The sequence below is a fragment of the Pelodiscus sinensis genome, chromosome 21 (assembly GCF_052426305.1).
Source record: "Pelodiscus sinensis isolate ZL-2025 chromosome 21, ASM5242630v1, whole genome shotgun sequence".
Classification (NCBI taxonomy): Eukaryota; Metazoa; Chordata; order Testudines; family Trionychidae; genus Pelodiscus; species Pelodiscus sinensis.
This window is the reverse complement of record NC_143072.1, coordinates 26,654,395-26,898,187: the sequence shown is the minus strand read 5'-3', so window position 1 is coordinate 26,898,187 and position 243,793 is coordinate 26,654,395. Positions and strand designations below refer to the sequence as shown.

The 243,793-nt window shown below is 63.2% G+C and overlaps 12 protein-coding genes, 1 long non-coding RNA gene, 1 other non-coding gene and 1 pseudogene across 30 annotated transcripts; 9 read left to right on the top strand and 6 right to left on the bottom strand.

Annotated features, from left to right (window-relative positions):
• Positions 1 to 296: 296 nt before the first annotated feature.
• On the bottom strand, positions 297 to 2,831 carry SDF2 (stromal cell derived factor 2). Its single transcript, XM_075904509.2, has 3 exons — positions 2,468 to 2,831; positions 1,581 to 1,777; positions 297 to 1,022 (listed from the first exon to the last, which is right to left on the bottom strand). The coding sequence occupies exons 1-3, from the start codon at positions 2,829 to 2,831 to the stop codon at positions 735 to 737; spliced, it is 849 nt and encodes a 282-aa protein (XP_075760624.2). The 3' UTR covers positions 297 to 734.
• Positions 2,742 to 47,420, top strand: SUPT6H (SPT6 homolog, histone chaperone and transcription elongation factor). The gene is made up of 37 exons (XM_075904507.2): positions 2,742 to 2,880; positions 15,365 to 15,504; positions 16,261 to 16,419; positions 16,562 to 16,632; positions 16,864 to 17,059; positions 17,463 to 17,547; positions 18,093 to 18,366; positions 19,959 to 20,060; positions 20,384 to 20,500; positions 20,856 to 20,945; positions 21,251 to 21,393; positions 21,910 to 22,061; positions 22,485 to 22,583; positions 23,272 to 23,401; positions 23,495 to 23,645; positions 24,858 to 25,012; positions 25,438 to 25,633; positions 25,830 to 25,969; positions 26,043 to 26,160; positions 27,879 to 27,955; positions 28,469 to 28,604; positions 28,993 to 29,130; positions 29,316 to 29,483; positions 36,110 to 36,237; positions 37,309 to 37,516; positions 37,953 to 38,100; positions 38,286 to 38,428; positions 39,114 to 39,254; positions 39,743 to 39,938; positions 40,630 to 40,868; positions 42,195 to 42,308; positions 42,678 to 42,802; positions 43,027 to 43,139; positions 43,770 to 43,847; positions 43,936 to 44,102; positions 45,890 to 46,068; positions 46,621 to 47,420. The coding sequence occupies exons 2-37, from the start codon at positions 15,399 to 15,401 to the stop codon at positions 46,805 to 46,807; spliced, it is 5,169 nt and encodes a 1,722-aa protein (XP_075760622.1). The 5' UTR covers positions 2,742 to 2,880; positions 15,365 to 15,398; the 3' UTR covers positions 46,808 to 47,420.
• Positions 47,421 to 49,040: 1,620 nt separating this feature from the next.
• PROCA1 (protein interacting with cyclin A1) lies at positions 49,041 to 53,358 on the bottom strand. Its single transcript, XM_075905113.2, has 4 exons — positions 53,055 to 53,358; positions 51,563 to 51,695; positions 51,121 to 51,255; positions 49,041 to 49,677 (listed from the first exon to the last, which is right to left on the bottom strand). Exons 1-4 carry the CDS (start codon positions 53,290 to 53,292, stop codon positions 49,074 to 49,076), a joined length of 1,110 nt encoding a protein of 369 aa, XP_075761228.2. The 5' UTR covers positions 53,293 to 53,358; the 3' UTR covers positions 49,041 to 49,073.
• Positions 53,359 to 58,147: 4,789 nt separating this feature from the next.
• LOC149521927 (uncharacterized) lies at positions 58,148 to 60,634 on the top strand. The gene is made up of 2 exons (XR_016347674.1): positions 58,148 to 58,665; positions 60,442 to 60,634. It is a non-coding gene; the product is annotated as an uncharacterized LOC149521927 (long non-coding RNA).
• A 2,075-nt stretch (positions 60,635 to 62,709) lies between these two features.
• Positions 62,710 to 71,036, top strand: LOC142819221 (uncharacterized). Of its 5 annotated transcripts, none has more exons than XM_089772196.1 (6): positions 62,710 to 62,854; positions 65,303 to 65,428; positions 65,833 to 65,926; positions 66,064 to 66,210; positions 69,074 to 69,169; positions 70,451 to 71,036. In XM_089772196.1, exons 2-6 carry the CDS (start codon positions 65,306 to 65,308, stop codon positions 70,606 to 70,608), a joined length of 618 nt encoding a protein of 205 aa, XP_089628322.1. In that variant the 5' UTR covers positions 62,710 to 62,854; positions 65,303 to 65,305; the 3' UTR covers positions 70,609 to 71,036. The 5 variants fall into 5 exon arrangements, with proteins under 5 accessions (XP_089628322.1, XP_089628323.1, XP_089628320.1 ...); XM_089772197.1 differs by lacking the exon at positions 62,710 to 62,854 and adding an exon at positions 62,868 to 63,024 and having other exon boundaries at positions 65,842 to 65,926; XM_089772194.1 differs by lacking the exon at positions 62,710 to 62,854 and adding an exon at positions 62,870 to 63,024.
• RAB34 (RAB34, member RAS oncogene family) lies at positions 70,947 to 83,580 on the bottom strand. Of its 10 annotated transcripts, XM_075904508.2 has the most exons (11): positions 83,356 to 83,563; positions 80,749 to 80,892; positions 80,335 to 80,426; positions 77,571 to 77,636; positions 77,144 to 77,245; positions 75,646 to 75,710; positions 74,037 to 74,088; positions 72,461 to 72,542; positions 72,162 to 72,252; positions 71,753 to 71,860; positions 71,272 to 71,471 (listed from the first exon to the last, which is right to left on the bottom strand). In XM_075904508.2, the coding sequence occupies exons 1-11, from the start codon at positions 83,551 to 83,553 to the stop codon at positions 71,404 to 71,406; spliced, it is 1,068 nt and encodes a 355-aa protein (XP_075760623.2). In that variant the 5' UTR covers positions 83,554 to 83,563; the 3' UTR covers positions 71,272 to 71,403. The 10 variants fall into 10 exon arrangements, with proteins under 10 accessions (XP_089628311.1, XP_089628314.1, XP_089628318.1 ...); XM_089772185.1 differs by lacking the exon at positions 75,646 to 75,710 and having other exon boundaries at positions 70,947 to 71,471; positions 83,356 to 83,568; XM_089772188.1 differs by lacking the exons at positions 75,646 to 75,710; positions 83,356 to 83,563 and adding an exon at positions 82,933 to 83,086 and having other exon boundaries at positions 70,947 to 71,471.
• A 3,920-nt stretch (positions 83,581 to 87,500) lies between these two features.
• Positions 87,501 to 91,915, top strand: RPL23A (ribosomal protein L23a). The gene is made up of 5 exons (XM_075904513.2): positions 87,501 to 87,656; positions 88,837 to 89,017; positions 90,307 to 90,483; positions 90,878 to 90,947; positions 91,851 to 91,915. Exons 1-5 carry the CDS (start codon positions 87,632 to 87,634, stop codon positions 91,863 to 91,865), a joined length of 468 nt encoding a protein of 155 aa, XP_075760628.1. The 5' UTR covers positions 87,501 to 87,631; the 3' UTR covers positions 91,866 to 91,915.
• Positions 90,746 to 90,810, top strand: LOC112545110 (small nucleolar RNA SNORD42). The gene has a single exon (XR_003088531.1). It is a non-coding gene; the product is annotated as a small nucleolar RNA SNORD42 (small nucleolar RNA).
• Positions 91,916 to 96,440: 4,525 nt separating the features above from the next.
• On the bottom strand, positions 96,441 to 100,170 carry TLCD1 (TLC domain containing 1). The gene is made up of 4 exons (XM_075904512.2): positions 99,942 to 100,170; positions 98,192 to 98,274; positions 97,631 to 97,713; positions 96,441 to 97,088 (listed from the first exon to the last, which is right to left on the bottom strand). Exons 1-4 carry the CDS (start codon positions 100,130 to 100,132, stop codon positions 96,702 to 96,704), a joined length of 744 nt encoding a protein of 247 aa, XP_075760627.1. The 5' UTR covers positions 100,133 to 100,170; the 3' UTR covers positions 96,441 to 96,701.
• A 12,171-nt stretch (positions 100,171 to 112,341) lies between these two features.
• LOC149521926 (uncharacterized) lies at positions 112,342 to 113,809 on the top strand. The gene is given in 2 exon segments (XM_089772048.1): positions 112,342 to 112,890; positions 112,893 to 113,809. Coding segments are annotated over 2 exon segments (1,188 nt in total). The 5' UTR covers positions 112,342 to 112,619.
• Positions 113,810 to 115,814: 2,005 nt separating this feature from the next.
• NEK8 (NIMA related kinase 8) lies at positions 115,815 to 137,194 on the top strand. The gene is made up of 15 exons (XM_075904514.2): positions 115,815 to 115,973; positions 118,450 to 118,655; positions 120,041 to 120,273; positions 121,971 to 122,102; positions 122,280 to 122,488; positions 123,730 to 123,809; positions 124,239 to 124,420; positions 124,651 to 124,801; positions 128,327 to 128,403; positions 129,470 to 129,587; positions 129,998 to 130,148; positions 130,362 to 130,525; positions 130,695 to 130,853; positions 130,987 to 131,145; positions 133,861 to 137,194. The coding sequence occupies exons 1-15, from the start codon at positions 115,927 to 115,929 to the stop codon at positions 133,887 to 133,889; spliced, it is 2,097 nt and encodes a 698-aa protein (XP_075760629.1). The 5' UTR covers positions 115,815 to 115,926; the 3' UTR covers positions 133,890 to 137,194.
• A 1,999-nt stretch (positions 137,195 to 139,193) lies between these two features.
• On the top strand, positions 139,194 to 148,847 carry TRAF4 (TNF receptor associated factor 4). Its single transcript, XM_075904515.2, has 7 exons — positions 139,194 to 139,433; positions 145,681 to 145,732; positions 146,253 to 146,357; positions 146,436 to 146,597; positions 146,874 to 147,035; positions 147,159 to 147,314; positions 147,403 to 148,847. The coding sequence occupies exons 1-7, from the start codon at positions 139,291 to 139,293 to the stop codon at positions 148,033 to 148,035; spliced, it is 1,413 nt and encodes a 470-aa protein (XP_075760630.1). The 5' UTR covers positions 139,194 to 139,290; the 3' UTR covers positions 148,036 to 148,847.
• Positions 148,848 to 156,044: 7,197 nt separating this feature from the next.
• On the top strand, positions 156,045 to 156,958 carry LOC142819223 (carbonic anhydrase pseudogene; annotated as a pseudogene).
• An 11,897-nt stretch (positions 156,959 to 168,855) lies between these two features.
• On the bottom strand, positions 168,856 to 211,161 carry FAM222B (family with sequence similarity 222 member B). Of its 2 annotated transcripts, XM_075904517.2 has the most exons (4): positions 210,981 to 211,161; positions 208,312 to 208,371; positions 185,469 to 185,596; positions 168,856 to 173,050 (listed from the first exon to the last, which is right to left on the bottom strand). In XM_075904517.2, the coding sequence occupies exons 3-4, from the start codon at positions 185,548 to 185,550 to the stop codon at positions 171,465 to 171,467; spliced, it is 1,668 nt and encodes a 555-aa protein (XP_075760632.2). In that variant the 5' UTR covers positions 185,551 to 185,596; positions 208,312 to 208,371; positions 210,981 to 211,161; the 3' UTR covers positions 168,856 to 171,464. The 2 variants fall into 2 exon arrangements, with proteins under 2 accessions (XP_075760632.2, XP_075760631.2); XM_075904516.2 differs by lacking the exon at positions 208,312 to 208,371 and having other exon boundaries at positions 210,981 to 211,159.
• A 12,555-nt stretch (positions 211,162 to 223,716) lies between these two features.
• Positions 223,717 to 236,647, bottom strand: ERAL1 (Era like 12S mitochondrial rRNA chaperone 1). 3 transcript variants are annotated; one of them, XM_075904518.2, is made up of 12 exons: positions 236,491 to 236,644; positions 235,594 to 235,755; positions 234,848 to 234,975; positions 234,685 to 234,762; positions 234,482 to 234,528; positions 234,001 to 234,062; positions 233,461 to 233,573; positions 232,219 to 232,620; positions 231,807 to 231,956; positions 231,538 to 231,618; positions 229,080 to 230,894; positions 223,717 to 224,010 (listed from the first exon to the last, which is right to left on the bottom strand). In XM_075904518.2, exons 1-11 carry the CDS (start codon positions 236,573 to 236,575, stop codon positions 230,772 to 230,774), a joined length of 1,431 nt encoding a protein of 476 aa, XP_075760633.2. In that variant the 5' UTR covers positions 236,576 to 236,644; the 3' UTR covers positions 223,717 to 224,010; positions 229,080 to 230,771. The 3 variants fall into 3 exon arrangements, with proteins under 3 accessions (XP_075760633.2, XP_075760635.2, XP_075760634.2); XM_075904520.2 differs by lacking the exon at positions 229,080 to 230,894 and having other exon boundaries at positions 236,491 to 236,647; XM_075904519.2 differs by lacking the exon at positions 223,717 to 224,010 and having other exon boundaries at positions 230,326 to 230,891.
• Positions 236,648 to 243,793: the final 7,146 nt, after the last annotated feature.

Here is a 243,793-nt window from a genome sequence, read left to right as displayed (position 1 = left end):
TGCTTACATACAGGTTTACACCCAAATAACTGTCCTTCTCCTCACCCAGTGCCCCTTCTCTCACCAGCTGCTGCTGGCCGCGCCTCGGCTGGCGCTCAGATGACATGACACGAGCGGTCGGGGGCTTTTTTATTTCGTAAGTGCTATTAGTTCTTTTTTTAATCTGTGCCACTCGTCAATGGATGCATCGTGACCCTTGCCTGCCCCGTGGGAGCTGCTGTTGATTTCGATGCCTGCTGGAGTAATTCAGTCGGGAAGCAAATATGACGGGGAGCAAGATAAAGCATCACCTACTCTTTGACAATTGATTTTTTTTTTTATGAGCCCAGTTCTAGTCGGCAACTTTCCCCCCACCAGGCACGGCTGGGCATGAACATCAGCACCATGGCGCTTACAGAGACAAGATGTCACGGCAGCTGACTCCCAGAGGGTAGCTACAGGGAGAATGGGCTCGGTACAAGGTGACAAACAAGTCCCCTCTTTCTGCTTTTCCTGTGGAGGGAGAGATTCTCTTAGCCCCTCTGCAGGGAGAATGCCAACTGCAGTAGGACCCTGAGAGACACAGGCCTAAATAACACACAGAATGAGTCACACAAGAATAACCAGGGGACCAAGGGCTCTGCTCCTTGGCCTGTGCCAACCACTGAGGAACAGAGTCTCTCGAGAAGCATCTAGAGGCAGACCAGAGCTGAACACTGTGTGGTAAGGGTACTGAGGAGCCCCAGCGCAGTGCATCATAACTCAGCGTGGTAAGAGTCAGTCTTCAACAGCTCACTGGGCTTCATGAAGATCCCCTCCATCACCTTCCAGTTGTTGTTCTGGTTGGAGTAGGACATGCCATGCACTTCCTTTTGGCCATGGATAGGTCGCCCGTACTGCTCCCCGGTCACAGACAGGAGCACATCAGTAGATGAGTGTCTGAACCGTACTTCGCCATCCCGCACCCAGTAGGTCCCACTACACAGAACAGTCCAGTCATCCAGGTAGTCTCCTTCGCCATCCTCCCCAAACGCGCTAACTTCCTGAAACAGCAGCAGAAGGAAACACCATTAAAACGGGCTCCTGGAAGGCAGAGTGAGCCACACAGAGAAGAGTCAGACGGTGGAATGATCCTGTTCTTGAGAGAGGCGTTCACTGGAAGGAGAAACCTCTAATTCTGAGCACTGGGCAGGCATTTGGGCCCCTTCACCTGAAGCATCCCACCATGTCAGGTTTGGAGGACTCACACAGTGGACACTGGAAAAGGGGGAAGGGACCCTCAAGGACTTGCCTTTCATGACAGTGATTTACAGACAAGTCTCTCCCGCTGCAGTCGAGTGCCCTTCTCCTCCCTCAGGCACACAGGAAGAACAGGGTAGCCAGTGTCAATGTCCCAGGGAAGCTCCATGGCAGCTGTCAAACAGGTCAAGACTTGTCCTGTCCAACCACCCTCAAGCAAGTACAGATCACTCAGTGATCAGAGAAGGGGGCCAAAGCTGGTGCTCTACCACAGAGCTCCCGCAGAGACCCTGCTCAGGCAGCACCAAGGGAATGAGTCAGTGTGATGCCTGCAGCTGTCGACGCACAACTCCAGTGATTACCTGGTTCCCAGAGAGAGGTGATGTGAAATGATGGCTGTGCAGATTTCGCCCAGTGTTGATGTGGGTCAGCCGGATGGACTGCCCACATTTCACAGGCGTCCCCCTCTCACAGACCGTAGATGTCTTTCCCCGAATCCTCCAGTAACTGTTGCTGTCATCCACAGCAGAGACGCCAGTCACCGACTGCTGCCCACTCCCTGTGTGAACAGAAACATTAGTGTGCAGCCATGGGAAGTGGGGGTGGGAGAAACTACTGTGGGCAGGCCAGGGGGGATGGACCTGGGGGTGGGACAGAGGAGGGCTGGGGAGATCCCTGGGGCGGGTCTGGGGAAACCTGGGGGTGGAAGCTGGGGAGAGGGGATCACAGGGGTGGGTGCGTGGGCCCAAGGGAGGGGAAGAAGGGAGGTCCGGAGGGGGAGGGGGGTGAGCCCAGGGGAGCAGAATCCCAGGGGAGGGGGTCCCGTGGGGGAGGCCAGCCCCAGGGAAGAGGATGCCTGGGGGGGCGGGGTCCCAGGCGAAAGGGTGTCCCGGGGCGGCCGGCCCCAGGGAGGGGGGGGCCCAGGGAAGAGGATGCCCGGGGGGGGGCGGGATCCCGGGGGGGGGGGGGGAGGTCCCGGGGGCGGCCCAGGGAGGGGGCCCAGGGAAGAGGATGCCCGGGGGGGCGGGGTCCTGGGGGGGGGGGGCCCAGGGAGGGGGCCCAGGGAAGAGGATGCCCGGGGGGCGGGGGGGGGCCCGGGGGAGGGGGGGCCCAGGGAAGAGGATGCCCGGGGGGGCGGGGTCCCGGGGGCGGCCCAGGGAGGGGCCCAGGGAAGAGGATGCCCGCGGGGGCGGGTCCGGGGGAGGCGGGGTCCCGGGGGAGGGGGGGTCCCGGGGGGGCGGGGCGGTACCGGATCCGTAGCGCACGTCGTGCGAGTGCAGCCGGACGTTGTGCCGGACGTTGAGCAGCTTCACGACGGAGCCGCAGGTGACCGGGCCGGGCTCGGAGCCCGCCCCCGCCCCCGCCGCGCCCAGGCCCAGCACCAGGACTAGGAGCCGGGGCCCCGGCAGCCGCCAGCGCCGCATCCTCGCCACCGGAACCGGAACCCCGCCCGCGCGGCCCCATAGAGCCGCGGAACCCAGCGCCCGGCCGGGACCAGAGGGACCGGAAGTGCCCCCGTGCGCCGGAAGCGAGGCCTGTGGGTGACGCTCTGAGCGCCCGGAGGCCGCAGCTCTTCTGCTCCCACCTATCGCCGCCGCAGCGGAGGCCTCCATTTTCCCATCGGCCCTGAGCGGAGGCGGCCGGAGCCTCGGCGGCCGGCGGGTAAGTGCGGGCGCGGGGCCGGGCCCCATCGCCCTCGGGCGCCCCCTGCGCCCCCCCTTCCCGGCCCCCCGCCCTACTGCGCCCCCCGCCCCCCCACTGCGCCTCCCCCACCCTCCCCCCGGTCTCCCCCCCACTACCCCCCTCCTTCCCGGCCCCCCTCCCTACTGCGCCTCCCCCTCCCCCCGGCCTCCCCCCCCCTGCCCCCCTCGCCTCCCCCCGCCCTACTGCGCCTCCCGTCTCCCCCCGCCCCCCCACTGTGCCCCCCGCCCACCCCTCCTTCCCCCGCCCCCCCACTGCGCCTCCCCCCCGCCCCCCCACTACCCCCCTCCTTCCCGGCCCCCCTCCCTACTGCGCCTCCCCCACCCTCCCCCCGGCCTCCCCCCCGCCCCCCCACTGCGCCCCCTCTTGCCCCGTCTCCCCTCCCCCGCCGGCCCCATCACTCCCCGTCCTGCCCCCCCGACGCCCCCCCCCCCCCCCCCCGCGCCGAGTCAGTCCCGGGGGCCCGAGTCCCCTGGCCCGTCGCGCTGCGCCATCGCCCGCAAGAGCCCCGCCCTGCCGGGACCCCGGGGGGGGAGCCCCGACAGGCCCCCCCGAGCTGCGCGGGTGACTCCGGGTTCCCGGGGCGCGGGCGGGGCTGAAACGCGTTTTCCAAGCGCTGCGCGACCGAGCCTGAGTCAGCGCTGCGGGGCGGGGCGGGGTGACTCGGGGCTGCGCCCCCTCCTCGCGCGGGGGGCACCAGCTCCCGGAGACACCGGCCTCGCTCCGCAGCAGGCTGGGTGGGAGGCACGAGCACGGCCCGTGTAACCGGAGCCGCCGTGTCCGGCTCGTACTGCTCTTCCGACCAGCGCGGAGCCCGGCAGCTCCTGTTTGGCGGCCAGCCCGGTCTGCCGCGAGCCGGCTGGAGCTGGAGCAGGCGGGGGAGGGTAGGCAGCACGCAGCCCCGTGGAGATGGTGCTGGGGGGGAACCAACTTTTACGCCAGCTACCCCCAGCCCCGGCTCCTGCTCTCCCCCTCAGAGGCAGCAAGTGGTGGGGGGCGGGGGCGAGCAGTCCATACTCCAGTCATCTACCTTTGCACTGCGCCCTGCAGGTGTTACAGCTGACCCTTGGAGTTCTATGGACCAATTATATTTGGAAGGTCCCCAGATAATAGCAAGGTGCTGAACGTACGGAGTGTCTCCGTGTACTGGTGCTGGGGTGTTGTAGGTGCAGATAGCTAGCTTTCGAAAGACACAGATACTGCTGATTTTAAAAGTAACTAACATTTGGCGACCCTCAGAACCCACAGTGGTTTAATTAGGCAATAGTCCCAAGGTGGGCCGTGATTTGGAAGGACCCATTGATCATTCAGATGCTAGATGGGTGATAGCTTGTTCTTAAGAAAGGGACCAATCCCCCACATCAGTGTCCTAGAGAAATAAAGAATACGGTATTGCAGCGGGGAACGACCGTTGGCATGAGGATGAGGCAGGTTTTACCAGGTGTGGTCACTGTTCGTAGAGTCTGAACAACACAAATATCCAGGGAGCACTGAGCTTGGTCGCACAAAACTTTGAAGGCCATCAGGATAGTCAGAAATAGGTAGAAGGTGGAGCAGAGCCAGTGGTCCCGTCCAGGGGACACGCAGAGCAGCTGGCTCCACTGTGCATGCTCCATGAGAAAACAGCCCGAAAAGGGGGTGTTTCTGGACTACCTCATACTGCACGTCAGAGTCCCAGTTCGTATTTGGATGATGTATGGCCTACCCTTCTCCAGTGGTGTTCGTTCAGTTGCTGACTCGAGGGGTGAGGCCCCCGAATCTTTGCATGTAAATAAGGTGAAATTAGCCCGTGAGCTCGGTGTTTGGAACAAGATTGATCATACCTGTGCGCAATGAGGATTTACAGAGGCAGTGCTAATAAGGATCTGTAAAACTTAAATAACTAGAAAATAACCTGGCATTGCCCTGGTCTGGCCCAAGGCAGGGTGGGGCTAAGCAGCCAGGCTTCCAGCTTCATCCTGTAGCCAGCCGAGGAGAGAGGGAGCTGTCCCCTCACTCCGGGGTGGGGGGGGAAGCGGAAGCGGAAGGGGGAAGGGCATGCAAGCATCCCACCTGTGCTCCCCCGGCCAGGCGCTAGGGGGAGGGCAGTAGCTTCTGGCTGTGGCTCTTGCTGCCCCCTTGTGGTCATTCCACAGTATAACTCTTCTTTCTGCCAGACGGCTCCCTTTCTATTTAATGAGAAACAGTCGAATTCGAGATGCATCCTATTGTCCTAGCTCAACCAAACCCTGACCTGCCTTTCAGTTAAGTTAAGAGGATGCGGCATACCAAATTTGGTGGTCCTAGCTCTTCCTGTTCATCAGGAGCTCTTGAATAAACAGACTCAAGGACAGACAGAGAGGCGCGTGTTTCTAAAATACATAGTTAGATTACACCTTTCCAGTTCAGGTGTGCTGGTGCCTAAACATCTATTTAAACTACTGACTGAAAACTACAAAGCTGCCTTAGGAGAAGGGCCTTTTATTTTTTGAACTTGATGCGGTGCTTTGAAGCAGGAGGCGCTTAGATGGCGTTTGGCCTGGCATGTCGTGGTTTATGCTGGTTGATTGGCGGCACGACGTTTCTGTTACCACAAAGTCATTCCAACAAAATGTAGCTTTTGTCTCCACAGGCTAGAGCCAGTGCTAGTGGCAGAGTGGTGTTTGGGAGTTCTCTCTCGGGTGCCGTGGCATTGCAATCCGTGGCGTAAGGGGTGGGGTGATGGCAGCAGTGTCATTTTGATGTTGCAATAAAGACAAAGAATTGCAAAATCCAAACCAGAGATGTACACTGATGTCCGTGGAGTACCTGCAGGGCCCCTCGTGCTAGGCACAGGGCACGTACCTGCCGGGCTGTGCTCTCCGCACTGAGCGGCAAAGGTGGGCGTAGCAGGGCTGCGTTCCGGTTTGTAATGTCTTGTTGGCTGTCGGGCGTGGCCCTGCAGTTAGTTGTGCCTGAAGAGTGGTTGTGTCTAAGATGCAGGGCTGGGGGCATGGAGGTGCTTTAGGGTGATGTCTTTCCTGGGCTTTAAAAGCAGAAGGGACCATTGTGAGCATCTAGTCTAAGGTTTCCCAACCTTTTTGTACGTGGGGCCAGCTTTCTGCCTCCTAAATTGTCAGTGTCCCCTCCAGCGTTTCCCACCATGTGGGGAAAGACTTTGGTTCTGTGCACCAGCATGGGGCGATGTTTGCTTCCCCACGTGCATAGTGGTGCCCATGACAAAATTCATGTGGCAGGAGTGGGGCCAAAGGGCTCTGAGTGGAGAGGGAGTAGGCCCGGGGGGTGGGCCCAGGGCAGAGGGTTGCGGTCTGAGGGCTCCAGTTGGGGTTAGGGATGTTAATTACCATTTAAAAAGCTAACCGATTAAATGCTACTTGTTATTGATTAACGCTGGATCAGCCCCCTGCCTGCAGCATGGTGGGCTGGGCCCGCTGCATGGCGGGTGAGCGGGGACCCAGGCCCACCATGCTGTGGGCGGGGGCTTGTTCCAGCTGGGCAGGGCCCATGGTACTGCTCTGGTGAGGTTCATGCTTACCGGGTAACTGGTTAACCCTTCACATCCCTACTGGGGGGTGCAGGCTCTGGATGGGGCTGAGCAAAAGAGAGTTCTCCAAGGCTACCCTGAGGGGAGGGGGGTCTCCCCGCTCTCTCTCCCAGCAGCCGTGCCTGGGCTGATAGTGGGGGAGAGGGGCTTTTCCTACTGCAGCAGCTCCAGGACTGGGGCTGCAAGCTAGGTGCCCCTTCCCTGGCCCCCAGCAGGTTTGAGCTCGAGGTGGCAGGAGGACCACCCTGGCTGGATTCGGGTCCCTTCCCAGGCTAGAAGCTGGGCTGGGTTGGGGCTGGGAGAGGAGTGGCCCTTCCACAGCCGCAGCAAGTTTCCAGGGGGGCTCTGAGTGCCTGCCTGGCGCAAAGTGACACCAAGGAGGTTGCAGGGAGCTTAGAGAGATCGCAGGTGCTGGCTAGAAGTCTGCCCAGCGGGGTCCTGGGGAAACACTGATCTCTAGCCTGGGCTTGCTGGTTAATCTTCTCGACTGCTCGTATTTCCCCCACCTCTGTATCGGGGCAGCAGGCAGCCAGTCTCTGCTGGGAGCTGGTTTTTAAACTGGATCCCCTCGCTTACCAGCTCCGCCTGATACAAAGGCAGCAGTGTGGGGCGGCGGGGGCTCCCCGGGAGTGGGGCCAGAGTGCCCTGGCTGCCAGCCCCCGGGGGCTATAGAATAGTTAAGAATTCATGCGGTCACCCAACTATCCAGTTACCTGCTGTCTAACATCCCTCCCGTGCGCCATCTAGCTCCGTGGTGTCCCGCACGCTAGCCACATGTGGCTGTTTGGCCAGTTCAGTGTGGCTAGTTCGCTATAGAACTGGTTGGACACCAGGGAGCTAGACCATCCCTGGCAGGTGTCAGCCTAACCCGCTCTTCAATATCTCCCGGGATGGACATTCCACAACCCCCCTAGGCAGTTTATCCCAGTGTTTAACCACCTGACAGGCAGGAAGCTTTTCCTAATGTCCAAATTAAACCTCCCTCACTGCAATTTAAATCCAGTGCTTCAGTTGAAGCCTAATCAGAGCAGAGCGGAAGAATGACTCCTTGTGTCTTGCTTACTGTACTCCTATTAATGCATCCCAGAATGTTGTCGGCTGCTTTTTTTTTTTTTTTTTTTTTTTTTTTGCAACTGTCATGCTGCTGACTCGTGTTTAGTTTGTGGGCCATTATGTCCCCTAGATCCGTTTCTGCCGTACTCCTTCCTGGACAGTCACTTCCCATTCTGTGTGTGTGAAACTGATCGTTCCTGCCTACATGGAGCACTTCACATTTGTCCTTATTGAGTTTTATCCTGTTTATCTCAGACCTTTTCTCCAGTTTGTCCAGATCAGCTTGGATTATAACTTCAAAGTACTTGCAACCCCTCCCAGCTTGGTATCATCTGCAAGCTTGATAATCATCCTCTCTATGCCAGTATCTAAACTGTTGATGAAGATATTGAACAGAACTGGTCCCCGCAGAATCCCGCTTGTTCTGCCCTTCCAGCATGACTGTGAGCCATTGATAAATTACTCTCTTGGAATGGTTCTCCAAGCATTTATGCATCCACCTTATAATAGCCCCATCTAGGTTTTATTTCCCTAGTTTATTTATAAGGTGGCCATGCAAGGTTCGATAAAGTGCTTTACTAAAGTCTAAGTATAGCACATCTACCACTTCCCCCTTATCCACAGGCTCATTGTCCTGTCAAAGAGAGCTATCAGGTTGGTTTGACGAGACTTATTCTTTACAAATCCGTGCTGGCTGTGACCTATCACCTTATTATCTTCCAGATGTTTGCAAATGGATTCCTTAGTTACTTGCTCCATTCTCTTTCCTGACACAGAAGTTAAGCTGACTGGTCTGTAGTTTCCTGGGTTGTTCTTATTTCCCTTTTTATAGCTGGGCACTAGATCTGCACTTTTCCAGTCTTCTGGAATCTCTCCCATCTCCAATGACTTTTCACAAATGATAGATAATGGCTCAGATATCTCCTCAAAAGTAATTTTTAACTTATTATTTTCGTATTTTAACTTCTAAACCTTCCTCCTTTTCTCCGGCATTCGCTATGCTAGGAAACCAATCGCCACCAGTCTTCTCGGTGAAAACCAAAACAAAGAAGTCGTCAAGTGTCTCTGCCATTTCCAAGTTTCCTGTTACTGCTTCTCCCTCCTCACTGAGCAGAGGCCTACCCTGTCCTTGGTCTTCCTCTTGCTTCTAAATTATTCAGAGTGTTTTCTTTTCCCCTTTGTCTCAGCTAGAGGGAACTCGTTTTGAGCCGTCACCTTTCTGATTTTGCCCCTGCATATTTGTGTTTCTCTACTACAGGCGAACCCGCACTTACGACCTAATTGGTTCCTGGAGAACCATCGTAACTCGAACCCTTATTGCCCATAGGGGCAATGTTATGAATGGGGATTCCATTCCTGGCCCGCTTTGCCTCCTGGGAGTTGTAGTCTCTTGGAGTCGGGGGGATCTGTTGGGAAGTAGGCAGCCCCATGGCAAAGCGCAAACAGCGCCATGAGCCAGCTGGGGGCTGGACCGGGCAGTAAGTGGCCCCGTGGCTCCCGGGGGCAGGGGTGTCGCAGGTCAGGGTCACCTGCATGTATTTGAGAGAATCTGTCTGTTCAAGAACTTCTGAAGGGTAAGCGCTAGGGCCAAACCATTCGGTGTGCAGCTTCCTTTTGTAACGTAAAGCAACACACGGGTTGGGTTGTGCCTGGCCAGTGGATGTGCCGGAATGGGGCTGCCTTTCATACAACCCTACAGAAAAGGGACAGAATCGCCAGGCAGGAGGAAGGGGCTTGTCGGTGAGCACCCAAGCCTCCTCCTCATCCCCCCCCAGGCGCCCTTTAGGGACAGCGGGGGGGGCTGATGCTTCCCTTCCCCCGACACCTAGGGAACATCGCTGGCTGTTCCCCTTTGTCAAGGAGTATGGGGAAAGTGCCCCGTTTGCTGCAGTCCTCGCTCTGGCTGGGGAGCTTGGGGGCAGTCGGACCTGGACCTGGATCTGCCCCAGCCAAGGGACATGCATCTCTGCCTCGGCTGTGCCTGCTGGACCTGCAGCCGCCATGGAGAGGCGCTTGTCCCCTGGCCCCAAGCTGCTGCGGGGTGAGAGGGCGGGGGTAGGCATTCTTTCCCCCGAAACCTAGGCTGGCGGCCTCTCTGCGGAAGTGCTGTCGGTAATAGAGTGCCTTCTGGCCAAGGGGCGTGTCTTTTGGAGAACGCCGCCTCTGCCCTGTGCGCACCCCAAAGGTTATGCTGTGGCCCCCGTCTCCTGGCCTGCACCCCCCACGCCGCAGCCCCCTTCTGCAGGCTTAAGCGGGGCTGAGCTGCTCCCTTGCTGCTTTGCACGCCCAGAACGAGGCCCTGCAGTGACTCGCTAATCGCAGTGCAGGTTGACCCCCTCTGGCCCGGCAGAGGGATGTGGGCGATTGCTCGGGTACTCGACTGCCTGAGAAGCTTAGGCTTGTTGGGCATTCGAGTCGCTACTCGACTACTCGCCCCCTCCCCATGCTGCCTCTGTTAGAGGTAGCAAGAGGGAAAGGGGGAGCCGGCTTAAAAGTCTGTTCCCCCAGCACCGTCTCTGGGGGTGGCAGGGAGGCAGGTGCAGCAGTCCCGGAGCCGACGTGAGCCATCGACTGCTCAGCTAGCATCCCTAGTCCAGCAGGGCGGGAGTTAGCTGGGTGTCCACTCACGCGGGTGTGGCCAAGTTTCCCGCCATCCCATGAAGTTTGTTTACAGCCCCTAGTCCTGGCTCTGGGTTCTGGGCTATGATTTAGCTCGAATTTACCCCCAGCGTCTTCTGAGAGCCCAGCGAGCTGCGGGAGCGTCGTGATGCTGCTGGGCAGTACTGACCTCCCGTGGTCCGGCAAGTCTGAGGGTGCTGGGCTAGAGAGTCCAACCTGTCCCTGGGCTAACTTTGCGCAAGCATGCGTGCAGGGTCGCAGAGCCGGGCCTGCCCTCCGCGTCCGTGGGCGTTAAGCAGGTAGGACTGCTGGCTCCGTTGCGTTAGTGGCTGGTCTTGGCCAGGTGCTTCCGTGCTGAAAGCAGCAATGGCTAAAGCGAATCAACCAGGCCGAACGCAGATCCTGGCGTCTGTCGCCTCCCCAGAGATGTAACCCCGAGCGTGCGAGGATCGCCGTGAGCGGACCTGGAAGGCGAGGGGCAGCTGCTCTCTGCATGGCTCTGTCCAGCTAAGGACCCCTTGTGGGCTCACGCTGCCTGTGTGCCCTTGTAAGCAGGGTCTGATGCCCCAGGCCCTGCCTTGTGTCTCTTGGACAAGAAAGTGGCGGGGGGGGGTTCCCTGTGCCTGGCTCAAGGTGTGAGGGCTGGGCTTTCCATTGCCAGCTGTCTGACCTCGCCGGGCTGTAAAGTGCGGCTTCACGCCAACAGTAGGACACGACCCGCCCCAGCTGCCTGGGAAGGCTTTTAACAACACAGGGCACTTGCTGAGAGGACGGGCAGAACCCCCTGCACTCAGCGCTCCGGAAGAGCTCACTGATGTCTCGTGGCGGTGTCACAGGCATTAGGAGAACCTCCAGCGCCAGACTCCCACAAGCGGGGAAGCAGGAGTCAGTTCCCCCAGCTCCGGGGGGTGGGGTGCAGCGGGGATCTGGCGGCGCTTCTCTCTTCGAAATGTAGCTGGGGGGGATCTTGCTGCGTTACAGATCAGAAGTGCCGCGAGGAGCACGGGGTGAGCGGGGGATGCACGTTCCATCGCCTGTGCGATTTGGTGGTTAATCTGAGTTTCACGTCCCTAAGTCCTCTCCCTAGCCGTGGCCACGTGGCGGTGTGCTCAGTTACCTGTGGCCCTAGCCGGCTTTGGGCGCCCAGCGTCGTGTGCGCTGCTGTCCAGGGCAGCGAGAGCTCTTTGCAGCAAGGGGGTGTGCAGTAAGGGTCGCTCGCCTCGGGAGTGCCCGCTGATGGCGTGCTGGGCCGGCGGCCTGTCACGGTGTCGGGTCAGATGCAATTGTCTTTTCCTAGGGCCCTCTAGAGGGAGGTAAAGGGTTTACAGGCTCGGTGTAACCAGTGGGGACGGCTGCTCTCACTGTTTCAAGCAGCCCCTGTCAACAGCGGGCCCGGGGGGCACAGGCAGGGGCTGCTTCAGTCGGGCTAGAACAGCCCCTGCCTCTGGTGAGGGGCCACTCTAGCCCAACCATGGTGGGAGAGGGAGGGGTGACACCCCCCCTTAAGTGGTTAACGGGTTCAATGTGAAGTAGACTTTGTTAACTGCTTCACCAGTTACCCCAGTTCTGTAGTATTCAGCACTCCCCACGGCTGGCAGCACGGTGCCACCCAGCCCCACGGCTCCAGCACGGGCCTTGGTCGGCGCATGCCAGGGCAGGTCTGTGGGACGGGGCAGAGTCGGCGTACTTGGCGCCAGTAGCGCTGTGAATACCGCAGCTGGCGTGGATGTGCCTGGGGTCGAGCTACCGCAGCGTCGGCACTGCGGGGCGTTGCCGGGAGAAACTCGGAGGGAGCCGGGTGGGCCCTGCGGAGGAGCATTTGGGCTCCGAATGAAAAGTTCTGAGACGTGGGAACAGGTGGAAGGGCTGGGGGGCTGGGGCAGCGACTGCCGTCTTAGCAGCTCTCCTGCCTGGGTGAGTTGTGGGCTGACGGGCAAGTGTTACGCTCTGGAACCGTCTTTGTGAGCAGGTGCACAGGGAAACTGGTTGGCTGATCCGGCCGGCCGTGTGGGGCGTAAGGATACACTGCTCTGTGAGGCTGCGCTGTTACATCGTTCCTCTAAGGTACTTGGTGCAACAGCTGTCTTGAGAAGCGTCTGCGGCCCTCCTGTCTGGACAGCAGCTCAAGCAGATCTGGGGGCGGGGGGCTCGGTGTGCCTGGTCGCCAGACATGCCCTGCTGGACACGTCTCACGCGTGGGTGACAGACCGACGTGACTCCACCTCGTGGCCAACCTTGGGGCTGTTGCTCCAAGTCTCGTGTAGGTTGTAGAGGGTGGGCAGGCTGGGGCCCAGGGCAGGATGTTAAAAGCGTCATTTGTTAATTGTGTAGTCGACAGCAATGAATCGATGAGGGACAGTGCTCAGTCCCAGCTCGTGCCGGGTCTGGGAGCTATCCCCACTGCAGCTCTGCACTTACTGGGCCCGTGGGCAGCCTGGCTCAGTCCCAGCTCGTGCCGGGTCTGGGAGCTTTCCCCGCTGCAGCTCTGCACTTACCGGGCCCGTGGGCAGCCTGGCTCAGTCCCAGCTTGTGCCGGGTCTGGGAGCTATCCCCACTGCAGCTCTGCACTTACTGGGCCCGTGGGCAGCCTGGCTCAGTCCCAGCTCGTGCCGGGTCTGGGAGCTATCCCCGCTGCAGCTCTGCACTTACCGGGCCCGTGGGCAGCCTGGCTCAGTCCCAGCTCGTGCCGGGTCTGGGAGCTGGGTGGGCCACCTGGCTCAGTCCCATGTTATGCCTCAATGAAGCACACGAGATCTTTTCTGGGGAAAAGACAGAGCACCGCAGTGATTGAAAATACAACAGTTGCATATGCTTTGCAGTCATTCACGCTCCCTCTCCCACCAGCCCATGTTCTAGTCACCAGTCCAGAGTCTGTGTCCGTCTAGTGCCAGTTAGGTGGATCACAGAGGGGAGCAGGGCCTTTGGCGGTCGTTGGACCCGGCGCTCCTCTGAAGACGAACCCAGAGTCCATAGCGAGGCACCCTGCCTTTGTAACCCTTTTCTCTGTTGGAGTCTGTGGGTTCCGCTGTGTCAGTCTGTGACCGGCGTGTTATCTTGTTGATGTCAGTCGTTCCCAAAACATTTCCAGAGCTCGTCCTGTAATCAGTCGTCTTTAGGGGTGCTTGCTTCGGTCTGCCACCCCGATGGCTCCTTGGCCATGGGCACGCACTGGTGGTAACTGATGGCTCTTCTGACGCCGATCAGTCTGTTTTCACCCACGCTCCCCCCTCCTCCTTTGGCCATCTGGTCCTGAGCAATAACCTTCGCCCCTTTATCTCGACACACATACCGCTTCCACACACCGTCTTTTACAAGGCCTTTCGAAGAAAAGCAAAACATTAGTAGCTCCTGTTGGGCAAAGCAAGAGGCATCGTAAATCAAACAATCAAAACTTCAGCCTTCAGCCCCCCTCTAGCCTCATTACATAGACACAATACCAGACTGTTTCCTTGTTACTGAACTTTCAAAGCAAAGGGCTGACTGAGGGGCTTGGTTTAAGTGCGCTAACGTTACCGTGCACGGCTACGTTATGAAACCGAAAAATCCCAGTAGAAAAAGGATAAAACTTTCAGTCCTAGCACCAGCTCGTGCCAGCCAGGACTGCGCTTGCCTGCCCGCCCGCCAAAAACGTACTGGCGGGGGGGGGGTAGTCGATAGCATCAACCGATCAGCGCTTGCCAGTCGTTCGTCGACTCCACTCTCATGGCCCTACGCCCAGGGGTCGCCAGGCGGCTTGGGGCTGGGAGGTGCTCGTGGCGTTACTGTCGTGCACGTTCTTTGCTGTGTCTGCTGGGGGAGGTGTGCAAACGGCTGGTGCGTTTCCCTGTGCCGTGTGGCGCTTGGCAGGACTGCCGAGGTGTCCCGGGGAGGGGTGGAAACTCGCTTACTTGGGTAACCGGTTAAGGGGCTTGGGGGGCCACTCCTGCCCCACTGGGTGAACCGCGCCCGCCATGCCAGGCGGGAGGGGCCCACCTGCCACGGACAAGGGCTGTTCTGGCCGGCCGGTTTGAGCGGCTCCCTGCGCCAGCCCCTGCCAGTTACCCAGAACTGTTAAGGGTGGCGCTTAGCGGTTGACCTCTCGCACCCCAAACCCTGCATCCTGGGCCGTGGTTTTACAGCCCCGGGTTGCTGTACGTAGCCATGCATCTCTAGACATGTGGGCAGCTGCGGTCATGGCTGCGTGATCAGTCTTCTGGGGATCGATTTAGTGGGTCCAGTGAAGACCTCCAGCTACTCGCCTGTGGGCTCCAGCGCTCCCCTGGCGCAAGGGAAGTTGGGGGGGAGTTTCTCCCGTTGGAGACCCCGGTGGCCCGACCGAGGGCAAGTGGTCTCCAGCTACAGTCCTCACCCAGCTGGAGCTGCGTCAGTGAAGTCGCCGGCCCCCAGGGCGGACCTGCCCTTGGCTGCCATGACGGACGGCGAGCAGGGGTCTCAGAGCGTGCGGGAGACGTGTGACTGTGTTGCCTGCCGTTGGGGAGCGGAATGGGGGTGTGGCTTGCCCGTATGCCAAGCCATCGCTGTCCTGGAGGGGGGTTCCCGTCCCCGGCTGTCGTTGGGCCGGGGTCACGGGAGCATTCGGGGGTTGTGTCCCCGCTGTCGTTCCCGGTGGGCCGTGGAATTCTGCTGCTCTGTTTCTCTTGCACGTACTGGACGGGGAGAGGAGCTTTAGATCTGCCCCTCCCTCTCACCCCCTCCATCCCTCTGGAGAGGCAGCCCCGGTGCCCGTCTGCTCTGCCTCCGCCCCAGGGTGCTCGCTGGGAGAACTGCCACGTGGTGCTGGGGTCTCCGCGCCGCACGGAGGCTGAGAGTCCGTGCGCCGTGCAGGGGTGTGAAGCCGAGCTGTGACTCCAAACCGCCCTGGGGCAGCCTGCTGGCCTCGGCTCCCCTTCTTCCCAGAAGCCGCGCGCTAATGCAGTGCGGTCGGAGGGCTGGACCCTGGAAACAGCCCGTCACGGCCCTGGTCTAGTGCCTTCCTGTTGGCCCGTCATGAGTCTCTCCCGGTTCCCTGGCAGCCTGCAGCCATTCTACCCTGCCTGGCCGCCTCCAGGCTCGTGGGGGCCCTGCCTGGCCTTGGTTTGGCAAGCAGCCGGCAGCAGCGGGCCTCCCGTAGCCACGCACGCCCCGTCGTCACGCTGCAGCCTTCGCCCAGGCTCTTGCCCGCCTGCTCGCGCTCTGGGCAGGGATCGGGGGGCCTGCTTTCTCGGAGCAGGCTGCCGGCAGCTCTCAGCTGCTCTGCCTTGTGGTTGCCAGGTGGCTGTCGGTGAGCGGAGGGAGGAGCGGCGCCATGTCTGACTTTGTGGAGAGCGAGGCGGAGGAGTCGGAGGAGGAATACAACAACGAGGGGGAGCTTGTCCCGAGAGCGAACAAGAAGTTTGTAGAAGAGGAAGACGGTGAGTGCGCTTGTCGCCGCGGGGCTCGGTGGCCAGGCCAGGGCTCCTCACCGCAAGGGGCGCAGGGCTGGGGGCGTAACCTGCCCCAGGCCAGCTAAGGCCGCACTCTCCTGTGTGTCCCTGCTGACTGGGAAGCTGCCAGTGGAGCCGGGGGGGTCTGGCCGCCCCGCTGCGGGGAGACTGGCCTGTGCCCGGCGTGATGCGGCCGGAGTCTGTCGGCCAGGTCCACGAGAGAAGCCTTTGAGTCCGTCCGTTCCCGGTGTGGAGGTGTGATCCCTCGCCGAGCGCCCCGGGTCGGTGGGGGAGCCGCGACAAGCCCGTGGTGCACAGCGCCTAGGAGGGCGGGCTGGGAGTGTCCAGTGCTCCTACCCCTCGGCACCGGGACGAGTGTCTACTCCCAACAGCCAAGTCACCTGCTGCGCTGCTCGAGGGGAGGCTCCCCTGAGCCTCGCTCCCCTCGCCAGAGGGCCCAGGAGCCAGCGGGGAGAGTCGATGCACTTGGGCGTGGAGGGCGGAGCAGGGGGTTCCGGCGTGCCTGGCCGTTCCGAAGGGCCCCCTTGGGCAGCCAGCGAGGGTAACCCAGCTGCTCGCCGGAGACGCGGGTAACGTCAGGGCCCCAGAACTGGTTCTCCGCGCAGGCAGCGCCCGGGAAGGGGGGAGGTCGGGGACCCCCGCGCCCTGGCTGAGCTGAGAGGGGAGGTCCTTGCAAACACCCCAGAGTAGCCGGGCTCTGCAGCGTGTGTTCCTGCCCCGCAGACGAGGAGGAGGAGGAGGAGAATCTAGATGACCAAGATGAGCAGGGGAACCTCAAGGGCTTCATTAACGATGATGACGACGAGGACGAGGAGGAGGAGGAAGAGGCGAGCGACTCCGGCGATTCGGAGGACGACGTTGGCCACAAGAAGCGGAAGCGCAGTAAGTTGTTGGCTGCGCGGTGTGGCGCACACACGCCGGGTGGGGGTGGGGGTCCTCGCCCTCGCGGTGTCCGGGGCTGGCTCGCTCCCGGCTGTGCGCTGACTGTACGGGGGTGTGACCTGTTCCCGCTCTCGCCTGCCAGCTTTTGACGACCGCCTGGAGGACGACGATTTTGACCTGATCGAAGAGAACTTGGGAGTCAAAGTCAAACGCGTGAGTTCCTTCTCCGTGCGGGGAGACGGGGGGGCGGTCTGGGCAGCCGTGGAGGCCAGGCCTTCGGCCCTCCGTGCCCGAGGGGAGAGCTGCTGGCCCCGCGGATGGCGTGCGCCATGGGGCCGGGCCGCGTTGGCAGCGCTCAGAGGGCTCTGCCGGAGAACGGGCTGCGTTGCTGTGGGGTCTGCGAAGGCGGCGACTTGACCGTTACATAAGATTTTACCCTCGTAGCAAAAATTCAGGCGTGTGCGAAAAATGTCCGATGACGAGGATGATGAAGAGGAGGATTATGGGAAGGAGGAGCACGAGAAGGAAGCCATCGCTGAAGAAATTTTCCAGGACGGGGAAGGCGAAGAGGGGGGCGAGGCTGTGGATGCCCCCATAGGTGCCCCGGAGGAGGAGGAAGAGGAGGAGGAAGACGAATCGGGTGGGCACCTCCCTGCCTTTCGGGCGTGGCTGTCCCAGGCTGAGTGCCCGGGGTGGCAGTGACCGTGGTGCCGCGTGCACCCTGCCCAGCCAGGCTGCGGGGCGGGAAGGGGGCTGCTCGGACCTGCCTGCCCGCCAGAGTGAGGGCAGCCGCTGGCACTGCTGCGGCCAGTCCCCCTCGGGCAGCAGCCCCACTCCGGCCGGCGTTCCTTGCCTTCGCCTCGGGCGCTCTGCCTGGCGTGGCTTTGCGCTCGCCCTCGGGGGGCACGTGGGCTGAGCGCTGGCTGATGCTGGAGCTTCCCAGCAGGTCCTGGGTTAGCGCCCAGCGGCCACTGGCACCCGTGGAGCGGCAGGTCTGCCTGGCTCCGCGCTGGCGGCTCCCAACAGCCCCGTTCTCTCTCCAGACATCGACGACTTCATTGTGGATGACGACGGGCAGCCTCTGAAGAAGCCCAAGTGGCGGAAGAAGCTCCCTGGCTACACGGATGCGTAAGTAGAGCGGGAGGCGGCTCGGTTTCCTGGCCCTCGTGACGGCAGACCAGCCGCCTCCTCCCTGTCCCCATCACGTCGCCTCCAGCCCCCTCTGTGGGCCCAGAGCTTGTGGCTGTGGAAGCAGCGGATCTCGCTCCCTGGTAAAGCCTGCCCCTTTCCTGCTGGGACGCTGGCCAGCCCCTCAGAGCCAGGCCGTACCTCATCTGCATCCTCCCGTGGGCCCAGTCCCTTCGCCCTGTGCGGGGCAAGCGCTCCCCCCATCCCTTCCGCCGCTGCCACTCGGGGCCGCTCTGCGGAGCGTGGCCGACGTGTTCTTGTTCCCCCAAGAGAGCGCTCCCGCGAAATGCAAAGTCTCTGCTGTCAGTTCTGGGGTGCCAGGGTCTCCCTTCTGCCGATCCTGGGAGCAGGGTGCGATACCTCCTCGTGTGTCGCGGGCTGTGTCCAATCCTGCCCCGCGCCGCTTGGACCCCTGGTCCGCCCCCCGGAGAGAAGGGTTGGGTGAGCCGGATCCCGGGGTTAATGGAGCTGGGTCCCTCCGCCAGGGCTTTGCAAGAGGCGCAGGAGATCTTCGGGGTGGACTTTGACTACGACGAGTTTGAGAAGTACAACGAGTACGACGAGGAGCTGGAGGAGGAGTATGAGTACGAGGATGAGGAGGCCGAAGGGGAGATCCGCGTCCGACCCAAAAAGGCTGCCAAGAAGCGCGTCAGTCGCCGCAGCATCTTCGAGATGTACGAGCCCAGCGAGCTGGAGAGCAGCCACCTGACCGACCAGGACAACGAGATCCGGGTGACGGACATGCCGGAGAGGTTCCAGGTGAGGGGCAGCCGGCGCTCGGCTCCGTGGCCCGTTGTCCCCGGCGCTGCGCTGAGAAGGCGCATGGCAGCTGCAGCGGGTTCCCGAGGCTGCTGGCGCCTGTGTGCAGTACGGACCTGTGCCTGCTGGGCCGGGTGCCAGCCCTTGGGGCACGTCGGGGAGCTATTGACGAGGGCTGGAATTGTAACGTGTGTGCCCACGTGCCCGTCCCTCCCTGGCCCTCGGGTTCTGAGCCGACGCCCTCCCTGGCTCCTGGGCATGGGGGCGCTGTGGGTTGCAGGTCCCACCTGGGACCCCTGCTCCCCTGCCCCTCAGCCGACTGAGTGGGAAAGGTGTGGGGCGCTCCCCGGCACAGCTGAGCCCAGGGCCCCGGCATGGAGCGGGCAGGCGACGGGGGAAGGTCTGTGCGGGCAGAGCGCCGAAGCAGCCCAGGAAACACTGCTGTCTGGGCCTGGTGGTTACAGGCCACGCCAGGGCCGCGTGGAAACAAAGGGGCTTAGACAAGCGGGCCCCAGGGGCTGAGCCCCAGCCATGGGAGGCAGACAGCCCTGGCGCCATGGCAGCCATGTTGTCTTCCCATGAGCCCCGGGCTCTGGGGTGAGTGGGCCTGGTGCCGGCGGGGGTGGGAAGTGGAGTGAGCAGCCGCAGCGCTCCTGGGCTCCCTGCGCTCACAGCTGGGGCTGGGGCTGGGTCACTCCGCTTCCCACGGCTGCCAGGGAGCACAAGGGGCGGGACCCTCCTGCTTCCGGTTCCAGCCCCGGCTAATCCCCTGGGAGGAGGAGCAGGGGTGGGAAGAGGCAGGGCTGGCTGGGGGGGGGGGCGTGTTTGGGCCCCTACCCATCGGTGAGCTGCTGCAGCCCTGGCGGTGAGGGTGTGTCCCAGCGCCCACGGCCGCGCGCAGTCCCCTCACGGCGCAGCGTAGACCTGCCTCGGGATGGGGGAGGGGGCTCGCTGGGACTTCCCCGCCTCCGCTCTGCCCAGTGCAGCCTCTTGCCTGCTAGTCCTCAGCAGAGCCCCTCTTCGGCGCGCCTGTCAGTCCCACTGCCAGAGCCCTGCCCCCTGGGAACGGGGCACTCGCTGCCTCCCGCACCCCCTTGGGCCTTGCGCCCCTGAGCTCCCGGCCGCGCTCGGCCCCGGCGTCCTGGGGGGACGCAGCCTGTTTCCTTCTGACTCTAGAACAGTCGTTTTCCTTCAGACCAGCCGGCCCTGGGAGCGGGGCTGGGGCAGCGAGTGTCGTCCGGCCTCCGGGCGCTGCCAGGGCTGTGACGTGCTGGCGCAGGGGTGGAGGTGGGGGGGCCAGGCACCGTCGCTGGCGCTCGCCTCAGTGTGGCTGCGGCAGGACACTGACCAGGGCCAGTCCCAGGGAGAGCAGAGCCCAGGTGCTCTGACTCCTGGTGTCACTTGTGCGCCCTGCTGGAATTCCCACCGGCGATTCTCCAGGGAGCTGGGCCCAGACTCAGGGCTTTGGGAAGCTGCTGCCGGGGGAGCCCCGAGGTGCAGGCGGGTGCCATGGGGGGCCGGCCGTGGGCCCTCAGAATCCACGTGTGGCCCAAGCTACCGGTGCCATGGTAACCCGACCCCCCTCCCTGCAGCTGCGCTCCATCCCGGTGAAGAGTGCCGAAGACGAGGAGCTGGAGGAGGAAGCTGACTGGATCTACAGGAATGCCTTTGCCACCCCCACCATCTCCCTGCAGGTAACCTCGGCACGGCAGGGCGCTCTGCCTGGCGCCTAGTTCCCGGGACAGCAGATGCCTGGGCGCCTTGTCCGGCCCACACGGACAGGACGCCCGCATCTCGGCTTGGCCTGGTCACTGCACCTCGCCCGGGGGCCTGCGTCGTCATTCAGCCAGCTCCGGGCAGGGCTGGGGCAGCGAGTGTTGTCCAGCCTCCGCGCTCGCTGCCGGGGCTGGAGCCGTGCTCTGGGCTCGCCGGCCCTGGCTGCGACCGGCTCCCTTGGCCTGGGCCTGTCTCCCCAGTGGCGGGGCAGCCTGGATACAGCGTTCCCTCCCTCTCGCAGGAAAGTGCCGACTACCTGGACCGGGGCCAGGCCAGCAGCAGCTTCAGCCGCAAGGGGCCCAGCACCATCCAGAAGATCAAAGAAGCCCTGAACTTCATGCGGAACCAGCACTTTGAGGTAGCTGGCAGCTCTGCAGAGGGGCAGGGTTCGTGCAGCGGCTGCCAGCGGGACGTGCGCGCGGCAGGGGCCAGCTGGCGTGGGAGGCCTGGCGGGAGCCAGAGCAGCGGCCGGGAAGGGCCGGCCGAGGGGTGAACGACACGGGGCCGGGGGCGAGATCCCTTGGCTCTGTTGCCTGGGCTCTCCGCGGCCCAGCCCGTCCCTGCGGCGCTCGGTGGGAGCGGGATGGAGGAGGCAGGCGAGCCGAGCGCCGGGGCGGCCGACCAGAGCTGGGGGAGCTGCGCCGCGTGGCAGCGTTTGCTCCCCGCCGCCAGGCGAACGGCCCTCAGGCAGCCGCGGGCTCGTCTCTCCCCAGGTCCCCTTCATCGCCTTCTACCGCAAGGAGTACGTGGAGCCAGAGCTGCACATCAACGACCTGTGGCGGGTCTGGCAGTGGGATGAGAAGGTGAGGGCTTGGGACACTCCTGCGGCCCCCCCGCTGAGCCCCGGCCCCTCACGCCGCCGGCTGCCCCGGCCTGGGCTCTGCTGCCATTCGCTGCCCTGGTCTCTCGTGACCTAGTGACTCCCAGCAGCAGTGAGCCGGGCCCGCGGGCACAGGCTGCTCCGACCCGCCCGGCGGCGCTCGGCTCTCCAGGTGCTGCCTGGCTGGTGACCGCGGTTCCAGCGCCGGCAGCAAGGGCGGTTGGGCTGCCGGCGGGCGGGAGACGGCTCCCCGGCCAGTCAGCTCACCCTCCCTTCTCCCCGGGCCAGTGGACCCAGCTGAAGATCCGCAAGCAGAACCTGACCCGCCTCTTTGAGAAGATGCAGGCCTATCAGTACGAGCAGATCTCGGCTGACCCGGACAAGCCGCTGGCCGATGGCATCCGGGCGCTGGACACCACGGACATGGAGAGGTACGGCCCCGGGTCCCGCCGCCCAGGGAAGTGCCAGGGGTCTCAGGGCAGCTGTGGGGCCGGGCAGACAAGGACGCTGCTGCTGGACTCTCCCAAGCGGCAGTTCACACCAAAGGCCAGCGAGAGCTCTGTCTGGTGCCCCCCGTTACCTCAGGGGTGCGACCCTACGGCCCTGGCTTGCCTGGATCCGGCCCCTGAGGCTCCGGGCTCCTCCCAGTATTGGGTAGCCCCACGCTGGTGCTCCATCTCCCCTGCTGTCTCCCCAGGGGCCGGCGTGTGAGGGGACTGTGGGGAGGGTCTTTCTGCTCCTTGGCCGGGGCCACGGCAGTGAGGGGATTTCGTTCCGGGGGTGGGGTGTGGTTTGCCGCGTATCTGTGCGGTCCCACCCCTGCTTGGCGAGGCAGCCCCACGCCCGCCTGCTGCCGGCTCTGTGCGGTCCCGGGTGGGCCCTGTGCCAGACGAAGCAGTCGCGCTCTGCGGCTTGCACGCGGTGACCTGCCGCCTCTGCCCGCGCAGGCTGAAGGACGTGCAGTCCATGGACGAGCTGAAGGACGTGTACAACCACTTCCTGCTGTACTACGGGCGAGACATCCCCAAGATGCAGAACGCGGCCAAAGCCAGCCACAAGAAGCACAAGCGCAGCCGGGAGGACGGGGAAGAGGCGGAAGGTTTGTCCCCGATGAGACCCGCTGGTCGCTCCTGACCCCGGAGCTGCGGCTTAAAACCGCTGCGGGATTTGGGGGCAGCTCGCTTGCCCCTCCCCCCGCACGGGGAGCTCTGCACCACCCCCGCGCGCCCTCGGTCTGCGATCCGCTCTGAGCTCTCATGGGTCTTCCTAGGGCTCCCCCACGCAGAGCCTGTGGGTCCCGTGCCACACCCTGCGCCACACGGCCCACGTGCCCCTGGGCTAGCTTCCACGGGGGCGGGGAGCCCAGGAGCTGCGTGGGGCGGGTTTCGCTGCAGCGTGCTGCAAGCTGCCCTAGGGACGCAGAGTACGACCGGGCTCCCGGCCCCGCTGGTCCTGTGGCGTCTCGGCTGCTGCAGCCCAGCCCCCAGGGTCTGGCTCCCCTGACGGCTCCGCTCCCCGGCAGGTGAAGGGGAGGAGGCAGAGGACGAGGAGCAGAAGGGGCCCGAGCTGAAGCAGGCCTCCCGCCGGGATATGTACACCATCTGTCAGAGCGCGGGGCTGGGTAAGGGCTCCGGCCGGGCGAGTTGAGGGGCGCTGGCTGCGGGGGGGGGGGGCGCTCGGTGCCGTGTAGGCCGGGCGAGTTGAGGGGCGCTGGCTGTGGGGGAGTCGCTCGGTGCCGTGTAGGCCGGGCGAGTTGAGGGGCGCTGGCTTTGGGGGAGGCGCTCGGTGCCGTGTAGGCCGGGCGAGTTGAGGGGCGCTGGCTGTGGGGGAGGCGTGCTCGGTGCCGTGTAGGCCGGGCGAGTTGAGGGGCGCTGGCTGTGGGGGAGGCGTGCTCGGTGCCGTGTAGGCCGGGCGAGTTGAGGGGCGCTGGCTGTGGGGGAGGCGTGCTCGGTGCCGTGTAGGCCGGGCTGCGCGTGGGGTGGCCTGTGGCTGGGCGTGCCGGCGCCGGGCTGCACGTGGGGTGGGCTGGGCTGGGCTGTGCGTGCCGGCGCTGGGCTGGGCTGGGCTGCGGCTGGGCGTGCCGGCGCCGGGCTGCGTGTGGGGTGGCCTGTGGCTGGGCTGGGCTGGGCTGGGCGTGCCGGCGCCGGGCTGTGCGTGGGGTGGCCTGTGGCTGGGCTGTGCGTGCCGGCGCCGGGCTGCGCGTGGGGTGGCCTGTGGCTGGGCGTGCCGGCGCCGGGCTGCGCCTGGGCTGGGCTGGGCTGCGCCTGGGCTGGGCTGGGCTGGGCTGGGCTGATCTTGCTCTGTCCTAGACGGCCTGGCGAAGAAGTTCGGCCTGACGCCCGAGCAGTTTGGCGAGAACCTGCGGGACAGCTACCAGCGCCACGAGACGGAGCAGTTCCCGGCGGAGCCGCTGGAGCTGGCCAAGGACTACGTGTGCAGGTCGGTGGCTGGGCCGGCACGGCCGCGCCTGCCGGGTGGGGAGAGGGGCCGTGCGACGCGCTCACCCCCGGCTCTCGGTTCTGCTCCCTTCAGCCAGTTCCCCACCCCCGAGGCCGTGCTGGAGGGAGCCCGCTACATGGTGGCCCTGCAGATCGCCCGAGAGCCGCTGGTCAGGCAGGTGCTGAGGCAGACTTTCCAGGAGAGAGCCAAGCTCAACATTGCCCCCACCAAGAAGGGGAAAAAGGTGAGGCGGAGGGCAGGCCCCGGCGCGGCTGGGGGAGCCGAGAGGCCAGGAGACGCTGCCTGGCCGGGGAAGCGCCGCGTCCGGCCCGGCCCTGCGTGTCTGTCGGGGCCTAGGGCTCGGCTCGGGCTGCGTGACGCCCCCGCCCCCGCTCTGAAGGCCCCTCGGGGTGCATCAGTGGGCTGCCACTCGGCTCTGACACCCCCGCTCCAGGGCCCTGCCAGCGCTGGTTCTCTGGGGGCCTGTTCAGAGCCGGGGGAGGGCACTGGAAGCCCCTTGCAAGCGCAGAGTAGGCCTTCAGGACAGAACGTTGGGTCACGTAGCTGCCAGTGGGAGGTGGTTCTCGGACCCTGGCTGCTGGGGGGAGAGGGGTGCTCTGTGCCCATGGCTGCCAGCAGGGGGGCAGGGGAGGGAGGTTGTGCTCCGGGCCGGTGGGGGGTGGGGCAAGGGGAGGTTGCTCACTGCCAGCAGGGGGGTGGTGCTGTGTGCACACGGCTGCCAGCGGAGGGGCAGGGGCAGGGGAGGGAGGGAGGGGGTGCTCCGTGCCCACGGCTGCCAGCGGAGGGGCAGGGGAGGGAGGGGGTGCTCCGTGCCCACGGCTGCCAGCGGAGGGGCAGAGGAGGGAGGGGGTGCTGGGGGGGGTGCTCCGTGCCCACGGCTGCCAGCGGAGGGGCAGGGGAGGGAGGGGGTGCTCCGTGCCCACGGCTGCCAGCGGAGGGGCAGGGGAGGGAGGGGGTGCTCCGTGCCCACGGCTGCTGGGGGGGGGTGCTCCGTGCCCATGGGGGGGGGGGCTGCTGGGGGGGGGGGTGCTCCGTGCCCACGGCTGCCAGCGGAGGGGCAGGGGAGGGAGGGGGTGCTCCGTGCCCACGGCTGCCAGCGGAGGGGCAGGGGAGGGAGGGGGTGCTCCGTGCCCACGGCTGCCAGCGGAGGGGCAGGGGAGGGAGGGGGTGCTCCGTGCCCACGGCTGCCAGCGGAGGGGCAGGGGAGGGAGGGGGTGCTCCGTGCCCACGGCTGCCAGCGGAGGGGCAGAGGAGGGAGGGGGTGCTCCGTGCCCACGGCTGCCAGCGGAGGGGCAGAGGAGGGAGGGGGTGCTCCGTGCCCACGGCTGCCCGCGGAGGGGCAGGGGAGGGAGGGGGTGCTCCGTGCCCACGGCTGCCCGCGGGGCGGGGGCGCTCAGGCCCGCGGCTGCCGGCTCAGCTGTGGTCCCGTGGGCAGGACGTGGACGAGGCGCACTACGCCTACCCCTGGAAGTACCTGAAGAACAAGCCGGTGAAGGAGCTGCGGGACGACCAGTTTCTGAAGATCTGCCTGGCGGAGGAGGAGGGGCTGCTGAGCATCGACGTCAGCATCGACATGAAGGGGGTGGAGGGGTGAGTCCAGGCGCCGGGGCCCTGTGGCCGAGGCTCATCCCGGCCGCGCGCCCGCAGCCTGGAGAGCCGCCCCCCGGCCTGGCCCACGGCCTCCTGCTCCCCTCCTCGTGCGGGCTTGGGGGGCGTTGGGCTCCCAGGCAGGCTGCTAGCACGGCCCCCAGGGCCTGTGTCCGGCCCAGGGAATGCTGGGAGAGCTGGCTCCTCCCTCGGGCTGCCCACGGGGCTCCCTAGCGCCTCGGAGCCCCTCGGCACAGGCCTCTGCCCGCCGCGGCCGAACAGGAGCAGGCCACTGGTAAAGAGGCTGCCCCGTGAGCAGAGCGGCTCAGCCTGAAACCGGCTGCCCTGGGGCGCGGCCCTCGTGGGTGGGGCTGGGCCCCGGCGCCTGTTTCCTGAGCCCAGGCCTGACGTCCCCCCGCCTGCCCCAGGTACGGCAGCGACCAGACGTACTTCGAGGAGATCAAGCAGTTTTATTACCGCGACGAGTTCAGCCACCAGGTGCAGGAGTGGAACCGGCAGCGCACCATGGCCATCGAGCGCGCCCTCAGCCAGTTCCTCTACGTGCAGATGGGCAAAGAGCTGAAGAACAAGCTCCTGGGGGAGGCCAAGGAGTACGTGACTAAGGTGAGCGCCAGCGCGTCCGGCCCCAGGCGGGAGGGAAGGGATTCGAACCGGCCTCGGGGCCGGCGGGCTCCCTTCAGCGCCGTGGCCGGCAGGACGGAGGCCTCGTGGTGCTCGCAGCAGAGCAGGGCGGCTCCAGGGCCCACGGGCCAGTGCTCGGGTTTCAGCCCCTCACGCCCTCCCTCTTCCTGCCCCTCAGGCTTGCAGCCGGAAGCTGTACAACTGGCTGAAGGTGTCTCCCTACCGCCCCGACCAGCAGGTGGAGGAGGACGACGATTTCATGGATGAGAATCAGGGCAAGGGCATCCGGGCGCTGGGCATCGCCTTCTCCTCTGCCAGGTACGCGGGGCAGGCCTGGGCCGGGCCGGCGTCCCGGGCGGGGCTGCTGCTTCAGGGCCTGTCTGTGTTGCAGAGACCACCCCGTGTTCTGCGCCCTGGTGAACGGCGAAGGCGAGGTCACCGACTTCCTGCGGCTGCCGCACTTCACAAAGAGGCGCAACGCCTGGCGGGAGGAGGAGCGGGACAAGAAGGTTGGCGGGGCGGGGGGGGTGCGTGCCGGTGGGTCAGGGAGGGCGCATGCTGGCGGGGCGGGGGGCCGGTTGGCGGTGGGTCAGGGAGGGCGCATGCCGGCGGGGCGGGGGGCTGGTTGGTGGTGGGTCGGGGAGGGCGCATGCTGGCGGGGCGGGGGGCCGGTGGGTCGGGGAGGGCGCGTGCCGGTGGGTCGGGGGGGGGCGCGTGCTGGCGGGGCGGGAGGCCGGTTGGTGGGGGGGGCGCGTGCTGGCGGGGCGGGGGGCCGGTTGGCGGTGGGTCAGGGAGGGCGCATGCCGGCGGGGCGGGGGGCTGGTTGGTGGTGGGTCGGGGAGGGCGCATGCTGGCGGGGCGGGGGGGGCGCGTGCTGGCGGGGCGGGAGGCTGGTTGGCGGTGGGGGTGCGTGCCGGCGGGGCGGGGGGCTGGTTGGCGGGGGGCCCCTCCCGGCTGTTTGGGGTGCCGGCGGGTCGGGGGGTGCACGTGAACCCCAGCCTGCCCCGAGCGGGGGAGGGGAAGGGCCCTGGCGGGGCGCGAGGGTCCCTCCGGCGCACCAGGAAGCGCCTGGCGCAGGGACAGTCCCGGGCATGCAGGACCCTGCTCTCTGCGCTGGGAGCTGGGCAAGGCCCCTGCGGCTGACGGGGCAGACACGGCTGCAGCCTGGCCTGGGCCTTCTGCTCCTGCATGTCTGAGCCCCGCCCCGCCCCGCCCCGCCCCGAGTCTGTGCCCGTCACGGCTAACCCTCGCCAGCGCTCGGCGCCCCCGTGTCTGCGGAGGAGACACGGGGCCCAGAGCCGGGGTTTGAGGAGGCCGGCAGGGGGGGCCCAGAGGCGGGTTTGGGGCGGCCAGAGGCAGGGTGGGGGCACCAGAGGCGGGGTTGGGGGGGGCCAGAGGCAGGGTGGGGGCCCCAGAGGCGGGGTTGAGGGGCCAGCCCGGGGTGGGGCCCCAGAGGCGGGGTTGGGGGCCAGCCCGGGGGGGGGCCAGAGGCGGGGTTGGGGGCCAGCCCGGGGGGGCACCAGAGGCGAGGGTGGGGGGCCAGAGGCGAGGGTGGGGGCACCAGAGGTGGGGTGGGGGGGCCAGAGGCAGGGTGGGGGGGGCAGAGGCGGGGTTGGGGGCCAGCCCAGGGGGGGCACCAGAGGCGGGGTGGGGGGGCCAGAGGCGGGGTGGGGGGCCAGCCCAGGGGGGGCACCAGAGGCGGGGTTGGGGGGCCAGAGGCGGGGTGGGGGCACCAGAGGCGGGGTTGGGGGGCCAGCCCGGGGGGGGGCCAGCTTGGGGGGGCACCAGAGGCGGGGTTGGGGGCCAGCCCGGGGGGGGGGCCAGAGGCGGGGTTGGGGGCCAGCCCGGGGGGGGGGCCAGCTTGGGGGGGGCGCCAGAGGCAGGGTTGGGGGCCAGCCCGGGGGGGGGGCCAGAGGCGGGGTTGGGGGGCCAGCCCGGGGGGGCACCAGAGGCGGGGTCGGGGGGGGGCCAGCCCGGGGGGGCACCAGAGGCGGGGTCGGGGGGGGGCCAGAGGCGGGGTTGGGGGGCCAGCCCGGGGGGGCACCAGAGGCGGGGTGGGGGGGGCCAGAGGCGGGGTTGGGGGCCAGCCCGGGGGGGGGGGGCCAGAGGCAGGGTGGGGGCACCAGAGGCGGGGTTGGGGGGCCAGAGGCAGGGTGGGGGCTGGGGGGTCCGTGGCCAGGGACTGGGGCTGTTTCCACGGAGCCTCTTGCTTCCCTCTGTGCCCCAGGCCCAGGACATCGAAACGCTGAAAAAATTCCTTCTGAACAAGAAGCCGCACGTGGTGACGATTGCAGGAGAGAACAGGTAAGAGCGAGCGCAGCATCCCTGGCCCCGCCCCTCGGCCCGCCCGCCCTGGCCCCGCCCGCCCTGGCCCCGCCCCTCGGCCCGCCCGCCCGCCTGCCCGCCCTGGCCCCGCCCCTCGGCCGGCCAGCCTGCCCTGGCCCCGCCCCTCGGCCCGCCCGCCTGCCCGCCCTGGCCCCGCCCCTCGGCCCGCCCGCCTGCCCGCCCTGGCCCCGCCCCTCGGCCCGCCCGCCCGCCTGCCCGGGGGACATGGGGCAGTACCCATGGCGTGCCCAGCCCCACAGAGGCTGGATCTGCTGGTTCTCCTGCCCCCTCCCCACGCCCGGCCGTCTCCAGCGTTACACCCTGAGCCAGGCCCTGCCCCTCGCCTGTGGGCCCGTGGCTAGTGGTCAGCGGAGGAGCCCCGGGCGGCTGCTGCCGGTGTGTCCGTGCTCGGGGCGGCAGGGAGAGGCAGCAGCCTGGGCGAGGTGGCTGTGACCCACGTGCGATCCCAGCCCCCCGGCCGTGTCCCCCCAGGGATGCCCAGATGCTGATGGAGGACGTCAAGCGGATTGTGCATGAGCTGGACCAGGGGCAGCAGCTGGCCCCCGTCGGGGTGGAGCTGGTGGACAACGAGCTGGCCATTCTCTACATGAACAGCCGGAAGTCGGAGGTAAAGGGCCAGGGCCCTGGCTCCCCTGGGCTGGGGTGCTCAGGCGCTTGGCCCCGCCGTGGCCGGCATCCCACCCCCTCTGGCGTGGCTAGCCCCCTCCAGAGCCAGCGGGCCAGGCCGCCTCCCGCTTAGCATGCTCCCCGGGCACGGGCCCGTCTCTCGGCAGGCAGGCTGGGGGCCTCGCCTGCTGCATGGGGATCCCACGGGGGCTGGCTGTAGCCGTGCACCCGAGGGCCCCGCTGGTGAGGTTTGGATGGAGCCTCGCCCACCCGGGGGGGAACTGGGCAAACGCAGCCGGAACCAGCCGCATCTCCTGCGCCTCGTCTGCCTGCGGCCCCCCGCGTGGCGAGCGCCGTGCGAGCCCTGCTCTGCTTGCTGCCCCTTGCAGACGGAGTTCCGGGATTACCCGCCCGTGCTGCGCCAGGCTGTCTCCCTCGCTCGCCGCATTCAGGACCCGCTGATCGAGTTCGCGCAGGTCTGCAGCTCGGACGAGGACATCCTGTGTCTGAAGCTGCACCCTCTGCAGGTACCTGCCCCGTGGGGTCTCCGCGCAGCCCCTCCTGCGAATGCCCAGAGCCGAGGCGGCAGGGCAAGGCCCGCTTCTGGGGTGTGGCCGCTAGCGTGGATCCTGGCTGCTCCCTTCCTGGCTCGGGCTGCTCTGCCAGCTCGGCCTTGTGGGGCCCTGCCCCGACTGACCCCCTCCCTTGGCAGGAGCACGTGGTGAAGGAGGAGCTGCTGAGCGCCCTGTACTGCGAGTTCATAAACCGGGTGAACGAGGTCGGGGTGGACGTCAACCGGGCAATTGCTCACCCGTACAGCCAGGCCCTGCTTCAGTACGTGTGCGGCCTGGGCCCGCGCAAAGGCACCCACCTGCTCAAGGTGAGACTGCCCCGACCGCTGCCACGTGCTAGCCGGCCCCGCAGCTGCAGTGGGGGGCCCCTGGGGCTGTGGTACGGGGGGGGGCCCCTGTGGCTGTGGTACGGGGGGGGGGCCCTGTGGCTGTGGTACGGGGGGGCGGCCCCTGGGGCTGTGGTACGGGGGGGGGCCCCTGGGGCTGTGGTACGGGGGGGCGGCCCCTGGGGCTGTGGTACGGAGGGGGGGGCCCTGGGGCTGTGGTACAGGGGGGGGCCCCTGGGGCTGTGGTACGGGGGGGCGGCCCCTGTGGCTGTGGTACGGGGGGGCGGCCCCTGGGGCTGTGGTACAGGGGGGGGGGGCCCCTGGGGCTGTGGTACAGGGGGCGGCCCCTGTGGCTGTGGTACGGGGGGGCGGCCCCTGGGGCTGTGGTACAGGGGGGGGCCCCTGGGGCTGTGGTACGGGGGGGGGCCCCTGGGGCTGTGGTACGGGGGGGGGGCCCTGTGGCTGTGGTACGGGGGGGCGTCCGACAGCACTGTCCCCATGGGGCTGAGAGCGGTCCCTGCCCTGCCAGGGCTGCTCTCCATAGCAGGCCCATCGATCCCAGCCGATTCCTGGGCCGTGGGGGGGGGGTGTCTGCCAGGCTCTGCTGTGGCATCAGGCCCCCCGATGCTTTAAGAAGCCCCAAGTGGCAGGCCAGGTGCCTGTCCCACCTGTGGTGCTGGCTTTAGAGCCTCCCTTGGTCTGGCTTTGGGATGGGCCCTGGGCAGCAGGGCGGGGCTAATGGGGCAGTGGGCGGGGCTAATGGGGCCACTGTGCCAGGGGCTCTTTTCGGGGATGAAATCCCAGCTAACGGGCTAAAGGGCAGCGAGTGGGCGGGCTGCTCTGGCCAGGCCGGGCCCTGCAGGGCTGGAGCAGCCCGCCGGTCGTTAGCCGTACCCCGTTACGGTGATGCTCGCTAGTTAACCGAGGGCTATTCAACTCGGGTAGCCCTGGGGGCCACAGACACACTCAGCACATGCCAAGGGCCGCAACTTAAGTGTGGTTGCATGTACATGCAAATAGATATTCAAATCTATGCAAATAGCTTGTTTCACGCGGCCGGGCATGAATACAGAGATTAAGGCCAGACTACAGCACACGCAGGCCCCGTTCAGCCAGCTCTGCTGACATGGCTCCACCGCGTGTCCCCCACTTCCCCCGAGCGCTGCTAATGAGCAATGAGGGGCCAGGAAGTTAACTACTAAACGCGCAGGAACAGGAGGCCGTTCTATTGTCGACTTCTTGGTTTGGCTCCCACCCGCGGGCCCCAAACAGACGGGCCGGGCCGCGTGTTGAGCCCTGCGTAAACCCGAACCGCGGCGCGGGCCCCAAACAGACGGGCCGGGCCACGTGTTGAGCCCTGCGTAAACCCGAACCGCGGCGCGGGCCCCGAACAGACGGGCCGGGCCGCGTGTTGAGCCCTGCGTAAACCTGAACCGCGGCGCGGGCCCCGAACAGACGGGCCGGGCCGCGTGTTGAGCCCTGCGTAAACCCGAACCGCGGCGCGGGCCCCGAACAGACGGGCCGGGCCGCGTGTTGAGCCCTGCGTAAACCCGAACCGCGGCGCGGGCCCCGAACAGACGGGCCGGGCCGCGTGTTGAGCCCTGCGTAAACCTGAACCGCGGCGCGGGCCCCGAACAGACGGGCCGGGCCGCGTGTTGAGCCCTGAGTAAACCCGAACCGCGGCGCGGGCCCCGAACAGACGGGCCGGGCCGCGTGTTGAGCCCTGAGTAAACCCGAACCGCGGCGCGGGCCCTGAACAGACGGGCTGGGCCGCGTGTTGAGCCCTGCGTAAACCTGAACCGCGGCGCGGGCCCCAAACAGACGGGCCGGGCCGCGTGTTGAGCCCTGCGTAAACCCGAACCGCGGCGCGGGCCCCGAACAGACGGGCCGGGCCGCGTGTTGAGCCCTGCGTAAACCCGAACCGCGGCGCGGGCCCCGAACAGACGGGCCGGGCCGCGTGTTGAGCCCTGAGTAAACCCGAACCGCGGCGCGGGCCCCGAACAGACGGGCCGGGCCGCGTGTTGAGCCCTGCGTAAACCCGAACCGCGGCGCGGGCCCCGAACAGACGGGCTGGGCCGCGTGTTGAGCCCTGCGTAAACCCGAACCGCGGCGCGGGCCCCGAACAGACGGGCTGGGCCGCGTGTTGAGCCCTGAGTAAACCCGAACCGCGGCGCGGGCCCCGAACAGACGGGCCGGGCCGCGTGTTGAGCCCTGCGTAAACCCGAACCGCGGCGCGGGCCCCGAACAGACGGGCCGGGCCGCGTGTTGAGCCCTGCGTAAACCTGAACCGCGGCGCGGGCCATGAACAGACGGGCCGGGCCGCGTGTTGAGCCCTGCTTAAACCCGAACCGCGGAGCGGGCCCTGAACAGACGGGCTGGGCCGCGTGTTGAGCCCTGCGTAAACCTGAACCGCGGCGCGGGCCCCGAACAGACGGGCCGGGCCGCGTGTTGAGCCCTGCGTAAACCTGAACCGCGGCGCGGGCCCCGAACAGACGGGCCGGGCCGCGTGTTGAGCCCTGCGTAAACCTGAACCGCGGCGCGGGCCCCGAACAGACGGGCCGGGCCGCGTGTTGAGCCCTGCGTAAACCCGAACCGCGGCGCGGGCCCTGAACAGACGGGCCGGGCCGCGTGTTGAGCCCTGCGTAAACCCGAACCGCGGCGCGGGCCCCGAACAGACGGGCTGGGCCGCGTGTTGAGCCCTGCGTAAACCCGAACCGCGGCGCGGGCCCCGAACAGACGGGCTGGGCCGCGTGTTGAGCCCTGAGTAAACCTGAACCGCGGCGCGGGCCATGAACAGACGGGCCGGGCCGCGTGTTGAGCCCTGCGTAAACCCGAACCGCGGCGCGGGCCCCAAACAGACGGGCCGGGCCGCGTGTTGAGCCCTGCGTAAACCTGAACGGCGGCGCGGGCCCCGAACAGACGGGCCGGGCCGCGTGTTGAGCCCTGAGTAAACCCGAACCGCGGCGCGGGCCCCGAACAGACGGGCCGGGCCGCGTGTTGAGCCCTGAGTAAACCCGAACCGCGGCGCGGGCCCTGAACAGACGGGCTGGGCCGCGTGTTGAGCCCTGCGTAAACCTGAACCGCGGCGCGGGCCCCGAACAGACGGGCCGGGCCGCGTGTTGAGCCCTGCGTAAACCCGAACCGCGGCGCGGGCCCCGAACAGACGGGCCGGGCCGCGTGTTGAGCCCTGCGTAAACCCGAACCGCGGCGCGGGCCCCGAACAGACGGGCCGGGCCGCGTGTTGAGCCCTGAGTAAACCCGAACCGCGGCGCGGGCCCCGAACAGACGGGCCGGGCCGCGTGTTGAGCCCTGCGTAAACCCGAACCACGGCGCGGGCCCCGAACAGACGGGCTGGGCCGCGTGTTGAGCCCTGCGTAAACCCGAACCGCGGCGCGGGCCCCGAACAGACGGGCTGGGCCGCGTGTTGAGCCCTGAGTAAACCCGAACCGCGGCGCGGGCCCCGAACAGACGGGCCGGGCCGCGTGTTGAGCCCTGCGTAAACCCGAACCGCGGCGCGGGCCCCGAACAGACGGGCCGGGCCGCGTGTTGAGCCCTGCGTAAACCTGAACCGCGGCGCGGGCCCCGAACAGACGGGCCGGGCCGCGTGTTGAGCCCTGCGTAAACCTGAACCGCGGCGCGGGCCATGAACAGACGGGCCGGGCCGCGTGTTGAGCCCTGCGTAAACCCGAACCGCGGCGCGGGCCCCGAACAGACGGGCGGGGCCGCGTGTTGAGCCCTGCGTAAACCCGAACCGCGGCGCGGGCCCCGAACAGACGGGCTGGGCCGCGTGTTGAGCCCTGAGTAAACCTGAACCGCGGCGCGGGCCCCGAACAGACGGGCCGGGCCGCGTGTTGAGCCCTGCGTAAACCCGAACCGCGGCGCGGGCCCTGAACAGACGGGCCGGGCCGCGTGTTGAGCCCTGCGTAAACCCGAACCGCGGCGCGGGCCCCGAACAGACGGGCTGGGCCGCGTGTTGAGCCCTGCGTAAACCCGAACCGCGGCGCGGGCCCCGAACAGACGGGCCGGGCCGCGTGTTGAGCCCTGCGTAAACCCGAACCGCGGCGCGGGCCCTGAACAGACGGGCTGGGCCGCGTGTTGAGCCCTGCGTAAACCCGAACCGCGGAGCGGGCCTGGAACAGACGGGCTGGGCCGCGTGTTGAGCCCTGCGTAAACCCGAACCGCGGCGCGGGCCCCGAACAGACGGGCGGGGCCGCGTGTTGAGCCCTGCGTAAACCCGAACCGCGGCGCGGGCCCCGAACAGACGGGCCGGGCCGCGTGTTGAGCCCTGAGTAAACCCGAACCGCGGCGCGGGCCCCGAACAGACGGGCCGGGCCGCGTGTTGAGCCCTGCGTAAACCCGAACCGCGGCGCGGGCCCCGAACAGACGGGCCGGGCCGCGTGTTGAGCCCTGCGTAAACCCGAACCGCGGCGCGGGCCCCGAACAGACGGGCCGGGCCGCGTGTTGAGCCCTGCGTAAACCCGAACCGCGGCGCGGGCCCTGAACAGACGGGCCGGGCCGCGTGTTGAGCCCTGAGTAAACCCGAACCGCGGCGCGGGCCCCGAACAGACGGGCCGGGCCGCGTGTTGAGCCCTGCGTAAACCCGAACCGCGGCGCGGGCAGCGAACAGACGGGCCGGGCCGCGTGTTGAGCCCTGCGTAAACCCGAACCGCGGCGCGGGCCCCGAACAGACGGGCCGGGCCGCGTGTTGAGCCCTGCGTAAACCCGAACCGCGGCGCGGGCCCCGAACAGACGGGCCGGGCCGCGTGTTGAGCCCTGAGTAAACCTGAACCGCGGAGCGGGCCTGGAACAGACGGGCGGGGCCGCGTGTTGAGCCCTGAGTAAACCTGAACCGCGGCGCGGGCCCCGAACAGACGGGCTGGGCCGCGTGTTGAGCCCTGCGTAAACCCGAACCGCGGCGCGGGCCCCGAACAGACGGGCCGGGCCGCGTGTTGAGCCCTGAGTAAACCTGAACCGCGGAGCGGGCCTGGAACAGACGGGCTGGGCCGCGTGTTGAGCCCTGCGTAAACCCGAACCGCGGCGCGGGCCCCGAACAGACGGGCGGGGCCGCGTGTTGAGCCCTGAGTAAACCTGAACCGCGGAGCGGGCCTGGAACAGACGGGCGGGGCCGCGTGTTGAGCCCTGCGTAAACCTGAACCGCGGCGCGGGCCCCGAACAGACGGGCCGGGCCGCGTGTTGAGCCCTGCGTAAACCCGAACCGCGGCGCGGGCCCCGAACAGACGGGCCGGGCCGCGTGTTGAGCCCTGCGTAAACCCGAACCGCGGCGCGGGCCCCGAACAGACGGGCCGGGCCGCGTGTTGAGCCCTGAGTAAACCTGAACCGCGGAGCGGGCCTGGAACAGACGGGCTGGGCCGCGTGTTGAGCCCTGCGTAAACCCGAACCGCGGCGCGGGCCCCGAACAGACGGGCGGGGCCGCGTGTTGAGCCCTGAGTAAACCTGAACCGCGGAGCGGGCCTGGAACAGACGGGCGGGGCCGCGTGTTGAGCCCTGCGTAAACCTGAACCGCGGCGCGGGCCCCGAACAGACGGGCTGGGCCGCGTGTTGAGCCCTGCGTAAACCCGAACCGCGGCGCGGGCCCCGAACAGACGGGCCGGGCCGCGTGTTGAGCCCTGAGTAAACCCGAACCGCGGCGCGGGCCCCGAACAGACGGGCTGGGCCGCGTGTTGAGCCCTGCGTAAACCCGAACCGCGGCGCGGGCCCCGAACAGACGGGCCGGGCCGTGTGTTGAGCCCTGCGTAAACCTGAACCGCGGCGCGGGCCCCGAACAGACGGGCGGGGCCGCGTGTTGAGCCCTGCGTAAACCCGAACCGCGGCGCGGGCCCCGAACAGACGGGCCGGGCCGCGTGTTGAGCCCTGCGTAAACCCGAACCGCGGCGCGGGCCATGAACAGACGGGCGGGGCCGCGTGTTGAGCCCTGAGTAAACCCGAACCGCGGCGCGGGCCCTGAACAGACGGGCTGGGCCGCGTGTTGAGCCCTGCGTAAACCTGAACCGCGGCGCGGGCCCCGAACAGACGGGCTGGGCCGCGTGTTGAGCCCTGCGTAAACCCGAACCGCGGCGCGGGCCATGAACAGACGGGCGGGGCCGCGTGTTGAGCCCTGAGTAAACCCGAACCGCGGCGCGGGCCCCGAACAGACGGGCTGGGCCGCGTGTTGAGCCCTGCGTAAACCCGAACCGCGGCGCGGGCCCCGAACAGACGGGCTGGGCCGCGTGTTGAGCCCTGAGTAAACCCGAACCGCGGCGCGGGCCCTGAACAGACGGGCTGGGCCGCGTGTTGAGCCCTGCGTAAACCTGAACCGCGGCGCGGGCCCCGAACAGACGGGCTGGGCCGCGTGTTGAGCCCTGCGTAAACCCGAACCGCGGCGCGGGCCCTGAACAGACGGGCTGGGCCGCGTGTTGAGCCCTGCGTAAACCCGAACCGCGGAGCGGGCCCCGAACAGACGGGCTGGGCCGCGTGTTGAGCCCTGGGTTAAGTCGCAGCCCTCCTCCCTGTGCAGTCAGGGTTCTTGCCCTGCCCGTCTCCCACCTCGGCTGGGCGTCTGCTGCCCCCGTGCTGCCCGGCACAGCTGGCCCTAAACTCTCCTCCCTTAGATCCTGAAACAAAACAACACGAGGCTGGAGAACCGGACTCAGCTCGTCACCATGTGCCACATGGGCCCCAAAGTCTTCATCAATTGTGCCGGTTTCATCAAAATCGACACGGCGTCGCTGGGGGACAGGTGGGTGCCCGGGAGGGTTTTCCTTCTGCGGAGACGGGCCCCCAGGCGGCAGCCCAGCCCTGAGCGTCCGTGGGGGCTGGGGGGAGTGGAACGAGCCTGTTCCGTTGCGTAGAGGGGCCCGGGCTGGCGCCAGCGTCTAGCTGCGGGGCCCGTGCTGTGCTCAGCCGGTGCTCTCTGGGCTGCTGCTCTCCTGGTACCCGCTGGGCTTGGGGCCAACAGGGCAGGCCGGGGAATGCTGCAGCCTCGCTCCTCTCCCTGCGAGGCCTGGGCCGCCCAAGCACGGGGCCACGGTGGGGCGCACGGCCCAGGAGCGTGACTGGGGGGCTCTGGGACTGAGCGAGGTTCAGACCCCTCAGCCGCCGCCGGGGGCGGTTCACAATGCAGCGCTTGGGCCGCCTGCTGGGCCGGAGGCACGGTGGGCCCGGGGGCGTGCCTGGCTGATGGGACTCGGGTGAGACGGGACTGCTGCCGCCCTCCGCCCTGCCCTAGCCCGGCCTGGAAGGGGTTCGCAGGAATCGGCACCTTGGGATGTTCGCTTCCAGCCACGTACACACCTAACGGCGCCTGGGCTTACGGGTCAATCCAAGCGACGCCGCTTCCCACTGCCTCTGTATCAGAAGCAGCAGCGGGCAGAGGCGGGAGCCAGCTCCTCGCCCCTGCCCCCCGCGGCAGCGTTGCGGAGGCCAGGCGGGAGCCAGTGCTCTGGGGGGGCACCGGGTCCTGCCGAGCCGCCGTCCCCTCCGCCCCGGCGAGTGGGAGCCGGTACACCCGGGAAGCGGCGCTCCGCACGTGCCGGCTCCAGAGAGCTGCCCGCCTCCCCAGCTCTGCTGCCGCTGTCGGAGGCGGGAGCAGGGAGGGTGCCAGTGCAGCCTCTGAGCGCGGGGAGCCCGGCTCCCCCAGACGGGCTGCGGCCGCCCTGCCCGGTGCCAGAGGCAGCAGCGTGGAGCGGCAGGGGGCTCCCCGGGAGTGGGGCTGGGAGCGCCCTGGCAGCCTTTTAGTGGCTGTGGAGCTGCTAAACACTGACGAGCCGCCCGCAGCGCCCGGTTCCATGGCCTGTTCGAACCCCTCCAGCACTGACTCCTACATCGAGGTGCTGGACGGGTCCAGGGTCCACCCTGAGACCTACGAGTGGGCCAGGAAGATGGCGGTGGACGCCCTGGAGTACGACGAGTCGGCGGAGGATGCCAACCCCGCCGGCGCGCTGGAGGAGATCCTGGAGAACCCCGAGCGGCTGAAGGACCTGGACCTGGACGCCTTTGCAGAGGAGCTGGAGAGACAGGTCTGTGCGGGGCAGGGGCGGGTAGCCCAGCCGGTTGCACCCGGCTCTCAGGACCCCGGTCAAGGAAGTTGCTGTCCCCGACCCAACGGCACGTGCTGGGGCGGGGGCGCGGGGGCTGGGGCTGGGGCAGGGGGGCTGGCCTCAAGGGGCCCCAGTGAGAGGTGCAGCTGCCTGCCTCCATGCTGTCCCCAGACGCAGCCGGCAGCAGGGTCCCAGCCCATGGAGTGGGGGCTAGCTCGGGGCAGGGCAGCCGCGCAGAGCCCTGTGCTCCGGCCTGCTGTGCCGTCTGCGGGGCCTGGGCAGCCAGGGAGCAGCCTCAGCCCCCCAGTGGGCCCAGCGCTGCAGAGCCGTGCTGGCGCGCCCGTCACAGGGACCCCGTGGCGCTCGCGTGGCCTCTCCCGCCCGGGTCACGCAGAACCGTGCGTTGTGCGGCCAGGGCTACGGCGACAAGCACATCACCCTCTACGACATCCGCGCCGAGCTGAGCTGCCGCTACAAGGACCTGCGCACCCCCTACCGCTCTCCTAACACCGAGGAGGCCTTCAACATGCTGACCAAAGAAACCCCCGAGACCTTCTACATAGGTACGGCCCTCGGGGGGGGCTGGGGGCCTGGCCGGGGTGGGGAACTCTGGCTTTTCTGCTGGCCACGCGGCCGTGGGGAGCCCCTAGAGCCTGCTTGGCGTCCCATTCCGGGCACTGCCCCTCTCCTGCCTGTGCCTGTCGCGCTCCCCGGCTCTTGGTCCCAGCCCTGCTGTTCCTCTCCCCAGGGAAAATGATCACCTGCAACGTGACGGGGATCGCCCACCGCCGGCCCCAGGGCGAGAGCTACGACCAGGCCATCCGGAACGACGAGACCGGCCTCTGGCAGTGTCCCTTCTGCCAGCAGGACAACTTCCCGGAGCTCAGCGAGGTAGGGCCTGTCCGCCTGGCCCCCGGCCTGCCCCCCGGCGCCTTCTGGGGCGGGTGGCCCCCTTCGGAGAGGAGTCGGGTTCAGGGCTGGGCTTGTGTCTCCCGTGCAGGCGGCACAGAGCACATGGGCCCCACCCCCTCCTGTGGCCGGAGGTGCCTCTTCCGGCAGCCCAGTGAGGTGCTGGGCGAGGGGTGCCCAGCGTGTCTGACTAGGGCTGAACGGGAGGGGGCACTCTCCTGGGTGGGGTGGAGGAGGTAAGCTGGGCCCCCCTCGTGTCTCCGGTTAGAACCCGCCCGGTGCTGGTTTGGGTCTGTCTGAAGAGGGGAATTCCAGCGGGTCAGTTCTGCAGCCGTGGGCCTGGCCTCGCAGCGTGGAGGGTGCGGGCGTGGCAGGCCCCGCTGTCTCGGGTTTGACAGCACCCTGCGCGCCGGCCCCGAGGGCCTGGACCCTGCACCCCTGCAGTGCCCCCACGGGTGTCCGGCGGCCTCACGCCTCTGCCCCTCAAGGTCCCCGAGCTGCTGCGGGTTCTCCAGTGGGCGGCGAGGGCCGGAGTGGCGCAGAACATCCTCTCCTGCCCTGGCACGCCCAGGCCCTGCGGGAAGGGGGCTGGGGCCTTGAACTCTGGGCCTTGGTGCTGCCTTCAGGGCCGGTTTCCACACCTGCCTTGTTGCCTTGCTTCCCGAAGGTTTGGAATCACTTCGACAGCGGCTCCTGCCCTGGCCAGGCTATCGGGGTGAAGACGCGGCTGGACAACGGCGTCACCGGCTTTATCCCCACCAAGTTCCTCAGCGACAAGGTGGTGAAGCGGCCGGAGGAGCGGGTGAAGGTAGGAGAGCGGAGCCCCTCTCCCCCCGCAGGATGGAGCACGGCCGGGGCTGACCTGTGTCCCCAGCGTTCGGCCGGCTGGAGGAGTGGGGCCGGGGGCCGTGTCTCCTAGCACAGGCCGCTCCACGGGCGGGGGCCCTGCCGAGGGGGTGACCATCAGCTGAAGGACTCTCCCAGCCACTCCTTGTAGGGGGCACTGCTGGAGCCCGGTTGCATGGCCCCTCGAAGCGGCACGACCGGGACTTCGGACGTGCTCAGGCCTGCTCCCCGAGCCGCATGGAAGGGCCCTTTGGACAGGCCTGACCCCGCACCCCTCCCTCCCCGCGCCGCCCACAGGCTACGGGAGCCCCCGTGCGCGGAGCGTGAGATGGTCACCGGTCGCTAGTCTCTTCCGGCCGGCGGGGGGATCGCTGCTGTCGGGGCTGGGTCCCTGGAACGGCTGGGGTAGGGCAGCCCCTGCCCGCTGACCCGGCCTGCCCCTCCCCGCAGGTGGGCATGACGGTTCACTGCCGCATCATGAAGATCGACATCGAGAAGTTCAGCGCGGACCTGACCTGCCGCACCTCGGACCTGATGGACAAAAACAACGAGTGGAAGCTGCCCAAGGACACGTACTACGACTTCGACGCCGAGGCGGCCGACCACAAGCAGGAGGAGGACTACAAGCGGAAGCAGCAGCGCACGAGTGCGTGTCCCCTCCCGGGGTCCGGGGCCTCGCAGTCTGCCCCAGGGAAGAGGGGCTGGCCTCCCGGGAACGCCAACCGCCCCTCGCGCCCCGCGGCCTGCCGGGAACGCCAATCGCCCCTCGCGCCCCGCGGCCTGCCGGGAACGCCAATCGCCCCTCGCGCCCTGCGGCCTGCCGGGAACGCCAATCGCCCCTCGCGCCCCGCGGCCTCCCGGGAACGCCAACCGCCCCTCGCGCCCCGCGGCCTGCCGGGAACGCCAGCCGCCCCTCGCGCCCCGCGGCCTCCCGGGAACACCAGCCGCCCCTCGCGCCCCACGGCCTCCCGGGAACGCCAACCGCCCCACGGCCTCCCGGGAACGCCAACCGCCCCTCGTGCCCCGCGGCCTCCCGGGAACGCCAATCGCCCCTCGCGCCCCGCGGCCTGCCGGGAACGCCAGCCGCCCCTCGTGCCCCGCGGCCTCCCGGGAACGCCAATCGCGCCCCGCAGCCTCCCGGGAACGCCAACCGCCCCGCGGCCTCCCAGGAACGCCAACCGCCCCTCGCGCCCCGCGGCCTCCCGGGAACGCCAGCCGCCCCACGGCCTCCCGGGAACGCCAGCCGCCCCTCGTGCCCCGCAGCCTGCCGGGAACACCAGCCGCCCCGCGCGCCCCACGGCCTGCTGGGAATGCTAACCGCCTCTTGTGCCCCACAGCTTACATCAAGCGGGTGATCGCCCACCCCTCCTTCCATAACATCAGCTTCAAGCAAGCGGAGAAGATGATGGAGACCATGGACCAAGGGGACGTGATCATCCGGCCCAGCAGCAAGGGGGAGAACCACCTGACTGTCACCTGGAAGGTGAGCGATGGGATTTACCAGCACGTGGACGTCCGAGAGGAGGGCAAGGAGAACGCCTTCAGCCTGGGCTCCACCCTCTGGATCAACACGGAGGTGAGAGCCGCGGGGCGCGCGACGGGGCAGGGGCCTGGCACTGCCGGGGGGGCGGCCACAGGACCCAGCGGGCGGGGTTCGGAGCCAGAGGGGCGCTGGCCTGACGCCGGCCTGGCCTGACGTAGGGCCTGCCACGGCTGCCTGTGCGGCCGGCCGGGCCCTGGTGCGACGGCGCGTCGGGGGCCCCCCACCCTGCACCCCCGTCCGCAGCCAGACGGGACCCCGCCGGCCAGTGGAGGAGACAGCGCAGCGTGGCCTCGACACTGCCACCGGAGCCAGGGCAGAGCCTTAGACCTCCTGGACCCCTCTGGCCTGGGCTGTGTCTGCCTCCATCCTCCTCCACCCAGCCCAGGTATCAGGCGGCTGGGCCATGCCTAGGGCCCTCAGGGACCATCCCCCCTCCTTCCGCTGGGCAGCCGGTAGGGTCACCCCCAGCCCACACAGCAAGCAGACAGCCCAGCAGAGGGGAGCCAGGGCCGCAAGCGTGGACAGCCCCCCGCTACGTCACACCTGGGGCCCCTGTTCCCTCCGGGGCTGGCGGGCAGGTTGGGGGCAGCGTCCGGCTCTCCCGGCCTGAGCCAATGCCCAGAAGCCTCCCGCAGCCCTCAGGAACCTGCCTTGCGCAGCGAGACGCCCCCAGCCCTTGGCATGCCAGCGCCCGGGGACACGGGCTGGTCGACTGCGGGGGCGGGACGCCAGCGAGGGCTCCCCAGTGCGGGGGGGCCTGAGCCCCGGCCCGTGGCTCTGCCCCGTGGACAAGAATGCAGGAGATCCGCTAGCCGGGCCCTTCCCACGTCCAGTCCTGAGGGGCCCTTCCGGCCGAGCACGGTCCGCTGATCTCGGACGTGGGGCGGGGCTGGCAGGGGGGACTTGCCCTGGGGGCGGAGTCGGGAAGGAGATTTTCGTGGCCCGAGGTGAGATTTCCCGCGCCGCCCCTCGTGCCCGGCCCCGGGTGCGTTGCAGGCCCCACAGGGCGGTTCTTGGGGCCGCGCTTGCCCCCAGCTCCTTCGGCCTGCCGAGCGCTGGCCCCGTGTGAGCGCTCCCTGCCCCCGCGGTGCACGTCACCCCCGAGGGGCGGGGGGGCAGGGATGAGCAGCTCGGGGCCCGGCGCGATGCCCCTGCACACCCGCGGCTCCAGCAGGGCCGGGCAGGCCGGGAGAGGCACCTCTCCCTCGCTGCAGGGCTGGGCTCGGGGGGACGTCTCCCTGCCGCAGCCCTGAGCCCGTAGGCAAGCGGGGGGGAGGGGCTTGCTGAGCGTGACCGGCTCTGGGCGGCCCCTGGGAGACGCCTGCCCCTTGCTCACGCGGCTCGTCCTGCCCCACCAAGGAGTTCGAGGACCTGGACGAAATCGTGGCGCGCTACGTCCAGCCAATGGCGTCGTTCGCCAGGGACCTGCTGAGCCACAAGTACTACCAGGACTGCGGCGGCGGGGACCGGAAGGTGAGCGCCCGGGCTGGCGGCACGCGCCGGGGGAGGGGCCATGGCAGCGGCAGGAAGGCGTCGCTCCCTCTCCATCGCCCTGCGCTAGGGGAAGGCCTCAGCTGAGCTGTGCGTGCCCTGGGCCCAGCATGACGGGCTCCCCTCGCCCGCTGCTGGGGGCTCCTTGTCTGGAGCACGAGCGGGTCCACTGGGCCTCCCTGAGCGGCTGCAGCTCCGGGCTCCGCGCCAGGCGGGGGATTGGGACCCGGGGCTGGACGCTGCGGTGGAGCCGGCTGCCTGCGCCTGCTGCCTCCTGGGGCATCTGCCTGCGCCTGCGCCCCTCGCGCTGCCCCAGGCTGGAGCACTGGCCGGTCTCTCCCCTCTCCCCAGAAACTGGAAGAGCTTCTAGTCAAGACCAAGAAGGAGAAACCCACCTTCATCCCTTACTTCATCTGTGCCTGCAAGGAGCTGCCTGGCAAGTTCCTGCTGGGCTACCAGCCTCGCGGCAAGCCCAGGTCAGTGCGGGAGCTCGGGGCTGGCCGGGGCTCACGGGGCAGGCCGGCAGCTGTGAGCTGTGTCCGCCCCTCGCAGGGAGATCTGCAGGCCCTAGGCGCTGGCATTGCCGCAGGAGCGGCCGAGTGCCGTGGGGCTGGTCGCAGCCCCTTCCTGTCCCAGGCAGCCATTGAGTCGGGTCTGGGCCCCGGCTGCGATCACCCTTCTCCCCTTCCTGGCCTGGCAGGATCGAGTACGTGACCGTGACGCCCGAGGGATTCCGCTACCGGGGACAGATCTTCCCGACCGTCAACGGGCTCTTCCGGTGGTTTAAGGATCATTATCAGGACCCGGTGCCAGGTGACCCCCCGTCCTGCTCGGCGGGGGCAGGTGGGGGTGGGGTCGCGCCTCGGGCAGCAGTTAGCGGGACGTGGGCGCTCGCTACGCGCCTGCTCCCAGCGCCAGAGCCGCGGGGCTCCCTGGCCGCCTCTAATCCCAGAAAATGTCGCTTCCCGCTGGGCCCCTGCCGAGGGGTCGCTCCGCCCCTCCCGAATCCAGAGCCTGCCCCCCGGGTGTGTTGAGCTCTGGACTCGGCGCCGGAGTGGGACCGTCCCCCTGCCGCCTGCTGTCTGTTGGCGCGGCTCTCGCCCGTGGCATGGCCGGCGCCGCAGGGCTCGGCTGGCAGCGCCCATGCCTGGCCTGGCCGGTCCCAGTCGGGTTCCCATGTGGCTCGGGGCACCCGTCCGTTGGCGTTCAGAGCAGGGTGCCTGCGGGCAGCGTCCAGAGTCGATCCAAGCCCTGAGCTCTGATTGCATCCGCAGGCTGCCCGGGGGCTGGGCCTGGCCTTGCAGTCTCCCCTGTCCCCGGCAGCAGACGCTCCTTGCTCCAGTCGCTGCGTCAGCGGCTGCCCGCCCCTTAGCCGGGTGGGATCTGTTCAACCCCAGGCAGTAGCGGGCGCCCAGAGTGAATTAACCCCCCTTGTTCCACAAGGTATCACCCCGAGCAGCAGCAGCAGGACCCGGACCCCAGCCTCCATCAACGCGACGCCTGCTAACATTAACCTGGCGGGTGAGTGCCGGCCCCTCCCTGGCGCCCGCGCCGGCCCCGTCCCGCCGGAGGCTCGCTGGGCGTCACGGGCACAACTCGGCTCTTGCAGATCTGACGCGCGCCGTCAACGCGCTGCCGCAGAACATGACGTCGCAGATGTTCAGCGCCATCGCGGCGGTGACGGGGCAGGGGCAGAACCCCAACGCCACGCCCGCCCAGTGGGCATCCAGCCAGTACGGCTACGGGGGCAGCGGCGGGGGCAGCAGCGCCTACCACGTAAGTGGCGGGCTCGCGGGGCGGGCGGGAAACGCAGCGCTGGCTCCCACGGGACGTGCCCTGGGCTCACAGCTACCCAGGCAGCTTGCATCAGCTGGGGCGCGCGTGGGCAAGGGGCCAGCTCTGCCTGGCTGCGCGTGCAGCCCCCTGCGCACTGAGCACCTGGCCCGCTGTGTCCCTGCATGGTGGGGGCGGGGCTGGGCCCTGCTGTGTCCCTGCATGGTGGGGGCGGGGCTGGGCTGGGGGCGGGGCCCTGCTGTGTCCCTGCATGGTGGGGGCTGGGGGCGGGGCCCTGCTGTGTCCCTGCATGGTGGGGGCGGGACTGGGCTGGGGGCGGGGCCCTGCTGTGTCCCTGCATGGTGGGGGCGGGGCTGGGCCCTGCTGTGTCCCTGCATGGTGGGGGCGGGGCTGGGCCCTGCTGTGTCCCTGCATGGTGGGGGCGGGGCTGGGCCCTGCTGTGTCCCTGCATGGTGGGGGGCGGGGCCCTGCTGTGTCCCTGCATGGTGGGGGCTGGGGGCGGGGCCCTGCTGTGTCCCTGCATGGTCGGGGCGGGGCCTGGCTGTGTTCCTGCATGGTGGGGGCTGGGGGTGGGGCTCTGCTGTGTCCCTGCATGGTGGGGGCGGGGCTGGGCTGGGGGTTGGGGTTGCCTGGGGGCAGGCCTGGCTGTGTCCCTGCACGGTGGGGGTTGGGGCGGGGCCCTGCTGTGTCCCTGCATGGTGGGGGCTGGGGGCGGGGCCCTGCTGTGTCCCTGCATGGTGGGGGCGGGGCTGGGCTGGGGGTTGGGGTTGCCTGGGGGCGTGCCTGGCTGTGTCCCTGCACGGTGGGGGCGGGGCTGGGCTGGGGGCGGGGCCTGGCTGTGTTCCTGCATGGTGGGGGCTGGGGGTGGGGCCCTGCTGTGTCCCTGCATGGTGGGGGCTGTGGGCGGGGCTCTGCTGTGTCCCTGCATGGTGGGGGCTGTGGGCGGGGCTCTGCTGTGTCCCTGCATGGTGGGGGCGGGGCTGGGCTGGGGGTTGGGGTTGCCTGGGGGCGGGCCTGGCTGTGTCCCTGCACGGTGGGGGCGGGGCGGGGCTGGGCTGGGGGCGGGGCCTGGCTGTGTTCCTGCATGGTGGGGGCTGGGGGTGGGGCCCTGCTGTGTCCCTGCATGGTGGGGGCTGTGGGTGGGGCTCTGCTGTGTCCCTGCATGGTGGGGGCGGGGCTGGCCTGGGGGTTGGGGTTGCCTGGGGGCGTGCCTGGCTGTGTCCCTGCACGGTAGGGGTGGGGCTGGGCTGGGGGGTGGGGTTCCCTGGGGGTGGGGCCTGGCCTGGGGGTTGGGGTTCCCTGGGGGTGGGGCCTGGCCGTGTCCCTGCACGGTGGGGGCGGGGCTGGGCTGGGGGGTGGGGTTCCCTGGGGGTGGGGCCTGGCCTGGGGGTTGGGGTTCCCTGGGGGTGGGGCCTGGCCGTGTCCCTGCACGGTGGGGGCGGGGCTGGGCTGGGGGGTGGGGTTGCCTGGGGGCGGGCCTGGCTGTGTCCCTGCACGGTGGGGGCGGGGCTGGGCTGGGGGCGGGGCCTGGCTGTGTCCCTGCATGGTGGGGGCGCGGCTGGGCTGGGGGTTGGGGTTGCCTGGGGGCGGGCCTGGCTGTGTCCCTGCACGCTGGGGGCGGGGCTGGGCTTGGGGGGTGGGGTTGCCTGGGGGTGGGGCTGGGCTGGGGCCTGACCAGGGACCTGTGGCTGAGACCTGCCGCTCCCTATCGGCGCCCCAGGCTGCTGGCTGGGGTCTGTCCCCGGCGTCAGCATCTCTGTCCCCGGCAGGTCTTTACAACTCCCGCCCAGCAGCCCGTGGCCACCCCGCTGCTGACCCCCAGCTACTCCTACACCACCCCCAGCCAGCCCATCACGACCCCTCAGTACCACCAGCTCCAGGCCAGCAGCACTCCCCAGTCCACCCAGTCGCAGCCCTCGTCCAGCTCCAGGCCAAGGCAGCAGCCCAAGTGAGTAGCCGCAGGGGGTGGCCAGATGGGCTGGGGGAGGGGAGGATGAGCTGCATGGCTGCGGCACTGGGGCCCCTCTAACTGTTTCCAGCCCTGTGCGGAATACATTTTGTTCTGTGCACCGAGGCATGTGCGGCTGTGCACCACCAGTAGAAACACAGGTTGCCTGCTCGGCGGCACCTGAATCTCTCCTGGGCGACTGCCCAAGCGCCCGGCTCACGGGAGGCCTGGCCGGGCAGTGACTCCGGCCGTGGTGCGGGGGGGCTAAAGGCGCCAGCCCCAGGAGCTGGAACCTGTCGGCCTGCAGCGAGGGCGGAACAGCCTGCGAAGAGACAGGCCGCAACGGTCCCGTTGGCTGTCGGCCACTCGGCAGCTACAAGGAATCTGCCGCCTCGCGCTGCGCCCTGCTCTAGGGAGGGGCACCGCCCCAGCCGCGCTGCCCTGTGGCCCGAGGAGATGTCCTCCTGCCCGGGCAGCTGGGGGCAGGGAGGGCGGGAAGTTGACCCGTTGGGCTCCTGCTGCTCGGATGTTTCACTCCCTGCCTCTGGCCAGGTCCAACAGCCACGCTGCCATCGACTGGGGGAAGATGGCCGAGCAGTGGCTCCAGGAGAAGGAGGCTGAGCGGAGGAAACAGAAGCAGCGGCTGACCCCTCGCCCGTCCCCCAGCCCCATGATCGAGAGCACGCCCCTGTCCGTGGCCGGGGACGCCACGCCCCTCCTGGACGAAATGGATCGATAGGCCTTGCAGCACCGGACCCTGCACCTCTGCTCTCTGGGGGGCTCCCTTCCCTCCCCGTCACTTCTTTTCTACTGCGCCCCCGGGTGGCAAGGCCACAGGGCGCGTTTGCCCGGGAGCTGCCCGCCGTGGCGGGGCGGGGCCCCAGGTGCCCTGTGTGGGGAGCTCAGCCAAGCAGGTAATGGTGGAGCCAGACTCTAGCAATGCCCAGCGCCCTGCTTCCACAGCCAGAGACTAGAGCACAGCCTAGCTGGGAAGACGAGCGCTGCAGCCCCTCGGCCCGGCCCCACAGCTCAGCCCGGGGCCGCCGGAGTGCGTGCTGGGGGCTCCCCGGGGGCGGGCCCTGCAGCTGCTCCCCGGCGGGGTTCGCAGGGCGCCCGCGCAGCGCTGGGCCAGGGCTCTTGCCGGGAGAGGCAGCTGCGCGGCTTCCTCTGCTCCGGCGGGGTGGGGACAGTATTTATTGAGGGGTTTTCAGCCCGCTGCTTTGCCAAGGGGCGTGCGGCCCGTGGCCCAAGCTGAGGGGGAGGGGAACCAGCTGGAGGCGCTCATTCTCTGCCGTCCTGCTTCGCTCTGCGCCTGTACCCGCCAAGGGCTAATAAATAGTGTTTGTACCGCGCGGCTCAGGCGCTCTCTCTGCCCCGGAATCCTGTGGGGCGAGGGCTCCCGCCACCCCCCAGCAGGAGCCGTGTGAACGCAGCCACCGCCTGGGGGTCTGGCACAGCCGGGGCCTGTCCACTCCCGTCCCTCCGTGCTCTAGAGGCTTTGCCTGGCAGCCGCGGAGGCACTGCTGGCCCCACGATCCTCCGGGAGTCGGCCGCGGCCTCTGCCCTCAGCTGGGAACGGAGCCGGCGTCTCTCCAGGGACGAGGGGCCTGGCTTCCCCTGGGGGCCGGCCGGCCGCGTCCCTCCGTGCAGGAGGGCTCTAAGGCGCAGCCTGACCCCCTGCGCCTGGTTCATTTTGGTCAGTGCTGGCGGGGGCAGCAGGCAGCAGCCAGGGCTGCTCCTTGGGCTCTCCCTGGCTTGGGGCTTCCCTTTCCATCAAGAAAACTCTCCTTGTGGGATGTGGATTGGGCCGTGGCCCGCCACCTGCCCTGCTCTGAGGGGAGGGGAAGGTCTCTTGCAGTGAGTGAGCCTTTCGGGGGTGGAGCTGCTTGGCGGCAGGGTCTGCTGGGTCCCTCGGCGGGGGCGCGAGCCGTCCGTTACTGCCCCGCGGTGCCCAGACCTCGCCCGGCTCTGGTGGCCCCAGGCTGCGACTGGGCGAGGGGGAGGGATCACGTGAGGGTTCCCTGCTCTGTTCGCTCCCCGGGGCCCTGGCCTTGGCCGCCGGCGGCAGACAGGCGCTGGGCTGGCGGGGCCTTGGGGCTGACCTCGTCTGGTCGAGAGCAGCTGCCAGCAAACAGGGCCTGGGCTCCCCTGCTCCCTTCGCAAGCGGCCGTGTCCGGAGGCAGAGGCTGGCCGGGGGCCCTGGAGCTGCCCTCTCCCAGGCTGGCTCTGGAATGGTGACAGATCAATTTGCCAACCCCGCGTGGAGCCGACGGCGCTTTGAGTCTCGGCGGCCATGCTTGAAGGGCCGGGCCTAGCTCCAGGCCTGAGCTCGGGGAACAGCTGCTCTTATTGCACAGGGCAGGGGAGAGTCAGTTACGTGCCACCGGCTGGGGTCTGGCCTGGGCTCCTGGCCCTCCCTGCGCTTGAGCAGCGTTCAGAACCTGCCTTTCCTCGGGCGGGTCCGGGTGTAAAACCGCCCCTCCCGGCCGGCCCACGAGCAGGGCAGAGAATTCGCTCTAAACCCCTGAGCTCTGTAAGCAGCTTGAGAACTGGCTGAGTCAGCAGCTAGTGCCTGCCCCAACCAGTGCGGCCCAGCGGTGGGAGCTAAGCTGGGTCAGGGCAGGGGAGCACGTGGCCACAGGCCCTGGAAAGCAGCCCGGAGCCTGGCGTGAAATGAAACCGCAGGCAGGGGGAGCAGGGCCTCGGCCTTCTCTCACCTGCACTCGCGGTGGTAGGCCCAGGCTGAAGGGAAGCAGCTGGTCCGGTGGGGCGGGGGCTGGGCTGGCTTCGTGGCTCCGGGCAGGAGTGCGGGGTGGTGACTGGCTGGGGCTGGCTCGGGGGCCCACTTGCCGACAAAGTAACGTGCAGTCGCCTCTTGGCTGCGAACGTTCCAGCCCCGCCGGGACGTGACCCCCAAGTCCTCAGGCGGCGCAGGCCCCGGGGGAGGTACAGACCCCGCTGGGCCCAGCTGCTGCATTGATCTCCTTTATTACACGCCAGGGCCCTCATAGCAGCTGGGGCAGAGGCCCAGCTCTCTGGCTCCTGCCTTTCCTTCCACTTCTTTCCCTCTGCCTCCTCCTGCTGGCGCCTGGGGGCCTAGGCCGGGTCCTGGCCTTGCCCTGCGGCTGGGCCGTGCCGGGAGCCTGCTCTGGCCCCCGCGGTGCCAAGGCAGCCGCTGCAGGGGCATCGTTCAGGATGGCATTGAAGGCGTTCTCCCTGCCCCCAATGTCCAGCAGCTCCCGGCCCGCCTCTGCCCCCCCCAGGTGCTTAGGGGAGAGGGAGGCAGCCTCTGCAGCGGGGGTGGGGAGCCCCAGCACCCCTGCTGTGGATGGGCCTTTCTTCAGCCTTTTGCCTTTCTTGCTTTTCCCCCCCCTCTTCTTCCCTTGCCCCTGCTGCCGGCTGCCTGGCTTGGGCCCCGGGGCCAGCGATGTCCCGAAGCTGCCCAGCCCCTGGGTGCCGGTCCGGGCAGGGCCCCTCGACGGAGGCAGGGGGGTGCTGGGCAGGGCCGCTGGCCTGCCCACAGCAGCTGCGTCGATCCGCTCCCCGCCGAACTCGTAGAGCACCGGCTCCCGGGCCACGGCGATGGGCACCGTGTGGTACTTCCTGCACCTGGAGGGGGAGGCAGAGTCAGGGGGCAGCGGGCACGGGGGCGGGACGTACCAGAGGTACAGGTAGGGCTCGGCGCGCTGCTGGGGGGGGGGGGGGCGGGACGTACCAGAGGTACAGGTAGGGCTCGGCGCGCTGCTGGGGGGGGGGGGGGGCGGGACGTACCAGAGGTACAGGTAGGGCTCGGCGCGCTGCTGGGGGGGGGGGGGGCGGGACGTACCAGAGGTACAGGTAGGGCTCGGCGCGCTGCTGGGGGGGGGGGCGGGACGTACCAGAGGTACAGGTAGGGCTCGGCGCGCTGCTGGGGGGGGGGCGGGACGTACCAGAGGTACAGGTAGGGCTCGGCGCGCTGCTGGGGGGGGGGGCGGGACGTACCAGAGGTACAGGTAGGGCTCGGCGCGCTGCTGGGGGGGGGGCGGGACGTACCAGAGGTACAGGTAGGGCTCGGCGCGCTGCTGGGGGGGGGGCGGGACGTACCAGAGGTACAGGTAGGGCTCGGCGCGCTGCTGGGGGGGGGGGGGGGCGGGACGTACCAGAGGTACAGGTAGGGCTCGGCGCGCTGCTGGGGGGGGGGGGGGGCGGGACGTACCAGAGGTACAGGTAGGGCTCGGCGCGCTGCTGGGGGGGGGGGGGCGGGACGTACCAGAGGTACAGGTAGGGCTCGGCGCGCTGCTGGGGGGGGGGGGCGGGACGTACCAGAGGTACAGGTAGGGCTCGGCGCGCTGCTGGGGGGGGGGGGCGGGACGTACCAGAGGTACAGGTAGGGCTCGGCGCGCTGCTGGGGGGGGGGCGGGACGTACCAGAGGTACAGGTAGGGCTCGGCGCGCTGCTGGGGGGGGCGGGACGTACCAGAGGTACAGGTAGGGCTCGGCGCGCTGCTGGGGGGGGGCGGGACGTGCCAGAGGTACAGGTAGGGCTCGGCGCGCTGCTGGGGGGGGCGGGACGTGCCAGAGGTACAGGTAGGGCTCGGCGCGCTGCTGGGGGGGGGCGGGACGTGCCAGAGGTACAGGTAGGGCTCGGCGCGCTGCTGGGGGGGGCGGGACGTGCCAGAGGTACAGGTAGGGCTCGGCGCGCTGCTGGGGGGGGGCGGGACGTACCAGAGGTACAGGCAGGGCTCGGCGCGCTGCTGGGGGGGGCGGGACGTACCAGAGGTACAGGCAGGGCTCGGCGCGCTGCTGGGGGGGGGGCGGGACGTGCCAGAGGTACAGGCAGGGCTCGGCGCGCTGCTGGGGGGGGGGGACGTGCCAGAGGTACAGGCAGGGCTCGGCGCGCTGCTGGGGGGGGGCGGGACGTGCCAGAGGTACAGGTAGGGCTCGGCGCGCTGCTGGGGGGGGGCGGGACGTACCAGAGGTACAGGTAGGGCTCGGCGCACTGCTGGGGGGGGGGCGGGATGTACCAGAGGTACAGGTAGGGCTCGGCGCGCTGCTGGGGGGGGGCGGGACGTACCAGAGGTACAGGTAGGGCTCGGCGCACTGCTCCTGGTAGGCGAACTCGAAGCAGGGCACCTGGATGACGTTGAAGAAGGCCTGGCCCACCACGCGGGAGGCCGTGTCGTTCACCTGCCGCAGGCACCCCTGCAGCCTGCAGGCCAAGGCAGAGCGTCAGGCGGGGCAGGGGCTGGGGCAGTGGAGGGAGGCGCCTTCCCGTCCCATCCCCCGCGCCCCGCTTCCTTCCCCCCTGCAGCCCCAGCCGCCGTGGGCCGTGGCCTTGCAGCTGTTGGGGGCAGCCTGCCGGTGGCTCCAGCCCGAGGCCTTGGGGCCGGACGGGGGGGGGGGAGGGGTGTTCCCAGCCCGGAGCTGCTGCCAGCTGCTTGGTGAGGAGCACCGGGCACTGACCTCGGGCCCTCCCCGCCCCGGGGCCCTCCCGCCGCCCCCCGGGCAGGCCGTACCGGCGGTCGCAGGCGCAGTGGCTCACGGTGTGCCAGCGCAGGTTGCGGTAGCCGTAGCGGGAGGTGAAGGGGTGGATGACGTGCTGGCAGTGGTCGTGCTCCCGGCAGCACCTGTCCGTCTCCCGGTGCTCCCCTGCGCGGCCGAGACACCGGCTCAGCTCTGCCCCCTAGCCGCCCACTACCCTGACCCCCAGCCCCTGCGGCCCCCTGACCCCCAGCCCCTGCGCCCCCCTGACCCCCCGCGCCCTCCTGACCCCCAGCCCCTGCGCCCCCCTGACCCCCCACTACCCTGACCCCCCAGCCCCTGTGCCCCCTGACCCCCCACTACCCTGACCCCCCACTACCCTGACCCCCCAGCCCCCCCCCCCACCCCCCCCTGTGCCCCCCTGACCCTCCACTACCCTGACCCCCAGCCCCTAGGCCCCCTGACCCTCCACTACCCTGAGCCCCAGCCCCTAGGCCCCCTGACCCTCCACTACCCTGACCCCCTGACCCTCCACTACCCTGACCCCCAGCCCCTGTGCCCCCTGACCCTCCACTACCCTGACCCCCAGCCCCTGTGCCCCCCTGACCCCCCACTACCCTGACCCCCAGCCCCTGTGCCCCCCTGACCCCCCACTACCCTGACCCCCAGCCCCTGTGCCCCCCTGACCCCTCACTACCCTGACCCCCCAGCCCCTGTGCCCCCTGACCCCCCACTACCCTGACCCCCAGCCCCTGTGCCCCCTGACCCCCCACTACCCTGACCCCCAGCCCCTGTGCCCCCCTGACCCCCCACTACCCTGACCCCCAGCCCCTGTGCCCCCCTGACCCCCCACTACCCTGACCCCCAGCCCCTGTGCCCCCCTGACCCCCCACTACCCTGACCCCCAGCCCCTGTGCCCCCCTGACCCCCCACTACCCTGACCCCCAGCCCCTGTGCCCCCTGACCCCCCACTACCCTGACCCCCAGCCCCTGTGCCCCCCTGACCCCCCACTACCCTGACCCCCAGCCCCTGTGCCCCCCTGACCCCCCACTACCCTGACCCCCAGCCCCTGTGCCCCCCTGACCCCCCACTACCCTGACCCCCCAGCCCCTGCCCCCTGCCCCCTGACCCCCAGCCCCTGTGCCCCCCTCCGCCCCCCTGACCCCCCACTACCCTGACCCCTAGCCCCTGTGCCCCCCTGACCCCCCACTACCCTGACCCCCAGCCCCTGTGCCCCCCTGACCCCCCACTACCCTGACCCCCAGCCCCTGTGCCCCCCTGACCCCCCACTACCCTGACCCCCAGCCCCTGTGCCCCCCTGACCCCCCACTACCCTGACCCCCAGCCCCTGTGCCCCCCTGACCCTCCACTACCCTGACCCCCAGCCCCTGTGCCCCCCTGACCCCCCACTACCCTGACCCCCAGCCCCTGTGCCCCCCTGACCCCCAGCCCCTATGGCCCCCCGACTCCCACTATACCCCGCCCCCCACCCCGGAGCCCCCTCGGGGGCCGGGCCGGGCGCTCACCCAGCTGCTCGTAGCTCTCGGCGTTGGTGCCGGCCCCGCACCACAGGGTGCCCGGGTAGGTGAAGCCCCGCTTGGCCCGTCTGCGGGCGGCGCCTCCCGCCGGCTCCGGCGCCCACGTGGCCCCCGGCGGCTGCCGCCCGCCCGAGCCCGGGGAGCCGCAGGCGGAGCGGGGCGGCCCGGGGCTCTCGGCGCCCCGAGCCGCCGCCAGAAGGCAAAGGAGCCGCAGCGCCGCCCGCATGGCCCGGCCCGTTCAGCACCGCGGGGCAGACAGCGCCCGGCGCCGCCTTATAGAGCGCCCGGCCCCCCCCCCCCGGGCCCTCCTCCCCCCCCCCCCCCCTGGTCCCGCCCCCCCCCCGGGCCCTCCTCCCCCCCGGCCCCCGCCCCCCCCCCCGGGCCTTCCTCCCGCCCCCCCCCCCTGCCCCCGCCCCTTCCGCCCCTCCCCCCGGGGCGTCCTCCCCCCCCGGCCCCCGCCCCCCCCGGGCCTTCCTCCCGCCCCCCCCCCCGGCCCTGCCTCCGCTCCTCCCCCCGGGCCTTCCTCCCGCCCCCCCCCGCCCCTCCCCCCCCCCCCCCGCCCCCTCCCCCCGGGCCCCCTCCCGCCCCCCCCCCGCCCCCCCCCCGCCCCTCCCCCCCCCCCCCCCCGCCCTGCCTCCGCTCCTCCCCCCAGGACCCTCCTCCTGCCCCCCCCCCGACCCTCTGCCCCTCCCTTCCACCGCCCGCCCCCCCCCTCCCGGTCCACTGGCCCTCCTCCCGTTGGTGCCGGCCCCTGCCCTCCACCGCCCGCCCCCCCGGGGCCCTCCTCCCGTCCCCCCATCTGCCCCGGTGCCTTCCTCCTGCCCCCACAGCCCTGGAGTCTCCACCTCTCCCTTCCGCCTACCCTCTCCCCCCTGCCCTCAATCCCTCCCCCACCAACCACCCCGGCCCTTCACCCCTCCCCCCACCCCTCTGGATCAATCCCTGCCCCCTCTACCCCTTGCACCTCTCCCCACGCTGCGCCCAGGGCCCACTGCCCCTCCCCTCCACCACCCTCCGACCTGATCCCTCTGCCTCCCCTTCTCCCCCCCCCCCCCCCCCGAGGCCCGAGGCAGCCATGGCCGGAGAGGACACAGGCATTATATGCATGAGGTGCCCCAAAGGCTGGGCTGGATACCGGGCCGGGGGCTGGGCTGGGCCAGGGGCCAGGGGCTGGGCTGAGCTGAGCTGGGCCAGGCTGGGGACTGGGGCCTGGGGCCTGGGGCCTGAGCTGAGCTGGGCTGGGCCGGGATGGGGGCCGGGGGCCGGGGGCTGGGCCGGGCTGGAGGCCGGGGGCTGGGCCGGGATGGGGGCCGGGGGCTGGTCTGGGATGGGCTGGGGGGCAGGGGATGGGCTGGGCTGGGGGCCGGGGGCTGGGCTGGGCCGGGCTGGGGGGCAGGGGATGGGCCGGGCTGGGGGGCAGGGGATGGGCCGGGCTGGGGGCCGGGGGCTGGGCCGGGCTGGGGGCCGGGGGCTGGTCTTGGATGGGCTGGGGGCCGGGGACTGGTCTGGGCTGGGCTGGGGGCCGGGGGCTGGGCCGGGCTGGGGGGCAGGGGATGGGCCGGGCTGGGGGGCAGGGGATGGGCCGGGCTGGGGGCCGGGGGCTGGGCTGGGATGGGGGCCGGGGGCTGGTCTTGGATGGGCTGGGGGCCGGGGACTGGTCTGGGCTGGGCTGGGGGCTGGGGGCTGGGCTGGGCTGGGGGCCGGGGGCTGGGCCGGGCTGGGGGCTGGGGGCCGGGGGCTGGGCTGGGCCGGGCTGGGGGGCAGGGGATGGGCCGGGCTGGGCACTGCACACTGACACCATCTGCAGCAACAAGCCCAGCCCCAGCCTGACACGTGGTCGGGTTCCCCTTGGGCGCTGGCTGGCAGGGTGCCAGGGACCCAGGGCCAGTGGGGGATCGGGATCCCCACGTCTGGTGTTTGGTGCCACCCGGGGGGCAGGGCAGGGCTCTCAGGCGGGGCCTCCGCATGCACCTGCAGCCACCTGCCCTCGGCCACTGCCCTCCGCTGAGCTGACCTGGCTCGATGCAGCCAGCTCTGGGGCGGAGGTGGGAGCTGTCAGTGCCCTGAGTTCTGACAGTCCCCGAGGAGCCTGCAGGACGCTGGATGGGTCTGAAGGGCCGGGGCAGCCCTGCCAGGGTGATGGGGGCTGTCTAGGTTGCTCAGCCCTGGGGCTTGGCCCCCCAAGGCCCTGCTGCGTGATGGCCCAGCAGGGCACCCGCTCACCTCCCTGCAGCCAGCGCTGGGCAGCGAGGGCCACGTTGCTGCAGGGGTAGCCTCTGAGCTCCTGCGGGGGAGGAGAGAGGGGGCAGCCCCCCCCACCCTGGAGCTGGCCTTGGATGGGGGCCCTGGGGTGCAGAGGGGTTTCTGGGGCTCCCTGCAGCTGGGCATGTGCAGGGACGTGCAGGAGCTGGGAGCTGGGGCAGAACCAGCCTGTGCCAAGCGCTGGGCTGGGGCCAGGATTTCCGGGGGGGGAATCGCAGCCAGGAATAGCCCTTGGCCCCTGGGACCAGGCCTGGCTCTGCCTGGCCCCCCTGCCCGACACCCTCCCCCAGTCTCCGTGGGCTCAGCTCTGGGACTGAGGGCCCTTCCCAGGCCGGGCCGTGTAACGTCGCACCCGCCCTGCGCCTGGCAAGAGAAGGGTTAATCTGCCGCGTCCCTTCCCAGCGCCGACCCGCAGCTCCCCCAGCCCCCCCGAATGGAAGGGCCGGGCCGAGCCCCGTTGCCTGGCAGCCTGCAGTGGGGTGATGTGGCAGGGCCCATAGGACTCTCGCCTCCCCCTGAACACGCCATCGGCCCCTCCATGGCCCCGGCCCGGCCCTTTGTGCTGCAGCAGGCAGGGCGGGAGCCCCGGGGGCCCAGGGACGCCGGCCAGGAAAGCCTCTTTCCGGGGGCATGTTCATCAAAGTTGCATTAAGGAATCTGGGCTGGATTACGGAAAAGCTGCACGATCCGCCGGGGCCTTCGCCGTGGGGCAGGCAAGGCAGCTGCCACCAGCACCCTGTTCTCCCGCAGGCCAGACCTGCCCCTCTGGGCTGACGGAGCCTTCTGGCCCCCCTGCCACGGGGGAGTCCAGAGGTACCCGGGCTGGCCGGCGCGGCTCAGAGCTACCTCCCGGTACAGCAACAGCCCCCCGGCCCCGGGCTCCAGCAGGCCAGAGTCAGGCATGAGACGCACCGCGGGGCCCGCGAACTCAGCTGAAGCATCAGGCCTCGGGCTCTAGGGAGGGGCCCGGAGCTGCCCCCCAGCCCAGGTCGGTGCTACGGCTCCAGAACCTTGGGCTGAGTTGCTGCCAGACGCTGCCCCGTTTCCAGGCCCGCCTGCCAGGCCGCACTCGGGTTGCCAGGTGTCCGGTACTGGCCCGGCCAGGCTGGTATTGGCAGCTTCTGTCTGGCCAAAAGCCCCAAACAGAGCCATGTAGAATGGAAGCCAGGTGGGACCGTTCCCTGCCGCGCCCGGTGGGGTTTAAAGGTGCCCAGACTTTTTTCTTTTTGCTCAACCAATTGTTTTCGATATTTTTTGTGAAACTCTCTGGCCACCCCAGGCCACACACGTAGCCTCCCTGGGCTGCGCCTCCCACCGGCCTGGCAGTGCGGGGGGATTCCTGCCTCTGCTGCCCCCTCCCCCACTGGGACACTGAGGCAGGGCCTGACCCACATGGAAGGCTACCTAGGTGGCGCAGGGGATTTAAAGGGGAAACGGTGCCGGACCCAGGGCTGCTCTGTAACCCATGGCCAAGGCGTTGCCCCCCCCCCCCGGTTTATGGCAGGCTGGTCCGGCACGCTGTGGGCACCCCCGGCACGGGCTCAGGCTCCACCTGGCTGACTCGGGGGGACGTGGGTGAGCGGCGAGGAGAATGGGACTGGGAGCTGCCTGCTAGCCAGAGGCCTGCTGGGTCACCTCCATGGCCAGGGCCCGGGCAGCCCAGGCCCATGTGGCCTCCTTGGCCTGCGTTTGGAGGGGAACTGGCCCAGCCTTGGCCGCCAGCAACTCGCTTCCACCCTCCTTCGCTGGCTTCACGGAGCCCGTGGGGGACAGACTCAGCCCGGCTCCCCAGGCCAGAGCCGGGCCCTGGCAGCGCAAACTGCCTTGGAGAGACTGGGGGGCGCTGTCTGTCCACCCCTGCCAGAGCGTCCACCCCGGGACAGCCCCTCACCCTGTTCTCGGGCCCCGGCTGTGGGGAGCAGAGGGCAGCCAGGCTCCGGTGGGTAAGATCCCTTGGACGCCCCCCAGTGACAGATGCAGGCAGCCCCCTGGGGCCCTGGCACCCCCCGGAAGGAGAACAGCCCACAGCCCCCACTGCTCCTGCGCCAGTCAGGGTCTGGAGAGGCCCCCCCATGCAGAGGGGGAGGGGCTGCATGTGGGGGGCTACTCCCAGAGCCATGGGGTTGCAGAGAAGGCTGCGAGAGCCTGGCCAGGGCCTGGCATCGCTGGGCAAGGCTGCAGTGTCCCTGCGGCCGTTACACCCAGCCCCTGCCCCGAGCACTTGGGGCTTCTACGTTCTCATGGCGCTGCCTGGCCATTCACCTGGAGCCCCCGGGCCGGCTCCTTCTCCCGGCTAACCCTGAGCCCCCGCGGCGGCTCCTTCTCTCGGCTCTGTGACCCGGAGCCCCCGGGCCGGCTCCTTCTCCCGGCTCTGTGACCCGGAGCCCCCGGGCCGGCTCCTTCTCCCGGCTCTGTGACCCGGAGCCCCCGGGCCGGCTCCTTCTCCCGGCTCTGTGACCCGGAGCCCCCGGGCCGGCTCCTTCTCCCGGCTCTGTGACCCGGAGCCCCCGGGCCGGCTCCTTCTCCCGGCTCTGTGACCCGGAGCCCCCGGGCCGGCTCCTTCTCCCGGCTCTGTGACCTGGAGCCCCCGGGCCGGCTCCTTCTCCCGGCTCTGTGACCTGGAGCCCCTGGGCCGGCTCCTTCTCCCGGCTCTGTGATCTGGAGCCCCCGGGCCGGCTCCTTCTCCCGGCTCTGTGACCCGGAGCCCCTGGGCCGGCTCCTTCTCCCGGCTCTGTGATCTGGAGCCCCCGGGCCGGCTCCTTCTCTCGGCACTGTGACCTGGAGCCCCTGGGCCGGCTCCTTCTCCCGGCTCTGTGACCTGGAGCCCCTGGGCCGGCTCCTTCTCCCGGCTCTGTGATCTGGAGCCCCCGGGCCGGCTCCTTCTCCCGGCTCTGTGACCCGGAGCCCCTGGGCCGGCTCCTTCTCCCGGCTCTGTGATCTGGAGCCCCCGGGCCGGCTCCGTCTCTCGGCACTGTGACCCGGAGCCCCCGCGCCGGCTCCTTCTCCCAGCTCTGTGACCCGGGGGCCTAGAACCCCAGCACCAGCTCATTCCGGCACAGGCCAGGGCCAGGCCCTCCAGACGCACGCAGCTGCCACGCTTTGCCGCTCAGCCTGCCCCAGCCTGCGACGTGGCCGCTCTGTCACTGGCGGCTGCACACGGCTCTGGGCAGCTCGGGCCCCGGCACTGTCCATGCACAGCCTGCTGAAGCCCATGGGGCTGCGGAGCCCAGCCAGCCAGAAGGCCAGATGCTCCAGCAGCTTCCAGCTGCACAGCCGAGAGCAGCAGCTGCGGCACATCCGGGACTGTCCGTCCAGGCCCAGGAGGAGATCCTCGCTGGTACGTCCCCAGCAGGCGCCTGAGAGCCGGCCGGAGCCTCGCTGAGCTGGGGGATCCGCCGCCCCATCGGCGTTCGGGGCCACGCCTGCCCGCGGGGGCCATCCAAGGCGCCGGCGGGGGGACCAGGCCTCTTTGCCTTGGGGGGGGCTGGGGCCCAGGCTGCAGGTGCAGGCGGAGAGGGGCAGACACTGACGCCCCTGCTTAGCGCGAGCACAGTGCAGAAAAGGGGTATTTGTGCAGGACCCTGCACAGAGGGGTCTCCCAACCTAAAGCCCCCAGCCCATGGGGAGGGTCCTGCGGTGTGCGGGGTGGCGCCCGAGCCATGTGCTCCCCACCGTGGGGCAGCCCTGGGGTGCGGGGCGGCGCCCGAGCCGTGTGCTCCCCGCCGTGGGGCAGCCCTGGGGTGCGGGGCGGCGCCCGAGCCGTGTGCTCCCCGCCGTGGGGCAGCCCTGGGGTGCGGGGCGGCGCCCGAGCCGTGTGCTCCCCGCCGTGGGGCAGCCCTGCGGTGCGGGGCGGCACCCGAGCCATGTGCTCCTCACCGTGGGGCAGCCCTGGGGTGCGGGGCGGCGCCCGAGCCATGTGCTCCCCGCCGTGGGGCAGCCCTGGGGTGCGGGGCGGCGCCCGAGCCGTGTGCTCCCCGCCGTGGGGCAGCCCTGGGGTGCGGGGCGGCGCCCGAGCCGTGTGCTCCCCGCCATGGGGCAGCCCTGGGGTGCGGGGCGGCGCCCGAGCCGTGTGCTCCCCGCCGTGGGGCAGCCCTGCGGTGCGGGGCGGCACCCGAGCCGTGTGCTCCTCACCGTGGGGCAGCCCTGGGGTGCGGGGCGGCGCCTGAGCCGTGTGCTCCCCGCCGTGGGGCAGCCCTGGGGTGCGGGGCGGCGCCCGAGCCGTGTGCTCCCCGCCGTGGGGCAGCCCTGGGGTGCGGGGCGGTGCCCGAGCCGTGTGCTCCCCGCCGTGGGGCAGCCCTGAGGTGCGCGGCGGCGCCCGAGCCGTGTGCTCCCCGCCGTGGGGCAGCCCTGGGGTGCGGGGCGGCGCCCGAGCCATGTGCTCCCTGCCGTGGGGCAGCCCTGGGGTGTGGGGCGGCGCCCGAGCCGTGTGCTCCCCGCCGTGGGGCAGCCCTGAGGTGCGCGGCGGCGCCCGAGCCGTGTGCTCCCCGCCGTGGGGCAGCCCTGGGGTGCGTGGCGGCGCCCGAGCCGTGTGCTCCCCGCCGTGGGGCAGCCCTGGGGTGCGGGGCGGCGCCCGATCCGTGTGCTCCCCGCCGTGGGGCAGCCCTGAGGTGCGCGGCGGCGCCCGAGCCGTGTGCTCCCCGCCGTGGGGCAGCCCTGAGGTGCGCGGCGGCGCCCGAGCCGTGTGCTCCCCGCCGTGGGGCAGCCCTGGGGTGCGGGGCGGCGCCCGAGCCGTGTGCTCCCTGCCGTGGGGCAGCCCTGGGGTGTGGGGCGGCGCCCGAGCCGTGTGCTCCCCGCCGTGGGGCAGCCCTGAGGTGCGCGGCGGCGCCCGAGCCGTGTGCTCCCCGCCGTGGGGCAGCCCTGGGGTGTGGGGCGGTGCCCGAGCCGTGTGCTCCCCGCCGTGGGGCAGCCCTGGGGTGTGGGGCGGCGCCCGAGCCGTGTGCTCCCCGCCGTGGGGCAGCCCTGGGGTGCGGGGCGGCGCCCGAGCCGTGTGCTCCCCGCCGTGGGGCAGCCCTGGGGTGCGGGGCGGTGCCCGAGCCGTGTGCTCCGTGGCCCATGTCCTGGCCCTGTTTCCTGCTCCGCGAGTGCTAGATTCCTGTCACTCTCCTCTTGCCAGGTGCCGCCCCACGAGCCCATCGCCGAGCACCCCGATGAGGACTGTGAGCCCCCCGCAGGCCCTGGCCCAGCTCCGGGGGCCTGCTTTGCCAGGGGCCCGGCCGAGGCCCTGGCTGTGGGCCCAGTGTCCCAGCAGCGCGTGCCGGGCGGGGCCGGGGGGAGCTATTAAATGCCAACGTTCCAGGTTCCCTGTTCGCAGGGCTGGGCTCTGCTGCTACGGGGGGGGCGGGGGTGGGAGCGGGGCGGGGGGGTTACCCCAGAATTCAGAGCCGTCCCCGGGACTCCAGCCTGAGCGAGCGGCTCCGGGGCCTGGGCTGCAAACAGGTGGGGGGGCAGGAGAAGGGCCCCTGGCCCAGCCCCCGGGCTCACCACAGACTCCAGTGTGCGACCGGGCCTTGTGGGGCCCTGCAGCGAGCGCCACGCACGCCCCAGCTCAGCCCCCTCAGCCGATCGGCTCCTGGCACCGCCCGGCCCGGCAAAGCCCCCGTGGAATGCGCAGGGCCAGGCCGGGGAGCAGCCGCTCGGACGGGGAGCGGCCCGGCCCCTCGCTGGGGGAGGCTGGCCCAGGTGGGGGTGAGGCCCAGGGGGGCGGCGTGGCGGGGGCTGGGCGCTAGGGGGGGTATGAATGTGGGTGGCCCCACACACCTTTGTGCAGCTGTCCCCAGTGCCCGGGACCCGCCAGGTTCCCCCTGCTCAGCCACCCCAGCCTGGCTATGTGCCCCCTGGCACAGCAGCACCTGGGCACCCCCCCCGCTGCCATGGGGGGCCGGGCTGGGCCCAGAGCGCTGAGCAAGGGGCCTGCTCCGTCCAGTCGCTCGGGGCTGGCTCTGCGCCTGGCACAGCAGCAAACAGCAGGTCCCCACCGGGGGCACCCGCCTGCACCAGGGAAATGCCCGGGGGAGCAGGCCAGCTGGTCCCCAGGGTGCTGCCTGCCTGGAGCCCAGGGGCGGGCTGATGCCAAGCTGCTGTGCCAGGCATCAGCTGTTTCCTCCCGGACACCCGAGCTGCCATGGCAGGCCTGGGCCCTCTGACCAGTCTGCGAGGCAGGCGGGGGGGCAGATGCCAGGCGGGGGGCAGAGGGCAGGACCAGGCAGGCAGGTGGGTAATTTTTCCCCATCACCCTCTGCTTTTGACCCTCAGCTCTGGGGAGCCCCCTGCCCGTCTCCCCGCGCTCAGCACAGACCGCCCGGGCCGGCAGCCGGCAGGGTGCGGGGCTTTCCTGGCTCTGGGGCCTCCGTCCGCTGGCCCACTGCTCCCCACGGCCGTAGAGGGTGTGGGGCCAGCGAGCCAGCATGGGCGTCAGGGCCAGGCTCTATGGCCGCCCAGGTGGCTGCTGGGTAGGGCTGGGGGCTGAGCCGGCAGGGGCTGCGCTACCTTCGCACAAGCCCTGCCAATGCAGCGCGCCAGCCGGGCCCTGCCCCACCCTGAGCTCAGGCCCCCAGCCGTGCTGTGCAGGTGAAATTGCCGGGGAGCGCCCTGCCAGTGTCCGGCCGCCAGGCCCCCGGCCCAGCCCTTGCACAGGCGGCTCCTCTGTGCCAGCGCAAACCCTTCAAAGCCTGGGCCCTGCCCCACCCTCACGCCAGGCGCCGGGCTCGCCTCTGGGGAGAACCGGAGGGGTGGGGCTGGCTGGGCTCAAGCACCCTGACTCCCAAGGGTGCCGCTCTGGGCTCCACCTGGAAGCTGGGCACGAGGAGGCCCCAGGCGCTCCGTGGGGCTGCGTGGCTCCGTGGGGCAGCGTGGCTCCGTGGGGCTGGGCCTACAGGGTCAGGGCCCCGCCAGCCCGGAGTGTCACTGGGCGTCTCTGCAGGGGCCCACGGGAGGTGCCCTGCCCCTCATCAGCGCGTCTCTAGGCCTGCCCCAGCGTGCGGGAGGCTCCGGGGAGTCAGGCCCTGGCTCCGAGAGCCACGGGGCCGCCTGTCACTGCAGCTAAGCGAGGACGCCTCCCAGGAGGGCCACGGGGCTCCACGCCCAAGCCCAGCCCAGCCAGGCGCCGGAGCCGGGGAGATGTGCCTGCTCTCGCGGCTCACCACCTGCGCCACGGCAGCGAACTGGCCAGCACACGGCAGGGGAGGAGCCCCATGGAACCGGGCGACCCCACTGGCCTTGGGGGCTGACCTGGCCGGGGCCGCGGGAGAAGCAGCCGTGTGCGGCGTCGGGGGAGCGGCGGGGATGCCGGAGGGTGAGTAGCTCACTCAGGCTCGAGCAGGGGGCCGGCTCCACCTGCCAGGAGCCGGGCCTGCCCCTGCGGGAGCACAGCAGCTGGGAGCCGGCAGGGGCCCGGGAGCTCCCCACAGGGCTGGCGAGGCGTGCCCAGGAGCAGGGCTGCCCCTCCCACTGGGGGCTTGCCAGGCCCTTCCCTTTGGTGGCCTCCCCCTTCCCGCGGGCCCTGGGCCCCAGGCTTGCCGGAGGCGGAGGTGAGCTGCTCTGTGAGCTCAGGGGTCTTGGGCCCCGGCCAGCGAGGGGCTGAGCTTCTCCAGCTGTCGCTGTCTGTGATAGGAGCTTCACTCACGTCCAGCTGCACTTTGGCTGGCCTGGGACGTGGCTGAGGCCTGCGGGCGCTGGGACGGGCTGCAGCAGAGACCAGGCGAGTACCAGGCCAGCGTGGCCCCCGCGCGGGGGCATTGCCTGGGCTCCTGCGTGGGACTGCGAGCGGGAGGGGAGAGGCAGCGGCCACGGCAGGCGTGGAGGGTGGGTACGGCTGGCCCCAGGCACAGGGCTGCAGCACAGCTACCTCCAGGGACCCTGCCGCACTGCATGGATAGCGGGGACAGCAGGAGGGGGACAGTGGGGGGGACAGCAGGGAGGGGAAGGGGAGGGGAAGGGGAATGGGAAGGGGAGGGGAAGGGGAAGGGGAAGGGGAAGGGGGACCCTCCCTGCCTGACTCCACCTTCCTTGTGCTAACCAGCAGGAAACTTGAACATGAAAGCTGCCTCCTTGCGGAGCTTTGCATGTGCCCCAACATGCAGGATTGTTACCGTGGGGCCGCTCGCGAGCGCTGGGCACCGTTGGGTGTCGCCGTGGGGCCGTTCGCGAGCGCTGGGCACCGTTGGGTGTCGCCATGGGGCCGCTCGCGGGCGCCGTCGGGTGTCGCCGTGGGGCCGTTCGCGAGCGCTGGGCACCGTTGGGTGTCGCCGTGGGGCCGCTCGAGAGCGCTGGGCGCCGTCGGGTGTCGCCGTGGGGCCGTTCGCGAGCGCTGGGCACCGTTGGGTGTCGCTGTGGGGCCGCTCGCGAGCGCTGGGCGCCGTCGGGTGTCGCCGTGGGGCCGCTCGTGAGCGCTGGGCGCCGTCGGGTGTCGCCGTGGGGCCGCTCGCGAGCGCTGGGCGCCGTCGGGTGTCGCCGTGGGGCCGCTCGCGAGCGCTGGGCGCCGTCGGGTGTCGCCGTGGGGCCGCTCGCGAGCGCTGGGCGCCGTCGGGTGTCGCCGTGGGGCCGCTCGCGAGCGCTGGGCGCCGTCGGGTGTCGCCGTGGGGCCGCTCGCGGGCGCCGTCGGGTGTCGCCGTGAGGCCGCTCGCGAGCGCTGGGCACCGTTGGGTGTCGCCGTGGGGCCGCTCGCGGGCGCTGGGTGGCAGCGCTGGGCGCCGTCGGGTGTCGCCGTGGGGCCGCTCGCGGGCGCCGTCGGGTGTCGCCGTGGGGCCGCTCGCGAGCGCTGGGCGCCGTTGGGTGTCACCGTGGGGCCACTCGCGAGCGCTGGGCGCCGTCGGGTGTCGCCGTGGGGGCCGCTCGCGAGCGCTGGGCGCCGTTGGGTGTCGCCGTAGGGCTGCTCGCGGGCGCTGGGCGCCGTCCAGTGTCGCTGTGGGGCCGCTCGCGGGCGCTGTGCGCCGTCGGGTGTCGCCGTGGGGCTGTTCGCGAGTTCTGGGCAGCGTCAGGTGTCGCCGTGGGGCCGCTCGCGGGCGCTGGCCGGCGTCGGGTGTCGCCGTGGGGCCGCTCGCGGGCGCTGGGCGCCGTCCGGTGTCGCCGTGGGGCTCTTCGCGAGTGCTGGGCAGCATCGGGTGTCGCCGTGGGGCCGCTCGCGGGCGCTGGGCAGCGTCGGGTGTCGCCGTGGGGCCGCTCGCGGGCGCTGGGCAGCGTCGGGTGTCGCCGTGGGGCCGCTCGCGGGCGCTGGGCAGCGTCGGGTGTCGCCGTGGGGCCGCTCGCGGGCGCTGGGCGGCGGTGGGTGTCGCCGTGGGGCCGCTCGCGGGCGCTGGGCAGCGTCGGGTGTCGCCGTGGGGCCGCTCGCGGGCTCTGGGCGGCGGTGGGTTGTGAGACGTAGGTGGGGGGGGCTGAACACTCCTGTAGCCCTGAGTCCACTCTGTGGGGCAGTCACTGGTGGCTGCGTGGGCTGTGGGTGACCCCTACTGGCCGGTGTCTGTAAGCGCTGCCCAAGGGGAGTCTCACCTGGCCGGGGAGGGGGATTAGAGAGGAAGGGGGGTGCTCCCTGGGGGGATGGGTGTTCTGTGGCTTTGAGAAGGGGCAGTTGGAGTGTGGGGGAGCATGGAGGAAGCAGACGAAAACCAGTCTGGGGGGCTCAGGGGCCTGTGAACCCCTCCCCCAAGGGCGCTAGGGCTGTCGGCCTGTCCTAGGCCTGCATCGAGCCTACGCTGGGCTGGATCTCGGAGCAGCCCAGCCAGGACACAGAGCAGCTGGATTCTGCTCCAGGCTTCCTGCCAGGAGCCAGCTCAGCCCCAGCGTGGCTCCTCCCGGCTCCTGTCCTGCTGGGGGGCTGCTGAGGGTTGGGGGGGCTGGGGGCCCCCAGCTCCCCACACCCAGGGCACTGCACTGCAGCGAGCTGCCTTGCTGGGAGGCCGGCGCCGGGCCCGGTGAGCCTCTCCCCTGGGGCGCTGGGCCCGCCGTGCCAGGGCACTCAGGGCCGGCTCTTCTTCCCGCAGTTCATGGACCTGTGGCGTGTGCCCGCCAGACGAGAGCGGGGCTGGTACTTAGCGCTCATGGCCCCCAATGCCAAGGGCCCCAGTTATGCTTGGCTGGACCCCTCCAGGCTGTACTGCCACTGGCAGGTATGCCCCCCGGCCGGAAGGATTCTGGGCCCATGGGCGTCCCTTGGGGGGGATCCAGCGTGAGGAGAGCCTGGAGGGCACCCTGCCCTAGCTGAGCCCCACGGCGATTGCTGCACGTGTGGGCAGGCCTGCCGTGGCACCAGTGTCCCACGGGCCAGTGAGGGAGGAGGACACCGGCAGTCCTGGGAGCCGGCTGCCCCGAGCAGAAGCGAAGGGGCCGCCGGAGCCCAGCGCCACGGCCTGGCCCGGACGCTGCCACATGCTGGCAAGGGGAGCAGAGGCCTCAGGGCCGTGGCGAGGGCATGGCAGGGCCCTGTCCAGCTGCCCTGGCTTGGGGGAGTGACGCCTGAGCAGGGCTCTGCTCCGGCCGGGGGCAGCAGTCACCAGGCTGGGCCTCTCCCCAGGGCCTGCAGGACTGCATCGCCGACCTGCTCCAGCCCTTCCACCACGACGCCATCGACCTCGTCGCTGGAATCGACGCCATGGGCTTCATCCTAGGTACCCGCCGCCCTGGGGGTGAGCTGGGGCGCGGGGACACGGGGCTGGGCTCTGGCTGACTGGCTGACTGCCCCCCGGCCTGAGCCCAGCCGCCCAGGGTGTGGGGCCGCTCACGCCTCTGCCTGCCCTCGCGCCAGGCGCCGCCATCGCCAACACCCTGCAGAAGGGCTTCCTGGCCATCCGCAAAGCCGGGCACCTGTGCGTGGAGACCCGCTCGCAGCCCTACACCGACTACTCCGCCCGCCGCAAGCTCATGGAGATGAGGACAGACGCCATCCAGCCAGGTGAGGGGCCCGGCTCGCCGCCCCTGCCCCCCCTGGAGCTTCCCTCAGCACGGGCCTGGCTCAGTGCCCCCCATTGTCCCCCGCCCACCCCCCCTGGAGCTTCCCTCAGCACGGGCCTGGCTCAGTGCCCCCCCATTGTCCCCCGCCCACCCCCCTGGAGCTTCCCTCAGCACGGGCCTGGCTCAGTGCCCCCCCATTGTCCCCCGCCCACCCCCCCGGAGCTTCCCTCAGCACGGGCCTGGCTCAGTGCCCCCCCATTGTCCCCCGCCCACCCCCCCTGGAGCTTCCCTCAGCACGGGCCTGGCTCAGTGCCCCCCCATTGTCCCCCGCCCACCCCCCTGGAGCTTCCCTCAGCACGGGCCTGGCTCAGTGCCCCCCCATTGTCCCCCGCCCACCCCCCCTGGAGCTTCCCTCAGCACGGGCCTGGCTCAGTGCCCCCCATTGTCCCCCGCCCACCCCCCCTGGAGCTTCCCTCAGCACGGGCCTGGCTCAGTGCCCCCCCATTGTCCCCCGCCCACCCCCCTGGAGCTTCCCTCAGCACGGGCCTGGCTCAGTGCCCCCCCATTGTCCCCCGCCCACCCCCCCGGAGCTTCCCTGAGCACGGGCCTGGCTCAGTGCCCCCCCCCATTGTCCCCCGCCTACGCCCCCTGGAGCTTCCCTAAGCACGGGCCTGGCTCAGTGCCCCCCCCATTGTCCCCCGCCCACCCCCCCGGAGCTTCCCTCAGCACGGGCCTGGCTCAGTGCCCCCCCATTGTCCCCCGCCCACCCCCCCGGAGCTTCCCTCAGCACGGGCCTGGCTCAGTGCCCCCCCATTGTCCCCCGCCCACCCCCCCGGAGCTTCCCTAAGCACGGGCCTGGCTCAGTGCCCCCCATTGTCCCCCGCCCACCCCCCTGGAGCTTCCCTCAGCACGGGCCTGGCTCAGTGCCCCCCCATTGTCCCCCGCCCACCCCCCTGGAGCTTCCCTCAGCACGGGCCTGGCTCAGTGCCCCCCATTGTCCCCCGCCCACCCCCCCGGAGCTTCCCTAAGCACGGGCCTGGCTCAGTGCCCCCCCATTGTCCCCCGCCCACCCCCCCTGGAGCTTCCCTCAGCACGGGCCTGGCTCAGTGCCCCCCATTGTCCCCCGCCCACCCCCCCTGGAGCTTCCCTCAGCACGGGCCTGGCTCAGTGCCCCCCCATTGTCCCCCGCCCACCCCCCTGGAGCTTCCCTCAGCACGGGCCTGGCTCAGTGCCCCCCCATTATCCCCCGCCCACCCCCCCGGAGCTTCCCTGAGCACGGGCCTGGCTCAGTGCCCCCCCATTGTCCCCCGCCCACCCCCCCGGAGCTTCCCTAAGCACGGGCCTGGCTCAGTGCCCCCCCATTGTCCCCCGCCCACCCCCCCGGAGCTTCCCTGAGCACGGGCCTGGCTCAGTGCCCCCCCATCGTCCCCCGCCCACCCCCCCGGAGCTTCCCTGAGCACGGGCCTGGCTCAGTGCCCCCCCATTGTCCCCCGCCCACCCCCCCGGAGCTTCCCTGAGCACGGGCCTGGCTCAGTGCCCCCCCATTGTCCCCCGCCCACCCCCCCGGAGCTTCCCTCAGCACGGGCCTGGCTCAGTGCCCCCCCATTGTCCCCCGCCCACCCCCCCGGAGCTTCCCTCAGCACGGGCCTGGCTCAGTGCCCCCCATTGTCCCCCTCCCACCCCCCCGGAGCTTCCCTAAGCATGGGCCTGGCTCAGTGCCCCCCCATTGTCCCCCGCCCACCCCCCCTGGAGCTTCCCTCAGCACGGGCCTGGCTCAGTGCCCCCCCATTGTCCCCCGCCCACCCCCCCTGGAGCTTCCCTCAGCACGGGCCTGGCTCAGTGCCCCCCATTGTCCCCCGCCCACCCCCCCTGGAGCTTCCCTCAGCACGGGCCTGGCTCAGTGCCCCCCCCCATTGTCCCCCGCCTACCCCCCCCCCCCCCCCCCCCCCCCCCCCCCCCTGGAGCTTCCCTAAGCACGGGCCTGGCTCAGTGCCCCCCCATTGTCCCCCGCCCACCCCCCCGGAGCTTCCCTCAGCACGGGCCTGGCTCAGTGCCCCCCCCATTGTCCCCCGCCCACCCCCCCGGAGCTTCCCTCAGCACGGGCCTGGCTCAGTGCCCCCCCATTGTCCCCCGCCCACCCCCCCGGAGCTTCCCTAAGCAGGGGCCTGGCTCAGTGCCCCCCATTGTCCCCCGCCCACCCCCCTGGAGCTTCCCTCAGCACGGGCCTGGCTCAGTGCCCCCCCATTGTCCCCCGCCCACCCCCCCGGAGCTTCCCTCAGCACGGGCCTGGCTCAGTGCCCCCCATTGTCCCCCGCCCACCCCCCCGGAGCTTCCCTAAGCACGGGCCTGGCTCAGTGCCCCCCCATTGTCCCCCGCCCACCCCCCCTGGAGCTTCCCTCAGCACGGGCCTGGCTCAGTGCCCCCCATTGTCCCCCGCCCACCCCCCTGGAGCTTCCCTCAGCACGGGCCTGGCTCAGTGCCCCCCCATTGTCCCCCGCCCACCCCCCTGGAGCTTCCCTCAGCACGGGCCTGGCTCAGTGCCCCCCCATTGTCCCCCGCCCACCCCCCCCGGAGCTTCCCTAAGCACGGCCCCAGCAGCCTGGGTACCCCGTACCAGAGCTCCCAGCAGCGCCCCGCCCCCCACGGGCACCGTTACAGCAGCGCCCTGCCCCCCACGGGCACCGTTACAGCAGCGCCCCGCCCCCCACGGGCACCGTTACAGCAGCGCCCCGCCCTCCCATGGTCCCCCCGCCCCTCCCATGGACACCATTTCAGCAGCGTGCCCGAGCAGCACCAGGCAGGAACGGCACGAGGGCGCCAGCGGGGCTGGGGAGATGCCCCCTAATGGAGCCCTCGCCCCCCAGGTCTGCGTGTCCTGCTGGTGGATCAGTGGGTGGAGACGGGGGGCACCATGCGCGCTGCCGTCCAGCTGGTGGAGCAGCAGGGGGGCGTGGTTGCAGGTAGGTGCAGCGTGGGGGGCAGGGGCGCGGGGGTCTCTGTGGGGCTGCCTGGAGCCAGCCCCCGGGGCAAGGCCACCGCTGGCCGTGGGCAGCAGCGCGGGACGTCCCCTGCCCGGAATCCCCTTCTTTGGTTACCAGACTCTTGGGGGTAGCCCCCCCCCCAGGCCCGGGGCTGCTTCAGGGCGTCTGGCACCTCCCGGCTGGCGAGGGACCCCCCCAAGGCTCCCCGGGACACTCCCAGGCTGGCCCTGCTGCCCCCCATGAGCAGGTGGGACAGGAGGCCCCATTGTCAGCGGGGGCCAGGGGGCTCCAGGAGTGGTGCGGAGGCCATTCACCCGGCAGGCTCCAGCCCTGGGAGGAGAGCTCCGTTGGCGGAGGGTTTGCCAGGCAGGAGGGGCTCCGCTGAACCGGGCCCTGGGCGTCGGAAGGAGCAGCCAGCAGCAGCCCCCGAGCACAGGAATTGCCCCCTTTGCCACTTGGGGAAACTGAGGTAGTGATGCAAAGCCTAGCACCATGTAGCCCTGAATGGGTGGGTGCCGTGTTGTCCTGAACTTGGGGGGGGGTGGGCAGGTGCTGCCTCGTGCCGTGTTACCCTGAATGGGGGGGGGGAAGCGGCCTCGTGCCGTGTTGCCCTGAATGGGGGGGGGGAGCGGCCTCGTGCCTTGTTACCCTGAATGGGGGGGGGAGCGGCCTCGTGCCGTGTTACCCTGAATGGGGGGAGCGGCCTCGTGCCGTGTTGCCCTGAATGGGGGGGGGGGGAGCGGCCTCGTGCCTTGTTACCCTGAATGGGGGGAGCGGCCTCGTGCCGTGTTGCCCTGAATGGGGGGGGGAGCTGCCTCATGCCATGTTGCCCTGAACGGGGGGGGGGGGGAGGCGGGTGCTGCCTCGTGCCATGTTACCCTGAATGGGGGGAGCGGCCTCGTGCCGTGTTGCCCTGAATGAGGGGGGGGAGCGGCCTCGTGCCGTGTTGCCCTGAATGGGGGGGGGAGCGGCCTCGTGCCGTGTTGCCCTGAATGAGGGGGGGGAGCGGCCTCGTGCCGTGTTGCCCTGAATGAGGGGGGGAGCGGCCTCGTGCCGTGTTGCCCTGAATGGGGGGGGGAGCGGCCTCGTGCCGTGTTGCCCTGAATGGGGGGGGGAGCGGCCTCGTGCCGTGTTGCCCCTCGGCAGAATATCAGCTTTGCTGGGGCAGGATCCGGCCTGTGCCCCCATAATGCCCGGCGTGGGGGTCCCTGGGCGAGGGCGCAGGCTGTCCGTGAGCCCCGCTCTGCTCTGTGTCCCCAGGTGTGGCAGCCGTCTGCATCGAGGACAGCGAGGGCGGCCGGTGGCTGCAGGAGCATTACAAGTGTTCGCACTGCGTCCCCCACCACCTGATGCCCCAGTTCAACAGCCACTGGCTGGAGTCCTTCCAGGACGCGGGGACCTCGCCCGGCCAGGCATAGCGCCACCTCCGGCCTGCCACCGCACCTCGGACCACGGCCCCTGGGGCTGACCAGCCCCTGCCCCCCAGCAGTGTTCCCTCGCAGAGGGTCAGCCTCCCCCGGCCGCTCACTCAGCACAGCTGCCCCACAGTGCCCTCCGCACGGCTGCCTCCCGCGTGCAAATCCAGCGCCCTGCCTGCAAGCCTGCGCCAGCCTCCCCCGATCTGCCTCGGCCAAAGCGCTGGCTGCCGGCCCCCGCTGCCGACGCCCCCCAGCCGCTGCCGTGGGCCTGGGGATGCCCTCCAGTGCCACCCTGGGGCGCCCTGTGTCCAGCCCACGCCGCTGCACCTTGCCTTGCCTTGGAAAGCGTAGAAAATCGGGTTTATTACATAGCCTCAGAGCCGGGAGGCCTCTCCCCCTGCCAATTACACACTGATTTGCATAGTGAACGAGCTTGGGAGGTCTCTTCCCTCTGGCTGCAGGCAGCAGGGTCTCTGGGGCAGCGGGAGGGGGCACGTCGCAGCCTGCAGCTCCTGCTTCACAGCTGGCGTTCGGGGGCTCCGCAGCGGCCGAGTCGCCCCATTAGCCCAGGGGGCGGAGCACAGGGACCCGGCTCTGCCCCAGCCCGCAGGGAACAGCCGGGTGTCTCCGTCGCCCCGAGGCGGGTCCGGGCAGGGAGCGGGGCAGGCCTGGCACCCAGCCGGTCTGGCTGAGCCGTGGTGCGGAGCCGTCTGGGACCTGCCCGCGGAAATGGCAGCAGCTCTTTGGTAGCGCAGGGGTCGGTGCACGTGGCGGGGCGGGCGGGGCCGGCCTCCCCTAGCGGCAGCACTTGGCTTTGCTCCTCTGTGCCGGCAGGTACAGGTCGCTCTCCTTGCCCTGGAGCTCTGGGAAAGCAGCAACGTGCCGGGATGGCCAGCGAGCCCAGCCACTCAGCAGCCCAGAGCCCTTGGCCCGCGGGCACCGGGGGAGCTGGCTGTGACTCTCAGCTCAGCGCCCAGGGAGGAGCCACCGCAGAGAGCCCAGGGCTGCTCTCGGCCCCACGGGCCCCCTGGGGTTGGGCAGGGTGGGGCGGAAGCCTGCCCCTCCCCTGCTCCATGGTCCCCCAGCCCGGCGCTCCCCCCGCCCGTGGGGCCGATCCCAGCACCCTCGCGGCCCCAGTACTCACGCACGACGTCCCCGATCTTCCTGGCGCTGCTCTTCTCCAGCTCGGCCAGCACGCTGCTCTCGAACGTCAGCGAGGCCACGCGGAAGAAAAACTCCCGCACGTTCTCGCCTGCCCGGGGAGAGGACGCTGAGGCCGGGATGGGCCGGGCGCTGGGGCACACGCGGGGCGCACGGGCTGCGGCGTGGCCCTGCCTGCCCGAGGAGCGACATGCCTGGGGCGATGCCACGGTGGGGCAGAGGGCTGAGGGGGGTTGAGGTGTGGCCTGGGCAGCGGTGGGGCGGGGGGGGGGGTCAGACCCCAGTGATGCCAGCAGGGAATCTGGGGCGAAGCGTCAGCCCTGGGGGTTAGAGAGGCAGCAGCCAGGGGCCCGTCTCCCCGCTGGCCCCACCAGCCAGGCAGGGGCACTCACCGGTGAGCGAGGACACGGCCCAGTACTCCGCCTGCATCTCCCTGGCCACCTGGAGGGCGTCTCTCTCGATGAGGCTGTACCGCGCCGGCAGCTGCGGGGAGACGGGGGTCACCGCGGGAGCCCAGGGGCCGCCCTGGCGGGACAGACGGGGGGCCGGCAGCTCCAGGGCAGAGAAGGACCCCAGGGCTCTGTCCGGGGAGTCGGCTGCACCAAGCTCCCCCGGGCCGTGGGTTGGCCCCAGGCTGTCCCCAGCGAGCGCCACTGGGCTGGGAGGGGCCGGGGCGGGGGCCCCCACTCACACTCAGATCCTTCTTCGAGCCCACCAAGAAGAGGATCACGTTGGAGGGGTCGTTCTCCTTCAGGGCGTCGGCCAGCCACTGCCTGCCGGGCGAGAGCGGCCCTTAGCCGGGGAGGCAGGCAGGGCCCTGGGCCCGAGACGGCAGCAAACGGCCCCCTGGCGCAGCTTCGCCCCTGGGCCTGCACCCCACCCCCACGCCTTGACTTCCCGCCTGGGCTCCCTGGGCCTTGAATAACTCACCACGGGCCGAAGATGCTGGGCCTCCCCATCCCCTCCGGCCTCCCCCCATCCCCTCCGGGCCTCCCCCCATCCCCCCGGGCCTCCCCATCCCCCCCCCGGGCCTCCCCCCCATCCCCCCCGGGCCCTCCCCATCCCCCCGGGCCTCCCCATCCCCCCCGGGCCTCCCCCCATCCCCTCCGGCCTCCCCATCCCCCCCCGGGCCTCCCCCATCCCCTCCGGGCCTCCCCCCATCCCCTCCGGCCTCCCCATCCCCCCGGGCCTCCCCCCATCCCCTCCTGGGCCTCCCCATCCCCCCCGGGCCTCCCCATCCCCTCCGGGCCTCCCCCCATCCCCTCCGGCCTCCCCATCCCCCCGGGCCTCCCCCCATCCCCCCCGGGCCTCCCCATCCCCTCCGGCCTCCCCATCCCCCCCCGGGCCTCCCCATCCCCCCCGGGCCTCCCCCAATCCCCTCCGGGCCTCCCCCCATCCCCTCCGGCCTCCCCATCCCCCCCCCGGGCCTCCCCATCCCCCCGGGCCTCCCCCCATCCCCTCCGGGCCTCCCCTTCCCCCCGGGCCTCCCCATCCCCCCCCGGGCCTCCCCCCATCCCCTCCGGGCCTCCCCACCCCCCGGGCCTCCCCCCATCCCCTCCGGGCCTCCCCACCCCTCGGGGCCTCCCCCCATCCCCCCGGGCCTCCCCCCATCCCCTCCGGGCCTCCCCTTCCCCCCGGGCCTCCCCATCCCCCCCGGGCCTCCCCCCATCCCCTCCGGGCCTCCCCACCCCCCGGGCCTCCCCCCATCCCCTCCGGGCCTCCCCACCCCTCGGGCCTCCCCCCATCCCCCCGGGCCTCCCCCCATCCCCTCCGGGCCTCCCCACCCCTCGGGCCTCCCCATCCCCCCGGGCCTCCCCCCATCCCCTCCGGGCCTCCCCTTCCCCCCGGGCCTCCCCATCCCCCCCAGGCCTCCCCCCATCCCCTCCGGGCCTCCCCACCCCTCGGGGCCTCCCCCCATCCCCCGGGCCTCCCCCCATCCCCTCCGGGCCTCCCCACCCCTCGGGGCTTCCCCACACCCCCCGGGCCTCCCCATCCCCCACCGGGCCTCCCCCCATCCCTCCCGGGCCTCCCCATCCCCCCAACCTCCCCATCCCCTCCTGGGCCTCCCCATCTCCCTGGGCCTCCCCACCCCCCGGCAGAGCTCTAGGAACGCCCCCTTGTCAGAGTCAGTTCCACACACTGCTCCCCACCTGGCCCCTGGGCTCTGCCGGTGGCACCCTCCCTACCCCCGGCATCGGCCCAGCCCCGCCTGCCTGCTGTCGTGGTGCCCCCCAGCAGTCCCCTGGCCCGCGGCGGCGTGGCCGTACCTGGTGTGTGCGAGCGATGCCACGTCGTTCACATCGAACACAATCACAATGGCTGGGGAGAGAACAAGATGAGGTGAGAGACGGGAGGTGGCAGGACCACGGGGGTGCTATGGCGGGGACGCTGGTGGGGCTGGGGGGTGTTACCGGGGGACGCTGGCGGGATCTGGGGGGATGTTACCGGGGGACGCTGGAGGGGCTGGGGGGTGTTACCGGGGGACGCTGGCGGGATCTGGGGGGGTGTTACCGGGGGACGCTGGCGGGGTCTGGGGGGTGTTACCGGGGGACGTTGGCGGGGTCTGGGGGGTGTTACCAAGGGGACTCTGGCGGGGTCTGGGGGGGTGTTACCGGGGGGACTCTGGCGGGGTCTGGGGGGGTGTTACCGGGGGACGCCGGCGGGGTCTGGGGGGGGTGTTACCGGGGGACGCTGGCGGGGTCTGGGGGGGTGTTACCGGGGGACGTTGGCGGGGTCTGGGGGGTGTTACCGGGGGACGCTGGTGGGGTCTGGGGGGTGTTACCATGGGGACGCCGGCAGGACGGGTGGGGTGTTACCGGGGGACGCTGGCGGGGTCTGGGGGGTGTTACCGGGGGACGCTGGCGGGGTCTGGGGGGTGTTACCGTGGGGACGCTGGCGGGGTCTGGGGGGGTGTTACCGGGGGACGTTGGCGGGGTCTGGGGGGGTGTTACCGGGGGACGCTGGGGGGTGTTACCGGGGGACGCTGGCGGGGTCTGGGGGGTGTTACCGTGGGGACGCTGGCGGGATCTGGGGGGGTGTTACCGGGGGACGTTGGCGGAGTCTGGGGGGGTGTTACCGGGGGACGCTGGGGGGTGTTACCGGGGGACGCTGGCGGGGTCTGGGGGGTGTTACCGTGGGGACGCTGGTGGGGGTCTGGGGGGTGTTACCGGGGGACGCTGGCGGGGTCTGGGGGGGTGTTACTGGGGGACGTTGGCGGGGTCTGGGGGGTGTTACCGTGGGGACGCTGGCGGGGTCTGGGGGTGTGTTACCGGGGGACACTGGCGGGGTCTGGGGGGTGTTACCGTGGGGACGCTGGTGGGGGTCTGGGAGGTGTTACCGTGGGGACGCTGGCGGGGTCTGGGAGGTGTTACCGTGGGGACGCTGGCGGGGTCTGGGGGGGTGTTACCGGGGGACGCTGGCGGGGTCTGGGGGGGTGTTACCGGGGGACGCTGGCGGGGTCTGGGGGGGTGTTACCGTGGGGACGCTGGCGGGGTCTGGGGGGGGTGTTACCGGGGGACGCTGGCGGGGTCTGGGGGGGTGTTACCGGGGGACGTTGGCGGGGTCTGGGGGGTGTTACCGGGGGACGCTGGCGGGGTCTGGGGGGGTGTTACCGTGGGGACGTTGGCGGGGTCTGGGGGGGGTGTTACCGGGGGACGTTGGCGGGGTCTGGGGGGTGTTACCGGGGGACGCCGGCGGGGTCTGGGGGGGTGTTACCGGGGGACGCTGGTGGGGTCTGGGGGTGTTACCGGGGGACGCCGGCGGGGTCTGGGGGGTGTTACTGTGGGGACGCCAGCGGGGCGCTGGGCGTTGCAACAGGCCACAGCGTAGGGGCAGGGTACAAGCCCCTGGCTCTCAGCCTCCTGGGCCTGGCCTCACCTTGGGCTCCACGGTAGTAGGTGGACGCGATGCACTTGAATCGCTCCTGGCCAGCTGTGTCCCACCTGGGGGGAGCGGGCAGTGCGTTAGGGGGAGGGCAGCGCACTGGAAGGAGAGTGGGAGGGGGCAGCGTGTTAGCGGGGGGAGGGGGCAGTGCGTTAGGGGGGAGGGGGCAGCGTGTTAGCGGGGGGAGGGGGCAGTGCGTTAGGGGGCGGCAGCGCACTGGCAGGAGAGTGGGAGGGGGCAGCGTGTTAGCAGGCGGTAGAGGGCAGTGCGCTGGTGGGAGAGGGAGCGCAGCGCGGTAGAGGGTGGGGAGGGCACAGTGCTCTAGCGGGGGAGGGGCAGCGGGTAGAGGGGGAGGGGCAGCACTCTAGCGGGGGAGGGGCAGCGTGGTAGAGGGTGGGGAGGGCGCAGTGCAGTCTAGCGGGGGAGGACCAGTGGGGGAGGGGGAGGGGCAGCGGGTAGAGGGGGAGGGCAGCGCTCTAGCAGGGGAGGGGCAGCACGGTAGAGGGTAGGGAGGGCACAGCAGTCTAGCGGGGGAGGGGCAGCAGGTACAGGGGGAGAGGCAGTGGGGGAGGGCAGCACTCTAGCGGGGGAGGGGCAGCGCGGATGAGGGTGGGGAGGGTGCAGCGCTCTAGCGGGGGAGGGGCAGCGCGGATGAGGGTGGGGAGGGCGCGGCGCTCTAGCGGGGGAGGGGCAGCGCGGATGAGGGTGGGGAGGGCGCGGCGCTCCAGAGGGGGAGGGGCAGCGCGGATGAGGGTGGGGAGGGCGCGGCGCTCTAGCGGGGGAGGGGCAGCGCGGATGAGGGTGGGGAGGGCGCGGTGCTCCAGCGGGGGAGGGGCAGCGCGGATGAGGGTGGGGAGGGCGCGGCGCTCCAGCGGGGGTGGGGCAGCGCTCCAGAGGGTGGGGAGGGCGCGGCGCTCCAGCGGGGGTGGGGCAGCGCTCCAGAGGGAGGGGGAGGGCGCGGCGCTCCAGAGGGGGAGGGGCAGCGCGGATGAGGGTGGGGAGGGCACGGCGCTCCAGAGGGGGAGGGGCAGCGTGGATGAGGGTGGGGAGGGCGCGGCGCTCCAGCGGGGGAGGGGCAGCGCGGATGAGGGTGGGGAGGGCGCGGCGCTCCAGCGGGGGAGGGGCAGCGCGGATGAGGGTGGGGAGGGCGCGGCACTCCAGCGGGGGAGGGGCAGCGCGGATGAGGGTGGGGAGGGCGCGGCGCTCCAGCGGGGGAGGGGCAGCGCGGATGAGGGTGGGGAGGGCGTGGCGCTCCAGCGGGGGAGGGGCAGCGCGGATGGGGGTGGGGAGGGCGCGGCGCTCTAGCGGGGGAGGGGCAGCGCGGATGAGGGTGGGGAGGGCGCGGCGCTCCAGCGGGGGAGGGGCAGCGCGGATGGGGGTGGGGAGGGCGCGGCGCTCCAGCGGGGGAGGGGCAGCGCGGATGGGGGTGGGGAGGGGCAGGGGTCCAGCGGGGGGCGGGAGGCCGGGCACCTGGGAGGGGCCGGGGACTCACAGCTGCAGGCTGAAGGGGACGCCCAGCACCTCGAAACGCTCCATCTCGAAGTCCACCCCGATGGTCGCCTTGTAGTTCTTGTCGAACGTGTCCTTGCAGAACCTGCGAGGGGGGCGGGTCACCGAGCAGCCCCCCCGACAGGCCAGGCCCTGGGGCTCGAGCCAGGGAGCCCCCTCGGGGGGGGCAGTGGACACAAAGAAGCGGGGGGCCCACGGGGGTCTCCCGGGACGCTGACGCGCCCAGCGCCCGCCCCGCCCCCGCTCCGGCGCTCAGCCTGGCCAGGGGACACCCCACCGCCAGCCGGGAACGGCCTTGGGCACGAGGCGACTCCCCGTAGCCCCTTGGCCCACGTCTCCTGGCCCAGGCTGCTCCTGCCCCCCAGCCCCTCCTGGGCCCGGCAGCGCAGCCCCCAGCCGGCTCCACCCACCTGTTGATCAGGCAGGTCTTGCCCACTGACAGGTCTCCCACCACGATGATCTTGGAAATCTTAAACCTGGCGGAGAGAGCCGGGCACATGAGCTGTTCGCCCGTCCCACCCCGCCAGGGCCCGCAGCATCCCCTGCCTGGGGCTCACGGGCCCTGCTCCGGCTCCTTTCCGCACCCGTGTGCGGAATAAACGTCTCACCCAGCGGGCGTGCGCAAGGTGCACCACCCGCAGGAAGGCGTGCCGCGGCCCCGGGCAGCTGTGGGCGCCCCACTAATCAGCCAGTGATTAATTGCCGGCGCGGCCGTCTCCTGGTAACCTCGGACACCCAGGCAGGCTCCATCTGCTCAGGGACTCTGGGAGCGACCCGCCCTGCACTGCTGGCAACTACAGACCCCTGCGCAACCGGAATCTCCTCCCCTCTCCCCAGGCACCTCACCCGCCCCAGGCCCTGCCCCCAGGCACCTCACCCGCCCCAGGGCCCTGCCCCCAGGCACCGCACCCGCCCCAGGGCCCTGCCCCCAGGCACCTCACCCGCCCAGGGCTCTGCCCCCAGGCACCTCACCCGCCCAGGGCTCTGCCCCCAGGCACCTCACCCGCCCCAGGCCCTGCCCCCAGGCACCTCACCCGCCCAGGGCTCTGCCCCATGGCACCTGCACCCCTCACGGCCCTGCCCCCAGGCACCTCACCCGCCCCAGGGCCCTGCCCCCAGGCACCTCACCCGCCCAGGGCCCTGCCCCCAGGCACCTCACCCGCCCAGGGCTCTGCCCCCAGGCACCTCACCCGCCCAGGGCTCTGCCCCCAGGCACCTCACCCGCCCCAGGGCCCTGCCCCCAGGCACCTCACCCGCCCAGGGCTCTGCCCCCAGGCACCTCACCCGCCCAGGGCTCTGCCCCATGGCACCTGCACCCTTCACGGCCCTGCCCCCAGGCACCTCACCCGCCCAGGGCTCTGCCCCATGGCACCTGCACCCCTCACGGCCCTGCCCCCAGGCACCTCACCCGCCCCAGGGCTCTGCCCCCAGGCACCTCACCCGCCCCAGGGCTCTGCCCCCAGGCACCTCACCCGCCCAGGGCTCTGCCCCATGGCACCTGCACCCCTCACGGCCCTGCCCCCAGGCACCTCACCCGCCCCAGGGCCCTGCCCCCAGGCACCTCACCCGCCCCAGGCCCTGCCCCCAGGCACCTCACCCGCCCAGGGCTCTGCCCCCAGGCACCTCACCCGCCCAGGGCTCTGCCCCATGGCACCTGCACCCCTCACGGCCCTGCCCCCAGGCACCTCACCCGCCCCAGGGCTCTGCCCCCAGGCACCTCACCCGCCCCAGGGCTCTGCCCCCAGGCACCTCACCCGCCCAGGGCCCTGCCCCCAGGCACCTCACCCGCCCAGGGCTCTGCCCCCAGGCACCTCACCCGCCCCAGGGCCCTGCCCCCAGGCACCTCACCCGCCCAGGGCTCTGCCCCCAGGCACCTGCACCCCCCAGGCACCTGCACCCCCCACGGCTCTGCCCCCAGGCACCTCACCCCCCATGGCTCTGCCCCCAGGCACCTCACCCCCCACGGCCCTGCCCCCAGGCACCTGCACCCGCCCTACGGCTCTGCCCCCGGGCACCTGCACCCCCCACGGCCCTGCCCCCAGGCACCTCACCCCCTACGGCCCTGCCCCCAGGCACCTCACCCGCCCCAGGGCTCTGCCCCCAGGCACACTGCACCGGTCCCACGGCTCTGCCCCCAGGCACCTGCACCCGCTGCTCTGTCTCTCCAGCCCCTGCCAGTGCAGGCTGTGCCCTTTGTAAAGGCCTTTTGGGAGCCTCAGGGCCAAGCGCTGGGACGAGCAGTGGCAGAGTCACCCCAGTCGCGGGGGCCCAGCCCTGCAATGCTGGGGGGCTGGCGGGGCGATTCGCCCTCCAGATCAGGCCAGGGGCCAGGGCTTCTCACCGCTGTGCTGAGCCGCAGCCCGGAGCCCCCGAGTCCCTTGGGGCAGCACGTCCAGATTCCACCATCCCTGGGGGTGGCTCTGCTCTGGGCCCAGCTGCCCCCTGCCTCCTGCTGGGAACCCACCTCCCTGCACCCTCCCGGCAGCAGCCGTGAGCCGCCAGGCCCGAGCTGAGCCTCTGTGAGAGCCAGCGGGCGGCAGGGCTGCCTGCAGCCCCCAGGGCCCCTGCTCCGGCTCCAGGCAGATCTCGGGCCAGAGCTCGTCTGCCCTGGGAACCTGGCCCAGCTGAGAGGCGCCTTCCAGAGGCACTGGGGCCCCGGAACAAGGCAGGATCCCACCTCCTCCCCTGCCCACCTGCATTCCTGCAATGGGCGTCAGCTCCCGCCATGCTCCGGCATGCAGGGCTCTTCCAGAGACATGGCTGGGTGCACCCCAGGGTGCAGTTCTGTGTGCCCCACGCCCAGCCCGGCTCAGCCCCCTGCCCTGCCTGGCTTGGCTCAGCCCCCTGCCCCACGCCCAGCCTGGCTCAGCCCCCTGCCCCACGCCCAGCCTGGCTCAGCCCCCTGCCCAGCCCGGCTCAGCCCCCTGCCCTGCCTGGCTTGGCTCAGCCCCCTGCCCCACGCCCAGCCCGGCTCACCCCCTGCCCCACGCCCAGCCCGGCTCACCCCCTGCCCCACGCCCAGCCCGGCTCACCCCCTGCCCCACGCCAAGCCTGGCTCACCCCCTGCCCCACGCCCAGCCCGGCTCACCCCCCTGCCCCACGCCCAGCCCGGCTCACCCCCTGCCCCACGCCCAGCCTGGCTCACCCTCCTGCCCCATGCCCAGCCCGGCTCACCCCACTGTCCCTGTTCGCTGCTCCTGGCAGGCGCTGGTTACTTGGGGATGGAAGCTGGTGCGGGAATGGAGGGCGGCCTCTCTGTGAAAGCACTGGAAGGGAGCAGGCAGCCGGTGAGCGGGCAGTGGCGCCCCAGGAGCCCGGCTGGAGCAGCAGGGGCCCAACAGGGAGCCCAGGGCACACTGCCACTCGGCTTGCGGAGGGACCACACACGCAGCCTTGCTCCAGTCGCAGCCGAGTGCAGCCAAACGCCAGCAGCTCCTCAGTCTGGCTGCCAAGCCAAGCACGGCAGGACAAGCTGGGGAGAATCCGGCCCCCTCCAGCGAGCTTGGGCCCTTCCCGAGCTGACGCTCTTCCTCCCTGGCCCCCCGCAGGTATCGATCCCCCCAGGCCCCTGCAGCCCTGCGTGCCCACCTGCGGCAGGTCGGCGACGACCCGGTCCCTCCGGATGGGGGCCAGCATGCTCATCATGTGGAGCCCGAGCCGGCCGGGGCGCCCAGGCACCCGCACTCGGCCAAGGGTTGAGAGAGGTTTCCTCCCCGTTGCTGGCGGCGCGTCCTGCAGGGAGAGAGCAGGGGGGGGGGAGAGGGGGCTGCACCCTCTGCTCTGCCCAACCAGGCCACCCGCCAGGAGAGCGCCGCACAGTGGAGCAGGGGCAGCTGCCTCTGGCTCCCAGCCTGGAGGGTGGCTGCACCTGGCCCCCCGCGTCGACACAAATGGGCAGCCACTCAGCGCGCCATGAGCTGCTCTGCTCTGTCTGGGGGCCAATGGTCCCTCTCCTTATTACCCCCATGTGCGGAATAAACTGTGTTCTGTGCCCAAGGCATGTGTGACGTGCACCACCAATAGAAGCAGGCTGCTGGCGGTGGGCGCTCTGCCAGCCAGCTGGGCAGCCCCGAATCTCTCCTTGGTGGCTGCCCAGGGGACACTGCTGGGTGCCACACTGGCCTGCTCCAGCCTGCCTGTGCCAGGCTATGGAGACGTCCAGCCGTGGGGAAGGACGTGCCAGAGCCAGGCAGGCGACAGCTGCGCTCCCGTCGTCTCTCGAGCGGCCCCTGGGCTGGAAGGGGGACGAGGCTGCAGCCGCGCAGGGCGCTGGGCACGCGACAGCTCTTCGAAGGGCCCCCTGGCCCAGCCTTACAGCCGGCCGGCACCTGGGGGATCTCACATGGGCCCCCCGTGGGGCAGGGGCCGGGCTGGCCAGACCCATGCCTGCGTGGGGCCCTGTGGCTCCCGGCGGGGTCCCTGGGCCGGCAGGGCGGGTCACTGACCACGCGGCTCGCTGGACAGCCATGGCTATTCCCGGCCCTCGGCCTCCTTGTTTCTCTTGTGGCTGCCCCCTCCCCCCGCCTTACCCCCGATCTGCTGGGGGGCTCTGACCCCGGGCCCCAGCCTCCCCCCAGGCCCTGGCTAGCCCAGCTGGGGAAGGGCCCCAGGCCGGGCACTGCTCCACTGACACCGGGGACCAGGCTCCGGGCAGGGAGGATGCATCTGGCCAGGGGCGGGCTCCTCGCGGGGGGGGTCCAGAGACCCTTCCCCTCCCCCCCCGCACCAGCGGCGCCTTCGGGCTGCGGGCAGACGGGGGGAGGGGCAGGTAACCTGATCCCCGGAAATTCCAGGGGCTGCGCCGGCAGCAGCCGGGCCGGGGAGAGGGGCCGGCGCACGTGGGGCAGAGACACCCCGGCCGGGCAGCCCCCTCCCCCGGCAGCCCCCCTCCCATCCCCCCCGGCCCGGGCAGCCCCTCCCCCCGGCAGCCCCCCCATCCCCCCCGGCCCGGGCAGCCCCTCCCCCCGGCAGCCCCCCTCCCATCCCCCCCGGCCCGGGCAGCCCCCTCCCCCCGGCAGCCCCCCTCCCATCCCCCCCGGCCCGGGCAGCCCCCTCCCCCCGGCAGCTCCCCTCCCATCCCCCCCCCCCGGCCCGGGCAGCCCCCTCCCCTCCGGCAGCCCCCCTCCCATCCCCCCCGGCCCCGGGCAGCCCCCTCCCCCCGGCAGCTCCCCTCCCCTCCGGCAGCCCCCCTCCCATCCCCCCCATCCTTGGCAGCCCCCTCCCCTCCGGCAGCCCCCCTCCCATCCCCCCGGCCCGGGCAGCCCTCCTCCCATCCTGGGCAGCCCCTCTCCCATCCCCCCCCGGCCCGGGCAGCCCCTCCCCCCGGCAGCCCCCCTCCCATCCCCCGGCCCGGGCAGCCCCCCTCCCATCCTGGGCAGCCCCTCTCCCATCCCCCCGGCCCGGGCAGCCCCTCTCCCATCCCCCCCATCCTGGGCAGCCCCCTCCCCTCCGGCAGCCCCCCTCCCATCCCCCCCCGGCCCGGGCAGCCCTCCCTCCCGCCCCCATCCCGGGCAGCCCCCTCTTCCCTCCCCGGCTCTGGCAGCTCCGGGCAGCCCCTCTCCCATCCCCCGCTCCCCCATCCAGGGCAGCCCGGGCAGCCCCCCGCCCCGCCTCGCCCGGGATGCCGGGGAGCGGGGCTGGCTCTCCCCCCCGGGTCCCCACTTGCAGGCTTGTGGCTCCAGCTCGTGTCCCCTCCGCACCTTCCCCGCGGCTCTCCCGCCCCGTCCCGTCCCGGCTCCTTCCCGCGACAGCTGCTTCTGGCTAATGACTCACAGGCCGAGGCTCCGGAGGAGCGGGGGGGGGGTGGGGGCGGGCTGAGCCCCCCGCAGAGCATCCGCCCCCGTGACACCGGGCCCGCCCCGGGGCTCCGGCCGGGCATCCCGGCCCAGCGGCTCCCGCCCCGGAGCGGCCAGCGTGGCCGGGGGCGGCGCGGCACAAGAGGGTAGAGGCGGTGCTGGGGGGAGGCGCCAGGCAGGCCCGGCTGGGCAGCCCTGCACGGGGGGGGGGAGCTGCCCCGGCTGGGGTGGGAAGGCAGGGCCAGTGCTGCTCCCCAGGGGCCACAGCCCCCCGGCCCATGCCGGCCCCCAGCCTCACCCCGGAGCCCCCAGACGGGCATCTGGAAGCTGCCCGGCTTTGGGACCAGCCTGGCACATCTGGCAGCTCCAGAGAGGGTGCTGGGTGCTGGGCGCACCTCACCTTGGCTGGGCCCAGCCTCCACATGGGTGGCAAGGGGGGCAGCTTCACCCTGGCAGCGTTCCACTGGCCTGGCCAAAAAGGGGAGGAAGAGCTCCGATGGAATGGTTGGCTCTGTGCCCCCGGCGGCTCCTGGCCCATGGCCTGGCCTCTCTCCCATCCCTCTGCCGGCAAACCAAGCCCCTCTCCCCTCGCCTCCATCCTACTGCACAGGATGCTTCTGGCACCCGCACTGCTGGCTGTGGGCGTGCCGAGCCCAAGGCCGGAGGAAGGGGCCGGTCTGTTCCTGCGAAGGAGGCATGACAGCGTCCTGTTCAGGCAGGAGCCAGAGTTGAGGGAACGCCAGGGTGGGCCTGATTCTGCCCGGAAATGGGTGACATGATCATTATTGAGTCTTGGTGCAAAATGCTGCTCTCTCCTGGCAGAAGAGGGACAAACCCGAGTCTTGTACTGCACAGTGGCCTCTTGGCGCATAATGGGCCTATCCTGCCTCATAGATGTAAGGGGAAATCCTGCCTCACCAGTCTATTAGAATTCTTGAAGGGTGTGAAAAATATATGGACAAGGGTGAGCCAGTGGATACAGTTTACTTGGACTTTCCAAAAGCCTTAGACCAGGTGCCTCTCAAGCCAAGTGAGCTGTCATGGGATAAGAGGGAAGGGCCTCTCAGAGACTGATAACTGCTTAAAAATGAAACAAAAGCCAGGGCTATACAGCACTTTAAAGACTAACAAGATGGTTTATTAGGTGAGGAGCTTTCGTGGGCCAGACCCACTTCCTCAGATCAATATGTGGAAGAAAATTGGCACGACCATATATACCAAAGTGATACAATCAAAAAAAAGTGAACACACATAAAATTGACGAATCAGGTTTAAGAACAGAGGAGGGAAGGTGAGTGTCTGTGAGGTATTGACATTAGGGGTGATAACTGGGGAAGCGATCTTTGTAATGGGTGAGATAATTAGCATCTTTGTTAAGACCCATACGTAAAGTGTCAACATGGTTAGGCTGGACCTAACCATGCCAGTTACAAGATCAAGAGCACATATTCCTGTTCATCCAGAAATATAATATTTATGCCATCATGTGCCTAAAGTGTCTGTCTGCTATGTACATTGGACAAACTTCTCAGACACTTCACCAAAGAATCAATGAGCATAAAACAGACATCAGGCTCTCTCCCAGAGAGAAAACTGTTGCTTGCCATTTTAACCAGACTGGCCATTCCCTCAATGACCTTAAAACATGCATATTGCTTCAAAGAGATTTTAACTCCAGACTTTCAAAGAGAAGCCTCAGAACTGTCATTCATGCTTACGTTTGACACTGAAATCTGATTCGTCAATTTTATGTGTGTTCATTTTTTTGATTGTATCACTTTGGTATATATGGTTGTGCCAATTTTCTTCCACATATTGATCTGAGGAAGTGGGTCTGGCCCACGAAAGCTCCTCACCTAATAAACCATCTTGTTAGTCTTTCAAGTGCTGCATAGTCCTGTCTTTTGTTTCAGCTAGACCAGACTAACACGGCTACATCTCTGTCGCTGGTTAAAAATGAGAAGCAAAGGGTAGGAATAAACCATCAGTTTTCCCAGTGAAGATAAGTCAATAGGGGATTCCCAAAGGGTCTTACATGGAACCAGTGCCATTCAACATAGTCACAGTAGGTCCAGAAAAGGGGGTGAACAGAGAGGTGCAGAATGCAAAAGTGCTCAAGATCGTTAAGTCCAAAGCTGACTGCAAAGAGTTACTGATGCAGTGTCACAAAACTGTGTGACTGGGCAACAACAGGTGAAATTCATTGTTGATAAGTGTAAAATAAAGACATTGGAAAAGATAATAGCAACTGTTCATAGAAAACAATGGGGGCTACGTTAGCTGTTACTGATTACTTCTACAGCCCTTTCTTGGAGTGATTGTGCGTAGTTCTCCAAAGACCCATCTGCTCAATGTGCACCCGTAGTCCAACGAGTGAACAGCCTAGAGAGGGATCCATGAGAAGACAGAAGATAGCACAGTGCTGCGGTGCAAATCCACGGGCTCTCCACCCCACGAACATTGGCTTCATTTCTGAGCGCTCCTTCTGAAAAAAACAAAGATTCTGTAGAGCTGGAAAAATTACAGGGAAAGGCATAAAAATGATTAGGATATGGAACAGCTTCCATACCAGGAGCAATTTTAAAAAATGGGAATTAATATTCAGCTTGGAAAAAAGACGACCGAGGGGAGATATAGTAGAGATCTAGAAAATCATAAAGGACGTGGAGAACATGAGTAGGGAAATGTTATTTCCCCCTTAAACATGTAACCCAGAGGCACTGAGGCTACTGACAAGGGAGAGTGAAGTCTGCTCGGCAGCCTGAGCTGAGCGCCAGGTGGCTTTCAGCTCCTGTGGTAGAGGCTCTATAAAGATAACACAGAAACCAGGGGTCACACCATGAAATTAATAGGCCTTAGGGTTAGCACAAACAAAAGGTAGTCGTTCTTCACATGATGCACAGTCAGCCTGCTAAACCTGTTACCAGAGGATGTGAAGACCAAACGCATAACTAGGTTGGAAAAAGAATTAGATACCTTCATGGAGGATGGTCCAAGACAGTCAAGGATGCAATAAACCCATGCTCTGAGTGTCCCTAACCTTTTCAGGAATGTTACGTATCGGTTACTTGAATAGTTGATTACTCTCGTGAATTCTTCTCCGTTACTTGACTATTCTGTAGTACCCGGGGGTGGGGCCGGCAGCTCCAGCCCCACTCCCGTGGTGCCCCCTGCCAATCCACACTGCTGCCTCTGTATCTGAGGCAGCAGCACGGGGTGCCATGCAGGAGCTGGTCCACAAGGGGAGCCAGTTTAAAAAACAGATCTAAGTTCCCGTATCCGGTGTGAGCTGGAACTGAGCGGGGCTGCCTGCCTGCCCAGCTCCTAATACACTTTAAATGCAGAGCCACAGCAAGGGTAGGTCCCAGACCCAGTGCAAGCCAGGACTGAGTTGGGCTGCTGTCCAGCCTGCTAAAAAATTGATTGGAGAGGGGGGATATGTGTAGTGTATAGCATTAATCAATAAGCTTTTGCTTATCAGTTAATCGACTACACTATTACATTCCTAAATGTTTTGCCTGCTAGAACAATAGGGGGTGAATGATAGGGGAAGGATCACCGAATAAATAGCCGTGTTCTGTTCCTTTCCTCTGAAGCTATGTCCACTTCTGTCTTGTGCAGGGGTGGATAGAGGGCAGGGCGAACGGGGCGGCTGCCCCGGGCCCTGCGCTTCAGAAAGCCCCGCACATGCACCGTGGCGCCACTGCGCATACGCATGGTGTCACTGAGCATGCGCCGTGGCAAAGGCGGGGCCCCGCAGAATTATGCTGCCCAGGGCCCTGCAAAACGGTCATCTGCCTCTGGTCTTGTGACACTTTTAAAACATTTGTATTAACACTTCTTGCTATTCAATGTATAGAATTTCAGTATGTGATTAGAAATGTCATTGTCCCATGTACCATTCATTTGTGCCATGTTTGGGGACTCCTGGATGGAAGGTGTTTAATAGGATCAAAAATTTCAAACTATGAATTAATTTAAAAAAAAGCTTTTTAAAAAGACAATCTTTCTAAAAATCATTTGCACAAAAGGGCCAATGTAGACAGCAGAGATTTGTTTTCTGCAAAAAAGCCTCGATTGCGAAAATGGCGATCGGGCCCGTTTGGCGGAAAACCGCGTCTAGATTGGCACTGACGCTTTTCCGCAGAACGTGCTTTTGTAGAGAAGCGTCCTGCCAATCTAGGCGTGCTTTTCCGAAAATGCTTTTAACAGAAAACTTTTCACGGAAAATCATGCCAGTGTAGTAGCCCCGCAGGGCAGACAGAGCCTGGGATTGCTGGCTCCCCCCCCACACACACACTCTGGGGATGCTGCCCCCCTCCCCCCCGGTTTTGGGCTGCTGGCTGGGGCCGGGACGGGGGGTGGCCTGTCCCGTCGGGGGAGTCAGCACGCCTGCACATGCCTGCAGGAGCGGGCGGGGGCGGCCGGCGCGTGCGCAGGAGGGGCAAGTTGGAACTCGCGTGACAGACAGACAAGAACGGTGACGATTGGCTCATCTGTGGTAGTAACAAACTACAACTCCCAAGATGCACCTCTCGCAGGCACTTTCCTGCGCATTCGCCGTCCCGGCATGCCGTGCGTTATCTCGCGTTGTCTGCGCAGCCTGTCGCGAGATTTGGCCCTATAAGCCCGCGTGAGGCGGCCCGGCAGGCCTCTTTTGCTTCCCTTTTCCCAAGATGGCGCCGAAGGCCAAGAAGGAGGGTGAGTGTGAGGGGGGGGAGCCGGGCCGGGGGCGCACGCGGGAGCAGGGGGGGACCGTGGGGGGCACGAAGCAGGCGGGCGGGGGTGACACGAGGGGAGCGGGGGAGGCGGGGGGCGGGGGGAGCAGGGGGCGGGGGGGGGGGGGGGAGGGGGGTTCGTGGGGGTGGGGGAGCGGGGGGGCAGGGGGGGAGCGGGGGGGGGGGGGCTCGGGAGGGGCGGGGGGGCGAGGGGCGGGGGGGTTCGTGGGGGAATGGGAGGGAGCGGGGGGGAGGGGGGCGCAGGGGGGCGGGGGGGACGGGAGGGGGGGGGGGGGCGCAGGGGGGGGGGGGGCTCGAGGGGAGGGGGCGGGGGGGACGTGGGGGGAGGGAGCGGGGGGGCTCGAGGGGAGCAGGGGGGGGGGGGGGCGGGGGGCGCAGGAGGGGGCGGGGGGGCGCAGGGGGGGGGGGGGACGGGAGGGGCGGGGGGGCTCGAGGGGCGCAGGGGGGTTCGTGGGGGGGCGCAGGAAGGGACGGGAGGGCACGGGGGAGATGGAGGGGTGGGGGGGGCTCGAGGGGCGCAGGGGGGTTCGTGGGGGGGCGCAGGAAGGACGGGGGGCACAGGGGGAGATGGAGGGGTGGGGGGGGCTCGAGGGGCGCAGGGGGGTTCGTGGGGGGGCGCAGGAAGGGACGGGAGGGCACGGGGGGAGATGGAGGGGTGGGGGGCTCGAGGGGCGCGGGAGGGCAGCGGGGGGAGCAGGGAGGTTCTTGGGGGGACGGGGGGGCTCGAGGGGCGCAGGGGGGATGCGGGGACACAAGAGGTGGGTCCGGAGCGCTGGGGGGGCTGTGAGCAAGGCGGGGGGCGAGCGAGGCCCCTGGTGAAAGGGGGGGCTGGTCATTCCCCTAGTGGGGCTCCACCCGCCTTGAAGCCCTGGGAAGCCTCCAGCTGCCTCGCCAACCTGACCCTGAGTTTCCTCTGGTCTGTCGGGGGTGAGCCGAGTTTCCTTTTCGCTCCCCGATCTGTGAGCGGGTCCGCCGCAGGTATTGCCCAGAGACAAGGGCAAGACCCAAAGTTGACCGTAATTGGCCAGGTCTGGTGACACAGCCCAGAGGCTGCTAATAGGGATTAGTGCTTTGTGTCTAGAGCCTTGTCACGGTCCACGGCTACTGCTAGCAACCTCCAGTAACCAGTCATTTCTGTGTAGCTGTCCCTGCTAAGACTGAGGCAAAATCCAAGGCTCTGAAGGCTAAAAAGGCCGTATTGAAAGGAGTCCACAGTCACAAGAAGAAGAAAATCAGGACATCTCCCACCTTCAGGAGGCCCAAAACGTTACGATTACGGAGACAGCCCAAATATCCCAGGAAGAGTGCTCCTCGGAGGAACAAGTAAGTCTGGGGGGGGGGGGGGCATTTCATTTAAAATCTGCTTAGTACAGGAGGCCCCCGACTTGCAACACGATTGGTTCCTGGGGAAACGTCGCAAGTCGGGGGCATCGTCACTTGAACCCTCATTTACAATAGGCGCTGAATGCGGGCTGAGGATGTAAGTCGGGGGTTTTTGGCCCCTTCCACGCTTACAAAAATGGTTGTAAGTGTGGGGGGGGGTCAGAATGCAAACGGTCACAAGTCAGGGGCCACCTGTATCTATCCAGTCCAAGCAGCCACCTTCCCCCATCTCCGTCAGCGTGATGGTCCTTGAGCTAAAACCAGCTTGGTGTTAGTCATCTTGTCACATTCTTCTTTTTGAAGATACTTCACTTGTTAAATGTAAATTTATATTGGAGAATCATAGCTAAAATACAAGCTAGTAGTTTTAGGTCAAGTCTCTGTTAGAAGAGCTTGATGTGTTGCAGAACCAGCAAACCCTCCTATTGCAGATACCAAAAGAGTGCATGAAACAAGTTGTTTTTTAATGGTACAGGTTGAACTTCTCGAGGCTGGCACTCTCTGGTCCAGCAGGATTTTAGGGAGCCGGATGTCTGTTTATCAGGGGTGTGGCCAAGTTTCCTGCAGTCCCATAAAGTTTGTTTACAGCCCCCAGTTCCTGGCTCAGGGTTCTGTGCTGTTTAGCTCCAGTTTTCCCCTAAATGTCTTCAGAGCCCAGTGAGCAGTGGGAGTGTTAGTAATGCTGCTGGACAATACTGACCTCCTGGGTTGGCAAATTCCCTGGCTCAGCACCGGTCACATCCTGAGGGTTCCGGACCAGAGTTCAACCTTACAACTGCATCTACACTCGGGCTTTGCTGGTACAAAGACGCTGCAGAAAATCACACCTTGAAGTAACATTGCAAACAGGAGTCTAGTGTCGATCTGGCCTCAGTGACTGGAAAAGCTGTTTTGGAAACTAAACTAACAATGTCCTGGCAGCTTTCTTAACAACTTAAGCTTAATGTTATAAGGCACATGATGATTCCATGCGACTAAACAGCCTGAGAGCTTATGATTAAGGGTGTGAATGGTTAACCTGTAAGCTTCACCCTTAACAGGTGAAGCTTACTGGTTCTGGTTTATCCGGTTAACCAATTAAACAGGATTTTACATCCCTACTTGTGATTACAATCTTGCTAGCGACTGATGTAACCTGATGTTTCCTAGAGCAAAAGTGACTATTCGCGTGAAGAGGCTTTCTCTGTTGCTGCCAGTTATGCAACTCAAATGCTTTCCCCCCTCCACAGACTTGATCACTATGCTATTATCAAGTTCCCTCTGACCACGGAGTCAGCCATGAAGAAGATCGAGGATAACAACACCCTGGTCTTCATTGTTGATGTTAAGGCCAACAAACACCAGATCAAACAGGCTGTCAAGAAACTGTATGATATTGATGTGGCCAAGGTCAATACGTTGATCCGGTAAGTGACGTGGGTAAGTGGGAAGGAGATGGAGCACTTGTACGTGTAAGATGTTTCAAAGTGCTTTGCGCGATGGCTAAGCAGATAATTGATTAAAAAGCTTGAGAGAAAGTACCTGGCTTGAACGAAACTCTAGTCTAGCAGATAGATGTAACTGGAAGACCTGTCACTGGCTGAGAGGTTCAGTATCACTGGCTGAGAGGAATGTCCAGCAATGTTGAAGTACCAGCCAGTTGATTGGAGCAGGAAAGGGGATTTCTTTGTGCAAATGATGGAAAACAGCTTCACCTGAGTACAGTGATGTTATCAAAGGAACCACTGATGCACAGCACGGCCCGTGCAACTGGAAAAGAAAGAGGGCTCGTGGGTACTAATGCCTCATGCTTCATTGTAGGCCGGATGGTGAGAAGAAGGCTTATGTGCGACTTGCACCAGACTACGATGCACTGGATGTAGCCAACAAGGTGAGGCTCTTGACTCTTCTCACTCCCCATCTGCCCCCTCGACTCTGCCTCAGTCAGGGTCTGTTTTGACATCGAGCTGAGGTCAGGGCTCTTCTTTTGGGGCGGTACTTTGGCTTCCACTGGAAATGTGGACACTGGGATACTGATCAGCAGTGAGGAACAAATGGCCCTGAGCAAATTCATGAGCTCTGCCTGAGAGCAGGCAAAACTGTACCCAGCATTTTCAGCCGGCAGAGCCAGTTCTCCCTTACTCTCTCCATAATGCTGCATAGCGTTGCTGGCAGACTCAGTTCCCCTTTTCCCTCCAAGGAGAGGGCCTGTATTGCAGCTTAGGAGCAGTGATCATACGCAGATGGCGTGGGAAGTACTTTGGGATGAGACAAGCTCTATAAATCTTGCTTACAGTCTCTGAATGGGGGAATAAATCTCTTGGAGCTCTTCTAAAAGCTTCTCTGGCACAACCTACGCTATCCAAGCGACTTGCCAGCTGTTAGCATTTGCCACACGAGTTCCACAGATACTCCAGACACTTGCTGGGACAGGGTGGGAATTGTTTTGCTTTACTGGGTGGTGGTGGGGAGGGGGCAATTAGTTCTACAGCAGCCTCACCAGCCTACCACAAAAGTTCATCATAGGATGGTTGTAAGAGGCATTTTAGAAGGGCTCTTAGGCATCATCTTGTGCCAGGATATTCTCCGTAAATGTTCCTCTACTCTGTTGTGGGCAAGATTGCACTTGCTTTGAGCTGAGGCAGGCAGGAAGGCCTGTGGGGTGGAAGGGATGTTTGCATAGGGTTAGCGTTTTCTTGGGGGAGATGTATCCTTGCCGCAGTTCTACCTCCTAGAGTCTCCGTCTCCCTGTGGTTAGGGTACAGGCTGTAACGTTCCTTTTGTTTCCTTTCAGATTGGAATCATCTAAACGCATCCACCAAGAGCTGGGCAGATGAGAGAATAAATTTTGTAAAACCACTTGTGGGCTCGTGTGTCGTAACTCAGTGATGGCCTGGGAGGCTTTGGGGGCGCTCTGCGCAGTTTCAGTGGCTTGAAGCTTCCTTATGTACTATGGGGGGGCGGGTGATAGAGCCGTTTGATGCCATTCCACAGGTGAGAGTGAAGCCCTGTCCCAAACACCTGCCCTTAGGTGCAGCATGGCAGACTTCTCAGGAGCTAGTCTGCAGGACGTGGGTGTTACCAGAGCACAGGAAGAGACGTCTGCACTGAGCTAGCCATGTCAGCTCATTACTCTCATTGCAGGAAACCGGCTTGCTGTGTGCAATGCGCTGCTCCGGTCTTACCCTGGCTGCGTTTGTAACACCACGAATGCTGCGTTAATTACACAGCAGCTTCCGCAGCTCTCCCCGCTTTACCCCATGGCTCAGTCAGACCCTGTGCAGAGCTTTTTAGACAATGGAAGGTTCTCAGTGTATCATGACTTCATCCCTTTGCAAATTGCTTCAGGGTTTGCTTGCTGCTGCCATCGTGTGGTTGTTTCATTTCAGATGAGACCTTTACATAAGCTCTGTTCATCTGATTGATCTCGAGCGCCTTCTGGTTTAGCCAAACTGGCTTCTGGTCGGCCACATGCACATGTATCGGGAACAATAAAGTCAACTAAAGGACGTTCTTGGGGGATCCCAGCTGCTCGTGTACTTTAGGGATGGGAGCCATAGGGGAATCCAGTTCGTGCAATCAGTCCATAAGAAGGAATTGCTACCACTCGGTGTTGCTGCTTTGCCTGCAAACCGGAACCGAGGGTAACAGGCTGACACAGGCTGAAGGACAGAGACTCACAAAAATGGGGCAGAGAAGCCCTTTCAGGATCTCACAGGGAGAGATGGCTATCTTAAGGGATTTCTACACAACTGGAACTGCCCTCCATTTCCTGTCTTCTCAGCTGCTCATTGGCCATCACTTACAGTACAGGGTGGGCAATTATGTAGAATCGTGGAACACTGGAAATGGAAGGGACCTCAAGGAGCCATCGAGTCCAGTCCCCTGCCTCACGGGATCCCTCCACGCATTTGGTAAGTGGTTACTATGGAAGAGACCGGCCCTTGGAGGAGATGTGGGTCTGGGGTGGCAGGTGGAAGGAGTGGGGGGAAGGGTCCGGAAGGGGTATGGGCGCAGGAGAGGATTCTGACCTGATGGAGAGATGTAGGAGGGGGTTGTGACCTGGGGCAAGGAATTGGGTCTGGGAGAGGGTGCAGAGGGGTCAGGACTGGGGGAGGGAGGGTCTGGGGTGCCGGAGGCAGGTTCTTGCCAGGGCAGCAGGGCCCTCAGCCAGGCTTTTACTGTCTTGGGCATGGGCTGCTGGGGCCTTGTGCTGTGAATGCTGGGGGGCCCAAGGGAGGGGAACTTGACAGGCTGCCTGTCCTGCCAACAGGCAGCTCCCAGTGGTGGAAACCAGCCAATAGCAGCTGTGGGGGTGGGGTCAGCTCAGTCTCCCCCTGCCTCCCACAGACGTGCACACAGCCCCCCCAGCTGGGGGTGAGCAGGGAGGGAGCCATTTGCCCACCCCTGCAATAGCGCGTGAGCATTGCACCAGGTTGCTGAGCCCCACCTGGAGCTGGGTGCTTGGGGCCCAGAGCAGTGGGAAGCGCTGGCAGAGGGCTGAACCCAGGGAGACATGGATCTGAGGCCTTTGCCTTCCGCCTGGGCTGGTTCTTCCCAGCTGCTCAGGTACAGCAGCCTCCCTTCCACTGCCAGCCCTTAGGAGTAAAACAAATGCCTTGTGTGACCCTGCTGCTGCCCGGAGCTCGCCTCCCCCGGCGTGCTGCCTGCGCTAGCAGTGCGGCATGGCATGGCATGGCACTGAGCGAAGGCCACTCCAGCCCCACCTCCTCCCCCACTTGTCTTGGGGGCTGCTGCCCCAGCTCCTGTCCTGCAGAGCTTGTGGGGGGGCCCATCAGGCTGGATGACTCACTATGGCTACGTCTACACTGGCATGATCTTGTGCAAAACCTCTTCCAGAAGTGCATCCCCACTGGCGTGTGCCTTTGCGCAAGAGCCTCCGTGCCAGTGTGGACGCTCTCCTGCGCAAGAAAGCGCCAATGGCCACTTTAACCAGCGGCCTTTCTTGTGCAAGAGCAAGGGGGCTTATTCCTGAGCGGGAGCAGCAGAGTTCTTGTGCAAGGAGCCCTGATTTCACGCATTGGAATGTTCTTGCACAAGGACTCGTGGCCAGTGTAGACAGGCAGCACGTTTTGGTGCAAGATCACGTGCAGACACAGCCTATGGGTGATGCTTACGGGTAGCCACTTAACTGGTGCCAGTTAACATCCCTGCTGCTAGCTGGAAATGGGGGCTTGCCATCCACTCTAGTTGGAACCAGCCTTCCAAAGCATTTGAAGACTAGGTAAGAGAGCGGGGAGCTGGGTAGGCAGGAAGGGGCTGCAGAGCCAGCTGCCTCTGAAAGGTGCTTGTGGAACAAACACGGCAGTTGTGAACAGCTCAGGTACAAAGATAAGATCTGGGAGAAAAGGACAGACAGGCCTGACCCAGCTAATGTGCATCATAATCCCTGCCCCTCCGTGCTGCTCGCTCCCGGTGAGGGCTGGCTCTGCTCCGCGTTTCCCCGGAGCCTCCTGCACTGCAGCGAGGGGGTGCGGGCCGCACGGGAGGTGCTGCGTGGCGAGAAGTGCGCGAAGGGCTCTTGCGCAAGGTGCTGCTTGTGTTGTGAAACTGCCCGCTCAGCCAGGCCCAGGCCGACAGGCGGGTCCCAGGGAGGCGGCGTGTGGGATTTCCAGGGCAATGCACCCCAATGCGCCTCTGGCTGGGCTCGGACCATGGACCTGGCCTTTCGTGGTCCCCCAGGAGGGTGGCTGGGCAGTGTGAGTTACACAGAAACAGGTGCTGCGGGGAGCCCTGCATGTGGGGTTAGTCCTGCTTCCAACCAGGGGTGCAGCAGCAGCACCCCTACCCCCAGAAATGGTGCATCCCCGTGGGGGCGGCAGGGCTCTGGCGTGTCCAGGGCAGGATGCAGCTTCTACGCAAAGTGCCTTCTGCTGTAGCAAGAGGCCTGGCTGAGCCTGGAGAGCTTAAAAACCTGCTGTGCGGACACGGACACACTGCGCCCCACTCTGCAGAAGCAGGGGCGAGGCATGAACACAGCCCAGCTGGGGCTCCCCCAGGATGCTGGGGGGGGTGAGATGGAGGCCAGTGCCTGGAGGCCTGGCTGGAAGCTAAGGCAGACGCGTTACCTGGGCATGGGAGGGGGGCTGGACCCCAACTTCTCACCTAGTGCATTAGGCTAGGGGGCAGGAGCCACAGAACTAATGCTGGCTCAGCTTTGCGCGGGGGGAGGGGGAGCTGCCTGCGCCCTGGGAGATGCAAGAGCCCTGCCCCCAGGCAGCATGGGCCACAGGGTGAAGGCTGTATGGGGCACCAACTCCCAGCATGCACTGCTGTGACCCGTCCTTCATTATACCTGGTCAAACGGGCAGACACAAGGGCCTGGGACCAAAGCCAGTTTCTCCCCCGAGTGTGCGGCCCCCGCCCCTCCCCCAAGCCGTGCACAAGTGGGGCTGTCGGGGGGGGGGCTCCCCCCATTGTCCCCGTCTCTGCAGCACCCTCCTGCCTCCCATGGACACGGGAGAGGCCGGGAGGAGCAGGTAGGGGGGGTGCTGGCCTGTCCTGCCTGCAGGAGGGAGGGGGGCAGGCAGAGCCAGTCCCATCCTGCTTTGTACCCACCAGTTGAGGCCGTGGAGAGGGCCAGGGAGCTCCCCCGTCCCAGCCAGCGCCTCGGCCCTCCTGGCTGGCCGCTTCCCAGACTGCCCCATGCCGCCCCTTGGCTCCTGTCGGCCGCCATCTTCCCTTCCTCCAGCCCTCGTGGCCCCTCCCCAGCTGGGCTCGCCCCCCGGCCCTTCCCTCAGCCGCCCCAGAGCGCCCTCCTCCCCTCCCAGCCTTGTGACATTCCTGCCATTCTCTGGCTCCTTCCTCTCTGCCTACAAGGGCACTTGTCTCCTTCCCCCAGCCGGCTCTGGAGCCGGGGCCGGCTCTCTGGCAGGGCAGGGCAGGGCAGGGCAGGGCCAGCCCGTGGCAAGTGGCACTGAGGCTGACAGCACAGGCGGTGGGGTGGGGTGGGGTGGGCTGGGCTAGCAGCCCGGCCTGTGGCCCTGGCTTGCCCCTCAGGCTATGGGGTGGCCAGCAGCCACCCCTGCCCTGCTCCTGCCTTCAAGGTCAGCGCGGGGGCATCTGCCTGAGCTGGAAGGCAGCTCCAGCAGGGATGTGTGAGGGGGCCGGGGCGGGGCAGCACCAAAGGGGAGGGGTCGAGATAAAGAAAAGGAGGGAAACGCCCGAGCGCTCTCAGTCCTCGGGGGGTGGGCGCCTGCCTGCCTGGCGCAGCGGAGGGAGCCGTGAGCGTCGGGCGAGGGGCTGCCGTGAGCGTGGCCCCTGGGGACCCGGCTGCCTGCTCTGGGCACCGGTGCCCACCCCCACCATCCTGCGGGTTCCCAGGCACGCTCCGCCCGGGGAAGGACGCCCAGAGGGGCGGCAGCAGCTTGGAAACAGACACGTGTTTAATGCAGGTAACATCCCCCCACAACATGGAAAAGAACCCCCTTCCCCCGCCAGCTCCGCGGCTCTGACCCGGCCCCACTGGCCCCGCGGGCTCCTCGCCGGGCAGAGCAGAGGGGTCCAGCGACCGCGGTGCCCTCTGCCAGCGCAGCTCGGCTGCAAGGCACCCGCGGTGCAGGCCTCGGAGGGGCCAAGCCCCCTCTGCAGCAGGTCGGCAACCCCCCGAGCGTGGCCCCTCCGCTCAGTCCAAGAACTTCCTGTCGGCCGGGTCCTTGCTGCTGCGCCGGCGGCCTGGGCAGAAGTCGGAGCGCAGCAGGCGGGAGAAGTAGGTGAGGATCATGGCGTCCAGCAGGAAGAGGTTGACGATGAGGAAGGCTCCCTGGCCCCGCACCTCCACGTAGCGCACAAAGTACCAGGTGAGGTAGGCCTGGGGCGCCAGGCGGAAGAGCAGGTACATGCCCAGGTTGATGTACTTGTTGAGGGTGTAGAGCGCGGGGGCCGGCGTGTTGCTCAGCCGCAGCAGCATGCGGATGGTCAGGAAGATGTTGCTCACCTCCACGAAGAGCGACAGCATCCCCGCGGCCATGAAGCGACCCAGGAAGATCCCCGAGAAGAAGGCTGAGATGGCCTGGCAGGGAGGACCCAGACACAGGTGAGGCCAGCTGGCTTTGCCCCTGCTCCGGCCCCTCCTGGGCATGGAGCCGAGAGCCCACTCACGGGAGGGGGGGGAATCCTGCAGGTCAGCCTGCAAGGCCCTGAGTGGGGGGAGCCCCCGGGGGCTCTGGGCACGGCTGTATGGCTGCCCCCCCCCCCCCCAGAGATTCCGACGCAGCCAGCGGCCCAGCCTGCAGGTACTAGCTGGGCAGGCTCTTTCCCCACCTCCTGCTTTGCTCCCCAGGGAATCACCCGGCCCGGCTGACTCCGCCTGTTTGACGGGTCCCCGATTCTGCAGGCTGACCCCGCAGGCCGTGCCGGGAGAGCTACAGGCGAGACGGGGGCAGGGCGCCGCTCAGATCCTGGCCTGCAGCGCACGCGCAGGCTCCTCCCCCGAATCGCGACCCACTCAGCCACCAGGCCCAACCTCGGGACTCCCAGCCCCCGGGTCAGTCCTCGCAGCGTGGGGGGTCGGGGAGGAACGGAGTCGGCCCAGGGGCCGGGGCCAGCACTTGCCATGCCGTGGTGAACCAGGTACTCCCAGGACGCCCGGGACTGGTGACTCACAATGATGTCGAGGGCATCATGGATGAAGTAGCCTGTGGGCGAGAGAGCAGTCAGTCCGGGGCAGGGCAGCGAGCCGGGTGGGCAGGGACTCTGCTCCTACACAGCGGGGAGCAGGGGCGGCTCCCTGGAACGGATCGCCGGCAAGGTCGGGACGAGCGCCAGGCAGCCCTGTGGGGGCCAGCAGGGAGGACTGCGACGGGGGGATCCGCTGGGGAGGGCCAGGCCAGACAGCTGCGTGGGGCTCGCCGCAGGGGGCCCGGGACAGATGGAATTCCAGCCCGGGGGAGCTGCACGCGGAACAGGAGGGATCGGGCTGAAGAACACCCTCCCCGGGATACACTGGCAGACCCGGCACGCTCCGGGGGGCTGCACTACGCTCCGGGGGGCTGCACTGCGCCCCGGGGGGGCTGCACTGCGCCCCGGCTGGGGCGGCGAGACGGGGAAGGTTCCTCCAGCGTCAGCGTCTCTACGAGCCACCGGCCGCGAGGCCTGCGCCGGGCCGCCCCCTACCTGCGGAGAAGCAGAGCAGCAGGTATCCCGAAGCGGGCGTCGCATTCTCGATGTCTAGCAGCATCTCCGGAGCCTGCCATACCCTGGGGAGGGGCGAGGCAGAGGAGGGGTGTCAGTGGGGCCAGCCTTCCCCAGCAGCAGCATCCCCGTGCGCGTCACGGGCAGATGTCCGCTTCCTGGGGGAGCCGCACTGACTCCCCAGGGCCCTGGGTGAGGGGGACCAGCTGGCCCCTTGGTCTACGCCAGGCAGCTCCCATGGTTCAGTGCCCCACGCCCGGCCTTTGCGGAGATCGCTAACACCCCCAACGCCCGGGGCCTTTCTCCTCAGTGCCGGCGGCAGGGTGCTTCCAGCCTTGGGGGGAAGGGCCAGGCCCCTGGACCAGGCTGTGGCACTTGGTACGTGCTCCACTCGGCCCCTCTGCCGGGGGTCACTGCCGAGGTCTCCTTAGCAAGGGAGCTGCCCTTGTCCAGTGTGCGCATCCAGGAATGCCCCACAGCACGCACGCCCCGCCCCCTTGTCCTCCGACACTGCTAAGGGCCTAGACGGCAGCTGCATCCAGACGGGTGCTACCTGCTGGATACGGCTCATCACGCCGCAAGCCAAGAGCAAGGGTCTCCGGTGCCCCCGGGGCAGGGGCCCACAGGCACCGAACACAGCCCCCGGCGTCTGGGTGCAGCCCAGTGTGGTCGCCTCAGCATGACTCGGCACAGCAAGAGCCCCTGGGTGCGGGCTCCCGGCTCCGAGGTGCCCCCGCGCCAGTGTGCTGTGGCACCGGGCCCGGTGAGGGGCTGATGGCTGGGAGCGGGTCGGCGCCTCCTGCCAGGGGCCCCAGCTCTGCCGGGCGCTGACACACAGGAGGAATCCGGGCAGCAGCTACTCAGCGTCAGCTACCTGAGAGCAAGGCGGGAGCCCCGGGAGGGCAGGAGAGGCCAGCTAGAACTGCTGGGGGGCGCACTGCCCACACCGCCTCGGGCTCCCTGGGATGGGAGGGGCCGCTCCCCAAGGTGGTCCAGGCTGGGATCATGGGGGGGGGGGCTCCCCAAGTTGCCCCGGGCTGGGATGGGGGGGGCTCCCAGGTGCCCCGGGCTGGGATCGCGGGGGGGGGGGGGGGCTCCCAGGTGCCCCGGGCTGGGATCGCGGGGGGGGGGGGGGCTCCCAGGTGCCCCGGGCTGGGATCGCGGGGGGGGGGGGCTCCCAGGTGCCCCGGGCTGGGATCGCGGGGGGGGGGGGCTCCCAGGTGCCCCGGGCGGGGATCGGGGGGGGCTCCCAGGTGCCCCGGGCGGGGATCGGGGGGGGCTCCCAGGTGCCCCGGGCGGGGATCGGGGGGGGGGGTCCCAGGTGCCCCGGGCGGGGATCGCGGGGGGGGTCCCAGGTGCCCCGGGCGGGGATCGCGGGGGGGGGGTCCCAGGTGCTCCGGGCTGGGTTCGCGGGGGGGGGGGGGCTCCCAGGTGCCCCGGGCGGGGATCGCGGGGGGGGTCCCAGGTGCCCCGGGCGGGGATCGCGGGGGGGGGGTCCCAGGTGCTCCGGGCTGGGTTCGCGGGGGGGGGGGGCTCCCAGGTGCCCCGGGCGGGGATCGGGGGGGTCCCAGGTGCCCCGGGCGGGGATCGCGGGGGGGGTCCCAGGTGCCCCGGGCGGGGATCGCGGGGGGGGGGTCCCAGGTGCTCCGGGCTGGGTTCGCGGGGGGGGGGGCTCCCAGGTGCCCCGGGCGGGGATCGGGGGCTCCCCGGGCGGGGCCCAGGCCGGACTCACCCCAGCACGGCCCAGAGCCCCGTCACCACCGAGTGCACGAAGGAGACGAGCAGGTTGCGCCAGCGCCAGGCGCGGGTCGGGTCCCGGCGCACGTGGGCGGGCAGGGGCAGGCGGCGCAGGCCCCGCTGCAGCGCCTTGAAGAGCAGCGCGGAGCCCAGCACCAGCCCGGCCGCGCGCACCCAGGGCCCCATGGCGCCGCCTCCGCCGCCCGCCCGGCCCACGTGCGCCTGCGGCAGCGCCCCGCCCCCCGGCCCGCCCCGCGCGGCCTCCATGGCATGGGCGGGGCGGGGAGGGGTCATGGCAGGCGGGGGAGGGGTTGCACTAGCGCAGGGGGGTCAGGGCGGGCCCATGAGGGGGTGGCACGGGGGAGGGGTTGCACTAGCTCAGAGGGGTCAGGGCGGGCACATGAGGGGGTGGCACGGGGGGGGGGTTGCACTAGCACAGGGGGGTCAGGGCGGGCACAGGAGGGGGTGGCACAGGGGAGGGGTTGCACTAGCATAGGGGGGTCAGGGCGGGCACAGGAGGGGGTGGCACGGGGGAGGGGTTGCACTAGCGCAGAGGGGTCAGGACGGGCCCATGAGGGGGTGGCACGGGGGGGGGTTGCACTAGCATAGGGGGGTCAGGGTGGGCACAGGAGGGGGTGGCACGGGGGAGGGGTTGCACTAGCATAGGGGGGTCAGGGCGGGCACAGGAGGGGGTGGCACGGGGGAGGGGTTGCACTAGCATAGGGGGGTCAGGGTGGGCACAGGAGGGGGTGGCACGGGGGAGGGGTTGCACTAGCTCAGAGGGGTCAGGGCGGGCACAGGAGGGGGTGGCACGGGGGGGGTTGCACTAGCATAGGGGGGTCAGGGCGGGCACAGGAGGGGGTGGCACGGGGGAGGGGTTGCACTAGCGCAGGGGGGTCAGGGTGGGCACAGGAGGGGGTGGCACGGGGGAGGGGTTGCACTAGCTCAGAGGGGTCAGGGCGGGCACATGAGGGGGTGGCACGGGGGAGGGGTTGCACTAGCTCAGAGGGGTCAGGGCGGGCACATGAGGGGGTGGCACGGGGGGGGGGTTGCACTAGCACAGGGGGGTCAGGGCGGGCACAGGAGGGGGTGGCACAGGGGAGGGGTTGCACTAGCATAGGGGGGTCAGGGCGGGCACAGGAGGGGGTGGCACGGGGGAGGGGTTGCACTAGCGCAGAGGGGTCAGGACGGGCCCATGAGGGGGTGGCACGGGGGGGGGTTGCACTAGCATAGGGGGGTCAGGGTGGGCACAGGAGGGGGTGGCACGGGGGAGGGGTTGCACTAGCATAGGGGGGTCAGGGCGGGCACAGGAGGGGGTGGCACGGGGGAGGGGTTGCACTAGCATAGGGGGGTCAGGGTGGGCACAGGAGGGGGTGGCACGGGGGAGGGGTTGCACTAGCTCAGAGGGGTCAGGGCGGGCACAGGAGGGGGTGGCACGGGGGGGGTTGCACTAGCATAGGGGGGTCAGGGCGGGCACAGGAGGGGGTGGCACGGGGGAGGGGTTGCACTAGCGCAGGGGGTCAGGGTGGGCACAGGAGGGGGTGGCACGGGGGAGGGGTTGCACTAGCTCAGAGGGGTCAGGGCGGGCACAGGAGGGGGTGGCACGGGGGAGGGGTTGCACTAGCTCAGAGGGGTCAGGGCGGGCACAGGAGGGGGTGGCACGGGGGAGGGGTTGCACTAGCTCAGAGGGGTCAGGGCGGGCACAGGAGGGGGTGGCACGGGGGAGGGGTTGCACTAGCATAGGGGGTCAGGGTGGGCACAGGAGGGGGTGGCACGGGGGAGGGGTTGCACTAGCTCAGAGGGGTCAGGGCGGGCACAGGAGGGGGTGGCACGGGGGAGGGGTTGCACTAGCTCAGAGGGGTCAGGGCGGGCACAGGAGGGGGTGGCACGGGGGAGGGGTTGCACTAGCTCAGAGGGGTCAGGGTGGGCACAGGAGGGGGTGGCACGGGGGAGGGGTTGCACTAGCTCAGAGGGGTCAGGGTGGGCACAGGAGGGGGTGGCACGGGGGAGGGGTTGCACTAGCGCAGGGGGTCAGGGTGGGCACAGGAGGGGGTGGCACGGGGGAGGGGTTGCACTAGCTCAGAGGGGTCAGGGCGGGCACAGGAGGGGGTGGCACGGGGGAGGGGTTGCACTAGCATAGGGGGGTCAGGGTGGGCACAGGAGGGGGTGGCACGGGGGAGGGGTTGCACTAGCATAGGGGGGTCAGGGTGGGCACAGGAGGGGGTGGCACGGGGGAGGGGTTGCACTAGCATAGGGGGGTCAGGGCGGGCACACGAGGGGGTGGCTCATCATAGGGCATCCAGGCTGGCCGGGGAGGGGTGAGGGCTCAGGGCAGGCCTGCGGGGGATTCCAGCTGGCTGTGCTTGGCCAGCGTGGCTGGCACGCAGACGCATGGGAGCTCTCGGTGGCTTCCGTGCTCCGAGCCCCACTCCTAGCTGGTCCCTTCAGTCCAGCTCATGGCTCCTCTCACCCTTGTCACTTTCCAGGGCAAGGCCTCTCCCAGGCCAGGCCCTGAACGATACAAAGAACAGCCCTGCATCCGTGCCAGTGGCCACTCCAATCCCAAACCCACAGAGCCGGAGAGACGCCGCCTCCTGAGCCAGCACCTCTTGTGGGCCCTTCTAAGCCGGAATTGCTGCCCTCCCCCCCCCCCGCCCCGTCAGCCCTGCGGTGCCTCAGAAACCTATAGCCTTCCCTCTTCAAAAGCCTCCTCTCCTTCCCCTGCCTGTTCCCAAGGAGTCTCCCTGCTCGGTGGCATGTGGCCGGCAAGAGAACCAGAAGGCACAGAGCAAGGGGCTCTGGGAGCCGTCCGCCTTTGCAAATTGGGCGGGGGGTAGCCAGCAGGCCGCAGATAAGGAGGTGATGAGGAGGGGGGCCGACATGGGTTTTGGAGAGCAAATAACTAAAGGTGCAGGCAAGCAGCAAGAGATTGTCTTCCTCAAGCAGGAGTGATGGATCAAGGTTAAAGGGCGCAATCAAGGATGATGAGGACGTTGGGGGACGGCTCACATTTCGTAGCCTCTCCTCACTGCAGGGGGTGTTGGGAGATTCCGACTCGGGTCTGCTCCTTCTGGCACCACGGGCGAGGAGCTCTCCCGGAGGCAGGAGAGGAGGAGATGGAGCAAACTGAGCATTTCAAAGACAGCACGGCACCTGGCCCCGCACCCCCCGTGCGGCATGGGGAGCGCAGACCCCAAACGGCTGCTTACTCCCGCGCGGCGGCTCGGCTGAGCGGCGCAGAAGCCAACCGAGCGCCACAGTGGGAGGCAACAGCGCCGCCCAGAGGGAACAGCCGGCGTTCCAGAGTCACCGACACTGGGCTCCTATAGCTATAAGGGAACCCGGAGTTCTGATGGTTAACGCCAGCACCTGTTTGGGGAAGGATATTAAACCCTCTGCTGCAGGGTTTTGGCCAATCTCGCGCTACGGGAGCCCAGGGTGAAAGGAAACTGGTCCTGTCTGTTGCGGGGCTTTGCACCTTTCAGGACCAGATGCCTCGGAGAAGAGACAAGGTACTGGGCTGAGCCACCCTGGCATTACCTGTGCGCCTGGATGTTTCAGGGGAGGGGCCAGGCTGGGCCGAGGGGGTTCAGGCGCTCCTGGGGGTGCCGGGAAAGAGCAGCGTTCTCTCTGTGTCAGTGGGCTCCCCGGGCCTCTCGGCGCTGCGGCGGGACCGTGCCTCGCTGGCTGGGGCGAGGGGCGTCCTTAATGCCGGGGGATCCGATTGCTCCTCTGCCGCGCCGGAGGCGGGGAGCGGAGGCCACCCTGCCCGTTGCTGGTTGCAGGCAGGGCTGCTGGAATCGGGCCCATGGGGCTCCGAGGGGCACTTGCTGTAGGACGAGGTTCGTGCAGCACCCGGGGGCCTGGGCCCGGAACTGACCTGCTCCGGCCCTGGCTCCTCCTGTTGGCCACCAGGGGGTAGGGGCGGCCCATGGTGCCACGACCGGGCTGGGCTCTCCCAGGTGGACAGGGTGACCCGGGTCCTGGGCTCCGTATGGGTCTCACCAGCATCTGCCCCATGGGGCTCAGGCCTCCATGCGGGTGTGTGGTGGGACCCCTGCCCCGTCTCCCCACCAAGCAGGGCCTAGCCCCTCCTGGCACCGGGCACCCCCTGCTCCTGGCTCAGCTCATCCCCTGGACGTTGGGTGATGGGGGAGCTGACCTGAGCCCCCACCCCCACAGATAGCGGCAGGGCACCAGGGGGTGAAGCCCCCCCGAACAGATCCTTGCTGCAGGTCTAGCGGGCGCCTGGGCTGGAGCTGGCTGGACAAGCTGCCCTCTGGCGTGGGTGCGAGGAAGGGGCCATGGGACCAGCGTGCCGCGGTGGGGGGGGTGGTCAGTCCAGCTGTGCTGGGCCTTCTCGCGGCTCTGCCCCTTCCCCTGAGGACTTGTCACCTGTGTCTGGCACCTACCAGGCCCTTGGCCTGGGTCTCTGGCTGGGATTTCTGGGGGCGGGTCAGTGCATGGGGCTGGCAGCCCAGCCCCTGGCCTGGCATTTCCACTCCCTCCGCTGAGAGCAGGGTGTCTGCCCCTGCCCAGCACCGCAAATTCCTTTCCTTTGTGTGCGGCTGCCCCACACCCTGGCCCGGGCTCCGCCAGCTGCAGGCTCCTCTGCCTGCAGGGCCATGCTGGGTGCCGGCCATCGTGCAGCTATCCCAGGAATGCAAGGGAAAGAGAGGCCGGCTCCTGGGAAAGTAGCCAGAGCCCCGTCCTCAGGGCAGGGGCTGGCCAGCGCAGAGGGGTGTGCACCCAGGCAAGGCACCCCGCAGCACCCAGCGCCCCAGGGAATGGCACTGCTGCTGCCCCGCAGACTCTGAGCCCCCCTCCCCCTGCCTTGCTGCTGGGGCCAGCTGGCGCAGCCAGGGCAGGGGAGGCAAACAGCTTTAGTCCAGTGCAGACCCCTGCGGCTGAGTCTGGGGGGGGCCAATGTTTATCTCCAACTAGAACTAGAATCTTGTCAGAGCAGCCCAGCCCCGCAGTCAGCCCCTGGGGGAGGTAATTGCTGCCCTCTCTGCCCGGGGCCCAGCTGCATCTCTGCCCCCCCCCCAGCCTGGCACTCCTGGAGAGCCTCTGCCAGGCCCCTCCCCATTTGCCCCTGCTGCCGAGAGCTGGGGGGCAGGAGCAGGGCCGGTCTGGTGCTGCCGAGAGCTGCGGGGCGGGAGCAGGGCCCGTCTGGTGCTGCCGAGAGCTGGGGGCGGGAGCAGGGCCGGCCTGGTGCTGCCGAGAGCTGGGGGCGGGAGCAGGGCCGGCCTGGTGCTGCCGAGAGCTGGGGGGCGGGAACAGGGCCCGTCTGGTGCTGCCGAGAGCTGGGGGCGGGAGCAGGGCCCGTCTGGTGCTGCCGAGAGCTGGGGGGCGGGAGCAGGGCCGGCCTGGTGCTGCCGAGAGCTGGGGGGCGGGAGCAGGGCCGGCCTGGTGCTGCCGAGAGCTGGGGGGCGGGAGCAGGGCCGGCCTGGTGCTGCCGAGAGCTGGGGGGCGGGAGCAGGGCCGGCCTGATGCTGCCGAGAGCTGGGGGCGGGAGCAGGGCCCGTCTGGTGCTGCCGAGAGCTGGGGGCGGGAGCAGGGCCCGTCTGGTGCTGCCGAGAGCTGGGGGCGGGAGCAGGGCCCGTCTGGTGCTGCCGAGAGCTGGGGGGCGGGAGCAGGGCCGGCCTGGTGCTGCCGAGAGCTGGGGGCGGGAGCAGGGCCGGCCTGGTGCTGCCGAGAGCTGGGGGCGGGAGCAGGGCCCGTCTGGTGCTGCCGAGAGCTGGGGGCGGGAGCAGGGCCCGTCTGGTGCTGCCGAGAGCTGGGGGCGGGAGCAGGGCCGGCCTGGTGCTGCCGAGAGCTGGGGGCGGGAGCAGGGCCCGTCTGGTGCTGCCGAGAGCTGGGGGGGGGAGCAGGGCCCGTCTGGTGCTGCCGAGAGCTGGGGGCGGGAGCAGGGCCCGTCTGGTGCTGCCGAGAGCTGGGGGCGGGAGCAGGGCCCGTCTGGTGCTGCCGAGAGCTGGGGGGCGGGAGCAGGGCCGGCCTGGTGCTGCCGAGAGCTGGGGGCGGGAGCAGGGCCGGCCTGGTGCTGCCGAGAGCTGGGGGCGGGAGCAGGGCCCGTCTGGTGCTGCCGAGAGCTGGGGGCGGGAGCAGGGCCCGTCTGGTGCTGCCGAGAGCTGGGGGCGGGAGCAGGGCCGGCCTGGTGCTGCCGAGAGCTGGGGGCGGGAGCAGGGCCCGTCTGGTGCTGCTGAGAGCTGGGGGGCGGGAGCAGGGCCCGTCTGGTGCTGCCGAGAGCTGGGGGCGGGAGCAGGGCCCGTCTGGTGCTGCCGAGAGCTGGGGGCGGGAGCAGGGCCCGTCTGGTGCTGCCGAGAGCTGGGGGCGGGAGCAGGGCCCGTCTGGTGCTGCCGAGAGCTGGGGGCGGGAGCAGGGCCGGTCTGGTGCTGCCGAGAGCTGGGGGCGGGAGCAGGGCCCGTCTGGTGCTGCCGAGAGCTGGGGGCGGGAGCAGGGCCCGTCTGGTGCTGCCGAGAGCTGGGGGCGGGAGCAGGGCCCGCCTGGTGCTGCCGAGAGCTGGGGGCGGGAGCAGGGCCGGCCTGGTGCTGCCGAGAACTGGGGGCGGGAGCAGGGCCCGTCTGGTGCTGCCGAGAGCTGGGGGCGGGAGCAGGGCCCGTCTGGTGCTGCCGAGAGCTGGGGGCGGGAGCAGGGCCGGCCTGGTGCTGCCGAGAGCTGGGGGGCGGGAACAGGGCCCGTCTGGTGCTGCCGAGAGCTGGGGGCGGGAGCAGGGCCCGTCTGGTGCTGCCGAGAGCTGGGGGCGGGAGCAGGGCCCGTCTGGTGCTGCCGAGAGCTGGGGGCGGGAGCAGGGCCCGTCTGGTGCTGCCGAGAGCTGGGGGCGGGAGCAGGGCCGGCCTGGTGCTGCCGAGAGCTGGGGGCGGGAGCAGGGCCCGTCTGGTGCTGCCGAGAGCTGGGGGCGGGAGCAGGGCCGGCCTGGTGCTGCCGAGAGCTGGGGGCGGGAGCAGGGCCGGCCTGGTGCTGCCGAGAGCTGGGGGCGGGAGCAGGGCCGGCCTGGTGCTGCCGAGAGCTGGGGGCGGGAGCAGGGCCGGCCTGGTGCTGCCGAGAGCTGGGGGCGGGAGCAGGGCCGGCCTGGTGCTGCCGAGAGCTGGGGGCGGGAGCAGGGCCGGCCTGGTGCTGCCGAGAGCTGGGGGCGGGAGCAGGGCCGGCCTGGTGCTGCCGAGAGCTGGGGGCGGGAGCAGGGCCCGTCTGGTGCTGCCGAGAGCTGGGGGCGGGAGCAGGGCCCGCCTGGTGCTGCCGAGAGCTGGGGGCGGGAGCAGGGCCGGCCTGGTGCTGCCGAGAGCTGGGGGCGGGAGCAGGGCCGGCCTGGTGCTGCCGAGAGCTGGGGGCGGGAGCAGGGCCCGTCTGGTGCTGCCGAGAGCTGGGGGGCGGGAACAGGGCCCGTCTGGTGCTGCCGAGAGCTGGGGGCGGGAGCAGGGCCCGTCTGGTGCTGCCGAGAGCTGGGGGGCGGGAGCAGGGCCGGCCTGGTGCTGCCGAGAGCTGGGGGGCGGGAGCAGGGCCGGCCTGGTGCTGCCGAGAGCTGGGGGGCGGGAGCAGGGCCGGCCTGGTGCTGCCGAGAGCTGGGGGGCGGGAGCAGGGCCGGCCTGATGCTGCCGAGAGCTGGGGGCGGGAGCAGGGCCCGTCTGGTGCTGCCGAGAGCTGGGGGCGGGAGCAGGGCCCGTCTGGTGCTGCCGAGAGCTGGGGGCGGGAGCAGGGCCCGTCTGGTGCTGCCGAGAGCTGGGGGGCGGGAGCAGGGCCGGCCTGGTGCTGCCGAGAGCTGGGGGCGGGAGCAGGGCCGGCCTGGTGCTGCCGAGAGCTGGGGCGGGAGCAGGGCCCGTCTGGTGCTGCCGAGAGCTGGGGGCGGGAGCAGGGCCCGTCTGGTGCTGCCGAGAGCTGGGGGCGGGAGCAGGGCCGGCCTGGTGCTGCCGAGAGCTGGGGGCGGGAGCAGGGCCCGTCTGGTGCTGCCGAGAGCTGGGGGGCGGGAGCAGGGCCCGTCTGGTGCTGCCGAGAGCTGGGGGCGGGAGCAGGGCCCGTCTGGTGCTGCCGAGAGCTGGGGGCGGGAGCAGGGCCCGTCTGGTGCTGCCGAGAGCTGGGGGGCGGGAGCAGGGCCGGCCTGGTGCTGCCGAGAGCTGGGGGCGGGAGCAGGGCCGGCCTGGTGCTGCCGAGAGCTGGGGGCGGGAGCAGGGCCCGTCTGGTGCTGCCGAGAGCTGGGGGCGGGAGCAGGGCCCGTCTGGTGCTGCCGAGAGCTGGGGGCGGGAGCAGGGCCCGTCTGGTGCTGCCGAGAGCTGGGGGGCGGGAGCAGGGCCCGTCTGGTGCTGCCGAGAGCTGGGGGCGGGAGCAGGGCCCGTCTGGTGCTGCCGAGAGCTGGGGGCGGGAGCAGGGCCGGTCTGGTGCTGCCGAGAGCTGGGGGCGGGAGCAGGGCCCGTCTGGTGCTGCCGAGAGCTGGGGGCGGGAGCAGGGCCCGTCTGGTGCTGCCGAGAGCTGGGGGCGGGAGCAGGGCCGGCCTGGTGCTGCCGAGAGCTGGGGGCGGGAGCAGGGCCGGCCTGGTGCTGCCGAGAGCTGGGGGCGGGAGCAGGGCCCGTCTGGTGCTGCCGAGAGCTGGGGGCGGGAGCAGGGCCCGTCTGGTGCTGCCGAGAGCTGGGGGCGGGAGCAGGGCCGGCCTGGTGCTGCCGAGAGCTGGGGGGCGGGAACAGGGCCCGTCTGGTGCTGCCGAGAGCTGGGGGCGGGAGCAGGGCCCGTCTGGTGCTGCCGAGAGCTGGGGGCGGGAGCAGGGCCCGTCTGGTGCTGCCGAGAGCTGGGGGCGGGAGCAGGGCCCGTCTGGTGCTGCCGAGAGCTGGGGGCGGGAGCAGGGCCGGCCTGGTGCTGCCGAGAGCTGGGGGCGGGAGCAGGGCCCGTCTGGTGCTGCCGAGAGCTGGGGGCGGGAGCAGGGCCGGCCTGGTGCTGCCGAGAGCTGGGGGCGGGAGCAGGGCCGGCCTGGTGCTGCCGAGAGCTGGGGGCGGGAGCAGGGCCGGCCTGGTGCTGCCGAGAGCTGGGGGCGGGAGCAGGGCCGGCCTGGTGCTGCCGAGAGCTGGGGGCGGGAGCAGGGCCGGCCTGGTGCTGCCGAGAGCTGGGGGCGGGAGCAGGGCCGGCCTGGTGCTGCCGAGAGCTGGGGGCGGGAGCAGGGCCGGCCTGGTGCTGCCGAGAGCTGGGGGCGGGAGCAGGGCCCGTCTGGTGCTGCCGAGAGCTGGGGGCGGGAGCAGGGCCCGTCTGGTGCTGCCGAGAGCTGGGGGCGGGAGCAGGGCCGGCCTGGTGCTGCCGAGAGCTGGGGGCGGGAGCAGGGCCCGTCTGGTGCTGCCGAGAGCTGGGGGCGGGAGCAGGGCCGGCCTGGTGCTGCCGAGAGCTGGGGGCGGGAGCAGGGCCGGCCTGGTGCTGCCGAGAGCTGGGGGCGGGAGCAGGGCCCGTCTGGTGCTGCCGAGAGCTGGGGGCGGGAGCAGGGCCCGTCTGGTGCTGCCGAGAGCTGGGGGCGGGAGCAGGGCCCGTCTGGTGCTGCCGAGAGCTGGGGGGCGGGAGCAGGGCCGGCCTGGTGCTGCCGAGAGCTGGGGGCGGGAGCAGGGCCGGCCTGGTGCTGCCGAGAGCTGGGGGCGGGAGCAGGGCCCGTCTGGTGCTGCCGAGAGCTGGGGGCGGGAGCAGGGCCCGTCTGGTGCTGCCGAGAGCTGGGGGCGGGAGCAGGGCTGGCCTGGTGCTGCCGAGAGCTGGGGGCGGGAGCAGGGCCCGTCTGGTGCTGCCGAGAGCTGGGGGCGGGAGCAGGGCCCGTCTGGTGCTGCCGAGAGCTGGGGGCGGGAGCAGGGCCGGCCTGGTGCTGCCGAGAGCTGGGGGCGGGAGCAGGGCCGGCCTGGTGCTGCCGAGAGCTGGGGGCGGGAGCAGGGCCGGCCTGGTGCTGCCGAGAGCTGGGGGCGGGAGCAGGGCCCGTCTGGTGCTGCCGAGAGCTGGGGGCGGGAGCAGGGCCCGTCTGGTGCTGCCGAGAGCTGGGGGCGGGAGCAGGGCCGGCCTGGTGCTGCCGAGAGCTGGGGGCGGGAGCAGGGCCCGTCTGGTGCTGCTGAGAGCTGGGGGCGGGAGCAGGGCCCGTCTGGTGCTGCCGAGAGCTGGGGGCGGGAGCAGGGCCCGTCTGGTGCTGCCGAGAGCTGGGGGGCGGGAGCAGGGCCCGTCTGGTGCTGCCGAGAGCTGGGGGCGGGAGCAGGGCCCGTCTGGTGCTGCCGAGAGCTGGGGGCGGGAGCAGGGCCGGTCTGGTGCTGCCGAGAGCTGGGGGCGGGAGCAGGGCCCGTCTGGTGCTGCCGAGAGCTGGGGGCGGGAGCAGGGCCGGCCTGGTGCTGCCGAGAGCTGGGGGCGGGAGCAGGGCCGGCCTGGTGCTGCCGAGAGCTGGGGGCGGGAGCAGGGCCCGTCTGGTGCTGCCGAGAGCTGGGGGCGGGAGCAGGGCCCGTCTGGTGCTGCCGAGAGCTGGGGGCGGGAGCAGGGCCGGCCTGGTGCTGCCGAGAGCTGGGGGGCGGGAACAGGGCCCGTCTGGTGCTGCCGAGAGCTGGGGGCGGGAGCAGGGCCCGTCTGGTGCTGCCGAGAGCTGGGGGCGGGAGCAGGGCCCGTCTGGTGCTGCCGAGAGCTGGGGGCGGGAGCAGGGCCCGTCTGGTGCTGCCGAGAGCTGGGGGCGGGAGCAGGGCCCGTCTGGTGCTGCCGAGAGCTGGGGGCGGGAGCAGGGCCGGCCTGGTGCTGCCGAGAGCTGGGGGCGGGAGCAGGGCCCGTCTGGTGCTGCCGAGAGCTGGGGGCGGGAGCAGGGCCGGCCTGGTGCTGCCGAGAGCTGGGGGGCGGGAGCAGGGCCGGCCTGGTGCTGCCGAGAGCTGGGGGGCGGGAGCAGGGCCGGCCTGGTGCTGCCGAGAGCTGGGGGCGGGAGCAGGGCCGGCCTGGTGCTGCCGAGAGCTGGGGGCGGGAGCAGGGCCGGCCTGGTGCTGCCGAGAGCTGGGGGCGGGAGCAGGGCCGGCCTGGTGCTGCCGAGAGCTGGGGGCGGGAGCAGGGCCCGTCTGGTGCTGCCGAGAGCTGGGGGCGGGAGCAGGGCCCGTCTGGTGCTGCCGAGAGCTGGGGGCGGGAGCAGGGCCCGTCTGGTGCTGCCGAGAGCTGGGGGCGGGAGCAGGGCCGGCCTGGTGCTGCCGAGAGCTGGGGGCGGGAGCAGGGCCCGTCTGGTGCTGCCGAGAGCTGGGGGCGGGAGCAGGGCCGGCCTGGTGCTGCCGAGAGCTGGGGGCGGGAGCAGGGCCGGCCTGGTGCTGCCGAGAGCTGGGGGCGGGAGCAGGGCCCGTCTGGTGCTGCCGAGAGCTGGGGGCGGGAGCAGGGCCGGCCTGGTGCTGCCGAGAGCTGGGGGCGGGAGCAGGGCCGGCCTGGTGCTGCCGAGAGCTGGGGGCGGGAGCAGGGCCCGTCTGGTGCTGCCGAGAGCTGGGGGCGGGAGCAGGGCCGGCCTGGTGCTGCCGAGAGCTGGGGGCGGGAGCAGGGCTGGCCTGGTGCTGCTGAGAGCTGGGGGCGGGAGCAGGGCCCGTCTGGTGCTGCCGAGAGCTGGGGGCGGGAGCAGGGCCCGTCTGGTGCTGCCGAGAGCTGGGGGCGGGAGCAGGGCCGGCCTGGTGCTGCCGAGAGCTGGGGGCGGGAGCAGGGCCGGCCTGGTGCTGCCGAGAGCTGGGGGCGGGAGCAGGGCCCGTCTGGTGCTGCCGAGAGCTGGGGGCGGGAGCAGGGCCGGCCTGGTGCTGCCGAGAGCTGGGGGCGGGAGCAGGGCCCGTCTGGTGCTGCCGAGAGCTGGGGGCGGGAGCAGGGCCCGTCTGGTGCTGCCGAGAGCTGGGGGCGGGAGCAGGGCCCGTCTGGTGCTGCCGAGAGCTGGGGGCGGGAGCAGGGCCCGTCTGGTGCTGCCGAGAGCTGGGGGCGGGAGCAGGGCCCGTCTGGTGCTGCCGAGAGCTGGGGGCGGGAGCAGGGCCGGCCTGGTGCTGCCGAGAGCTGGGGGCGGGAGCAGGGCCCGTCTGGTGCTGCCGAGAGCTGGGGGCGGGAGCAGGGCCGGCCTGGTGCTGCCGAGAGCTGGGGGCGGGAGCAGGGCCGGCCTGGTGCTGCCGAGAGCTGGGGGCGGGAGCAGGGCCGGCCTGGTGCTGCCGAGAGCTGGGGGCGGGAGCAGGGCCCGTCTGGTGCTGCCGAGAGCTGGGGGCGGGAGCAGGGCCGGCCTGGTGCTGCCGAGAGCTGGGGGCGGGAGCAGGGCCCGTCTGGTGCTGCCGAGAGCTGGGGGCGGGAGCAGGGCCGGCCTGGTGCTGCCGAGAGCTGGGGGCGGGAGCAGGGCCCGTCTGGTGCTGCCGAGAGCTGGGGGCGGGAGCAGGGCCCGTCTGGTGCTGCCGAGAGCTGGGGGCGGGAGCAGGGCCCGTCTGGCCCTTTGCTTTGTTTGCAAAGGCTCGAGGGCTCTGCAGCCAGTTCCAGATTAGCTCCCTTGCTGGAGTGAGCTGGGCTGGGCAGGGGAGCGCCTGGGGGGTCGGTCATGGCGTCCTGCCTGGCTGGAGGAACCGTGCTGAGCAGTGGCTGGAGCAGGCTGGGCTAATCCATTCTCCCTGTGGCCTCCCAGAACCCTCCCAACCCCTCCCCCAGCTGGGCTCCAGACGCTGGGGGCTGGGCTGCCTCCCCCTCGGCGCTGATGCTCACGGGCCCCCGGCTTGAGCTCTGCAGCGCGGGGGCCACGGCCGAGGAGAGCGAGGCAGGAACCCTTCAGTTCCTGACAAATGAACCGTCCCCTGCCTTGCCCCCCCCCGCCGACAGGCTGGGCTCTTGCAAGCCCACTGCCCCCACCAGCCTGGCGGGGCGATGGGCTCAGGGCTCTGCCGGGGCCTGGCCGCCTGCCGCACAGGGGCTCACCCCAGAGCCAGAGGCCTGTGCGCCCCAGCAGCCTGCCAGAGCTGCCAGCTGGACTCACCAGTCACCCAGAGCGCGGGGCCCGAGTCGTGTCCTGTGGGTGCCGTGGGCAGGAGCAGGCCCGGCCCGCCGGCTCAGGACAGTCCGTGGGACAGCCGGGGGACAGTCTGCTCCCGTGCCTTCCCCTCGCTCCCGTGGCTGGGCTCAGTCGCCGTAGGGGGGGCCAAGGGCCAGGCCCGGGTCACTCAGCCACTTCGGCACGGTGCTGGGAGCCGGGGATCCCCAGATGGCTCACTGGCCACCAGACCGACCGGCAGCCCCCCAGCTCTGCCGGGACAGCCCCTCTCCGGCACACCCACCCCGCAGAACCCTGACCCTCCGAGCTACCCACTGGGCCAAGCCAGACGCTGCCCAGGCCGGGGAGGGGGAGGTTGCCTGTCCGGCCCCCGTTCTTTGCATGCCCTCTGGGCTGGCATTTTCTGCCCCCGCCTGGCTGTGTCTGACAGGAGCCAGGTAGCGCCCAGGGCAGGGCTGGCGTTTACACTGCTGCCTTTGTCTGCAGAACAAAGACCCCCTCCCCCGCCGTCAGCCTCCCCTCCCCTCCCACCAGCTAATCACCCCAGAGGCACATGGCAACTCACTGAGATTAAAGGGAGCTGGCAACTTACAGCCCTGGGGGTGGCTGGGCCCAATAAAGAGCCATTTAGTGAGTGGGGAAGGCAGGGAGGGGGCGATGGCCAAGGAATTGGAGCTGTCGCCCTGGGGGAGAGCAGGCGGGAATTCACACCAAATTACGGCCCACCAGCCACCCCGGGGCACTGGCTGGGCGGCTCCAGCCCGGGGCTGGCAGTCTGGGGACGGGAGCTCGCGAGGTCCTGGGGTACGGGCAGGGTGGCACTTACTGAACCCACAGGCACTGGCTGCAGCATGACCCCCCAGCAGAGAGCCCAGCGCCAGGACCCGAGACCCCCATAGCAGGATGGGGAAGCTCAGCACCAGCCTCCGTGACCCAGGGAGGGGGAGCCTGGCACCCGAGTGGGCTGGGGAAGGGGGACATGGCCCACTGTGGTACCCGGCTCTGCACCCCATGAGCCTGGGGACATGCCGGGCTGCAAGCAAGTGGGTGCTACCCAGGGGCAGATGAGAGCGCCGTGGGGCCCCGGGCAGCGAAATTTCGCAGGGCCCCCACTTTGACACGACACATGCGCGGGGCCTCGGGAAGCGCGGGGCCCAGGGCAGCCGCCCCACTCGGCCTGCCCTAAATCCGCCACTGGTGCTACCAAAGCCAGCTCCTCGAGAGACAAGGTGACTGGCTGCCAATCTTCACCAGCCTCAACCGGGCAGGGAGACCCAGCTACAGCAGGGTAGGCCTGTGCAAACCGGCTGCACCCTGGGGCCTCGGGCCCCTGCACAACAGCGCAGAGCACCCTCCCCACCCTGTGGAGGGGGACGAGCGCCGGGCCCGGGGGGCTGCAGGGCTGCACGGAGCACTGGGACCTCTTCCTGGGCCAGACAGAGCCCTGGGCTAGGTGGGCCAGGCTGGCGCAGGTCTCGGATGAGGCAGGTGCCGGCGCAAAGGCCTGAGGCCCACCTGAGGGATGCGTCTCACCCTCCCTTGGCAGGAAGGTTAGAGCGCGAGGTCCCTGCTGGGGTCGTTGCCCAGGGCCCTTGGCAATGCTGCCAGCCCCAGCCCCCAGCCACGAGCCAGGCCTCTGAGGGAGGCCTTCCCGCCAGGAGTGGGGAGCTCTCTGTGCTCCCCTTGTTTGCTGAGGCTTGGGGTCAGGTTCAGGGCACTGGCTGGCACCCGCCAGCGTTCCCTGCAAGCTGGGCGCCCGGGCAGCTGCTCAGGCGAGATCCTGGTGCCGCCCGGCTGACTCGCCAGCGTCGTGGTTCTGTTAGTGGGGCTCTGCCGTCACGCCCCGGCACATGGCAAAGGCAGGCGGCACGCGGGTGGAAAAAACCCGCCCATGGATGGAAAAAGGAGAGGGGTGATTGGCCGTGACTTCCTGGAAAAACCAGCAACCCCTACGGGCAAGATGCTCACTAAGCCCTGGACTCCAGAGTCTGGGTCTCTAACCCCCAACCCTTCAAGACTTGCCATCGCCAGCCAGTCCCCGCTGGCCAGGACCGGAGTGCCCAGAGCCAGCGGTGAAGGGCCCAGCAGGCTGCGGGTTAGCTGGCTGGTGCGTGGAAAGGCAATCTCTTGATCTGTGAGGCTTGGTGCATAACCTCTGAGCACTGCCACGTGCCTTGGTGGAAGAGATGTGCTTTTGCGCAACAGCATCCATGGCAGCGTGGACGCTTTCTTGCACAAGAAACCCCTGTTGCCTGTCTACACTGCCTTCTGGTGGGAGAGCTCGTGTGCGAGAGGGCTCATTCCTCACGGGGGGAGGAACAGCTCTTGTGCAAGAAGCCCTGGTTTCCGACGCTGGACTGTGAATTTACTTGCCCAAGAACGCGTGTGCAGTGTACACGCTGTGCAAGTTTTTGCACAAGAACAGCTGTTCGTGTGCAAAAAGCCTGCAGTGTAGAGGTAGCCTTGGAGTTGCAAGCGCCTCTGCCAGGGAGATCTGCTCCTGAGCCCATCTCCCCCCAGCATGTGAGCCATGGGGCACCCCTCTGGGTGCTGCAAACCGTGGGGTACTGCCTGCGAGCACTGGGAGCCGTGGGGCACTGCCTGTGGGCATTAGGAGCCATGGGGCACTGTCTGTGGGTATTGTGAGCCGTGGGGCGCTGGGAGCTGTGGGGCACTGCCTGTGGGTATTGTGAGCCGTGGGGCGCTGGGAGCTGTGGGGCACTGCCTGTGGGTATTGTGAGCCGTGGGGCGCTGGGAGCTGTGGGGCGCTGGGAGGCAGGGGGCGCTGTCTGGGGGTATTGTGAGCTGGGGGGCGGGGCGCTGGGAGGCGGGGGGCGGGGCGCGGTGCGGGGCGCTCAGGGGTGTCTCTGATGCCGCCACCGAATGGCCCCGCCCCCCGCAGCGACCTCAGGGCCTCTCGAGCGCGGAACGCGCAGGATGGTCCCCCGCGGCCGCCGTACCTGGCCCGGAAGTGTCTCCATGGAGATGCGGGGCGCCGGGCCGCAGTGCGGGGGCGATGGAGAAATACGAGCGGATCCGGGTGGTGGGAAGAGGGGCCTTCGGGTGAGACCCCCCCGGGGCACAAAGCGCGGGAGTTGGCCTGGGGGGGGAGCAGTGAGGGGCAGGGATAGCGGGGGGGGCGGAGAGCAGTGAGGGGCAGGGATAGCCGGGGGGGGGGGGCGGAGAGCAGTGAGGGGCAGGGATAGCCGGGGGGGGGGGGGCGGAGAGCAGTGAGGGGCAGGGATAGCGGGGGGGGCGGAGAGCAGTGAGGGGCAGGGATAGCGGGGGGGGCGGAGAGCAGTGAGGGGCAGGGATAGCCGGGGGGGGAGCAGTGAGGGGCAGGGATAGCCGGGGGGGGGCGGAGAGCAGTGAGGGGCAGGGATAGCGGGGGGGGCGGAGAGCAGTGAGGGGCAGGGATAGCCGGGGGGGGGCGGAGAGCAGTGAGGGGCAGGGATAGCGGGGGGGGGCGGAGAGCAGTGAGGGGCAGGGATAGCGGGGGGGGGGGGGGCGGAGAGCAGTGAGGGGCAGGGATAGCCGGGGGGGGCGGAGAGCAGTGAGGGGCAGGGATAGCCGGGGGGGGGCGGAGAGCAGTGAGGGGCAGGGATAGCCGGGGGGGGGCGGAGAGCAGTGAGGGGCAGGGATAGCGGGGGGGGGCGGAGAGCAGTGAGGGGCAGGGATAGCCGGGGGGGGGCGGAGAGCAGTGAGGGGCAGGGATAGCCGGGGGGGCGGAGAGCAGTGAGGGGCAGGGATAGCCGGGGGGGGTGGAGAGCAGTGAGGGGCAGGGATAGCGGGGGGGGCGGAGAGCGGGGGGGGGGCGGAGAGCAGTGAGGGGCAGGGATAGCCGGGGGGGGGGGGGCGGCGAGCAGTGAGGGGCAGGGATAGCCGGGGGAGGGCGGAGAGCAGTGAGGGGCAGGGATAGCCGGGTTGGGGCGGAGAGCAGTGAGGGGCAGGGATAGCCGGGGGGGGGCGGAGAGCAGTGAGGGGCAGGGATAGCTGGGGGGGGCGGAGAGCAGTGAGGGGCAGGGATAGCCGGGGGGGGGCGGAGAGCAGTGAGGGGCAGGGATAGCGGGGGGGCGGAGAGCAGTGAGGGGCAGGGATAGCCGGGGGGGGCGGAGAGCAGTGAGGGGCAGGGATAGCCGGGGGGGGGAGCAGTGAGGGGCAGGGATAGCCGGGGGGGGGCGGAGAGCAGTGAGGGGCAGGGATAGCCGGGGGGGGAGCAGTGAGGGGCAGGGATAGCCGGGGGGGGGGAGCAGTGAGGGGCAGGGATAGCCGGGGGGGGGCGGAGAGCAGTGAGGGGCAGGGATAGCGGGGGGGGCGGAGAGCAGTGAGGGGCAGGGATAGCCGGGGGGGGCGGAGAGCAGTGAGGGGCAGGGATAGCGGGGGGGGCGGAGGGCGGGGGGGGGCGGAGAGCAGTGAGGGGCAGGGATAGCCGGGGGGGCGGCGAGCAGTGAGGGGCAGGGATAGCCGGGGGAGGGCGGAGAGCAGTGAGGGGCAGGGATAGCCGGGGGGGGCGGAGAGCAGTGAGGGGCAGGGATAGCTGGGGGGGGGGGCGGAGAGCAGTGAGGGGCAGGGATAGCCGGGGGGGCGGAGAGCAGTGAGGGCCAGGGATAGCGGGGGGGCGGCGAGCAGTGAGGGGCAGCGATAGCGGGGGGGGGGAGCAGTGCGGGGCAGGGATAGCCGGGGGGGGGCGGAGAGCAGTGAGGGGCAGGGATAGCCGGGGGGGGCGGAGAGCAGTGAGGGGCAGGGATAGCCGGGGGGGCGGAGAGCAGTGAGGGGCAGGGATAGCCGGGGGGGGCGGAGAGCAGTGAGGGGCAGGGATAGCCGGGGGGGGGCGGAGAGCAGTGAGGGGCAGGGATAGCCAGGGGGGCGGAGAGCAGTGAGGGGCAGGGATAGCCGGGGGGGGGCGGAGAGCAGTGAGGGGCAGGGATAGCCGGGGGGGGGCGGAGAGCAGTGAGGGGCAGGGATAGCCGGGGGGGCGGAGAGCAGTGAGGGGCAGGGATAGCGGGGGGGCGGCGAGCAGTGAGGGGTAGCGATAGCGGGGGGGGGGGGGAGCAGTGCGGGGCAGGGATAGCCGGGGTGGGGAGGAGTGGCAGAGAGCAGGGCATGGTCTGCCTGGCTGGTGTGACTCTCCGCCAGTTCCCAGGGCCAGGCCTCCGGAGCCAAGCACCTTTCCCAAAGGAAGTGGGGCTGTGGCGGGAGCAGGGCTGGCGTTTAGCCTCCCCAGAACACTCTGCATGGCTACCTCAGTGTCACTGCCTCCCGGGAGTGGGCATCACCCTTCTGCCCATCGGACTGCTGCGGGACGGGAAGCACGGCTGGGTGCGCTGTGCCAAGGTCCTGTGTTCTGAACACTGCACCTACTTCCTCTTGTAGGTTGTGGGGGGCGTGGAAGCGGGCACTAGGCTGCCTGAAATGGTGCCTGTCTTGCCCATGTCTCTTGAGATTTGCCTGTGTGCATTGGGCTCACATCTGCTGCTGGTTTCGGCTTCCCCCGCACATTGTCCCCTTTGCGGGCCCCTAACGCCCTGTGTTGTTGCAGCATAGTGCACCTGTGTCTGCGCAAGGCCGACCAGAAACTAGTGATCATTAAACAGATTCCTGTGGAGCAGATGACGAAGGATGAGAGGCTGGCAGCTCAGAATGAGTGCCAGGTGCTGAAGCTGCTGAATCACCCCAACATCATTGAGTATTACGAGAACTTCCTGGAAGACAAGGCTCTTATGATTGCCATGGAGTATGCACCAGGTGGGACACCGGGCTTGGGCTAGGCATAGAGCTAAGCCTTCTTGGACTCATAGTATTTGCCCTCTGGCCAAGAAGCTGTAGCTGGATCTGGGGGAATGAGCCTCCTTAGGCTAATTTTCAAGGCATCCATAAAAGCTGAATGTTCGTGAGGTGGGGATGTAGAAATGTGGTTAAAAGGGAACTGGACAACCGCTAACAACCCTAGCAGGTACACGCGCTGCGGGCTCTGCAGTGTAAAGATTAAATAAGCTGTATCCTGCCAAGCCTGCAGCGAAGCTACCTCCCGGGTCGCCGGGCCTGTGGTGTGGTGGCGGCTGGGCCCGCCATTGACGGGCTGCTCCTGTGGGCCCCATGGGACTGGAATAGCCTTCTGCCTGGGACAGGCAGGGAGTTGCTCCAGCCCTACCGGTTACCCGGAACCATTAAGGGTGAGATTAACCAGTTAACCTTTTACATCCCTACTGTGAGGGTGAGGAGAATCTACCTGTGTCCCTGGTACATGACATGGGCCTGACTTCCTTGGCAAGACTGTTTCCCTCAGAAGAGATGCTCACTCCTGTCCATTGTTACCTCCTATTGCCTTATCTTGAAACATACCCCATGGAGGTGCTGTGGTGGGAGTGGCTCCAGAGTAACTGCTGTTCAAAGGGCTCTGGCCGAACTGGACATCCTTTGGTTTGAAAAGGATGAAATACATGTGTGTTATTAGCATTGCCAGCCCAGACCCCAGCGGAAAGGGTTCTAAAACTCTGCCTCACTGCTGATCTGTATGCTCCCTGGCTTCTGCTCCTCGCTTGGTTTCCTCAGTTCCCCTTCTGAGTGTTCTCAGTTTCCCTGTGGGGCTGCAGCGCTGGGGGTGGCAGTTCAAACAAACACACCATTTGCCTTGTCACTTAAAGTAAAGAGAAGCCACATTTACCTTGGGGTTTGTAAACCCGCTTTGCACGAACCCTGGATTCTGGGCTTGCACTGAGTGATAGGGCCTCTCTTAACCGCATGAATACTTTCGCAGGGGAATTTCCCTATGCAGAACAGGCTTATCTTGTTCTCCATTGACATTTGCTTCCTCACCCTGCTCTGATATGTATGGTTTTAGCATTTCTTTTCTGACTGAGCCCTGCAGGCAGCGCTGCCATTGATAGTGTGTTAAGGTTAACCCCTCCACTGCTGGTCCTGCATCCCATCTGCTGTGCTGCTATTGTTCTCTCTGTAGTCAGAGAATTTGTGGTATGTCCCATGGTGCATTGTGCTGCTTTGGGCAGACCTGGCTCGCTCAGCAGTGATTGTGGAGTTGAGATACTGTGGCTGGAGGCCATTACTTTTAGTTGAGAGCACGCCAGCGTAGATAAACTTCCTTTGCTGATGGCCCTTCTGCGTCCATCCAGGTGGCACCTTGGCAGAGTTTATTCATAAACGTTGCAACTCCCTGTTGGACGAAGACACCATCCTGCACTTTTTTGTGCAGATCCTGCTGGCCCTTCATCACGTTCACACCAAACAGATCCTGCACCGAGACTTAAAGACTCAGAACATTCTGTTGGACAAACACCGCATGATTGTCAAGATCGGAGACTTTGGCATCTCCAAAATCTTGAGCAGCAAGAGCAAAGCCTACACGGTGTGTATCCACTGAGCGTGCCCAAGCTCCCGGGGAATTTCTTCCCCTCAAAGCTACTGTTTCTGTGCCTCTGTATCATGAGAATTCGCCTGGGATCAGGTTGCAGCAGTGACTGGGTTAACAAGTCAGTATCACTGCTCCTCTTTCCTCTCTGTTCACTCAGGCATGCTGGCTGATGGGAAAGGAGCAGTGAAGACACAGCAACTCAGGGTTTAACACGGGTTGGTGGCTGGCGTTCCGTCCCAGATGCCCTTTTGTTTTCTGTTAACCTGAGCTAAAAGCTGCTGTGGTGTGTGTCTTCGCTGCTCCTGTCACGCAAGGGAAGAACAGACCTTTGTGTGCCGTGTAGAGACACCCTTAATCTCCCTGATATCCTAGCTTGCGGCAGCCATGAAAATGAGTCGGTGTCAGTCCCTGTGTCTCTCTCATTCCCAGTGTCTCCATGCCTTCCAGTAGTGCATTCAAACCACTGCCGTGCGTGCTTGGTTTTCCTCTCCCTCCTTCCCTAGGGGAGCATTATATGGGCCGGAGATTGGTTCATTTTCGTAGGGCTCTGTAGCTGTGTGTGGGGTTTTCATTGAACAGTATCCCTGCTGGGGTGTGTGTGTGTGCGTGTGTGCTGGAGAAGCTGGCTGGAGGGGAGAGGTGATGGGGGATCTTGGGGGATCTTCAGTTCCCGGGGAAGTTTGTTCCACAGTCTGGTACTGGCTTTGAGGAGGCTCTTTCTCCTGCACAGACCAGTTTTCCCTTGGGGTAGAAGTCCCACTGTGCCAGAGGTGGAGCTGTGGACAGTCTCATCTTGGAGCTCCAAGCACTGAGCACCTTGAAGATTACCCTGCATCCTCGTACTTGACTCTTAGTCTCAGGAAGGCAGCCGAGAGGGCAGTGGACAGGGCTGCTGTGCTCCTGCTGGCCTGAGGTGCTGAGGAGACTCGCTGTGGCATCCTGTACTAGCAGGAGTTTCCTGAGGCCTGTTGGCTTTGGGCCCATTGCATTGCTGTAGTCAGGTGGGATGTGCTAAAGTCTTGGAGAACCAAGGCAGGTCACTGTCCCCCAGCCCTTGATGGAGTCTCCTAGCCAACCAGAGATGGTGGTTGAGAGGTCAGCCCCTGTGCGCCTCTCCTGGGACAGGGCCGGTATGACCCGCGCTTTGGGACCGACTTCCTAAATCCTGTTGGTTGGCTGGATTCCCTTTCCTCTGCCTGGTACCCCAGTATCTCTCCCCCTCTAACCTGACCGGCTTGGCTTTGCCCAGGGCTCTGAGCCCTCAGAAGCCCCATTGGAGCTAAGTGCTGCATGGGAGAGAGCCATGCTCTAGCAGTGCTGGAAGCGGTAAATCCTCTAGCAGCTTTATCACTGGTAATCAGCAGCAGGGAGACCAGGGCTCCTTCAGCTCCCCATAACCCCTGGAAAAGCAGCGAGGATCCTGTGGCACCTTCAAGACTAACGATTTATTTGGGCATCAGCTTGGGGAGTAAACCCACTTCCTCAGCTGCTTTGGAGTCCCGAAACCTGGTGCCCCAATGAAAGTCAGGCTGTAAGGTGCCCAGGCTCCTGGTGGGTTTGGCAGGTACGGACTAACACCGCTACCACCCCTCTGACACGAGCGCTGGCTCCATTGTGATGCAGTGAGACTGTGCCTGCCTGTACCCCCATGGTTCTGGAGTGCCATTGTGCAGCTATACCTGTTCCCTTAGGTTGTGGGGACGCCGTGCTACATCTCCCCAGAGCTGTGTGAAGGGAAACCCTACAACCAGAAGAGTGACATCTGGGCACTGGGCTGCGTGCTCTACGAACTTGCCAGTCTCAAGAGAGCCTTTGAAGCTGCAGTAAGGCTGGGCCCCGGGTTTTCTGAAAGCGGGGCGGGAATGCCAGACACACGCCCGCCTTGGGCTGTCTCCTGCGTGCCCACGCAGCCCCCTCTCAAGCCGTGCCCTGGCCTGATGCACTGCCCGTCCAGCAGCCAGGCTTCTGCTGACCACGTGTCTGTTCCTTCTGTGCTCCAGAACCTGCCCGCCTTGGTGCTGAAGATCATGAGCGGGACGTTTGCTCCCATCTCGGACCGATACAGCCCAGACCTGCGCCAGCTTATCCTGAGCATGCTCAACCTGGACCCTTCCAAACGGCCTCAGCTGAATGAGATCATGGCCCAGGCCATCTGCATTCGGCCGCTTCTCAACCTTTATACTGACGTGGGCAGCGTCAAAATGAGAAAGCAAGTGCTGCTGCTGCAATCCCGGCTCTGGGGCCTAGTAGTGGGGGGTGATGGAGATGGGGGGCTGCAGCACGGGGGCTCGGAATGGTGGGTGGCTGAGGGGCTGTCGCCGGGCAGACAGGCTGATCGCCGGGCACAGGGGATGGTGGGTGGCCGAGGGGCTGTTGCCGGGCAGACAGGCTGATCGCCGGGCACAGGGGATGGTGGGTGGCCGAGGGGCTGTTGCCGGGCAGACAGGCTGATCGCCGGGCACAGGGGATGGTGGGTGGCCGAGGGGCTGTTGCCAGGCAGACAGGCTGATCGCCGGGCACAGGGGCTGGTGGGTGGCCGAGGGGCTGTCGCCGGGCAGACAGGCTGATCGCCGGGCACAGGGGATGGTGGGTGGCCGAGGGGCTGTCGCCGGGCAGACAGGCTGATCGCCGGGCACAGGGGATGGTGGGTGGCCGAGGGGCTGTCGCCGGGCAGACAGGCTGATCGCCGGGCACAGGGGATGGTGGGTGGCCGAGGGGCTGTCGCCGGGCAGACAGGCTGATCGCCGGGCACAGGGGATGGTGGGTGGCCGAGGGGCTGTCGCCGGGCAGACAGGCTGATCGCCGGGCACAGGGGATGGTGGGTGGCCGAGGGGCTGTTGCCAGGCAGACAGGCTGATCGCCGGGCACAGGGGATGGTGGGTGGCCGAGGGGCTGTCGCCAGGCAGACAGGCTGATCGCCGGGCACAGGGGATGGTGGGTCGCCGAGGGGCTGTCGCCGGGCAGACAGGCTGATCGCCGGGCACAGGGGATGGTGGGTCGCCGAGGGGCTGTCGCCGGGCAGACAGGCTGATCGCCGGGCACAGGGGATGGTGGGTCGCCGAGGGGCTGTCGCCGGGCAGACAGGCTGATCGCCGGGCACAGGGGATGGTGGGTCGCCGAGGGGCTGTCGCCGGGCAGACAGGCTGATCGCCGGGCACAGGGGATGGTGGGTCGCCGAGGGGCTGTCGCCGGGCAGACAGGCTGATCGCCGGGCACAGGGGATGGTGGGTGGCCGAGGGACTGTCGCCGGGCACAGGACGCTCAAGCGGACACAAATTGCTTGGTGCGGTCACTGGGCCAGCCAGCCCAAAGTGACCTGTGTCTCCTGCTCCCCCCCGCCTGCTGCCTTTGGCTCTGCCCCACTGAGAGCCCATCCCTGTCCTGCGAGAGGGGTGCGGGCTGGCCGGGCTGCCAGCTCTCAGTAAGGTGCGGTGCTTTTTGCTTTGACAGGCCTGAGAAGCCCTTAGCGGCGGTGCCAGCCGTGAGCCATAGCAGAGCGGGCGGAAGGGTGGCCAGCGCCAGACCCAGGGGTAAGGCCGGGCACGGCACGTTCAGCAGAACTGCACGGCGGAGGAGGAGCCTTTGTACCGACTGCCAGGGGTGCCCTGTACCACTCGGGCCCTTTGCTCCCGGACCCCCTGCCCCGGAGCAGCCATGCTCCAGCCCCGGGCAGCTTCCAGATCTGCCCTCCCCAAGCTCTCCTGCCCTCGTCGTCCGGAGCCTTAGTGCCGCTGTACTCCAGCCCCGCTGGGCAGTCTGGGAACTGAGGGTCCCTGCCTGAGGAAGCAGAGCTGGGAGCAGCCTACGCTGCAGCCCCTGGGGGCCGCAGGCCTGTTCTGCCAGCTGGGTTAGCCCCTCTGTTGTCCTCCACTGCGGTGGGCGTCTGCATGGCAAGGCTGGCGTCATGTTCCTGCCCAGGAGAGCAGCCAGCTGGGCACTGGTATTTCATTTGCCCCTAGGGGTTCCAGTGGGCTCAGCCAGGACTGGAATCCCGCCTCCCCTCTCCTCCATCTACACCTGGGGCAGCGGGATCACCGCCCCTTTCCGCCTGCCCATGCTCAACACAGAAGTGGTGCAGGTGTCTGCCGGGAGAACCCAGAAGGCCGGCGTCACGAAATCCGGGAGGCTCATCATGTGGGAGGTGAGCAACGGCGAGCAGGCGGCGCCCAGTGGGCAAAGGGGCGTGGGCCGGGGGTCCCCAGGGAGCACAGCCTTCTCCCAGAGCTGCACTCGCCCCTCCAGGGGCAGGCAAACCCGGGCCGGTCCTGGTGAGGGAGGGGGTGGGCTGGGCTTACTGCCCCAGACTTGTTCTCTTCACCCCAGCTCCGCCGCCGGCAAGCGCGTTTCCACACCCTCCTTCTTCCCTGCCAGGCTTCCCCGCTGGGCGCTGCCGGCGGCTCCTCCCTCCCGGGGGCCACTGCGCAGCTCCGGCCCCAGTTCGTGTCGCGCTTCCTGGAAGGCCAGTCTGGAGTGACCATCAAACGCGTGTCCTGCGGGGACCTCTTCACAGCCTGCCTGACAGGTCTGGACGGGCTGGGCTGCTCCCGCCGTGCGGGGGGTTCCCAGGGCAGCCGGGGGCTGGTGCGGAACGGGCAGGCCCACTGGGGCGCGTGTGCCTGGTACTGCAGTGAGTGCGTCATGGGGAGCCCCGGCAGGGCCAGGTGTCCCGGCCATAGGACGGTTTGGGGCGGCCACCCCAGGCCCTGCACTTTTGGGGCCTATGGACAGGTGGGACCTGGGGATTACAGGGCCCTGGTGCAGGGCGGCAGCAGGGGTGCCCCCACTTCCCCTCGCACTTCCCATGGGCAGCCTGCCCCGCCCCACCCTGTCCCCCTCCCACTGCTGTGCTCCACTTCGCCATGGCAGCGGAAGGCAGAAAGCCCGGGCCCAGGGAGGCAAGGTGCAGCAGGCTGGGGGGGGTGTGTGTGTGTGTGTGTGTGTGTGCGCGCGCGCACAAGGGAGCAGAGCAGGCTGTGGTGTGTGTGCGCACAAGGGAGCAGAGCAGGCTGGGGTGTGTGTGCGCACAAGGGAGCAGAGCAGGCTGGGGTGTGTGTGCGCACAAGGGAGCAGAGCAGGCTGGGGTGTGTGTGCGCACAAGGGAGCAGAGCAGGCTGGGGTGTGTGTGCGCACAAGGGAGCAGAGCAGGCTGGGGTGTGTGTGCGCACAAGGGAGCAGAGCAGGCTGGGGTGTGTGTGCGCACAAGGGAGCAGAGCAGGCTGGGGTGTGTGTGCGCACAAGGGAGCAGAGCAGGCTGGGGTGTGTGTGCGCACAAGGGAGCAGAGCAGGCTGGGGTGTGTGTGCGCACAAGGGAGCAGAGCAGGCCGGGGGCTGTGTGTGCGCACAAGGGAGCAGAGCAGGCTGGGGTGTGTGTGCGCACAAGGGAGCAGAGCAGGCCGGGGGGTGTGTGTGTGTGCACAAGGGAGCAGAGCAGGCTGGGGTGTGTGTGCGCACAAGGGAGCAGAGCAGGCTGGGGTGTGTGTGCGCACAAGGGAGCAGAGCAGGCTGGGGTGTGTGTGCGCACAAGGGAGCAGAGCAGGCCGGGGGGTGTGTGTGTGTGCACAAGGGAGCAGAGCAGGCCGGGGGGTGTGTGCGCGCACAAGGGAGCAGAGCAGGCCGGGGGGTGTGTGTGTGTGCACAAGGGAGCAGAGCAGGCCGGGGGGGTGTGTGTGCGCACAAGGGAGCAGAGCAGGCCGGGGGGTGTGTGTGTGTGCACAAGGGAGCAGAGCAGGCTGGGGTGTGTGTGCGCACAAGGGAGCAGAGCAGGCTGGGGTGTGTGTGCGCACAAGGGAGCAGAGCAGGCTGGGGTGTGTGTGCGCACAAGGGAGCAGAGCAGGCTGGGGTGTGTGTGCGCACAAGGGAGCAGAGCAGGCCGGGGGGTGTGTGTGTGTGCACAAGGGAGCAGAGCAGGCCGGGGGGTGTGTGCGCGCACAAGGGAGCAGAGCAGGCCGGGGGGTGTGTGTGTGTGCACAAGGGAGCAGAGCAGGCCGGGGGGGTGTGTGTGCGCACAAGGGAGCAGAGCAGGCCGGGGGGTGTGTGTGTGTGCACAAGGGAGCAGAGCAGGCTGGGGTGTGTGTGCGCACAAGGGAGCAGAGCAGGCCGGGGGGTGTGTGTGTGTGCACAAGGGAGCAGAGCAGGCCGGGGGGTGTGTGTGTGTGCACAAGGGAGCAGAGCAGGCCGGGGGGTGTGTGCGCGCACAAGGGAGCAGAGCAGGCCGGGGGGTGTGTGTGTGTGCACAAGGGAGCAGAGCAGGCCGGGGGGTGTGTGTGTGTGCACAAGGGAGCAGAGCAGGCCGGGGGTGTGTGTGTGCGCACAAGGGAGCAGAGCAGGCCGGGGGGGGGGGGGTGTGCGCACAAGGGAGCAGAGCAGGCCGGGGGGTGTGTGTGCGCACAAGGGAGCAGGGCAGGCCGGGGGGGGGTGTGTGTGCGCACAAGGGAGCAGAGCAGGCCGGGGGGGGGGGGTGTGTGCGCACAAGGGAGCAGAGCAGGCCGGGGGGTGTGTGTGCGCACAAGGGAGCAGGGCAGGCCGGGGGGGGGGGTGTGTGCGCACAAGGGAGCAGAGCAGGCTGGGGGGGGGGGTGTGTGCGCACAAGGGAGCAGAGCAGGCCGGGGGGTGTGTGTGCGCACAAGGGAGCAGGGCAGGCCGGGGGGGGGGGGTGTGCGCACAAGGGAGCAGGGCAGGCCGGGGGGGGGTGTGCGCACAAGGGAGCAGGGCAGGCTGCCAGGCTGCTCTAGCTCCTGCCGTTGGGGGGGAGGGGTTGACCTCTGCTGCTGCCTCAGGACCCCATAATCCCCCTGGCTGCATCCCCCAGGGAGGGGACAAGAGGACAGGGCAGGGCCAGGGCAAGTGCGGTGGGGTGGGGCCTGCAGCGTGATCTGGGGATTGCCCGGGGGGGTTGCTCCAGGCCCCAAGCCCCTCGAGATGGCCCTGTCCGCAGCCCCTGGGAGCTGGTGTCCGAAGCTGAGGCAGCCCCTCCAGGTCAGAGCTGCCCGTCTGGGGGCCCTGGGGATGGGCCGTGCGCTGTCTGGGGGCCCCGGGGATGGGCCGTGCGCTGTCTGGGGGCCCTGGGGATGGGCCGTGCGCTGTCTGGGGGCCCCGGGGATGGGCCGTGCGCTGTCTGGGGGCCCCGGGGACGGGCCGTGCGCTGTCTGGGGGCCCCGGGGACGGGCCGTGCGCTGTCTGGGGGCCCCGGGGACGGGCCGTGCGCTGTCTGGGGGCCCCGGGGACGGGCCGTGCGCTGTCTGGGGGCCCCGGGGACGGGCCGTGCGCTGTCTGGGGGCCCCGGGGATGGGCCGCGCGCTGTCTGGGGGCCCTGGGGATGGGCCGCGCGCTGTCTGGGGGCCCTGGGGATGGGCCGCGCGCTGTCTGGGGGCCCTGGGGATGGGCCGCGCGCTGTCTGGGGGCCCTGGGGATGGGCCGCGCGCTGTCTGGGGGCCCCGGGGATGGGCCGTGCGCTGTCTGGGGGCCCCGGGGATGGGCCGTGCGCTGTCTGGGGGCCCCGGGGACGGGCCGTGCGCTGTCTGGGGGCCCCGGGGACGGGCCGTGCGCTGTCTGGGGGCCCCGGGGACGGGCCGTGCGCTGTCTGGGGGCCCCGGGGACGGGCCGTGCGCTGTCTGGGGGCCCCGGGGATGGGCCGTGCGCTGTCTGGGGGCCCCGGGGATGGGCCGTGCGCTGTCTGGGGGCCCCGGGCAGCCGGGCGTGGGTGCCGTTGGCGGGGGTCGGGAACAAGTGGCAAACGTCAGGCGTGTGTGTTTGTCCTGACTCTGAGCAGGCCAGGAAACGGGGGCGCTGGCGCTGTGGGTTTAACGCCTCTCCCGAGCGCTGAGTGGGGAGCTGGGACACTTAGCTCCTGTCCCATCAGCCCCTGCTGTGTTCCTTCCTGTTCGGGACTCGGCCCAGCACTGCTATGGCGGAGCCTGGACCTGCCTGCGCCCCCCTCGCAGCTAGCAGAGGTGCGGGGCTGCCAGCCAGCGGCTGTGCTCTGTGTCCTAGCTAGTCCCTAGGCTGGGGGACACAGTGGCTGGAATGTGGCTTTATTCTGCTTTTCCAGACAGGGGGATAGTCATGACTTTTGGCAGCGGCAGTAACGGCTGTTTGGGGCACGGAAGCGTCACCGACGTGACACAGGTCTGTGGTGTAGGGACCATCCCGCTTCTCCTTCGCCCTGCAGCCGGCCTGCTCCGCGCCCCCAAACGGCGCCAGCGGTCTCTGGACTGGCCCCCTCCCCAGCTCGGTCCCGCTGCCCCTGAAAGACCCATCCGGCTTCTCGCTGCCCCTGCGCACAAAGATCCCTTTGAGTGTGGGGCTGCAGCACCAAGGGAAGTCGCAAGCTGCCTTGTGGTTGCTTTTGGCTGGGGCCCAGCCTCTGCCGCTGCCTCCAATCACGCACCTGGCTGCTGAGTCTCAGCCCTGCAGCTGTTGCGGTTCACTGGGAAACTTGTTTTTCAAAAGAGCCAGTGTTCAAAGGAGGCCACATGTCCCTGCTTGGCACAAGCGCAGGAGCAGGAAAGCGCTCTCCCCTCCCCCTCCCCCTCCCCCTTCCAGCCCACCCTGGCTGGCGGGTGGCCACAGGGTGTGAAATCCAACCAGGGCCGAGGTCTCCGCCTGCGCTCAGTCGCCCGGCTTCCCTGGGGTTCCCTCTGGCTGCTGCTGGAGACACCTCCCGTTTGTCACGGCTGGCTGCAGCCATATTGAGCCAAGTGGAAGCAAATGGTGTTCCCACTGGGGGGGCCGGTGGGATGGAGGTGTCAGATCTGCCTCCGCAGGGAGCAAAGGAAGTGAGGAGATAAAAGGGACTCTTCATCCCTCGGCCTCGGGAGATTTGGCTCCTCTCCAGGCCGTGCCTGCCTGTGGGCCTTCCAGGTGAGATGCTGTGGCCAAGCTTTGTCTGATTTGCCCTGCTGCCTTTGGCATGGCATTTCTCCTCCCCACAACTGATGTGCGAGCTGGTTGCCTGGCACCCGTCCTCTGGGTACCCGGGAGCGGCAGCATGTTCATTGGTGCTGTGTGCAGGCCCCAAAGCGCTGCTAAGAGCCCATGGGACACGAGGCGCTGCAGAAATGTCAATATTGTGCGTAGAGTGGAAAACCCGTGAGCCCTGGAGCCCTGCCTGGATAGCCGGCGGCGCCCGCAGGTAGGCAGCCCCGCTGTGGGGAGGGCCCTCGCGGGCTACTGCTGTCCTTCTCTCCGCCAGCCCAAGATCGTGGAGGCGCTGCTGGGCTACGAGATCGTGCAGCTGGCCTGTGGCGCGTCCCACGTGCTGGCCGTTTCCAACGACCGCGAAGTGTTTGCCTGGGGCAGAGGGGACAATGGTAAGGGGGGCTAGCTGCTGGGGCTGCTATTCCCCCCACCGAGCTCCCCGGCCGGTGACGGCTGGGTGAGATTCCCAGCAAGCGGCTTCCCTTCCTGCCATGGTGAGTGTGGGGGGGTGAGCCCCCGTAGCCCCCTGGGTTGGATGGCTCCGAGGAAGGGTTCAGTGGGGCAGGGGGAGGAGTGGAGCGGGGCAGAGCAGGGGGTGAAGAGGCAGGGCGGGTACCGGGCCTAGGGCAGAGGGTGTTGCTCTGAGCCCTCATCCCCGTTGGGACAGCCTGATGGGCTGCAGCAGCTGGCTGTTCCCACAGGCAGGGTGTCTGCACACGGTGCCCTCTGGCTGTGTCCTACAGTCCCGCTCTGCTGTCGCCTGTTGGGCTTGCCCTTTGACACGTGAGTTTCTTTGGCCCAGGTCGGCTGGGGCTGGGAAGTCTGGAGTCCTACAGCTCTCCCCAGCAGGTAGCTCTTCCGCCGGAGCAGGAGGCTCACAGAGTCCTGTGCGGGATTGACGCCTCCATGGTCCTGACGGTGCAGAACCGGATTCTCGCTTGTGGGAGCAACAGGTAAGAAGCGGCTGTTTCCCCGCCAGAGCCGCCACCCAGAGCCCGTCCCATCTCCAGTCGCACACGAGCTCCGTGGGTGTCTCCGGCCCTCCCAGAGAGCCCTGGCCTAGAGCAGGACCCTGCCCGGCGCCCCTGGGTGTGTTTCTCAGCCTCCCGGGGCAGCAGGCAGTTCCCCTGCAGAAGGGCTGAGCCCCGGGCCTCGCCCCCCTGCAGGTTTAACAAGCTGGGCCTGGATAAGATTGCGGAGGAGGAGGAGCCGTCTGCGGTGGATCAGGTGGAAGAGGCTCACGCATTCATGGGCGTCCAGTCTGGGCCCTTAGCTCAGGAGCCGGTGGTGTGTGCGGATATCGGAACGGCCCATTCGGCTGCAGTCACGGGTGAGGAGGCGGCCCTTGGATCCAGCAGGGATGGAAGCCTGCCGGGGGGGGTGGGGGGCCCGAGGCCAGGAGTCCGTTGGGGCCGTGAGGGGCAGCGCGCGGGGCTGCTCAGCACGCCGGTGGCTCTCGCCGCTTTCTGCCCAGGCTCACGTCTGTCTTCCCCTGACAGCGTCTGGCCGGTGTTACACCTTTGGCAGCAACCAGCACGGGCAGCTGGGCACCAGCTCCTGCCGGGCCAGCCGGGTGCCCTACCTGGTGGTGGGCCTGCAAGCAGTAAGGGTCACCATGGTGGCTTGTGGCGATGCCTTCACGGTGGCTGTTGGAGCAGGTGAGATTGGAGCCTGGGGGCTCTGCGGTGGGCTGGGGGCAGTGAGGCCTTGCTCTGGGTGGGGGGCTGCTGTGTAACGAGACGGGGGGGCCGCCCCGCTCCCGCTGCTCTGAGCCGCGTGTCTCCTTTGCAGAGGGGGAAGTGTGCACCTGGGGGAAAGGTGCCCGCGGGCGCCTGGGAAGGAAGGATGAGGAGACCCGGGTTCCCAGGCCTGTGCAGCTGGAGGAGACTCAGCCCTACATGGTGACCTCTGTAGCCTGCTGCCATGGGAACACCTTGCTGGCAGTGAAACGTGAGTCTGGGGCTCGTGCCGTGGGGCAAAGGGGCCAGCTGCATGGGGCCTGGCGATTCACAAGGGCCCGGGACCCCCAGCTGGCTGGAGCCCCTGGCCTGTTCCCCTGCTGACAGCGCTGAGCTGCATGCTCCAGGAAGTGCTACCACGCCCCTTCTGCCTGAGGCCACGCCCCTTCTGCCTGAGGCCACGCCCCTTGCAAAGAAAGGAGCTGGCCTTTTCCACCTTGCCCAAGGACCTGCCAAGCCTGTCGGCTCTGCTGGCCACAACTGCTCCTTCTCTGAGCCCAGGGGACCTGAGCTAAAGCCCTGCCAGAGATAGAGGGGTCGGTGCCCGGCAGCGCTGGGGGCAGAGTGTGCCCAGCCAGCGCTCCCGAAGCCCCTCGGAGTGCAACGTTGGGAGCAGAGTGTGCCCAGCCAGCGCTCCTGAAGCCCCTCGGATCGCAACGTTGGGAGCAGAGTGTGCCCAGCCAGCGCTCCCAAAGCCCCTCGGATCGCAGCGCTGGGGGCAGAGTGTGCCCAGCCAGCGCTCCCGAAGCCCCTCGGAGTGCAACGTTGGGGGCAGTGTGTGCCCAGCCAGCGCTCCCGAAGCCCCTCGGATCGCAGCGCTGGGGGCAGAGTGTGCCCAGCCAGCGCTCCCGAAGCCCCTCGGAGTGCAACGTTGGGGGCAGAGTGTGCCCAGCCAGCGCTCCCGAAGCCCCTCGGATCGCAGCGCTGGGGGCAGAGTGTGCCCAGCCAGCGCTCCCGAAGCCCCTCGGATCGCAGCGCTGGGGGCAGAGTGTGCCCAGCCAGCGCTCCCGAAGCCCCTCGGAGTGCAACGTTGGGGGCAGTGTGTGCCCAGCCAGCGCTCCCGAAGCCCCTCGGATCGCAGCGCTGGGGGCAGAGTGTGCCCAGCCAGCGCTCCCGAAGCCCCTCGGAGTGCAACGTTGGGGGCAGAGTGTGCCCAGCCAGCGCTCCCGAACCCCCTCGGATCGCAACGTTGGGGGCAGAGTGTGCCCAGCCAGCGCTCCCGAAGCCCCTCGGATCGCAGCGCTGGGGGCAGCAGGGCCCTCCCTCAGCGCATCCAGTCCGGAACTCCCTGCGGAGCAAGCCACGTGCCTGGTCCTAGCTCCGGGGCCACGAGAGGGGCTTTGCTGTTGCCATGGCGAGCTTGGGGTGCCACGCCCCAGGACGCTCTATGCTCGTCCTCGGGCCACGTGCTCGTAGCCAGGGCGCCCGCGCCTTGGCAGAGTGGATATGCTGCTCTGCAGTGGGCCCCTCAGCCTGCCAGGTGGGCTGCCCCAGCGTCTGCGCTGTGGGTCGGAGACTGAGCCCTGACCCAGAGCTGGGCAGCACCCTCGGGGGTCACTGCTCATGCATCAGCTGGTGGAAGGGGAGCACCGAGGCCCCTGAGCACTGCAAAGCCCAGCACCCTGGGGGGTGCACTCTGCAGCTCCCCCAGTGCCAGGAGGCCCCCGCCCCTGCCCCTTGCCAGCTGGCTGGGTTCTGGGATCCAGGGCGACATGAGAACAGGCCAGGCACAAGCTCCCTCTGTCCCGGTGTGCTCCGCCCCTAGGCACTGGCCACAACCTCATGCATGGAGCAGCCCCTTGGGTTCCCAGTGCCCTTCTGCTGGGCTGGGGGCGCTAGCCTGCAGGTGGCCGTGGCCGTAGAGCCAAAGCCGGCGGCTTTCCCAGTGACCGAAGCTGCCTAAGCCGGAGCTGAGAGCTGAGGCATTTTGCTCCTGGATCGTCTCTGCAGTTGGATAAGAATAGCAGCGGCTTGTGGTGTCTCTTCCCTCGGTCATTGCGTGGTTCAGGCAAACCACACTCGGACCTGCCCTTCCTGGGCGGCTCTGCAGCCTGGGCTCCAGCCTCGCCCCTCCCTGGCCCGGCTAGCTGCCCAATTGCCCCAGCAGACAGGCGGCGCTTCCCGGGCCCACAGCTTTTAGTTCCCTCCTGCATCGCGGGGCACCTTGACTGAGCTACAGGAAACGTTCTTGTATCTGCGCTGCTCCATCCTAGGCCTTGCCGCCCTCCCCAGCATCTGAGCGCCTCCCAGGGTGGTGGGCGGACCCTGCCCCGGGGGCCGGGCAGCCAGGGGAAAGGGGGGGCTTGCTCCCAGCCGTGGGCTTGGAAATCTTTGGGATCTTCTGCTCGCGGACTGCCCCGGTCTCCTGCTGGGGAGTACGGAAGGCCCCTCGCTGCAGAGCGACTGTGCCAAGGCTGCCACGGCCCTGGCAGCCCCGCTGGTCCTCCGCTCCCCACTGAACGCGATTCCTTTCCAGCATTTGGGATTTGCTCCCTCGCTGCTCCCACCCGGCACTGGGTCCCTGCGGCCCACTTTGCCAGGCGCGCTGCACGGCAGCCAGAGCTTGGCCCTGCCAGCCTCCGGGCCGAAGAGCGCTCACCGGAAGGGCCAGCCTGTGGAACAGCACAGGCCCCATAGACAGTGTCTCCCCTTCAGGGCTAAGTGTGGGGCGGGGGACCGGCCTCAAGGAGTCACCGTTCCCCCTAACGACCCTTAGAATCTACAGGAGGACAAAGGGCCCCTCTGTTAGCCCTTTAGCACCAGTGACAGGGCTGTGCCTGTTGGGAGGCCGGTCCCACGCCCTCTGCTCTGCGTGCTAATGAGGCCCCTCAGTGGCTTCCTGGGGCTGCCAAAGGTCGGGCTGCTGAGCCCCAAAGTCTGCCAGCCCGCTCGGCCGCACTGATCCCCGCTTTGTCCTCTCTTTCAGCTGCAGGGGAAGAGTCGGGCCCCCAGTGAGGAGCGAACTGCACGGCCGCCATCCGGACGTAGCAGCTTTCCTCTGCGCTCCTGCCCTGCACGGCTCCCCTCTCCTGCCTGCCTCCGTGCTCCTCGGGCTGGGCCAACGCCAAGGGCTGCGTCGGCATGTCCAGGTGCCTGAGAGCCCCTGGCCTGTAAGGCGAGGCGTGCCCAGCACTCTGCCCTCCTCAGTACAGAGATGGCAAGCCACTGCCTCCCCAGCCACTCCGCCAGGGCGAAGGGGGACCGTGACCTGTCTTGCATTCGACAGGCCCCTCAAGCAACTTCCTGGTGCCCGTGCGTCTGCCTGTGGGGAGGACCTGCTGTGGCCAGCACCCAGGGCTCCGGTCCCTTTCCGGGCCCCGTGCAAAGGGGCGCAGGTTACACAGCCTGGTGTTGGAGGGAGCTGTCAGTGTTTGCACTGGAGCGTCTGTTCCAGCCCCAGGCTCCCTGGCGGGTGACTAAGTGCAAAACTCTATTTTTGTCCACAGACTGGTTTGCCTGGTTCCTGGCTGAGTTCATTGCGTTTTGGGCTGCCCACGTTCTGGGCCCCTTTGCCAGCTGCCACAACCAGCCAGAACAGCGACCTTGGCCCTGGGCCGCTCTTCCCAAAGGCCTTTAACTCTCCCGTTACAGCTTGCCCTGAGTCTTCAGCCTAGCTCCGCACGCCCCAGCTAAGGGCTGTTCTCAGGCAGCCCGGGCCCAGGTCACTGCCCCTGAGAGTCCCGGTAACTGGAGCTCTAGTCCAGCCCAGAGCAGGAGGAAAGGAGGCTCCCTGGGGCTCTTCCGGCCGGGTCTCGGTAACCAGAAGGACCCTTCCCTGTGTGCCTGACACCCGACACTGGGCCATTTGCTGAGGCTGTCTCTGATCTGCCACGCAGCCGGCCCCTGCACATCTGCCGAGACTCTCCTGCCAGTCAGCTGTGCGCGCTGGCTGCCGGGCGCGCTGGCTCAGCTGCGTGATTGTGGAGTTTGGTTTCCTTTGAAGCCAAACTTGGCAGTGGCTGACAGGCTCCAGCTGCAGGGTGAAGGGCGACTTCCTGGATGGCTGCTCCCGGCCCCGTTGGGTGCAGGGGCGCTGGAGAGGCTGAGGAGCTGCACAGTGGCCTGGCCAGGGAGCGCCCCGTGCCCCCTGCAGGCGGGAGAATTGGTGCTCTGTTGCCACCAGGAAGTCCTGGCTGTTGTTCAAAGGGGCCTTTGCCTCAGGCCACCCGCTCTGCTGGCCGGAGGCCGCCTGCACGGAGGGGCTGGAGAGCAGATCCTGTACCTGCTCATGGGCGCTCCCTGGCCCTCAGGGCGGTGGGGCCTGCTGGGGCGATGGGTTCCCCACCTGCACCGAGGGGAAAATGGGGCTGGCTGAGCCTGGCTCTTTTCTGGGGTGGGCTGGGCTCCCTCTCCCTGCGGAGCAGGCGCCGTGCTTGGCAGAGTGTTCTGTGCCCCCAGGCATGTTGCCACGGGGACTGCAGCTTGAGGGGCAGAGACCCCCTGCAGCCTTCCTGGGCCTCCAGCCCGTTGTGTGGAGCCCAGGGCGAGGGCTGCCAGAGGACTGTGTGCGAGCGGCCCTGCCCGGCAGCCCCCCATCCCGGCCAGGCTGCTCCCTGCTCAGTGCAGGGCAACCAGGGCTTTCCTGGAGGCAGCTGCTGTTCCTGCCTCGGGAGGGCCACGGGACATGGTGGCCGGGCAGGGCAGCTACCGGCTGAACCAGATCTGCCCCCGCCAGAGCTGAAGTCTCTGCCCTTCGCTTTCCAGCCCGGGACCCTCTCGCGCAGTAAAGTGCCGCTGAGTCGGGTAGAGCGCCCCTCCCGGCACGGTGCCTCTGCCTGGGACTTGCCACGTGCTCTTGGAGCCGCCGTGGGGGCCGGGCCCTGGCTGTCTGCCTGAGCACTGGTCTCTGGCCCAAGGAGCCGCTTCGTTAACTGCGCTTTCCGGGGTGACGAACCAGGGCCCGAGCCCCGTCTCTCCCCAGTGTGCAGGGCTGGCCTGGCCAAGCCGCTGCCCCCAGCCCTCCCGCCCAGGCAGGGCTGGCTTTGCTGCCCTCCACCCCGCGTTCCGGGCAGTTGGTCCCTTTGCGCTCCCACCCGGGCGGCCGGCCAGAGGAACCGCAGATGCCCAGGTGCTAAAAACGTCAGCACAGGGCTTTAAGGAGGGGCAGTCACCCCTGCCTGGGCCCTCTGAGTCCTGGCCCGCCTTGGGGGTGCTGCGGCGGCTGCTGCTCCTGGCCCGGAGCGCCGGGGTTGCGGGGGGCGGAGTTGGCGAGGTCATTGGAATCACTCACTGGCTGGGAGAAGGCACAGAGAGGCCCCAGAGCAACAGGAGCTCTGGGAACTGCAGGCTGAGGCAGGCTCCCCGCCCTGGGCCCGACAGCCCCTCCCATTCCAGTCTGGCTTTGTTTCCTGCACACGCCCCAGTGAAAGCTGCTGCTCCTGGCAGTACCTGGCCTGGGTCAGACCTGGTCCCTTGTCCCGCGGCCCCAGGCACAAGCTAGGCCTCCAAAGCCACAGGCCCAGACGTGCGCTTGCGGCTGCCCTGTGCTGTGCGCACCCGCCTCCCCGCCACTGGCTTCTCGAGCCAGAGCCCTGCAGGACCCGGGGCTGGGCAGGTTAGAACGCACGTCACCGGCTAACGTTGGGTACAGGGCGGCATGCCGCCAGCAGCCTGCTGCCTCTGACACGGGCAGCCACGGGGGGCAGGCAGCTCCCCGGGAGCCGCGTGTAGCCGTTTGGGAAGCGGTGGGTACCCCGACAGCGTGGCGTGCAGCCCGGTGGCGAAGGGGCAGCTCAGAAGCTCCCTGGCAGGACGGACAAAAGGCGTGTTCCGGAGAGGCTGCTGGCAAGGGCGAGTGCCCCATCCCCCTCCTGTTCTTGGGGGCACGGGGAGGTGCCCAACGCCCTGCACGGTGTGGCTGCTGCAGCTCCCCTGCGGGAAAGGGCGGCGCCAGCTGGGCGGGGGGTGAGCAAGGGACTCGGAAAATCCCTCGAGTGGCGGGATCCCAGATTTGTTCCCTGCCCCGCTGGGAGCGGCATGGCGGCAGCAGAGGGCTCACTAGGACAGCGGGTGCCTGGAGGGAAGCCCTGGATCACCTGTGCTGGGGGGGTTCTGGTTACACAGCAGGTGCCCCCAGGCATTTGGGCTGCAGGAGCCGCAGACACCTGGAGCTGGGCTGGGCTGATCTTTCCTGTCTGGGCCCGTGGCAGGGACAGGGACCCCTCTCCAGCAGCCTGTGGCTCTGCGGGCTGGGTGGGCGGCTCTCGTGGCAGGCTGAGTCCTTGTAAACCTGGCGGTGCAATAAAGAAAGAATGGACGTAGCCGGCTCGTGTCGTTCAGCAGAGTCCCTCAGGCCTCGCAGCCCTTCGTGAATGGACCCGCATGTCCCTCTGAGCCAGCAGCGCCCGTTAGCGCCCGTCCACGCTGGCCTCCCCCACGCGGAGAGCTGGGGCCAAAGCCACGCTCCAGCCGGCCAACTGAGCGATGGGACCCAGTCACGCCGTGGTGCTGACAGGACCCTCCCTCTCTTCCCAAACGGGGTGGAAGGGGCCATGGCTCCCCGGACACAGGAGCCATCTCTGCAGCAGGGGGCTTACGTGGCTGCTCCCCGCCGGCTTAGCGGCAATGCCCGAGGCCCCAGTGTGTGCCAGGTCGTGCTGCGATGCGGTGGCGGGGTCAGGAAGGAAATCTGCCTCCCATTCCACCATGAGCCCGGCCCGAGGAGCTACCCACAGGCGGGCGCAGGCACCCAGCATGCCAGGCCGGGGTGTAACATCGCGGGGGACACGCAGCAGGTTCCAGAGGTGTCCAGTGCTCCAGCCTGCTCTCACAAGCCCCTCCCCCCGTTAATCTCTCAGCTGCACCATTTCTAGGCGCTCCAGCGAATTCCTGCTGGTTAAACTTTAGCCCACTTGGCCATCAGCTCCCTGCCTTCACAAAGCCTGTTTGTTCAGCCCGCCTCCCTGAGCGCGGAGCCAGAGCTGCCAAAGGCCTGCTGGTCAAGTCGGGGGGCCCAGCCTGCTAGACAGGAGTCCTCAATGCCGGGCCCCCCATTTAACCCGCGTGTCACCTGCCCCCTTGTCTGACAGCAGGCAGGGCAAGTCCATGTGGCAGGTGAAGGCTGAGCAAGGGGGGCTGCAGCCTGCTCCCCACAATTCTGCAGGGGCGATGGCGCCTGCCTTGATTCTAGCAATTGCAGGGGGCCGGCCTGGCAGAGTGTTCTTATTGTAACCAAGACGTTTTGGGGAGAAGAGCAGGGGCCGCGAGCAGCACGAGGGGGGTTTACTCAGCCTTGCCCCCAGGAACCCTGCTGCCCGCACCGGGATGCAGACTAGAGAGCATTGGCTGCCCCGTCTGCAATATCCCTACATGCCGAGAGCAGCCAGTAGAGGCGGCGGGCGGGCGGCAGCTTTGCTCAGCCCCTCTTTTCCTCCCAAAGGCGAGATGCTGGCAGGGGGGCTCTGCCTGCTGCGTGGGGGAGCTGGCCAGGCAGAGGCCCCAGGCCGGTGGCGGGGGGTGGCGCTCACCTATGCCCAGTGGAGGGGAAGACGGGCTCAGCCGGGAGCCTGGCAGAGTTGCATGGAGAGGGAGGGCAAGAAATTGGAGGCGCTTTTGTACAACGGGACAGTGTAAATCGCCCTCATTGGCACGGCCCCAGGCCTAGCAGTGGGGCAAACGTCCTTTGTGGGAATGGCCCCGGCTGCCCCGAACCGTCCTATGGCCAGGAGGGCTCTGCCTGCAGCTCTGTGCCCTGCCCTGCAAAGGGGGGCAAGTCTCCCCTTCCTCCGGAGGCGCGAGGCTTACTGCCTTGGGCAGGCGGCCAGCGTGCTCACTAGACGGTGCCCCCCCCCGAGCCTTGAGCTTCCATGGCGGTGCCGGCGGTGCGGGGGGAGCCGGAGGAAACCCGAGTGGTGCCGGCAATGGGGTGACTCAGTTCTAACAAAGGCTTAGTCAGGGAGAAAGAACCGGGGGAGGGAATGGCCGCACCCCACCACCTGGGGGCTGAGCCACTTGGCTCGTCTCTAGGCCCTCCCAGGCCCCAATGGGACGCCGCTCCCAAAGCACCTGGCAGGGCAGAGCTACTGACTCCTCCCCTGCAGGGGAGTCAACACTCCCAGGTAGACCCCCCCCCCCCCCCCCCCGGCATCCGTGACTTGACCGAGGCCCCCCAGCGAGCAAGTGGCAGAGGCAAGACTAGGCCAGACCCCGAGGCTGGGGCCGCCCTTCCCCTGCCGGGAGCAGCCGCTGGTTGGCCGCGCGGCAGGCTCGGGGCGGCGCCCGGGCGCTAGGACCGCGCCGAAGCCGCAGCCGCCCCCTGGCCGCGCTGGGCGGAGCTGCCCAGCGGCGCCGGAGCAGCTGAGCGGCGGGCGCAGACCGGCCCGGGAGGCGCAGGGGAGCGGCCCGGCCCGGCCCCGCCATGCCCGGCTTCGACTACAAGTTCCTGGAGCGGCCCAAGCGGCGGCTGCTCTGCCCGCTGTGCGGCAAGGCCATGCGGGAGCCGGTGCGCGTCTCCACCTGCGGCCACCGCTTCTGCGACACCTGCCTCCAGGAGTTCCTCAGGTGCGGGGGCCGGGCTCTGCCTCCCTTCCGCGAAGTGCCGCCCCGGGGGGAGTCTGCGCCCGGCCCCCCTTCCCCCGCGGCCCCGATCCGTCCGCGGGCCGCCACGTGCTGCGCGGCCGGGCTCCGGGCGCTGCCTGCGGGCAGGTGCGGGCCGGGCGGGGCCGATACTCGCCGCTTCCGTGACGTGCCCAGGGCAGCTGGCTGCGGAGTCCCGGGGGGTTGTGGCGGGCGGGGAGTTTCCCGGCGCTGCCCCCCAGCCTGGGGCTGGAGCAGATCTGCCTGCCCGGGCCGGCTGTAGGGCCCCGGTGTCGGGCTGCGGGGAGGGGACCTGGTTCGGGTATCGGTGTGGAGCGGGGGGGGCACGGGGGGGGGAGGCTGGTCGGTCCGATCCTGCGAGTGGCCGGCCCGGGGACCTGCGCTCTGCCCGGTGAGCGGACGGGGGGCGCCCCGGTGGGGGGGGGGGGCTCCGTGGGGCCTGCCACCAGGTGGCACCTGCGGGGGGTTTCTAGGCTCGTTTCTCCGTCGCTTGCCCCCCCCCCCCCCGGGGCCCGTTCCGCTCCTGGCCCTGCCGGGCTCACGGGGGCCCCGAGAAGCCCCTTTGGGGCGGGTCTGGGGGCTTCGCCCTTCGGTCGCGGCAGGCCCCGCCTCTGCCTAGTGTGGGGCGCTGGGTGCCTGCTCTGCCCCCCCCTTTGTTTGCACCTCCCGGCCCTGGATCCAGCCCCCTCCCCGGGCCTGGCAGCGGGACGGACGCTGCGCCCCCCCAGGGCCGGGGGAGGGGGAGGGACAGGGCAGCCCCTCGGCGCAGACCTGGGCTGCAGAGGGGGGGAACCTGGGTCAGGACAAGCCCCTCTGAGGAGCCAGGCTGCACCCGCCCCCGGCCCGGGGCTTCCTGTGCTGGCGGTGGCCGCTCTGCTCTCCGGGGCCTGCGGGGGGGGAGCCCGAGCCCCAGCCCCAGCCCCAGCCATGGCAGGAGGGACCTTTCTGCGCTTTGCTGGGCCCGCTGCGGCCGGGCAGCCCTGCCAGTGCGAGTCCGGCCTGGCACCAGGCTCCTTCCCCCTCCCTTGGAGATGGGAGATGGGCCCCGTGCGCCGGCCGGCCGGGTCCGGGAGGCCTGGCATGGGCGTCCCTGCGCGTCCCCTTCCCGTCCTGGCAGCCTGGAGCCTCCCGGAGCTGCCCAGCCCCCTCTTCCCAAATGAGGCCAGGCGGAGCGGGCAGGCAGCTCGGCCTATCCCTGCTGAGGCTGAGCCGGGTTCGGGGGGGGGGGGGGCACGTTCATTCACTCCCCAGCAGCCTGCGGCTCTTGGGGGGGCTGGTGTCCCCGCTTCCTCAGGGCTGGGGGGGGAGCTGGCTCCAGCCTGTGCTACCCAGAGCAAGGGCTGTCTGCGGCCCAGAGCCGCGGCCCCCCGAGCTGTGCCCGCCCCGGGGCAGGGGGCCAGGCGAGCCTGGTCATGGCCAGCCTTGCCGGGCTGGCTGCGTGGGGCCGGGGGTTTGGCCGGCGTTCGGTAACCCCTCTGGCCAGGTCCGGCGCAGGGCCGGGCCGCCAGTGTAAACGCTGCCAGCGGTGCCTGTTCTGTCGGGGGGCTGGGCAGGAGCTGGAGGCCCAGGAAGGCTGCAGGGGGTCTCTGCCCCGGTCAGCGAAGGGCCCCACGCGGAGCAGAGCTGGAGAGCCACAGGGTGCCAGCTCCGGGGAGGAGCCAGGCGGGTGCCCCACGCAGGCTAGAGGAACCCAGTTTGTGCCCAGCGGGGTTGCTCCTGGGAGGTTCCCCCGCACCGGACGTGGCTCGGGGCTGGTTCTTAGCTCCCTGGCTACCTGCACGGGAGCTGCCTGCGGGCGCCCTGGCTGGAGTTAGGGTCGGGGGGCGCGGCTGTCGGCTGGATCAGAGCAGGGGGGTGGGAGCCAGGACTCCTGGGTTCTGGCTCTGGGGCCGATCCTGCTGCAGGTCTCTGCTCTGCCCAGCCCCCAGGAGCCTGCAGTAACAGACTCCCAGCTGTGCGGCGGCCTTGAGAGCGCAGCGGGCGGCGAAGGCTGAACTCCCCCATCTGCTGCCTCAGCACATTCTCTGCCCAGCCAGCCGTGCTGCAGGCCGGCGGCTTGGGGGCTTCTGGGTCAGGCCCCTCCTGTGCTGCTGCGCGCCGCTGGGAGGCCCCGGCAGCTCGGGCTGGCTCTGGGCTGCGGGGTCCTTGTCGACAGGCCTGTGCCCAGTCTGGGCTAGTGCTGCTGGCGTCAGCCAGGCCCCCTGGCAGCCTGCTCAGGCCTTTCCTAGGGGCCTCGCTCGCCCGCGCAGACGGTCACCCCGCCTGGGGCTCGGTTGCCGGGGCTGGCGCTGCTGAGCCGTTCTTCGGCTGGCGTGCTGCGGTGGCCCCGGCCGGGGAGTGCCCACCTGCACCTGGGGAGGTGGCTGGCAAGGGCCCGTAGGCGCCAGGTGCGCAGGGGCCGCAGGCTGCTCTCTGGCAGCGCCCAGCCCTTGTAGCCTGGTGCCGAGTTGGGGCTTCGTGTCCCCTCGCTGGCCAGCTGCTGTCCCGCCCGGGAGCCGGGCAGCCTGGGCACCGCGGGGGGACACGGCTTGGGTGGCAGGTGGCAAGGAACCATCCGGCCGACACTGGGCCACGTGGGGCCCCGCCTGGCCGGACCGTGGGGTCAGCAGCAGGGTGGTGCCCGGGTTGAGCGCCCGGCTCTGGCTAGCCCCTGCTGCACGCCAGGGATGCGAAGGACCCGTCGCTCCCCCTTTGCTGCCTCTGTCGGGGGGGGGCACTGCAAAGCGGCAGCGCCGTGTGGAGCCGGGATCAGTTGGGCCCCCCCCGCCGACCCTGGGCTCCCCGCGGCGCGGCTGCTTTGAAAGGCCCGTGCAGCCTGGGGCCCCCTGCCGGCGGGGGGGAGGGGAGTCCTGGGCTCCGACCGACTCGCTGCTTAACATCCCTGCCGGCCGCGTGCTCCTCTAGCGCCCGGTGGCCAGAGACTCGGGCGAGGAGGGAAGGGCCCTTGGGCCCCGCCTGTTCCCCCAGTGCCTGGCCCTGCTTGGTCGCCTTCCCTGTCGGACTCTCCTGCCTCCACGGCTGGTTCCCTCCAGCCTGGCCAGTCGGTGAAACGCCCGGGGAGCCCGGTGGGGCCGCGACTCCAGGAGAACGGAGGCGTTTGCCTGGCGGGAAGGGCTGGGCTGGGCCAGCGTCTTGGGCCCTCGGCCTGTCCTGGGCTCGGCTGGGGAGCAGGTTTCACTGTCGGGCTGAGCTTGGGCCCTGAGCTGCTGGGCCAGGCCTGCAGCCACTGGGCCCCGGCGGCCTCCCCTCCCCTCCCCTCCCCTTCTGGCCCAGGCCCTGGTGCCTTCCAGACGCTGCCGGGCTGAGCCTGGACTAGCAACGCGACCCCTTCAGCTCCCTCAGGCGCGGGCGGTAGGGTCCGGGGCACAGGGGGCTGGGGGCAGGCTGGGGGACTCGGTGCTGCTGCCTGGCGCACTGGGGTTCCAGGGTGGGGGGCGCCTGGCGTGGGCGGTAGGGGCCGGGGCACAGGGGGCTGGGGGCAGGCTGGGGGACTCGGTGCTGCTGCCTGGCGCACTGGGGTTCCAGGGTGGGGGGCGCCTGGCGTGGGCGGTAGGGGCCGGGGCACAGGGGGCTGGGGGCAGGCTGGGGGACTCGGTGCTGCTGCCTGGCGCACTGGGGTTCCAGGGTGGGGGGCGCCTGGCGTGGGCGGTAGGGGCCGGGGCACAGGGGGCTGGGGGCAGGCTGGGGGACTCGGTGCTGCTGCCTGGCGCACTGGGGTTCCAGGGTGGGGGGCGCCTGGCGCGGGCGGTAGGGCCGGGGCACCGGGGGCTGGGGGCAGGCTGGGGGACTCGGTGCTGCTGCCTGGCGCACTGGGGTTCCAGGGTGGGGGGCGCCTGGCGCGGGCGGTAGGGGCCGGGGCACAGGGGGCTGGGGGCAGGCTGGGGGACTCGGTGCTGCTGCCTGGCGCACTGGGGTTCCAGGGTGGGGGGCGCCTGGCGCGGGCGGTAGGGCCGGGGCACCGGGGGCTGGGGGCAGGCTGGGGGACTCGGTGCTGCTGCCTGGCGCACTGGGGTTCCAGGGTGGGGGGCGCCTGGCGCGGGCGGTAGGGGCCGGGGCACAGGGGGCTGGGGGCAGGCTGGGGGACTCGGTGCTGCTGCCTGGCGCACTGGGGTTCCAGGGTGGGGGGCGCCTGGCGCGGGCGGTAGGGCCGGGGCACCGGGGGCTGGGGGCAGGCTGGGGGACTCGGTGCTGCTGCCTGGCGCACTGGGATTCCAGGGTGGGGGGCGCCTGGCGTGGGCGGTAGGGGCTGGGGCACCGGGGGCTGGGGGCAGGCTGGGGGACTCGGTGCTGCTGCCTGGCGCACTGGGGTTCCAGGGTGGGGGGCGCCTGGCGCGGGCGGTAGCCGGGGCCTTTCCCATCCCTTCCCAGCTGGGTCGTGCTGTGGAGGAAACAGCCCGGGGTGGGGGTGGGGTAGGGCCGTTTCCGGGGTCAGAAATCGCTGCTCAGGGCCCTTGCTGGAGCCTGCGCAGGGCAGGGGAGCGCCGGGGCCCCCTGCCCGTCCCCAGGCCCTGGGGCTCCGCAGCAGCCGGGCCATTTGGGTTTGATTCCATCAGGGGCTCCTGCAATTTCTCCCGCAGCTGGGGGGCGGGGGGAGGGGCGGAGAGGAGCAGCTGGCTGAGCTGGGAGGGGGAAGGGCCGTGAGCCCGGTGAACCCCCTGCTCCCTGGCTGTGGAGTGGGGGTGCTGGGGGCTCCGGGTGCCCATCCGGCTGGTGCCGGGGCGGCCAGGGCAGGCCGGGAGGGGAGGCTGTGCCGTCAGCTCCCACCCTGCCCGTGACGCACGGGGAGCGCTGCCCAAGGGCGCGGGCAGGAAACTGACCTTTGGCATGCGGGGAAGGAGTTTCGGTCCCTGCCTGGCCCAGCTGGAGCGGTGCCCACGCAGCGGGAGGCAGCCGGGGCCTGGCCCAGCTGGGAGCTGGAGCGGTGCCCGTGCAGCCCGGCCGCCCGCGGGAGGGAGATCCCTGGGCCTGTCTGCCCCGGGAGTTAGCTCAGGGCCGAGTGCTGCCCCCTTGCTGCTGTGGGCACAGCCGGCCTGGCCTGCCTCTGCCAGTGCTGCCACCTGCCCCATGCAGAGGGCCCTGGGCAGCTGTAGTGGGGGGCTGTGGGGCCCGGTGGGGCGCCCGAGGAGACTCGTGGCCTCTCCCCTTCCCCTGGGTGCCAGGGGTCTGTGGGAGGCTGCCCCTCCCAGCACATGCGGGGCTCCCCCAGGCTTGCCTCGGCCCGGTACTGGGGGGGGAGCCATCAGCCAGCTGCTGTGGAGGGGGGGTGCTGCTCCCCTCAATGGGCCTGGGAGGAGAGCTGCCGAGCCGGAGACGTGGGGCTGGGCTAGGCCCTGCTTTCCCTGCCTCCGCCGCCCCGCGGGTGCCTTCTGGGGCAGAGCCTGGCGCTGGGGGCTCTGGGCCCCACGGGGGCTCTCGGCGGTTCTCCCTCCTGCGTGGTCCCCTGCACAGAATTCTAGTCGGGCACCCGCCCTCGCCCTGCGCATTGGCAGGTCCCAGCCTTCGCCGTCCTGCCCTGATCCCTAGTCAGTCACCGCAAGGGCAGCTTCCGCGGGGTCATCGGCACAGGGCGGGCTGGGTCCCACAGAACTTCCTTTGCTTGGGTCCTGCTTAGCTCCACCTGAACCAGCGATTCCTGGGAGCCGGGCGTTCGGGTGGCCGCCCAGCCTGTGTTTCTGTTGGTGGTGCACATCTGCACATGCCTCGGTGCACTGAACACATTTATTCTGCACCTGGATGGAAAAAAATTCACCATAACCCATCATTTTACTCTAATTTTACTAGCCAATCATACCCCGCCGCCTTAATTGATTGACACCTAGTAAAACTCATTGCCCAGCAGGCAAACCATGAACAACCAGACAAGCAACGGGAGAGTGGGAACGGTACCATCAGAATCAAGCCACCAGCTGCTGCTCTTTCCGTCTGGCTGCAGGCAAAGGCCTGGTCCGTAGGACGGGAGCAGGAGCCAGGTCTGGCGGGAGGCTGAGCAGAGAGCTGGGCAGCGGGGTGCGGAGAGCTTGGGCGCTGGGCAAGCCCGGGACGCTTCGAGTGACTCTGCCCACCCAGCCTGGGGACCCGCGCGTCTGCCCCCTGCCCTCAGCGCAGACCCAGGGGTGCCGTGCGCCTGGGGGAGCGGGAGGTCCCCCCGAAACTCCCACTTTGCCAGCCAGGGCCGGGCCGCCCCTCTGACCTTGGTTCCTTCCTATTGCAGCGAAGGCGTCTTCAAGTGCCCAGAGGACCAGCTGCCCCTGGACTACGCCAAGGTGAGCGGGCTGGTGCCAGGGCGGGGCCAGGGGAGGGCGGCATCGCCTGGGCCTGCAGGAGCGGAGCCAGCCCCCAGCCTGGGCTGCCTGAACTGGCCCATGGGGGCCCTGGCAGCCAGGACCCCTCCCCCCACACGCCTCGGCCCGGTGCCGCGCCCGCCCAGGCCACGGTACCAGCAGCGCTCTGGGGCGAGAGCCCTTTGTGCAGCTGGACTGGGAACGTGTCCCCCCCCCCCCCGGGGCCGCGTGCTCCTGCCTGGCACCACACAGAGCCCCTGCCCTCCGCCTGGCTCCACGCCGGGGAGGCACCGCCCCGAGTCGGGGCCGTGCTTATGGGGCCATTGCTGCCGAAGCTGCCTCCCCGCGGCACTGGCCCTGCCCACAGGTCGGGGAATCCTCCCCGGAGCCGCACGCCCTGCCTGGGGCGGCTCCTCCCTGCCCCGCCGGGGCGGCCTGGCCCAGACGCCTGCTGGGACTCCCACCCCCTGCCCTGAGCCCTGCACAATGTCCTGCTCCCCAGATCTACCCGGACCCCGAGCTGGAGCTGCAGGTGCTGACCCTGGCCATCCGCTGCATCCACAGTGAGGAGGGCTGTCGCTGGAGCGGGCAGCTCAAGCAGCTGCAGGTGAGGGGCTGGGCGGGGGCGCCCGGGGGGGCTGGCGCTGGGGGCTGGTGCCCGCCCCTCACCCTCCTGTCTCGCCAGGCCCATCTCGGCACCTGCAGCTTCAACGTGGTCCCCTGCCCCAACCGCTGCAGCGCCAAGCTGAGCCGGCGCCACCTGCCCGAGCACCTGCAGCTGGACTGTCCCCAGCGCCACGTCACCTGCCCGTCCTGCGGCAGCGACTTCAGCGGCGAGGCCTACGAGGTGCGGGGGCGGGGCTGGGGGGGGCGGACAGGGGGAGGGGCGGGGCTGGGCGGGGGGGCTGGGGGGGGCGGACGGGGAGGGGCTGGGGGCGTGGACAGGGGGAGGGGCTGGGGGGGCAGACAGGGGGAGGGTCGGGGCTGGGCGGTGGGGCTGGGGGGGGTGGACAGGGGGAGGGGCTGGGGGGCGGGGCTGGGGGGTCGACAGGGGGAGGGGCTGGGCGGGGAGGGGCTGGGGGCGGGGCTGTCGGCTCACCCTGCTCTTCCCCTCCCCCTCCAGAGCCACCAGGGCGCCTGCCCCCAGGAGAGCGTGTACTGCGAGAACAAGTGTGGGGCGCGCATGATGCGGCGCCTGCTGGCCCAGCACAGCCTGGCTGACTGCCCCAAGCGCACCCAGCCCTGCCTCTACTGCAGCAAGGAGTTCGTCTTTGACACCATCCAGGTGAGGCGGGGCGGGGGCGGGGGCGGGGGGGGGCGGGGGCGGGGCGGGGGTCTCTGCAGCCCGCCGGGTGTGCCCAGGCCGGCCCTGGAGCGCTGCCCCGCTGAGCCCCCCCTCTGCCCCCAGAATCACCAGTTCCAGTGTCCCCGGTACCCCGTGGCCTGCCCCAACCAGTGCGGCGCCTCCAGCATCGCCAGGGAGGACCTGCCCGGGCACCTAAAGGAGAGCTGCAGCACGGCCATCGTCCTGTGCCCCTTCAAAGAGGCCGGCTGCAAACACCGGGTAAGTGCTGCCCAGGCCACGGGCGCCCCCGGACCCCCCCTCGCGGCTGCCCCCCATCGCCATTGCTCGCCTCCTGCTTCCCCCGCAGTGCCCCAAGCTGGCCGTGAGCCGGCACCTGGAGGAGAGCACCAAGGTGCACCTGGGCCTGGTGTGCTCGCTGGTGAGCCGGCAGCGGCAGGAGCTGCAGGAGCTGCGGCAGGAGCTGGAGGAGCTGTCGGTCGGCAGCGACGGGGTCCTGGTCTGGCGGATCAGCGACTACGCCCGCAGGCTGCAGGAGGCCAAAGCCCGCGGCAACCACGAGTCCTTCAGCCCCCCCTTCTACACCCACCGCTACGGCTACAAGCTGCAGGTCTCCGCCTTCCTCAACGGCAACGGCAGCGGGGAGGGCAGCCACCTGTCCCTCTACCTCCGGGTGCTGCCGGGCCGCTACGACACCCTGCTGGAGTGGCCCTTCTCCTACCGCATCACCTTCTCGCTGCTGGACCAGAGCGACCCCTCGCTCGCCAAGCCCCAGCACGTCACCGAGACCTTCCGCCCCGACCCCCTCTGGAAGAACTTCCAGAAGCCGGGGGCCGCCCGCGGGTCCCTGGACGAGAGCGCCCTGGGCTTCGGCTACCCCAAGTTCATCTCGCACGAGGACATCCGCAAGCGCAACTACCTGCGGGGGGACACCCTCTTCATCAAGGCCTCGGTGGAGATCCCCCCGAAGATCCTGGCCTGAGCCCCGAGGCCCCCGTGGCGCTTCTGGGCCCTCCTGAGCAGCCGTGGCTGGGGGTCGGGGAAAAGCCCTGCCCTCGCAGGCCACCTTCCCACCGGGCAGAGCGGAGGGAAGGTGGACCCAGCCCGCACCCCACCACGGTGAGACACGGCCACCGTAGGCCAGCTGGGCCGGCCCGCAGGAGCCCAGGAGCGGTGCCCGCTGGGGGCCACGGATGGCTGGCAGCTGGGATGTCTTGGCTGCCCCCCATTGGCCGACAGCGTCTCCCTGGATCTCGGGGGCGGTGGGGCGGGGAGCCAAGCTCCCCCCAGTCAGCTGGCCTGACGATGTCCCCTTCTCTCCAGAGCAGCAGCAGCCTGGAGTGAGCAGTGCCTGGAGGGGGCACGGGCTGACGCACCCCGGTGCCCCCTAGCCCAGCGAGGGCATCCCTGGACAGTACAGGAGCCCCGTGGCAGGCCAGGGACCCCTCCTCCCATGAGGCCTTTGAAAGGGAGCCCCCCGTGGGCTCCCCTTGTAGCTACCAGCCCCTCAGTGCTCGGGCAAGCGCCCAGGGAGGCACCGAGCAGCCGGGGGCTGATGCCCAGCAGTGAGGAGCCGGCAGGCCCCGCGCCCCCGGCTCGGTCTTCCTCCTGCTGTCTCAGGGACCCCGGAGGGCAGAAGACCCCTCCACACAGAGCCATTTGTGAGCCGCGCCCCGGCCTGGGCGTGTGCCTGCCAGCCGGGAGCCTTCCCCGGCGCCTGCCTTGGCGGGCGGGCGTCTTATTTATTCCCGGCCCGGCTGCCTTCACACTTTTCAATAAACGCTTCTGCGTGTCCGCCTGGCTGCCTTCCTCGGGCGGCTCAGCGAATGCAAACCTGCGAGCCCGGCTCTCCCTGCAGGGCCTGACCCCTGCCTGCGGACCCGCTGGGGGCCGGGGCTGGGCAGGGGAGCCGGCAGGCGCCATGGTGGGTAACTGCAGTCCAAGGCAGCTCACTGCTGGCTGCTGCACTGGGGTTTGGAAACATCTGCTGAGAACACAGGAGGTGGGAAATCAGCCGCCCCCAGCCCTTGCAGGCAGCCCCCCCCTCCCGTTCTGTAGCCCCCGCTGTCCCAGCTGCACTGCATAGGGGCTGCAGGCCCAGGGCACCGTGGTGCAGCCCCAGCTCCAGCAGTCAGAACCGCCTGGGGCCAGGGCCGTGGGGCGTGCAGCAGTCTCAGGGCAGCAGGAACGGTTGGGCGAGGGGCGGGGTCCTGAGCAGGCTGAGGGCATCCCCTCCCCCCTTTGTGCCGCAGCCCAGCCCTGGCTTTGCTCACACGCGCTCGCCCGAGCCGTTTCAAGGCGTTGCCGTGGCTCGCGGGAGGGAGCAGGCCAGCGAGGGCCCCTGGGCCTTCCCGCCGGGGAGAGCGTCAGGCCGGTTGTACGCGCGGCGGCTGTGTCCCCCCCAGGGCCAGGCTCCTGCGCCACGTGCTGCAGCCACGCTCCTGCGCCGTGGCCTGCGGCGTTCTGCTCTGCCAGCAGCCACAGAGCACCCTTGTCCACGGAGCCGTTTCCCCGAAGTTCCCACAGGCTGGCGCGGTGACGGGTAGTTGGCCACTTTCAGCTGGCGGCCGCGGGAACCACCCCTGGGCCTGGGGGAGGGGGGCAGGGGCCTGCGGCCAGCCTGGGTGGGGACGCGGAAGGGCTGGGCACAAGTCTCAGCCACCCAAGGGTCCGGGCTCTGCCTGGTGCCTGGAGCTGGGGCCCGGCATCGAGCGTGGGTTGACCCAATTGCGTTTCTTCCTGGGCGGGCTGCATGGCAGCCTTGTCAGCCCGGCCCCCCCTTGCGGCCCCCTGGCTGGGAGGGGGAGCCCACTGGCAGCTCGGGGTGTCGCCTGGTCTCTGCTGAGGAGGGAGGCAGGTGCCACTTCCAGCTTCGCTCAGTGGCTCTCGTGGCCTTTGGGGCGCAGGACAGCACGAGGCCCCCTAGCTCAGCGGGGCCGGGGCTGCCTGCCAGGTCTGGCCAGGCCCCTGGCTGGAGGCTGGGCTTTGGGGTTACCTGGTCCAGACTCCAGCCCTTGGCTCTGATCCTGAATAGGCCTGGAGCTGCTGGCTCAGCAGGGCTGGTTGCCAACTGCACAAGGCCCCCAGGGCAGGCGCCGGCTAATGGATCAGCCAGCAAACCTGGCCCTGCCCCCAGTGCCCTGCGACGCCAGCGGCCCTGCCAGGCACTGCTCCCCGCCCAGCCCCTTGCTGCCTGTGCTCCCGGCCCCGGGGGGGGAGAGGGGGGGCTGGATGCAGTGGCGGGCTTGGGCCCCACGGGGAGGGGCTGGGCTGGGTGTGGCCATAAGGGGGTGGATGCGGGTGCGGTGCAGCTGCGGAGGAGGGAGCGGGGGGTGCATGGTGTGGCTGGGGAGCAGGGGTGGGTGCAGGGGGAGCGCGGTGCGGGGCATGGGCTGGGCGGGGGGCTGGGCGGGGGGGGGCCGCGGGCTGGGCGGGGGGGGGGGGGAGCGCGGTGCGGCCCTGGGCTGGGCGGGGGGGGAGCGCAGTGCGGCCGTGGGCTGGGCCGTTTTCTTGGCCCCCAGACGTACCAGCAGCCCTGCGAGTGGCGACCTGTAACTTGCGTCTTTTCCCCGGGATGTCACTGGGGCCGGCAGGCGCGGGGGCCCGGCCCGTGGGGGCTGCGAGGGGCCGTCTAGCCCACCCCTCTGAGCAGCTGGCTGGGCAGGGAAGGGCTCAGGGGCGGGGGCAGCCGAGGCCCTAGGGGGGCGGGGGGGGCACTTCTAGCCCAGAGACACACACTGCACCCTGCTGGTGTAGAGGGGGGGGCCGAGTGTCTCCCCTGCCCCTCCCCCTCCTCTCCCCAGGCATCTCACTCCAGGCTGCAGTGGGGAACATGCCCCCCTTAGGCTGGTGTGGGGCTCTGGCAGGGCTGTGGGGGGGCTCAGGGGGCCCCGGCAGGGCTGGAGGGAGCTGGGGGCTGTGGGAAGGTTTAGGAGGCCCTGGCAGGACTGGGAGAGGCTGAGGGGGCCCTGGCGGGGGGGGGGGGAGGCTGGAGGTTGGTGTGAGGGACTGCGGGGGGGGTTCAGGGGGCCCTGGCGGGGGGGGGGGAGGCTGGAGGTTGGTGTGAGGGACTGCGGGGGGGGTTCAGGGGGCCCTGGCGGGGGGGGGGGAGGCTGGAGGTTGGTGTGAGGGACTGCGGGGGGGGTTCAGGGGGCCCTGGCTGGGCTGTGAAGGGGAAGCTGGTTTGCTCCCGCTAGCCCCCACCCCAAGACCAGGCAGCTCCCTCGCTCCAGGACGAGGCCTGTCCCGCACAAGGCAGCACCCCAGGGTCCCTCTCACCTGCACCCCTGCACCTGCCTGCTCCCCCCCCCCCCCGGCCCAGGGCCCTGCCGCTTTCCTGCCTGGTGGCATGGCCAGGTGCCGCGGTGCAGCCCAGGGGCTCTGCAGCCTTGGGGGGGGGGGAGGCAGTATTGAGCTCAGGCCAGAGACCCCTCAGGGCTGCGCCCAGCACAGAGGCCCCGGAGCAGCCCTGCCCCAGGACTAGGCCCTGCCAGCCCTGGGCTGCTGCCGTTGCTGGCTCAGAGGTGGGCAAGGCTGGACTCTGGCCTGTCTGCGCCCGGGGGGGGTACAGCTCCCCCCCTTCTGCCTGGGACGGGCTAAGCCGGCCCAGGCCCAGCACCCTGGGGCACCCCCAGGTTACAAGACCCCGTCTCTCCGCCTCACTGGCGCTCCGGGGGGGGGTGAGGGGAAGCTGATGCCTGACCCAGCAGCCACACAAAGCGGGGGGGGCTGCCGGAGGAAGAGAGTAGTGGGGGCAGGGCGGGGGGTGGGCAGCCCCGGGCCAGGCGGGACATGCCGGCGCTAATCCCTGACCCACATGGTGCGAGCAGATGGGGCTCAGCCGGCGTGGGTAATTCAATAATCACCGCGTGCCAGGCGGCGGCTCACGCCCTGCGCCCCCCACCCCCACCCCCTTTGTTCCTCGGCCAAGCAGCCGGGGGCGGGGGGGGGGGGGGGGGGAGTGGCTGCTCTGATCCAGCAGCTTAGCACCAGCCCCTGGGGGTTCTTTCCCCACCCTGGCCCCCAGCGGCTCCGTGGGCAGCTGAGCCCCGAGGCCTTGCCCCGCTCTGGGCTTCCTGCCAGGGCCAAGCACCCCTTTCGGGGCCCCCTGGCTGGCCTTGGGGCATGAGCCGGGCGGGTACCAGGTAACCCCCAGCAGCCCCTGTGCAGCCTGAGGGGAGCCCCCATGGCGCCGTGGGCGGCAGGTGGGTACCTGGTGGGGGTTCCCCAGGGGCTGAGGGGGCCACGCAGGGGTGGGAGGAGACGGCCGTGGCACAGGGGCCATGTCACGGACCCTGGCTGGGCACACGCGCCCTTCCCCCCCCATGGCTCTCGCCAAGCTCCCCTCCCCCGACCCCCCCCAACTCTGGGCTGAGCCTGAGCCTGGCGCTCAGAGGCTGCAGCAGCCACCTCGCACCTGGGCCCCTGGTGCGCTGCTCCAGCTCTGAGCACTGGGGGGAGCAACCCAGCCCCCGCTCCCACGGTGCTGCAGGACCCAGGCGGCTTGGCCGGGGCTGGGGGGGTTGGTTAAGTGCTCTGTGGGGTGCAGCTCTCCCCAGGTACAGGGCGGCGGGGGGCGGGGGCCTGGCTCTGGCCTGGCGAAGGCGCTGCAGTGAACCCGCGTCCATGCTGGACCCCCGCCCAGGAGAGCCGGTCCCTTAGCAGGCAAAGCCCCAGCAGGGCTGCCAGCTGCTAATTAGCTGAGCTGTAATTACAGTGCGATTTGCATACGCCAGGGCTAATGCCACGCAGACGTGGGGGTGAGGCAGGGAGGGAACCCGGCGCAGCGCTGGAGCCAGGGGGGCGTGAGTACTGCAATTAGTGGCAATGGGCAGGGCCGGGCCTGGGCCTGTCTGTGTGCAGCTGAGGGGTGTGTCCCTGGAGCAGGGGGGCCCGCAGGCAGGGGGGGAGGCCTGGTCCCTGGTAGGCAGGATGTCACTGTGAGCGCTGGGTGCTGTACCCTGGGGGCCCCGAGCAGGGGCAGTGACCTCCCCAAGCAATGGTCCAACGGGGCGTCCTGGCACCTGCTGAGCCCCCCCGCCCGGCCCAGCCCTGCCCTGCCCGGGCAGGAGGAGGCTGCAGGGCCCGGTAGCGCCTGAAGGCAGCTGCCCGCTTTGGGCCCAGGGGGGCGTGTGCAGGACTGAGCCCCCGCGCAGCATCACAGGCCCGGAGGAGGGCGAAGGCGCAAGGGGCTCCCTGTGGCTCCCGTCCCCCCCAGCAGGGCAGAGCTGTCAGGAGCGGGACGTCTGCCACCTCCCTGCTCTCAGCGCGGGCTGGGGCATGGTCGCCCCACATACCTCCCGCCCCCCCCAACCAGGCCCATGGCTGGAGCCAGTCGCTGGCTACCCCCCTCCCCCCAGTCATGGGCATGGCCTGTCAGGGCAGGGCCCAGCGGGGGAGGGGGGGTCCCCTTCCAGCCTGCTGCATCCCAGGGGCATTAGCGCAGCCCCCCCCCCCCCCCCCCCCAAGGTGACTAGCTCGGGCGCAGCAGCTGCAGAGCCGGCTGCTCCCTCCCTGCCAGCCCTTGGGGGGGGGAGGCTGGGCTGGAAGTGTAAGTTACAGCCCCCCCTTCCCCCCCCCCGGCCAGCTGGCAGCCAGGCGCTTGTGACCCTCCCCCGCAGGAGCCACTTCCCCTCTGGCTGCTGGGGCCCTGGCCACGCCCATGTGCAGCCCCCTGGCCTGTGCCCCACGCCGGCCGCACGCGCTGCCTGGTGCTGCCCCAGGCGGGGGGTTCCCGGCTCAGCCCTGCGGGCGAGCGCCCCCCCTCGGGGCCTCCCAGGGAGCCTGGTTCTGTGCTCCAGGGCGCCCCACCCCAGTGTGGCCCCCGGTGCCATTTCCCTCCCCCCCCGGCAGGGGCACTGGAGCCGCCCCCAAAGTGCTTTTGCCCGGGTACTAAATGGAGACAGCCACTGGCAGGGGGAGACAGGCCTGGCCGGGACGCCTGCTCCCGCACAGCCGCAGCGCAGCCCCCGGGGGCAAACCTCCCTGCTGGACGCCTGGGGGGGGCTCAGGTGGCACAGGGGTCCCCCCCACCCTGGGTCGCCCCCTGCCCCAGCTCACAGGAGCTGTTCTGCTTGTGCACCAGGAGGAGCCCCCCCCCCCAACAGGCGGAGCCACCACCAGGCACAGGCGAACTGGGGCCGGCTGCAGCTTAGTGTAGGCGCCGCCCCCTGAGCTGAAAGCCAGCTGGCTCCCGGCCCCTGCGGCGAGGGCCCTTGGGCTGGGCTGTGGCCGCGGCCAGTGACCCTCTCTAGGTTGGGGGGGAGCAGGCTAGTCCCTGCCAGGCAGATCTCAGCACACAGCTGCAGGGGGAACGTGGACCTGAGGGGGGGGGCCCTAAGACGGGGGCGGGGTGCTGTGAGAAGAGGGGCTGCTGCAGGCGGATGGGGCCAGCTGGCCAGTGGGGCAGGGCCGAGCGTGCACACGGAAAGGGGAGGGAGACAAGAGGGGCCGCAATGAAAATAATCAGTGGGGAGGAACCAAGCAGGGGCAGGGAATGGGGCTGCTGCCCGGGGCAGCTCTCGGGGTGCACACAGGCAGAGCCTGGTACGGCAGCACCGGCGGCGGCTGGGGAGTGCAGGGCTGAGGGGGGGGGCACCTCTCTCCCGATCAGGACGCTCAGCCGGCCACATGCCTCCGAGGGGCCCTCTGTGTGCCCGTAACATTGGGGCAGGGAGCGGCCGGTGTGGGGGGCAAACGCCCACCCCCTGGCTGTCGGGCACACACCTGCTCTAGGGGACATGGCCAAAGCACTCCAGGCCCATGGCTGGCGGCAGTGGACCCTGGCTTCCAGCACAGCAGGCCAGCCGTCTGGTGGGGCCGGGCGCGCTGGCCCTGGGGGTGCAGGGTCCTGCGGAGCCTTGGTCTCCCGCCCGGCCTTGTGCAGCAGGGTGGGAAAAGCTCCCAGGGGCGTGTGGTGCACGGGGGGGGGGGGCTCCCATCACAGGAGCAGCCCCTCACCCTCTGCTGGGGCCGGCCAAGTGGCTGCTGGGGGCAGCGAGGAGAAACTAATCCTACATCCAGCAAAGAGAAACCCGGGCCCAGCCCTGAGGCGTCCTCCAGGCAGTGGGGGGAGCCCAGTGGACCAGCCTGGGAAGAGTGGCGGGGGGGGGGAACAAGAGCCAGACATGCACAGGGACAGGACCGGGCCTGGCCTCTCAGCTCTGCACGCAGGTGGGCTGGGGCGGAGCAGGGACCCCTGGGGTACACAGCCCCGTGGGGGCACCACAGCACTGCGGGGGGGGGTACACAGCCCCGGGGGGGCGCCACAGCACTGCTGGGGGGGGTACACAGCCCCGGGGGGGCGCCACAGCACTGCTGGGGGGGTACACAGCCCCGGGGGGGCGCCACAGCACTGCTGGGGGGGGGGTACACAGCCCCGGGGGGGCGCCACAGCACTGCTGGGGGGGGTACACAGCCCCGGGGGGGCGCCACAGCACTGCTGGGGGGGTACACAGCCCCGGGGGGGCGCCACAGCACTGCTGGGGGGGTACACAGCCCCGGGGGGGCGCCACAGCACTGCTGGGGGGGGTACACAGCCCCGTGGTGGCGCCACAGCACTGCTGGGGGGGTACACAGCCCCGGGGGGGCGCCACAGCACTGCGGGGGGGGGGACACAGCCCCGTGGGGGGGCACCACAGCACTGCGGGGGGGGACCATCATCTGGCCTGGAGGGACTGAGCTGCCTGCGGCAGGGTCGGGCCACACTGCTGTCCGTGGGCCGGTGCGTCCCCCAGTGGGGTCCTGGCCAAGCCCAGGGAGAACGCCCGGGGGTGGCCCCGCTCCGGGTGGGCCCACGCTGGGTTTCAGGGAGGGCTGCAGGGGCTGGGCAGGGGGTGTCCTTCCCTGCCTGCTGGCCGGCGCTCCGGGGCTATTGCCCGTGGGCAGGGGCCCCCGTGGGGGGGAGCCTGGGGGCTGAGGGGCGGGGCTGGGGGGCGGGGCGGGCCTCCCCAAGCCATGGCCCCGGCGCCTCGGGGGGCGACGCGTGTGACGCGGCGGGGCCGCACAATGGGCGCGCAGCGGGCGGCGGGCGGGCGCGCAGAGGGCGGGCGGCGGGCGCGCACCATGAGCTGCCTGGGCTGCTGCGGGAGGCCCGGCCCCAGCGGCGCCGCCTCCCAGGCCTGGGGCTACGGCCCCGCGGACGGCCCGGAGCGCTGGGCTGAGCGCTTCCCGCGGGCCCGCGGCCGCCGCCAGTCCCCCGTGGACATCCGCGCCCAGGACACCCGCTACGACGCCGCCCTGCGGCCGCTGCGCTTCGGCTACGAGGAGGCGGCGGCGCAGGGCCTGGCCAACACCGGCCACACGGTGCAGGTGGCGTTCGCCGAGGGCGCGGCGCTGGCCGGGGGGCCGCTGCCGGGGCCCTACCGCCTGGCGCAGCTGCACCTGCACTGGGGCTCGGGGCCGGCGCAGGGCTCGGAGCACACGCTGGAGGGGCGCCGCTTCCCGGCCGAGCTGCACGTGGTGCACTGGCACCCGCGCTACGGGCAGCTGAGCCGGGCGCTGAGCCGCCCCGACGGGCTGGCCGTGGTGGCCGTGCTGCTGCGCCTGGGCGCGCCCTGCCCGGCCCTGCAGCCGCTGGTGGAGGCGCTGGGCTCCGTGCGCACCCGGGGCAGCCAGGCGCCCCTGGCCGCCTTCCAGCCGCTCCAGCTGCTGCCCGCCTCCGGCGACTTCTGGACCTACCCGGGCTCGCTGACCACCCCGCCGCTGCTGGAGAGCGTCACCTGGCTGGTGCTGCGGGAGCCGGTGGACGTGGGCGCCGAGCAGCTGAGCGCCCTGCGGGGCCTGCTGAGCAGCGGGCCCGGGGAGCCGCCCAGCCCGCTGCTGGACAACTGGCGGCCGTGCCAGCCGCTGCACGGCCGGGAGCTGCGGGCCAACTTCTGCTGAATAAACACCCTGCCCCGCTGGTACCCCTGCTACTTCCTTCAGGGCGCCAGGCTCTGCCCCGCCAGCGGCCGAACCCCGGCACGGCACGCTGGGCTAGCGGGGGATGAGGCAGGGGCCCAGGGACCCTCCACTGGCTGGGGACCGGCTGCCAGAGCCGTGGGCCACAGGGCTCTGTCCCACCGTGCCAGCGCCTTGCTCCTGGCCTCAGCACCCCCAGCTGAGAAATGGCCCATGCCCCTGGGGCTGAGCCGAGGAGGGTGGCACAGGGCTGGCCGGGAGCTGCAGGGGCTGGGCACTGTGGAGAGGCGGCTGCGAGAGGCCCAAAGCTCTGCCCACGCAGGGAGAATGGCCTAGCCCCACCTTGCGCGTACGCACAGCCCCCTGAGGCGGGCTGCGGGGGGCAGGGACGGGCTAGCGCAGTCGATCCATTGGTTAGCAGAAGCTGAGTGGTTATGCTCTCCACTGCCGGCATGTCCCCCCCTCGGTGAGTCTGGGACCGAGCCCTGCTGCGGCTCTGCACGTGAAGTGTAGTAGGAGCCGGGCGGCAGGAAGCTCAGACACCCTCCCCCCTCCCCCTGCTCCTCCTGTATCAGAGGCAGCAGCACAGGGCAACAGGCAACTGGCTTTTAAACTGGCTCCCCTCACAGACCAGCTCCCGCTTGGCATCCCCTGGAGTGGCCCATGAGGTTACTCGGCCCTCGAGTGACCCTCATCTCACAGCCCCAGTGAGGGTGGCCCCGGCCCGGCCTGAGGGTGCAGCTGTTTGAAGACGAGTCTAGTTCTGTTCGGGGGGGGGGGGGCTGCCCAGCACTGTTGTTATGGACAAGTCCCCCCCCATCAGTCTCACTGCGCCCCCAGCCAGCAGAGCGAGGCCCTGGCCAAGTGCCTGCAGCACTTCTAGACGCCAGGCCCACAGAGCGGGTTCAGCTCACGGGGGGCGGGGGATGTTGCAGTTGAAGGGAAGGCAGCTCATCTCAATGCAGGCAAAGCAGGCCGAGATGGGGGGCAGGTGGGGCTCACAGCAGCTGAGGCCAGTCAGCTGCATGTTTAGCTCATGCACCTTGATGCTCTGGCATCTTCCCCCACTGCAGCTGGGGCAAAGGGGAGCGGGCAGGGCTGAAGGACAGTCCCCCCAGCTGCAGCATGGTCACTTGGACAGGCTTAGGTGCCTGAGGCTGCCGCCGGAGGAACCAGCCCATGCTGGTGGCGCTCAGACCTGTAGCCCCAAGAGCAGGGGCAGAGGAGCAGCGCCCATACAGGCGCCAGGCGGCTCCAGGGTGGGCCTGTCTGGAGTGCTTTCCCCACTGCGCTGGGACAGGCGCCTGAGAAGTGATGGGAAGGAAAGCGGGAAGGGCAGTGGCTGGAGAGCGTTGTGAGGCGAGGCCCAGCGCCCGCCCCAGTAGCAGCTCCCAGCAGTGCGCCCTACAGGCACACAGGCTAACGGTGGTAGGAAGAGCATGGCCAGCAGATCCAGAGCTGGGATTATTCCCCTTTATTCAGCTCTGGGGAGGCCACAGCTGGAGTGTTGTGTCCAGTTCTGGGCCCCCACTACAGAAGGGAGGTGGACGCATTGGAGAGGGTCCAGGGGAGGGGGCAGCCAAAATGATGGGGCTGGAGCACGTGACCTATGGGGAGAGGCTGAGGGATTTAGGTTGGTCTAGGCTGCAGCAGAGAAAGGGGGGGAGAGAAGGGGGATTTGGTAGCAGGCTTCAGCTTCCTGCAGAGGGGCTCCAAAGAGGCTGTTCTCAGCAGTGGCAGATGGCAGGGCCAGGAGCAACGGGCTCACCTTGCAGCAGGGGAGGGCAAGGTTGGATATTAGGAGAAAACCATTTCCACCGGCGGGTGGGGAAGTCCTGGCTGGGTTCCCTAGGGAGCGGGTGGAATCTCCAGCCCTAAAGGGTTGAGAGTCCCAGCTGGACACAGCCCTGGCTGGGGTGATTGAGTTGGGGTTGGTCCTGCTTTGGGCAGGGGCTGGACTCCATGTCGCATGCCATCTCCACCAGCCCCGGATTCTGTATCTGTGTTATGAAAAACATGGGACACGAGGTGGCATAAGCAGCAAGGAAATCCCAGGAGAACCGGGGCTGGGCCGGGCTGGGCTGGGCCTGGCCCCAGGAGGCTGCTTTGGGAAAGAGGGAAGCAGAGGGCCGGAAGCCATGGCCCAGGGGGAGGGCCAGAGGGCCGCAGTAGTGCCCCCGGTGGGGAAAAGGGAGGTTTGGTGAAAGGAGACGGGAACAGCAGGCTGGCACCTGCTCCCAAGAAAGGGGTTTGGAAAGACAGGCAGACTTGGGAGGAGACTGTGGGACAATGGGGCCACGGGAGGAGACCATGGAACGATGGGGCCACCCCAGCTGCAGGGATGCATTTCGCTCCACTGGGCTGCATGACAGAACCGGGTCATCCAGCAGAGAGCTGCAGGGTCTACGGCCTGCTGCAGCCAGGCGTGAGGAGCAGGAGACCCGGCCCGTGCTTACTCCAAGCTGGTCAGGTAAGACAGGCTGGAAGAGCAAGACTGCAGGCGAGGCACTCACTGTTGGTGTACGTGAATACAGCTGTGAAACCCCACGGAACCAGGACAGGCCAGGGGCAGCCCATGTATGTGTGGGAGCCACAGGCAAGTACCAGCATGCCTGCACAGCTGTAACATGCACCTCCCAGATCCCACCCACCCAGGGAGCCACGGGTGACGGAGCAACATAGCGACTTCTCTACCATGGTTGTGGCTGCCACACATTGGTGACCTCAGCAGCTGGATTCAGCCCACAACTGAAAAAGCCCAAAGGCTGCTCTGAGTTGCACTGGAAACTGTCTGATTGGTGGAGCTCAAAGCTGTCCAACCCTACACGGGATCCAGTTTTCTCCTGCAAGCTTTAGTACCTTGGAGTCCTGACCATGCTGTATTATATATGAGGGATGTGAAATCAGCCAGGCCAGGCCTCTGGTTAACCATTCACATCCCCAACCGCTAGGAGCTATTTAGATCCTAAGCCCCCTTTTTGAACATGTTTTGGGCACTTAGGAGCAATGGGAGTGTGTCCTGTAGACATGTCATTAGGTCCTAAAAGGAATCAGCTAGCAGGGTCAAACAGCAAGGTAAGCACCACAAAGACTCAACTTAGGGCCACAGAAGTCACTAAGGTGGGTAATGTACCACATTAAGCATCCAGCTATACACAGCCTCAGCCAAGATGAAGCACAACTGTTCCGAGGTCCCTCCATCTGAAACTGTTGTGGGAGGGTTTTCACAGCCACAGAATGAGTGTCATTACTGGCTGCCTTTCGGATTCCTACTTTCCTAAAGGAGCCAGAAGTGTTTCTCTAATTGTGTTCTTACAAGAGTTTATTTGCCGAGAAGCTCTGAAAATAGCACCTCTGACACACACAGGGTACTGGCCGTAGCCTCATCTATTGTAAGCGCAGGCTACAAAACTGTAAATAATGCGATAGGACAAATGTTACAACTGCCTGCTAGAATTAACCATTCCCTGGAGCTCATTTGCGGCCGTTCTCTTTCAGAACACTGCACCCCCCAGTGCATTTCACAGGCCAGGACTGAAGAGAGAAGTACAAATTCAGGAGTGGAGAGACCAGCAATACGTGATCAAACAGTGGCAGGATTTCGGTACAAGAATCAGACCCAGAGAGGTGGTGAGCAACCCCAGACATGACATTTTCAGCTGATAAAAGGAAACCTCTCCCCAGTGAGCACACCCTCCGGCCCTTTGCCACAAGGTATCACCAATTCCCAGGAGGAGCGAGACCCATGGATCAGCAACATCCGGAGTTACCGTAGCCAGACCAGCTTTATTGTAAGGGATTAAACCCTCATGCTGACCACACAACAGAGCTCGGAAGACCCGTTCCTACGAGCCGAAATCATGTTCTATCGAGTTTCTTACATCTCTCGCATGTATTTGGCGCCTGCCCATGTTAGACACAGACTACTGGACGAGATGGACTTCAGAGACAACTGAAGCTACGACAGCTTCAGGGCATTTCACTTGGCCACCGTGATGGGGGAAGCATTCTGCAGTGACTGCAGGAAATGCATTAGATAACCTAACAGGTTTTTCCATCTAACACTTGTCACCTAGAGCGACTACTGGCAGCGCTGCTATGTATCGATGTCTCCCCGTGTGTACGTTGCATCGAAACTACACCTCAAATGCGGTAAAAGCTTGGGGCGAGACAGAGGGTATGCATCACCCCCCAGCCAGGACACTAGTTGCTTGGCTGCAATATTAATTCAGAAATCAAGCCAGAATGCCGGGTTCCTGGGCAGAAGGCAAGAGAAAAACAACCTCACTAGCCCCTCGGGATGTGAACGTACAACTGTGAGCCTGGGCTTATTGTTAATGTTCAGGGACACACGCACACGCCGGCCCCGCTCCTAGGGAGCCAGCTGTCCCCCCACACCACTGCCTCTGCATCAGAGTGAGCAGTGTGGGTGGCAGCCGGCTCCCCGGGAGCAGGGCTGCAGGTGGGAGCCAGTGCATGCCACGAGCCTGCTTAAAAGCCGGCTCCTGGTGCGCATTGGCTCCCGGGGAGCCGCTGCTGCCCCAGATACCCAGGGGCAGGACCCTGCAGAAACTACTGCGAGTATGAAACACTCCTTCTGCCACCGAAGCGCTTTCACTCCCCAGCCGCTGCTTGCACTGCTACTTGCACTTCACTCCTCTGCAATCCTGAGGGGGAAGATCGCTGGTGTTGCTCTATCTCCTCCAGGATCACACTTTAAACACCAAACAAAACAGCCAGGAAACTGGTAACTTGTGATTAACTATTAGCCCACCAAGGACACGGCTGTTTACTTAGTTGCTTTACAGCAGAGCGGCCAGACAGGGTCAGACCAAAGGTCCATCTCTCCCAGTGTCCTATGTGCCCACAGTGGCCAAGGCCAGGTGCCCCAGAGGGAGCAAACCGAACAGGGACTCACGTGACCCCTCCCCTGCAATCACACAGCTTGCCCTTCTCACGCAATGAGACGTCAAATGAATCTTTAAGCAGCTCTTAACTGGAACACGTTTGCAAAATTAGGTTTTTTAATCCAGTGGCAACGCCCCTGCCAGGCCAGCACAGCCAGCTTCTCTGAGGAACCAGGGAACCCCCCTTGGGACCCATACCCCAGCTTGTCCAGTACTAAACGCAGGCTTTCAAAGGGCCAGGTTTCACACCAACGCTTCCGGGCCCTTCCAAACAAAGCTGCAGTGCAGCTTTACCGACCCGAGCCCGGCATAGTCGAGACCAAGGCTTCCGAGGAAGGTGCAAGGAGCCACCTAGTGGATAATTAGGAGCAAGGGGCCGATCGGGAGGATCCAACAGTCAGTGTCTCTTGCCCGGAGGCCTGGTGTCACGTTTCTACAACCCAAGTGGAGGAGGTGCCCACTGCCTACACAAGCAGTAACTCACCTGGGGATTCCGTCAGGTCTTGCTTAAGGCAGGCAGCAGCGGCATCTGAAGGCTGAATGAGAATTGCCGTCCACAGCGACGTGCAGGGGCCTCCTAGTGCCAATACCCCCGGATTAAATCAATGTCACTCAGCCAGAATGTCTGGGGTGTTACGGTTTCATGCTGAGGGACTACCACAGGCAGGGGGTGCTCCAGCGCGGCCCGGCCAGCCCCTGGTCGTTCCTGATGAAACAGGATTTTACATCCCTCCACAAAGCGTATACGTTATTTGGACCAGGCCCTACAGCGCTGACCCAATGCAACAAGAGCAAGAGACAGGCCCTGCCTCAAAGCACTCACAAACTAGCCGGCTCTCTCCAGGTCACCCATTAAATTCCTGGTCTCCATTTTTCAGGGAGCAGTGGATTACTGTGTGCACCGGGCCAATAACCCAGCCGCGTCTCATTCGACATGGCTGGATCACACCAACATTCGGCGTTTGATCACATTCAGAAGTGGCAGCGAAATCGCCTCCCGTGACTAAGTAAGGTGCCAAGGCACTGAAGGAAAGCACTTCACAAAAATGTGGGCAACGGTCTAGGCCTGACCAGAAAATAAGAGTAAATCTGAGACCCACGGGAGTTTTGACTGAAGGTCCCTCACCAAAGGCTTGTAAACAAAGGAAGCTGTCATGGGATAGGAGGGAAGTTCCTCTCGTGGATTGATCACTGGTTAAGAGACAGGAAACAAAGGGTCGGCTTTCAGAGTGGAGAGGGGTAACTAGTGGGGTCCCCCAGGAGTCTGTCCTGGGACCAATCCTATTCAGCCTGTTTCTAAGTCTTCAGGAGAAAGGTGTAAACAGGGAGTGGCAAGCTTTGCAGAGGATCCCAAACTGCTCGAGGTAGTCAACACCAAAGCAGACTGAAGAGCTTCAAAAGGGTCTCCCAAAACAAGGTGACTGGGCAACAAAATGGCAGATGAAATTCAATGTTGATAAATCCAAAGTAATGCAGGTTGGAAAACATCATCCCAACTATTCACATAGGACGATGGGGATTAAATGAGCTTTACCACTGAAGAGATCTTGGAGTCATCGCGGAGAGTTCTCTGAAAACATCCACCCAATATGCAGCATCAGTCACATTCTCAGACAATGTTAAATTATTCCTAAGCAAGAGAAAAATCTCTTACTGCCTCTATAAAACCATGGGACGCCCCCATCTGGAATAGTGCGTACAGATGTGGTTGCCTCATCTCCAAAAAGATACATCAGCATCGGAAAAGGTTCAGAAAAGGGCAACAAAAATGCTGAGGGGTTTGGAACGGGTCCCATCTGAAGAGAGATTAAAGATATCGTGACTTTTCATCTTAGAAAAGATGAGACTAAGGGGGGGATGTGAGAAGAGGTCTATAGAATCATGACTGGTGTGGAAAAAGTAGATAATTTTCCTTATTTGCTCTCATAACACAAGAACTAGGGGTCACCAAATGAAAATAGGTAGCAGATTTAAAACCAAACAAAAGGAAGTTTTTCTTCACACCGTGCAGACTTGACCTGTGGAACTCCTTGCCAGGGGATGTTGTGAAGACCAGAACTTTTACAAGGTTCAAGAAGAGCTAGATAAATTCATGGATGTTGGGTCCATCAATGGCTGTTAGCCAGGCTGGGCAGGTGTCTCTAGCCTCTGTTTGTCAGGCTGGGAATGGGCAACGGGAGGGATTCCCTGTTGTGTTCCCTTCCTCTGGGGCACCTGGCATTGGGCACGGTGGGCAGACAGGACAGTGGGCTGGATGGACCTTTGGTCTGACCCCGTCTGGCTGCTCTGATGTTCTTAGGACCTGGAGCAAGGCAAAGAGCCTGTTTCCAGCTGGGGCTCTCCTTCAGCCACTGTGGCCAAGACAAAACCCACAGCTTGCTGCAAGAGGAGCGCCACAGCAGGGGACCCGACTACCACGCTGCCTTCCTACTGCTGTCCTTGAGGCTCAAAACTGGTTAGGCGTGAAGGGGTTACACCAGTCTCCTGCTGGGGAGCCAGAGCCCTGCAGCAAAGGGTTTTCTGTCATGAAGTAGCCAAGCCTCGTCCGCTTGGCTGCACAAGGGAAGCCAATGCTGCGGTCTGTAAGGCGGTAGGACTTTGGCAGGGCTGCTACACCAGCACACTCGCTTTCAACAGTCCCCCTAGATGGAGGCCGTGAACCTGCCCATGCTTTGAGTTAAGCTGATCCATGTGCTGTCCTGCATCGAGAACTCAAGCACCTTCCCAGCAAACGAGCGCCAGGGGATTCAGAGTGGAGCAGTGAATACAGCACCCCGCCCGCACCCTTGCTGATGAAAACAGCATCTGGGGAGACTCCGCCTCCTTGCAGATTGCACCATTTGGACACTGTGCTAGGTGCTTCTGATGTCCCTCGTTTGCGTTTACTACGTTCCCCAGTTGATTGGCACTTGGTATCCGTAAGCAGGGTCTCCCAGCTACAGCTCTAAGGCATCCATCCATCCATCCATCCATCCATCCATCCGAAGCTCTTAGAAAGCAATTCATGGACAGCAGGGATGCAAAGGAGTAGTCGAAGTAGGCTTATTGGGTAGTCAAGTGATACAGAAGCAGCAAGGGGGAAATGTGAGTATCAGAGGCAGCAAGGTGCGGGGAGCAGGAGCTTGGGGGCAGGGGGCGAGCGCCAGTGTAAAAGCTGGTTCCACATAGCACTGTCTCCATGGTACGGGGGCAGCGGCTCTGCCTTTTAAATGTAGTAAGGGCCATCCGGCTCAGCTCTTACTAAGTTTAAAAGGCAGAAGCGCAGTGCAGGACCCGGTGCAAGCCGGCCTGCTGCAGTGCCGGCTCATGCCGGATCTAGGACGTACCCCTGCTGCAGTGCCGGATCTAGGACGTACCCCTGCTGCAGTGCCGGCTCATGCCGGATCTAGGACGTACCCCTGCTGCAGTGCCGGCTCATGCCGGATCTAGGACGTACCCCTGCTGCAGCGCCGGCTCATGCCGGATCTAGGACGTACCCCTGCTGCAGTTTAACTGTAGTAGAGCCAGGCTGCCTGCCCACCTAGCGCTTACTGCATTTGAACTGCAGAGCCACAGCAGCCCCTTATCGACTTACTGTGCACTTGATGCAAATTGTGCCGAGTGCACAATTAGTCATTTACTCGCTACTAAACATCCTTAATGGGCCGCAGGGAGATGGCCCTGTCCTGTGCCCGTCAGTTACAGCCCCCCAGAGCAGGTCGCATTCCAACAGGTTCCTTTGAGTGACAAGGACCGTCTGCGCAAGCAGTTCAGTCACTCCTCATGCAAAGGAGATGCATTTCAAGGCACCTCCTCCCCTAGGAGGCAAGAGTCAACGAGAAGAGGAGAGAAGGACAACGGTGGCATATGCCGTCTTCTCCGCTAGAAGCCAAATGTCTGCACCAGCCCAATCCCCAGAGCTCGCAGGTAGGGGAATGACGAGCTACACCTGGAGATACAAGCTCGGAGCACTGGGATCTAAACGCGCACTGGGCGCATTAGCAGCAAGCCCAGGAGGGACGGCTTTGGAGACAATACAGCGCCCTTCCCCACTCAAGGAGAGACAGACCTTGCCTGTGCTCTAGTTTCATCACATAAAATTAGATGGATGTTCATCATCAACGGGAGGCAGCACCCTTGGCAATAACCTTCAGCCAAGTAAGAGAATCCTGCAAACTTGATCTAAGCTCCCTTTTACAATCCAGGTTTCAGAATTACACTAGTAAATGCAGAACCACAAACTCCCAGTTCCTTGCTGCAAATCCTTAACAGGAAGAAAGGGGGCTGCCGTAATAACCCTCTCCGCAGAGGCATGCCACCTTCGATGTAGGCTGCCCTTATGTGGGGAGGCGTCCAGTCTAGTCCCTTCTGAAAGTCACAGCAGACGAGCAATGGAGCCGACCTGCAGTTAGCACAAGCTGTGTCCTCCTCGAAGGCTTGTATCCTGCCTAGTTAAAGCAAGTGGTGTTAAAATGCCCCTGCAGAGTACGTTAAAGTCTGACCCTGACTCTTCCTCCTAGTCTTCACCGGAGGAGTAAGTGGCCATGCCAGCACGTTTCACTAACTGGTGAGTCAGATTGTGGGCTGGACAAGCAGATGGATTAGTCTTTCCTGCTAGAACCACCTGGCCCATTTTCTAATCTGAGTGTTGCAAGACCGTTTACTTCAGAGTTTGCTACCCAGGCCCAGTGGGTCGTCTCCAATAGGCTAATGAGATGGATTTGCCCCAATATCCCTTTATGCTGATTTAGAAGGGGATTCAGTGTCTGGGATCAGCCAATGCCCACTCCAGTTCTCGGGCACACCGAACCACACACCGATGGGTCAGTGGCGAGTTTCACACTGAACCCACCCAAAAGATGGTGACTGAACAGATGCTCAACCTGCATGTGCACCTCATTTCTGCTTCACGCAAAGCCTTCCAGCTGCCCAGTACTCACCCTGGCGCTAGGGAGAGATCAGCAGGCAGGCAGTGGAGAGAGGGGACAGGAGGCCACTAACTGTACCTTAAGTTTTCAAGTAAAGAACACGCTGTGCAAGACAAACTACAAGGGAAATGCCACCCCCAAACCCTGAGATAGCAAGACCAGGAACGGAGAAAACCCAGCTCAAACACAAGACTTCAGAAATGTCACCATTTCTGGCCGGGAGCTTTCTGCATGGCATAACGGTCTCCAGATTTCAGTGCTTTTTACTGCAGAAGGCTATCTAGGATGGCCTTAAATGGCGGGAAGTCTCACATGCAGCCCTTTCCCCACGTTTTTGCTGGGAATGTATTTGGCCAGAAGCTGGGACTATTACAACAAACATCCAGCCTGGCATCAGTGGGAAACCACAGGCTAGGGAGTGGGACGCACGAGTCGCCCTCCTCCATCTCAATGAGCCGCAAGGCTGCCCTACCCAAGCGTCTCCTGTGAGGTGGCAGTTTTGCTAACCGTGCACGTGAACCTAGAGTTCGCAGGGGTGCCGACTCCACCACAGCAGTGCTGGGATTAGCTGCAGAGGGAGCACACAGCTCTCACAAACGTTGTGTGCAATCAGCACCCATCTCACTTCACGTAAGTGTCACTTGAGTGATACCGGGAGGGGAAACACCTACGCAGACAAACCAGCAGACGGGCCACCCTGTGCATGGATGACGACAAACCAAGTGTCTCATAGGCCATGCAGAACCCCCATGGGCCACATGGGCCAGGTCCCCTCACCAGAGCCAGAGGCCAAGCCAGCTTCGCTCATCCACCCTGCTCAAACAGCAGAAGGAGGAGAGGGAACAGGACTCCTCAGCTTTATTTTTCCTGTAGACCAAAAGGAAAAGAAAGATTCTCATGATACCACTAGCACACAAGAAGCAGCGTGTGTGATCAGTGTGTTTTAATGAAATACAGCAGCAATGGCCGAGTTGCTCCACAGCAAACGTTTGGCTTCTAGGGGAATGGCCACCCTCTGTGAAGCCATCTTTCCCATCAGCAGCTTCAGGAAAGATTCTCCAAGAAAGAAAACCCACGTCATTATAAAACGTTAACTTTGGGCTGTAACAAATTGGGCTGATGATTTAACAGCTTCGCAGCCGCTGCTCAATAGACCAAGATGGAAATAGCCCATTGGGAGCCTTTACATCACTTTCACTCTTACCCCTTCACTGCGGGCAGAAGGAAGTCATTAGAAATTAGCACAGGCGTCCGATAGCAATATTCTGCTTTGCCGGGTAGTGCTAGAGGCTGGGATAGATGATGGTGCTCACAGCACAGTGTAAAATAGTCCAAGCTTCCTGAGAAAACCATGAAATGTCTAGTCCTGGCTCTTTCCCCTAAAGGGCAGACATTTATGGAGGAATTCTAAGACTGGTTTCACCCACACATGGACATGGAAATGGGGACACAAGATGTCTGCATCAGAGATCAGAAGTGGAAAGCTGGAAATGCTCTAATTGGAAGAGTGGTGTCAATTCCAATGGGAGACGCCGATCTATGACAAAAACCCAAATGAGAGCCTGGAGCGGTTACAAAAGCAGCGTACAAATTAACACACATGCAAAACAGTGTTTCCCTAGCTAGGGACATTTTCACAGCAGTGCCTACTAGGAAGAGAACACTCTATTTTCCTTAGAACCAGGAAAACCAGAGGGAAAAAACATCCAACTCAATGAATACCGCAAAGTCTGTGCTAGAAGTCAAAAGCATGGTTCCTACTAAACACAGTAGAGCATCACTCTGCATAAAAGACAGCTCCCCCCCCCCCCGCTCCCAAAAGCCAAGATACTACCAAATGATACTAAATATCAAACTCTATTCTGTATCATTTGAGCAACAGTGCATGTCCAGAGGGCCCTGCGCTGGACCCTTACTGCTGGGTTCATGTTGGACGAAAGGTCTTTTACATGCTTATAGACACAACCTGTAAGTGAACAATACTATTGATACAAAGGGTAAAAATCTCTGAAGTACAAGGAGGAGAAGTGGTTACACCCCGCCGCAGAAACGCAGCGCTTGTTCCAATAAAAATCCGACTCTCCGCATAAGATGAAATATCGGAGATTTTAATAGCAATTTTTGTGAACAGGCTAATGGAATGTCCTACCTGGACGGGTCTTGAATATTTTTGCTTCTCAGTCCTTCTGCACCAGACCAAAGTCTCAAAGGTGAGGATTCTATTTGCAGTAATGAGTGCAGAACAATTCATGACAAGACAGACTGTCTTCCATGGCTTACTGTAACATTAGCATAACTTCAGACATTTAAATCACTTTTCGCCAAGAGCCAAAGCACGGGGTTCACTAGTTTTGTTTTGGGGAGGGAGGGCAGAAGGAAAAATCAGTGTCTAGGGGCTGTATTTGCAGCAGACTAATGAACCAAATAAAAAGTAGGTATTTCAGGTAGCAGAACTCCTTCCAATAACTAAACTAGGGGGAAATGTTAAAGTCCTAGCACAACCCTAGATCAATTTGGAGAAGGGGGAAAACAACAGGGAGAACTGAAGGGAAGCAGCTTCAGACTCAATCCTTAGCTTCCAAGATAATGTATTCAGAAAAATATTGCATGAAAAGCCTTAGGGTTTTAGTTCTTTCATAGATGTATATTTACCAGTTTTCACAAAGACTGCAGGAATACGATTATAAACAATAAATTAGGACTTCATGTTGCTATCATTTGGCATAACACAATCAGGCAATTTTTCCTTTTAAATATAAGGCAACACAAGCCAACACATAATTTAATCCGTCTTTAGTGATAACTCTTTAGCAAAGTTAAGCAGTCTGACTAAAGAACGGTTTATAGTACACTGAAAAGAATTTAAATAATGACATGGTGTAAGTGTACTATCTTATGCAAGGAATCAGAAAACGTACTCTGCGCTAAGCTTGGAAACCTAAGTATTTGTTACAGCCCAGAACTACACGTCTAAATTAAAAAATACAAATAAATGTTTTCTAATTTTCCCATTTACCAAAAACTTTAAGAATCTCTAGCCAACTAGGACATCACTTCAAAACTTGTAAGTTTGTTGTGTTTTTTTTTTTTTTTTACTTTGTATGATGTCTTAAGATTTTAAGTCATGCTCATTAAGGAAAGTTTCAAGGAGCAAATACTTAAGGCTTTGTTTTTTAAAGGGCTGTGAGGGAGGCCAGTGAATGGTAGAGGCCAGTGGGTTCACTCATACACAATGCTACTCAAACCCACGCTACCAGGCGACATTCATACAGAAATATTACATTTAAAAGTTACAGTGTAGAGCAATATTTTAGCCAGTGTACATAGAAAGAATCAATGCATTTACTTTTAACTTCCAAACTTGACTGTGATCATTATGTTCAAGTATTAGTCTCATTTACAGAGATGGGAAACGACCTTACAAGAACTGTAGCTTTAAAAGAAGGGATGTTTCAACATGCTGAAGATGATGAGACCCAGAGGTTCTCCAACAGTTAGTGTTCTAGTGGCCACCAATTCACTGAGCTGCTTTAAGTGACACGGGGAGGACAGAGTAGTAGTTAGGCACAGATAAGAACTGTTCAGTTCTGTCTATGGTGGTGCTTTAACATACATGGGCTGCAAGTCCCACCGTGTCTCATGGCTAGAGCTTCATTTCATTGCTGTCGGACCGTGAATGCCATGCCAGTCACTGCGTGCCCTGACCTCTGCAGGGGAGACAGACTTCTAACTACGCTAAATATCTACTGGAGCAGTAACGGAACCTTTTTGGGGTCGTCAGTGGGTCTAGATTCCTGGAATAAAGCCTCAATGCAGCACTTTGCATCAGGAAATCCAGATTCCTAGCAGCAAGGGGTTCAGACCGTGACGTGGAAACAAAGCAAGAGGGAAGCAGGCAGCCATGTGCCCTACTCCCATACCCTGTCCTCAACCAAGCATCCAGAAGACTGGAGGGACTTTTGGCTCTGGACACAGACCGACATCCCATGAGAGAAATGCAGAACTCTCTGCGGGCTCTAGCAAAGAGCTTCTTCCTACACAAATGTCTAAATATAGAACCCTAACTAAATCCTTTCAAACACAGGGTTCCTTTCAACGAAATAAGCCCCTCGGCAGTGCAAATGGTCAATATCTAACACATTTCATGAAACAGACTTTAGAGTTGAAAATGCACCCCACTCCGGACAAATTCTGTTGCTCTTAATCTTCAGAGGAAATGCAGATGGAGACTTAGGCATCTATGCTACCTAGCTCGTGGATGGGGCTGAGTTTCTCACAGTCCCATAAAGTTTTTCAGCCACCAGTCCTGGCTCTGAGTTCTGTGCTGTTCTTTAGCTCGAATTTACCCCTAGATGTCTTCTGAGAACCCAGGAAGCAGTGGAAGTGCTGGTGATGCTGCTAGATAATAGTGACCTCCCAGAGTCTGGCAAATTCTCTGGTTTGGCACCGCTCAGGTCCCAAGTGTGCCAGACTAGGGAGGTTCAACCTGTAGTATAATCAAGTTCTTTGAAACAAAAGGCGGGTTACGTTTTTGATGCTAGCAGGCGTGAATGTGGATGTAAAGCTTTTAAATACACATTACATCTTGTTTCAATGGTTATTATAATGATCACGCAAGTTTGCAAATTAAAAATACTTTGCTGATTAGTTAAAATTAAGACTAAACCTCTAATTTTATCTGTGAAAGTGACTGCAGCCTATCTATACCCTGGGTGCTGAATATGAAGATTTCGACTATCGGTTGGTTCAGGCGCTCGGTTCATGGGAGGCCGATGGACTTTTCCCAGCACGGCCATGCTCTGATCTCTGAAGCAAGCCTGCTGGAAGTCCCCACTTAGGTAATCCATGGTCTGCATCACGCTATTCTGGCTGGACGAACCAGCCGCAGCTCGATAGTGAGCTCCTGCCGCGCAATCCAGCGGCGCCCCTGCTGGCTGTCCTCCGTGAAAAGACATGGCAAGGTCCTGGGAGCCAGAGCTGTCACTGTTCGGTGTGGGCAGAATGCTATTCCAGAGGGGCTGGAAGTAGTGCCCATTCGTATATGGCAAAGGTCCCTGAAAGCCATTCACAGGCGGGGAAGGGGTGGGCTTCTCAAGAGGGGGCTTGACGTTGTAAGACTGGCCCATGCACAGTTCTTGAGGGTAGCTGGACGTTTTACCCGGGAAGCCCTGGCCTGCCATCTCTCTCGGAGGGTGCTTCCCCGCAAGGCCAGCGGGCCCGGCAGCATCCCCACACATTTGCTGAAGATGCGCAAGCTGATGCTGGTTCCATGCCACGGATTTCATGTCGCTCTGGTAGGCAGCTGGCACCCTGCTGATGTTCACCATGGGCACGCTGAGAGAGGCAGGAGGAGGGATAGCAGCAGCGTGATCGACCGGGTTTACTACACAGGAAGGCATGGGAGTGGGAACGTTGTGAGTAGACACCCTGGTACTTGCATTGATAAGCAGGTTGCGACTGATTGGGCTCGGGTTTGCAATCTGTCCCTCACATACTGAGGTAGTGCTAATGCCAGCTCTGGCCTGGCAGAACTGGTTAATCTGGTGCACAATGCTGCTCAGGTCTGGTGGCTGGTTCTGCTGCAGCGTGGCAGCCATCGAGAGGGGAATGGTTGAGGTAGACACGGTCACATTCGGCGGCGCATCTGCATCGGGCATCTTTCTGCTGCCATGTAAACCTGGCTGCAGCAGAGCATTTGCGGGGTGCTGCAGAGTCTGATGTGCCATGGTCTGAGGATGCTGCAGGCTCTGGGGCTGCTGCATGTTCTGAGGGTGCGGCAGCGGCTGTGGCTGCGGGATCCCCTGAGGGTGTGTTAAGCTTTGCGGCTGCAGCATCCCCGGAGGGTGCTGCAAAGTCTGTGGTTGTGGGATACTCTGGGGGTGTGGCAGAGTCTGTGCATGCTGAAGTGCCTGCTGGCGAGCAAGCGATGGGGCGTGGTTTAAAGTGCTAGGTGCAACGTACGGTGTGGAAGGGGGATTCATCATTGCTTCTGGCAGCAGACGGACGCGCGTGCCGTCAAAGTCTTTAACGATGCCTTTCGCTGGGGATTTGACTATCGCAAGCAGGCCTGTCTTTGTGGCGGGCTGAGAGGGGTACGGACTATACCTCTGGCCTGAAGTATCAAGTCCATTCACAGTACGGCGTACGTGTTTCCTCTGGGGAACTTTGACGCTGTTTGGAAAAATTTTTATAGTCAGTGGATTGTTGGCAACCTTCTTAGCATAAGCATCCAATTCTGCTGGGGTAGGATACTGTGCAGAGCTCATCTTCTGTGTAGTGTCCCCTGGGGAGAAAAAGAGGGAAATCATCAACCCCACTAAGAAACGGCTCTCAGAATGAGCAAGTTACGTAAAAAGCATTGAAGATAAAAGCTGCATCTTCCTAAAACCAGTAGGCAAACATCCGTTCTCTCCCTCCCTTCGTCAGCGGAGGCCAGCCCAACGCACCACTCAATTTCAGGCACAACCAGCCTGAAGGGAGCCAAAAATCGAACAAAATCATTTCACGTTTGCAGCTACACGAACCCTTGAAGAGTAACGGACAAGAGAGAAGGGACGTTCCAGATGCAGCAGGTGATCTGCAACCTGTAGTATCTTCTGTGCTAGATAAAGTGGAGAAAATGCCACAGCATCAAGAATATTCTTTCAGTTGCCTCTGCCCACCCTTTCCAGCCCCTAGTTTTACACCATTCTTGGGATCCTGAGCGTGTCTCTTCGGAAGAGTGAGAGAAACCAGTTAGTGAACAGAAATTACACACCATACTGAGAGGAGCCCCACATAAAGCCACTTCAAGTAAACACTTACATTTTTTTAAACTGCCTTCTTTGGCAAACATTCTGAGGTTCTTTGGGAAGTCGCTTAAACCATATAATTTGGCTAATTCCTGCTCCAGAAAGATGCATTATATGTTGTGGCTTTTAATTCTGCTCATCCCTACCCAGCTAATCTCCATATTCACTACCATGGTCAATTTAGGAGAGTCCCCTCACAACAAACAGCTAAAAATCAGGGTACCACAGAGATCCACCTTTGTTTAACCAGGAAATCTTGAATGATCTAAAAAACCAAAAGGAAGTCTTACAAAAAAGTGGAAATTGGGTCAAATTACAAAGAATGAATATAAGCCATATAAAGACCACAAGTATGTAGAGGCAAAATTAGAAAGACCGTGGCAGAAAAACTCAAACTAGCTAGGAGACAAAGGGTAACAAGAACATTCTATAAATAATTCTATAAATACATTCAAAGCAAGATGACAGCTAAAAACAGGGTAGGGCCGTTACTCCATGAAGAGGGAAAAACAACAGGAAATGTGGAAATGATAGAGGTGCTTAATGACTTGTTTCGGTTTTCACCAAGAAGTCTGTTAGCAAATAGCCTAAGATAGTGAATGCAAGTGAAAACAGGGAAGGATCAGAAGCTAAAATAGGAAAAGAACAAAATTAAACATTTCTTACACAAGCTAGATGCCTTCAAGTCACTAGAGTCTGATGAAACGCATCCTAGGATATTCAAGGAGCTGACTAAGGAGATTAGAGTCATTAGCGAATATCTTTGAAAAGTCAAGGAAGATGGGAGAGATTCTAGAAGACTGGAAAAGGCAAACAGTGTCCATCTATAAAAAAGGGAAATAAGGACAGCCCAGGGAATTACAGATCAGTCGTATTAACTTCTGTACTAGAAAGATGATGAACTAAATAATTAAGGAATCCATTTGCAAACATTTGAGACACAAGGTGATAAAGCAACAGCCAGCATGGATTTGTAAAGAACAAACCATGTCAAAGCAACCAGATAGCTTTCTTTGACAGGATAACAAGCCTTGCAGATAAGGGTGAAGTGGTAGATGTGGTATAGCTAGACTTTAGTAAGGCTTTTGATACAGTCTCACATGATCTGAACAACAAGCTAGGGAAGTCAACCTAGAGGGATTTACTCTAAAAGTGGGTGCATAACTGGTGGAGGAGTAGTTATCAATGGTACACACTCATGCAGGAGAGGCATAATGGGTGGGGTTCTGCAGGCATCGGTTCTGGGTTCAGAACTGTTGTTCAATAACTTCATCAACAATTTAGATAATGGCACAGAGCAGTTATAAATCTTGCTGATGTTACCAACCGGGGAGGAGTTGCAAGCACTTTGGAGGCTAGGGTTATAACTAAAAACGATCTGGACAAACTGGAGAAATGGTCTGAGGTAAATGGGATGAAATTCAATAAGGACAAATGCAAAGCGCTCCACTTAGGAACGACTGCCTAGAAAGGAGCACTGCAGAAAGGGATTTAGGGGTCACAGTCGACCACAAGCTAAGTATGAGTCAACAGTGCGACATGTAAAAAACCCAAACATTCCAGGATTTATTAGCAGGAGTGTTGTAAGCAAAACACAAGATGTAATTCTTCTGCTCTACTCTGCGCTGAGTAGGCCTCAACTGGAGTCGTGTGTCCAGTTCTGGGCACTGCATTTTAGGAAAGATGTAAACAAGCCCGAAAAAAAAAATCCAGAAAAGGGCAACAGGACTGAAAGAATTGGGTTTGTTTAGTCTGGCAAGGAAAAGATTGGGGGGGGCGGGAGGGGGGAGGGACATGAGTTTTCAAGTAGCTAAAAGGGAGTTCTAAGGAGAAGAGAGAAACATTATTCTCCTTAATCTCTGTGAAGACAAGAAGCAATGGGCTTAAATTGCAGCGAAGGCAGTTTAGGTTGGACATTAGGAAAAACTTTGTAACTGTCAGGGTGGTTAAGCACTGGAATAAATTGCCTAGGGAGGTTGTGGAATCTTCATCACTGGAGACATTTAAGAACAGATTGGATATCTGTCAAGGATTATCTAGACAATGGGTTCCCAAACTGGGGGGCATGAAGAAATTCCAGGGGGGGCATGAGATGACCCAGTCCCTCCCCCAAATTTTTTGGGCCATTTTTGTTTTTCAGCCCCAGTCAGTTCCTTTTTTTTTGGCTCAACAAGTTTTGCTGCTATTCGGGGGGGGGGGGGGGGGGGGGGGGGGGAAGGGCGCAAGAGGGTTTCTCGAAAATCAAAAAGGGAGCATGATGCCGAAAAGTTTGGGAGCCACTGATCTAGACCATGCTTGGTCCTGTCATGAGGGCAGGAGATTGGACTCTCGAGGTTCTTTGCAGTTCAGTGATTCCATGATCCTTCTTTTAGGGTACGTCTAGACTACATGCCTGTCGCCAGAAGCATGTAGATTAGGCTACCCGACATAGTAAAATGAAGCGGTGATTTAAATCGCCGCTTCATTTAAATTTACATGGCTGCCACGCTGAGCCGACAAACAGCTGATCAGCTGTTTGTCGGCTCAGCGCGATAGTCTGGACGCGCGGGCGTCGACAAAGGTATTTGTCGACCACCCAGGTATGCCTCCTGATCAGCTGTTTGTCGGCTCAGCGCGGCAGCCATGTAAATTTAAATGAAGCGGCGATTATTTAAATCGCCGCTTCATTTTACTATGTCGGGTAGCCTAATCTACATGCCTCTGGCAACAGAGGCATGTAGTCTAGACGTACCCTTATATTCTATGGGAAAACTAAACAAGAAGAATTTTTGAAGTCCAATAGCAAACTATGCAATACATGTTATCGACATGGTATGGTGGACGGTTTGCCACCTGTCCAGTAATGCATTACCATTACTGTCAGGAAGCAGCTAAAGGATTCATCACATTCGAGCATGCAAAATTGTCTATCACCGGTAGCTCTGAACCCCAAAGAGTTCCTTATTAAAAAAGTGTCTTACTTTGAGTGAAAACAAACCTTCAGTCCAAGCCAAATATACACTCAGATGTTGCCTGGTGTCCTATCTTAAGGAACTGACAAACCATTTCTCAAATCCCCTTTGAATTGGCCTTTAAAGTTAACAACCCATTCTGATACCTTTCCTGGGTAATTCTAATGTATAGATTCAATGCCTCTCCTGCCGTGAACTAACACACACAGCCATAATTTATTTAAGACTGACCAAGGGAACATTTTCCTGAGGCTTCCCACGTGCTACGCAAGATATAATGATGTTACAGCAATAGTTTTTCTTCACAGTAAACTCTAATCTTCGCTGGATCAATCTGAGTAACAAAACAGAGAAAACTGTGGCTGGAAGTCACAAACAGAAATTAAGAGGGTCTCAGGAGACCTGAAGAACTGTACAAAGATTCCCAGACTACAGTGAGGTAGCCCTGGAGATTAAATAGGATAGAAAGAAAAAAATATCATAGTAGCTCAGTTGACTAAATGAATGAAAAATACCAACCTTAATTTAAACAAAAAGTGTCTTTGCTGTCCCACGCAACCCCTATCATGCGTGCTCAGTTCCAGGTTTGTGTGTCAGTGCATACAATTAGATGTGCACTTCGAAAGATCAGAAGTATTTTCTTGTTAGCAACAGCATGTTCCTCCACTCAATTTCAGTCTGAACGTAACATAAGCTTATTTCACATTATGGCTTTAAATCAGTTTTCTAAACTGCTTATATTTCAATCAATTTTAACAAAAATGTAACCATAACAAGCCTAATGGTACAGATTGGAGGATCAAGAGGCCAAAGGAGCCCTCAAAGACAATACGGTCTTTGCAGAGAAGCAAAATTCATTCTTTGCTTCAGTCTTCACGGCTCAGGATGTTAGGGAGACTCCCAAACCTGAGCCATTCCTTTTAGTTGACAAATCTGAGGAATTGTCCCAGACTGCGGTATCATTAGAGGAGGTTTTGGAACAAACTGATAAATTTAACAGTAGCAAGTCACCCAGACCAGACGGCATTCACCCAAGAGTTCTGAAAGAACTCCAATGTGAACTGTGGAACTATTAACAGGGGTTTGGGACCTATCCTTTCCATGCCTAATGACCGGAAGATAGCTAATGTGACAGCAATATTCAGAAAGGGCTCTAGAGGTGATCCTGGCAATTACAGACCAGTAAGTCTAACATCAGTACCAGGCAAATAGGTTGAAACTATAGTAAAGAATGAAATTGTGAGACACGGAGATGAACATAATTTGTTAGGGAAAATTCAACATGGGTTCTGTAAAGGAAAATCATGCCTTACTAATCTGCTAGAGTTCTTTTTTTTGGGGGGGGGGGGGGGGGTCAAACAAACGTGGACGCAGGGGATCCAGTGGATAGAGTGTACTTAGATTTCCAGAAAGCCTTTTACAAAGTCCTTCACAAAAGGCTCTTAAAGTAAGTTATCATGGGATAAGAGGGAAGGTCATTTTGTGGATTGATATCTGGTTAAAAGATAGGAAACCAAGGGTAGGAATAAATGGTCAGTTTTCAGAATGGAGAGAGGTAACTAGTGATGTCCCCCAAGGGTCAGTCCTGGGACCAATCCAATTCAGCCTATTTCTAAATGAGCAGGAGAAAGGGGTAAACAGGGAGGTAGCAAAATTTGCAGATGATACCAAACTGCTTGAGATAGTTAAGTCCAAAGCAGACCGTGAAGAGCTTCAAAAAGATCTCACCAAATGAAGTGATTGGGCAACAAAATGGCAAATGAAATTCAATGTTGGTAAATGTCAAGTAATGCACATTGGAAAAAATAACCCCAACTACACGTACAATATGATGGGGACTAGGGATGTATACGACGAGTCGATCATCAGATAAGCAAAAGCTTATTGGATAGCCAACTAGTCCCTCGACTAGTCACTTCCCCCCCTTTCTGCCTCTGATAGAGGCAGCAAAGGGGGGGGGGGGAAGCGAAGAGAGCAGGAGCCCACCAGCACTTAAGCAGCTCTGCCTTTTTAAATGTATTATCGACTAATCAACTAGTCGATGGCCAATCCGTTGACTAGTCTATTAGTTGATTAAACTAAGTTTAACATCCCTAAAGGGGAAAGACTCAAGAGAGCTCTTGGGAGTCACTGTGGATAGTTCTCTGAAACATCCAGTCAATGTGCAGCTGCATTAAAAAAAAAACAAACAAAAAAAAAAACACAATGTTAGGAATCATAAAAAAAGGGATAAAGAATAAGACAGAGAATATCTTCTTGCCTCTGTGTAAAACCATGGAACGCCCACAGCTTGAATAGTACGTACAGATGTGGTCACCTCATCTCAAAAAAGATATACTGGCATTGGAAAAGGTTCAGAAAAAGGCAAAAAAATGAGGGGTTTGGCATGGGTCCCATATGAAGAGACATTAAAAAGACTGGGACTTTTCAGCTAAGGAAAGGAGGCGGCTAAGGAGAGGGAGGGAGGAAGATACGGTAGAGGTCTATAAAAATCAAGACTGGTGTGGAGAAAGAGAATAAGGAAAAGTTATTTACTTGTTCCCATAATATAAGGACTAGGGGTATATGTCTAGACTACATGCCTCTGCCGACAGAGGCATGTAAAATAGGCTACCCGACAGTCAATGAAGCAACGATTTAAATATCCCCAGCTTCATTAAAATAAAAATGGTTGCCATGCTGTGCCAGCTCAGCTGATTGTCGGCACAGCACGCGAGTCAAGACGCGGATCAGTCGACAAGAGAAGCCTGTGTCGAGCACTCCTGTAAACCTCGTTTCACGAGACATACCCTAGGGATCACCAAATGAAATTAGACGGTAGCAAGTTTAAAACAAATTAAAGGGCGTTTTTCTTCACACAGTGCACATTCGGTCTGTGTAACTCCTTGCCAGAGGATGTTTGTGAAGACCAGGACATTAACAGGGTTTGAGAAATAGCCATTGATGGACCTAGCCTCCATGAATTTATCTAGCTATTAGCCAGGATGGGTGGGAATGGTGTCCCTAGTCTCTGTTAAGAGGCTGAGAATGGATGACAGGGGAGGGAATCACTTGATTCCCTGTTGTGTTCCCTCCCTGGGCACCTGGCATTGGCCACTGTTGACATACAGGATACTGGGCTAGATGGGCCTTTGGTCTGACCCCGTATGACTGTTCTTATGTATGTTCTTAAAATTATCAAATTCAAAACAAGAAAGAGCTACAGCCAATTCCTAAATAAAGCTCTCAAATACACTGCAATTTTTCTGCAGATTACATGAGTGTCCTCAGTCTTTTAGCAGGAGTTTATAGTAGCCTGTGGATTTGTCTTTTAGCCCACAAATACAAAACCCACAGAGTCTCAACTGCAGCTACTCTACTATCATCTCAATCTTTTTCTTCAGGCCCCAAGGCACCTGTGTTTACAGCACTAGAAACTATGATAATTGGCTAAAGGCATTTTTGTTCTTTTGACAATGCATTCTTTGCCTCAAGTATTTTGATAGTGTCTTCAGTGTTATATTTAAGAAGTAGAAGACAGGAGGAAAAGAATGCAGATGGAAACCATGGAGAAATTACACAGGGAAGGACAAATTTCAGGATTACTCTGCTGTTTTCCCTTGAAATCTTACAAAATTGAGTTTTTTAGCTTTTGCAAAGTCTAGAAGATACACACACACACTCTAACGGTTCAAGATGACAATGTTTATAAGCCATCCAGCAGCTATTCCTTCCTAAGGAGTGTCCTAAGGAAAAAAGTTCTTCAATTGGAGGCAGGTGAACAGGGAAGAAAGTATGTATGTGGAGTTTTAAACAGAATGCAAGACCAATGCGACCCAGAGAGCTGTATCTAGAAAAATTCCTCAGGCTTCGGAACTCCTATTAACACAGGTTAACACTGATACAGTTATAGATTCTTAAGGCTTCTATCAAAAACATGGGATTATTTCAAATCCTCTTCCCCAGCCATCCAACCACTGCTCCCCCTAAAAACCCACAAGTTATTATTCATTAAAAACGCTCATTAATTCAGCTTTCCTTTGGTGAGGAGCAAGGCTGTTTATGCATATGCTGGATGTGAGAAATGCACCAAATAATTCTATACTGATCTGCTGCAGAGGGGGCATTTTGATTTTCAATACAAATCAGAGCTAACTGGAAATGTAAGCATTAGCACCATTTAAGCATCTGCCAGCCACTTCATGCACTAAGTTCTTTTAAACACAGTACTTAATGCTTTGCTAAGGACTTGTCCACACTAGGAAAAAGTGTGCAGCAAGCGAGGTTGCAAATTTATAGTGCACTAACTATTCCACACTAGCTCCCTGTGTGAGCACGTAATGCTCATCGGGTACTGGTTAACTGGTACTCGGGAGCAGTCCCTCACCCGTGGCCTGCCACATGCAGAGAGCTGCTCCAACTCTGCAGGGTGTGTGTGTGTCCAGGTGCAGGAGCTGCCCCTGCCCTGCCAGAAGTGGCAGCCGGGAGCCGAAGCCAGTCCCCATGTGGTGCTGCCAGGAGCTGATTAAATCAGGATTTTACATCCCTAGTGTGGACACACCAACTGAGCACTCCGTGGACAGTTTAACTTAATGCACTTCCAAAGTACAGTAAGCTATGGTGCACCAAACCATCAGCAAAGAGCAAGAGTAAATGGAGTAGCTATTACAAGCTTTTCCCCTGTGTAGACAAGTGAGGCTAAATGAGGCTATGGCAGTGCTTTCAGGCCAACATAAGGCAGTGCCTGAAAAGAACTAAGAGATGCTCGCCTATTAGCTTTACGAAAAAGCGCACTAATGCAGTATGAAGTTCATCCACCACCCAACAATCCACACCCACATCTCAGCAAACACGTTAAAAGACTTCACAAAGCTGCTCTTTCAGTATGAAGTTTTCCAACACACTGAAGCGATCAGCAACTAAGGAAGCCTTTCAACAAATTGTAGGTTTCCGTTGTGAGAAGTTCTACCCTCTCCCATGTAGTTTAGCTAGCAATACATCAGCTAAAAGACAAAATGCTCCATCTACTATAGCTATATTTTTTAGAGAGCGTCCATCAGTCTGTGTGTCTCGCTGCGAGTTCATTTGTTCCAGAACTCCTCCTGAATAGTAAGTTCTAAAGCCACCAAATTTGGTTTGCAGCTTCCTCTTCTCCCAACTTAAAGCAAGGTCAAGGTTTGGTTGTGCCAGGACAACCGGAAGCCCCAGGAAAAGGACTGTTTTCCATAACATGCAAAAGGAGGGACTGCTGTTCAGATGGACACGCTAGGCTAGTGGCCATTGGGGCAGTGAGCCCGCAAAGCGTCTACTGGGGGCAGTTGTGCCCCCAAGGGAATGGTCAATAGGATTAGGACTCTGCCATTTTGCCTGCCAGCACATTGGGTATATAGCCCAAACCCTCCCCTCCCCTCCCTGCTCTTTCCCTTCCTCTGGTGCTGTGGAAGGGAACAAACCCGGAGGGTAGGGCCGCTCACAGCTCCTATCGGTTGAGGAAGACGAGCCATGGCCAACAGGACCTGTGAGCGGCCATACCTGTGGATCCCATGGTCTGCCAAGGGCTAACCATGGCAAACCACGTCCATCCCACGGGCCACTAAGTGCCTCCCCCTAACCTAGCCAGTTAATCCATATTTTATAGTTGCACATTGTTCATATTGAATTTCATCTTGTTGATTTCAAACCAATTCTACAACTTTCAAGGTAGTTTCAAATTCAAATCCTAGCTTCAGAGAGTGTCAGGCTGGTGTTATCTGCAAAATTTATAAAGACCCTTGAATAATTAAAGGGAGAGTATTAGTGAAAATATTGATAATGACTAGAGCCAGAACAGACCCCATGGGATCACACTGGAAAAATTCCCCTGGCCCGACAGCAAATCACAGATACCATCTTTCAGTTGTGCAACCACTGTATAGTAATTTAATCTAGATCACATTGCCCAAGTTGGCTTATGAGAATGTCACAAAAACCATTGCTTAAATCAAGATACACCACAGCTACAACTTCGCTAGGCGCTGAACAGTAACCTGCCAGGCAGGATAGGAGATGGAGGAGTTCTCGAAAAATCCACATGGGCTATGCTTACAAACCTATTATCTTCAAGTTGCCAAAAAGACAATAATTGTTCAATAATTCATTCCAGTATCTTTCTAGACACAGATGTTCGGCTAATTGGTCCATAGTGCCACAGGCCCACTCTGGTCCTTTTTTAAAAGACAGATACTATGTTTGCCTTTCCTCCATGCCTCTGGGACCCAATCCATACTCCACAAATTCTCAGAAATAATTGCTAATAGTTCCCAAATTGCTTCAGCTAGTTCCTTTAGTACTCTAAATTGCATCAGGCCCGGAGGGTTTGAAAAAAAATCCTATTTTTTTTATTTAAATCCGTTTTTTTTGTAATCAATAACACACTAAATTTCTCATTTAAAAACACTTACAATTGAATCTTATCCAAACATGCTACCCCTACACTTACAGCCTCCTCAGCTGAACAGACTAGAACCATTAATGCATTTAACAACCAGCTCCTATTCTCTGAAAGTTCTGGGCTTTCAATTTCTGGTTCTCAGCAGAATAACGGGCAAGTTCAGATGCAGGCCGGATGGGATTGTTTCTGTTGTGTGCTTATGTGGTGGTGGCCCCGGGCCAAGCTCGGCAGAGGAGTTAGTTAAGTCACTGTCTAAAGACAGGCCGACAATACACAGGAAAGGCACGAGGCAGCTCAGAAAGGAACAGTGGAGTCGCTAAAAGGAAAGACAATTCAGCACACAGTACTTGCTCACACTTTTGCCACAGGAGAACGGTCCTGATTTCTGGGAGACCTCCTGTCTGGGAATAATTTTGAACAAATTCATCCCCTGGGTACAAAAGGAGAATGTGTCAAGTGTGAACAGGGCAAGGCAACGATGCAGGGCCTAGCTACATAAATGAAACATCCTAAGGAAAACTGCTTATTGAGAAAGACAGACGTGGGTCTGTGAAGAACAATGTGGATCAATTTTGCAAGGCATCGTTCAAGATGCTCTCTATGCGTTTTAGTAAGAGAGATTTGACAAGTAAATCCCCAAGCTGCTTGCTGTGCTGGATGTTGCTAGGAAAAAAAAGGCTTAGCTAATCTTTATGGCTTATTTAATTAGTTAACTAGGTTTAGAATCTATCACCCAAATATATAATACAGAGCAAGTGAAATCTAGAATTGCCAGGAGTGTCATTTTCTTTTATTTTACATAACACATGCCTCATTTTGGAACATCATGGCCACAGGCCATAATGGTGATGCCCTAATTCATTTCCGATTTTAATTCAGCACAACTCAACTTTCCCGAAGAAGCCCCATCCTATACCTGTTTTCAATAGGGCTTACTCCAAAATTAAGTGCACTCTAAGCACAGTCTTGGCTTTTTTGGTAACTTGGAATCAGATCTGCATCAAAATGACAGTGGGAGTGGGGAAGAGGAGAGCTAGTTATAGAAGTTAAGGAAACGGTACATTTTATGTTCTAAGGCCCTGTCTGTTAGTTATTAAAATTAGAAAAAAGTTTACACAGGCATCAGCCAGCAACTCAGGAGACTGCTTCAATTGTCAGTGTGAAACATTTATGTGACATTTAAGATTTAGTGTAATAAAATATAAAAGTTATTACGTTTGTGTGTATGATTTAGTTCTTCCTATTCCTAATATACTGCTGCTGTATCTGCAGCTTGACACAGGTAATGAGTATTATGTACTACTCCATACATTAATAAAAATCAAATTATCTTAAGAAAGCACACAATGTATACCCTTAGATATAAAAAACTCGTACTGAGCTGTAAATTAATGTTTTACTGATCAGATTTGACCCACTGTTTGAACATATGAAGTATCAATGAGAAACTTGATTTCAATCAATGATTTTTTGCTGATTTAAATTGTGAATTAAAACCGCCTTGATTTAAATGAATCCACCCTGTTAATAGTGTGCCACTACTGTTCTGCAATTACAAAGCACATTTGGAGAAACTTACAATAAATGTATTGAAATACTGAAACACACATGCCCCAAGAATTTGTTCTCCCTTGGCAGGCGCCAGTTACATACCTAGGAGACTAAGACCTTCCTCCTCAACATTCGCTTCAGCAGTTTGACTAGTAGGAATTACGTGACTTGAAAAGGTAATAGCAAGTCCAAAACCAAAAGTTACACAACGTGACATGAATTTCCCCCTGCACAAGGTGCAGATATTCGGGGCAGGCTGAAGGACACTATACCCAGTTATTTAATAAACACCTTGGGGACTGCTGAAGAGTTTATTTGCCACTCCAACTGGGGAACCAATTTGTGACTCAAGTGATCTCTGAAGGATGAAAGGAAGTGGGGGGAAACAAACAAGATGATTTAAGTGGTCCCTTAATAAACTAATGCTTGTATCCAAATAGGTTTCCCTGAAATATCAGTGCAGATGCCACAGGGATGAGAGGAGTTTAATGGTTACGGCGGTTCTCTATGCAACAGTTTTCAAAGCCACAGAAAAGACAGCAGGATGGAGACATGGCAACTGAGTACTGGAAATACTGGCCAGATGAAACTATTTGTGGCTCATCAGAATGCGATACAGCCCTATATCAACAAAACAAACTTCACCTCTGCATTAAGCATAAGCTAACTTCTACTGGTGCTTGCCTTGCAATTCAATTCAGTGAAAAAGAACCAAGAAAATTCTATTGAGTTGAATCAATACGCACAGTTTCACTGCCTAATGCTTTTAGCGAAGAGGCAAGAATTGTTGTCGTGCTAGGATTAAAATTAACCTCTAAAAGCTTTAACTTTAGTAGCTATTTCTCACAGCCATTATTGATGGAGGCCTTACAGGCATGACAAAACATAAAAGACAACTATTAAAATAGATTTTCTGCTGTACCCTAAATGTTTATTTCATAGCTATACCAAGGCCATATTTAACAGCCAACCATGTCCCGAAGGCAAAACACCACTCACATTTCTGAAGTCCAGTGTTCATCTGCGGGTAAGAAAGAAGCTGAAAGGAGAGGTCACCTGGTCCTGGCAGACAGGCCAGCATGGCAGACAGGCACTAACACAACATGGGGCCTTCACTCCTTCGCACACTGCAACAAAGAGACAACACAAGGTTATAATGCACGGCTGAGTACTGAGAGGAAATAGAAGCAAACAGCCATCCCTGTGTGAAAAAGGAACCCATGCTTCACCGATGCAGTTTAATTAGCAGGATGGTGATTGAAAATGTATCTTAGTCTTATCCATAGCAACAATGTGCTTTCCAAATGTTGTGATGGCAAAACTGACATTTTAAATGGCACCTCTGTACACCAGGTGGAAAATGAGAGAGAGAAAATTAATAGCTGCCCACGCCATTGTTCCCCTGTGTTTGAGGAAGGTTTCTATCATTAAACCTACAAACTACAAATTGGTGCCGGGGCAAGGAGGCACCAGGTGCCACGTCCCCAGTGCCCGATGGTGGCCACAGGATTCTAAGCCACTGTTCCCTCATTAATTGTTCTTGGTTGGAACTCCCGACAGACCTGGCATCGGGCCTATTGGTGACCCTCACCCAGGCAGGGGGAAAGAGGGTCATTCTTCCACATGTACTTGGCACACAACTGACGGGCTCTGAAGCCTGGAAAACAAGACATGCCCTGGGAAACAACCAGGGCCCGGGGGGGCGGGCCTAACGAATGTATAGTAATAGTTAGTGCTAAGCAGTAAGTACTAACACGGCTAACTCTATACAAGAGGTATGCTTATCCACGTATGAGGCAAGAGACAAGCATGGGGAAGTTCCAGCTACCAGCGCTGGCAGTAAGAAGGAATTGAGAGGGCCAAATGGCTGGGCCCCATATGGGGCGCCATGACAGTGCCATTCCAGGGGGCGCCTAGCCCTACCTTATGGCTAGCTGCTAGGGACAACCTTCCGGCTACCGTGCACGTGCACACACCTGATTGGAAAGCACATGAACAAGCACGTGAATCTGGATTTCCTACGCCAGACCTTCCTACTGTGAATCTACTGACTTGCATAAACAAGTTACCACACTGCTATTCAAAGATAAGTTATCAAACAGGTATTGTCCTTGAGTAATGGAGAAGGCTGCACCGCTGCAGCCCAATAAACCTAGACAATAAAGGTATTTTAGCTGTAAGCAAAACAGCTTCCCTGAAGGTTACAAGATGAATGAATAACCCATTTCCAGAGGTAGGTGGCAAGCAGCACATGGCACAGAGAAGCAAAATGGACACACACTATGCTCTTTCAGGGTGAGGAAACTTCCACCAGGGAACCTAGCCTATACCTTTTCGGCCTGGGAGCAAATCAGAGCAAATCTACTTCTAACAGGAAGGAAGGTAGTTGATGTGCACCTACAGTTTCTACCACCTACCTAAAGAGGGTAATTCTCTTACAAGCAGTTGTACCTAGGCCCAGAGTTAAGAAATGCACAGATAACTCAGTCTTTAAATCTTTCACAACCCTAACAAGACTCATTGAGTGGACTAGCTCTAAACGCACTAGCAACAGCCATGCCTGCTGAGGTTTCGTTGTGTGGGGACACAAGGCAGAAAACAAGCCCGTAGCTAGCTTGACATGGTGCTGGCCAAAGACTGACCTGTGTTTTAAAGCGCTCTGAGAGGGTAAGGCTGACACAGAGATAGGTCAACATATGATAAATGATCAGCTGCCACCGAGAAGCCAAACCAAGTCCTGTACATCCTGACTTCTGATGGAATGCAGAAGCCCATCTATCAGCATGGCAGGTTGGCAGATAGTGATGAAGGGGTCGTGTTTGCTCCAGGTACATAATTTTAGACGAAATATTGGAAAAAGAGTTAAACTAACATTCTTGCACCACTTAGATAAGTGCCAAAAGCCACCTTGGGAGAAGTGTTTCAGTCAGGGCCATGAATATATGCTAAACAAAAACCACCATCAGGGAAAAGCAGCTGTGAGCGCAAGGCACTTGCTACTCCAGCAAGATGCTCCGGACTGCACGCATTTCCTAGCCACACACTAACAGGTTAACTCCCTTTGAGCGTACAGCACCATGATCTTAGTGCCTGGGACAAAGCTTCACTAGAATTTCAGCGCCATACAAGTAATGTCACTAAGGGAGTGATAAACTTGAAACCTGCTAACAGAGCACAGGCAGAAATCTGGGTTTCCACAGGGATGAAGCAGGTGAGTGAAAAAGACAAATGAACCCTAAAAGTCCTGCTCTCCTACACAGTAAAACTGAACTGGACAACTGTAGCGTGGACACTAGTTTTGTTTAAGTTATTCACAATTAACTTAAAACCAAACCAAAATATGAGTAGCCATGCAAACCCCAAACTATAGGGACTTAAAGTTACAACTTTAATTAAATTGATGACTACCTTGTTAACATGAAAATGTAGCAAGATATCTAAAAGCTCAGACTGCTCAAGAAGAAGTGACAGACTTCATAAGTGATAGAAAACTTAAGAGTAGGCAAGGTTTTCTAACAAATTCCTTTTGACCAATGGGAGCACTTGAAATAAACCTCCCTCTCTAAAAGAAAACTGGTTGAGAATCCCGTATCCTAGCATGGAAGTTTAGCAGTCTAATGGGATCAGCTATGGTCATCACAGTCTAAGGGCATGGTTACACTGGAATTTACACCCTAATGCAGCCGTGCCACTGTAAATTCTCTAATGCACCTGCTCGGACAAGAGCACCTCCTTTGGCTTAACCACTCTAGCCCCCATGAGCGGCAGGAATGAGGTCAATGAGAGAAGCTCTTCCACCAAGATGGATTCCAGCATGGACAGCACTGCTGTGTATTTGATATTGCTGGGGGGGGGGGGGAAGGGGGAGGAGAGAATGTTAATTCACACCCCTGAGCAACAGAAGTTGTGATGGATAAGCTGCAGAGTAGACACAGCCTAGCCAGAAGTGGGCAATGAAAAGCATCTGTAGCATTCTACGTTGTCCTCAAGCACCCTGGGCTATTAACAAGGAGGGAAAGGTTCTTCAGAACTCTTAGGGCACCACAACGTGTGGCTGCTTTTTAGAGAGTACTATGAATTTCTGAATTTGAAACTGGATTTGCATAGATCAGTTCCCACTGATCTATGGGACTGACATGAATGATACACAAGTAGGGCACACTCACCATGACCTAGCCATCTTAAACACACACGCCCAAACAGATTTTTAGTTTTAATCAATGGAAGAGTGGATATTCACTTCACTCTGACTACAGGCCATGGTGTGCAACCCAGACGCACAGATCTTCACATGAAATTTAGCCCTCTGTTTTAATATTCTGCACAGTGGAGGGGTTCCAGAACATGAACTTCAACTCAAATCCAAACATCTGAACAGCTCCTTAGCCTAAGCCCAAATCAGCTGGTGCAGGCCAGTTGAAGCTTATCCGCCTCATAAGAGTCAGCTTGCACAACTTACCTCTTAATGAGCCAATTGACTGATCAAAAGTTGATCAAAACTAAGCACCAGAAACCCTGCACGTTTCTTCTCCGTAATATATATTTATAAAAGAGCTGCATCTTCACACCATGAATACTTCAGTTGGATGATATGCCTGGGGGACTTGCTGGTAATATTGGAAAAAGTAACACATACAATCAAGTCCCAGTTGTGAGTCACACAGCTCACTATAATTTGGGGCACTCAAAGTCAGCATGACAATTCTATGCTACTGATCAAGGCAGTCAGTTTCCTAGCCCTTGGAAAACCTAAGGCATTCCCTGGCAAGTCTGTGAGAAATGTAAATACACTGAACTCTCCAGGCAGTGTAGAATTCAGATAGTTATGCAAAACACCAAGAGAACAACTTCATTTGGCTCTCTATTTAATCATTAGTAGATGGTAATAACTGCATTCAACTCATACATCTTGCATCTTCTGTAACACCTGAAACCCTGAACCTGTAATTTTTCCTCCGTCTCAGATTGCATTCTCCATGGGATTTAAAAAACCCCTCAGTGCAAGCCTGCCATATCCAGAGCTTAAATTAATTTTAGGGGCAGAGACATTGCTTGGCCTCTACCTTTAAGAAACTTAGTCCTAAATACAAAGAAAGCTGCAGAATTCCCTGAGAACTTTCCTCGCATCCTGTGGACAGTTCCCTGTTCCAAATTATGCTCAACAAGAAACACAGACAAAAGCAGCATTCAAACTCCTTTTAATTCACAGACGACAGACACTGCAAGTTGCCACAGATCCACCCTACAAGGCTCAGGGCTCCCCTCCTAGCATTGGGGAGCCCATGCCTACTGAGGGACTGGAACACACAAAATGTACTAGCTTGGGCCCAACTCGGCTCTGGTGTGCGAGGGAAACAGGGGGAGGGTCTCTCCTCAGTCAGGGAGGGTTTGGGGGGTTTTTTTCCCCCCGATTTCTCACTAGTGTGCAGCCCCTGACTGATTTTTCTGTGGGTCAGCAGCTCCCAATCCAAAAAAGGTTCCCCACCCTGCCTTATAAAAACTAAATTCTGTTTACTGCTGTGTTTAACAAAACATTAAAAAAGTGAACAAAAAAGGTTACTAGGAGCAGCACTAAATTCAGAGAGATCAGACTGTCAAGGGACAGTAGCAGCTCCCTGGTGTCCAAACCAGACCTATTCACATAGCTGAGAACTCTAGCCCATCTCCAACTCACCCCCAGCTTATGCTGGCTATCAGGCTGAAAAAATGAACCTTGCCTGGATCATTCTCTGGAGGAACCCACAGGCTAAGTTACTCCCTTTAAACATAGGAGCTCTGTGATGACAAAGGCAAAACATACCTTGAAGGGGGAGTTTTTATTGATAGGATAACTTTGAAAAGGATTACTTTGTACGTGGTTTCAGCTGTAGGCCGATTGCCAATAATTCAATTCATAATGGCCAGGGGACTGGTGGGTAGTAAAAGCAGCAATACAGGTGTTCCGGCAGTGCTAAGTAAACATTAGGGAGGAGTTGGTCACAGTTAGCCTGTGCACCATGTTGTACCATAAGCCCTGCTTCGACCTATTTTTTTAAATGAAAATACAGATTCCCCCCCCCCCCCCCGGACTATAGAACTTACTCTGAGCACACAAAGGACTTCCTAAGATTTGACAAGTAAATTCCTTAGCTGATCAGTTAAAGATGAACTGTCTCCCATTAGATTTACGAGAGCCGTTTCTGTGTCTGCAGTGCTCTCCATAATAGATTAATGCAGAGACTTGATCCAATTGTTATGTTACAGGGTTAGGTAACTCCTAAGTGGGTCACTGGGGCAGGAGCAGCCCACCCTTCAATTCTACTGATTGGAATGACTCAGCAGTAAGAGAAGGACTAGAGCACGCGCGTCACCTGTTCTTACCCACAGACTTGGCTCGACTGTCACTTTCTAAGAAGGCTCTGATGCTGCATCCTAGCTTGAACATCAGCACGTGCCAGGCTCCCCTTACCACAGTCCTTTGAGGGAGCACTGTTGGGGAAACTGAGGCAGCTGAGCAGAGGACACAATCTCAGTTTTCCATGCTCCCTCCCAACCCTCTTCACTCACAGTTCTCTAATTTGCAAGTGACTCTGCAGTATAGACACAGCCAATTCAGTAAAAGATACACAAACTGCAAACCACAATTTGCATATCTTTTTCTGCTTTTCTTCTGAAAGAGGCTTTTCTGACATTTGGCCTGTCTACACAGGGCCACATGTCGGGGAAAACACCCTCTTTCGGAACATCCCTTCATCCTCGTGGAACAAGGTTTACAGGGATGCTAAAAAAAATACGTCTGCTTTCCCGTGTTTCTCCTCCCCCCAGAAAAGCAGACATGTGTTCCTTGGACATGGCAGAGCTTTTCCGGGATACCGAAAAGCTCTGCAGTACAGGCAGTCCCCGGGTTACATACAAGATAGGGACTGTAGGTTTGTTCTTAAGTTGAATTTGTACGTAAGTCGGAACTGGCATCCAGATTCAGCCGCTGCTGAAACTGACCAGCAGATGACTACAGGAAGCTCGGGGCACAGCAACTCTGCCTCAGGCTTCCTGGAATCAGCCGCTGATCAGTTTCAACAGCAGCTGACTTGAGGACGCCTAGGGCAGAGCAGCTGGGGTGCTGCCGGGTTGGTCCAGTAGCGCCGAGGAGCGGCGCTGCGGGACCAACCGGCAGCACCTCAGCTGCTCTACCATAGGTGTCCACGAGAAAGCCTGGTCTGCTGGGGGGGGTGCACTAGCTGCGCCCCCCCCCCCCCGCCCCTCAGCAGACCAGGGAGACTCGGAGCAAAGCCGTGGAGGACCCGGGCGGCGGGACCACGGCGTGTCTGGGCGGTCCCGCCGCCAGCGTCCTCCGCGGCTTTGCTCCGCGTCTCCCTGGTCTGCTGGGGGCCCCCCCTCCCCCAGCAGACCAGGGAGACGCGGAGCAGCTTTTCTCGGCGGGACCGCGGCGCGTCTGGGTGGTCCCGCCGCCCACGTCCTCCGGGGTGAGAAAAGCCCCGTTCGTAAGTACGGATCTGACATAAGTCGGATCCACGTAACCCGGGGACTGCCTGTATAGACATAGCCTTAAAGACAAGGTTCACCAACATGCTTCAGCTGCTGCCGCAATGCAAAGCAGCTGCGAACCCAGCTTAGCTGGGTTGTCTGGCTACTTGATGTGTCACTAAGTCTGCCCTTAAAAGTTGAATCTGAAGAGATTTAAAGCTGGCACTACATATAATCAAGTTAGGGATGGCTAATGCATAATGCTTACTGTTAACCAGCAGGGCTGGAGCAGTCCCCGCCTGCACTGGGAAGGGAGCTGCTCCAGCTGGCTGGCCAAAGCAGCCCATCCTTGGCAGCTCTGGCCTGCCCCCTCGTCGCCGGTTATGCACTGGCTCCCTGGGAGTGGGCCGGCAGCCTGTGCCAGCCTCCACCAGGGAATAAAGATGGCTCTAGGGCCTTCTACAGCATCAAGTAAATTCTTGGTTCTTAGCAGCCCTGTGCTAGAAATGAAGTCCCATTACTCTAATTTACAAGTTCTGCCACTACATAAATAGGTAACATGCTCCAATTAAACATCTTTGCTGAGCTCTCAGACATACTGAAACTCTCAAGCCGGCAAAGGAAACGGTTCTCACAAAACTGGCCTGGGCCAATGAAATGAGAGAAGGCCTGATTGAGAAAAGTAAGCTGAAGTCTAACTTTAGACTCATGAAAATAAACATGCATGTTTGAAATTCCAGGATTAGCTACAGACCTTCCCCACTGAGGTCACAAAGCTCAGCGATTTGAGAAGGCAACAAAAACTACCCACACAAAAGGAAAGCTCAAAGGTATGTAAAAGTTTCCAGCACCCTGGGGTCCTTTAAGCCTTGTGAGGGCTGTAATTATGGCTCAGATGTGCTCCACCTTTTTCCCTGTATTCGTGTAGGAACTGCAGAACATTCCATGAACAGTAGCAATGCAGGAGGGTTACGACAATCCCAAATCCTGCACACAGCAAGTTCAGCCTGCGCAGTATAAACGCACCCGCTGACATTCTAGAGTTTAAAGCAGTGTTGGTACAGCCGTATGCAAGTGCATGCTACAAAGAGATCTGAATGCAGGCAGCCAGGCTCCTAGGGAACCTGCCTTCTTTACACCAAGGGTATGTCTAGACTGCATCCCTCTGTTGGCAGAGGGATGCAGATTAGGCAGGTCAACATTGCAAATGAAGCAGGGATTTAAATATCCCATGCTTAATTTGCATAAAAATGGCCACCGTTTTTGCCGACTCAGCACTGTGTCAGCAAAAAGCAGCAGTCTGGAGGGGATCTGTTGAGAAAAAGCCTTTTTCTGCAAGGAGGCATAAGGGATCTGTTGAAAAAGGCTTTCTCTCTCGACAGACCCCCCTCTAGACAGCTGCTTTTTGTAGACAAAGTGCTGAGTCAGCAAAAACGGCAGCCATTTTTATGCAAATTAAGCATGGGATATTTAAATCCCTGCTGACAGAGGGATGCAGTCTAGACATACCCCAAGTTAAGACACTGACGACAAAGCTGCAGACTATCGAAAACTGAGGCGCCTCCCTTTACACTCTCCCAAAGTAACCCACAGTCTGGTTTTTGAACTATGTACAGATAGAACCCCTCTAGTCCAACACTTTCTGGTCCAGCAACATCCATTCTCCAGCATGATTGGAGTTAGCTGGATGTCCACTTACCATGGATGTGGCCAGGTTTCCCGACATCCCATAATGTTTGTTTACAGCCACCAGTCCTGGCTCTCAGGGTTCTGTGCTGTTCTTTAGCTCTAGTTTACCCCTAAATGTCTCCTCAGAGCCCAGCAACCAGTGGGAGGGCCGCAACGCTGACAGACAATAACGACTTCCCATGGTCCAGCAAATTCTCTGGTTTAGCACCGCTCAGGTCCCAATGGCACTAGAGAGGTACAACCTGTATTTGACACACATTTAGCTATTTTTCATAACTAAACTGCCAAAGCACCATTGCATTCACAGGCAACACATGCAACCACCTAACGTTTTAGAAGCAGAAAACTGCAATGTAATGTTACAGAGAAAGCAGCTTTTCTGGATCCAGCAATAAATCATTTCACTGTGAAAGCAGCAAGCCCCCGTGTATGACTTTTTAATATAAAAAGCCATTTTAGGCTGGTCTGAATAGATTTTAAAATGCAGCACTACATGTCTGCCGAAGAGCAGAACAGTAGGTTTTAACTGTAAAATGGAGTTGCATGGAGCTTCTGGCCTTTGGCATAAATGAGGTCTTAAAAAAAAAAAATGAACAATGCGTCACATCAGTTATTAAAACCCTTCCAACTTGTACTTTAGCCTTGGGCTCACCACCAGCAGCCTGACTTGGAAGGAGTTACCAAGGCTATCTGCAGTGCACACTAACTGGACGTAACACAACTAGAGCACTGATGCTGGCAAGAAGCCTGTACTCTGCAAAGGAAGCTGCTAGCAATGGTGGGGCAAACATGAAACTACTTACGTAGCTTGCCCATTGCAAATCACCAGGCAAGTCCACCACTGCCAAGTTAGCTGGGCCAAAAGAAAGCCATTAACAACGCTACTCACTAGGGAGGCGAGCACGGAACCCAAAGACAAAGGTGCAGTTTCTAATACACCAAGTTTCAGTCTAACTTGGTGTAACTACCCAGATTCAAAACAGCAGCACCTGGCTCACTCCATAATGCATCCAGTGACTCTGCAGGAAGATTAACTCTAAAGATCTTTTTTGCTCTGATCATTTATGACCTGAAAACAACTCAACAGCTTGTCTTGTAGCAGGGGGCTTCTCTGCTCGGCTGCCCCAGGCAGCTAACTGCTTCTAGTTATCTGACCCATGCTGGTGGTTGGGGGAAGGGAAGTTAGCTAGCAAAAATGCAAACTATAAATGGGCCAACCAGCAGGGATTAAGCTAACAGACCAGAAAACGGTTCCACCCCTTTACAGCTTACTTCCAATTTTAATTAACTTTGTTCTTCATCCAGGCATCTCCACAAACCTTGGACACACTTCAATCTCTCAACCACTCTGAGGTAAGCATGATTTGCACATGCTGCATTTTACAGATGCGTCTATCAAGACAAAAAAGTAAGTAGGAGGAAGGTGTGTCTTGCAATTAAGACACAGGGCTGAACTCAGGAGACCTGGATATAAAACCTGGTTCTGCCATGTGATCTTGGGCAAATCACTATCAGTCTGTGCTTCAAACGTCACATGGCCAAGGGATACTCTGCCTTGTCGGGTGTGGGGGGGAGGGGGTGCAGGTGCTCTGTATTACTGCGATAGGCCCCTAGGACACAAACAGATCAGCTGATGCTTAGGAGGAAGTGGCAAAGCTGGGAACAGAGCATGGAAATCTAGCTTCTCAATCCCCTTCGTTAGCCACTAGCCTCAAACTGCAAGGAGTCAGAACAAGACAGCATCTCTCCTCTCCAATACGCACAGCTCAAAGCCTAGGTACAGAACTGAGACTAGTCCCCTGGTGCCCAAACCCCAAATCTACGGTTCACTGTAGTGGACTGAAAGCATCCAGCTCAAGCGACATCTATTTTTAGTCTGTGGTGAAAGCTGCCAGGCTGTAAGACGCAGGTAGTAGCTCGAGGCAGGTGCTGAAGCTCTATCCTTAGGCGAGGATAAAGGGGAGATACTGACTAGACAGCAAGCAGGATGACAGGAGGGCCTAGGAAAAGCTGCAGTTAGAGCACTATCACACTTGAAACAAACATGCTTTGGGCCAGCCTGGGGTTAAGCTGAGAGACTATTCAGACCCTGAACATTTGGAGAAATAGGAAAATCAGCTTGAGGCCTGCGTCAATTTACAAACATCAGTGATTTTTCACAAAATTACAACACTTTGGCCCCCAGTTTCCTCTGCTGCTTATACAGGGACTATCCAAACAAGGGCCTTCAACACTCCCTCCATATTAGGATAGGCATTTGGAATAGGGTCCAGCCAAAGGCTGCAGTATCAGCTGTAGGAACAGCAGTGTCTGAGCTGGCCACTGTCGTTTGGTTCCAGAGGGAAGTTACTGGAGTTTCTTGAGGGAACAAAAAATCATGAGGGGAAGTCACCAGCCTGGAGCAGTCTCAGCCCTGGAGTGGTGGGTTTCAAACGACAGGTCACCTTGCTGTAAAGTGATCCAGTAACTAGTGGGGGTGTAAGGCAGGCGTCCTGCCTGGCCTGGCACTGTGGGCCATGCTGCATCCCATAAGCAGCTAGTAGCACGGGGAGGGGAGGGGGACGGGGAGGAGACCCTCTGTACGCTGCCCCCACCCTGAGCACTGGTACCACACTCCCACTGGTCAATTTCTGGCCAATGGGAGCTGCCTGGGGATCTGTACCTGCACGGGAGAGCTGTGTACAGAGCTGCTTGTGCGCCTCTGCCTAGGAGCCCGACCTGCTGCTGACCACGGACCACGCTGTGCCCTGGAAGCGGTGCCAGGGGAGACAGCAAGCTGCCTTAGCACTCCCACAGAGGCAGCTGGAGGTAAGCCCATGCCCAACTACGAACACCAACCCCAGCCCTAAGCCCCCCCTGCACCCCAGATCCCTCATTCCGGTCCCCCACCACCACCCAGAGCCTGCAATTTTCCCTCAACTGGGCCGTGAGAAAGAAGTTGAAAATCACTGTGCTAGAGAAGACCACACACACCAGTGTGACTTGGATGGAGGTGTCTGAGGCAAGGTCTAGACTTGACCCAGAAAGGTCAGTTTAAGGTATGCAATTCCAGCTTCGTAAATAACATACCTGGAGCCAACACACCTTAAGCTGAGGCACCATTTACAGTGGGATGTCTAGTGAAGACCCGCTAAATCCAGTGCTCAAGGCACAGTCAGCACCAGTACTCCTCAGAGCCACGAGGAGTAAGGGAAGCCACCAGCAGTGTGCCAACGGGCAAGTCCTGAGCATTCGATTAAGCAGGTCTTTATTAGATCTGCTAAATCGAATGCCAGAAGATCCAGCTCCATGTGGCCTGACAAACGAAGAACTGAAACCTGCAGAAAGCGGCCATGCTAACTGAGGGAGGGGGTCACTCACCTGGTTCAAGAACTGACATGAGTCGGAGGAGAGGAGCAGGCCCTGTAAGAGCCTGCAACCCTCTGCAGAACATGGGTGACACCTGATAAGTCAGAAACACACACCAGTTGTTTATGGTTTTACCAGTGTTTCTGCTGTAACGGTTGTGTTGTAAGCAACACCTAACAGCACATAGGTCACTGGTTAAGCCTGTCGCTGCCTCTGAGCAAACAGGACTGCAGGTTCTGAACCAAAGCATGGACAGCAGGAAGAACGGCAGCCTCCCCGCCCGGGCTAACTGAAGACCACTGTTGAACCCGGGACAGCTCAAAGCCGGAGCCCGCAGAGAAGCCCCACCGCGGAGCAGAGGTGCTGTGACTCAGCGCAGACACCCTGCGGGAACTGCACCAGCAGTTTCATAGCGCACAGCGCTACGCAGAAGTCCGGAGGGAAACTGTACCCAGCTGACACGGCAGCCTTTAAGCCGTTGGCCAATGCCACCAGGCAGAGTGCAGTTAATCCAGAACTCGGCAGGACACTAGACTAACATCCCCACTCTTGAAAGCGGTTCGAGGGCCCTTCAGTGCGAATACACGAGCCTAGGAAATGCCTGCCAGATCCCTCTTCTGCAGGGCACTGCATGCCACTGCCTCACAGAGGTTAGCTCCTCCAACTTGGCAGGTGCTGTGCAATTGGAAGACACTTCTATAAGGAAGTGATTAAGATTAGGGGTATGAACGTTTAACGAGTGGGGGCTGGAGCAGCTCCCCACCCGCCACAGACAAGGATGCTCCAACCGGGATGGAGCAGCAGGCCTGGGCACCCCACAGGCAGGAACTGCTCTGGCCAGGACACCGGAGTAGTACCTGCCTGAAACGGCAGGGGTGGGCCCAGCTCCGGCCCAGAAGCAGGCTGAGGGAGGGGGAAGAGCTTGCTCCAGCCTTCCGCCCAGCTCCCCTTTAATTTGTTAACCAGTTAAATATGTCTAACCAGTTAACTAAACAAACCAGATTTTACATCCCTAGTTACAGCTGGTTAAAGTACCACATCCACACAATGCGAAAAAAAGAAAAAAGTTGAAGTTAAAGTTAAAGTTATGGGAAGTCTCAACTGCCTCGTAATTCCTCCATCGCAGATTTCCCCTCATCGAGAAAGATACTGCATTGTCACTCAACTTCTTCCTGCCTCCGAGTGATAAGGAAACACACTACACATTAAACATCCCTTACAGTACAATGCAAAACTCAGTTACAGCCCCAGTGACATTAGCAAACATATGTGCAGAGGTTGACTGTGCTGCATTTAGGGGAAAAGCACAAGCCTGAAATTAAGGATTTGTAATTCATTGAAAGAAGATAGAGGTGTTGTGTGTAGTATTCTTTCACCCCACTCCTCGTGGCCCCGTCTGTGCTGTTCTAACGACACACTATCCTCCCCTCCAAAGCTGGGAACAGAATCAGCAGCTCCAATTCCCAGCAGTCTATTTGTCACAGTCGCATCACTGACGATAGGCGATATTTCTCTCTAATGGCTGCGCCACATGCAGGCTACATTACTACTGTAGTGCCTAATGTGGCGAATCGAAGGTCAATATTCATGACAATCACTGTTTGTTCTAGTTTTATTTTTTAAATCTCATTAATAAAATGTACTTAAGAGTGTTATTCCCTTGGCCTGAAGTGAGTAGCTTCCATTTACTCACTAAGTTTTGGGAAATGGAAGCCATCGTGAGTAAGAAAAATTACCACCATTATGTGATCATGATTGTTTTCCTGTGCATAATTACAATCAAATTTCTTCAAAATGTACATTTAAACTAACAGGCAACAAGTTTTAACAATATGTAAAGTGTGAAAAATGCACCAGCCATTTGGTAGCCAGACCCTGGAGAAGGAAAATACTCTCCTAGGCCACATCTACACTAGACCTGGAAGGTCTGGTTAAGGTATGCAAAGGTAAGCCGACTCATAGGTCGGCCTCAGCACCATCTTCACGGAGGGAGGCCGACAAGAGCAAATGCGCCCATCAGCTTCCCTTACTCCTCATGACTGCCAGGAGAACGGGAGCCGCTCTCAGCATTTGACTTAGCGGGTCTTAACTAGACCTGCTAAGTCAAACGCCAGAAGAGCGATCTCTGGCACAGCAAATGGAAGATGCGGCCCTAGTTTTTAAAATTAAAATTAATTTAAACCTCTAGTTGCAAATACGCAGAAGGTCCAATCTTTACTTGCAGATGATATACTGTAAGTCTGGAGAGCAGACACTAGTTTCCATACAAAACAGAAGGAAAAGCCAAGTCCAGTCTTAGTAAGAAAGGCACTTCTGCCTCTTTATAGCACAGCAGGCCTGAGACATGCTGAGCCAGGACTTTACAGTCAGTGCTCTGTACATGCCTGCAGCATGTGGCCATGTTCAATAACGCTGAGAGTTCCTTCAGCATTACATGCTGTTAGTACTGAATTTAAGTTCCCAGCTGTTGTCCAACTCTGTAGCCCAACTACAATGCAGCGGTTTTGGGGTTGGGAGGAACAGCAGACTTGCAATAAAGATATAAAACTGCAGACTAAAGGTTACTCCTTGCTCCACTGCAAACACCCTGGAACACATTGGGCAAGACACCCTAGTTAAATCTGTTTCTCCAGCTTTGAAGTGCCCTGTGCTATCACGGTTGTCCCTCCTGGCCTAAGAATCTATGCTCTCACTTCACAGGACGGCTGACAAGGCTTAGTATTTGGAAAGTGCTTTGAGACCCTCCAAAGGAAGTCACTATACAAGTTCTCAGTAGTAGCAGTCTTGGCTAGACACCTGCTAGTCAGAGGTTGATACAAGAGGGGCAAATCAATACCAGGAAGATGCAAAAGCAGCCTTCTGCCTTCACTGAATTGGAAGGATGCTCTGTGCCCTGCCGTTGTGTTAGCCCAGAGCAATTTTTCAAATCAGCCTCTATTTATTAAGTTTCTGAGGACCATGAAGGCACCCTTGAAAGCTTCTGACTATGAAAGAAGGGCTTACATATGCCCACCCCCACCCACCACCTTCTAGTTAGCCCGTGTGGGTCTCTGCTATCTGAAGCTTTGCTCGGAAGTAGAACAGGCCTGAGTCTTCTTGCTGGTGTTGCTGTTACCCACCGTTCAGCAGAGCAATAGTGAAACTGCCTAGTCCTGTCTGCAGCATAAGAGGCAGAGCTCCAGAGGATGGCTGGAGGCAGAGTTTCATTAGAAAGAAGTCGGGGGTTGCAGAAAGAAAGCTTCCATTCTTCTGGAGCTCCCTCCCCCCCCCCAAAACGGTCAGAGGATTTCATGTTCTGGTACCACAATGGAGCTGTACTGTAACTAGACTACATCTGGAAAAGAGGGGTGGCCAGGGTGTGTGGGATCAGAGCCAGAGTGCCACAGCCCAGCACAGCCGCAGCTCTAGCACAGACACGACAGGCCCTCAGTTCACTGATGCGCAGAGCTCCCAGCAGCCTGGGATGTACGGAACCCACGCTGGTAAGACCACGGTTTAACATCTCCTACAAGGGGAGATGCCTCCAGAAACTCAGGACCTCTTAGTCAGGGCTGGGCCATTGTCTTTGTGTAGTGGTGAGGCTGACAAGTGCGAGCACCATTTACTGATACCCCCCAACACTACCTCCTAATACAGAGGCGGGTAAGATCCGGACCATGGGCCTCACCACAGGGGCCCTCAGGCACAGAGCAGCCGCCGCTTCATAGCGGCCCCAAGTCACCTTGAGCTGTTCCCTGTGGCTTTCTGCTCTGGGCACCGGGGGAGGCTTTGCTGAAACCGGCCAATGGGAGCTGAGAGTCAGTGGGGGTCAGTGCGCGAAGCCTCCCCCACCAGGAGCAGAGAGCCATAGGGAGCAGCCAGGGAGCTTGCCTCAGGGTCCTGCAGGGCTGCTGCCCAGGAGATGCCTACATACGTGCCTCCCAGCCACAGCCTGCCTGCTGGCACCCCAGCCTCTCCCCCCCAATCACCATCCATAGCCTCTGCACCCCATTCTCCCACCCCAGGTCACAATTCCATCCCAGACCCTGCACCCCCTCCTATAACCCCTTCCCCAGGCCAGAATCCCCTCCTGCACCCACACCCCCTCCTGGATCTTGCATCCCAAGCCCCTACCCCAGATCAGTCCCCTTCACCCACATTTCCCCCCCAGACCCCATACCATCTCCAGCATCCCAGTACCTACCCTGAGCTCCATTCTAGATCCCACTCCTCCTCCATAGAAAAGTGTGGGCCTTGACCACTTACCAAAGTCTTGAAGTACCTGTCCCCTGTCAAAAATTATTGCCCACCCCTGTTCCAATATTAACCTCCAGGCAAATCTGACCTGCCTTCAAAACTCTCAAGGTGGTAGAAAGGTAAAAACTTTCACTTTCATTTATCTGCATTCATATAGCTTATAAATTACGTGATTGATAAAAGCTCTACAGAAGTTATAATTAAGGGGTTTTTGTCCTTGGAAGACATGCTCAACTCTTTGGCACTCATACCTTTAATGAAAAGCAATTATCTTGCTTTGAATAGCTGAATCTACATCTGCAATGCAAAGAGAGACTAATGAATGCAATATTCTGGGAAAATAACGCACACAACAAAACTCAAGAATGCTGTCAACGCAGTACTGATTTTGAAAAGGATGAAACTAATCACAATTCTCATCCAGTTTGGCAGAAGTAAGTGCTTTATAGTTTACCTGGAACTCTAATCTAGGATGCAATCCAGCAGGAAACAAACGTGTTCTTACACAACTAAATTCACAATTGGCTTTTTGGAGCATTTGAAATGGAACTCAAAATTTTACACAAGAGCTATATTCAAATGCCTAGCAAATGACCAGACTTGTACATTGCAGTTTGGGCACCTGTTGACTGCTTACAAAGCAGGCAAAAATAAAGTACACAGATACTACTGAAGGCTGTTCTCATAAATCTAATGCTGCTTTCTGCATTTGATAAATGCGAAAAACTTTCCTTTAAGAGAAAAGGCTCGGCATTGAGCAAAGGCTAGGATACTGTTAACTATGGGTGTGCGAGGCCAACCTTCAACAGGCAAGTTAAAGTCTGAAATCTACTGTTGTCTCACCAGAAGTGACGTCCAGCACAGAAGTTCGAATAAGGAATGTAAACTGCTGACTTGAATTTCAAGGCTAAGTACTTGCATTAAGAACATAACATCTGGTTCTCACTCCTGGAGAGACACGAGACATGGGCTCCTTACCATGTCTCATGACACGGGCTCCTTACCATGTCTCGTGACACAGAGAAAAGCCAGCAGATTACATTTGCTGAGGAAAGAAGGAGCAAGGTGCAGTATCTCCATGGAGCAAGACAAGTTGCTGAGCTGACGACTCCCAGAGCAGATCAAAATTACTAATCAGAGCTGTTCGGAAAGTCTACCCCTCCTGCATACCAGTCTGAACGGAATCCTGCAGATACAGACTAAACAAATCAAGGCAGCCCAGATAGTGTGGGATAAACTATTTTCAGGGGAGTGAAGGGAAACTAAGGCAGGAAAGGAACTGATTTTCTTCAGCGTGTTGTCCCTATTGGTCCCCTCTGACAGTGCACGAGCTGCCAACAAACCCCATTTCAGAGCCAACAGAGGAGCGTTATCTGTCTTACCGCAGCACGTGGCAGCCCCAGCCATGGACACGGCCCCATTGCGTAGGTGCTCTATGACCAAGAGCAATAGGACCGTGCCTATCCCAGAATACTCCAATCTAGGTGAAAGACAAGAGACAAAGGATGGAGTCAGAGGGGGAAAAGTGTTTCTTCGGCTTTTTACAGCCAAGGGTGCACCTTTGAAATTCCAACCGGGGGGGGGGGGGGGGGGGGGGGGGGAGATGGGGATCTGCAGAGGTAACAAACTCAAAACACAGGAATGTACTTCCATAGACCAGTGGGGGTACTGGGACCAACCCCATTCAACCTATTTATAAGTGAGCTGGAGAAAGGTGTAGACAGGGAGGTGGCAAATCTGCAGATGATACTAAACTGCTCAAGATCGTTAAGTCCAAAGCAGCCTGTGAAGAGCTTCAAAAGGATCTCACCAAACTAGGTGACTGGGCAACAAAATGGCAGATGAAATATAATGGTCAGGGCTCTCCGAGTGGCAGCGAGCTCTGCTCGCCTTCTGCGCTCTGCGCATGCATAGATCATTCTGCACATGCGCAGATCACTCTGCGCCAGCTCTTTCGGGGTGTAATCTACTCGCCCGTGGCAAGTAGATTACATTGTTTGTCGAGCCCTGAGAATGGTGATAAATGTAAAGGAAAAATTAGAAAAAATAATCCCAGCTCTACATACAATATGATGGAGACTAATTTAGCTATAAGTACTCGAGAGAGATCTTGGAGTCATTGTGGATAGTTCTCTGAAAACATCCACGCAATGTGCAGCGGCAGTCAAGAAAGCAAATTGAATGTTAGGGATCATTTTAAAAGGGACAGAGAATAAGACAGAAAATATCTTATTGCCTCTGTATAAAGCCATGGGACGCCAAGATCTTGAATACTGTGTACAGATGTGGTCGCCTCATTTCGAAAAAAGACACAGGTAGTGGAAAAGTTTCAAAAGAGGGCAAGAAAAACGATGAGAGGTTTAGAACAGGTCTCATATGAACAGAAATTAAAGAGACTGGGATTTTTCATCTTAGAATAGAGGAGACTAAGGGGGGGAGATAAGATAGAAATCTATAAAATCAAGACAGGTGTGGAAAAATCGAATAAGGAAAAGTTATTTACTTGTTCCCGTAAGAACTGGGGGTTCACCAAATGAAATTAATAGGTGGCAGATTTAAAACAAACAAGGAAACTTTTGTTCATGCAGTATACAGTCAACTTGCGAAGGGGAATGCACAGTCCATCTGTGGAACTCCTTGCCAGAGGATGTTGTGAAAACCAGGGCTTTAACAGGATTCAAAAAAGAACTAGATGAATTCATAAAGGTTAGGTCCATCAGTGGCTATTAGCCAGGATGGCTAGGGATGGTGTCCCTAGCTTCTGTTTGTTAGAGGCTGGAAATGGGCGACAGGAGAAGGATAATTTGGTGACTCCCTGTTCTGTTCACTCCCTCTGGGGCATCTGGCATTGGCCACTGTCGGCAGACTGGACACTGGTCTGACACAGTATGGCCATTCTTATGTGGTGATATTGCTCGCTCAGATCCCTCTGAGATGCTAGCCAGTAGTGACAAAGTAAGGAAAGGGCTGGGTCCTATTAGTTGAAAAGAGAAACATTTTCTCATGTGTTCATTTGGTTTTGTGATGAACACAGAGTGAGGCTTTGGAAAGGTGCGAATCACCTGGAGGGATCTCAACAGATGGCACACAACAGATAGCTGCTAAAGTAGCAGATATCCACGCCTCCTGTAGAAAGAGCTTTAAAAGTTCTTCTCATACAAGAATTTCAGTGAGCACAGACCATCTGTATCCAAAAACTAATCTGTTTACAGGGCCTCTGGATTCAAGAGTCCTGGATCTTTTCTCTAATTATGCACCATAATAAAACTAAGGACTTTAAAAGACTGCCTACTGCCAAGGAAATAACCAACTGTTCTCTTCGCATTCCAGGTATCCGACCAACCCTAACATGGAAGATCGAGAGGCTCATGTGTTTGCTTTAAAGGAAATGTAGAGGCCACCAGAATCAAAATTTTTGGACAGGAATCTTATAACTGAATCCTTACAAAATCTGCACAAGGATGACCTGTCGCCAAAGCTCCTACCTGACTGGTTCCAAACCAGAGAATTTGCCAAACCATAGGGCTATGTCTACACTCTGCTTCTCATGCAAGAAATATGCAAATGAGGCTAAGCGTGGAATATCGCCAAACCTAATTTGCATACCTAATGAGCTGCCATTTTGCAGAAGAGGCTCTTGCGCCAGGAGCTGTCTACACTGCCCCTTCTTGCGCAAGAAAAACCCTCTTGCGCAACGCTGCTACACTGACTTTTTTCAGGAATAACGGCATTGAGCAAGCGGGTTTTTCTTGCACAAGAAGGGGCAGTGTAGACAGCTCCTTCTGGAGTAACAGCCTCTTCTGCAAAAACAGCAGCTCAGGTATGCAAATGAGGCTTGGCGATATTCCACGCTTAACCTCATTAGCATATTTCTCGTGCAAGAAGCCGCCAGTGTAGACATAGCCTAGGAAGTCGCTATTGTTCAGCAGCATTACCAGCACTGCCACTGCTTCCTGGGCTCTGAGAAGTCATTTGGGGTAAATTTAAGCTAAACAACAGCACAGAACACAGAGTCAGGACTGGGGGCTGTAAACAAACTTTATGGGACAGCAGGAAACTTGGCCACACTCATGGTAAGTGGACACCAAGCTAACTAAAATCATGCCGGACCTGGATGTTGACAGACCAGAGCATTCCAGACTAGAGAGGCTCACCCAGCACTTCTGAATCTCTCCTGGCAACTGATCTAGTTGGAATGGAAGGATCTTTCGATGAGAGATGCGAGAAGAACAGGTGCCTTCGACAACCGAGAACCAAGATTCTAGGGCCACATTCTCAGGTTACAATTTGGATGTACACGTTGATCACACTTTGTAATGGGGCTGTGAAGTGTTTGGCTACATAATCGTGACAATCCCGAGGGAGGGGAGAAGAGGAGGTTCAGAGTCCATTCTCTCGAAGCAGCAATGGGAATATAGTTGAATGGAGGGAACTTCTGCACTTTGGTTTCTAGGATGCTGGAGCACAGAATCAGGCACACTCTCCTCCGGGCTGCTTTGAAATGGGGCCTGTCCCCATGGAGCCAAGGACAATCTCCTGGTGAAGATGTGCAGAGTTACAAAGAAGCAGCCCTGTTCCCAAAATATTGTACCAATACTTGGCATTTAGAGCACTGCTGTGTTGCTTGTCCATTTCATCCACCCGAAGGACAGGTTAGGTAAACTTTCTGCTCTTTAGAATCTGAGCTAACACTCCTGGGCTGTACTTCACAGACAAGGCCCCAATGCACATGCCATCATAAAACCTTGACTTCTTCCTTCCTCCAGTGAAACTTAAGTGTCTCCTTTGTTTTGCTACTGATGTCGGAGACTGAACATGCTCCATTGGGGAGACACACCTCGTGATTTTTAAAAAAAAAAAATATACTGATATCACTTCGGTCAAAACTATTTCAAATCACTTTCAAAATTTCAGTTGTAATATCTTTAACTCATGTAAGGTCTAAAATTCCTATCTTAACTTTTCATGAGCAGCTTGTAATATAATTAATGCAACGAAGTCAGATCTCATTTCAATGTGCAGTCGCCATAAATGTTACTAAAATACATTTAACGTTCAATAAACCTAAACCATTTTCCATTGCAGCTCACTCTAATTTGCATTTACAATAGATCAAACTCCTATCATGCAGAATTTAAAGAGAAACTTCCTTTTGCATGGAAGATTTCCATCTTATTGCAAAGAAGAATGTGTCACTTTACATGAGTATCTATCATGGAAAACCTATTTTGAAAGAGCACCGTAGCATTTGATTCTTAAGAGGCCTGTTAAAGTTAACCATGGTGGGAAACTACTTTTCTTTGCTATACACCACCAGCGTAAGACCTTGATGTAATACACAACAGCATGGATCTGGTTCAATGCACTTTCTCCCCCAATTTTACAGGCAGATTCTTAAATTGTGAATGTATTACTTGTTAATATTTTGCACTGTCTTGCTCTCTGACATAGATAATACTGTTTCTCGATTTAACTGTTTTCAAAAGTTAACCCTAAAAAACTGCCCTCGCCAATACAGCCAAAATATAAACGCTTCACCAATCAGGAAAGCAGTCCATTTTAAAATAAGGAATTATTTTCTCATTTTAACCTAATGCCAAACAAGGAAACTATATACCAAATGGATTTAGGAGAGATGCTAACAACACTGTTGTCTCTTATTTATTCCTGGATACAAACCTAGCATGTGTCCTTGAATCGATGGCCCTGCAACACCAGGCACTTGACAAGCGGATCACTCCGCAACACACATATGCCCAGCTCTTGAACAAGCAACTCCAGACTGCTTTGCCAGCTAAGGCCAGCCAGGACAGTTTGGAAGTGTCTAGTTCAGGCTCTCACAAAGAGCAGACCTGTAAGTGACATCTTAAGGATTAAACTGATTGAGATGCAATTTGCCTAGCAACCATTCATTAAGCAGAGTTCAGAAACAGGCCAGCAATCTATTCCCCCTCCTTATCTGAGCAGTAAACAGCTAATAGTCTCCACTGTGTCCTCTACCCTCTATTTCAGACACATTGCAAACAGCGCTCTCAAACGTTAAGCCTCCTACAGTAAATCTCATGGAACAACCCCATTTCCTAAATACATACAGGATTGAGTTCCAGCAAGCATCTGACAAGCCTGGAACAGCTAAACCCCCTATCCTAATGCAAATCCCAGAATGAATGCATTCACGGGCCTGTTCTGTGCACCAAGAACCCATCCCAGCCTTAAAAACACAACACCAAACATATCAGGCAAGGCTTTGGCACTGCTGCTCCAAACCAATCTTATTCCTTCCCTTCAACTTCTGAAAGGAATCAATTTCTATTTCTGAAGGCTTTGATGTAGGCTCGCTCTGAAGGAAGAGGACAAGTCTCACTTTTCCTCCTACTAAGCACTGCTTTTTTGCCCACTAAAGCTTATGTCCAAATAAATCTGTTAGTCTTAAAAGGGACCACAGGACTCCTTGTTGTTTTTCCAGGACAGAACAAAAACACCATCAGAGAAAATTAAACCAGCTACTTCGGTCTCAGTAGTGCAGTGTGTTTCAGCCACTTAATCTCTACAGCTATGGTAGGTCATGATTTCACATAATTGTTTCCTCATAGGTAAACAGCTGATGGTTTCCAATTTTGCATGTAAGTTAAATGATCGAGATTAGCGTAGACGTCCTATGATTACAGCTGAGTGTTTCATCTTCTATGTACAGTTCTTTTGGGAAATCATTGACACACAGCATAGCACTATTAAATATTTAAGGAAAAAATAAAACTGACAATAAATTAATGTTACATCATAGAATTTCATAAAGGCTGAACACTCTCACCAAGCAGCAAAACACAGGACTTTACTTTTATTAGGAAGTCATCAGTAGTTGATGACTCAGGGGCTCCTTTGCAATTCAATGCCTACGTGTCTATAGCCTAAGCTATCACTTCACCTACTCAACCAAATCTCAAATTAAAAAAGAAGCTTTTGAAGACACAGCAGTGTTGCAATAGTTGCTGCAATGCTCATTGGTGTGTTAGAGTTAATAGGCTTCCCAAACATTGCACTTTAATTAAGAAACGGGTTCCCTGGCAGAGAATGAAATAAACATGATGATGCAACAGTTACTAACCCGATATGGTGTTCAAATGCATTTGAAGGAGCTCCTAAATGCAGCTTCCTGTCCTAGCATCTATCGTAAGGGGAAGATTGCATTAATAGGAGTGTTTGTGAGCAAGACAAGAGAAGTCATTCTTCCGCTCTACTCTGTGCTGATTAGACCTCAGGTGGAGTATTGTGGCCAGTTCTGGGCACCACATTTCAAGAAAGATGGAGAAATTGGAGAAGGTCTAGAGAAGAGCAACAAAAATGATGAACGGTCTAGAGAACATGAGCTAGGAGGGAAGACTGAAAGAATTGGGCTTATTTAGTTTAGAAAAGAAAAGACTAAGAGGGGACATGATAGCAGGTTTCAAGTCTGTAAAAGGAAGGAGAAAAATTGTTCTCCTTGGCCTCTGATGATAGGACAAGAAGCAACAAGCTTAAATTGCAGCAAGGGAAGTTTAGGTTGGACATTAGGAAAAACTTCCTGTCAGGGTAGATAAGCACTGGAATAAATTGCCGAAGGGGGTTGTGGAATCTTCATTGCTGGAGATATTTCAGAGTAGGTTGGATCTAGACAGTGCTTGGTTCTGCCGTGAGGGCAGGGGATTGGACTTGATGACCTCTCAAGGTCCCTTCCAGTTCTAGGATTCTAAGATACCAGTGAGTTAACCACCAAAACTGTAAACTTAAAGCAGAAAGGTCTGTTGTGAACCTAAACCATGTCAATCCTGAGCTAAGAACCTACCAGTCTCCAACAGAGCTCCGTGTTACTGGCTGCCATCTGGTTACAACGACCTCTGGAATCTATGCTTTGCTTACTAAATGACACCAAGTCACTTGTGTTAAGATTTCCAATGTGCCTCAGAAACGGTGTTCAATCTCTTAGCATTGTGCACTAGACACCAGTCATACCAGCTCTTGGCTAATCAACATAAAAGATACTTGTTCCACGTATTTAGTTGTAAACTTTTTATAATTGGGCATTTCCAATCCGCATAGGCTCCTAACCTACTATCTAATTGAGGGAGTTTGTGTGTCTGTCTCTGCGGCCATCTGTCGGTACAAGAACTCCTCCTCCAAAACAATAAGAGCCAGCACCACCAAATTTGGTATGCAGCCTCCTCTTATCATAACTTAAAGCCAGGTCAGGGTTTGGTTGTGACAGGACAATGGGATGTGCCTGGAACATGACTGAAAGGGAGGGGACAGTTATACTGATGAATGACCACGGGGGGCAGCAAGCGCCCCAGCCCTGAGAACCAGCCACTGGTGGCAGCATAGCCCCCCCACCACCTCAGGCCAGACCTGCAGAGAAGCCAGTGGGCAGCCTGCGCAGCACCCCCTGTGAAGGTCCCCAGGAGAAGCTGGCAGGTGGCTTGCGCCCTTCCCGCTACTCATCCAGGGCTGGTCTCCGGAAGAAGTCAGTAGGCGGGCCACATGGCCCTCACCACCCTGGACTTGTCCCAGACAATGCCAGACTGTATGTTTCTTTCAGTTACTGTATAAGCACCAGGCGGTTACAAAGCGTTAATTTTAAAGCTTTACCTTTAAAATCCAATTAGGAACGATTTTAAGTATCAAACTCAGCACTACCCTGATTTCTGGTGGTTCCTAAGCACTCTTCCTGGTCCTACAAGGTAGTGACAGATAGATAAGACCCCACTTCAGCCCAATCCAGAAGAGAAGTACTGCCAGGGCCAGCTTCAGGCACAGCTAACCAGAATGCAAACCAGAAAATAAAAGCCAAGGGTGCTTTCTACAGACCAGGGAAGGAAAGGTCAAAAAGGACTGGGTTGAACAGTAATCCTACCAAGGAAAATTAACAGGGTCAAATTCAATTCGGAGAGGGGGAAGGAGGGAGAGAGGCGCTTTCACAGAGCCTGAGGGACAGGCCATGTCTGAAAGGAGGCGGGAGAGAAGGGGAAATAATCAGGAATCACGGGGTTTCTGCAAGAGAAAAAGGAAAGGAAAGGAAGGCCACAAGCGCAGGGCCTAGGGAGTCCTCGGAGGCAGGCTCGGCTCTGCCGGAAGGCCGCTGGGAGACCCTGCAGCCCCGCTACACCCCCCCAGAGATACCCACATCCCTCGCCTACACAGAGGCACACGCAGCTCACACTCCAGACACACACCCCTCTCGTGCACGGCCCGCACCCCCCCCACCGCCCAGCCCCCCCCCACGGCCACCCCAGGCCCGCACCCCCCCCACCACCACCCCAGGCCCGCACCCCCCCCACCGCCCAGCCCCCCCCCACGGCCACCCCAGGCCCGCACCCCCCCCACCGCCCAGCCCCCCCCCCACGGCCACCCCAGGCCCGCACCCCCCCCACCGCCCCCCCCCCCACGGCCACCCCAGGCCCGCACCCCCCCCCCCAGGCCCCCCCCCCCCCACGGCCACCCCAGGCCCGCACCCCCCCCACGGCCCAGCCCCCCCCCCCACCACCCCAGGCCCGCCCCCCCCCAGGCCCGCCCCCCCCCCCCCCACCAGGCCCGCACCCCCCCCCCCATCCCCCCCCCCACCCCCCCACGGGCCCCCCCCCCCAGGCCCGCCCCCCCAGCCCCCCCCCCACCACCCCAGGCCCGCCCCCCCCCCCACGGCCCAGCCCCCCCCACACACACCCCAGGCCCAGCCCCCCCCACCAGGCCGCACATCCTCCCCCCCAAGGCCCAGGCCCTCATGCCCCCCCCGCCGGCTCTGACCGGGGCCCTGCTGGGAGAGGCGCGGGCAGCCCCCATCGCCGGGGCCGCGGCAGCTGCTCGGGGCTCGGCGCTCGGCATCGTCCCTCCGCCCGGCTCGGCTCGGCTCGGCCCCGCGCCGGAAACCGGCCCCGCCCGGCCTGACGGACGCCGCCTCCCGCCAATGGCAGCCGCGCGCCGCCTTTGTTCGCCCGCGCCGCCTCACAAAGGCAGCGGGCCGCGCCCCGCCCCCGTGCGGAACGCTTTTTGTGCCGCGCGCCGCTGCGCACCACCGCCGGAGACACGCCCCGCCCCGCCCCGCGCGGCGCCTGCATCTCCCCGCGCGGGGCCCCGCTCACCCGGGAACTGAGTCAGCGGGGTTTGACGGCCCTGCTCCTGCTCCCGGCGCGCGGCCCCTCCTGCAGAACGGCCTGGCCAGGGCCCGGCACTGCAGACACTGCTAGAAAGCTCGTCCTGGTGGAGTTACTGGGGGAAGGGCCAAAAACCCACACACGGAGGGTGGCGACAGACCCCTTCCATTCCCTGGCCGCAGGCGGAAGGCGTGAAAGCCAATGTGGCCTCTCATGTTTCCATCCATGTGCAGAATAAATTACGTGCACCAAGGCATGTGTGGATGTGCACCACTGCGAGACAAGCATGCTGTCAATCAGCCGGGCAGCACCTGCATCTCTCTTGGGCAGCCACCCCAGCGCTCAGCTTATAGGGAATGCTGCCAGCAGCCCTTCTTTCCTTCCCGCCACTGCCCTCCACAAGAGGGGAAAGCAGCAGAGGCCTTCCTGTGTCTGCACTCTGAAGCCGGGGAGGCAGGATGCAGATTCCCCTTTCAACAACATGACTAGCCAGAATCGAACAGGAAAGCTGGGGCTGTAAGCGGGGCCCATGAATACGTCCTCGGTGACTATCCCGCCTTCCCTGATCTCAGCCACTGGAGGTGACAAGAGACCGGGGTGGGGTGGGGTCTGGTCCTTTCTCACAGAACCCTTACAGGCTAGGACAGTGATTCTCAAACTTTTTGGCCCGTGGACCACCTGGCTCAATGCAAACCTTTCCACGGCCCCCCAGCTGATTATGTAATTAATGGTGCATTTCCATTATTATGCCCCAGCCAATTTACTAGTGCTGCACCTGGGAAGAATGGTTTCATTTACATTATTAAACAGATTAAGCGTTTTAACTTCCTCATGTGAGTTTATCAAACCATTTAAAATAAAGAAAAATATGAATTTGTCCAACACAAAAGGTTTTTTTTTTTTTATTGATGGCAGGGGTGTGGAACCTTTTTTGAGTCGGGAGCCACTGACCCACAGAAAAATCAGTTGGGGACCACACAAGTGAGCAGCAAAAAAACTCCTCCAAAACCCCCCAACCCTCACTCATGTGGCCCCTCCCCCCATCTGAGACACTTCACTCCCCTGGCATCCCTGGGAGAAGGGATGGGACAGGAAGGACTGAGGTTCAGGGCTTCCCATAGGCCAGATTTACTTTTCTGGGGTTCCACAGTTAGTGGATTTTATGGACCCCTCCTTAGGCTCTGGGGTAGGGACAAAAATGAGGGATTTGGTGTGCAGGACAGGGCTTCCAGTGAGTGGGATAGGGATGGGGTGCAGGATCTGGGAGGAAGGTGGGGTGCAGAAGGGGGAAAGGGTACAGGGTCTGGGTGGCAGGTAGGGTGCAGAAGCAGGCTGGGAGTAGGGTGTCTGGTTGGGGAGAGGATGCAGGAGCAAGGGAGGGTGTCAGAGAGGGCTGGGGGTAGGGTGTCTGGCCTGGATGGGGCTTGGGGTAGGGTAGGGACAGAAGTGCCTGGAGATAAAGCTGGGGGGCAGAGGGGGTTTAGGGAAATAGGGGGCAGGGTGGCCCTAGGAATAGGGTTGGGGCAGGGTGGCTCAGAGGGGGGTTCAGGGAAATGGGGGTGGGGTGCCCCTGGGGGAGGGGGCAGGGAGGCTGGGCGCAGTGGGGCGGAGGTGACTCTGGGATGTCCAGCCCTGTGGGAGGTAGAGTCCCGCGGGGGTCCGGTCCATGACGTCCTGCAGGTGTGGGCTCCTCAGCCTCAGTGCCACCTCCTCCCACCACTGCCGAGCATGGCACAGCCTAGCTTGCTGCTGGGGAAGGAGGAGGGTGCCCGCCGCCCCTGCCTGGCTGGGCCCCACACAGCCCGACCTGCTGCCTGCAACACCGAAGCAACCGAGGGAAGCAACCCCTATTGCCATGGCGACGATGGCTCGGTGGGGCCTGGGGGGGCGGACGCTCAGCGGCGGGCGGGACTTTCCCATGGAGGTGGGCGGGGTGGCGCTCTTCCACCTGTAGCGATGCCGGGGGGGAGAGGGGAGTTTGCTATCTTCACCTCTTCCTGCGCGCCCTCCGAGTCGGAGCTGGTGCTGCAGCCTCACGGCTGTGCGCCAACCGCAAGGCTCAAGTGGAGCTGCAGCCCACCTGGGAGGCGGCCGTGGACCACGAGTGGTCAGTGGACTGCCCTTGGAGGACCACTGGTCGAGGAGGAGGGATACGAAAGACAAAGGGAAGTTTCAGGCCTCCCGTTAACGAAAACAGGCCTGTGAATTCTTACGGTTACGCTTCTTTTTATCCATCCAGATGGGAGGGGTGCAGCGTGAGCCCATTCCAAGCAGCAGGGCCCACTCCGCACCCTGGCCATTGGCTCCGGTGCACAGGTCGCACACATTAGACTGGGTTAATGACAGAGGGGCAGTCAGGCCAGTCCTGTGCCGTGTGTAACCCGTGCAGGTTACAGCAGCAGGACAGGAGCTCCCACTCTGCAGGAATGTTTCATTTTTTGAAGAAGTTTTGGTTCATGTTATTTCACATTTGCAAAAAAACACAAGATTATGAAGAAGCATCCAACAGCTGTTTCAGATCCTGTGCATTACATAGGAACATAAGAACATAAGAGCGGCCGTACTGGGTCAGACCAAAGGTCCATCTAGCCCAGTATCCTGTCTACCGACAGTGACCAGCACCAGGTGCCCCAGAGAGGGTGGACCGAAGACAATGATCAAGCGATTTGTCTCCTGCCATCTCTCTCCAGCCTCTGACAAACAGAGGCCAAGGACACCATTTTATCCCCTGGCTAATAGCCTTTTATGGACCTAACCTCCATGAAATTATCTAGCTTCTCTTTAAACTCCGTTATAGTCCTAGCCTTCACAGCCTCCTCTGGCAAGGAGTTCCACAGGTTGACAACACGCTGTGTGAAGAAGAACTTTCTTTTATTAGTTTTAAACCTGTTACCCATTAATTTCATTTGGTGTCCTCTAGTCCTTATATTATGGGAACTAATAAATAACTTTTCTTTATCAGCCCTCTCCCTCTCCACACCACTCATGATGTGAGGGGACTCGAGGTCCAACTTCATGAACCTATGCTCAATACTCAAAGAAGCGCACAGAAATATTTCCAAACGTTATTTATAATAAAATAGAGTGATCAAGGCAAAAGGCTCCATTGCTTTTGTTATTCGTCATTAGAAATTACAGTTTCCAGATCAAAAAGTATACTATAGAATGTTCTTTAATGTTGCAGTTAACCGTTACACAAATATGTAGTCACCTCACAACAATTCCAAAGTGTTCTGATTGGTAATGCTTTCTAATCTTTTGGCCTACTTTGTCCTAATTTGACTTATCAAATTAGGCCTCCTACTGGGAAGTACTAAAATTGCAATTGGGACAAATACCTCTTTCACTAAACAGATATCGAAACACTAACGTGTTCCTAAAAAAATGTTTTACATTCCTTGAAATTGTCATTATTCAACATTTAGAAAGTGTAATTATTGGAGTTTTCCTTAAAGCATTTCATAGTACAGGCAGTCCCCGGGTTACGTACAAGATAGGGACTGTAGGTTTGTTCTTAAGTTGAATTTGTATGCAAGTCGGAACTGGTACATATTGTAGGGGAAACTCTAGCCGAACATTTCTCCAGAGCTCAGTTTTATTCTCCCACACCTCTCTTCCCTCCATCCTTTATTCTCAAGCTGAGGTGTCTGCTGAGAAAAGCCGCTCCGCATCTCCCTGGTCTGCTGGGCAGGGGGGCGCTAGCTTCGCGTCTCCCTGGTCTGCTGGAGGGAAGCAACTAGTGCGGGGTTGCCTCACCCCGTTTGTAAGTAGGGATCTGATGTAAGTCGGATCCATGTAACCCGGGGACTGCCTGTAATACAGCTGATGCCTGAAGAAGCTCCAGTAAATATAGGCAACCCCTGATTTACGATTGCCCGACTTGCGACCCCCTGCATTTACGGCCACCTTGTTCTGGGAGACGGAGGGCCCCCGACTGCCCGGCACAGCTCTCGGCCAGGGCGCCATTCATGCTGCTGGCTCCAGGAGACTACAACTCCCAGGCGGCAAAGCGGACCAGGAATGGAACCCCCATTCATAACATTGCCTCTATGGGCAATAAGGGTTCTACTTACGATGGCCCAACTTACGACGGTTCTCCAGGAACCAATTAGGTCGTAAGTGCGGGGGTCGCCTGTATCTTTCTCATTTCTAATTTTCTTGTAAAACCTAAGGACTCCAATAATGCTCTGCAATTGTACAGCACCTTCCAACATTCAAATAATTTGAACACTCCTGTGAGATAAGAGCATATTAATCATGGACCCCTAGAACGGGAAGAGACCTCAAAAGGTCATCAAGTCCGGTCCCTTGCCCTCATGGCAGGACCAAGCACCATTTAGATCATCCATGATAGATGCCTATCTAACATGCTCTTCAATATCTCCAGAGATGGGGATTCCACAACCTCCCTAGGGAACTTATTCCAGTGTTTGCCCACCCTGACAGTTAGGAAGTTTTTCCTAATGTCCAACCTAAACCTCCGTTGCTGCAGTTGAAGCCCATTGCTTCTTGTTCTATCCTCAGAGGCCAAGGAGAACAATTTTTCTCCCTCCTCCTTGTAACACCTTTGTAGATACTTGACAACAACTATCATGTCCCACCTCAGTCTTCTCTTTTTCAAACTAAACAGACCCAAGTCTTTCATACGGTTGCCAGATGGTTTAACCAAAAATACCGAACACCTCCCCCCCCCAAAAAAAACACCAAAGAAAAAATTCTGTTGAGAAAAAAAGGGGGGAGACCAAAGTTGTTGGTGGGGAGGGGGGGGAGAAAGGACCCTGAGAGTTAAGCAAAAAAAATTTTTACATTAAAAATCCCCGGCATGGCCCCTTTAAGAAATGCTTTTGAGACCTTTTGGCTCTAACAGGCTGCCGGCGGCCATCTGCCATCTTGTCTCCCTGCGCTGGACCAGACAGCTCCCCTGCGGAATCTGGTAAGCACCCGGGATTTTCGCCTCCTGGCCGGGAAAAAAAAATCAGGAAATAACGGACATTGTAGGTGTCTGGTATTTTCTGAATTTTTTTTACTGGACAGGAGGTGAAAATACCTGACTGTCCAGGTCAATACTGGACACCTGGCAACCCAATTCATTCAATCTTCCTGCATAGCTCATGTTCTCTAGACCGTTCATCATTCTTGTTGCTCTTCTCTGGACCTTCTCCAATTTCTCCACATCTTTCCCGAAATGCGGTGTCCAGAACTGGACCCAGTACTCCGAGGACTAATACTACAGTTGAGGCCTATCATGTTCACACTCATCTAGATTAAATAAAAATGTATCTTTCACCAATCCTGAACTTTTGTAAAAAAGTGAAGGAAATAAATGTTTCCAAAAAAATAAAACATTCTCAAGTCCTCTGTATGACAATAACATTCCAGCATCAAATCAGAAAGCTATATAGTCTTTAAATAAGCCAGAAAACTGGAAGGACATGAGAGTTTCCTCCCAATAAGAAAAGTCAAAGTTACGAGTAGAATTTTAACTGGTAACCAAATATCCTTACTCACTCTTTACTGTATTCAGTACTAACAACATTAGGAGATGAGAGTGCTTCAAAACAGAGAATTCTCTTATTACACTCTGCTCAGGACTATTTAAAAGTTGAGTTCTCTGCACAAACCATCCATGGTTCTAGGAGGATCTTTGTTTCCAGTCATCATAGGAGAATTATTTACCCATCGCTGGTGACCTTCCTAGAGAAGTTAGATTCATAGCAGTTTTTGAAAGACTGAGCTAGCCTAGAACATTTCCCAAAAGAGGTTGTCACTTTTATGGATGTGTGAAAGATCACATAATGGCTACCATATTTTGTTACATAATCACTGCATGCCCAGCATCTAACTCAATGCTATGAGATTTTAATTGAGCATTTATTTGGCAAGTCCTAGGGGTGTAAGATGCAGCTTATGGGAAAAAACGAAAACACTTACACATTTTTAAATACAACTTTCACCCATACACCAAGTTTTATGCCTTGTCATAGGGGATAGTACTACAACAGGATAAAATCAAATGTAATTGCTTTTTAAACAGCTGCAACAGCTACTTTAATTTTCTTTCAACAGCAGTAAGTTATTCATAAATCAAGTGGTTCACAGAATGACGAGTAAATAGAGCAGAACACATTCAAGGAGAATATAAACCCTACACAATGAAAGACAATTTTTCTTACACACCGTGCACAGCCATTTTACAAATGTCACAAATAAACTACCACGCTACAGGCACCGAAAGCTTTAATCTTCATTAATCCTGGGATGCCAGACAATTCTGGAAGATCAAGGGAGGAAAAACCTTACTGATGAAAAGACACCTTGCCAAATGGGTACACGTTAGGAATGGTATTTAATAACTGGATGCAATTTCTCTCTCACACACTAGATGGTACTATTAAGAGTGCTAAGTACACTTTTTTCCACCTCTACTTTTAATTTGGTTGATTGGTTGTAATTTATATGATATATGACATTTAGAATTTCTCAGGCTTTAATTCTTTTAGTGTGCATCTTTACTCATTGTTAGCATTTATGTGGGAAGATAGCTTAGGCTAATTAATGTAATTTTCTACATGTTGAAGATTGATGCCATATATGTGGGAATATAAAACAAAATATTGTATTTATTAATTACACATATTTAAAGTAAGTTCATTACAGTTCCAAAATGTTAAAACTAGCACAGAGGTTTAATCACAAATGTAAATATGCAATTGGAAATACTTTAATGCAATAAATCCCAAAATATAACAAATGTTAATAATCAAAAGCATCACCTAGCAAATATGCAGAAACAAGGGATGGTTAGAACGGGTACAAGATTTTCCAAATATTTATTTAGCTTTGGTGTGGAAAACTAGATTCCTAAAGAATATCAGGAGAAATCTTATAAGAACAAGATGAAGTCTTGGGAATGAGAAGCTATAGACCAGAGCAGAAGATTTCAGAACTGAATAGAAGTATCTACAATTCCTTTGAAAAATGCTTTCAAAGTGAGCTATTCCAAAACAAAGTCATTTCTAAATCCATACATTTGAGCCCTTTATTAAAGAAGGGCAGAGGGAAGAAGTGCTATGAACTGAAAAAGGAAAACTGACTGGCTAGAGATACTTCTGTTAGCCTGCTTTGGCCTTTTCCCGGGGTTGGTTTTCATAGATATTGGTTCCCAAGTGCTCACAACTGTGGAGAATGTAATGTTAAAGGAGGCACGAATGAAGAGCTCCAGTAAGAACTCATTATCAACTTTATGTATGGGTGAAAAAAATGAAAGCCAGCATCCTGGAAGAATTTCCAGTAGTTGAAGATAAACACTAAATGAGAGTAACCCTCTGAATTGTGAATAATTTGGCACTTAAAAGAAAAATTAAATAAACTCTTAGTACTCAAGCCAAGGGCTTCTACTTCTGTTTAAAATGGCACTGTTCTCAAAGGGCTCTGGAGGGCTCAGCATCCATGCAGTCCGATTATCTCATACAATTGGGGGGTGGCAGGGTGGGGCAGCAAGAGAGCCATAAAGAAGGAAGCCAATTATAAGCAACATAAAGCTAACATTAAGAACATAAGAACAGCCAGACTGGGTCAGACCAAAGGTCTATCTAGCCCAGTGTCCTGTCTGCCCACAGTGGCCAATGCCAGGTGCTCCAGAGGGAGTGAACAGAACATAGTTTTGTAATTAACGAGCGGAGATTGCAGTCAGTGTATTTTCTTATTATAGACATCAAACAAAAAAAGAAAGAACCTTAAGAATGGTGGGAACTTACAAGGCTGGGTCCCACGAGAAATGACGGAACAAATGGATGTTTTAAGGCCACTGACCCGGCTGAAAGGAGACGTGATTGGGTAATTAGAAAGGATTCTCCTTTCTAGATGTTAATTGGATGGACATAGCTCCATTGCATATTTGCCATAGAGTGCAGGTGGTGGAAATTAACCTCAGATTAGTAGCACTGTCTCACTTTTAAACTCACATGATGTTCTTTCCATTCCATGGTAATTTTTACGTAATAAGCTGATGGCTTAACTTGAATCTTGGTCTTAACATAAAGATCACACTGGATAATAAATAGTCTTTTGGGAAGTTCTCTCTGCTGTGCATTCAGAGATAGATGGAACAACACAATATCCTAAAACGAAGGGTAAGATCGCAACATACAAGTCGTTTCAAATGCATGCTCAAAGATTTGACTGGGCAAGCAAGAATATAGGTGGCATGACATAGCAAGTCATGTTGTTACACAATGGTAGCAGAGAATGAAAAAATCCATTACTGAATACTCAAATGGCCAATATGCTCTTTGATGAAAACAGGTCAAAATACATTTAAAAAAATAATGAGCTTTGGATTCACTGAACGTCTAGAGGTTAGACATTTTGCTCAGCCAGGAACCCCATACTCCCCATATTTATGGGGAGTTGAATTTGGTTATCATATAAAAAATTAAAAAAAACAACCCTGAACACTGAAGTAGTTTCCCTGTTCTCGGTACAACACATCACTAGACTACAACACAGGACACGAGAAGTAAAAATTCCAGAAAAAAACAAAACCAAAATTTGATACTGGGCTCACTATGATAGCAAAGCGCATCACGTCACCTACTTCCTCGTGCTCTCACATGGTTCCAAAATTAGAAACAATCAGAATCCTTCTGGAAACAATATACAGCATCTTAGCTGGGCCACCTGGACTAAATACATCAGCAGCGTGTCACTTGGCAGATCATTTTTTGACTTACTGATTTTAAAAAACTAAAAATAAGCTTTACTGTCATGTTAAACCTTTTTCTTTGCAACGCTATTGCTTTCCCACTGTGACAAAACAAGAGTTGCAAACAGAATTTAAATGTTTACTTAGACAGCAGCCTTAACAACACTGAAGATGGGTTTCACTCACTGAAGACAATCTAGCTTATACAATCCTATTTATAAGAATGAGAACATAAAATCCTACCTGAAACTATGTCCAAGATTAGAATTTTAAAAGTTACATTTATAGTAAAAACAATTTTGTAATACATTGTCCAAGAGTATATCCATCCACTCCTCTATTTAGGTGTTTTGATTAGTTTAGTTCTTCATATAATGTACATGGATGCACTTAAACTTCATTAGTCTATATGCAAAAAACACAGCACGGTTCTTAAAGTTTTACAGAAGCTTTTAGATCTTAACTTGGGTCAACCACAGGAACACCAGGCTAATTTAGAATATTGCGTTTAAACATTTCTCCTGCCCACTCCTCAAAAACCGACAAAGCTATCCAAGAAGACTTACTCTGTGTCAAAAGCCGACTAACTACAGTGATCAAATTGTGCCCTTCAAGAATCAGTTCACAAATCAGAATTTCTGTATTTTTTTCACAGGTTCTGGAGAGGCTAATTTCCAGATGCAAAACCCATGAACATTCTGAATATTATGAGCACAGTAATTCATAATCCCTGTGCACAAGAGAAGCGTGTTCGTGACAAGGTTATCTGAACTACACACAGAACAGGAGAATACGAAATAATCAACAGATAGAACTAGGGATGTAAAATCCTGGTTAACCAGCTAACCAGTTAAACATTACCGTGACCTCATGTTTAACCAATTAACTGACTAAAATGGGATCTTGGCTGGGGACTGCTCCAGTCCAGCTGGACTACCCCCCAACCCCATACTAGGACTGGCTGCTGGCTCCCAGTTCCACATTGGAGCTGGGACTGCTGCTGGCTCCCAGCTCCCCCCCCCCCATGCTCCCCATGGACAGAATCTGCTCTGGTCCAGAGCTGCTTCAGCCCCCCCTCCGGTTACCGGTTAACCAGGACTGGTAAGCATTACCCATTTAGGCTGATGCTTACTGGTTACGTTGTTACCCTTTTACATCCTTCGTAGCACAGAAATGGCAGCGATAAGTATTAGATCCCATGCACCACAGTAGCTTTTAGAAGATGTAGGTTTCAAAGAGCCCTGTGAGTAACACCAAACTTAACAAAGCCTTTGAAACAGGCGAGTAGCATGAAGACTCAGCAGTCAAAGGCACTGAGCCGAACGACACATACATTTGGATAGGACAGATTAAAGCAGGGCTACTCCACACGTGGCCCCTTTGTTTGTGGCCCACGGTGCAGTTTGGGTTTACTCAGGGCTCAACACACGGCCCGCAGGTGGGAGCCAAAACAAAAAAGTCGTCAATAGAACGGCCTTCTGTTGCGATGCGTTTTAGCAGTTACATTCCTAGACTGTCATTGCTCATTCCAAGTGCTGTTGTAAGGGGGGAAATGGGGGAATGTTGCATTTTATTAATATCAGCAGAAAGGACTGAAACGGGGCCTGCGTGTGGTGTAGTCTTGCCTTAATCTTTGTATTCATGCCCGTTAGCGTGAAAGAAGCTATTTGCATATATATTTGCGTGTACATGCGACCACACTTAAGTTGCAGCCCTCGCCATGTGCTGAGAGTGTCACCGTGGCCCCCGGGGCTTTCAAAGTGGAGTAGATCTGGATTAACGTGTCACCAGTCAAGGGTAACTGTTAAAAATAATCTCGCTAGCGTAGGTCAGTATCTGAAACAGCAACAGGACAGTTCGGGGAGAGGTTGTCTTTCTTATGAAGAATGTTACCTACACTCTTCTCAAGCCACAACATGCAATTAAAATATTCTATTATACTGTACATGCTACACTAGGCCAGGCAGGTCGATGTAAGGTACACAACTCCAGCCACGCAAAATGCATAGCTAGAGTCAGCTTACCTTAAACCGAACTGTGGCGGCGCCACACGGTGGGAGGCCAACAGGAGCCAACTCAGGTTCCCTTACTCCTTGCAGAACAAGAAGTACAGGGTGCCAGCAGGGGCTGCCCTCAGTGTTTGATTTAGCGGGTCTACATGAGACCCGCTAAATCAAACACTAGAAAATTGACCTCCGGAGAGTCCATCTTCTCCCTGACATGCCTATCGCTTACTAGGCTTAGAAACTCACTGGAAAAGTTACAAATACCACAAAAGCATCCATGCCAATCTAGACGCTCTTTTGCGGAAATACTTTTAACGGAAAAACTTTTCCATTAAAAGTATTTCCGCAAAATCCTGCCAGTCTAGACGCAGCCCAGGAGTAATGCCACAAAAGTCAACATTTATCAACTCGGGTACCACTCAGTGTGACATATAGACAGACCATCATGTGGCCACCTGCAAGTAGTCAATGATAACAGATCCTACCACTGTCCATGAAAAAACATGCACTTTATAGTGGGGAGGGATAGCTCAGTGGTGTGAGCACTGGCCTGCTAAACCCAGGGTTGTGAGGTCAATCCTTGAAGGGGCCAGTTAGGGATCTAAGGCAAGTCTGCCAGGGATGGTACTTGGCCCTGCTGTGAGGGCAGGGGACTGGACTCAATGATCTTTTGAGGTCCCTTCCAGCTCTAGGACATAAGTGTATAACTCTCTATATTATATGATTCATCTAGCAGCTCCAACCACTGGATCACTAAGCAGACAAGATTTGGGATATGTATTTAGGGGCACATTTAGAAGTTCCACAAAGCCAAGCATGGGAACAGGATAGTCCTTGGAGTAACTGAGTCAGGCAGGAAAATCCCCCAGAAGTCCATTTTACATCCTACATTTTGTCTTTGGAAAAGTTTATGGGCTGGATTATCCAGGAGGTCAGACTAAATTCCCACAAGAGCCTGCCTCGCTTTGGAATCTATGAATCTGCCAAAGTGGTTACATCTCTCGCTAGTCCAGTCGGTCCCACCACTAAGGGAGACAGAGCAATTTACGGGGCATGCTTTTGCCGTGGTGGTGTGGGTTAGTTGGGGGGGAGGGGCGCAGCTGTCATTGGCTCTCGCGCCCTCACGTGCTGGCCAAAACCGAGCAGAACGCAAGAACAAAGAGGAGGGTGATGAGAACCAAAAATGCAGAGAGGAAAATAATCAGTAAAGAGGAGCATATTGCGCACCCTGGGCAGTCAGAAATAGGAGTAGAGAAAAGCGGAGTGCTAAGGCATCTGCACATTCCACAGCAAGGGGCCTTTCTGGAAAACGCAGACACTTCACGGTTTGCAAGAACTTCATTTCTCCTCTCTGAGCCGTTCCTCAGCAACAGTCCCCAGTGCAAATGCAGATACATGGGTATCTCCCAGAAAAGAACTTGAAACATCAATAGACAGACAGTGCTGCTTGCCTTACAGTGACAGAAAACCCACGCAGCTAGAAACATTCGTAAGTCGCATTTACCAACCTCGGTTTCCCACTGTTACTAGCAGACTCTAATTTGGCAACTGCTCTGCAGAGGAAGCGCTGGGGATCTGTTTGGACTATGGAGGGAAGGGGGAATGCACGCTGCCACCTCATGCAAGATGCTGTTTGTTTTGCCAGCCTGATGCTGCTCACTGAGAAATTTCACATGATGTCACGTCAGACACAAGGTCGTTATTTAATGTCAACATTAAAGCAGTGCAGGTATTCAGGCGGCATGCAGAGCCTTTGATCTCAGCATCAAATAGAATTGTTTACGCTTCAAAATCTACATCCACAGAAAACAATTTGCATGAAGAGGAGACCTGAGGAACCGCCAGCCTCTTCCAATAATCTCGCCCGTGTTGTTCCTGACATTTGTCTTGTTTTGCTCATTTCTTGTTTCGTGCCTTCTGCTCGTCTCCTTGGACTCGCTCCAGACGGACGTCAGGACAATTCAGTGCGGTCCCTGCAGAGAGTTTCGATGTTTCATACCATAAATTGGAAGTCCAGCTGTGTAAGGCCGGGGTCTCAAACCCACGGCCCGCAGGACCTCTACAGCCGAGCACTTCCACAAAACGGCTCGTGCGCGGCTGTCAGCACACGGGTCCCTGTGGCCCTTGCGTGGCCCTGCCTTCCCCCACGCCCTGCTCCAGCTCTGCCCCCTCCCACCCCTGCTTCGCCCTCTCCCCAAAGCCACAGCGGAACTGGAAGCTGCTCTGGCCCTGCCGTGCTGCCATTGGTGGCGGCGGGGACCCCGTGGCAGCAGCGGGCGGGGCTGGGAGAACCTGCAGAGACACGGGAGGATAGCTCGTTAGCCTCTTCCTCTTGGGCTAGAGCAGGGCGGGCGATCAGCTTTGCCAGTTTTACATTTTTGACGTAGCACCAGGCCACCCTGGAAGGGGCGGGGCCTACACGGGAATGGGCGGGCTACCCACCTCCAGACCAGGATTGGTCTCGGGGTGAGGGAGCCCCTTTGCCCCCCCATTCCCACTAGGCCCCCATGCCCTGGAAGAGGCTTGGCACGCTCCCCCACCCTCAGGCCAATCAGGGCCTGGGGAGCGCACGAAGCCCCCTCCCGCCTTGCCAGGAGCACGTGGCACTTGGAAGTACCGCAGGCTCCTTGCAGGGCCAGGGCCGCCAGGCCCCGATTGGCCCGGGGGCGCGACGCCTCCTCCGCTCTCACAGGCTCTTCGAAGTGCCGTGTACTCCTGGCAGGGCGGGAGGAGGCTACGTGTGCCCCTGCCCACAGGCCAAGCAAGGCAGGGGGGGCAGAGCGCAGAAGGCTTCGGGTGCGTCCCCCACCCCGGGCCTAACTGGCCTGGGGGCGGGGGAGCAGCAGGGTCTCCACGGGCCGGATCCACCAGCAGAGGCCCGTTTGCCCGGGCTGGAGCGATGCCGCGTCTGTCGTGAGGACCCTGGCGCGGAGCCTCGCTCAGTGGCTCGAGGGGGGGGTCACTGCAAGACAAAAGTCAGTCAAGAGGAGCATGTTGTCAGTTGAGCACTTGCTGCGAAAGTCAGCGCCCCCCCCCGCTGGCCGGCGCGTCCTCCCTTGCCCGCGGCTCTTGCGGCCGGAGAGTTAGCGCCCCTCGGAGAGAAGCCGGATCCCTCCCCTCCCCCACACGCAGTTCTCAACAGCCCCTCCGACGCGGCGAGGAAACCCAGTCCACGGAAAGAACTTCCTGGGCTGGGGATGGACGCGAGCAGGCGGACCGAGGGCTGGACGACGCCCCCACCGCTGCCTTGCAGGAGAGGCAGCTGGGGGGGGGGGAGACCCTGCTTAACAGCTGGGTCCCCCCGGCACCGTCTCAGTGGTGCGCCTGCCACCCCACCCCCTTTATGAGGCAGCAGGGGGATGGGGGAGGCTGCTCCTGCAAAGCAGCCTGTGCTCACATGGGGGGCTGAGGCTTTCGCCAGGGGCAGAGGCTGCTCCAGCAGCAGCCCCCGTCCGTGGGGTCCCAGCAGGGAGCTGTCCCCTCCCCCCAGACAGGGACTGCTGCTGCCACGCAGCCCCTGTTCACAGTGGCCCCAGCTGGCTGCAGGCGGGGGCTGCTCCTGCCGCAGCCTCTGTCCGTGGCAGGCCCTGGCTGCTGGCCCCGGGGTGAGCTGGGAACGAGCAGTCCCAACTGGTGCAGGTCTGGGACGCTGAGCCTCTGCACTTCACTACATCTGACAGCGCCCTGCAGCTCTTGCATTTAAAATGCAGAAGCCCCAGCGGCCCAGAGCCGGCACGAGCCGGGATCAGTCCCAGCTCCCGCCGGGTGGCTCGGAGGAGGGGCCCCTTATCGCCTCAGCGGGTAGCCGACACAATTCACATCGACAGAATCACACGTTAACACCCTTCGTGAAAGGTGGGGATGTGAAAGTCAGCTCCCAGGGAGCCCCCGTATCGGAGGCAGCAACCGGGGGCGAGGCAGGCGGGGAGCCGGCTGGGGAGCCCCCCAGTGTAACCACTGATTTTTCAGCCGTCGCACATTTACTGGCTGCATGGGGGTGAAGCTGAGCTCGGCCCTGGGCTTCCTGGGCGCATGCGGCTTTGGCAGCACCACTCGGCCTCAGCGCAGCATGGTACAGCCCTGCCAGCCACACAGGTCGTACGGGACCAGGGCCTGCTTCCATCCTGGCGACAGCCGGCAGCCCCCCCGCGTCACACTCGCCTCGTCCCAGGCCAGAGAAGGCGGCAGGATGCCAGCCCAGCGGGGAAGCCCTGGGCCGATAGGAGCGGATGCCTGATAGACGGGGGCTATGTCAGGCCCTTGGTGATGGCACGAGGTGGCCAAGCGCGAGGGAGAGCAGGGGAGCAGCAAGGCGCGGCCTGAGGGGGGTGCGTGGGCCGTGAATTAACAGCTTCTCTGCCGTAGGGCCGCTACACAGCCGAGCTCCTTCGCTTGTGGCATGCCAGTGACTTCTCCTTGCAGGGTGTGGAAGCACCGCCCAGAGGCCTGATCCTGCCCAGCCCCTCCGCAAAACCCCGGCCCTCCTTCCCCCAGATTATAAACCCGTCCCCTCTGCACGTGCAGCCGTGCACACGCTGCCGCGCACTGCTGCAGAGCAGCCATTGGCATGGGGGGGACCAGAAGGGAAAGCAGCCCCCCCGTGCAGCGCCAGGGGACTGTGCATCCTGCAACGGCGGCAGGGCCTTGCTCCTCCGGTCCAGCCTGGCTGTGTGAAAAACCCTCCTGCGCGCCGCCGCTACGCTGATTCTTAGGGGCAGTGCAGACAGCTCCTGGCGCAAGAGCCTCTTCCGCAAAAATGGCAGCTCATTCGATATGCAAATGAGGCTCAGCGATATTCCATGTTTAGCTTCATTTGCATATTTCTAGCCCAAGAACCCGCCCGTGTAGACATAGCTATACTGTTTACAAAACAGCTGTCCCGGCCTGGCTCCCATTGGCTGGGAATGGCGAGCCGTAGCCAATGGGAGCGGAGGCCACGTAGCGGTCTCGCCCGCCTCTGGTTTAAAGCCCGCGTCCGAACCTCTCCCTCGGCCGCGCTGGGCGGCGGGTTAAAGCTTCGGACCACACACGGGCGGGGAACGAGGCTGGGCCGCAAAACAAGGCGAGGGACAGCCAGCCTCAGGTCCACCCAGGGCCTGGGAGCCGCCGCCCTGGGGACAGCGAAGGAACGGCCACGCCACGTGCCAGCAGGGCCTGGAGCAGGTGCAGCCGATGGGGGACGAGGGCAGCCCACCCCCCGGGAGGAGGCGGCCTGGCCGGAGCAGGCGGATTCAGGCTGCTGCCACAGCCGCTACTAGGTGCCAGGGACTCCAGTCCGCATGGCAAGTTCAGTCCGGGCCACGCTCCGGCGCAGAAGGGGCCCGAGGGAGCTGCAGCCTGCGGCGTCCTGCCGAGGTGGCTGTTTCACCGGCCCCCGGCAGCAAGGGGAGGCCTGTCGCTCTCCAGGGCTCAGCTGCACGTACTGCGCTTCACGGGGGCCCCTTGTCCCCGGAGCAGGGCCAGGCCGGACTCTGCTCTGTCCAGCTGCTTTGGGCTACTCATGTCCCCTAAGTAACCCCCCCCACTGGCTGCAAAGTTCCCTGCGTGGAGGGAGGGGGTGTGCACTGCCCAGGCCTCGTGGCTGGTCGTACGTGCAGTTAGTGGGGTGCGCCCGCCTGGGAAGGCTCTGTCCCGACTGGGAAGCCAGGGCTCCCGGCCAAGGAAGCGTCCACACACTCGTCCTGGGAGAGGGCGGTATGGCCAGCACAGCGCTCAACCCGGACACCCCGCTGTCTGGGGCTGTCCTGGGCCATGGTTTACTGCCCCCTGGTACCACCATCCGGATTCCTCCTGGGCTGCAACTGTGGAGTCAGCAAAGCAAGCTCCAGCCCAGAGTTAGCTGCATCTTTGCAAGTGGAGGTTTGGCCGTGTCCGGTTGCAGGAGGGGAGGAGCTGGCAGGCTGACCCAAGGGCGTCCAGCCCCAGGGAAGCAGGAATGACCCGCCCCTAGAGCCCTCTGGGCCCAGGGCTCTGTGTCCAGCTGCTGCCACCCCCAGCACTTGGGGCACTCACCTGGTAGAAAGTCCCCACTTTGCAGACCCTGGGGGAACAAGCCTGAGCCTGCGGCACGGCCACACGACCCTTCAGCTTCTTCTGCAGAGCACGAGCACAGCCCGTAGGAGGCAGGCACCCTCCTGAGCCCGGCGGCACCCACGCCAGGAGTTACCCCTGTCACCTAACTGCCCCCGCGGCCTGATCTCCATGCTCCCAGCCTCCCCGGGCCCCCGACGGCACGGCCGCCCGACCCCACCCCGCTCCCAGCCTCCCCGGGCCCCCGACGGCCCGGCCGCCCGACCCCACCCCGCTCCCAGCCTCCCCAGGCCCCTGACGGCCCGGCCGCCTGACCCCACCCCGCTCCCAGCCTCCCCGGGCCCCCGACGGCCCGGCCGCCCGACCCCACCCCGCTCCCAGCCTCCCCGGGCCCCCGACGGCACGGCCGCCCGACCCCACCCCGCTCCCAGCCTCCCCGGGCCCCCGACGGCCCGGCCGCCCGACCCCACCCCGCTCCCAGCCTCCCCGGGCCCCCGACGGCCCGGCCGCCCGACCCCACCCCGCTCCCAGCCTCCCCGGGCCCCCGACGGCCCGGCCGCCCGACCCCACCCCGCTCCCAGCCTCCCCGGGCCCCCGACGGCCCGGCCGCCCGACCCCACCCCGCTCCCAGCCTCCCCGGGCTCCCGCCCCCACCCCGCTCCCAGCCTCCCCGGGCCCCCGACGGCCCGCCCCCACCCCGCTCCCAGCCTCCCCGGGCCCCCGACGGCCCGGCCGCCCGACCCCACCCCGCTCCCAGGGCCCCTGACGGCACAGCCGCCCGACCCCACCCTGCTGGCCTCTCCTAGCTGCTCCACTGGCGCTGGCTCAGGACAACACAGAGTCCAACTAGCTCCCTCCGTGCCACGCTGCCTCCCTAAATCAAAGCAAGGGTGTGCTCCCAGACGCACCCCCCTCAGAGCAACGTTAACTGGACCTTTCCTATGGGAAGCGATTGGCTGACGATGCCTAATTAATCTACTTGCCAAGCCTTATTAACGAGCTGGTGCCTCACCTTTCAGCCGGAGGCGGGTCTCTGAGTCAGCCGGCGAGACAGGGGCCTGAGCATTTTCATACTCAAGTGTTCCCACTGTGAGGAAATCCATTTTGCAGGGAGTTTTCCACCTCCACTTCCAGAGACCAGCCGCTTCAGGGATCAAGCACCTAACTTCCGCCTAGCAGAGTCCCTGAAACATGCATCACAGCAGCTTGCAACTAACCTCAGCCTGCCACCGCTCTGCAGAGGAACGGCGCCCACCGCACCCAGCCGGAGAGCCTCAGAGCTCACCTATCCCCTGCCACACCCGCCGGCACCGCAACGCCGTCGCCGCTTCGCTGGAGGCAAGAGCCAGGAGAATGGCCCAATGTTAGCAGCTGTGCTGTGACTGCCAGAGGGGGAGGGGAGCTGCTGTATTGCCAGCGGAATGGGAGTCCGGTATCGAGCGAAGGGACTGAAATCCCGCCGCAGGAGAAGACAAGCCAGGCCACGGATCCGCAGGCGGCTGTGGCTGAGACACTCCCACCGTATCGGCCCGTGGGCTCTGGCAGAGCCACCGACGCCCCCTTTGCTCTGGGGAGGGAGAAACTGGCCCTGGGTTTCCGGGGAGGGCAGGGTTCCCGACAGGAGCCGGGACCTGAAGGCGTCCGCATGTTAATTGCTGGGCTCTGCTCCCGACACTCGGCTCAGTCGCGCGGCACGGGCAGCCCCCCTCCCCCGCAGCCACCAAGCAACGCCTCCGGCCCTCAGGCAAGCGGGAGGAAACGAGGCACCACACATGCTTGCGGAGGAGGCGAGGGGGACGGGAAAACGCTGCACCGCTGTGGAGGGGCTCTAGCTGGGAGCCACGGCTGTTAGTCCCTCAACCCTCCGGTATCCCGGCTACCCCGAACAGGCTAAGCCCCCTGCCCAGCCCCCCAGCAACACCTGGCTCCTCGAGGCCCATTTCCATGCGCTCCCAGCCAGTCACCTTGCACGAGGGACAGCAGGACGTGCTGCGGTCCCAGGGGAGAGCCGCAGGCGTGCGGGGCTGGGACGGTGCAGCCTTTGCGGCTGGAGCACCCACTGAAGACATGCCACTGGGAACCCCCCGTGCCAGCAGGCCTTGGCACGCTGAAGGGCTGTTGCCAGGCCAAAGGACCCCAAAGCAGCCTTCACACAGCCCCCTCCCCGCGTCCTGGACGGAGCAGGGCTCAGGCCGCGCCTGCATTCGGGCACACGCGCAGACGCAACCCGCCTGAGCCCTTCACAAACGACCCTGGCCTTTGAGATTCAAAATTTACTCCTCCCTGCTATCGCCACTTCAGTCCGCCCGCTGCAGAATCGGCCCTTCCCGCCCGGCGCCAGCCAGTGCCGCTTGCTTTGCTGGGGCAAGTCGCCCAAAGGCAGCGAACGCCGAGAGGCAGGAGAGGGAGCAAAGCCAGACAGCCCCGGAAACGCAGCTCTGGGCCTGTGCCGCGGCTGGCTCCCCATCGCCCACGTCGTGTCTCGCTGGATAGTCCGTGGGAGTGGAGATTTCACCCCGGCCCAGCCGTAGCCTCACTGCACTTCAGACCCCCACGTGCGTATTCTCCTTGGGCTCGCTCAGCGCCCCTCCCTGCGCCGGGGGAGACTCCTGGCCCCACCCAAACGGGGCGGCTCCATGTTCTTCAGCGTGTCCATCGCCTCGCTCGCGCTCAGACGGGAGCCGGCAACGTCTGCGCGAGCTGCTCACTTCTTCAGCTTCACGCAGAGCTTCAAGTGGATGTCGCACAGGAAGACGTTCATCAGCTCCTCTCCAGCCTCCCGAGCAACCCTGCTGACCAGCTGACCTCCCACGCCGATCAGCATCTTCTGCACCGCAACCAGAGAGAGTGAGCCCCGGCGCCGCCCGCCCGGCACGGCCACCTCACTGCAGGTGGGGGCCCCGAGCGCAGCGCGGCAGAGGAGGTTTCATTTCAGTGTCTCAGCCTCTCAGGCGTGAGATTCGCAGGACCAGTGCCCGTCACTGAGCATCCCTGGAACCCGCCCGTGGGAGTGGGGGGGGTCTCAGCACGACAGCAACTGCAAAGCCGGCTGCCTGGCACGTGAGGCCTGGAGCCTCTACCCCAGCGGGGAGCGCACGGGCTGTGCCGAGGGGAGGGACGCAGGCCCTGCCGGCGCACTCGGCCCCCCTGCTCCGCGCGGAAGGAAAGGAAAGTGCAGAGCAGGCCCAGTCTCTGACCAGCACCACGCGAGCTCTGGCCTCACCCTCGGTCTCGACTTGCTACAGGCATTTCACGCACGTTGCCCCAGGCCCACGGGCCTCGCGTCTGCCCTGCAAGCAGGGCGCAGAGACCTGGCTAAAACCGGGCGTCTAGTCGGCTCCGGGCAAACGTGACTGAACGCCGGGGGGGCACAAAGGGGCCTGCTCCCGCCCTCGGTCTGCAGACCCTCCTTCCTTGGGCCTCCCCCAATCAGCAGGGAACGAACCGAGAGCCCCCCTCCCAACACTCACCACGTGGGTCTCCTTTGGGACCAGCAGGTTCTGCAGGATGGTGAGCTCCCCACTCGGCCCTTCCTCCCACAGCTCCGTCTCCTGCAGCGTTGGGGCACAAACCCACACTCAGCAAAGAGCCAAGTCCCCTCCCTGGCCAAGCACACATGCCAGGCAGGCTTTGGGTGCGCCTGCTCCCCAGGGCCGCCCTCAAGGCGCCCCCACGCGCTAGAGATCCTGCACCCAGGAAGGGGATCTCACCACCAACACCGACGAAGGGCCACCCCTACCTGGAGCACCATGTAGGGCACTTCCTGCGGCAGATACTCCAGTAGCTTCCCCCTGATGATGTTCTCACAGATCTCCTGGGGGGACTGGCTTGTCAAAACCTTGCTGTGGTACTCCCATCGGCCGGGCTTGGCTTGCATCAGGAGGTACCTCTGCCAACACAGAGCAGTTAGAGGGGACCCAGTCACCAGTAGGAGTCCTAGGGGAACACACATCAGAGATGGAGCCCTTGAGAAGTCTGACATGGGGCAGTTGCCTTGGTCAGATGGTCCCATCACCAGCCTCCCAGGGACGCCTCTGTGAGCTGCATGCCAGGGGAAAGGCGACAGATCCAAAAACAGCTGGCGACTTCCCCACAGGATATGAGCGGTTATCTAGGGCGAGGCAGAATGCAATGACTTCAGGGCAATTTACCTTCAGCGTCTCCACTGCCTCGCCATTGAGAGCTGCTAGCATGAAGATCTCCCGGAAGTGGGGCCAGCTTTTCTTGATCTTTCCGTCTCTAGATACCTGGGGGGTCGCTGTTTGCGCCTTCTCTGTGCCTCCCAACACATGGCCCGAGTCTGATGCCAGTTGTGATGCAAAGGCATCTGAGCCAGGGCCCCTCTGGACTTTACTGCCCTCCTGGAGGCAACCCTCATCTTTGGGCGCGTTCTCCGGCGTGCACGCTGGGATGCTTGGAAGGGGATTATTTCTGGCGGGGTCTAAATGCGTCCTAGACAAAGATTTCACGTGCAGCTTCTTTCCATTTACGACTCCCTCGGTGAGCTCGGTTACCAGGTCTAGCAGAAGGGCCTTTTTCTTCAGCAGATCCACCTGAAAAGGAGAGCTGGGTCAGGGGTCTGTCCCAGGTGGGACTGCCCCATGTAAGAATCCCAGACTTGAGGAGAGGGAGGGAGGGAGGAAGCAGGCCTAGGGGTTTGAATGGCATTTAATTGGCTCATCGACCAGTGGATGGAATTTCCGTCGATCGGGGGGAACTGCAGAGCCACAACGGGGTTAGCTCCCAGCCCCGGGCGCTAACCCCGCTGCAGCTCTGCCTATTAAACGTATAAAGAGCACAAGTGCAGTGGGGGGGGGGGGGGGGACCAGGCATGAGCTGGGACAGCTGATTCCAGGTGGCTCAATACATTTATAAAGCACAAGTGCAGTGGGGGGACCGGGCGCGAGCTGGGAAACAGCTGATTCCCGGCTTGTGCCTGGTCCCTGTTACATCTCTGCCTCCCCTGCCCCCCGCGGAGATGATGCTGGGGGGAGGGGGAAGCAGCTTTTAAGCTGGCTTCCCCCAGCACCGGCTCCTGCTCCCCCCCTTGCTGCCTCTCTGATAGAGGGAGCGGCGGCGGAGGGGGGAGGAGGGAAGCGACTAGCTGAGTCACTAGTAGACTATCCAATAAGCATACACTTATCAGATAGTCGACTAGTCGCTTCCACCCCTACTCAGACACGTAAGATCTGCACTATTTGCTGCAGGCACAGTCACTCCAAGTACATTAGAAGACACTGGAAACCTTCAACTAGATTGTTCTCTTCTGTGGCATTTACCAAGAAACAACATTTAACGGAACCCCCCCGGGGGGGCAAAGGAAAGCGGCCCTGCATGGCATGGCCAAACACTAACTCGCTGCATAACAATGAGCACTTGGACCCTTCCTTTACCTTGTTCATGACCAGGATGCTGGGGATCTGGGGGAACCGGGAGAGACACTGCAGCACCTGGGAACTCAGGCAAGTGTGCGCCCAGCGTTCTGACACATCCACCAAAACCAGCACTGCCAAATAGAGAGACATTTAAACCCATCTGGGCGATCGCCTCCTTTACTACCCCCGCGATTACAGCCTCTTTCTTCAAGCCACAGGCCACAGTACGGCATGTAGGCTTGAGTCACGGGGCAGGCCTTCCTAAGGTGATGAAATAATGCACCGTGGCACATCGTCACAGAGCCACACAAACCAACCCTCCACAACCCAGCTCCACCCATTCATCCACGCTGCCTCCTTGGCCCCAAGATACATCGGGGACAGTTCCTGTGTGCGCCGCGCCTCCCCTCCGCTGTACCCCTCGCACACCCAGGAGACGCCAGGGCTGCTTCCGTAAGCATGTGGGCACTCGGATACCACGGCAACGGGGGCCAGACAAAGTACCCACCACAGAGAGCTCAGCGTTTGACTTGAGATAGCGAGAGATTTGGGTCCCACCTAGGTCTGCGTGTTTCATGCTGTCCCAGGGGTCCTGTATCAAGGATCTGTCCAGATTATGCCTGAAAGACAAATACTCATTGCGGAATCGCACCTGCTCTGATCACAAAGTGCCCCCTTTGCCACCTCCGGCAGAGTGGGCGGATTTCCTTTGAGTACCCAGCGAGTACAGCGTCAGCTTTTGATCTACATCCCCTCCCGAGTGCAGCGCCTTGCACGACGGGAGCGCGGAGCCCGGATGCCAGATGCTACTCTAGTGCTGGTAACCATGAGGTGGGGCAGAGGCAAGAACTGTGCGCGGAGACCTTCCCGTTCTATGGACAACAGGCCTCCCCCAGGGATGTGAATGTTTAACCAGTTAACTGGGATTTTAAATCCCTCGCCTCCATCCCAAACAAGCGCCCGTGAGACCCCCTTCATTCTGCGGCGCAAGCTCCCACAATGCATCTCATGCTCTGATCTCCCCCACTAAAGGGGATACCTTTTGGCTTTCGTCGGGCTGGTGAGGCCAGGCGTGTCCAGGATGATCTAGAAGAAGAAAACCAAAGCAATAAGGCTCTTCCAGTAATTACCGATAGGAAGCTAAAACTCGTATCTGGGCAACTGAAGTCGCCTGCAGGGCGTAGGCAAAATGCTCCGCATCGTCAGGGTAACAGTGCCTATCACATATGGAATGTGGCCTACCAGCTGAGTGTCGTCTTCTGTGATGACCCCATAGGCCTTGCAACGCGTGGTGTGCACCTTGCTGGACACTGGGAAAACCTGCAGGAGACAAGTCAGAGGTGGAGCACAGCCAGGAAATGCTGACAGAACCTACCTGCACCCTGGCTCCCAGATGCCGCTTTACCTTTCTGCCCAAGAGCGTATTAGATAGGGTAGATTTCCCAGCATTTGGTGCCCCAATGATGGCAACTCTCAGAACCTTGGGGTTCGCTGGCTCATCTGGCTGGAGCCCCAACAAGTCGTCTTGCTCAGCTGCAGAGAGAAAGGTGTTCAAGTGCTGTAGGAACACGCAATTGCACCAGTCTCTACACATGTAATGGATCTGTCCACCAGAGACATCCCTGCTCCCCCAATGGCTGCCTATCTTTCATTACCTGCTCTTTGAGACATGTTGCTCATTTCCATTCCAAGCAGTGTGTGTGGGCTGCATGCACAGCTGGCAGAAGGTTTTTCCCTTAGCAGTACCCGTTGGCCGGCTGTGGTGGCACTTGATATAACCTTACCCTCATCCAGAACAGCCGCAAGTTCCAAGCAAGAACTGAGCAGGGTGAGGGTCAGCAGTGGACAATATACAGCGCTTCCAGGGGGCTCCCCAGCTGACTAACAGGTACCACTAAGGAAAAAAACTTCCAACAACTGTGCATGTGGCGCGCACACTCCTGCTTGGAATCGACATGAGCAATCACTCGATGAACAACATATTAAGTGGCTAATGAGATTAATCCGGAGCAACGACAAGAATGTGCAGCCTTTAATCCCCATTTCGTTGGGTAACCACCTAACGGACATTTTTCTTTCTGCTATGCTCTCTTTACAGGCTGCTGTTCACACGCCCCTGAGAAAAAAAATCAGGCAGGCAGCTGAGTTTACCTTTCACGTAAGACACTGATGGTGGATGCTGCCCCAGTGCACCTTCTGTCTTTTTCCTGGAAATTCCTAGGATGGAATCCAGGGCAGAGCTGTCTCCATAAAAGCAAGCAGGGGACATGTTGATTCTCTGGGCTCTGTTCTCCAGGAAACATGCAGCCCCGACTGCAAAAATAATACAGCGACACCACCCTAAACCTGCTGCACGCTGGTCCGAAAACACTACCAGGAATCCTACGCTGGACAGCCTCAGAACACCGCCGAGAAAGGAGATTCATTTCACCAACGCAAGTCCCACAACCCCGCTAGCAGCTCACGGGTTTTGCGGGTTGCGTTTGGGTGGAAATGACAAGGGCAGCCCCGCACTAGCCAGGGGATCCCAGGGCCAGGCAGAGCGAAGAACCGCAGAACGGCGGGCAGGGCCAGGTCACCCACTTCCTCCGCAGCCCGGCGCCAACCCCTCCCCCGCCACTGGACCCCCCCGGCCCGCCCCCTCCCCCGCCACTGGCCCCCCCCCGGCCCGGCCCCTCCCCCGCCACTGGCCCCCCCCCCCCCGGCCCGCCCCCGCCCTGGCCCCCCCCCCCCCGGCCCCGCCCCCGCCCGCCCCCCCAACCCCCCCCTCCCCCGCCACTGGCCCCCCCGGCCCGGCCCCTCCCCCGCCACTGGCCCCCCCCCCCCCTCCCCCCGCCCTGCCCCGCCCTGGGCCCCCCCCCCCGCCCCGCCCCCCCTGGGCCCCCCCCCCGCCCCTCCCCCCCCTGGGCCCCCCCCCCGGCCCCTCCCCCCCCCTGGGCCCCCCCCCCCGGCCCCCCCCCCCACCGGCCCCCCCACCTCCCCCCCCCTGGCCCCCCCCCCGCCCCCTCCCCCCGCCACTGGGCCCCCCCCCGGCCCGGCCCCTCCCACCTGCGCGGGCCCGGCCCGAGCTCCCCGCCCAGCGCAGGGCCCGGCCCGCGGCAGCCACGACAGCCCTGGGCGCCGCCATCTTCATCCGCCGCGGGGCATTGTGGGAGCGAGCGGCCACGGGCCCGTCCCATTGGCTGGCGGAACGGCGAAGGGCGGGGCCCGGGCGCAGCCTCTGAGCGGCGCAGGCGGGGCGGGGCGACCCCTGCTGGAGCAGCGCGGTGCCTCCTTGCCCCCCCCCCCAGCTCCCTGCCCCCAAACCCCCAGCTCCCCGCTCCCCCAGGCACTCTGCCCCCCATCTCCCTGGTACCCCCCGGTTCCCTGACCCCCCAGCTCCATGCTTCCCCCAGGCACTCTGCCCCCATCTCCCTGGTACCCCCCGGTTCCCTGCCCCCCAAGTACCCTGACCCCCCAGCTCCATGCTTCCCCCAGGCACTCTGCCCCCCATCTCCCTGGTACCCCCCGGTTCCCTGCCCCCCAAGTACCCTGACCCCCCAGCTCCATGCTTCCCCCAGGCACTCTGCCCCCCATCTCCCTGGTACCCCCCGGTTCCCTGCCCCCCAAGTACCCTGACCCCCCAGCTCCATGCTTCCCCCAGGCACTCTGCCCCCCATCTCCCTGGTACCCCCCGGTTCCCTGCCCCCCAAGTACCCTGACCCCCCAGCTCCATGCTTCCCCCAGGCACTCTGCCCCCCATCTCCCTGGTACCCCCCGGTTCCCTGCCCCCCAAGTACCCTGACCCCCCAGCTCCATGCTTCCCCCAGGCACTCTGCCCCCATCTCCCTGGTACCCCCCGGTTCCCTGCCCCCCAAGTACCCTGACCCCCCAGCTCCATGCTTCCCCCAGGCACTCTGCCCCCCATCTCCCTGGTACCCCCCGGTTCCCTGCCCCCCAAGTACCCTGACCCCCCAGCTCCATGCTTCCCCCAGGCACTCTGCCCCCATCTCCCTGGTACCCCCCGGTTCCCTGCCCCCCAAGTACCCTGTCCCCCCAGCTCCATGCTTCCCCCAGGCACTCTGCCCCCCATCTCCCTGGTACCCCCCGGTTCCCTGCCCCCCAAGTACCCTGACCCCCCAGCTCCATGCTTCCCCCAGGCACTCTGCCCCCATCTCCCTGGTACCCCCCGGTTCCCTGCCCCCCAAGTACCCTGTCCCCCCAGCTCCATGCTTCCCCCAGGCACTCTGCCCCCCATCTCCCTGGTACCCCCCGGTTCCCTGCCCCCCAAGTACCCTGACCCCCCAGCTCCATGCTTCCCCCAGGCACTCTGCCCCCCATCTCCCTGGTACCCCCCGGTTCCCTGCCCCCCAAGTACCCTGACCCCCCAGCTCCATGCTTCCCCCAGGCACTCTGCCCCCCATCTCCCTGGTACCCCCCAGTTCCCTGCCCCCCAAGTACCCTGACCCCCCAGCTCCATGCTTCCCCCAGGCACTCTGCCCCCCATCTCCCTGGTACCCCCCGGTTCCCTGCCCCCCAAGTACCCTGACCCCCCAGCTCCATGCTTCCCCCAGGCACTCTGCCCCCATCTCCCTGGTACCCCCCGGTTCCCTGCCCCCCAAGTACCCTGTCCCCCCAGCTCCATGCTTCCCCCAGGCACTCTGCCCCCCATCTCCCTGGTACCCCCCGGTTCCCTGCCCCCCAAGTACCCTGACCCCCCAGCTCCAGGCTTCCCCCAGGCACTCTGCCCCCCATCTCCCTGGTACCCCCCGGTTCCCTGCCCCCCAAGTACCCTGACCCCCCAGCTCCAGGCTTCCCCCAGGCACTCTGCCCCCCATCTCCCTGGTACCCCCCGGTTCCCTGCCCCCCAAGTACCCTGACCCCCCAGCTCCAGGCTTCCCCCAGGCACTCTGCCCCCATCTCCCTGGTACCCCCCGGTTCCCTGCCCCCCAAGTACCCTGACCCCCCAGCTCCATGCTTCCCCCAGGCACTCTGCCCCCCATCTCCCTGGTACCCCCCGGTTCCCTGCCCCCCAAGTACCCTGACCCCCCAGCTCCATGCTTCCCCCAGGCACTCTGCCCCCCATCTCCCTGGTACCCCCCGGTTCCCTGCCCCCCAAGTACCCTGACCCCCAGCTCCATGCTTCCCCCAGGCACTCTGCCCCCCATCTCCCTGGTACCCCCCGGTTCCCTGACCCCCCAGCTCCATGCTTCCCCCAGGCACTCTGCCCCCATCTCCCTGGTACCCCCCGGTTCCCTGCCCCCCAGCTCCCTGCTTCCCCCAGGCACTCTGCCCCCCATCTCCCTGGTACCCCCCGGTTCCCTGCCCCCCAAGTACCCTGACCCCCCAGCTCCATGCTTCCCCCAGGCACTCTGCCCCCCATCTCCCTGGTACCCCCCGGTTCCCTGCCCCCCAAGTACCCTGACCCCCCAGCTCCATGCTTCCCCCAGGCACTCTGCCCCCCATCTCCCTGGTACCCCCCGGTTCCCTGCCCCCCAAACCCTGTCCCCCCAGCTCCAGGCTTCCCCCAGGCACTCTGCCCCCCATCTCCCTGGGTACCTGCTGGCTCCCTGCCCCTAAAACTCTCGTCACCCTGCATCCCAAGGTTTCTTGCCCTGCTCCCCCCCCACTCTGCTCTCCATCTCTCTGCTCTCTGAAACCTTCATCTGCCACCCCTCGGTACCCTGCGACTCCCTGCACCTCCTGGCTCCCCACCCTCCCAGGAACCCTGCTCTCTCGGTCCCCTCCGTCCCCTGTAATCCTCTTAGCTCCCCCAAGCTCCCTACAGACCTCCAAGACCTTTGTGCCTCTCCTGGCTCCCTACAGCGCTCCCTCCCCCATGACCATGCCCTCCCCTTAGCTCCCCCTAGGGCTCCTACACCCCCAGGCTCCCCTCCAGTGCCCCATCTCAGCTCCTGCACCCCCAGATCCTGGCAATAGTTGGACCCACCCCCCACTGCTGTGTTGCTGTTTGCATGCCAGTAGCTCTGCCCTCCCCCCTCTGCTCCCTGCACCCCAGCACCCCCATGTCTGTTCTGCCGGGCTGTAAACCCCCTCGGTGCCCCCAGTGTCAGCAGCCTGGCCAGCGTCCGTACAGGCCCAGCCCACCTGTGCCCGCTTGGCTTGGGCCCACTGCTCCCGTCTGAGCCAGGGCCGGCTGCTGTGGCGGGAGGGGGAGCTGAGCCTGCCACCCTGGCGTTATTCTCGGCACGCCAGCTGCTGGTTCAGCGCCCCTCCGAGAGCAGGGCCAGAACCCCGGCCACACACGTGTCTCCGTCCGCTGCCATGGGGTGGGCCCTGAGGGGCGCTGCCCCACCTGTTCCTTGTTGAGAGGACTGGTCCGCTTGGACAGAGCAGCCCCCAGAGCGGGGCTTGGCCACCCCGCGCCCCACACGCCTGCTCAGCCTCACAGCCCTGCGGGGAGGGGGGCCACTTGTGGGTGGAGATGGAGGCCCAGGGGTGAGGCAGGAGCACCCAGCCCCAGAGGGAGGGCGATGGCGCAGGGTGAGGACAAGCCACAGGCAGCTCAGAAAAGCACAAGGAGGCCAGGAATGGAGGAGCGGGGGAGGGGCTGTCAGGAGCAGGCTGCTGGGGGTCTCCTCCTGGCCTACGTCCCCCCCCAAGCAGCAGAGTGAACTGCCGGACTTGCTGGTTCTCGCTGCAGGCTGCATGGGCCGGGGGCAGGCTGCAGGGGCCGGGGCTCCCGGCCCAGGTCTCTCCTCGTGTGCTCTCTCCAGCCCCCCGGCCCGCGAGGGGCGACGGCAGGGGAGCGTCAGGCCGCGGGGAGGGCTGTTCTCTGGGACCAGGCGCATGGGGACAGGAATCCAGAGCTCGCAGCAAGAACCTTTATTTCTCCTCCATTGGCAGGTGCCAGAGTGCAAGGCCAGGGCCCCAGACTCCACACCGGGGGGGCGGGGGGGGCTCACTGCTGGCCCCCGGCAGGGCGGTGGTGGCTCCTCTTCCTGGCCAGCTGCTGGGGCGGCAGTAGAACCGTGACCATTACTAAAGTCAGTAATGGTAACGGTTTCATTGACACTCCACGGCCTCCGCCTCCTCGCAGGTCCTGTGCCGGGCTCCGAAAGCGCCTGCCCCTCCCTCCTCCAGCCCCCGGGGCTAGGCAGGGCAGGGCCTCCTCTGGGAGAAGGCAGGGGGCCCCTGTTGTCCTGGGGGCCACTGCCCCCTGCAGTAGCCACAGGCCTGGCCAGGCCTCCCAGGGAGCTTGGGCCTTGGCGGCTCCCTGCCCCCGTGCTCAGCCGCCCGCCGGAGGAGGGGAACGTGTGCCGTGCCAGAGCTGGCCTGCCGTGGGCCACGGCTCCGCACCGGCCGGTCGAGCTCTCCGCCGAGGGGTGAGGCTCAGGATAGTACATCATCTATACTGTAGTGTCTCATAGCAAACTTACAGTATACGATGATATCCTGCCCAGAGCCCCCAGGGCGCCGGCGCTCCCGCTGCCCGGCCAAGGAGAACCTAGAAAAACGAGGGAACAGCGTGGCAGTGCCCCCCCACTGCTCCCCTCCCCTGGGCGACCCCACAGCCCCGGGCACAACCCAAACCAGGGCAGGGCTGGCAGGCTGGCGCCGAGCCCTGCAGGACGCCCGGGGGGGGGGGGGGGGGGCACGAAATAGTCTCCGGCCGAGAACTGCCTGGATCTTGGCCTTGCCTGTCCTGCGTCCTGGCATCCCCCACCCATCAGCTGCCCCAGCCCCTGCCAAAGGCCTCCCCGAGCACGGTGAGCGCCACGGCCCGGGGATGACACTGCAGGCCCTGCCGCGCGCCTCGCCCCGTCGCGCTGAGCCGGGGCACGGCCGCCAGGGTAGGCAGGGCTGGCCCTCGGTCTGCTGCACCCCCAGCCTCGCCCCCACCCTGCGACTGGGCCGCTGGGGGGAGCAGGGAGCAAGCCGGGAAAGTCCAGCCTGGGGCCGGGCCTCTGCCCAGCTGATGCAGCTCTGGGGAGCTCCTGGGGGCACAGCCAGAGGCCCCCCCCCCCCAGCCCAGTGGCCACCAGCCTCCCTCTGGCCTCTCCAGGGACCAGCCTGGCAGAACCTGCCCCAGAGGGAGCACGCCCAGGCCGGGCCGGGGTGATCGGCTACGGCAGAGCCCCAGCCCCTTCCAAGGGGACCCTGCACCCCAGGGAGCAGGCACTTACCTGGGGGCCTTCCCGCTCCAGGCGCCCAGCTGAGTCGCTTATAATACCTACCCGGCCTCATTTGCATATCAAGCATCTGCTCCCACCCGCCCTCCCCCAGTAACCCCTTCCTGCCCGCCCTGCTCCGGCCCTTCCCCGGCCAGGCCTTCCTGGAAACAGCTCTGGGGACAGACACGCAGCCTGCTGCCTGGGCTCGGCGTGGGGCCAGCCCCCCTCCCCCTGCCCACGGGCCCAGCCCCCCTGCCCCTGCCCCTCCCACGGGCACAGCCCCCCTGCCCCTGCCCCTGCCCTGCCCTGCCCTGCCCCGCCCACGGGCCCAGCTCCCCCTGCCCCTGCCCCGCCCACGGGCCCAGCTCCCCCTGCCCCTGCCCCTGCCCCTGCCCACGGGCCCAGCTCCCCCTGCCCCTGCCCTGCCCTGCCCACGGGCCCAGCTCCCCCTGCCCCTGCCCCTGCCCCTGCCCACGGGCCCAGCTCCCCCTGCCCCTCCCCCTGCCCCTGCCCCTCCCACGGGCCCAGCTCCCCCTGCCCCTGCCCCTGCCCACGGGCCCAGCTCCCCCTGCCCCTGCCCCTGCCCCTGCCCCTGCCCACGGGCCCAGCTCCCCCTGCCCCTGCCCCTGCCCACGGGCCCAGCCCCCCTGCCCCTGCCCCTGCCCTGCCCACGGGCCCAGCTCCCCCTGCCCCTGCCCCGCCCACGGGCCCAGCTCCCCCTGCCCCTGCCCCTGCCCCTGCCCACGGGCCCAGCTCCCCCTGCCCCTGCCCCTGCCCAGCCCAGCCCCCCTGCCCCTGCCCCTGCCCCTGCCCCTGCCCACGGGCCCAGCTCCCCCTGCCCCTGCCCCTGCCCCTGCCCACGGGCCCAGCTCCCCCTGCCCCTGCCCCTGCCCACGGGCCCAGCCCCCCCCCCCTGCCCCTGCCCTGCCCACGGGCCCAGCTCCCCCTGCCCCTGCCCCGCCCACGGGCCCAGCTCCCCCTGCCCCTGCCCCTGCCCCTGCCCACGGGCCCAGCCCCCCCCCCCTGCCCCTGCCCTGCCCACGGGCCCAGCTCCCCCTGCCCCTGCCCCTGCCCACGGGCCCAGCTCCCCCTGCCCCTGCCCTGCCCACGGGCCCAGCCCCCCTGCCCCTGCCCCTGCCCTGCCCACGGGCCCAGCTCCCCCTGCCCCTGCCCACGGGCCCAGCTCCCCCTGCCCCTGCCCTGCCCACGGGCCCAGCTCCCCCTGCCCCTGCCCCGCCCACGGGCCCAGCTCCCCCTGCCCCTGCCCACGGGCCCAGCTCCCCCTCCCCCTCCCCCTGCCCCTGCCCCTGCCCACGGGCCCAGCTCCCCCTCCCCCTGCCCCTGCCCCTGCCCCTGCCCACGGGCCCAGCTCCCCCTCCCCCTGCCCCTGCCCCTGCCCCTGCCCCTGCCCACGGGCCCAGCTCCCCCTGCCCCTGCCCTGCCCACGGGCCCAGCTCCCCCTGCCCCTGCCCTGCCCACGGGCCCAGCTCCCCCTGCCCCTGCCCCTGCCCACGGGCCCAGCTCCCCCTCCCCCTGCCCCTGCCCACGGGCCCAGCTCCCCCTCCCCCTGCCCCTGCCCACGGGCCCAGCTCCCCCTGCCCCTGCCCCGCCCACGGGCCCAGCTCCCCCTGCCCCTGCCCCGCCCACGGGCCCAGCTCCCCTGCCCTGCTGCCGGGGGCAGAGCAGCACTGGAGGGGCCTAGGCTTAGCTGCCCCAGAATGGGGGCGCCATTACAGACCCTCCCCAGGACAGCCTCAGACGGAGCCAAGCCCTCGTGCCCTGGCCCCCAGCCCCGCGGGAGGGGATCCGGGGGAACCAGCAGGGGCCCTGGCAGCGGAGCAGCAAGAGCAGTTTTTCCCAACCCTGCATCTGCGTCCCGGGGAGCGGAGCCCTGGGCACGTGCACCCCCCGTGTACCCCTTGCGGCCCAGCTGCTTCTAGCCGTGGCCTTCATGCCATGGGCCCCAATCTGCTAGGAGACGGGCTGAGCCCCCACCAAACTCATCCCACGCGTGGGCCACCGAACAGCCACGCAGGGCCCCAGCGCTGAGCCCCGGCTTGGAGGGCGCCCGCTCCCGACAGGCCTGCCTTGCTGCAAAAGGAAACTCGGCTCCGTGCAGCATGGAGCAAAGGGCCCCCCTCCTCCCCAGCCCCAGACACCCCAGGGACGGGCAGTGGCTGAGACAGCTCTGCCCTGGGCTGCTCCCGTCCCCGCAGGTGGAGGCATCGGCGCCTGTC

Coding starts and splice junctions, on each gene's coding strand:
- FAM222B (XM_075904517.2), bottom strand. CDS start 185,550: ATGCTGGCCTGTCTGCCAGGACCAGGTGACCTCTCCTTTCAGCTTCTT. Junction 173,051..185,468: donor GAACACTGGACTTCAGAAAT/GTGAGTGGTGTT, acceptor TTTTCTCCCCAG/GGGACACTACACAGAAGATG.
- LOC142819221 (XM_089772196.1), top strand. CDS start 65,306: ATGGACCTGTGGCGTGTGCCCGCCAGACGAGAGCGGGGCTGGTACTTA. Junction 65,429..65,832: donor GGCTGTACTGCCACTGGCAG/GTATGCCCCCCG, acceptor GCCTCTCCCCAG/GGCCTGCAGGACTGCATCGC. Junction 69,170..70,450: donor GCAGGGGGGCGTGGTTGCAG/GTAGGTGCAGCG, acceptor CTGTGTCCCCAG/GTGTGGCAGCCGTCTGCATC.
- PROCA1 (XM_075905113.2), bottom strand. CDS start 53,292: ATGCGGGCGGCGCTGCGGCTCCTTTGCCTTCTGGCGGCGGCTCGGGGC. Junction 51,696..53,054: donor CGAGAGCTACGAGCAGCTGG/GTGAGCGCCCGG, acceptor TCGGCCGCGCAG/GGGAGCACCGGGAGACGGAC. Junction 51,256..51,562: donor CACTGCGCCTGCGACCGCCG/GTACGGCCTGCC, acceptor CTTGGCCTGCAG/GCTGCAGGGGTGCCTGCGGC.
- TRAF4 (XM_075904515.2), top strand. CDS start 139,291: ATGCCCGGCTTCGACTACAAGTTCCTGGAGCGGCCCAAGCGGCGGCTG. Junction 146,598..146,873: donor TCAGCGGCGAGGCCTACGAG/GTGCGGGGGCGG, acceptor CTCCCCCTCCAG/AGCCACCAGGGCGCCTGCCC. Junction 147,036..147,158: donor TCGTCTTTGACACCATCCAG/GTGAGGCGGGGC, acceptor CTCTGCCCCCAG/AATCACCAGTTCCAGTGTCC.
- ERAL1 (XM_075904518.2), bottom strand. CDS start 236,575: ATGAAGATGGCGGCGCCCAGGGCTGTCGTGGCTGCCGCGGGCCGGGCC. Junction 235,756..236,490: donor CTCGGGCCGGGCCCGCGCAG/GTGGGAGGGGCC, acceptor TTATTTTTGCAG/TCGGGGCTGCATGTTTCCTG. Junction 234,976..235,593: donor ATCAGTGTCTTACGTGAAAG/GTAAACTCAGCT, acceptor TTCTCTCTGCAG/CTGAGCAAGACGACTTGTTG.
- SUPT6H (XM_075904507.2), top strand. CDS start 15,399: ATGTCTGACTTTGTGGAGAGCGAGGCGGAGGAGTCGGAGGAGGAATAC. Junction 38,429..39,113: donor ACTTCCCGGAGCTCAGCGAG/GTAGGGCCTGTC, acceptor TGCTTCCCGAAG/GTTTGGAATCACTTCGACAG. Junction 42,309..42,677: donor GCGGCGGCGGGGACCGGAAG/GTGAGCGCCCGG, acceptor CCCTCTCCCCAG/AAACTGGAAGAGCTTCTAGT.
- RPL23A (XM_075904513.2), top strand. CDS start 87,632: ATGGCGCCGAAGGCCAAGAAGGAGG. Junction 89,018..90,306: donor AGTGCTCCTCGGAGGAACAA/GTAAGTCTGGGG, acceptor CCCCCTCCACAG/ACTTGATCACTATGCTATTA. Junction 90,484..90,877: donor AAGGTCAATACGTTGATCCG/GTAAGTGACGTG, acceptor GCTTCATTGTAG/GCCGGATGGTGAGAAGAAGG.
- NEK8 (XM_075904514.2), top strand. CDS start 115,927: ATGGAGAAATACGAGCGGATCCGGGTGGTGGGAAGAGGGGCCTTCGG. Junction 115,974..118,449: donor GTGGGAAGAGGGGCCTTCGG/GTGAGACCCCCC, acceptor GTGTTGTTGCAG/CATAGTGCACCTGTGTCTGC. Junction 129,588..129,997: donor CTGGGGCAGAGGGGACAATG/GTAAGGGGGGCT, acceptor TCTTTGGCCCAG/GTCGGCTGGGGCTGGGAAGT.
- SDF2 (XM_075904509.2), bottom strand. CDS start 2,831: ATGGAGGCCTCCGCTGCGGCGGCGATAGGTGGGAGCAGAAGAGCTGCG. Junction 1,778..2,467: donor CGACGTGCGCTACGGATCCG/GTACCGCCCCGC, acceptor CTGTTCACACAG/GGAGTGGGCAGCAGTCGGTG. Junction 1,023..1,580: donor CACCTCTCTCTGGGAACCAG/GTAATCACTGGA, acceptor CTGCTGTTTCAG/GAAGTTAGCGCGTTTGGGGA.
- TLCD1 (XM_075904512.2), bottom strand. CDS start 100,132: ATGGGGCCCTGGGTGCGCGCGGCCGGGCTGGTGCTGGGCTCCGCGCTG. Junction 97,714..98,191: donor GCTGCTCTGCTTCTCCGCAG/GTAGGGGGCGGC, acceptor TCTCGCCCACAG/GCTACTTCATCCATGATGCC. Junction 97,089..97,630: donor ACCTGGTTCACCACGGCATG/GCAAGTGCTGGC, acceptor CCTCCCTGCCAG/GCCATCTCAGCCTTCTTCTC.
- RAB34 (XM_089772185.1), bottom strand. CDS start 83,553: ATGGAGGCGAGGGGAGAGGGGCTTGGTTTGCCGGCAGAGGGATGGGAG. Junction 77,246..77,570: donor AAGACCTGCCTGATCAACAG/GTGGGTGGAGCC, acceptor CCCCCCTCGCAG/GTTCTGCAAGGACACGTTCG. Junction 74,089..77,143: donor GTCCCCTTCAGCCTGCAGCT/GTGAGTCCCCGG, acceptor TTCTCTCCCCAG/CCATTGTGATTGTGTTCGAT.